The 243,793-nt window shown below is 38.8% G+C and overlaps 4 protein-coding genes across 13 annotated transcripts in view; 2 read left to right on the top strand and 2 right to left on the bottom strand.

Annotated features, from left to right (window-relative positions):
- Positions 1-2,354: 2,354 nt before the first annotated feature.
- Positions 2,355-68,570, top strand: ICA1 (islet cell autoantigen 1). Of its 5 annotated transcripts, XM_058043884.1 has the most exons (18): positions 2,355-2,438; positions 12,197-12,243; positions 12,693-12,790; positions 13,447-13,539; positions 13,941-13,979; positions 16,167-16,338; positions 18,247-18,319; positions 19,995-20,118; positions 22,299-22,497; positions 44,652-44,777; positions 44,973-45,071; positions 51,110-51,204; positions 53,226-53,275; positions 56,763-56,825; positions 56,938-56,979; positions 60,740-61,015; positions 65,831-65,926; positions 67,624-68,570. In XM_058043884.1, exons 5-18 carry the CDS (start codon positions 13,963-13,965, stop codon positions 67,743-67,745), a joined length of 1,554 nt encoding a protein of 517 aa, XP_057899867.1. In that variant the 5' UTR covers positions 2,355-2,438; positions 12,197-12,243; positions 12,693-12,790; positions 13,447-13,539; positions 13,941-13,962; the 3' UTR covers positions 67,746-68,570. The 5 variants fall into 5 exon arrangements, with proteins under 5 accessions (XP_057899867.1, XP_057899703.1, XP_057899946.1 ...); XM_058043720.1 differs by lacking the exon at positions 13,447-13,539; XM_058043802.1 differs by lacking the exons at positions 2,355-2,438; positions 13,447-13,539 and adding an exon at positions 2,863-2,912.
- An 11,590-nt stretch (positions 68,571-80,160) lies between these two features.
- GLCCI1 (glucocorticoid induced 1) lies at positions 80,161-133,264 on the bottom strand. 2 transcript variants are annotated; one of them, XM_058020535.1, is made up of 8 exons: positions 132,805-133,264; positions 113,723-113,874; positions 105,662-105,748; positions 97,651-97,767; positions 95,558-95,710; positions 89,445-89,655; positions 83,721-83,841; positions 80,161-82,659 (listed from the first exon to the last, which is right to left on the bottom strand). In XM_058020535.1, the coding sequence occupies exons 1-8, from the start codon at positions 133,244-133,246 to the stop codon at positions 82,314-82,316; spliced, it is 1,629 nt and encodes a 542-aa protein (XP_057876518.1). In that variant the 5' UTR covers positions 133,247-133,264; the 3' UTR covers positions 80,161-82,313. The 2 variants fall into 2 exon arrangements, with proteins under 2 accessions (XP_057876518.1, XP_057876528.1); XM_058020545.1 differs by having other exon boundaries at positions 97,651-97,764.
- A 30,620-nt stretch (positions 133,265-163,884) lies between these two features.
- UMAD1 (UBAP1-MVB12-associated (UMA) domain containing 1) lies at positions 163,885-241,768 on the bottom strand. 5 transcript variants are annotated; one of them, XM_058024433.1, is made up of 5 exons: positions 241,726-241,751; positions 238,846-238,897; positions 234,506-234,624; positions 182,439-182,524; positions 163,886-165,668 (listed from the first exon to the last, which is right to left on the bottom strand). In XM_058024433.1, the coding sequence occupies exons 3-5, from the start codon at positions 234,585-234,587 to the stop codon at positions 165,411-165,413; spliced, it is 426 nt and encodes a 141-aa protein (XP_057880416.1). In that variant the 5' UTR covers positions 234,588-234,624; positions 238,846-238,897; positions 241,726-241,751; the 3' UTR covers positions 163,886-165,410. The 5 variants fall into 5 exon arrangements, with proteins under 5 accessions (XP_057880443.1, XP_057880452.1, XP_057880416.1 ...); XM_058024441.1 differs by lacking the exon at positions 241,726-241,751 and adding an exon at positions 241,697-241,712; XM_058024449.1 differs by lacking the exon at positions 241,726-241,751 and adding an exon at positions 239,632-239,649.
- A 23-nt stretch (positions 241,769-241,791) lies between these two features.
- RPA3 (replication protein A3) overlaps positions 241,792-243,793 on the top strand; it is a 3,513-nt gene continuing 1,511 nt past the window's right edge. Inside the window, exons 1-2 of the mRNA XM_058024421.1 lie at positions 241,792-241,937; positions 242,151-242,225. Of these exons, the coding sequence (XP_057880404.1) occupies positions 241,839-241,937; positions 242,151-242,225 (174 nt within the window). The 5' untranslated portion in view covers positions 241,792-241,838. The remainder of the gene's footprint in view (positions 241,938-242,150; positions 242,226-243,793) is intronic.

Below are 243,793 nucleotides of genomic sequence, written 5' to 3'. Positions count from 1 at the left end.
TCTCTGTATTTCTGCTACCCTAAAAATATATCCATGGGAGATAAGAGAGGTGCTAGAACAACCAGATGGCACTTGCTTATATTTATAACATTTACATCTGGTGATAAACTACATGAAACATGAGACAAGATTAAGAAATGCCTTCCCTTCAGTGAGGAATAAAGCTTTAAAACTAATTTTTTGAGGTTATATAGTAATCTCAGCTAATGGTTTGAGACATTTAGATGGACAAAGCCAAAAGTTGTCTGTGATTTGCAGGATATAGTCCTAAAGTACATGAGAAATGAGCTAGCCTAAGTCCTGATCTTTGGTATATTCACATACATACATAAATATTGGCATAAAAGTAGTTCCATAATTACAAAAGTACAGCGTTTTGCAGAATCAAGGTTTATTCAGGTTTATTTTCCCTCTTTCTTACAGTGGAGCAACTACGAAAAGTAACACTTGCAAATTTACAAAAAAAAAAAAATCTATTTGTCTTGGTTCTGCTCCTGCAATGGCTAAAGTAATTCCTTACATCCTGTGAAATTTTCTTTTTACACCTTCCTCTAGAAGATTTGCACATGTAAATACTACTATAAGACACAACAGATTCTTCATGTTCACTGAGAAACTAAAAGCTATCAAATCCCAACGTCAGACGTGGCTGAAGAGATCCCAGATCCTCATCCACTGCAGAGAAACCTTGTGTCACTTATTAGCACCACTTCCCTTTGGTAAGAACTCACTCCATGAACATTTTTTCTCCCAAAACCAGTAACATCTCAAATTTATTTGACTAACGGGGTAATATGTCTAATGCAAGTATTTACACTTCAGCCTGTTACTCTTTCAGTCATGGGAACCCCTGTCCAGAGAATGATTAATCTCATTGGAAACTAAAATAAACCAGATAATCACACCCTAAAACGCATCTTTTTATATTTGTTCTAAAGAGAGCTCTAGAATAAAAAGGCAGCTGAACAGTGTTTATTTACAGTATAACATCCAGAAGTAAATGAGATATTTTACACCAGGTTTCCTGTATTCCAAGCTTTCAGCTGTGTCATACCCTTTTCTGCAAGATGAAGGACCCCATTAAGAGATTTGTCTCGCATGAAAATATTTTCTTGCTGTTACTTTGCTTTAACACAAAACCTATCCTGTTAGGGTTTCTGTAGTTCTGGGAAACAAGCCTGTATTTCCTGCCATAAAAACATTCTTGTTTGTCAACACACTCTCTGTGCTACATACACCATGCTTGGGGGTATGACCTGCTCTTAGTGGTCACACTAATGCTAAACAGCAAAACTAAACAAGCTCCCAAATTATACCTGAAATTCCTCACATTATAGTGTTAAATTATCCCAGTGGATTTCTTCAGAGCTCAGGGATAGCATGCCTAGTTCTCTACCCATTTAGGATCCCAAGTCTTCTTCACAGTCACTGTCTCACAGCACAGTCCCTGTTGTTGAAAACATCTTACTTTTACTCTTAGATCTGTGACTTCCAGAGAAATAGATCAGCTCTGCCTCACAGAAACATGGAGACACTGACATGAGTGCTTGGGATCTCTGTAACGTTCTGAAAATGAAGCCTCACAACCACTCTTCTCCTCTCTTCATTTTCCACAGCTTCCTCTTGTCCACTCTTCCTCAACCCTTTTTGGGGCCCTATCAACCCAACCTCCTCTTCTCCGTTCCTGCTTTCACGCCCTGCGTCGTGCTTGCACCTCCGCTCTCTCACGCCGGTAAGGTAACACTGCCCCACTTAAGTGGGATCGTTTTTCACACGGTACCGCTGCTCTGCGTTTCTCCTTTTACTTCATTTTCAAATGCTACCTGTGAACTCTTCTCCCCATTTCAAGCTCTGAAATCAGCTTCAAATCCACCTGCTTTACTCACAAAGCTCTCACACAACCCCAATGACCCAATTCCGACATGAGCTCAAAACCAACGCTCTCCTGACCCCCTCCTCCGTCACTGCCACCTGCCTGCTACGTTAAAAGGCCTTTTCCTCCAAGTTTCCACTCCTCGATGGCAGCTATTTATGACAACCGAAACATTTTAGTATTTCCTTGCTGCTCCTCGCGGGACACCTGCGGTCCCCAGCAGGCTGGGGCGGAGGCACGGGGCTCATGCTTTGTCGAGGCGGCGATCAGGGCCCCAACCCGAGTGACTCTCCCACCGCTTCCCTCACAGCGCGGCAGGAAAAGCAGCAGGAAACGCCTCCCTGCCCTGGCCACGACCGGGCAGCGGCCGGCCCGAGCTCCGCGGACCTGGCGGCCGCGCCCTCTCGGCTCGGGGGCCGGGCTGGGCCGGGCCGGGCGGCGGCTCCGCCCCGCTGCGGGGGCGCCCGCGCCGGCACAGGCGGCTCCGGTGGCCGCGCTGACGCCGGCGGCGCTGGAACACCTGGCGGGGCGGCGGCGCCTGCGGCTCGGCCCTTCCCTCCACAAGGTGAGTGCGGGAAGGGGGGACTCGCCGGTCTCCGCGCTGGGGTCCGGCAGGGAGAGCCGGTGCCGCGGGTACCAGCACGGGGTGGGCGCCGCCTCCCCCGCGGGCGCCCCGCTCGGGGCGAGGGAGGCGGCGCGGCCGCCGGGCCTGCGGAGCTGGTGCCCGTCAGCGCGGTATCCACGGGCGGACCTGTTCAGAGCGACATTTCCGAGGCTCAAGATGGCATCTGTTCCTCCTTTTGCCTTGTGTTCCCCCTCCTGCCGTGCGGTTGTCTCGCCATGATTATTGCATTTATCCGTTTGTGCCTCCCGTACATCCTCGCTGGCGCTGCGCCCGCTGGAAGCGGGGAGGGAAACGGCCGGCTCTCCGCGGCGGTTTCCGGCTCGGCTGCCGGCTCGGCGCAGGTTGCCCGGCTGCGCTCCGAACCCTCCCGGGATCGGCCGGGTGGAGAGGGGCGGCAGGGCATCCTCTGGTCAGGTAATGTCAGACATCGAACCAGCACCGAGGCAGTGACAGCTGGTGAAATGGCAGTTCAAGAATCCCACGTTTACGGCTTAAAGCTTACAGTTTGTGAAAGGTTCATCCTGGTAATCAGGTTTATTTTACGTCCATCCACCTGACTCACGAAAGCTGCTATAGTCTTTTAGAAGAAAATAGAAAAATCGGATATTACTTGAAACATCAGGTCGGTTTTTAGCAGCAGAAAGGGGTGACGGGCAGTGTGTTATTTGTCAATGTCATGATGTATTTGTTCAGTGCCATATGTAAATAAGTCTTCTGTTTCACACTGTTTTGTGTAAAGCTGTTAGCCTCAAGGATCTGTGTGACCCCTCTTAAAGCAGTAATGCAGGCTTGACTTAGAGGTGTAAATGTGAAATTGACTCTGGTAATCTCACAGTTACATCCTTTAACCCCCTACCACCAAGTTACATTGTGGTAGTAATTTGGAAGCTTGGCATTGGAGTTGTTCTTCTGTTTGGTTGTTTGTGATATTTCTCCCTGCCTACAAGCCTTGCTTTAAACCAAGATGACCTATTATTTCCATTAAACACCTGTTTGTTTGCTTTTGTTCTCCCCATGTTTAATTGTGTTATCCTCTTTCTTTCAGTTTCTGGATAGATTTTATTTAATTTCGGTCTCAGGAAGCAGCTGTGGCCCTTGTTTCAGACTTCTTGGAAATAAACTGTTCTTGTGTTCTGCTCTTGTAAGGACAGAACTGTTTGATCACTTTTCTAAACTGTTGGACCGAGAAAACAGTGGGCTAGATTTTGGCATCTGCAGTGCAGGTGGCATTTGGTTATGGTCTTTTATCCGATTTTTTTATAATCCACGCTTGATTCTTTGATAATCCACTCTTTCCACTTTGTCTATGTAGCATTCTCAAATAGGGAGTGAAAGAACCCCTTGACAGTGCTGTCTGGCACAGATGTAGAAGTTGCAGTTCTTACTGGTACTTAGCATGACAACCAGCAACATCTTGTTTAGACTTTATCGGGTTTTTTTAACTGCTGTTTCAACAGCCTGTTGGTTTAAACTTAGTAATTTAATAGTTTAAGATTAATGTTAATATCACTGAAGGAGGAATTTAGTGTCAAGCCACAGAGATCTTTTGAGTAGTGAACTGCCATAACTGGTATAACCAGTCACATTTTGCACATGACACACTACTGGAAGATAGTGTGGTGGTTAAGTACTGCCAAACCTCAGTCTACATGAGTTTTTCAAGTTTCTTCACTGTCAAAATGTCATGCATGAAACATTGTTGTTTCCAGAAAGGTTCCAGCACTTTACTCAAGAATCTAGATGCTGGTCAGTGGTATTTGCTTCAGTTGAGAAAAAAAAATAAATGCATTTTAGATAATGGTGCTTTCTTGTATTGTGCTTGTTGGAGTTGAGATTTAAATATAAACTGCAGATTCAAGAAGACAAGTTATGAGTTTATTTAAGGGGGGAGGGTTTCATTAACATTTTTCTTTTAGAAGTTTATATTAGTGGGGGATGAAGGGGATCACGTAGTGCAAAGTAAAATTCCTGTTGAACCCTACTACAGAGTTAGGGGGTTTTGTCCTGGCTTAGTAGAGTTTCAACCCCAACCATCTTGCCAGTTTTTCTCTGTTATCCATACTTTACACAGTTGTTAAATTGTTCTGATGATTTCTCACATCATCTTTTCTTGAAGAAATTAATAATAACAGCTCTTTTCAGTCTTCAAGTAGTGTTGAAAGCTGTTGGTACAAGTTGGCAGAAAAAATGTGCTAATAGCGCAAATAAACAAGAAGACAAAAAATGCTCTCAAAGACTTTTTAATACTTTTCTTTTCAAAATCACCTCCAAGAGTATTGCTCTGTAGTTTATTCTTCAAGGTTTTTTGCTGCTTCTCAACCATAAAATCACTCTGGAGACAAAATTACGCCACGATGCAGAAACATTACAAATACAAAATCCCAGAGAGTGAAGTTTGTTAGAACCAAACAGTCAAGAACAAGAAATTTGACCTTTTAAGTGTTGTTAGTAATAGCAGTCTCACAGTACTTTTTCCTGTGGCTATTGTTAGCCACAGCAAACTGAGGGGCATTTTGACCGGTTGTGCAATTGTTCGCGTCAACTTTGAGAACTGCCTGTGCCAAGTCACTGAAACAGTACTTGGGTACATCTTGCAAGTGGCTTCATAGGGATCACCACTGCCCTAGGAGCAGTCAGCTGGTGTGCCAGGATATTGCTGAGAGCAGTAATACAAAAGTTGAGTGGACTCTGTGTCTGCTGAGAACATGTAGCCTGCGCTGGTGGTGTTTACTCAAAGGGCGGTGCGAGGAGATCGCCCTGCATTGTTCTTGCTGTGCATGGTGAAGCTGTTTTGTTAATCGAATCTCTTATCCACAGATGTGGAATAATCTCTGAGGGAATCTGGAGAAAATTATTTTCTTGTGTTCCCTCCTCCAGCATTGTTTCCCCTTGGGTATAAATGGCATTGCCTTCTGGCTTCTGAATGGATGAAAAGGCAGGAGGGCGACAGAAATATGAGAAGTGTGCCAGTAAATAGGGTATCTAAATAAGAGAGCCATTAGTTTGAAGTTCTAAAGCCTTATATGTTTGTATGTAATATACTGTACATGCAAGAGTTTCATGGGTTTGGGTTTTTTGGTCCATTCACTACTTTTCTCGTAGTTTCGCAAGAGGAAAGTTTCCCAGTAGTAAGACTCTACGCTGACTACTAGAGCTAGAGTGCATCAGAAGAGCAATTTGTCTCTTATAGTCTATGTACACTGCATGCTCCATATGATATTTTGCTTAATAATATTCAGCTATTAAGTTTACATGTAGCAGTTCTTACATGAAGAGAACAAATGTGTGTTACGAAACAATTTGATAGTCATTTTAAAGAAACAAAGCAAGTCTGCGTTTAGAAAAAGATTAAATACTGCACAGTAAATATCCCCAGTTTTGCTCATTTGCAGTGAGCTTAGACCTGCCATTCAATGACTTATACTCAAGTTATTCTTCCATAAAATGCATGTAGTACTTACAAATCTCACTGTCTCCACAAATGCAATGGAACACTTTACTAGTGAAGTAAAAGATGTTATCTGAGGGGAAACTGATACTATGTATTGTACCTACATTATTCCACAATAAGCAGATGAAAAACCAGTATAATCTGAAAAAGGAATTTAAAATTTAATTTTTGTGTGATTTAATATCTCTGTGCAAATGATAAAGTTCTATGTGCAAATGAACTTATCTAGAAAGTGCTGTTGTTTGCTCATCAATCTTGCAGTCAACCAGCATTTATTTGAAATATTTTGTTCTGAGACTACATGTACTGTACATGTACATCTTGTGACTTCACGTGCCATTGTTATCAGTGTTTTTGAGAATCCACTGGGTTTAGAAATTTTTTGTTCTCAGCTGTTTAAAAAAAACAAACAAGAAAACCCCCAACCCAGTTCCAAGTATAATTTCAGTGCATTTATGCTCTAGAAAGAAGATCACTTTATGCCTGTAAGTTTGACCTGATAGTTTATGGAATTATATGACAGATATATAGTACCAAAATAGACACAAAATTATTTTTTTAGAGAGGAATACTAACTCTTGAGTTGGTCCTCGCACTTTGTGGGGGCAAAAATAAGTTTTAACAAACATGTTGACAGTGCCAAATTCCTGCTTTTTCAGGTTGGCTAAAAATTACTTGTAACCATTCAAGTACTGAAAACCAGAGTGAGTGGTTCAGATGGATTGATACTCTTCAATTCTTGGTATAAGGGAGCAATAAACGAACTGTAAATATGTAGTTTGTCTGCCAAGTGTACACATCAGAGTTGGGAATAGAAAAATAAAGACTAAATGACAGCATAAGAAACATGGCCCCAGATATCATCCTTTCTTTAGACTACACTGGAAACTTAAGTAGAATAATTCATTCACACATTAATTGTGTGTTCTGAAATTAGAAGTGCAACAATTGTGTTTTGGAAGAAAGTGACTCTTGACAGTACTCTCTGCAATAGATGTGACCCATACATGCCCTACACAGAGTATTAAATAGAGCCAGTGTAAAATTGAGTGAAAGACAGGTGTCAGTAGTACTGCTGCTCATTTGGTTGGATGTACTATGTGCAGATAGGTGCCTAGGTAGTGCTTCAAAATGACAGAAAGACGACCCAAAACATTCAGATTTCTTCATGCCTTGTACATGGTTTCTTACGGTGCAAGTGTTTAATCACACAATCTTAGTCATTTAAGACACCTGCTGGTATTACTGTGGATTGTTCTCCACTCAGTTTACTAGCTTGAAAAACAAAGGTGTGTTGTGTTGGGTCAAACTACCTCCTTGGAGAACAAATTCCAGTTTCTCTGACACTTCTGTTGTTTTAAGTATGTGCTTGGGATTTTTCTGCACATCAAATTTGGCAGGGGTAGCAGGCTCAGTAGAGTAGGTTAATTCTTTGGTGGGGGTTTAAATTATTTGAAGGATCAAGACAGATGAATAAATGAAATTTAATAAATGTCTAGTTTTCTGGGATGTCTCATAGGCTTTGGTAGATATGAGAAGGAAATGGCAGTAACTGTGGCAGAAATGTTAGTTCCAGAAGTGTTTGTAGTGAAAGAGAAAATTGATTCCAGGGAACTTAATGGGATGTGGCCATGTCCCAAGGATGGTGTTAATCAGTATGCTGCTGACTTTTTTTTTTTTTTACAGTAATTCAGCAGACCACCATGAAATACTAGCTCTAAAAGAAGGGGAATAGAGCAATGCTCTCACAGCAGGATTTATCTTTGTAGTTCAGCTGCCTAATGCAAAAAGCATAATTTCTGTGTGCACAGAGCACAGTGGTGGGGCTTTGGTTGAGGTGCTCAGTGTAGCTCTTTGGAGGTTGTACTCACTATCTGTGCAGGGACTTAGCTTGTATGGTAATTTAGGCACTAAAGTTAGGTAATTGCAGTCAAACAGGATTTTTTCCCCCCTCAGCACCTCGCAGGTGTATGAATATAGCAGGAGCCTTCACTGTATAACAGATGCCATTTTTATCCTGTGCTTCTTTTAAGGATGTATGAAATTCTTTCTAGGTGTCAATCCCTGAAATAGATTGAAAGAGTAATTCTGTTGATACTGCAATCTTGTATTTCTTCTCCTGAGAACTTGTGGGTAATCTCCAAGATAGACACTTTCAAGGATAAGTAGCACAGCTGTGAATCAGTCTGAGACAAAGGATTAGACAAAAAGTTGTAATGGTTGGAAGGAACTGCTAATGCAGCACTTACAGACCAATTTGCAAACTTTTTGAATAAATAAACTAGTACATCAGCGAGTAGTCTAACAGAACAAAAAGACTCCTGGATTTGAAGCTAGCATGGATGATTCTGCAGGATTAGAGCATCAATATTGAGACTTAAGAGCTTTAGAGGAAAACTTAAATCTTGTCGTTTGTCATAGATATACCTTGAACTCTAGAATCATTTTAGCTGAGTTAGAGTGGTAGCTGTTCTTGTATTTAAGAGTAGGAATGTTTCTATGTCTTGTGTGTAATCTTGATGCTGAAAGACCCAGACTTCAGTTTTCACTCTGTTCCTGCATTGACAGTGTGGATAGTTTGGATCTGCAGGCTGTTATATTCCCTTTTGCTTGGGAAAGGCAAAGCGAAACACCATTTGTAGCTCCTGGTCTCTGTGTTTGTAGACGCACCAGAGAAGATAAAACTGTACCGTCTAGTCTTCATCTTGCAGTGAGACTGCATCTTGTTTTGCAGACCCATTTACTTGGTTCAGCTTGATCACAGCTTCCAGGGAGCAGGGTGGAGGAGATAGGTTGTCAGCCAAGAGCTGTTGGAGGCACAGATGGCGTTGATTCCCTCACCTAGGCACATTTTCTTCCCTTCAAAGTATTTTACATAAATGAAACTATCAGTCTTAATTTTTATATATGGAATTCCTTCTTTTTTGTTGTTGTTACTTAGCACCACTGTGCTATTACTGTATTAAAAGTTTCTTGGAAGATTATTCATTTTAATAAAACTGTTGACGTAAGTCAACAGCAGTGCATGATTCTGCCATATTTCAAAGTTATAAGTTGGAAGGACTTTAGGATATGGAGAATCTGTTAGGATTTGAGGAGCCACAGAACATATTCTCTGCTTTGAAAGAGCAGTAGACTCAGGACAGTTTTGTCAGTGAAAGTGCAGACTCTTCCGTGTGTTTTGATGAACATATTTCCTTCACATAAGGGTTGCTGAATTTTGCTATGTTGTTTGTTCAGTTCCCTTTCCTTGTTTCTGGATGTATCTCAAAAGAATGTGTTGTTCAATCTACTGCCTTCCTACATAGCTGCTAGGTCATCTTCGGTTGTTAGATTTACTCTGTACATCAGGATTTATAATGTTTTTGCAAGGATTTCAGCTCCTCTCTTTGTTCTGAGAAGCTATGATTAGATCAACAGTTTGTTTTACATACAGTCTTCAGACTTGAAAAGATTCCTGTTTGATGCCTCAGCATGCTGATATTTTTCTACGTAATCAGTTGTCTGAGCTAAGAGCACAGTAAGAGCTAGGTAACCAGTGCTCAGGCAAGAAGAGATACTTGAATTAAGGGTGTTTTGTTTGTTGAGCTGGGTTTTAAACTGATTTCCTTATAACCTAGGAAAGTATTAAGATTTGAACTTTACCATGCCGTGTGACACTTCTTACTTTTAGGCTTACTGAAAAAGAGAAGTAATGTGAGTGACACTGATATACACACTTGTTTATTATCAATGTAGCTGTTGGAGAGAAGACACTCATACCATCTTTTTCTTATGCAAGTAGAATCTAAAGATTATTCATAAAGCTGTTTAGCTCTTAGGAAACCAGACAACTTATGCTGCAGCAAAACGTACTAAAGCTAAAAAAGAGAAGCAAGCTTGTACAAATGTGGTACAGAGCATGAGCTGGAGGGTAATCCTAGCATATACTGCAGTTCAAATCACACCGTGAAAGCATTTTCTTATTTGCACAGAAAAAATTACATATGTATTCAAGTGGTCTTGGTGAATATAGAGAATCAGAAGATTCTCCATAGGAATATAAATGCCACTTGCTAATGGCGAGTGTCCTCCATCAACTTTTGTTTCAGTGTGACAGCTAATAAAATTCCTTAGTAGGATGATGAGTATGGCAGAAATAGCATGAAATTCTGTGTGCATTCCAGCTGTTATGGCTTCCTGTGGAAATAATTTGCATGCAAATAGCCTACCACCCGGAGAAACTCTGCCACAGTTGGCTGTTTGCAGGACCATCTTGGTTTTGGCATTTCTTGTTGTCTGTGGCAGAGCACTGCCTGAATTCAGCTATATTCCACCTAAAGCCAGGCAGAGTCTAGAAACAGTTCTGATGTATTTCAGGGTCCAGGCTGTGCCTGTCTTCTCTGGCATCATTGTGCAAAGAGGATGGTTTGTGGAAAGTGATGCTGGGGCTTCTTGGTGCCTCAAAAACACATGCTAAGGATTTTCAAGGTTTTGGCAGGGCTTGTGGGCCCACCAGTTCTGTATGGGAATGAATCTTTCAGCTCTGTGGCTCCTTGTGTTCCAAGCAGACTTGTTATGAGTGGAACCAGCTCAGGTTTAATGCTTAAACTCGGGTAGCATTAGTCTCTCTCAAAACACTGAGAAGCACTTGGAAAATTACTGGAACCATGAATGGACTTCTTCAGGAAGCCTTAGATCCATCACTGTGCAGTATTAAACATGGGTTTGTGTACAGTTGTCTGTAATGTGGCTCTGCTTTCTCTGGTGTGAATAAAGCAGGTGTGCTTGCTTCTGGCACCAACCCTCTCATCTAGAGTATCCCTCCCTTTTGTTTGTCAAGGTAAAGTCTGTTGTGGAGATCACAAGTGTTGTATAACTCTTTATTGTCAAATATAATGGAAACTTCCCAATACAAATGCTTTCCCATAGGGAGGTGATTTATTTTTTAAATTTTGTTAATCATTGTCAGGATAGTTCTATTTATTGAAACTTATATCTTTGTTTGTTTGTTTTAATACACTGAGAAGAAAAACAAGCAAAAAAAGTCCATTACATCAACTCCTTGTGGCAACTAAAGCTTATTTTTATATCTAACACTGTATGATAACATGGGTTAATTTTAAATTTGACTGCAATTTTTGGAGAGAGTATTGGTAGATTCAAGTTAGTGTCATGTGCATCTATTGTAGTCAATTTTGGCAAAGACCAACTGGCTTGTTACTTCTGTTTGGGACATTTGTCTTGTTCTTCAAAGGCATAAGCATTCAAAACTTGAAGTAAGGAGAGGTTATGTGCTCATTCTTGGTCTCTCTCTGCAGCCTCAAAACCAGCCTTTTGTGGCTCTAGGGATTCTTCTTTACATGACTCTTAAATGTTCCTTTTAATTCTTGGATACTTCCCTGGGCTATTTCCAGTCCCCTCTTATTAGTATCTCTCACTTTTTGAGACTAGACTTAGATTTCAATATTTCTTTTTAAAAATCTCACTGCTTTCAGCTATGCTTTTAATAGTGTCCTTTGTTAGAGCTGAACCAGTATCTTAACCCTTTTTGGTTCCAGGACTTGGAACAGACAATAACAACACATGAAGTAAGAGATTATATAAATAAATTATGGCCCTGTTAAATTACTGCAGAGGCAATACACAGCACTTTTTTTTAGCAACTACATTTCTGTTTTTTCGATGCTAGTACTTACTAAGCTGTCTTTGCAAACTGAATTCTCATTTATGACCAAAAGTCAGCTCCATACTGGAAATAAAATGGGCGCAGGGATTGAGTTTGTGTCCTGGGCTGCTGCTTGTTGCTACTGCTTAATTACAGCAATGTCCCTGGCATGCTTTTTATCTATACTATCTAGAACTCTCTGGGACCTTTTTCCCTCCTGGCCTGTTTTGGATGATAATCACATGCCAGGAGCCATTTCCAGCAGGCAGTGTAGGTAAGGCTCCATTTCTGTTTTCTTCCACCCTAATTGGCCATAGGACACCATACCAGCAGGTCTTGTAGCCCCAAATGCCATCCCATCACACAGCAGAACAGAGAATACATGCCCTCATTTTCATACCATGAAAATATTGTCCAGTTTGAATGTAAAAACTCCCACAAAGAATATCCTCAGGGCATAAGGGTGCTATGTAGGACCTGGAAGAGTATACCTAGGAAGATGTCAGAGTGAGAAGGTGAGGTCAGATGTTTAGGAAGAGAGAGCATGAGCTGTATTGCAAATAACAACTGTTTCACCATGACCCTATTTATTTTTTGTAGGGACAGTGGTTTCCAGAAGAAGCAGGTGGATGTGTACAGTGAATAAGGTCAGTGCCTTGCACCTTTTCCCCATATTGGTTGCTTAAACTTTGTTCCAAGTGATGTACGTGTTAGTCCACCTGGACAGGCTGTTCTTTGCTTCCTGTCAAACCAAGTGTGCTGCTGAATAACTGAGTCATGGACAAGCTTGTGTATACAAGCTAAATCCTGTGGTCTTATCTCACACACACACCCCCACAGTTGACTTAAGGAGGACCAGTGTGAAAACAGTGAAGTCAAGAATATAAAGGCATTAGAAAATTAGTTAGTAGTGTCTGTGCCTATGGCTCTAGAAAGAACAGCACAGCAGTCCATTCTGTATCTTGTCTGACTCAATAGTTCTATAACACAACAATCTGAAAAGATTCTTTCTTCCTCCTTTTTTAGCTGTTGCCCCTTACATTTGAACTCTGGTCTGAAGACAGAGTTACTAATTTTCTTGTGGTCTCTCCTGCAGTGCTTAAGAACATTTCACAAAAATTCCAATTCAGGCGAAATTCCTGCTCTGATATAATCTTGCAGTATCTCCTGGATCTTTGCCAGCAAGTTTCACAGGTACTGACAGCAGAGAGGTTAGGCTCAGAAATCTGAGATTTGGCTCCATTCAGCTCCAAATGGAAGTGCATGTGCTTTATGCTTGCAGGAAGCATCCAGGTTGTTTGCATTGCCTTGTTTGGGTTCCTGCAATCTGTTCCAGTCCCTTTGCCTCTCCAGTGCTAACCACACTGTCTGAATGCAGTCTTGTGCTAGTTTCCAACATGACGACTCCCCTTTGTAGCCCCTTTTCTTTCTTACTTTGATTAGAGCCAAAGTTCAGTTTCAGCACTGTTACCTCCCTAACTCCTTTTTCCATTACTGTTTTCTCAGTCAGTCAGCTTCATACCTTAGTGGAGCCTGTTGGTGTGTTCATTCTGTGCCTCTCCTTGCTGGAGTCCATTCCCCAGCAGCACCACCCATCTCACTGGCTTCATTTTGGTCTCATCCAGATCCTGCTGCAGTGCCTCCATTCCCATGTTAGCCATGTGCCAGTCCTCTCTGAAAGCAGCAGAGGAGAAGCCTGGTGCTTGTTGTTTATGATTATCTGGCTTGGCTGTTAAATTTGGCCTGGAAGGAGCATGCTCAGGTACTGGTGGGAAATTATGTGCATGCTGGAGATGGTAACTTAAAAAAATCTAAAGTTCTAATGCCTATAAATCATATTCTATCCTCAGGATCTGCGGTGTCCCTCATAGAAAAACCATCTGGTTGTTAAATTTCACATCTCTGACTCAAGACATGATGTAACTAGTGTTTTAGAAAAATAGGTCAGTGGGATATAGGCAGAAAAAAAAAGTTAAAAAGTAATTGAATTTTGTTGTGGCTAAAACTTGTAGGAAAAAAGCTTGACTGAGGGTGATGCCTAGCATGAACAATTTTGGCATGCCTCATAAAAAGTCACTGAATTTTTACCTGGTAAATATGCTTTTGCTTGAAAAACTTGCTAACATAGAAGGATTGGCAGCACTTAAATCCATTTGTAATGGGTTTTCAGGAGAATTGTGGTACACAAGGAAGGCATTTGGCTCACAGATTGAAGAGTTTTCTTTTGGAATATGGTAAACAAGATGCTGCAGCATATTAATTTTCTGAGGGAAAAGATATAGGATTTCTAGTGTTTGATCTAAGAATTACCGATACTTGTATTAACTGAACATTTCTTATTTAGGTGTCTGAAGAAGACAAGAATCATGGAAGGTCATAAATAGTAAGCATCTTGATAATTTTTTATTCTAAAGAGCTAATAGTGTTTGTATGGTGATTTGTTCAGTTTGTTCATCAGTCTCATAATTCAGGAATCTGTATTAATCCCAGCACTTTTTCTAATTTTTTTGTGACCTTATATTAGTAGCTGGTTAACATCAGATGAGTTATGGTGTTTTCTTCACTTGACTACTGAGATCTCAGTTATTTTCACTGCTGTAGCAGAAACACACAATTAGCCAGGCAGCTAAGGCCTTTATAATACCTTGTGAGAAGTTTGATGGGTATTTTTAATTATTATTAAAGTAATGCTATTTTTATTAAACTCTCATATTATGTTTTCTCATAATACAGGAGGGTTTTTTTATTCATTAAAGGTAGTAACTTTGGTATTTTAAAGGTGCAGCCTGTATCAGATCAATATAATATTCACCCAACTTGATAGGTTGTCTGTTGTCAGTGTGTGTGATGGCTTGTTTATACAGAGTTCCAAACAAAATGTGGTATGTTTTGTACATGTTTTTTATTTTTTGCAGTAGCATCAAAATACCTTTATTTTAATTTTAATTAATAAATCAAACTCTTGGAACTAATATTTGTGTAGAATTAAATGGATAAATATCTTTGCTTTTCAAGTTTGGTGAAGAAGCCATGAAGTGCTCTGTATAAGTGCTTTTAAAATGATATCTCTGCTCACTTCCAGTTTAATTTCTTACCATCTCTTTGGTAATTAAGGTGCTGTCACCTAACTCACTGATTAAAAGTAACTAAAGCAAGTAATGTAAGCCTGTGAAAAAATTTTCCTTTTCAGGTTAAACTGTGTCACTAGTGACTGTGTAGGGTAGATGTGGTTCCCTTTTGGGGAGTGTGTACCAATGGCTTGTTTTTTCAGAATGGCTGTATTGCTTCACAGCAAATGTATGGATATACATCTATCTATCTATCTATCTATCTATCTATCTATCTATCTATCTATCTATCTATCTATCTATCTATCTATCTACCTATCTATCTATCTATCTATCTATCTATACATATGATACATATAATCAGAGGGTCATAGGATGATTGAGTGGCCTGGGTTGGAAGGGACCTCAGAGATGATCTGGTTCTAACCCCCTGCCATGGGCAGGGACACACGTCTCCATACACGACTTGATGTGTATGTTGGGTCTGAAGACCTCTTGGGGTAGCATCTCTGAGCAATCTGTGTGTTGTGAACAGAACTAGGGGTCAATATCTCACTAATGAACTCCAGTTTAACACTCCAGGTGTACGGTGTCTTCTCAAAATAAACTCAACCTATTTAAGTTTTGTGAAGCATCCAATTATAGCAGTGTTTAGCAACCACTTTTTAGTTCTAAAAAGCTGAAAGACTACTCCAGCTTTTTGTATATGCATATGGGGGAAATGTATGTACTTCTGCACAAATTAATAATGGAGTAACACTTCCTGGAAGACACTGAAATTTTGTGGTAAAGCTATATTTTCTATTAAGCTGTCTGGGTATGGCTTAAATATTGTGGAATATGGAATTTATATATTGCACTTTTTATTAGGTCTGCTGCAGGAATGCAGAATTATTTGTCAGTGAGAAATAATCCTTGAAATAAAAAGTTACCTGTTATACACCCACAGTTGTCATGTAGTCCATTGTATAAAGAGAGATGTGAGATATCAGTCTTTCACATAGCATGCTCAAAAGAGATGAGTGTTTTTCTGATTCTTTTTTTATTCAGTTACAAAAAAAGGAGGGCAGGAAGTAGTCTAATCCCATTCATAAAATGAGCTGTGTCAAATCCCAACAGTGCTGAAATGGCATGAAAATTGCTACCTGCTTGAGCAACTCTGCTAGTTCACTTGAAACTCTTCTATTAATTATACAAAATAAAAAGTTAATTCCATGGGCTAGAAATCCTTTCCTAATGCCTTGGGGGAATTCTTTGAGGCTGTTTATTAGGCAGTACTGCATGGTTAAGATATTCAAGTTGAAATCAGTGTATTTTTTTTCAGAGTAGGATGGGAAGTACAGTAATTTAGTTGCTTTGTTATTAATGCATAATGAGGAACTGCATGTTATATGTGTGTTGGCATGCAAACGCAATACTCTTAATGGAAATGTATTAATTGTGTTAGAGTTATCTTTAAAGTATCCAATTGAAGTTTTAAATTTTGTTTGTTAATATTCTAGCAACTATCCAAGAGAATTTTATGATCAATATGCTCAAAGCCAAGAAAAATCTGTGGTCAATAAAATGCAACAGAAATACTGGAAAACAAAACAAACCCTTATAAAAGTTACAGGAAAAAAGGAAGATGAGCATGTTGTTGCTTCAGATGCGGATCTGGATGCAAAACTAGAGGTTTGTAATATTTACATGTCTGTTCTCTACTTGTTAATTTTTAAAGTGTTTTCATTTCCACCAAGCCTTTAACATGTGTGCATGTAGGATATAATTACATACATACATTTTTATAATTTTCATGTATTAGCTCTTCCAGATTCTGACAAAAGTATCTGTGTAAATTCAGAGAATATAGGGGAATTTAGGAACACAAAACCCTATGTCCCTTTAACTTTGTTTGAAACTGAACATATCTCAGATTTATTTTCATATTTTAGGGACAGATTTTCTCCTTTTGTTAGCAGAGGAGTCAGGAGATTATCCTTTGCCTATGTCAGTTTAAGGTGATTTGGTTTGGTTTTTTCCTAAAAGTATTTTATTGAGCATACAAATGACATTTTTTTATACAAGTATGAAATACCACATATACCAGAAAAACATTCAATATGCCCAGGAGCAAGGTGCACAGTGCATTCTACTCTGAAGGTTTCGAGCAGATTAGTGGGTTCTGACATGTCAAAAGAAGCCTCTGAAAGTCTTAAAAATAAAACCAAGAGAAGGAATCCTGCTGTGTGACAAATACAGTCCCACTGTCAGTACCCTCAACTCCACTGAGGGGGAAAAAAATAGGTTAAAGTTCTACAAAATTAAGACCTAGAATGTTTTTGAGACAAAGCAAAAAATAGAGGGTGTAGTATGGAAGTGTAATAAGCCAGTTAATGTCCATGTAAGTTCTGTTTGTGTTGTTTTCTTGCATGATGGTAAATGTTTTGCTTTACTGGCTTTCTTGTAGTTTCTTTAAAAAAATGTTGACTTAGGATTCTCAGTTTATTTAGGTTTTAGTTGAAATACAGGAGGCTGTAGTAGAACAAACTCAAGAGCAATCACTTATCACCCAGTGGTTCTACTTACAGTCTTCACAATGGGTTGTAAATCAGGAGTATTGATGTAAAACAAGCTGGAAGTATGGAACACTATTTTATAAATACATACCTGAGTTTTTACCATGTCTACTGTGTTGCAGATTTATCAGGAAGCATGCTCTGTTAGCTCAGGTGGGGCTGGAAGTAGTGGAATAAGTTCACACAAGTGGAATAAGTATGTTTTGAACAAATTCTCACTTGCAAGTCATACTCCCACTTGAAAAGACAAGACCTGTGTAAATTTGTAGTCAAGCAGCCTTGACAGAAAGCACTAACTGTGCCAGTGATCTATTTTACTTCTAGCTGTGTAATGCCTCATATGGTAGAGTTTAGATTTAAGTTGCAGGCTGGAGGTTTTAGATGGACAGACAGAGAGAGTAGTAATTTTTCTATTTCCTAGAAATAATCTCCAAATATAGTCATGACTGACTTTTTTTTTTACCTCTACTTCCTTTGAAAGCTGCTTTGTTTCCCACATGCCAATAAAACTTTCAGTTTAAATCAACAACCTTCTGTGTTGGCCATACCTATGCAAGCTTGTTCCACTAGACTTGACAGTGTCTATGAAAAATTTAGTATGCATATTCCCACATTTGAGAATGACTGATTGATAAATATTTTGATAACTCTGTTCTACCTTGAGGTTTTTAGAAGCAGATTTGTACATCTTCATATCTATGCAAAGATATCTCCTAAAAAAACCCACACCCAACGCAAGTCCTTTGGTTAACTACCAACTGTTGCAGACCTGTTTCCAAAGTTATTTTTTCTTTATTTTCCTTCTGTAAGGTTATGATTGGTCAGTCTTTAGTTTCAGTAAAAAACTTAATTGAAAAAAGAGCACAATTGATAAGGGAAATACCAGAAATATTTCTCATTGTTCAAGAAGAAAAGAATGCTCCCTAATAATTTCTATGAAAAATTAAGGTCTTTCTTGTATTTTATTCCTCAGTGTTTCTTGCATACGCTTGACAAATTTTTGTGTATTTTGTTTCAATATCAGCTGTTCCATTCTATTCAAAGAACGTGTATGGAGTTGCTGAAAGCAATTGAACTGTATCAAAAAAGGATTTGTTGTAAGTATGATCAAACACAGTAGTTAAAATGATAAGAAGGTCTACATTATGGAATCATTGAACAAGTGAAAAGGTAAAAATGAAAGCAGAGAACTACTAGTTTCATCCTGTTCAAAAGTAATGTTCCTTGCAGACACCTGAATGCAAATTTGGTTATTTGTTTGAAGATTTTCCAGTTCTGACGTTTTATTGATATGATGCCGTGATAGCAATAATGACTGGAGAAAGCTTTCTTTAGTTTTTTTTCCCCCCATTACTTAGTTGACAAATTCAAAAGTGTCATGTCTAGAAATCATAACCCCTTTCTAAACAGTTTTAGTGTTTTGTTTTGCTATTTTTTTTAAATCAGGATTGCTGATGAAGAGTTTTTGTCTTATTACTAGTTTTATAATCAAGTAATCTATGCTATTATGATGAATTTGATCATGCTGACTTGATTGTAAAAACCATACAGTAATTAGTGACAGTCATTAGTGAGAGATGGGGGACCTGATTTGGGAAGTTTCAAACAGCAAGCTGTATTAAATGTCCTCCAGAGGTTCTCTACAGTCCATATTATTTGATTTCTGGCCTGAAGGAGAGAGTTCAGCTATGAAATCAGTAAATCTTCAATTGCATTTTCTCGAGGCTTTCATTTTTCTTTATCCAAAGAAAGTCAGAGATAATGTTTCAGAATCAGGAGGTAAAATTGAAATACAGAATAGTAGTGTATCAAGTTAAAGAATTGGCAGGTGAAATCTGATGGCAAGATTTGCATCAGATGCAGATGTGCATCCTCTACCAAAGAGTGCCGAGTCTGCACTGGAGTTGGCTGTTGGCATTTTGGAAAATGGCAAGAGGACTTCAGGAGATCATCTTCATTGTTTTAGGCCATTCTCCCTCTTGATAGTGATTGACATTGGTAGTATAGGAGATAGCCACTTTAAAAGACAAAGAGATGAGAGCATCATTAAATGTTTTTGAAAGGTTCTCTGTGATCCATTGTCCCAGTTTAGAAGCAGTCAACAATTCAATGTAAAACCGCTTCATCTTCCTGTTTAAAAAAATAAAAAAATTCTTTGAGGTAGATGTGTTTCAGGTAGTTGAAATACAGTGTTTGAATTACAGAATGTTCAAGTTGTGAAGTAATCTTGCCAGGTAATTTGAAAGTAAATGTTCTTTAAAATGAAGTACTAGACTTGTCATGTGAAATTTTATGTAGTCAGGCATGAAGAATGGTAAGAGAAAAGCAAGTAAATGAGTTTTGGTTAGTACAACTTGGAATTAGCTTCAATAAAAGTATGCTATCAGCTGAGGCAATCCAAGTGGTAAAAAAGAACTAAAAACCAACCTACCAAACCAGACAGAACCCAAAAAACCCAACACTGAAAGTTAAGTGCAATCAAGATGTAATAAAACCCTTTTTGTAATATAACCAACCCAGATTTTCCTTTGTAAGAAAGAAATAGCCCATTTTGGTGCTGATGGAATTTTGTGATTTTTGTTAAGTATATCAGCAAGCGTCTCAAATGAACCAGGTCTTCTGTTTACTAGATGCAGGAATCCTGTGAAATTATTTATTTTTGCTTTGCTGCTTGGACCTAAAGTGACTTAAACTGTTTGATGGTAGGCTGGTTTTTAAGCTGTTAGGGACCAACTAAATAACATATTTGACAACTCATTTATTTTTTGTTAGTTCTGTCTCAGGAAGAAAATGAATTGGGGAAATTTCTTCGATCACAGGGTTCTCAGGATAAAACAAGAGCAGGAAAAATGATGCAAGCTACAGGAAAGGCCCTCTGCTTTTCTTCTCAGCAAAGGTATATGGGTCAACATTTCTGTCTGATTTGCATAGTACTTGTGATAATGGTAGTTGATTCACCAATGTCATCATTCATTTGGCCATTTGAAATGTGTGAGGAACCAATCGATAGGAAAATTATTGACAAAATTTGCTGTAATATTGGCAATATTAGTGACTTCTTGAATTTTGCCTGATGGTGCTTTTTGTCCATAGACCTGCTATGTCTGTCTTCAGATCCCCTGCCTGTGCCTGTTCAGCTCAGTGTCTCTAAGGCTGTACTGGAGCTTCTCCAGCAGTAGGGTTGTAAAGGAGATGATGTCAGATCCCTCTCCTGGTTGGTAGCAGTTGTCACTCTGCAGAGAAGTGCTGCAGCAAGCTCACTGTGGAGGTGTCTGGCTCCTGCAAGGGAGGGAATGAGTAAGGGAATACTTTTTTCTGGGCCATCGGGTCTCATACCTCAACTAGTTGGAAGAGAAAGGAGGAGTCTGAATGCCATCTTCTGCTTGAACTTCAGTGTAAAGTTCCCCTGAGACAAGATCCCAGATCCCTACAGAGCTCATGTAGGTTGTGCAGGGGCAAGTAAAAGGCAAGGAATCCAGATGGACTCACAAACACACTAACACCTGCTGTTAACTGGAGTCCTTCATGTGTCCCTGACCTGGTGTTTGCTCTAGGAGTTTAAAAATAGCATTACCTGATGTCATTGTAAGTATTGTGATGCTCTTTTTCACAGCATTAGGACTATGAAAGGATGAAAATCACCATCACTCACAAAGGAAGATTCTATTCCATTATGTTTTACAGGATTTTGGAGGGCTGTCAACTACTATGATACTTTCTGGCTTTATCTTAACAGTGCAGTTGTTTGGCTCAAAATGAAGCACAGCATGCAGAGCACTGAGAATTTAATATGTTTATTATCTTGGGCTAGAGTTTGGTCATTAGCACCTCCAGTAGCAGTCATGATTGGGATCATTAAGGCACTTGTAAAGCACCTTTGAGCAAAAGTGCTGATGGCTTGCTCCTTAATGAAGCATAACTGTTAATAGACAAAATCTCAATGCATATCTTCTTTTGGATATCTGGGTAAGAATTTGTGGAATGAGAAAAAACATCATGGAAAAAAAAAGTCACATTGAATTCACATATTAATATAGCTCTGACCCAGTACTTTTTTAAGGCATCTTTTCAGATAAATTCACATTTAAAACAAAACCATTTGTCTTTCTTCTTTTGAGCTATCCTCAAACTCTTGTTGAAGTTGGGACTGCTTTTATTGATGTTTCATGCTTGTAGCTAGCTCATTAGCTGGAGATCAAGACAACATATCTTGGGGTACTGGAGCCAAAATTAGAAATTCTCTTATGCCAAGGGACTTCCTGCACATTTAACTATCTCTGTGCTGGTGTGGGGCTGATTGAACCCATTCCAGTGAGGTGCTGCTGGAAGCCAAGAGGGAAGCAGAAGCAGCAGGAGGAAGCAAAGCAAAAGGAATAATCCTGTCGGGTGTTGAGATCCCATTAGGAGCTGAAGTGATGGCATAGGGGGGACAACAGTGTCTCCTACTGCCTTTCCAAAGTGTGGTTGTCAGGAGAAACATTTAGATAAATGTCTGAATCTTCCAAAAGAAAAGATAATGTCCTTCAAAGAAATTGTTCCAGTTACTAAAAAAAAAAAAAAAAGAAAACCTCAGATAATTATCTACCTGACAGATGAATTATTTATTTACATTTATATTTGAGGACTTGAAAGACTAATGGAAGTACTTTTTGTGATGTTTAGCATGACATTCCTAATACATCTGTAATACTTTTCCAGTAATAAATTACCTTGGGTATATTTTTATAGTTGCTAAATGAAACTTATGAAGAGGAATGGTAATAACATACAAGTGGTCAAACTAAAATACATAGGCACAGTAGAAGAGGTTTCTTTTCCACTCACATGTGTAATTCAAAAGTTGCTATTTGAACAGAAGAGTTGCAAACAGTATTCATTCAGAATTACTATGTTTCATGTGTACCTCCAACCATGTGGTGGAATCATCTGAACGTACACTGGCACTAAAGTGAACTGTGTTGGCTGTGTATGTTTTTTTTGAGTGCTGGTAAACTGTCAGGAGTTGTATTAATCCTTTGTGGAACAACATGTTTAAGGTGTTCCTCTCTTTCCTCTCTTTGCTCCATGCCTTCCCAGGTTAGCACTCCGTGTCCCTCTCAGTAGGTTGTATCAAGAAGTGGAGACTTTCAGATACAGGGCCATCTCAGACACGTGGCTGACGGTGAACAGGATGGAGCAGTACCGGACTGAGTACAGAGGAGCTCTGCTCTGGATGAAAGATGTGTCTCAGGAGCTGGATCCAGATCTTTATAAGCAGATGGAAAAGTTCAGGAAGGTATGAGGTTTCCTAGAAGGGATTGCCTAATGAGTGACAATGAAGGATGGTTTTGATTCTTCCAAGGAGGGCATAATTAAGAAGCAATAAGGATGCCATTTATCCTAACCACTTCTTTGTGAGCTGTAAGGAAAGGCATTTTTTAGTAGTGTATTAAACTTCAGCATACATCTTTATAATTTAAATAATATATCTTTTTGAAGAAGGTTATCTAATTTTGAATCCTTAGTGGTGATGCCTGAATGACTAATAGAGGAAGACATGTCTGCTGTCAGAGGGGGAAGGGAATATTAATTTTTGCAACTAAAAAACAATAACAAAAGTACTCTACCTAATTGGTCTACTGCTAAATTTTGAGGGCAGTTAAAACCAACATTTTCAAAATTCGCTATTGTTGGATTTTGGGGAGGAGTTGCAAATCTGGAATTTATTTTTAGGTTCCTGATGCAGTTCAGTGTGATTCTTTGGCAACTGTTAAACCCTAAAACTGCTAAGGAGGCATTCTCCATAAATAGCCTTCATTCAGTGTCACTCAAGTTTGCTAAACTCCTCCCCTCTCAAAAGACTTGCAAAATCACAAGTCCTAGGTGGTAGGCTGCAATGTTGCTACCAGGTGAGAGTATAAAATTTATTTAGGCTGATCCTGTCCCAGTTCAGGAATGCACATGAGACATTTTCTAGTGAGGCCCTAGAGCCAAGTTTGTCAAAAGTCTGTAGTGTTCACAGTTGGCTGTTTATAGATGCTGCCTCTCAGGAAGACTTAGGATCTTAGGTATAACCAAGTGGCTTATGCTTTGAGTAAAGGCAGTAAAAAAATTTACAGAAATTGTGAAACTGTATTAAAGTGTACAGAAACTGTATTAAAGTGTACATGTAAATATGTATGTGTCTTAGAGATAGGTAATGTGTAAAAGAGAAAATCCTGTTAATTGATGGCTTAAGCAGTCTGTAACTGAAAGTGCTTGAAGATAAAAGGTATATAACTGTAGATTTTAAAAGCTTGACTAAACCATCCTAAGAGGAAAGGACTGGCATGCATCTAACTATGCTATTTTTTGTAAGCCAAAGTGGTGACAATAGCAATTAAGAAAGGGATGGAACAAATAGTGCCCCAGTTAGTCATCTAATCTTTATTTAATGCTTCAGTACAGGGTATTCCTGTAAGTCTTGTGGCACCAGACATATATTTTATTATGCCCTATGGGAAATGTTTGTAATGGCAAGTTCTTGCAGGTAAAATAATTGGTATGGTCTTGGCCTCAGCTGATTGCTTATGTACATTGTTTGATTTATTAGGAAAACACTTAAAAATGGAATGTTAGAATGAATAAAGCAGTACGGGTCATAGAAAACTGATTTATAGCTTTCTTGCTAAACAAGTGCCGTGGAAAGCATAAATTATATAAATGGCAAAGTAATTAAAATAACATATGGTTTGTGCAGTGAGCACTTGTAGATAAAAACTTAGATGTGGAATTTCAGACATCTTGAGTTGCTGTGCTTCAAGGTCAGCAAAAAAATATATTTTTTTAAAATTCTTACAAAATTTAGTAGCAAAAATGTGGAAATACTAAGTATTTTTAAATATTTCTAGATCTGAAATAAATTACATTCTGAGATAAAAAAATAAAAGTAGATTCTAAAATTCTGTAGCATGACCTCAAATAGTTAAAAAAAAACAAACTTGAAAGTCTTCTGAACATATCTCTTGTCCAACTGGCTGTGGACTGAAAACCTTTCAGTTCACATTGTAATGCAGGGAACAAAAAGCTCTACATTTTGTAGCCAACAAAGCAAAGAAATGCCCCTGGTATCCACTTTCCCACATTTCCCATCTGTGCAACAGGCATATCAAGCTAGTCTTTGAAGATTTAATACTTGCAGAACGTAAACTTTTTGGTTTTTAATCACGGGGAAAAAATACTGAAATAAAATCCACAGGCATAATGTTCCTAGGTAGCGTTGCTGAGCAAGACCTAAGTTTCTTTTTAGTGCTTTACAAAAATTAATGGTGGATTCTGTAGTTCTAAATAATTAAAGGAGTTTTTATTGTCTTTTTTTTCTATTTTTGCTTGCAGATCTTAATTGTGCCATAGTGTGGCAGTGTAATGCTGAGGTTTTAGGGCTTATTTTGGATCTGTAACAATTTAAGAAGTCATGCTAGTTTTTTGTTGAGCAAGATGTTATAATTATTCACGTAAGGTTTTTGGTTCTTAAATATACCATTGCCAGAGAGAAGCATTTTGAGCTGGAGCTGCATATTGAATGATACACCACCAAGTAGTTAGGGAAGCTAATCCTCTCAGAGCACTTGAAAGAAAGTTTTCTTCAGACTTCTGATTGTAAAAATCCAAACTATTACTTAAGTAAATGTTTTTTGGTTTTTTTTTTATTTCTAGTAAACAGTGCTGGTTTAATGATCTTTAATACACCTAGTACATCAGCAGTATTTATATCATTTAGTTAAAGGACTGTTTTTCAAGTATGTAGCCTTTTATAATGTAATCCTTAATGTATCATTATGTATACAGATATGGTACTTGTTTTTGGAGACCAAAGCTAAATCAGTCCAGATGGGGTTTTCATACCTTCCCTCAGAATAGCTCAGGCTAAAAGATCAATAGTTGAGTCAGTATTTTCAGAGCTGATAAAATCTGAGTTAAAACACTGACATTTTTGTAGCTCTCTTTCAAAACAAAGAGGTACTTGAAAGAATTTTCTAATGCTGTTCTTAAGGCGTCAGCCTAAGTGTGCAAGACCCAGCAACACTACCCCTTTCAGAGTGTCTCAGAGCACTGCAGAGCAGCCTTTTTACATTGTTGTTTGAAGATAGCTGTATAATTGTAGCTACTTGAGTCAAACTAAGGAAATAGGTATTTACTTTTTCCTGCAGAGTTCTATAAATGCTATGTAACTTCTTTTTTTTTTTCCTATTAGCAGTTTTTATGAACAGTGCAGTGCTGTTCTGGTTACAGAGGTCTTCCATCCCAAGTTCAGAGTTTGAAGTGTTCCTTGAGAGCATCTAAACAGTGCTGTGATATATAGAAGAATGTTAATGAGCTAATATCCTTTTACCAAATTCTTCACACTGATCAGGTTTTTAATGTTCTTAAATCTGGTCTCTTTTATCTGTGTGGAGAGACTGTACACTATAACATGAACTGTGCTGTGACATTGAAAATTATAGACCAAATGGCCCAAGTGTGTCCTTCTTCCAGCTCTGAAAAAGTTAAGCTTTTCCATGCATTTTCTGAGCAGGAATGCAGCAGTGTGTAGGGATAAACTGAGACCAGGACACAGCCTTCCATATGCGGCCTATATGACACAGGACAGTGTGCTGTTCAATTTTACTTGGCTGTGCTATCCCATGAACAGTTCAATACTGTAGACTTTCTCATCAAACCTGTACATTTCAGTGCCATCCCTAACAAATAAAAAGTGAGAGCTGAAAAAAGTTGTCATGCTGACCTTCAAGCTAGCTATGAGAAAATTACATCTGTGGCATGATAGGTTGTTTATCATGCTACATTGATAAAGCAGATTAATCCCTTCTGTATTTGTTTTTTGCTTCCTTTGTTCTCATACTCCTCTGCTTCCCCTTCATTCTGAGGTTTGAACCAAAGCTGAAGTATTTTTGTAAGTACCCAGTGGCAATGCTGGGCTCCCTGAGACAGGCTGCACTGCACCTTACCTACCCAGCTCTCGGTTTGCGGGTAGATGTTGAGAACTTGCAAGCTAGAAGCTGAATTGTTTGGATACATTTTATCTCCAATTCCTTATAGTCTTTATATACTTGAAACAAAATTAATGCCCTTAAATGTAATTTTAAAGACAAATCTGTGGAGAGAACAGTAAAGTGGGAAGAAGGAAGGTTCAACAAGAAGAGCTCAAAATGACATAACGACAACTTAAACTGCTGTTGTTATAAATGTACCAATATAGGGAGTGGCTGACCTGTGCAAGCTTTCCTTGAATATATTTTACTTCTTGAAAGTTAAAGCTCCAGTGTATAGATGGGAAATAATGAAGATATAAATAATTCTATTGATTAAAAGGTCATAAGGGAATCACTGACTGTATGTATTCATTGTAAAGGTCTCAGCAAGTATGGCTCAGATACATCTGCTGCAGCCTGTCAGGAAGGCTCAGGACCTACAGCTCTCTTCCCCTGCTGTCCCCTTGCCCGGTATCACTGCTGGGCACGAGGACATTCTGGCTTGTGTGATGATAAAGGTGCTGTACCATGTTACAGCATCATCTGCTGCTCCCCTATCCATTAACATTAGCTGCTAACAGCCCAGCAAACCTAAAGGCACTTTGGAAATGTACTGGAGTATTGTTTTAATTTTCTTTTTTGTAATTCTCTGTTACTTTTGAAAACTCTTGGAGAGTTCAGAAAATGCAAAAAGCCTGCTGAAGGAGAAAAACCAAATATGAAGCTGATCTTTGACGTAAGGACAGACTTGGCAGTTGCCATACTTGGGAACTAAATTTCAGTTTCTGGTAAAAATAAAGTGAAAAGGAAATCTGTAGGCATTTAGAAGCTAGCAAACTGAAGAGCAAGTAAAAACAGAGGTTTATAAATAACATTACATGATGATGTTTTTTATATTATTGCATTTTTAGTCAAATTGTTGTTTTAATGGAAAACAAATTGCAAGTCTGTATTCTTGCAGTTCCTTATGAGTGATTACTGGAAAAGTGAGTTTAACTTTACTAGAAAAATAAGAGCTTTCAGGAGCTGAGAGTTGAGAATATTGACCAAAGAACACTAAACAAAGTTTCAGAGGATCGTAGAATTTAAAGATATAAAACAACTTAAAGATCAACTAAACTCTCTTCCTGCCAGAACAAAATCTGTACATCTGTAATATGTTTTCCAAGTATTTTTCTATATCTAATAAAACAATTGATTTGAGGGTGACTCTCTTAGAAGTTTTGTGGTGCTGTTTGTTGGTCATGTTCTAGTTGAATTATTAAAAGCCAACCAAGAGAAAATATGCTAATGCTATTGGCATCTGCAGATGATATTAAGCTGGAAAATCTTTCAGTTTTCCAGCAGCAAAGTACACCAGGATCTTAAAGAAAAATATCTTTGGCCATGGCAGTCACAACGGTGTAAATAAAAGACTCTAAGTTGTCATAGGTACAAGTAGCAGTATGATTGATGGATATTTAGAGCCAGCTGGGTAGTCACTGTTGACCAAGCTTGGGTTTTTAAAATTAACAGAAACAATTCTTAAAAAAACCCGTAGTTATCTCTGTTTGATTTTAGGTGTTACTTTCCCATTAAATTCCAACTCCATCTGAAAAACTTTAAGCACTTTTATCTTGGGGCAACAATAATATAGGCCCCTACATGTGAGAGAGCACATGTTGGTGTTTGTGCTCTGGAGGTGTCAGAGAGGTCTGAGTTGCTTCAGTAGACTGTATGCTGGATATGAGATGTGTGGCACTGCAATGTGAAAAAAGAATGGTGACTTTCTTAACACCTGCTAGGAATCTGGGATAGTAAAGCCTCTCACAGTAATAGATATGATTTTATCAGCCTTGATTCAAAATCTTCCTTTAAAAAACCAAAACAACCCCCCACCTATTCTCTTCAGTGATTTGGATTGCTGCTGCTGCTTACTAGAAGAATAGGTGAACTTCCAGGAGATGCAGTAATACTCTCTGCAAGGTAGAGAGTATGAGTCTCCTCTCAAATTAGTAAGATGGTGTCAAACTGCACTCTGAGATCCACATCTTAGTGCAGCAATGTGATAGCAGAGATAAAGATAACAGCCCACTCTTACGATCCGATGATAAGCAACACCCACACATATCTCTTCTTGTGGCATGCCTGTGCCATCAGGAGTAGGTTTGGCTTCTTTCTGGTGGGGAATAGCAGTCAGAGTAGGGGTTTTGAGATCAGTTTTTTAAATATGAAAGTGTATGGTGTTGGAAAGGCTAAATTTAGTGATTTACCGAGAAATTAGGGTAGGGAAAGACAAAGCATATAAAAAGTGCTCTTCATTCAAAATTCTAGTTGTTGCTTTGTGATTATTGCATCTCCCTGTAAAAGCAGATGGAGTTCCAGTGCTGAGTGTATTATCTTAGAGGATTTTCTGCTGTAATGTTCTTTCCAACTTCTCCAATATAATATTTAGTAACATTAAGCAGAGAAACCAAAACATTACAAGATATCTCACATGCAAAATGCACAAGCATTTTTAGGCAGTTAGGAAAGATATACCTCTTTTGAAAACGTAATCTTTAGGAGAAATGTTCTTCACAGTAAAAGCATTTTATAGTCTTACAACTTTAAATTACCATTTCAAGTACCATTTGTAAGACTCCGAGTACATAATGATACAAAATCAATAATTTTCTGAAGCCATTTCATGTATATTAAATATCACTGATGATTGTTACTGAGTTAAAAGCAAAGTAACAATGTGTGATGGAGATGCCCTTTTAAAAGCATAATAACAGTATGCCACTTAAAAATAGAAACAGACTTCTTGGAACAGATTACATCATCTTTAGAGGTATTGCTTGTAGAATATGGTTGCTTCCAGAGATTAATGCTTACCCTTGATAAATGGTTCATCATCTGTTCAGTTATTTTTACAAAAGAAGAATTTGAGGTGAGACTCTGAAAAATGGCATTAAAGTAAAATATAATTAGTCTGCTGTTAGTCCTCTAGATTACAGATATGATATAGTTTTTTAACTTTGTTTCATGTGACCTTGCTGAAATCAAACAAGGCAGATTTGAGTTATTTGTACGTTTTCAGTACCTGTGTTTATGTTGAGAAAAGGTAAGCGAGACATCCTAAAAATTTCTGTTCACCTAAATAACAGAATAAAAAATGTTTCAACAGACTACAATAAATCTTCTAAAAAAAAATCAGTGATGTAAATCAATAGCCTTAACTTTTATGCAATAATTGGTTTTGGTCCCAGTATTAAAAATACTCTCTCAAACATGATGTGATTAAAATTAAACTCCAGGAATTTTCTCATGCCTAATAATTACAGGGATGTGTAAATATTGAATTTATTATTGGATTTTAAAAAATGCAGGAATGGAAAAAAAATACCTGAAATATTATTCTGAAAATGGGAAAGAAAAGATGATTGCCCAGACAATTTCTATTGCTCACATGAAAACTCAAACCCTGCAAGCTGGTCTATGTGGGCAAAGCTTGTTACCCATGTGGATCATTTTGTGAATTCAGAACCTAAATGAAGTGTAAAAAATATGACCAGAGTAGGCTGTGAAAAGAGAAATGAGATTTGGAAAATTCCCTCAACATTAATAGTCTGAAAAGGCTAGGAGGATAGCTAAAGAAATATTTTTTAAAAATAAATGAAATACAGATGTGACTGAACTGAGAGAATTCTGCAGAAGTGAAGAATAAACAGGAAGGGGAATACAGCTGTTGGGGAAAACATTGTTTACACAAGAGAACCAAGCTTTTCTATAGTCGCCACTGCCCAGGAATTCTTCTTATACTTTCCTAAAATGCCTGGGCACATGCATAATGTAGTCCATCTGCTTTGACTTCATAAGGCCTTAGCTGTTCAGTTGTATGTTGCATAGGCTCTGAAAGATGCTATGTTTGATTTTTCTCCTTCACTTAATGAAACCAAATTAGATAGGATTAAAAAAACCCCAACAAACAAAAAGGTACTGTTCTAACCAAAAAAATGGCAAATATACTACCATCTCTGATTCAGAGTTCTGCCTGAACCCTGCTTATGTTTCAAATGTTGTTTCATCTTTAATAGCACACTGTGAAGAGCACCACAAAAAGATTTGTGTCTTTTTTATAAATTTTATAAATTTGTACTCTTTCAGAGTTTGTGTCTTGACAACAATATAATTAAATTGTTTTGATGGAAGCAAGCCATGCTTATTGATATATTAAATGCCAACCAGGAACAGCAATAACAAAGCATGGGATTGTTTACAACAGACTTTGTGTTACAAATGTATCGTGATTATTTGTGGGTGCCATTTTATATTCTGTGCTGAAAGGTTGAATAGAAAATGAAACACAAAACCTTGACTTACAGGACTTCTGCATTAGCACTGTAAACAGGGTGGCTTTGCACTCAGGACAGTGAGAGCATTTGGGGACTGAATATTAAAGGAACTTGGTAATCCTGTTGATTTTGTTAGAGGTGTCTTTCTTAATGTTGGTGTCACATCTAGCTATGATTTGCAACATGTGTCAGTGCCATTCCCTGGCAGTTTGAACATCTGTTCGTGTCACTGCCCTTTGCAATGGCCAAGGAGATCATACAGGCCAGCTCACTGTTTTACAGTGAGTTTTCAATGGGGATATTGTTACTGCATCTGAATTTGAGCTTTTCAAGTCCCTTTATTTAATTCCAGTGTATTCACTCCTCCCATCTGCTTCCTCAGAGGAGACGCAGATTCAAGTAACAATCTTGCTCAGGCCTTGAAGAATTTAATTCGGATGCAAAGAAATTAAAAATATGAATTATATTTTCCCTATAAGGACACTGTACCTGAAGGAGTCAAGAAGACCTCCAAATTATCTGCATTATCTAAGATAAACTGAATTGTATAATTACTAGATTAATACAGTCATGGGTATAGGAGACATGTTAGTTTGATGCTATATTACAATATTCTTTCATCACCTCTGATCTTCAGTGTTCAAAAGCAGTAATTACCTGTCTCAGTTTCCTGCAGGGGCTGACTGTCTAATTGCTCTCCACTTGCCAGTATTCCCCCCTGTACCATGTGTGGCAACCATCCTTTGCTCTCAGGTTGTCTAATGTGATAAACACAAGTGAGTTATGCAATTCTCAGCAACATTTAACACTCAGTCCAGGTTATGCCTGCTTTAGAGCTATGTGTGATCTTTCAAACCTGAAAGACCATATTATTTCTTCATTTTTGCAATTTATCTTGGTTGGCCTGCTTCTTGCTACAAATCTTTGCAATAATTTTTAGCAACTCATAGACTTGGATCATACCAATAAAATGCAACTCTTTGTTTTCAGACTATTCATAGTTATTTGCATTTATGCAAAGAACTGTTGGCTTTTTATGAACTCCCTTAGAGTCATTTCAGGAGAGGAGAGTTCAGTAGTTTTCAGGACCATATTCTTCCCTGAAGAGGATGTTTGTCCATGCATGAAAATATGCCCCTGTTTGTAAATTGGGAGGGTGCATCCAAGCACACTGTGGTGGTAATGACTCATGTCTGCAGAGTGACAGATGTATCTTCCCTACTGGAACTGCATTTGGGGCTCATAATGTAAAAGTCTATCCCCAAACTCTGAAATAATGCTGTTTAGATGAATGTAATTCTGTATTCAATTTAAGAGTTTGCTGATCATTAATATTTTCTTTGTATGTCCTTACTTCAAGGTCCCTGTCAGTGCCAACAAGTGTTTTTTGGTCTTTTTTTTTCTTTCAGCCTGGTAAACCACACATTCTGGGTTTGACCAGTACTGAAACTCATTACCAACAGAAAGCTGAAGCATGTATTTAAAAGACTTCTTAAAGTAGAAGAAAAGCAGATGTTTTAACGAGGCTAGAAGTTCATATTTATTGCCTTCCTTTCATTTAAATTGTAATTTCATGTTTGTTCCCTTTTAAAAATAATTTGCACATTGATCTAAGCTGTAAGAATGAATAAAATGGCTGTGAGGAAGCCATCCATATTAATAGTTTCAGGAGCATGACGTGTTCTCTGCTCACTGGTAATCTGAGAGCAGCCAGGAGGTGCAAGGTCTGTGAGGTGGAGCTGCTTTCATACACTGTCATGACCCTGTGTGAATGAGCTGGGAGGAGAGGCTGTGTGCACTCCAGCTCTCAGCTGTCACATATCTCGCTCCATTAACCCTCCCTCCTTTGGTACAGTTTGAAGTTAAACATATTGACCATAAGTAGTTTGTCCCTCTACTGGATAAAATAGGAGGAGAGGCCTCATGCAGCCTGCAGAAATGTCAGCTGGGTTGCTGATGCTGGCTGTATCCCTTTATTTCCCATGAACCTTTCTTGGGAATGCAAGCTACAGCTTTCTGGATCAAAACTGCTGAGGCCAGGTTCTGTCCTGCATGAAGTGTGGACACATTCATTTGGAGTTGATCTATTCCTGCACAGGCAGGAGATGGAGAAGTTGCTTGGCAACATGTAAGGAGAATGGGGCTATGTATTTGAAGAGTAGGGGAAGATTTTTCTAAGGGCAAAGGCAGGAGTATGTATGACCTGTTTTCTGGGGAAAATGTATGGCTGTGCAGAGATGCTGCTTTTCTGAAGGGTGATGCCTAGATGAAGCTGACCTGGTGCAGAACTCTGTGTAATCATTCACTGTGTTTTGAACATAGCATCTATCTATTTAGCTTAAAAATGTATTTTTCCAAACTTAAACTCAAGTCAACCACTCCTAATTTAAAATAAGTCTTGTGTAAACACACTTAGCATCTGTTTAATTCAAAATTTTTGTTAAAACAGCTAATGTGCAGAAAAGTTGCATATCTCTATCTCTTGGGGTGTGAGCTCAAAAGCTCTGAATGTTTTAAAATGGGGTGACTCAGGAATGGTTTTTTGCTTTGCCTGAATTTTTATGTTGTGATGCGATCATAATTTGTATAATAACTCTGAGTGTGGTTCTGAAAAACTGAAGACTGTTGTTGCTTTCGTCTTAACTTTAACAGACTTTCCTTCATTTTGCAGTAAATAGTGGTTGGAATTCCAGAAGCAGTCCACATCACGTATTTGAGAGTCAGCTGCATGCTGTATTTGATAGAATTTTTTTTAAGCTGATGTATTTTCTGAGAATATTTCTTTGTATATTTTGTTGTAATTGTTTTATTTTAAGCAGTTGGATTCACAGTCTGGGTCTGCACTGTGTGTTCTGTTTGTGAAAGCTGTTGTGAATCTTTAAGCTAAAGGCTCTGGTTTTTGGCTGAATGAGCTTGCTGGACTGTGGATGTAATTTTGATCAGGGCTGTGTCCAGCTGCTGGATAAGTGGAAGGATTCTGTAGAGGCATTGCTCTCCCCAAATGACACACTGTGTCTGCATCTTGGCCATGCTAGAGGGGCAGAAGTCAGGGAGGAGGAGGAAAATACCACCTTAATTCCTGGTAATTCCTTAGGAAAAAAACTTCAGAGGTTTTCTGTTGCTGTTGAGCTGTACTGTTCAACTTGTGGTGTTTGGCTTTTGTTTTTTTTCCTATGAAGGGACTAAATTACTTTTTAATAATGGAGGAGGAAGTATATGTCTCTTGCTTTAGGGCAGCTGTTCAGAATGATGTTATTTAGTACAGAGCACTGTATTGCTTCCCACAAATTATTTTCATGTCTCAGAGAAATTTAATTTGGATATAACAAAACTTTGCTGCTTCTAAGAGGTGTTCGGATCCATGTCTTTGCCCTGCTATAATAGTGAGAGTAGGGAATAGCAGAACAACTTTTTTCATATAAATTTAGAGAACATGTGGTTGATGGGCCTGGTCTGTTGAAATGCCTAATCCAAAAGCAGGGCTGTTTCAACAATATTTATTTTTAGCAAACTACCCTCTAAAAAATAGAGCAAAAAATTAGTTAGGTATTCATTTCCCACAGGTTTCATGTAGACAATAACACTGTTTAGTATTCCAGCCCCCACCTAAATACCATGAGTAACCATTTCGCTTGGCAGACAGCCATCTGGAAAGAAGAGAGGAGATTTGTGGTGGATGTTGAAAGATAAGCTAGGCCTGTCCAGGTAAATCCTGTAGGTTTTGGCAATTAATTTCCAAAATTCAAACCTCAAGTCTTAATGTATATGTAGATTTTTTTCAAGGGAGTACAAAATTGTTTGAAAGATCTGATCTTCTCTCCATACTGTGGTTGTAATTGTAGAAATGTTGGAGCACCTCGAAATTGCCCCACCCCTTCTTCTGGTGAATCTGTGTGAATGTAAACCTTACATTCTGTCATACAGTTATAGTAACTGAAGCATTTCCATGGGATTTCTGTTACCTAAACATGTTGGGCATAGGCAGTGCCTGAATATGCTCTGGCACCTCTAACAGTTGAAAAATTCTGTAACTCATGATTTTGAATTTCTGTAGAGGAAAATCTGCAGTTACACAGGTGTTATGTTGCAAAAGCTAATTTGAAGTATCTGTGCTACCTTAAATCACAGAACAGAGAGTTCTTCAGCATAAAAGGATGCTGTGCTGGTCTGAATCCAGCAGAGCAAACTCTCAAACTCTCCGTAACCTGCGAATGTGCCTCAGGGTTACTTTATTCTTCAGACAAAACTCCACTGGCTGTGCATCATCTTTCTTCACTGGTGCCCAATGGTAGCAGCTTGGGAGCTGCATAGAGCAAATGCACAGTGGTGTTTTCTTTTAGTATTGTGGCTAGTGGAGACATTACAGGACATAGGGTTTGTTTTCCTGTAGAATTGTCCAGTCGCCTTTTGAACCAAGATAAATTCTGGCCATCCCCAATGCATGGCTGTGCTCAAAGACCTGCCCTGCAGACGAAGATGTTGTGTAAAGATCACCTCACCTCATTTTGTGTTCAGTATAATGCCCTCTGGTTCATGTGTTGGCTGAAGTCTCATCTTAACAAGTTTTGTATCTGTGGTATGATGTCCTTCCATCATACTCCTCCTTATTCTTTTTTTTCCTGGCCTGACAAACTGTCATCTGTTGTTCTTTTTACATAAACTAATTTACATATTTGGTCAAAAATTCATCATTGCTTGCCTTTTTTTCCCCATTGCTAAGCCTGAACTGATCTGTGTTTACAGATCCAACTTGGCTTTCAGTTGAAGAAAAATGCAGAGTGAAAAGTCATGTCCCTGTGTAATATTTATGGAATCACATGCATAAAGTGTGAGGAGGTTCTCATTTTTCCCCATCCTTAAAGAGACACAAGAGACTTGAAAAAGGTACATTATAAAACAGCAGGAATAAGCACAAGGCTGGGAAGGAAGTGAAGCAGTAGGAAAAAAAGAGAGGAGTAAGATAAATGTCTATATGTTTGCATAAAGGAGAGAGGGAGAGCTATTCAGTTTTGGTGATAGCCATCATTGAATATATCAGAAGATGGTACAACCAACCTTTGTTTTTTGGAGGGGAAAAAAGGAAGAATATTCAAGCCAGCCATAACCTTATATCCTCACAGGGTTCAGAGAATTGCTCACATCTGCTTTCAGTGGTTGTGAAGTAAGCAGTTCTGGCCATGGTTTACTCATTACTGCCAGGCTGGAGTTGCATGGTGTGTGAGCCAACAGGCTGAAGGCAGTAAAATTTTTACAGGCCAAATACTGAAAAACTGAAGAGGGAAATGTGACATAAATGTGACACAAAGACCAAATTTCATATACTCCAAAAAAAAAAAAAAATCCACAGAGATCCTGGTGTATATCCATGGTCTGGCACTTCAGTAGAAGTTTTTATATCTTTTAGAAAAAATTCTTTGTTGGAATTTAAAAGTAATAGTAGTTAATTCAGTGTACCTAAGAAGATATTTTCCTACCTTAAGTTTTTCTATTGCTGTTAAGGTAGAAACTGCATCAAAGATCATTAAGCAAATTGCTCCTTAACATGGCATTCTCCTTGACCCTGACTTATAGACATGAATTTCAAACAGGAAGAAAAACACATGCCTTGGACCCAAAATAATGAGGGGAAAATAACAGAGCTAAAAATTAGGGCAAAGTTACATAGGCAGGAGAGAATAAAAGCATGAGGCTCTATGGTCAAAGAAGAGAACAGAGAATGTTAGTTGTACTTCATCTGTGGTATATTTGTATCCTGAATACAACAGCCTCATCTTCAGTGACTGGAGATGCAAACAACTAAACAGTGTATGTTTGAAGTGCTAGATTAAAGAGGTTTTTTGTGTATTTAATCACAATTTCATCTCTTTTGTATATTTAATTCTTTTCTCCCAGCAGCAAACTGCTAATTGCAGCTCTGCAACTACAGTTGAAAGCTTTTTGCAAGAGGTTTTTGTGAAGATCTTATGTAAAGATGGAGCTTAGATGGTGTCTCTTGGTGCAGTTTGAGCAAGCATAGATGGCAGTCCACATCTCTGGGTTGAGAACCTGGAGAGGAGAGTGTCAGAAGTATAAGATGTGGTACAGAGACTAGGGGAAGCTACCTAAGATGAGGTGTTTCTAAGTCAATCTGTCTCATTTAACAAAGAGAAGATGAAAATTGGTTAGACCATGATACATAAGCTGCTGAGGCTCCTCAGTGTTTTCTTCAGGAGTTTTTCAAGAATCATGGCTTGGAAGCTTATACTGGACGAATTAACAGGGTAAATAAGGCACACAATCAAATACTTATGGTTATTATTAGCGACAAAGGAATTAATTTTCTGGATGTTATTTAGTTTAGGATTTATCAAACATAACTTCAGACACGTGCTCTGTAGGTGTCTACACCTAAATGGATCAGTGAGAGCTCCCTTTATGGTCCAGTAGAGAGAAACAGGGTAATATGAAGTGCATTCTAGTGTCAATTGTTTGTGTTTGCTGGATCTCCATCCACTAACACAGGCACAAGGTAGTGAGGTGGATGTCAAGGCCTGAGCTAGGCACACCTAGCATGCTTTTGTGGGTGGAAGGCGTGTCTGAGGGCAGGTGCAAGAGTAATATTTTGTGATGTTCATCTGCTGGTTTGTACTGCCTTTAACCTCTCTGATGAAACACATAGCAACTCTCCAGCAAGGCTTTTCTGGAAGACCTGTGGAGCTTCCCTAAGCTGGCTTAGGTATGAGTGGCCAAGGGGATAGGTGTGTGCACAGGGACAAATTCTGGTAAAAACTGAGCCAAATAGTAATGACAATTTTGATGCGTCATAATGGCTCTCCTCAAGAACTGCCATAGACTGTGTTTTAATAGGACATTTGAAAATTCGCAAAATTGGAGAAAATATGACATTTTTTTGGCTCTTCTTGGCGTTTAAAATTTTGCTATTCACAGATGTGAAATTTTTATAATAAAATGTTTTTAACATACCAAAAGTAGTAAATTAAGTAAATTGTAGCAGCTTTGAATGACAGAGTGTGAAGGCTTCTGGGTTTGAGGAAATAATGTTTTGGTTATAATGTGACTTTTTTACTATTTGTTTTTCTCTAGGCTTCTCCATTGTAGCATAAAGAGAGCAGAATACATGTTTAAGTCATGGAGATTTGATGGTTCTGACTAGAATCAAAAATGTCAGCATTAAATGAAAAAAACTTATAATCAACTTATACTGACTTTATGGTCATTCTGTTTGTAGACAGTTGATGTTTCATATTGAGTTTTCTGGCAGAGAAACATGATCTGGTACCAGTAAATAGAGGGAAATGATGCTACTGTTGTACTAATTTATGTTAAGATGCATTTGTGTATATTCTGTTATGCAGCAATATAGCATTGCTTCTGCCTTTTTTCTTTTTTTGTCTTCATTTTCTTTTGTCTACTTCAGCACTCTTCTTCTATTGCTTACATTGAGTTCCAGGACTGTCATGAACAATTAAATCTAAAAGCTCTGAGTAATTATGGCAGGCAATACTCTAGTAGGTATTTGCAGTTATTTCAGTTGGCATTGATTTCATTGGATTATGTTGGCTATCACTGTGTTTTAGTGCAATATTTTAATTGTTTCTCACAATGAATGTTTCAGCCATTAGAAAAATGGTCTTTGGTGGCTTAAAAGATTTTGCGTTGTATTTTATCTTGCGATAGACTTGCCTTGTTCAAGTCTGTATATAATGGGAGATTTCTATGCCTTCAGGACATCAGAAAGTTGTATCATCTTCCTTTCCAGAATTTTCTCTTGCAGTGCAACTGGCCTAATACATCTTTAATTCAGTTTCACTTACTGGCTGTCTCTCCACATGAATTTGCCAATATATTTAAGGTTCCTCAAAACACAAACATAAGTGCTTTCTCAAAGCTGACATGCCACTTGTTCTTTTGTGGCCGAAGGGCAGACAGTACTTTTTGTAGAATCATAGAGTGATTTGGTTGAGAAGGACCTTAAAGGTCATCTAGAGGAGATCAACTCCTCTGTCATGGGCAGGGTCCCCTTCCATAGAAGGTGTTTTGTTGGTTTCCAGAGTGAGACGGGCACACACGCAGTGATAATTAGGTCCTTTATATGAATTGCAATATTACTGCAAATTTTCTTAATCAAGCCTGATAGAGTGAGATGCATAGGGCTTTTGCACAAGCACAGACAATCATCATTAAGTCCAAGATGGCAAATTTAAGAAATGTATTATCGGAACTTGGTTTGCACTAAAATTATCTTAATTCAAATGTCAAGAATAGTTTTGTTTGTTGAACAAATGTGATATACATCTGCTCAGCTTCAGACTTGAGGGATATCATTTGGATCTGTTTATACTGTCCAAGTAGTTTTCCCTTTTAGCTAGACGTGGCTCACTTTAAAAATTTCATCTCCTCAAATTAATTTCTACCAGTGTTTCTCATCAGACCATAAGTGAAGATTTTAACAACCAGGGTTGAAGGAGATGAACAGAAGTATGCCCAATGTTTTTTAACCAATATTTTTATGTGTTATTCTAAAAAAATGATGGAGCACAGATTAATGAATGCAATGAATACTCTTCCAACCCAAGGGAACAGTTGAATCAAAGTGTAGCCTGCAAAATATAGAATATACCAAAGCACATGGAAATCAGGCTTCATACTGTGCAAGGCATTGGAAGTCTGTACCTTGCCTGCGGAAGAGTTACAGGCATTATTTTGTATAAAACATTGCCTTTTCTGCTCTCTGACTGCACATCATCAATCTTGAATTAAAAAGAAGGGGAAAAATAAACCATCAAGTAGTTAGTTATACTCATGTGAAAGTGTAATGGGTGCTCCTCATCAAAACACCACTCAAACTATGAAATTACTGCAGTTTGTGGGAACTGAGAATCTAGTTCCTTATGTTTTCTGTGCCATATGCAGAAATGCTGTAAGTTGTGCTCTATGGTAAATACTTGGTCCTCAGACTACAGTTTGATTTCATTTTCATGTAGTCTTTACAAGGATCAGGTATGCCAGAAGGTGCTATACTTATTTAATGCAAAGATTTGCACTGATTTTATCTGCTGACAGGGTTTACCCAGAGCCCCAAACAGGAAGTTTTGCTATATTTCAGACATTTTTCCCCCACAATTCACTTATCCCCTCCTTCCAGCCTAAACACACACTGTGCATGCTTTTCAGATCGAGTAAGTGAGAGGTTGGGTGACAAATTAGACTAAAAGCATCTGTTTCTCCTTCTATGCTGGAAATGCTGAGACAAAAATATACATAAAGTGAGTTAGTACATTTATCTAACATAATTTTGGAGATGGTGCTTCACTAGCTGAATTGTCCCTGAAATTAGGCTACTACTGAAAATACATTTTGCATTTTATAGGAGACTGAAAGAAAGTAGTAACACAGATGTACTGTAGACAACATAAAGACTCCTTGAAAGTGCATGGCCAATCTGTATTTTAGTAACTGAACATATTGAATAGAGTTTTTAACTGGGTCTGAGGATTTTTTTTTTTTTTATGTTATCATGCTTGAAGATTAGAATTTTTCTGTTTGAATAAAGGTTTTCAGCATTCTTGCTGGAAAGCAGCTCTGTGGAGAAGCACCTGGAGGTACTGACTGTCCATGAGCCAGCAATACCCTTGAGACCAAGAAGACCAATGGTATCCTGATGTTCACTAGGAAAAGCATTGACAACAGCTTGAGAGAGATGATCCTGCCCCTTTACTCTGCCCTAGTGAGGCCACACCTGGAGTGCTGTGTCCAGTTCTGCGCTCCTCAGTGAAAAAGAGACATGAAGCTCCTGAACTGGGTCCAGTGGAGAGTGACAAAGATGATTTAGGGACTGGAGCATCTCTTATGAGGAAAGGCTAAGGAAGCTGGGCCTGTTCAGATGCTGGAAGAGGTGACTGAGAAAGGACTTAGTCAATGTCTCCAAGTGCCTGAAGGGAGGGTACCAGAAGGATGGACCAGGTTCTTCTCGGTGGTGCCAAGCAACAGGACAAAAGAGACTGAGCAGATGCACAGGAAATTCCACCTGAACATGAGGAAGAAACTCTTCACTGTGCACATGTCCTTGCACTGGAGCAAGTTGCCCAGAGAGGCTGTGGAGTCTCTGCAACTGGAGATACTCAAGAACTGTCTGGATACTGTCCTGTGCTGTGTGCTCTGGGATGGCCTTGCTTGAGCAGAGAGGTTGAACCAGAGGATCTACTGTGGTCCCTTCCAACCTGATCCATTTTGGGATACTGTTTAGGAAACTGTATTAGCAAATAGTTGCCCTTACAGTCAAGCATTCTAGAATCTGACTTGGGAGCCCCCAGGATTTAGGATTGTAGCATTTCAGTCCTTTGAAATTATTTCAGGTTTGTCTGGCATCTTACAGTTTATCAAGCTATAGATGCTACTTTCCAAATTTATGTTTTCTTGTGTGCTCTTTATGAGTGTTGTACTTAGGTGTTTGCATTGGGAAATTAAAGGCAGGTTGTGCCAAGTTGCTGCTTAGAAAAAGAGAAAGAGTAATAATCTTTTTTATGTCAAGAGTACTGTAACATTTTCTTGTATGATATAAATCTAGCACCTATAGTGTCAGATGCTTAGAAACTTGTTTATCATAAAATGTTCAGGTTGTGTTTGAAACAAGGCAGTTCTCCTGGGGTCAGTAAAATCCTGAAAGTTTTCAGACCAGGATTTTCAAGAAATATTGTATGTTCAGCATTAATGAATTTAAATATATGAATAAAAATTTGCAGTACTGAGACCACAATGAGGTTCTGTTTCTCATATCTTAGAGAGTACTTGCAGAGAAAGGAGAAGAAGATTAGTATGTATTATATCAGCTTTCCCCTGAGTAGAGAACCAAAGGTTCATTCTGATAACTTGTGTGGTATTAAGTAGATTATGCTTTGTAAGCACTAAGGTTTAATATCTAATTCCTGAAGCCAGCAAGTAATCTTAAAAGATGTCTAATAATAATAATTTCAATTGAAAATGCATTTATTGGCACAGATAAAAAAGAAAAAGGTCATGCTGATGTAGTGTGTGATGTTCTTTCTTAGTTGTCCTGCACTGCTGCTGAAAAAGGGAGAATACTCTCAATAAACTTTCAATATCTCAAAAAACCTAAAAGAATGTTTAATTTCATAGTTTTCATAATGTCACATCTTTCCTAGTTGGCAAGAGAAATGTGTAGCATTTGGTAAGGCAGCATTAAGTATCTTGAATCATCTGTATGAGTGTGATAAACAAAAGGGTTTGTATTCCACATTGTATAGTGGATCACCTCTTTCTCTTTATGAGTGCTTTAGTTTTCAAAAGAGACACTAATTCCATGTTCAGTTAAGATAAATGCCAAACTTGTTCTTTGCTAAATGCCCCTGAAGAATGGATGCAGGAAGACTGCAACTCAAACTATACAGGTGCTTTTGTTTTATGGATTTTTTTTCTCTTTCTTAAGGAGTTGGAGTAGGAATTCATAATTCCATTTAGTAGTACTTCTTTTTTTAAAAATTGTGGCTCACCATCACTGGCAGAATTCACATTCTTTGCTTACTTGAACTTTCAGTCTACAAAGCCACAGCTGTTCTTACTGTGCTTTTGCCAGTGCTGTGATATACCAAGTAGGAAAGGGATTCTGTTCTCAGCTGCACCACTGTAAAATATATATGTGACACATTTCCATTTACATCAGTTGAATTTCTCTGGATTTTCATGGCTATAACTGAGATTAGTTTTTTCAAAGCCCAACAACATCTCTTACTTAAATCCCTACCCATTGCAGCAATTCTTTGTGGCAAAAGATGCACATAATCCCATATTTGGATTTCAGTTAGAAGTTCCTTTTTGCACAGGCACATGACTTTCTACACAACTCTCCTTTTCACACTGCAGTTGTAACTGTGCTCTCAGGCACTTGCAGCTGAAGCAAATAAAGGATTTGAGGACCTAAGACAGGACAAATGTCTTTATCCAGCACTGGATAAAGCTTCTACATTTCTGCCACTGCTCCTCTCTTCCTCCATTGCTGCTCAGTTTTGGAGGTCCGAGTGTCGTTTGGACTAGACAGATGTGCTGGGATGGCACTCCTGGCATGCCTAGCATGGTGCCTTGCTTGGGCTTGCATCAGGCACAAGCTAGAAGTGTAGCAATCCTTGGGGATCCCAAACTAAGAAGCAGCCTCAGCTCATGCCAGTGTAACTCTGACTGGGTGGGGCTTTTCATGACATTCCATACCTTGTAGTAGATATCCTGGCAGTGGCTGCTCCATAATTTTTATATCAAAGCTTAACATTTGTCATGCTTGCCTGAGAAGTGGAAGCCATTGGAGCCATTTCCTCTTTCCTGAGGAAAATCAAATTTGTCTCTACTTCACTAAAACATCTTCTAACTACCTAAGAAGTTTTCCATCTTCTGGAGACGCCTCTGTTTTTTTGCACTCTCCAACATGCAAAGATAGCCAGCAGGTTATCAGTAAGATGTTTTACTCATGCTTAGAGCACTGGATCCAGTCAGACGTTTCAGTTGTCTTTGTTACTACTAGAACTCAGGATTTGTTCACTGATGGTTTGGTGGAGTTGCTCTGGAAGACTTCCTCTTTTGGATGAACACAGTAACCACAGAGCTATTTTGTAAAGGTAGAGTAGCACTGCTCTTTAAAAAGTCTTTGCTTTTTTTCATTTGGCATCATCTTTTTCTAAATCTCACCTGTAAGATTCTGAATTTATGACAGATTTTGAATTGTGGTAGTTTCTTCCATATGAACAGATGAGGCTGATGAGCAGTATTGCTTAAGCAGAACTGATCTGATAAGTGAAACAAAGTTGCCATATACCCAGAAATCCAGGAATCCCACAATTTGTATGAGTAGGTCGCCTGATGAATTTGTGATACAGGTCTTTGGCTGGTTTTCTACCTGGTTAAAGGTCTTGTATACTCTGAGTTTGGGAAAATAAGAGCAGAAGTTCAGTAAACATAACATTTCAGATGGCATTATGAGATGTCTATATTTGTTCTTGCTGCAAAGTTCCAGGTTCACTTCTGAAGATCAGGAGCATACAAGTTGGACAAATCTTGGACTGAGTTTGGGTATTCTGGACAAAATGGGTTTACTCTCCAAGTTAGGCCAGAAAAGGAAAGAAATGTATGATTTACTTCAGTATTTTGTTTTCATTATGAAACATTTTATCTTTTGGGTAAATACTTTATTTTAACTATGAAAGAGTTATAGGAGATTCATAATACTTTGCGGTTTGATTGTTTCCCATTCTGTTGGAAGAAAATGATAACAAGACTTGTTTACAGAATTTAAACAAATACCTTTCATTAATGTAATATTTTGGTAGTGTGCAAAGCTGTGACAAAAAATGGAAAATCCTGGATACTAAATGTGTACATCTACCTTCTACCCTGATACCAAATCATGTCAGTGTTGCTGTGAAGCACAGGCAGTTTGTGGAACAGGATGTTGTATATGTACTTTACCTACAGGTATATGTACTTAATAGGTGATAGAAAAATAATTTGAAAAAATAAAACCCCTTGAACTGAAATTGTTAGTTCCTAGGAAAAGGGTGATTGATACTTTTCTGTTAGCAGTTAACAGAAAAGGCATTCCCATTTTAGAAGGAGAACTTTATTGAGTGAAATTTTCATAGCGATCCAAAAATATTGATGTGCTGTATCATTGCAGACAGACTTTAAACTTTGTAATTTGTCTCTTGCTCTAGGCACATGGAAATGTCTCTGACTGTGCACCTGTATATTATGTTGAAAACTTTAAACTCCAGATATGTTGGTTGGGCTGTGAATTTGTCCTTCTTGAAAGAGATACCAATATGAGTATCTTTTCCAGTTGTTATCAGTGTATGTTTTATACTAATATCCATCATACAAAACAGGGGTTAGAAAACAAAAATTCTTCCCTGGATATATTACAAAAAGCAATGACAGAGAAGATAGTAAGAGTACCATTTATCAGCCAGTATAGCTTAATTTCAGTGGGATTGATGAAAATAAAACTGTAATTGAGCCTGTTCAGTTTTCTGATTTCCCTAGAGGTGGTATTAGTTTGCTCTTTCCTTAAAAATAGAGAAAAAAATCACTTCATAAACAATTGTCCATTTTGTGTGAAGGTTCAAGCACAAGTGCGACACGCAAAACTCAACTTTGACAAACTGAAGACTGATGTCTGTCAAAAAGTGGATCTTCTGGGAGCCAGCAGATGCAACCTCCTTTCTCATGTGTTAACAACATATCAGGTATCTAAGGAAAATGTTGACCTCTGAAAGAATGTTTTCCTGTTAATGTGGATTTTTAAGAGGTTACCATGGCAATATTCAACCATAAGAATATGTAGCTAGTGTTGGAGGGAAGATGAGAAATTTGCACTGAAACAGATCACTGAAAGCAGATTTGTGTTAACATTGGCACTGAGATTTTACCCTGTCTTACAGACAACACTGCTTCATTTTTGGGAAAAAACTTCACACACAATGGCAGCCATCCATGAAAGTTTCAAAGGTTATCAGCCATATGAATTCACTATGTTAAAGGTAAGGAATATATAGATATATATGTTTGTCCGGTGATAACCAGTAAGAGATCATACAAGGGTGCAGGAAGCATATGTTGATATTTTTTTCCATATATTTTCTGACACTTTTATCCCTGTTTTGTCTTTTCATTTAAATACAGGTTTTTTGTTTAATGTCCTTCTGACCAGCTGTGCTGGTGGGTTCTTCTCTTACCTTCCTGTTTGCTTTGATGCAAAACTATTTCAGTCTAATTTGTGTAGGTAGCCTGTATTGTTGCTGGGTATTTATTTTCCATGCTCTTTTGTATCTAAAAGGTTGATTATTTGAACAACACATAGGATGTTTCAAGATGTATAATAGCATTTAGACACCTTGGAGAGGAACTTGGAGAGAAAATGCACCTGCTTTGGTGTACCCTTGTGATGGAAGAGGAGGGACATTTGGGGATGCTTTGTACCTTTTGAACTTCCTCCTGTGAAAAATTTCACCATGATTTAAATTTGAAATTAGATTGGGAATCTATGATAAAGAAATACCATCTATATTGAGCCCACACATGTGGCAAGCAACCCCTTGAAGCAAAACCTAATTGTAAAAATGGCTGGGAATATTGTAGTGTGTTTAGGATGCAGCCTTTGTTATGAAAATCTTAACCAATTATATTGCTCACCTCCTGCACTGAAAGATGTTATTTCCTGTTTTTGCACTGATATGTATGGTGATAAATGAAGCTAATCAGGGGATAGTTTAAAACTCTAGGATTTTATATAATTCTGTGCTTTCAGAAAACAGCTGCTTGTGAGTGAGACTGTTACTGGCTTTTAGTATCAGGGTTTTTTTTCTTTCGGTCTCTGGAGTGTGGGGTTATTTTCTATACCAAAGTCTTCTCCATGATCTCTTGTCCCCAGCAATTAGTTTCTGATAGTTTGCATTACATAATTGCTAAGGTGATTAGATCAAAATCTGGTGATTGCATCAGGTGAGATTGTGTTGCCTAAGAGAATAGATGTCTGCTGCTACTTCAGTTGCATTCCAGGGTAAGTGACCTCTGCTTGTCACTTCTGGAGGGCGTGGTGAGTCCCATCTCACCTCTGCTACACCTGGGTGTGGAATGACAATAGGTGATTATGGTTAGGGAACTGATCCCTACCTGTCATATCATATGTTCATGCCAGAGGAACTATGTATTAAAAATGAGCTGCAAATTAATTTTACATTGAGATTATGAGGTATTATTTTTTAATTAAGTATGGTAGATAGCTGTGGCTGATCTAAGGTAGTGTAGTTTCTGATGGAGAAATTTTTGGTCTAAAAATGTACCCAGTGGAGATGCCATGTCTGTTGCTGACTTTATGCATTAAAATATAAAATCGGAATATATAGTGGATTAAAATACACATCAAATATTTGTGCCCATCTCTACATTTAATTGGAAGTTACTTCTTTTATACTATGTTCCCCAGCCTGATACCAGGCAGGGGCAAATAGTCTAAAAGAAGTAACTTCCAACCCCTTCTCAAAGGGATCTTCCTTAAATGGAAATTTTGAATTTTATGCTTGCAAATCATTTTTGTCTTTTATGATCCCATGAAAGACAAAATCGTGCTCATACAAATTAAACTGAATGAAACTAAGGATATGTGAATGTAGGATTAGTGTTCTACTTTCAACCAAGAAATTAATGCAAGTTAATATTTAATTTAGACATAGATTGTTTTACTGAAAAATTAAGAGGTGCTATGTACTAGAAAACTGCTCTTTGTATTTTGTAGTATAAATACATATTTATGTACCAGGTTTACCTCAGGAAAGAGACTCTGAAATGCCTCTCGGGATTGTTTCTGGAAAGAAAACATTGTCTTTAGAGATGTTTGCCAAACTCCCTTAATGAAAAGCAGCCATTTGTTTTCTTTGCTTCAGGGTATGTGCAGAGAGCAGTATAATTGTGCTATTGCAGCTGTATTTTGTAACTCTTGAGTTTTGTGCTTGATGAAAGATGATTATTAATGTGCTAACAGCTCTATGTATAGTGATGTAAAAGTATCTGGTACTGTATCCATCACTTTACTATTACAAATGATGGGCTGCTGTTTTGGTAAAGCCCTTAAGGTTTGATTGTCTTGAAATTAACATATATCAAATGAATTAAAGTTTATTTCAGGGGCTGCTTTTCATGAATAATATCTTTTAATATCTTTTTTAAATTTCTGTTACCATTTATTTGCCTTAGTTACTTAAATGATATTTAGTTGCATTCTTTAAATTTAAATGCTAGAATACCAAACTTTCAGAAGAGTTTGTATTAGAAATAATAGCTGCACTGGTAAGAGAGTCATAAGGCAGACATCTCAGTGCATCTATTTATTTCTGTGTGAAGTGGAATACTGCTGCCTGAGCTCCTTACATGGACTATTTCCTTGGAGTGCTCTGTCCAAACAGGTACTACCACACTGTTGCCTTCTGCTGACCTCTGCTGCAGTCTGGTATCCTCTCTTGTTTCTTTACTCATAGACAAGATTGCCTATGATTTTGCATCTCTTAAGGGTTTTGGGGGAGTTGTGAAATTTCTTTTCTTGATAGGAAGAAATTCTGAGACAACCTGCTTTTCCTCTTCCTCTTCAGTTCTCCCCCCAAATGAAATATGTTCAATATTTTGTCTCCTCAGTGCTGTTGCACTTTTTCATAAATGTTGTTATATCTTGGAATGTATGCCTGGCTCCTGAAACTGCCCTTAGCTGTGTTGCTTTGATTCTGTCTCTGTCAAGAAGTGCACTAGTTGTCCAAGGCACTTGGGAGGAGCTGTGGGTGAGCTGAGTGCAGTGTCAACACTGCTGAGTTACCTGCAGAGCGCAGATTTTAGGTGCAATCCAGATGATCTTGGCTTGACTTGAAAGCAGCCCAGATGCAGGTAAAGGAATTTAGTGAGTGAGTAGCAGTCAGAAATGGAGCCTGAGCTGGAACCAGAGTTAACTCTACAGTGGAGGAATCTCTTGTCAGTTGGATACTTAGTCTGAGTCCTGGAGCAGGTGAAATATCCCTGGGTGACTTTTGGTGTTAGAAACAAACACACCGGGCATATTGAATGATTGTGAACTTGCTCTGCTAGTGTGTAAGGTCTTACTCTGACTTCTGTAGTAAAAGAGAGATCTAAGAAGCTAGGAAGATAGGTTTCTAAATATGCAAGGATCCTACTTCAAGCCACAAGTGTGGTGTAGCTCACAACAAAATCCATTGTAGCCCACATGAGCAGCCAGAAGAGTGCTGTGAAGTTACACATCTGTGTGCTCTGAGCAGCCAAGTCAGGGCTATGTCCAGGTGAAATGTGCTCTCTTTGATCTGAACTCAGTCTGTCTTGTCATAACTCTGTTTAATCACTGCACTTTCTAGATGGTGAGTCTTCTTCCCTTCCTTCTAATGTAACCTAAAACAATTAAGAGAATATATAATGGTTTTATTTCTATGCCTGCTGACAGTAGTGATCACATTACTGTGGGTTTCTGTTTAGGAAATGGTTGACTGTGGCCTTTTTAACATTGTTTCATTTCATACTCATTCTCTACCTTTTTTAAATCTTTTTGAAAAGGTGCCTCAGTTTGGAGTGAACCTCAGGATGCAGAGTAGAGGAAAATAATTTCATTATTTGGTATCCAATTTTGAGTCCAAATAAAGTTGTTAGGTGGAATTATTGCATCAAAATACAGCTTCTGATTATCAACAATTTTATAATAATTGCCATTGAAACCAAAGCTGTATTTCAGAGCTATGTTTATTTTTCTGATACAGGAAATAGTAACTGCCATTATTATCATGCTGTTTCCTTCCCAAGGTACTTGTGAACTCCATTTCTATATGCTGTTTCCGTGGTTTGATCACAGTCCTTTAAATACGGATTTCCTGAAATACTGACAAAGGAAGCTTCTTAAAATATAGATCCTTAAAGAAAGATTATTATTTCCCTGGGTTTTTTTGGTTTTGTTTGTTTGGGTTTTTTTTTTTTTTTGTGAATATGCAGGATTTACTTCTAATAATTTTCCTTAACTTGTATAGCTAGGCAGTGGTCAGAGTAATTCTGGTTTTTGTCTAAAACCTTTACAACCCTTTTTGGAGCAACCCTTTTGCCTGCCTCCCTTGGTGGCAGGCACAGCACCACAACTGTTTGACCATCACCTCCTGGTTCAGTGGGCTGTGTGTCCTCTTGTGAAGACGTCCAGGTGGCTCAAGTGCCCAAAGCAGCACAGTCCCCATAGTGCAGAGCTGCTTTCTTTCTCTACTTGCACTGTTGTGAAGTATAGTCAATATTTGTTCTTGAACTCTAGTCCAGGACTTCTTGGAGTCAGTGGAATAATTCCCATCAATTTTAATAGCACAAGAAGTGCAGTCTAATCAATACCCAGTGCATGTGCAGGTGAAGGGTGACATCCATACATAGGTTATCTAGCTGAACTGGCTGGTGTCCTTATTCAGCATGTGAGGAGAGCTACACTTTCATGTGATTCTGGGTAGCAGCAGTGTCAAATAAAAGAGTGGCAACCACAGAATAAGGTTCATTTCTTTAAGGCTTTTTTATTATTGCTGTTTTTGTGACCTTCATCTTTTGATCATGCCTGCAGTGCTGAGGCTGCTTATGACAAATTAATCAGCAGTGCTATGCAGAATTAGTTTATTGAGAGGGAAAAAAAAGCAACTGCAGCTCAAGACAAATCTAGAACTTTAGTTTCTAAAATACTGAAGTGTCAGTTCCTTATACAGACAAATACTGAACCAAGCAGAAACTGGAATGCTCCTTCTGGGAACTCCTCTGTCCTGGTTAGCAGGGCAGTGGAAACAAGACCTGCAGCGTGTCTGGGAATGCTTTTGTTGTGACAGATGGGCTGGACACCCTAACTTTTATTCAGTCAGTTAGGCTGTGGTTTTTCTTTTTACTTTTCTCATGAAACACATTCATGTTTTGTTCAAATTCCAGATGCAAAACCACTACATTTTTGTGGGTTTTAAGTTTGTATAGAAGGTGACTTCTCTGTTTCACCCTCAGCTTTTCTTTCTTTGGGGTGGGGGGACATGAGGATAAGTTGGGGTGAGATGCACTGCTATTACTATCAGGGCAACATTAATAAATTTACTTACAAATGGTCAAAACTATTCACATGTACCATGGTTTAATTTTCAGAAACTGAGTTGGACTTTAGAAAGAGGAAATTTTTTTCACCTTCACAGCAAAACCGTTTGATAGACATGGAAATATTTACATTGCTAACATCTGCTTTAACTAATTACTGTGTTCCTTCATTTAATTTTTTAGACAGAATTTCTAATTTATACGTAAGAGTGACAGCTAGTAGTGTATTTATCACTTCAGATTCAGTCTGTAATGCTTGTGTTGGCTTGTTCTCATCTCCAGATTTTGGTAATAAAAATGCTGAATCGTTATCTTGTAGCACAGCCTTTCAGACTACAGAGGGACAGTGGGGTTTCATAATACCACACCTATCCTTCATCTACTATCATACAAGATTTTAACCCTTGTTTTCAGATTCAGGATACAAGCAGTATCTTCCCACTACCACTGCAGTTGCCAAGTTTGTGTAAACAATTGTGGAAGGGGAAAAGAGAATAAATAAGAAAAGAAACAGTATATGAGGAACAAACAGATGTAAAGAATTTATTTTTCTCATCTTAGAAAAAGGAAAATAAGGAAGAAATAAGCAAATCCCCAAAATAGCAAAGAAACATGCCATCTGGCCTGCTTTGCACATGGTACAGATAGATTTACTTAGAAATAGGGAAAATATTTACCTAGAAGTAATCATTTAGAGATACTGGAAACAGAACACAAGTTTAGAAGTTGCCACATGAAGTGTGTTCACAGACTCAGTTTGAATGAGTATCTTCTAACACTTTTATTCTGCTTGAGTCAGATACTGTTTTGATATAGTATAAAACCATTTTTCCTTGATTTCTCTTGGTCTAGAGTCAGGTTTGGTCTCAAATGACACACTTTAGCTTTCCTGATTCTAATTGGTTTTCTTCTTTATATTTATATTGTGGTTATGATCTAGAGCTTGCAAGATCCTGTGAATAAACTAACAGAAAAAGCAGAAAAGGAGGACCAGCAGATTGAGAGCACCAATTCAGTGGAAGATCAGCAGAGTCAGTAAGTCACATGTCCTGTATAGCAAAATAATAAGTATTTTTGTCTATAATTCGCTTCCTGGTTGCTAAAGTCGCCAAACATAAGTAGAGATGTGGACACAGCTAGTCTAATCCTACTGGTTACCTCAATACAAAAATTCCTGAAATGTTGTAATGTGTATATCAAAATTAATAAACTTTATGGTGGAATTAAGAGATTTTAAAAGGCCCACAAAACCCTTATATGTTTTTCATCTTTTCTGGTCTTCTTTTTATTTTTTTCAGCTTTTTGCTTCATTTTTTCTTTATTAAAAGAAATGGTAAACAGCTATACATGGGAGAAGATATATGAGCATTGTATTTCTCCTTTCAGCAGCATCTCCTTTCACCTGGAAATGGGATATAGATTACTGATTGCTCCGAGTAGCGATTAGTTTTTGTAATGTATACAGCATCAGTTAGCAATCCAATGAAGCAGTAGGTACTTAGTATAAAGTACGTCTAAGTGAGCTGATGCTGTCAAGTTTTGAGTTACCTGTTGCTCTGAGCTGAGAGAGACTTATGAATGGGCTGCTGTGGGGAGAGGAGAAGAGGAGAAAGAGATGCGATCCCTCCCCTGCCTGCTCGTCAGGATTCGGTTGCCAGGGGATGCAATGTTGATACAATCCTGCTGCCACCTGTTGTTTTGACTATCCCTGCTTAAATGAAGCACCCAGCAAAGGATCAGTTGTCAAAAAGCAGAGAACAGCTTGACTGATTAGTGGATTTTGCTTGGCTATTTATAATAATGGATTTTTAAGGAGTTCAGGTTTTCAGTCATTTTTCTGGTTCAGATTCAGAACCACTGGCCAATTCCACTTTATAAATTGGACAGATTTGGTGCTGTTTATATTAGAAGGGACTGACTTGACTTGAGTACCGTTTGGTAGGTGGTTATCTCCACAGCACCTACTTCCCTCTGTGTCATCTCACATGACAGTAATAGAGTTTAATAAATAGCTCTCTCCTCAGTGTTGAATATGAAGTTCTAGAATGAACGTGTGATTTATGCAAGATGTGTGCATTGGCACCTACCAGGAAATGCATCAGATGCCATTTCATGGTTGTATTTGTGTTTATTTATGTATTATCTTTGTCCACTTTGGCATAAAAGTGAGGGACAAAATGTGTCACCCTTTTGCTGGCTAAAACCATAAACAAACATCTAAGATTCAAGAAGAATTACACAAGGCAAAGTTTTTTAAATCCTCACGAATTTTCCATTCACAGTAAACATTCATTATACTAGAATTTGGCCTGAATCTAATTTTCCTCTACCACAGCCCTACCCCCAAGAGCAGGGGAGGTGCCTTTTTCTGTCCTGTCACTAGAGGGTAGGAGGAATGTGCCCACACAGTCCTTTTCACCACCGCATCAGCCCTGTGGCTGCTTCAGTCCCAACTCCCTGAATGGCTTTCCGCAAAGTAATAGCAGTTGGAAAGTGTGTATTCTTCATTGAAGAGATCACCTTTGTTTAAAGGTTGCACATAAACTGCACCTTTCTTTTTCTCCCTGCTGAGAGCTTTTTTCAGCAACGCTGCTGATCTGTTGTTTTAGAGATCTGCTGACATGGGGCAAAACTGTCCTGACTGTTGATTTTTAATTAATAGTTGTTAAAAAGAGAAACACAGAGTGGTTGGTTGCCATTTTTGGGGAGAAGGAGGGGGAGGGGCCTGGGGAACAGTTGTAGCTCCTTCATGATAGCTATGAAAGACCAAATGTGCAAATGCAGAATACACAGTACTTTTCAGTAGAGGTTGAGTCAGACTAAAAATGGAAGCTGATAGGATTTGCTAGTTCAATCTAATTTTCATTTTTAACAGACCTGCTAGTGAACCAATGAAAGGTAACAACAGACCAGTAAATGAAAGAGTCCATCTGTTATTACAGTTTATTTGTTAATGATATGAATCTGTAATGATTTGACCAAAAAGAGGAAAATGTATTGTTATTTTAGAGCCTTGGAATTATTTTCCCTTTTTTTTCTTATTCTTTCAAATTAAGGTTGATTTCATTAGATGACGAGAGCCATACCAAGGAATCAAACTATTCAGGTATTATATTTCATGTTTTCATAACTCCATAAGTGCTGTAACACTTCGGGTTTTTATTTGGTTTGGTTTATTTCCTGTATCAGCTTCACTCAGCAAATCCCTACAAATGCATAAAACCAAAGGGCAGGAGAATCTGTTAATCCCTTGCATGTCACATCCCACTGCATTTCATTCAGTCATCCTCAGACAGGTCAAATAGCTTGTGTTCCAGAGCCTAATTCTTGCATGGGGCGTGTTCCCTTCAAGAAAGGGATCTGCAGGTTAGTAGGTGAGACAAGGGAAGTGTGCCACTTAGCTCACTAGTTTGTTCCAGTCATTAAACTGCAGTCTGTGAGAAACTTGATGAATTCAGTGGAACTTCTGCCCAAAAGCCAGGCAAGATCATACTCAGCTGCTGCCAATGACCTTATGTGTTGTTATTACCCAGGGACACAGCCAGGCTCCAATTGGAACTGCACTGAGAAAGAAAGAAGGGGATAGATATTAGTAACAAAAATGGAAAATTCTGAGTACATACTAAGAAGCAAATGCTTGCAGTGAGGGTGGTGAAGTACTGTAAAAAGTGGTATCTTCATCCATGGAATTCTTCAAGATGATCTTAACTTTTTATATTAAATTAATGGAGAATAATTTTAATATGATATATTTTATCCTTCATTAAGATACTTATAAAGTACAACATGAAAGTCAAGACTACTCTCAAATCTTTATTTCAGTGGGTTAGTTGTATTGATGTCTTGAACCCATCATCTCATCTTTATTTTTGAAGTTTTTGTTTCCACTCCACTTTACAACATCCCTTTTCAAATATGAAATACATAGCTAGACAAGAGATTTCCGATGTTGTTCTCAACTGTCATGTTTCTGGATGGTAAAATCACATTACTGTTTCTATATCCAAGAAGAGCATCCCATTTTGCTGCAACATCAAGTTTGAAGCTCATATCTGAATTCATTATTTACCAAGACTCAGTTCCTTTTAGCCATAGCTTTCCAGGATTCATTTGTCCTTTCTACAGCATGGCTTATATTCCTTAGTCCTGGAGATGTAACTTACAGTTTGGTGGTGTTGAATTCTCCCAGCTCTCACTACAGAAACCAAATGAGTGGGCTGATTGACCACCTCTGATAGTCTGTTTGTTGTTTGCACATTCTTTTTCTAGAATGATTTTGTATTTACTTCCAGATGACTGCTAAAGCCATTGACTAGCAATGGATAAAACAGTAAGCCTTGCAGATCTAAACTAGAAACACTTCTGCTTTGCAATTACTCCTCCTAACAACGTGTTTTTGACATCTGTTAGTTGTCATGTTCCTAATCTATTCAATATGTTCGTTATAGATGTTACACAGTGCTAACTTTTCAGCTGGAAGGCTGTGCAGTGCAAAGTCAAGTTGTTTCTAAACAAATATCTTTGCTGAAAAAAAGCTCATAGTTTTATTGAAGAATTAAATTAGCTTTTTTTTTTTCAACTAGGTCTGCTTTCCATGAAATCAACAGTAAATTATGAGAGGAGCATTTATTATGCTCACATTCTTTTGCTGGATTCCATACTGAATGGCTTTCCATTAATTTTTTGACTGGGAGTAATGGTGATCTACCAGCCCATAGTAACTTACAGTTATTTGAGTCACTCTGTTTAATTATGGTTCTTTGGGTGTATTTTTGTAATAAAGACGCAATATTAGGACTTTCCCAGTGTTTTGAAGTTTCACACATTTTGCAATTAATTAGATTAGATATATCTTTGACAAGATATTTTAATATATATGGGTACAAAATCTGACTTATATTTTCTTAGCAGATGTTTTCTAGAATCTCAGTTGCTTAGGGACTGTAAAATATTTCACCATAATATAATACCTTGTTCTGTCTTTTTCTTCATCACCCCTAAAAGGAACTGAAGTGTTTTGAAATATTTCTAACTGGTCTTCTAAATTTTTCCATCTTCCTAAAACAGCAAGTCTGTGCCATTGCTGAGATTTTTTTTCTTGAATCACCCTCTGTATTCTGAAGTCATACAGATACAATGCTTCTAGTGAGGGAGCTGTGTTGCTTCTTAGTTTTCCTCACCAACTACTTTATAACTTCATTTTTTTATCATTTGCTCTGCATTTTCCCTTACTATGCTACAGATGCCTTCAAGATTGGCTCCATCATGTTTACCACTCAACTAAGGCAGGCTCTGGGCAACAGTTGTACCTTTTTCATTACAGAATTGCGGCCATCCATATCCCACCTGTCATGAACTTCTCTTTCTTAGTTTCTTTTCCCCTCTGTCAGGCAGTTTAGGGTTGGGATTTTCCACTTTAACTTTGTGCATCGTGCTTTTATGAAAATATAATTTATATATTAGTTCATATGTTTTTATCCCTCTGCTGTCTATGTCTGTATAGAGCGTAATCAGATGTGCTCATGGGTTCTTAAATGACCAGCTGATTCTTGTGCTTGGAGCACATTTCTGTCCTAGCAAAGCCCTATGAAGATAATGATACAAACAGCAAGCTGTTCTACTTCCTTTTGTTCTGAACACACATTGAAGTTTCTCTTGGAAGGGATTGGCAATTCTCTTGAAAGAGTTTGAGATTCAGTTTTTATTTCATAGTAGAGAATTCTATTTCACTTTTCCAGCCTCTAGTGTGAGGTTCCAGCGGATGGGCCTTCCAGTTCTAGCAATACTGTGACCAAGCCCTTCCTTTGTCCTTAGAGATAAAGACTTGATTGTCTTGGAGGTAGATTTCCTCAACAGTTAATAAGGGAGAAAAGGGTATATTCAGCAATTAACTCATCCTTCATGTTTTGCTGCATGTCTTAAATGGGGTTAATCACCTGAGGGAGGTACCTTTCTCTTCACTGATAAACAGAATCTGGATAATTGTTTTGATTTCATGTGTCATCCAAGAAACTTGCTGAGAATTTAAGTCGTGTTTTGTCACCTCTAATAGCCTATAAATCTCAGCTCTACATTTTAATCCTTATTGGTCTTAGTCCATTTATTTCCCTGCAGAGGAGATGCTGTTACTTATATCCTGACTTGGGGTACCTTGGGTGAAGATTCCTTCTCCCTGTTCCCAGAGTTTGTATCATGAGGAAGAACACATCGAAAGGAAGGCAGTTTAGAGAGTGATAAGGTCCCAGAACTTTTTTGCACTCCCCTGGCCTACGTACAAGCCACTAAAATAAATTTCTCTGCTTCTGGAGGACTGATTGTTGCAGTTGCCTTAGTTGGGTGCACTCAGCCTGGAGAGGGTAGTGTAACAGGCAAGGACTCAAAGGAAGGTCTCCCTCAGGTTATTATCCAGAAATTGGCCTCACTTTGAAATGCTTGTACCTTGGATCTTTCATTCATTGTGACCAGGCTCATTTTAAACATCATTTAAAACATGAATCCCAACAACCATTGCATGTTGATCCTGTAGTGGTGTTGTTTATAAGCATGGTCTCCTGCCAAGTGCAATTTAACACATTTATGGATCTCAATTACAGCTGATGATGGCAAGGATGTCATCTCCACGTTACAAGGACATTGTAACCACGAGCAGAACTCAGGTGAAGACACTTCAGAAAGCTATCTTTACATGTTTACCTACTGATTGTCAGTGTACTGCAGGTCTTCCTTTGTGGCTTTTAATTTTTCTGTATTTCTCCTTTTTTTTTTTAGGTGCTATAGATGAGTTATTAGATCTGCAACCTGAAGAAAATGGTATGATATGATTGTGCATGTCTGTTTCATCTGTTTCATTTGCTTTTCAGTCATAGTAGCCAAGTATACTTTTAATTTTAGATCTTAATTTATTTCACAGTCTGAAAGGTAGAATGAAATTATTCAGCTGCAGTATTTAGATAGTGTTAAAGTAAACTCAGCAGAGACACTATTCCTGATGTTACTGAAGTAAACCTTACTGGGGATAAAATGTTTATACCAAGATTAGGTAGACTGGGCTATATCCTGTTTGCCAGCTGAAGTAGGTTCCATTGTAAACCTTACCCCTCCTATAACATTTCACAGATTTTTCATTTTGGTTTTTTGTTGTTGTGCTACAACTCTTGGCAATACGCTAGTAACCATAAGATTTTGTGTTGAAAATGTACATATCAGAAACAAATAATGTATTCTTCTTAAAACCATGTAAGAACTGGTGACTTCTTTCAGACAGAGAGTTAATTAAATCCATGGTGCTGTCCTTCTACTTCTGTGAGATCCCTGGCAGCTCAAGGGGATGTGCTGTTTTACCAGATAACACATGAAATATCTGGGTTAAAATTTTATGAGTTTTCCAAGGAAGTTAGAATGTTGTCTGTAATTTTTCAATTGCTTTTCACTCATACATTTCAGAAGAATGAGTTAAAAAAACTTCAACAACCAAAATAATTGTGGCAACTCAAAAAGCAAATGAAGCAAAGAAAAAAAATCCCTTTGTGTGGTTTAGTCAGTCAGACTGAGAGCATTTGGGGTGTTTAAAGCACTGCCCTCATGGTAGGTAAGGACATTTGCAAACACCTTGACTTTGGATTTGCCATGGGCAGTGTCTTGCACTGGGGGGGAAATTATCCATGTGGAGAATCACCCATGAGTGCAGGCACCAGGAAAGTTCCTCAGCTGTCTGCAGAAGCAGCCCTAATCTGTGAATAGATAAGGTAACAATGACTTCTTTTCTGTGGTTAATAAAAAGATCGGTGTGTGTCTGATAGCAGCATTTTTTTTCTTCTGGTTTTCTTCTTATTCAGTTCCATTCCTTGTTGGGCCTTCCTAGTGGAGATACAGATAATACATACAATTATTGCTCATACAAGCTTAAGTCTGTCACTTAGAACACTTTTTTCTTTACTTAAGCAGTGAAATTAATGCAGAAACTTCTGTGGACTGTCTGCATTGGCTAAGGTTGGCTATGGCACTGTTACAATAGCAGCCTTTCACCCTAATTTTACACATTAGCTAGCTTTAGGTTAATGAATATTGTACTGTTTTAAGTGGAGCAGTATAGGTAGAGGTACTCTTTCACATGTGTTTCAGAAGGAAGTCTTTATCATGTGTTGCCAATCATGTACTGTTGTAAATATTTTTAGTTTCTCTTCCCTTTTTTGTTTAACAGCAACAAAACGAGGTAAGTTTACAAAGGAATTGTGAGCATTGCTACAGGCTTGTTCAAACAGAGCAGAAAGAATATAGTCACATTGTTCTTTCAGTGTTTTAATGCAAGGTTTGGATTTTTTGCATGGGCATGTATAAGGGCTGCATGTGCAGACAGAAAAAAGGATTTTGACTGAAAATGGCTAGTGAAAACAGAAACAGGAAAAGTAATAGAAGATTTACGGGTAAAGTGAGAAAGTCCCTATCATTCTAGTAATCTAGCAGAGATACCACATGAGTAATATCTCGGTAAGCAAGGCTGGTTTCTAGATAACCTTTATTGCAAACAAGAGTAAAAGCTGCTGCTGCTGCTGCTTACTCAGAGCAGCCTGAGCCTGAACACACCCTGTCCTGCCCTGCTGCACAGTCCCCACAGGAAGATCAGGAAGATTGCTGAGCCACAAAATGTGTCACTCCTCAGATTTCTGGTGGCTGTACACCCTGCAGCAAGACTTGGCTGCTCTTCACATGTAAAGCTTTATGCTGTACTTGCTGCTAAAGTCAAGATGGGTCTCCTGCAATGGTTCCCCAGATGGAGCAGAGCTTGGCTCTGAGCTGTGCTGCTGCATTTGTTCCACTCAGGGCACTTGTGGTTACCTGTGGGGTTGGTGCTGTGTCGTAGCAGGGCTGCTCCAGATGCTGCTCCCTTTGCATCTCCCCCTGCAAGTTCATGAAGGGGCTTCCTGAGAGCAGCTTTGAGGTGGTGATGGCCCATGGAGCTCAGAGTTCTTAGGGGCCTTTGAAATAGCAGGTGTGTTTCCCCTATGGGAGGATTTACCCCTCTGTCTTACCTGCTGAATAACTTGGGGGAATTGGAGGTACTTGGACAATGTTAATATTCTTTGCTCTTTATCTGAAGACGGGAAAACAGCCTGAAAATTCTTAAGAACAAATTGTTTTCTGTGGTATTTTAGTTATAGTCTAGGGAGAACATCAGGAGAATTGACGTCTTTCTAATGTTTCTGTTTCTAATTTTTAGGCCCTGTCAGGGAGTACAGAAGTATATCAAAATGTGAGTTAGAAAGGAGTTGAATCTCACAGCTGACTTCAGTAATGAATAAAATAATTTTAATTTGTGGTGGTTTATTTGTTTCTTAGTACGTAGGTGTGTGCGCTGACGCATGAGCCTATTTTAAAACACAGTTTTGTGCTTTTTTTCCTTCTCTGACTCAACTTCAACCATTTAATTATAAATTATTACAGCTGTTGCCAGGAAACTTTTCTTAGAAGGCTGTTGAGTTTCAGTAAAATGGCCTGTTGCAGACACTTGCTACTGTCAGTTGTTTATCCCAACCCAAAAGGGTTAAAAGCATTTTGTAAGTTGAATGCAAGTTGGAGAGCTCAGCTGATCTACCAAAACTTTGGAAAACTGAAGTTGCTTCTGTGCCTTACCACAAGTTTGAAACAAACATAATTAAGATGAACTGATCTGGATTTCAGGAATGTAACATTATCAGCCTTGTTAACCACCATTTTTGTCATCTGCAGATTTGCACAGTGGAGCTCCAAATGCTTCCAAATGGAGCTCCAAATGCTTCCAAGTAAAATAACACTTGGGGGTCCTTGATAGTTCTTTAACTCTCAGAATGCTTTGGGAAACAATAATGATCCTGGCTACCAGTTTCATGTATTTTATGTAACTATTTACCATTTCTAAAATAAGAAAAAATTGGTTTTGAGGAGCAGTGGCTCAAGTGATCTAAGAGATTTTCAGCTGCAGTTCTGGTGCTGGAAAAACTAGCATAGGGAATGAGAAGGAAAGTGAGGCCCAATTATTTCTCAGCAGCTTATGAGAAGAAAAAAAATACTACAGCGTTGGTCAGCATAGAAATCTAACTCTGTGTGATAGACTAACCTTTTTGATGGGGAAATACACCAATAATTCAAGCATAGATCAGAAGATCATAAGGGAGATCTTAAGTCCCCAAGTCTTACTTTTTTTTAGTTTATACCAATCTGGATTTTTTTGAGACTTTCATATAATGTTTCAAGAAGCAACATAAAAGTAGTATTTTCCAATTATTTAAATATTAGACTGTGTAATGATTTTGGTGTGTTTAATAGATTTTTAAGCACACTTGTAGTATTATTTTCAATGAGAAGCAAGTGCTAACAGCAGTGACGCTATCTAAGATGATTAAGGAATTATTTGTTGCATAAGGTATAAACCCAGATGTCCAAGAGAATTGAGTCTAAAAAAGAAAATAAATATTCATGCAAAAATACTCCATCTCACTTAACATACCTGGTCTAGATTGGATATGTTTTTAAAAGTTCTTTATTTACTTTGTCTTAAAAAAATATTTATCTTGACTCTCTTGTTCTGAGACAGCTTCAAAGGAAAAGTTTGTGAGATCCTTGGAGCCAGAGCTTGGTGATAAGGATGACATGGTATTACTAAATGAGATCCTCAACGCCTCCTCCCTGGATGAGGGGGAGTTCAGCAAGGAGTGGACAGCTGTTTTTGGGCAGGCTGCTGATCTCACCATGAACTCTTCAGCTAGAGATGGGGAGAGCACCTCATCGTCTGCAGTACCAGCGCCATCGGGATACTTACCCTCACAGCTGCTAGACCAAAACATGAATGACTTGCAGTCATCCTTACATGGTGAGAGCTCATCTTGTTCTGTCAGTGTGTTGGAGTTAGGGCTTGGAGTGTGGATTTCTGGTATGTAGAACTGTGGTAAGAGTTTATATTTTGCCATGGCTGCAGAAATTGTACCTGAAATTAAAGCAGAGTATGGCCTAGAGAAAAAACACGAGTGACTTATTTGGTTTTTTAGCCCTTCTCATTCAGTGTTTGAATGAAGTACCCAAAACCTAAAGTCAAAATTACTGTCATGAATGTTTTAATTTAATTTTTTGAAATGTTCTTTGAGATCTTTAGAACCTTGAGATATTTTTTTATTCCTGAAACAGAAAATATGTTTGAGTGGGTTTTTCTCATTTAATCACAACTGCTGTCTCTGTTAAGGGGCCAAGGAAACAAAAATTATTACTTTATTTTGTCTGGGCATACTCTTTTTAAACCATGTAGTGAAAATCAGTTGCATTCCTTTTTTTTTTTCCCCAAGCATCCTATACATTGGATGTAGGGATATGGGTCAGGTAGAATGAGTTGCCTTATCCTGTTAACCATACAGGTGGATTTCTCTTGCAGGCTGGTTACTGATGCAACACCCTCTCCCTCCTCTTTCTTCTGTGCTGTTAACTCTCTCAGCTTTTCCAAGCTACTGCTGGGGAGAAGAAAAGAGGGGAACTAGGGCAGAGCTTTCCTGCTGCTGCTTTGGCCTTGAGGAAGGAAGAGAGGGAGGAAGGCAGGCTGGTGATAAGCAGCCAGCAGCACCCACCTTTGTGCTCCTCGCAGTCTGGCTGGGTCTTCGGCAGGGCTTTGCAAGCTGGAGGGGACCTTGCCTTTTTGGGCCCTTTCCCAAGGCATTTAAATCTCACTTGGGGAAGAGAAATATTGGAAACAGTAGCAGGCTGATACTATCCTGGCGATTATTTCTTGGAACCCTTGCAACTGGAAGAGTCATACATGAGGTAAAATTTGGCAGGAATTAGAAAGTCAGATTTACTTTATAATTAATACAGTAACTACCAGCACCCCTAAAGCAAGATACCTTGGTTCATTGGCTTCAGCACTTGGATGAAAAATGGGAGAATGACATTTGTAATGATGCACAAGTTTAGATGTAGCTTTATAAGGTACATAGTTTTTAAGCAAATTTCTAAAAATCGCAACAGAAATATTATGAGATTGATTTTTTCCCACAGCTTTACATGTTTTTTAATATATTTTACATTTCAGTGCAATTTCCATTTTTAAATGTAAATGTGTTTTTAAAGAAAAAGTATTTTTTAGGCATAAATAGCAAGCAGAGTTGTGCATCCTTTCTGATGTGGCTGTTAACTTTCATGTGCACTGGCATTGGGTGCAGTGTTGGAGAGTTCAAAATCAGAATTCAGTAATGTTGCATTCCACGAACAGTAGAAATGAAAAATCCATTCCAGTCAACATGATATTCCAGAATATTTTTGAATAAACAAAATAATAAAGCGTAAAATATGTGGATGTTTTCAAATGGGTTTCCAAGGTTTTGGCAGAAGATTGTGGTAATTTATGTACCAGCACTTGAAAAGTCAGGGTTAATCAGCTGAGTGATTGTATGTGAAAATAATCTTTCTAAATGTTTTGTTTCTTGTTTAACTTCCTAAATATTTACAAGATTTTGTTTCCTATTTTTTAAGAGAAGGTGAAATTTGGTTCATATTATATCTTTTAAAAACTCAGGTTCAATCTTAAACTGCATTTCATTTCACTTCACAACTTTTCTTTCAGAATTTGACCTTATCATTAAATATGGGAAGAGAGACTTTTTTTTTTTTTGATACTAACTGGAGTATAAGCATATCCAGACATACAAGTTGGAAATATTAAAATGTAGGAATTATATTTTTACTGGGGACTTGTGATACATCTCCTGCATTTATTTCCCTAACTGGTAGGATTGCTTAATAATTATTCAGTGTGAGGTGCTACACTGGAGCCTCAATGTTGCATACTTCCTGTGTGAATTTGGCCTTAAGACCATAAAGATTCTTAAAACTCACATGCTTAACTTTAAGCACATTAACTTTTCTATTAACTTCAGTGGGATTACTTACTTATTTTACGTTAAGCACGCTCATAAATCTTTGGGGCTTTGTTTTCTCTCTGCCTCAGATCTTAATCTGTAAAACAGGCACAATGCTATGCAGGTTATAAACTGTTAGGGTCAGGAATTCCCAGCTCAGAGTTTTCTCTGGCTGTATTTACAGGCATGATCCAGCACAATGGGACTCTGAATTGCTATAGGGCTACCAGGTGCTGGTTTAAAATACATATAAATGTGTGTGTAAATATAATAGAAACAAAGCATGCTCCCAGTATATCTTTTAGATTCTCCTCCAGATACAGCTCTGTAGTTCAGTTGCCTTTCTCCTTTTTCAGCGGGAGCGTTGGCTTTCTCTTTTCAAGATGTTTATGGCCTCATTTACTTACTCATTCGTACCATTAAGGGCCCCTCTTTATCTTCCCTACATGTGCATGTATTCTAGTTCATAAGAAAATGCACAGCTCACAATTTCCTAATCTAAATTTAATCATTGCAGTGTTGGTGAAGATGCTTGCTGAACAGCAAGCTGTTTGGTTTCCTTGCTGTCTTGGCAATAACCTTTTGTCTGGTCATGTAACAAAGCCATCCTGTGAACAGGCAAACCAAAACAGGCTTAGGGCCAACAACTGCTTTCAAACTGATAGGCTGTGGTTTGCTTTTGAAAGGCAGAGTTGTTCTCTGTAGCTCACTGAAAATTTAATTAATTAAAGTATTTAATACAAATTCTGCGTCAGTCTTTCCCAGTACCTTCATAAATCAGTAATTTCATTATGAAAGCATCACATATTTTCTGGAGTGTATTTGGTTGGATTTTTCGTTGCTGTTGTGAGGTGGTTCTTGCTTTCTGAGTGAGCTACCTGCATTTCAGTAAATGGCAGCCAAGCCACAGCATCTCTCATGGATGTGCTGCCTACCAGGCCTTAGTCCAGGGACTCAAAAGGAGAGAGGGCTCCAGAGGAATTCACTGTCTGAAGTGTTTTGCTCCCTGACCTGCCAGGCACACCAGTGTACAGGAACATCAGTGATGTCGATGGGAACCAGTTCCTGATTTTTCTGAAGTCACTGGGACTGGCACAGACAGTTTCTGGCAGAGCTCCCATTCATTTCTATCAGATTTGACCCTCTATTTAAGCAGCTGAATTTACCTGTTGTCATTCATTGCCATATCAAACACTTTCTCACAATGCATCTCCAAGCACACAAAAGCATTGCAGTCTACTGTAGTTGTGTATAATGTCCTCTGCCATTCTTGTTTGTAGCACAAGCAGAGAAAATGGCTGAAAAGTATGTCAATCTGCAGGGGTCATGCCATGCTTTCCATTATTATAATTCAGATTTGCTTATTTGAAAGATTAAACTCTAAGGCCTCACTTTCAGAGGGCAGAAGCTGGCTCACAAGCCTTTATCACCTTTGTCTAGAGCAAATACATGTGAGTACTCTGCACCCAGATTTTGAAGAAGTTTTTGGTTCGTTTCCTTAGCAATAGATACAGAGGATGTTTGTGGCTTTAAATTTCCTTCCTAATTCATGTGATTTTACAGAAAAACTCTTCGTGCCTCTTTTTATAACCTAGCATGGGCTTTAGGCCTTTTATAGGCACGGTAAGATCAGAGAGTGATGAGAATAATCCACTGCGAGAGAAAGGGCTGATGTGACTGATGTGGTTGTTGCATTACCTGTTGGGATGCTGGGTGCCAGTATCTGACAGGGCTCCCAAAAGAGCAGAAAGTAAGGGGAGGAAGGAGAAAAAGAGTAAAAAAGGATGTGAAAGCAGGCACTTGTAGAAAAAAAGAGACTGAATAAGGAAATGGTAGCTGGGTGCATAGATGAGCATCCTGTTTGTGATACTGCCAAATTAGATGGATAATTGGCCACGCCAACCTTAAAGGATAAATTAATTAAATTAGAAATACTGTCTCCAGTCCTCTAAATGTACTAAAGAACATGAATTTAAATATCTTAAGTAAGGTACAAAAATATTGGTTTTTTCTAATATGTTTCTGCAGTATACTACCCTAGTTCATTTTGCCAGCCTGTTCATCTGGCCTTATTAACTTATTTGTCATTACTCTTTTGTGGATATGGAATATGCATGTAAGAACAAAAAACTATCTCACTTTTTCCTGCATAGTTGCTCTCTTCTTGCTGAGAATCTCCTTTCAAATAAAGATAAAGAATAAATAGTCCATTAAAATTTAAAGTTAACTTGAAGTAATTAATTTTGAATTTAATTCTTAATTTAATTCTTCAGTGTTTTGCAATGAATTATCTTTTTTTTCCAGAATTACTTCAAAATTAACTAAAAAATTTAGGGTCTCTAAATAAGGTTTTTTCTGGAACAATGGAGGAAATAAAAGTATTTGGACTTAGAAAAAATGTTTATTATTTGTGGTGGTATTTCTATCCAAATGTAAGTGATTCTTTTCCCTACAGCTGTGTTGGACCTGATTACTGAACTGGCTTTTCTGTAAATGGGTATTAACTGTGATTCAATAAGAGAAACAAAAATATTTTCTAGCCAGGTGAAAGGTTTGAAAATAGTATAATTGCCTGAAGCTGGAGATGATGAAAGTGATCTAGAGATACTCTCTTGTAAAGGGTGCTGCTCCTGTGCAGGTCTGACTGCTGACTTTGTGTGTGCAAGGACAGACACAAATGGCCATAAATGAACACTCTGCTCCTCTGTCTGATGCTGCCAGACACTAGGGGTTGGAGCTAACAAAGTAACTCCTCATGCTAATGCTGCTCTGTTGCTGAATTGTAGGATGGGCAGCCAGCAGTGTGAGCCCACCATCAATACCACAGCCAGCACAGAAACCACACGGCCTGAATGTGAGTGATGACAAGACGCCTGTGAAAGGTGATACTTGGCTTTTCCTTTTTAGCTCTTGTATCTTGTACAGTGTCTCATGTCTTCCCAGTTACTGTGGTAACAAAACTTATTTTTGTAGTAGCTACAGCTCAGTCTTGTGCTCCCTGATCACTCTGTTTCACCTTTATTAGGTGTATGATATGTGTGTGTGTGTATATTTTTGGTAGGCTTAGTGCTAATCGCATGTCAGAAGAGTAATTTACTAAATAAGAAAGGAAACTGCAGCTACAGTTTCTTCTACCTACTTTAATTTAGACTCACACAGAACAACATCTGCATGCACTTTGAGCTAAACAATGTTTTTAAGTTCTAAGATTTAGCGTTGTGGCTAAAATACAGGCTACTGATAAGGCAGAAGAGCCCTTTCAAATATTTTTGATAAACATACATTATATCAGTATTCATCTGTGTAAAACTTAATTCAGTTGTTGCAGCTGAGCCAAGAGTGCATAGTCCTTCCATCTACTGAGACAATGGCCTGCTGATTTTTGACCAGGATTTCCTGCATAAGTGAACCAGTTGAATTATGTTGAATTCTGTCACCAGTTTGTAGCCAGTTCTGTGCATTCACATGTGATGATACAGAAGAAAGGGGTGATATGTATTCCTTCCCCTGAAATTTTTCAGCTCAGCAGAAAAAACAAAAAAGAGGATTAAGGTGTTTTGGAAACTGTTTTGGAAATCAGTGTGATTGTGCAGCCACAGGACTGGCACCAGCAAAAGGAATGGCCTTCAGCTATTTGGAAATCTGTGGTTCTGAAAGTGGCAGGTACCAAGAGGAGTGTCATGCCAGGCAGAGCCTATTTTGTCTGTAAATTCTTTGTGTTGCAAAGAAAGCTTTCATATGCCATTATCTCTCTGAGAGAAGAGCATATCTTATTTCACTATCAGTATAATACATGTTGGGCATGGGGCCACAAAAAAAAAGCAAGTAGAGATGTACCTTCTTCATAGCAGCCAAAGTTGTTACTGCTTTAAGCTGAATATCTGCCCAGTTGGAATAAAAGCAGTCAGATAACCTCTGTTAAATACATATATCAGTGTGGACACAGAGGTACAATAGTCCAGCTGCTATTGGATGTAGTCCCTATTCACATTTTGTCTATATCCATCAGAATTAAACTAGAAGCTGTACTGGGGACTGCCTATCAAATATAACCCCTCTCTCTCTCTCTCCAGCCAGTGCCTTCCCATTAAAACTTCATTCCAGATGAGTAATGACCTTGTTGGTTGCATGCAGGGGAGACAGAACAGTCACATGAGTTGGATTTAGGCAAAGGAATTTAGTCCTCTAAGAGAGCTTGAAAGTAAAATTTGCCTTCACTTTCCTTTTGCTTGTTTGCAGGCATGCAGAGGCACACTCAAATACCTTTCATGAAACAACGTTAGACAGAGTGAGATTGTTTCTATTTCTAGTTCAAGTGTTCCTGTACTTATCATGGCAGGAGCCTTATAAAATACGTAGCAGACATGTAAAACACTCATTCTTACTAAATTCTGACAAAGATGGTGTTTTAAAATGCAGTCACTTATTCTGATTTTCTTGTCAGAATACCCTTGGTAATAAATTAAACAATAGCATGGCATTTGTTTGACCTCAGTCAAACATTCAGTCAGTTTTGTTTTGAAATAGCTGACAAGTCCATGCATTTCTTTTTTCTTTCTTTTTTTCTTTTTCGTTCCAGAATCTACAAAGAATCCTAAAGACTTGACTGCTTGGTTCAGTCTCTTTGCTGACCTGGACCCATTATCCAATCCTGATGCTGTTGGGAAAACTGATAAAGAACATGAATTGCTTAATGCATGAGTCAGCTGCCTCTGGTAACTCACATTCTTCCCTTCATCAACATTATTTTGGAGTTTAAAAAAACTAAATGAAAATTAGTATGCTGTTGTGAAAATATAAAGTATGTGCCATGATAATAAAACTAAAGGGAATTAATCCCTTTTTCTATAGGTACAATTATTTGCTCTTGTTTTGTATAAAGAGTTCGCATTTATTTTCTATGTGGACTTACAAAATTGAGGTTAAGAATTAGGGCAGATTTCTTGCCAAATTAGATTGTCTGCTGAAACACTGTCTTTGCCTGGGGTGATGTGGAGCTAACACCGAAGTGAAATACAAATCGCAAACCTATTTTTTTATAATGTTTCTTGAGTAAATTAAAAAAACATCATGTAACTGAAGAGGCTGCATGAGTCAAACATCTATCATGTATATAATATATCTATTACTGCTATGTTAAGATGTCAACTAAATTTGTTTTGTTAGTACTCACAGTTGAAAAACCTGTGCTGGAGCTAAATATTGAAGAAGTAAATTTGGGTCTGTGCAGCCATCGAAATTGTGCCCTTTCCAATCTAACTTATTTGACAAACTGCACTACATAAACTCAAAGAGAAGTCATGCCCAGGAGGCTTCTTTTTCTGAGTTTTTTCTCCATTGCACCAACAGAATTCGCACTTGTTTGCAGAAGTTTCTTGGAACGGATGCTTTGCCATGCCTTCAATCCATTTCTGTTTCTGTTCTGAGAATTTTTCATCCAGTTTTATTTCTGAAGCATGTGTTACTTTAAGCTTGTTGTGACATTAACTCTTTAATAAAATGATTTTGACAAAAACCACAACTTTATTCCCACTAGAGTGCTGTTGTGCTGTTGAATTGATACATAACAAACATCTGAAGATAAAAGATGACCAGTTTGTAGACAGTACTGAACCCTTTGTTTCTGAATAGTAATCCAGAAGGAAGGACAGCGAGAAAATATTAACTCAATGTGGTGTCCCTTTGCTTCCCCTCAAAAGAAGGGAAAAAGGCTTATAGAGTCATAAAGGTTGGAAACGGCCTCCAAGACTGCTGAGTGCAACCTTGGAACAAAGAGTTCCCCTGCCAGCTGAACCACAGCACTCAGTGCCATGTCTGGTTGTCTTTTGAACACTTGCAGGCACTCCATCGCCTTCCTGGGCAGCCCATCCTAATGCCTGACCGTCCCCTTCAGAGGAGAAATTCTTCCATATGTCCAACCTGGACATCCCCTGGAGCACCCTGAGGATGTGTCACTAGCCAGTAAAGATCACAAGCTCTATGTACTGTACAGGACCCACTCTGCAATTTATTATATTCAGCCTTTTTTAATTTGCTTGATTTTCCCTTTACGTTGGTGAAGTGTTTTCACAACCTGTACACTCAGTTAATCCCTGTTTCATGGTCTAATAGGTAACTAAGTACCTGAAAATAACTATATAAATGTACAAGTTCACTGAATTGGCCAACTTGTTCTTGAGTGCAGCAGAACATTGTTGGATGTGTGCACTGAGCAGCAGTAATGTGGTTTTGGTGCCTGCTATCTAAAAAGCCACATGCTAGCAGTGGATGTGAGGTTGGACTGACCAGAGTTCATCAGGCTCAACCCTTGGCAAGCTTTAAACATCCCTGTTACAACTATCATGTTCATCATCCCATCCCATCCCGTAACCTATAAGTGTCAAAGTACTTCAGTTGTTCCCAGGAGTTCCTCAGATGCTTACGAGTGGATTTTCATGTCTGATGGGTAAAGATGGTCTGATCTTCTCTTTGCACAGTCCCCAGCCCAGCTGGGGCCCTGAGGCATGTAGGAGCTGGAATCAGAGCTGCACTCCTTCTAAAGGTAAAACGTGGTTCCCTCCATCACATTTGCTGCTCTTTGGTACTGGCAGCTCCTTGCTCAGTGAGCTGCCCTTTCTGTACTCTGTGACTTTCTTGAGCACTGAGAGGGGGCTGAATTCACAACTTTGGGCTGCACTTCTGGCAGTGAATAAGAGATGTACAAAGGGGATTAACTGGGAAATACCTAAGGTTTACACTGGGGTGCTAGTTACACTTACACTTAGGGGTGCTAGTTTGTACTCAAAACAGACACTGCTTGCGTGAAATCCTCTCCATCCCAAACTGTAATTATGTGCAATGCCAAAAATGTTAGTGTCAGGAGCTCGAGGGAGAGCCAGGCTGCTCTTCAGCCCAGCTGGGTTACCACAAAATCATTAAGCAGATTCTTGCAACTTTAAGCAAGTCTGTGGTTGCTAAATTTGCTGTGGATTACATTTGTCTGGATAGTTTCTAAAACACTTGTGGACAATCTACTCCAGCATTTTTAGCAGCTGAAGCAGTTAGGTGCAAAGCAGAGAGGAGGCTGTATTGAGTTCAAAACAGCCAATTAAATGTTCTTAAAGGCTCAAAAAATGTTTGTTCTGTAGGTCACAGATTCTAGACTTACAGGATTAAAAAAAAAAAAACCAAAAATGCCAAAACAATCAAAACAAGGCACAAAACCCCAAACTACTGTCTTGACTGAGACAATTAAGAGCATTACAGAAGTTCAGCTAATGATGCTCTAAATCCTTATCCTGTTTTTAGGTAGGAAAGCATGAGAATCATCTTCCCTTTCACATAAGGCAAACCACAGGTGCAGGGTTTTTTCTTTTCCTTCCTCCTCACACAAACTGCACTACCAAGTAGTTCATATTAAGCATTGATTTCTTGTAATATATAATTTTTGAAATTAAGCTTTGAATCATTTACAATGCAATTTTTTTCACACTTTCAAATGAAAAAAAGAAAAAAACAAAAAACAAGCCGGAGATATTTAAAATATAATTGATTTTGCTTAAAGAAAAGCAATTGAAATCCCTGTGTACAATGCATTAGCATCATAAAGATTTAGTGAAGTTGAAAAACAGAGCAGAAAGCTACAAATCCTGCAAATAGACATTGTTAATGCAAAGTACAGAGCTACAAACAACCCTTCCCTCCTAATAAAGAAGTGTCTGTCACATGCTTGTCAGCAGCCTGGGCTGGGGAGTCACTCCCAGGCCACTGAGAGCACTGTGCTGTGCTTTCAGGCTTGGGACAGCAGGGCAGTTCATCATCCTGGTAAAATTAGATTGATTTTCTACACACATAATGTTCATCTTGATTTAATATGCTTCGTTCCAGTTGCATATTCTGATTCAGTAGTGGATTGTTTTAAAATAAAAACAGCTGCATAACCCCTATGGCAGATGAAAACAGTAGCAATTGATTAACTGTCCTTTTTGTGAAGTTTAATAAATTTGATGTAATTGATTCTGATGATTCAAGGTTTCTACAAATCTCAGAGCAGCTACTTCAGAGGAATTGGACTGTGAGCCTTGGCAATTGGACAGCTCATAGAGAAAACTAACAAGTAACTTTTCTGGCCTTTTGAAATGACCATGATTTATTTCAACAGGGTAGAATAGGACTTACCTTGTTCCTTTCTGCTGTTTCCATATCTAACATTGCATGGGCATGCCACTGATGTACTTTGAAGCAGGATCACTTGGCTACAAGCAGCCACCTGCTTTCCCCAAGCATCCTTTTAAATTCCTTTCAAACATTAGGGGCTGCACGTGCTAAGTGGGAGCACCTGAGCAACAAGGTGACCAGCAAGCAGCTTTGCTCCAAGTGGGAATACAGGAAATATCATGGTCTACAAGCCCTGACAGCATCTGAGCCTGGAAGGGCTCAGCAGAGTAGGAGGCTGGTGTGAGGCCACAGTACCCAGGTGCTGGCATCATGCTGCCTTTTCCTGGGGCTTCTGTAAAGTGCTGTCTGCATCCTTTCAGCCACATCCCACTGTGAGTGCCAGGGGAGACGGGATGAGCAGCACCAAGGAGTGAATGGTGGGTGCACTGTCCAGTTCTGTGCTGAGGGTGTGTGGAGTCAAATAGGCCCAGAACACAGGAAGGGCAGCTGGAAGATCCTGTCTTCTCTCAGTGCAGTTCCCAAAGATGCTCAGATGTCAGGGCAGCAGCAAGAATTAACATGGTACAGGTGCAGCTGCCAGTATTGGTCCCTCCTCACTTCTTCAAGCTTTCTTCCAAGCACTTACTGCAAATTCCCCTCTGGTTAGCCTACTTTTACAACTTCTGCTCCTTTTATCTTATTTTTAAACAAGCCACCATATGGGGGAGGCAGGAAGCAGAGCAACCACCAGGCTTTGCCTCAGCTGAGCAGCAGAAATGCAGAGATGATCTAGCACCTCACTGGCCAACCAAGCACAACGGAGCTGCTGGGGCTGCCATCCTCCCTCTGCTGTGCTCAGTGCACACACATGGGGTGCACAGTCACAGAGCCTCTCCTGGGACAGCACACAAGGGCACTGTGGCCAAACAGGCCCTGCAGGTCCAGCCAGTCTGGCCTTGGGTGCCCAGCCAGCCTCCAGCACCAAGGTGGACTGGCCTTGCAGTCAGTCAGAGCAGTACCTGGCCATTCATTAACAGTGCTCTCCCAGGCATAAAATTGGCTTTTCCCCTCACTTAGTAATTACAAACCCTAAGGGCTAAAGTGTGGCCCTCCCTCCAAGTCAGAGAAGGTGTTTGCCAGCACAGGAGCTCTCCCTGCCGGAGTGGGTCCAGAGGAGGGCCACAAAACCAGGGCTGGAGCAGCTGTCCTGTGAAGAAAGGCTGAGAGAGCTGGGGTTGTTCAGCCTGGGATGCAGAAGTCTCTGGGGGCAGACTTTACTGTGGGGCTTTCTTTTCAATATGTACAGATTGTAAGAAAGACTGAGACTGACACTACTGGGGCCTAAGGACAAGAGGCAGGTTTTTAGCTGAAAGAGTGTAGGGTTTAGATTGCACATAAGAAATGTTTTGTGGTGAGACATTGGTACTGTTTGGCCAGGAAAGTGAGTGACACCCCAGCCCTGGAAATGTTCAAGGTCTGGTTCAATGGGACTATGAAGAACCTCATCTCATAAAAAAAATGTCCATGGCAGAGAGTTTGGACTAGAAGACCTTTAGAGGTCCCTGCCAATCCAAATCATTCTGCAAGCCTGTGACCAAGCAAGGAGGTCACTGTTTGCCAGACAGCAGTGTTCAGCTCCCAGCAGCTGCATCAGCTTCTAACTCTGTTCTACCATAGCAAAAGCTTGATGGGCCCAGCCTTGTAATTAATCCATAGTGGGTTTGAAGTCTCAGCTGCTTGGAAAAATTTACAAAATTTAAATCAGGAAAAGCATGCTGTAGCTTGGAGGTAGAAACTTGGCTGACACTACCTGAGCTATTTACACTGGTTGCTGTTGAAATCCTTTTTCAAGGATTATAGGGAATATAGGGAATTATTATAGGGAATACCCAAAAATATGAGGAAAAAAAGTAGATAAGCAATTTCAGAAGAGATAGCAGACCTACCTAAACTGTTAAAGTTACAGCCAGTCTTCTCTTTTTTCATCTGTCCCAAAAGCTTACTTTGCAGTCTGCTTCTTTTATTTTGGACTTCCACAGCTATAATGGCAGTAGGAAAGGCCCGAGGACAGGTGTTGGAAGCTATATGCTTGTTTCATCAGTAGGCTGTAGCAAGGTAAAAAACAACTTTAAAAGTGCTACACAATTAAATCATCCAACCCTGTCTCCATCTAGGTGGGTGGATAACAGCTGGCTGCAGGAAACAAGCATGCTGAATGGAACAGGAGCAGGATGTGACAAGGAAAAACCCCAAACTCCTGTTATTCCAAGCACAATCCTCAGAATAAACCCTTGACACATAAAATACAGGAATTGAATTCAGGAGCCACTTTGCTCTTACAGCTGCTTATTTTTCTGGACTGTTCTGGCAGTCTGTGTGGTGCTCCCATGACCATCTCTGCCTTGAACTTGAGCACCAGAGCTTCAGAACACCAAAGCCTGACAGCAGAGAGCAGCCCTCACTGAGTTTGATTTTCAGAAGACAACAGAAAACATGAGACAAGCCCCATGGGGGACTTTTCTGATCTGCAGTTCAACTGGGCTGATCAGACTTTTCGCCAGGTTTTCCCTGCATTTGGAGTCAGCAGCCATGGTTGCAAGAGCCCAAGGCACAGGAGCAATTCAAGGCTCTTCCCCCAAGAGCCAGTCTGTGCTCTGGAAGTCACAGAAGCCTGCCCAGGGCTGTGAGCGTCCCAAACCCATCTAAACACGGGCCACCACTGTCCCAGCAGGTTATCTCCAGAGCTGGACAAGAGCCAGAAGTGGCACTGATCTGGTTGAAAACTTACCCCCCTCCCCCCCCCCCCTCTCCCCCCCCCAAAAAAAAAAATTTTGAAAAAAAAATTGAAGCATCAGAGGGCACAGAGGGGTGTGAGGCTGCACAGTGAGGAGATGGCAGCAGCACTGCCCTGTACAGCCCTCAGGCAAGACCTGTGGCCGCCTCTACTTGTCACCAAACCACAGCCAAGCTCACACGCAAGATACTCACAGCTGTTGCTGCTCTTCATGTAGGGGAATGATTACAAGACACCTTCCTTGAACAAAATCTTGCTTTTCTGAATTGTTAACCTTCCCTCCCCCCCTGCAGCACTTTGCAACTTTTGCTTTCATTTTTAAGCGAAGTGACCCAGGTCTCCTTGGAGGCAGGGGACCTCTTGGCTTCAGCAGCCTTTGCAGTGTTCGTAAGTTACTACTGCTGTGCTTCAAAGCCTGGCTAGACCTCAGAGTGTGCAGTCCACCGCACTGCTTGCAGTTCACGCCATGGGAATATTGCTGAAACAAAGTATAAAAGGAAATAAGATTAAAAAGCAAACGGAAGCATTCAGGAAGAAGGGCTGCACTGACACTGCTTTACAGTGTCCCATCTCTCTTGCTCCCATCCATTTGATCAGCCCATCCTGTAGCAAATATTAAATGCAATTGAAAAACACTAAAAATCCATAAAGGCCATTTTCCTGCTTGAGATTTGGAGGAGCAGATTGAACTGTTTGTCCTGGGGTGGTTTTTAATGAACAGTGCAGCTTGTCTATAAGTGGTTTGGGTTCCCTTTCTGTTCCCCATAAACATGTGAAGTATTTAATGCAGGGCTTAACTGAGGTTGAGGTATGTAATGTTGTTTTCTTTAGTGGTTGTTATCCAAGTGAAAAAAGGCAAGTGTGTCAAGGTACAAGAAAATGCTTTTATGGGCCCAAAGTAAGTCCTCTTGTGTAGCAGCACCAATACATATCAAGTCCTTTTCTGCAGGAGCCAACTGCCAAAATGAAGTGTCTTCCTTCAGAGAAGATTAATCCAATATATACACCATCAGCAATCTCAAAATCTCCATCAAGGTGCTTAAGTTTCTGCACCAGGGCCTATCAGAAAAAAAAAACCAAAACAAACAAACCCCTGCGCCACGACAGCATCAAGTAGCTTGGGGCCAGTTTTACCATGACTCAGGCAATGATGTTCCTGTCCCAGTGTCCAACAGCACCACAGTGCTCCCAGAACTCCCAGCAGCTGCAGGAGTCCAGGTTTGCAGGTTTTCCCCCTGGTTTGCAGCAAGGAGACAACATCTCCCAGTCACCAGAGATGGTGGAAATGAGACTCCCATGCAGGAGGGGCCAGCAGAGCCTGCACGTACCACGGTGGGAAACAGAAACTTCCAGGATGGGGAAGGCTGGGAGATGGAACACAGCTCCTGCTCTGGCAGACCTGCACCCACAGGACAGAGCCAGTGCCACAAAACCCCTGTGCCTGACAGAGGTACCAGTTTCTTGTCCAGTCTGGAGGTATATTTTCTCACTTACTGAATACAAAGGCAAGTCATGATACAGAGCAGCATTCACAGCCTTTCAGCCAGGATGCAACCAAAGGGACAGATTGCAATCTACAGATGGCCTGATTTATAGAACAAATGACATTTATCCAGACTAATACTCCTCTGGAGTATTAAGGCATCTGCTGTGTTCCTAACCCAAGGAACATCCTGTATGTATCAATACAGATATACAAGGTTGCCCTCCATATCAGGGACCTAGGCTGTCTTTGCTTTCCCATTGTTTAGAAAGTGCAAGACCTACTGCTCCCATCTTCATCACTCTCCTACCCCCAAAGGTTTAGTATTCCCCTGCAGAAAAAAAAAACCCAGAAAATCCTCCCTAGAAGAGAACAGATTTCTTAGGTGTACAATTCAGGAGGTGTTTAAACAATCTCCTTGGAATTCTCCACTAGAACCAAAACCAAATCCACCATTGTACCCAAACTCATTTCATGAACAAGAGCCCCTGAATGAAGTGACAATCCTTAAAATACACCTACGTGCCCCATCCAAAATATAACCATGCAGTGAAAGTAGGTAGTGTGGTACCATCTCAGTGCTGTCACAGAGATGGAAAGCTACATCTGAACCTTCCTATATTTTCAGCAACTGACATCAAAATAAATGGATCTCAGCATTCTCAAGATGTACAATGAACTAGAATCCAAAGGAATCACAAAAGCAGATTTAAGTGCTTCTCCCCACCACCTCCCATTTCCTAATAACAGTATTTAGTTTCCAAAGGCAACACCCTCTTTAAATCTTTCACAAGAATGAGTTCTTACTTCCCTGTGTAACAAGCCCAAGGATAGCACCAACCTTATAGAAAGGGAAGCTGCTACTCTCTGAGAAACCTCTGCATCACAAAGATAGGGTACATCTAGAAATTCTTATCCAAATAAAACTCAGAACAGGAGTAATTGCATCAGCCAGACTTTTGGCAACAAACTTTAACAGAAAGTCTCTTTCAGCTTTGTCCTCCTTGCAGAAAGAACCTCTGTCCACAAAAATCTCAGAGCACTCAGATCTCACCTGCAGAAAGCAGGTGGACACCTGGTTTTAGTTAACATGACTAACACCTGTCGTGTTAGATGATGCCACTTACTACTTATTTGCAGAAGTAAAAATTAAAAACAAAGGTACAAGAAATAGATTACCATGGGTATTACTACTACCCTGAGCAAACCCTATTTTCAATCAACAGCTGCAAAAAAGCACTGAAAAGTTTAACCACACACACTTCACTATGCACATACACAAAAATAAATCTCACACATACACCCCCTTACTTTTCTACAGGCAGTTATTAGCCTAACTGTGCTTTCTTGTGAAGCTCAGTCTCTAATTAAATGGGGGGAAGAAATTACACAACCTTCTCCCAGACTTCCAGCTCCTCTGCCTCTGAGCCTTCCAGGCTACAGATCAAGGCAGCCTAAAAATTTCCCATCAGAACTTCTTACAACCTCAGATAAAACTTCAATTATTCTTAAAAATGGGGTCAGCTCTCTATCCAGCTTAATCTAATTGCTCTTCTTTCTTGTCATCAACTGAATTTGCAGTTTGACTTATATGTTCACTCACTTCCAATGTGGCCTTTACGGAGGGAACTCGCTACCTCCTCTCAGCCCCACTTGAGTAACACTTTATTTCTGGGACCTGTTGCCCTCCAAAAAGACAACTCCTACTCTCCAGTTTCCTACCACCTCTCCATAATTATGCTGCTATAGAGGAGGTGCCAAAATCAAAAGAACTAATAAAGCTACTCAACTACATCTACTTTACTGGAGACCTCATTCATGTTTGACAGACCAAAAATTCCCAGAAGCCAAAAGTTACCCTCAAAACCCTATTCCAGACAGTTTAAAGGATGTGTTAACACCCTAGCTGAAAGTATTGCAGCATGTGCTTCTTTAGTGAGGCAAGAATTCCTAAATTTCACCTCTTAACCATCAATTAAAATGCAAAATGCCCCAAATAATCACAAGTTAGTAAGGCTTATAAAAACCTTATTTGAACACATCCTTTGTAAAATCATCTCATTTTAAACATATCAATACTTGGGAAAAAAAATCTTTCCTTGCATATTGGCCCAGTAATTAATTACACTTAGTGCTAAAACAAATTCACATTTTTAATATTAAGTCCTCTACCTTCATTTTCTTACTGCTTAAGATTCCATGTCTGCTAAACTTTAAGCTCATTAGTATTTCCTATGTGTAGGTATTTACTAAGTGAAATTAAGTCACTCTTCAACCATCAAGTTAATCATGTTGAGCTCCTACACAGCCACCTTCTAGTTTTTCCAGTACTTTATTGCTATAGCTCTTCCTGAGCCTTTTACAGTCTCTCCCAAACCAGAGTTTTCCAGGACTGTTTACATTAATGCAAACAGAAACAAGATACACATATTTTAACTGCATGTCAGTCTTTCATCAAACAACTTCCTTCAGCCAAGTACCAAGTATGGATGACTGTACGTGTAATGCTTGTACTTTCCCAGCTTTAATTCACTTTTTCCTTGCATTTATGTTCTGGACATACACAGTAGGAACTTTGGCTATTTCCTCCCTGAGCTGAGTTACCTCAAATCTGTGTTTTTTGTGGCTGTGTTTTGCATAGCAAGGCAGGCTCTTTTACAACAGTAATTGATGTAAACTTCTACTAGTTATCGGTCATCTCCAAACTGCTTGGCTTGTACCTCAAGTAATGTCTGAAGGTCCCAATCCAGTACCCTGGAGGTGCTGGTTTTGCTAAGCCTCCATGGTGTTTGCTTACAACTGAATAAATTAAAGAGATGTTGGCTGACATCACCATTTCTTTTGTTTGTGTTACTCCTTACACGTGCATACTATGAAGATTCTGAAGATTCTGAGCCCTTCCCAAGAGCTAATTTGTCAGGAAGCCAAAAATCACTTCCCAGACAGCACCGTTTCCTAAAAGCAGCAGGTCACTCGCTATCTGTAGTCCCCTACCCCAGCACACACAGCCAAGGGCTCTCCTTACACAGACCTCCAGCCTCTGAAGCATTCCCTGCCAGAGCCACAAATTACTAGAAAAATTTATGCTCAAGCTAAGATCTTATATTCACAAAACAGGGACTCAAAGCAAAATTTTTTCATTAGCTCTCTACTCTCAGTGCTTTTCAGACTCCTTATTTTGGCTTTGGGGAAGACAGAGGCAGTGAGTTACACACAGCCCACAAAGTGTGGCTCATATGGAAAAAAATCCAAAATGTGACTAACCAGGCAAGGCCTAGGTTCATGGGATACATACAAACTGCACCACCTCTCTGCAGGGCAAGCTACAGGCTTTTGTCAAAGTATTTCCTGAGAAAACACCCTCCCACCCAAAGACAGCCTGAAACTGCTGCAGCCAAATCCATTTAGGAGACAGGATGGTCACAAAATTACTCCTAGGAGTAATCCTTCAAGCTGATGATGAAAAGGCTGAAATGAAGCCATTTCTGACTGAAGGACACGAAGCATTCCCATAGGTGGGTGGGATCACAGAACCACAGAATATCCTATGTTGGAAGGGACCCACAAGGGTCATTTAAGTCCAGCTTCTGGCCCTGGACTTTTAGTTAAGTTCCAGTTAATGTTTTTAACACAGTCACATAAAAACTTTGTAATCTTTAGGATGCTGAAAACTTAAAATTTCCACTGACTGACGACAATAAGCATTAATCTGTTCTTGATGGTTATTGCCATAGTACTCTTCAGTAAACACTGACTTTGGAGGATTTACATGTATTTAAATATTATCCTTCTTTCTTCCTCCTTACCCACCACCCCCATCTGGAAAGAATTATTCTGCAAGTCGAATGACAATCATTTGAGTCATACAAAACAACATGAAACCAAGACTGTCAGTAGATTTATACCACATCCTTTAGGAGTTTAGTTTAGTTTCACATAGTGAAACATCTAATGGCTTTCATAATTTTCAACAGATAACTTGAAATTAGCCATACCACAAACACAGCAGCAGATACACAGTTTCAAACAACTCTTAACTGATTTTTTTCCTGTGCTATGTTGAAATAGAGTATGCTATTTAAAGTATAGTTAAACATTCAGCTATTTTAAGGGGTTTTTCCCACTCCTGAGTACAGTATTATGTAAAAATCAATAGATAAATATTATCTTGTTCTAGAAGACACAGCACACTTGTCATACATGGTTGGCATTATTCTAGATGTGAATTTGGAACAATATTAAAATTTAATCTCCTTCTATGGTGTTCTATGTACAGTTTCCAAAACAATGAAATGAACCACTGCTTTTGTGTGTTGTCCCCACCACTTTTTTTTACTATAATTTTTATTTAAATAAGACACAGGAACTTCTATACCGAAAAAAATACAAAACAAAAGCCACACATTTCCTTGTGTAAAGCAATATTGTGTGATAATTTGAATACTGTTCAGCACAGTGGCTAGAAATAACAGTACAACTATGTACAAAACTTTAAACAATATTTGACAAATTTCTACAGCTGAATGTAGAATACAATTGAGATAAACAACTGCTGGGAAATTTACATGGCAAAGCATTAGCTTTAACACATTTGGTTCAAAATCTTCAATTCTGCTAAGAACAAATGTGCATTTTAATTAATATTTAGTTTCTCATGGAAAAAAATATAAAGAACATGTAATGGCATTGCAAATATTGTACAGAGTTCAGCACTGATCTAAAAACCACTCATCATATCCCCTGGTAACCTAACACAAATAACTGAGACTACAATTTCGTATCTGGACATAGCCAGAGCATAAAAAGGTCATCATACTGCAATGTTAGTCTAGAAAGAAAAATATTAAAAGGAACCGATACTTACGAGTACTTCCTCCCCTTTATCTTCAGTCTATAAAATATATAGTGTTTTCACCTAGGCCTGAGATTAGTAGGGTTAAAGATGGCTGCTGTGTTTCAATAAGCTTTTTCACATGAAAATGGTTAGAGACAGACCTCTCTCCTATGTTTTCTGCAAGGGGAGTCCAAAAATAGTGGATGTTTTATAGGCTGCGAATTCCACCTTGTAAGACAGCGTTAACAAAAACTCAGTAATAAAAAGGAAGCAATGCTGTATCTCCAAAAAAAGCACATATCTAGTGAGTAGTTACTGGTGGCTCACTCTCATCCCCCTCCAATCTCATCTTCCAAAGCAGAAGAAAACATAAAAGAGCATGTTTAAATGCTCCTAGTAGCTGCAGGCCACTAATCTCTTCAATTCCTGGAAATGGTGAACCTTATTCTCTTAGGAGCAGACAGCATACACGCAGTTCCACCGAGCTGAAAGCAATGGAGCAAGAACATCAAGTTTATTTTGCCTTTGGGGTCCTCTTGGTACCACAGGAAATTATCTCTGAAAGCAATGCTCCTCTTTTTCTAGCATAATAGAAGAGTGTCACAAACCCAATCTTGCCATGTACTATTTTGAGACAGTGTCCAGCCTGCAAAACCAGGATTATTTTACATGGATTTTTCTTTTATTTACACTTAAGGAGGGGGGGAAACACACTTTTACACACACAGCTTAAGTAACTGAAAGTTATGGGAGAAGCTTTAAGTAACATAAACTTAAAACGATTGTTTTCCCCACCCCTCTTAGAACACCCACTTGCTACTTCTGGACTTTCATCCAAACACAATTACTCACTACATAAATAAAACACCGCTCACCTAACACTGCTCAACAAAATCTGAAAACCTATTTCCAACCAGCAAATGAATGAACATTTCCAAAAGAGAAACTAAACATTAATTTGACTTTTAGACGGTAACAGTAGCATTTCACATCCTTAACTGCCAACAAAAACCATGAGAGGAAATCCCCAATCACCCCCCCATGAAACCTAAAAGAATTTCTGTCCTTTAACAAAAACATTCTTGTCTTTCAAAATCCTCTCACACACAATGTGGAATGTTTCTCATGTACAGCCCAGTACTGAACACTTTATTTGCAACAGTTTAACAGTCATTAACTGAGCAACACCTGAAACCTTTAAATGCCACAATTTTACATCTATTGAAATGACAGTAAATGCAACAGTTGTTTTACTTGTAAGCACATGGCAAAGTGATATACATCACAGATTTGCTGGTTCTCCTCATGTTCACCCATGTCCAGGGTCATCATCCACCTGGATCTGAATGCACTTATTCCAAGAAAGTGGAATGTAATGAGGAAATATAATGCATAAAACAAGGAAAGGCAAAAGAGTGATGTTCCCTCTTTAGCTTTGTAGCTGTAAAATATTTTATATTCCAATATGATATACATTCCAAGTTACCTGAGTTTACACTTCAAGAGAAGTACCTGAAGCTAGGCCATAGGGTGGGCACTGTGCAACTGCTGTGGCCATATTTTTTTTTTTTTTGCATTGTGTGTATTACAGAAGTTAGAAACATAAACACCTGGATCAATTGTAAACATAATCCTGAAGTACAGTATTTTCCATAGGACACAACACAGCAAGACATTTTCTATTCAGACAGGCAACATTTTTTTATATATAGAGAGAGCTTATTTATACTGTAGAATTTGAAACAGAACACAGGACACAGTACTAATCTGGTCAAACGTACTATGAAATGCATAGTCTCCACTTGAAACATTTCATGTAATATGGATTCTGCAGGCATTACTGCTTTCTCACAAAAAAAATGCCAAATATGGATTCTGTCCCTGCCAAGAACAGTGTTGAGATATTTTTTGAATGCTGCTAAGTATTCTGTGGTGTTCTGAAAGGTTGCCACCTCATGCAGATGTATCTGAACTAGGATCTCCTCCCTCCTTGCCTGGGGCAGAGGCCTGCTCCACCTTGCTCTAGATCAACACGTAGCTCTGAGGAGAGGAATGCTCTTCAGTCTGAATCTCCTGCAGGAGCGGCTGCTGCTGCTGGCACGGCTGTACCGGGGTCTCTGGGGAGTCCATTGTGCTGGTGTCATCTGACAGAGATGAGAAGGAGACCCGGGACGAAAGCTGCTCAACAGTCAGGGTGCTCAGAGCTGTGCTTTGAGCCGAGTTGGGAGAGTTCTTCAGCGTCAGGTCTGAAGCAGGAAGGAGGGGGCCCAGGAGTTTTACAGGACAGAAAGCTGATCCGGTTGGGATGAAATTAACCTTGTTTTTGTCAGGACATGAAAAGAGAGGGGCTGAGACAGGCTGACGAGACCTACAACGAGAAAAAAGATTATATATCTGGCCAGCTGAGATGCCCTTCACATTGTGAACTTTGTGGTTCTATACGTTGCTAAAATGTGAATGACAAGGAATGGGATTAATTGGACAGAGGGGCAAACATCTTCCATATTGGTAGTCAGCTAACTGATCCACAGCATTAAAAATAGTACCATCACAAAAAATGACTTGGTAATTACTGGACAAACATGCAACTTCCAGCACAAAAAATCTGCAGTACATATGCACATGAAAAAATGCCATGATTAATTTAGAATGGCACAAATTCTTCTTTGATAAGCGATGCAGCAACAACACATTCAGTCATTTTAAATTCCTTTGAGGACCTCCACAAAACAGACCTCTCATTTCCCATATTCCATAATTTGTCTGGAGGCTTTTTCCACAATCCAACATTGCTCCCTTTACCACCCAGAAGGCAACGAATGCTGCTAGAGCAAGAAACATCCCCTCCTTAATTCTTTCATCCACAGGAGCTTAGCATGCAACCTCAACAGCATGTGCTGTGCTCAAATACTGCTGGGTCTAGGGAAAAAAGACATGATGTCCAAGAGTTTCATTTCCGATTTCTTGCTCAGCAAAAATATTAAGCAAAGTCTATGCCATAAGCATACTACCATCTACAAACACTTTCAGTATGTTTCATTCCATTTTCTATGTTTTTTACACATCAAAATGCAACCTATGCTTGAAATGGATAATTATGACAAGGGGAGTTTTTGCTTAAGCCATGAAAACTTAAAATGTTAAAATACACGGAAAGAGGTTTATATAAATGCTTAGGAAATTAATGTACCTTATCTTTCCTGCTTGGATTTTTGTTGCCTTTTGTAAACGCACAAAAAGAGGTAAAAGACTCCATTTTCTCTTCACACCAATGTAAACACTTGAACTTCTCTGTTGCACAAACTATAAGAATAGTTTGCTCCTGCAAAACCCATCAGCTGGAATAGTTTATTCATCTGCAGTTGAATAGGCTCAGTAAACAGGTTTACTGCTTTGCAGATACCAGCTGATATAAAAGGCATTACTTACGACATTTCCTCAAAGACCTTCACTCGCTCACATCCCTCTGGGGGCTCTCGTTTGAACATGTAGCTGTTGTTTGGTTTGGGAGATGAGGCATACTTGGGCAACGGTGAGCTACTCCCACTGTCTGAAAATTTAAAGCAGTTATATTACTAGAGATTGAGAGTGCTTTTTAATTAAATTCGATTTCCAAACAAGATGCCTTTTTTCACAATTTAGCCACTACGCTGGTTTGCTTCTACCACAACGCTTCCTTTATTGCAGGCTACTTCTAACACCCTTGTATAGCACATTTCTTCTGAGTAACAGCTTCGGTGCAGCAGCAATCTATTGTATAACAACACGTAACAGGAGGATATTTTTATCCAGAACACTGCAACTGGAACAAAGCAGAGCTGTGATCCTGGAAACAAATACATTCTTTATTACATAGCTCAAAAACCGCAAATGAACAAGGTAATATGCGTAATACATGCAGAAGAATTAAGAGTGGTAATGATAAAACACCTTCTCACTGTATAAACGGTGTATACAGCTTGTATCTTATTTTAAAACATAATTCTTCACTGGAATATTGCCTTATTAGCCTCATGAGCAGCTCAGAAGTCAGAACTAAACAAAACACATTTGTAACACAGGTACTGCTACCTTATCATTACAATGTCTTATCTTACTTGCTTCACAGTTGTGAAGTTGCTTTAGAATCTAGAATAAAACTTCTACAGTTTAATTCTCTCATCACTACTGGCTATATAATACAGGTATTCTTCATAACTCCAGCTGCCTGTGTGTATTTTAGCCAGACACACTTAGAATTAAAGGTGAGAGGATCTAGGACAAAAGGCAATGGGCAGATTTATTTGTACTTCTCAGAAAGTATAAGAGAAGGCTCAAGCCTGGTAATGATAGAAGCACAGAAGGTTAAAATCTTTGGATTATGGAAGGGTTCACTTTAAACAGTCATGCTGACAACATGATAGTAAATGCATTAAGGAAATAAAGTAGGTACAGAAATAGCTATCCACAGAAAATTAGCTTTATCCAGCTGCTTCTACCTTTTCAAAGCGCAACACCTCTCCCAAGGTAGGATTATTGGTTCCCTATTCCCTGCTTAGGATTTCAATTAAAAAACGAAATAGCAAAATTAATGAGAACCCACCAACTTACAAATATACCTTAACTGGAGAGAAATAGCTGCTCTTGCTTTAGCCCTTTTCAAGTCTTTCCACTCATGTGGGGTACATTATTTTTAACTCAAGTTTATAGCCTTTGTTTACTTCTCTGCTGTGCATGTGTGTTGCTTTTTCAGCTATCCAAAGCACTACAATCTAGCTTCACCAAAGTGGAGAGATTTGTCTTTAACAGCTTGCAAAGAGTAACTACAAAAACTATTATATTACCATGACTCAAATACTAAGGCTAATCATTAGATGTTTTGAAACATTTCTGCTTCCTCTCACAAGAAGAAACAAATCGACTCAAATGTCACACTTCCTTTTGAAGATTTATTATGCAAGATATGAGATAAAAAATAATGTTGAAGTGAATCTCAGTAGCATATTGATTATTCAGCTCTTTCCTGCTGTAGAGTGAATACAGAACTTCTATTTACAGAATTTTTGGTGTTAACTACGAAGGCAGAAAATGCTTAGAGACGATACAGATATTTGCCAAGTTGGGAGCATGATGGTCCTGTTGGCATTTTTCCACTGTTGGCCCACACCACTCATTCCAAACACAGAAATCATTAACAGAACCCAGACAGTTTGTTTCCTCCTGCTAATATTTAAAATTGAACATCCAAGTTTCTATTTAAAAAATTAGAGACATAAAATGTACTACTGTTTGTTCCACTGCATAGTGGAAAACCATGGCAGTACATCCAAGGGAAGAATCAAACAGAATTCAAAGTTAAGTCAGGTCTTGGAAGATTTAAGAGTCTTGTCTACTAGCCAGTTCAGCTTTCAATCAAGTTTTTGGTTTAGTTAGCCCTGCCTGGCTGAAACTTTATACGTGAGACAGCTGCTAAACAAGTATTTCTCTTTACCCTCCCTGCTTTTAAAGCTTGTGAAGTTGTTGGATTTTCATTTTGCCCGAACACAGGGCACGCGCTGTTGGAGAACTGTGAGGAGACTCGCACATGCAAGCTGGGCCTTGGGCGAGAGCAGAAGGGACCGGGAGCACAGGCCACCAGTTAAGTGCAAGAGGTGGCATCCACAGCTTAAGCCAGATCCACTTGTGCATCCTGTGGGCTCTGCAGTGCTGAACTGTCCCATCATTAACCCCTGCCCACACGGCACATCCATGTGCGCTGTCCCGGGGTTTGATGGGCGCGCTCGCTGCTCCCCCAGGCCGCAAGGCCGAGCCCTCCGCTCCCTCCAGCAGGGGGCGCCCTGCCGGTGTGACCCAGCCCACCCATCCCATCCCATCCCATCCCACTCCATCTCACTCCATTGCATTCCATCCCATCCCATCCCGCTCCATCCCATCCCATCCTATCTGGCACTGATCCTGGAATCTTTAAAGGGAGTTTCCCTCCCACAAACACAACAGCAGACAATATGGAGGCTTATCACGCCGAACTTCTGGACACAAATTTAAAACACATATATTCTGTTATCTAGAAAATATTTTAAGAGTGTAATTCAAACACTAATGACACTATTTTAACCTTAATCAGGAAATCATATCTTGCACATATTAGAACAACAAAAGAGGGTAACTAAAAATCTGTAGAGCAGTTTTTTGAATGACTGTACTTTAAAAAGCAACGGCCAGTGAGCCTTGGGATTACTTTTGATAGGTTCAAAAATTACTAATAAGACTATCCAAAGACTCCACTAACAACTTTCCTTTCAAGAGCTATGAATCAGATGCCCAGAATTTAACAAGGATCTTCACAAGCATCTTCACAAGCATGTTACCTGGAAGAGCCTGCTAGCAACAGTGGGACTACTAAATGCCACCTAAATCAAAATCCCTGAAAAACAGGGTATACAATTTATATTTGTACAAAGAAACCCCTCCAGATTTCATCTGGTTATACCTTCAGATGCCTTTGAATTTCACCTCTGTCACAGTTGCTGAGGATGTTATGTGGGGCTCTGAATTACAGTTCCTTGGACCAGAGTATCACAAAACAGATCTAGTGAAACCGGTAGTTTTAATACAAAATCCAGCGCCATGAAAATGCATTCTTTCCCAACCCTTCCTTGTCTGCTCTAATCAACACTGTGTAGTATCACTGCTCTGTCCAGAGTAATACTGTGAGCCTCTTCTGAAAATTAGCTTTCACTCGCTTTTGAAAAATTCAATTATTTAACAGCCTCTTGCAGAAAGGTAAACCCACCAGTTGATAGAATCCAAAGGGCAGCTGGGAGGGCCTCAGGCCGAAGCACAGCTTTGCACAAAAACTAAAAGATGCTTTAGGAATGTAAAGCAGTGCTGTGTCTGTACAGAACATTGGCTCCTCTCACTGCCTAGTCTCTCAGTCAAACTAACCTTCCCTTCCTATTCAGCAACACACCCCACGACCATTAGTAACACCAGTAACTCCACTTTTTAATGGTAAATACAAGTTATTTTCATCAAGAGAAAAACTAAGCCTTTACAAAAGTAACAAGAAAAGGTCACCAAAACATCTACATTTGGTTACACAATGCATATTTTCAAACTTAGCAGGCCTCACAAAAAATAGGTGATGGTTTCATTCTAGCTCACAAAAGCTTTTAAAATGAAGGTGTGAAAACCTTCCCAAGTTTTTATAGTAAAGAGCAGTTAACAGCCACAACAAATGTAATAAACCATCCCTCAAACTCGCTATTCTGTTGTAATTTACAGTCATATCCCTCATTTATCCATTATTTAATAATTTTGAAGCAATATTCTAATTCAGAACAACTGGCCTGTAGTATTTAGATGATATGAAAGCAAAAAGCACCTTTTTGACTATACTACTGCAAGCTCTGAAGAAATTACTTTCTCTTGGAAAACTGCTACATGTTTTCCTAGTTTTTACCTTGCCCTTAAAAACTTAAGTTCTGATCAGAAGTTCAAGGTTTTATCTTTCATACAGACAGTATTATGTACCTTACTTCAACCAAGTTGAAAGTGTCATTATGATGACTTAAAAAACTGGCATCAACTACACACTTCTCCTGGAGAAGACTTTTGATGCAAGCCTAGCATTAAAGGCAGTCTTAAAATCAAAATCCACAAATAAGGATCTATTTATAAATTTCACTCAATTCAGCTGTTCAAAAAAACCAAGGCAAGAGATAAAAAGCCTTGAAAAGCATTAAAAAGGCCAGATGCACTATTTCAAACTGTCTTCACTCACTTCTGCCAATAATGTACCAGTGAAAATTCCCATTACTGTGATAACAGAGTACTGACTGAGAAGGAATTATTCACTTCCTTGCTTTTTAACTTATATTTGTTATCAGGACATATATGAACCAATTTACCTGTCAAGATGCTTTTCCTGTGCTAATATTTTAGTAGATGTTTCTATAGTGATTCAGTCCCAACAACATATTAACATTCACATGCATTGTATAAGAAAGGAGTATGGTGGGGGCAAGCTAATAACACTTATTTTTGGAGCATAGCCAACTCTCATTTTGAGGTAAGACTTCTACTTTAATGTGGTTAACTTGCACACACCCACCCCCAGTTCAGGATTTGGGCAGATGGATTGTTTTCCACTATTTCCTTTTAAATCCAAGATGTAGGAAAAAATACTTTTCAGAAATCAAGAAAAGTGTTTCTCCTGTTGACTTCCCCAAGCCTAGTCCCAAATTACTTTAACTCTTAATAAACAGACAGTATTTACAGAAAAAGCACTTAATCTTACTTACAACCTCAAAACTCTGCTATCTTTAGCCCAGTGGTAAATAAATATATGTTAAATCTCAGAAGTTTTCATTTCCTCTGTGAAACTTACTCCTCTTAGCTTGCATGATTTACCCAAATCCTACATCCTCCATACGGAGTCCATGTTTCATCTAGCTGACCAGAAGCACAAGGGTAATTTTATTAGTAAACAGTTGTCAAAAAAACCACAGTCCTTTTTACACTGGCGCCCATATACTCATACTCCATAGTCTGTCAGCAATTCTTAATTCCTGAAACTCCAGTTGTACTCCCACTATAAAACCAAACAACATTTTACAGACTTCGAAAAAAACGCAGGATATTGATAAACGCATAAATTACTCAGAATTTTTGAGCTGTTATGCAGCATACACAGAGAAGTAATTACCCTCCATCAGGCTGTTCAAACAGGTATCTGAGCTCCTCATCAAACAACTCCTAGTAGAATGTAAGAGTTCAGAAGTAGAGTTCTTTTAAAAGCAGTCCAAAACTTCATCACCATTTTCAACAGCAAGCAATTCACCTACAATAAATATACAGTCTACCACAAACCTTACTGAAACCTTTCTTAAAGTTAAACATGTTAGAGTCTGAATTCTTCACATCAGAATCTTCAGAAATAGGTAACTGTTTGCTGTGCTCCTCTGACGTATTTATGGAAGATGTTTGTGAAGTTTCACAAACAAGAGGGAAAAAGATATGTAAACAAACAAAACCAATTTTCAGATAAATCCTCAATCCCTCCACAACCATCAAACAAAAACAAAAACTGATGTAATGAGTAAAATGAAGGTAGTTGTAAAAGCATGACATCGCATGCCTCCCATAGGTAAAGGCAGGCCATTCTACTCTCACCTTTATCACGGTCATAGAGCAAATCTTCTGTTGAACAGGGGCTGCCATCCTGAGACTCAGGAGGGCAGAAGGGAGAGACACAGGGTGAGTGGCTGCTGCAGCTGCTGCTGCGCTCCTGCACAGAGGGCGTCTGCGTGTCGATGCTCCGCGTGCTGCTGCTGCGGTAGTGAGCGGGCAGCGGCGCCCGCCGCCCGTCGGGGATGTCCAAAGGCTGCGAGAGAAACAAGCAGTTACCCAGAAAAGATCAAACTCACCAGCAATGCCAGACTGCAGCACCCGCCAGCAAAGGCCTTAAGAACAACAAACATGGCATTTTAGAGAGAACAGGGAGATCTCACAAAAGAAAGTAATGCAGTGTACTATGGATATAACATACATTAATTACATGGAGTACTGGGGCAATGTGCACATGTTCCAATGCAAAGTTAACATCCACAATTCGACACATGCCAGTGTTGTGCTTTTATGGTAGTTAAAAAAGCAAACCTTCCTCACTAATTATATGTAGTACTACAATTTTTAATAAAGGTCACTGCTATTATAATACAAAAACAAGTACCCCAACAGAATCACATTTGGATAAAAGGGAAAGTAGAAAATGTCAAACACAATGGCATACTATTGCCATAACAACCAACCGAATTACAATTATAAAAGGAAACCATCCAAGTTTTGCTAGTAAGTTGCAATTCTCCAGCACAGCCCTACATTCCATCCTTTTACAGATGATGCACACATGAAGCAGGCTTGTAACAAGGCTCACAAGTTTTGTCTTGAGCCAAAGCCAGTAAGCTCTACCTGCCTGTGTCAGCCTAGCTGGCACTGGCCAGTGATGCTGCATCCCACTCTGCAACACACTGCATAGAAACGTTCACAGCAGTAGATTGGCATGCTCTACTTATTTGTCCTTCTCAATGGAAAATTAGTTTTTTAATAAAGACAGTGCTGCTTTAAATGTAAGAAACCAAGCGGGAATTAGAGTCTTGCTTAGAAGAAAAGGGGAAAAAATGTCTGCAAGATTTAAAAAAATTTTATTCTCACTTCAGTGAGAACTGTGTCCAAACCATAAAGAACAGCTTAAATGTTCTAGCTACAAAAAATTAATGTCTTTTTCCTTCTCACTTCAAGTGAACGTTTTTTTTTTATTTTATTGCCCCTCTTCCGCATATATTCCAAAACTGTAACAGCTTGTTCCAGAGCCTAAAATTCAACCCAACACTTTTGCTAGCAACGAGGACATGACACCTATTGGCTGAGTATCACATTCTCCCTTTTTCAGCAACAGTCTACCCAGAAAACCACCACATATTACACAAAGAGGCAGACAGAGCAGAGCTGGAAGATAATTTTCTTCTTATGAGTCTTCCAGTTAATACCATTTCGTATTTCAAGTAACAGCAAAGAAACACACTTAAGGGAACATTACAGCTGCTCCATCAAATGCTGTAAGGTTTGGGCACAGCTGTGTGGTCTGTTCCAACAGCTCAGCTCCCATTGCATATGCATTACAACATGACTTGGTGTTCCATTCCCATCACCCCAACAGGCCCTGACTCATTCAATGCACAGAGCTGCAGCTCTGCAGCATTTGTTACACAGACAGAAGAGAGAAAGCAAAACTGAAGCTGCAGAAAGAACGTAGTCTCATCATTATAACCAAACCAACAAAGAAAAAAAAGACCACACCAAAAAGAAAAAAAAAAACACCACCAAAAAAAACCCAAAAAAACCCACCAAAAAAACTGCCAAACAAAACAGCATTTTTATTTCTCTCTCTGCCACAAAAATCCTGTGAGATGTCAGAGAATCAACTAAACCAACCTCTGTCTTCTATAGTATCTCTTCTGGATGCCCAGTTTATACAGGTCTGATTTGCAAGTCCTCTGCATTAACAGATGCAGAAGGAAACTACAGGAGACCTAGGATTTTGAACTCCTAAAATGGAATGTATCATCCTGAGTTACCTGAACAACCACACAATAGAACCCTGATGGATTTGTGTTTCCCCATCCATAAAGTGTAAATAATACCATCTTTCTTCTCACATAACTGTGATGTAAAGTGAACAAAATTTCAGATATGCTGCTATTATAAACAAGCAAAATCTCAGACAAAAGTTCACATTTCTGACTTCAAAGCAAGGTGCAACAGTAAGCATGAGGACACAAATCTAAGCAGGAGAAGGAAAAACACCAAACAGCTGCTCATTAAGGGCATACACTATGGTCTATGCAACAGGTGAAACAAGGATTCCAGGGAGGGGAAAAAAACAGCAAGTGATTACATAATTAAAGACTTCAGGATAACACAGATGTTCTTCCACACCTGGAGGAACAATGTAGTCTCAGGCAGTCAGGAAGTATATCCCACATCACATGTTTCAATCTCCCCTGAACTAAAGCCTGAGGTACAAAAATAATCTGTATTTTTAAACACATATCTAAATATACACACAAGCAGAAAAAGCTAAATATTTATCATTCTTTACAAGTGCAGTAACATTTATTAGGCATAAAAAATGCCTGTTAATATCTCAGATTGCTGTGTTCTTATATTTACCTTTCCCTTATTGCTGACAAGTAGAAAAATCACCATGAAAATATCAACTAGAACTATTTAGCTTGTTAAAAACTTTATATATCTAACCTGATCAATGGAAAAAAACACTTTTGAAGTTACTTTCTATGAGTCATGCCTGAACTATTCTAAAACTGAAGTTCTCACAACCTTATAAGATAAGAAAGAGGGTAACTAATTTGGTACAGCTGCTATTACTTCCCATAATGCCCAATGCATGGAAAACAACTAGAAATTACTGCATTCTATGTGCTATTTCTTGAGGGTTTTTTTCCAAGTATGTCACGTATTAACCTTATGTCAAATGCATTCTGACAGGACGTTCGTCCATCCCTACTGGATGTGTGTTCTTGGACACAGTCACATACTGCTCTCATCTCCCAGCAAAGGTGGCAAAAAGCTGCATTTGACAACCCGTATGCATTTCTCAATACATTGTTACCATTCACCAACTTGTTTTCAGCATCAATCTTTTTGCTGGAAGAAAACCTCAACAACACTCCACTTGGAAGAATCAGGAATGCCATCAGTCTGTAAGAGCATTACCAATGGGAGTTCTGCTCACAAGCTGTACATCTATTTAGGAGGCAACTTCTTCAGAGCAAAGCATTCAACGCTATTGATTGAAAAACTTTCCTCCAGACTGGAACACAAAGGCCCACACAGGAAAGTGCTTCTTCCTGCTGGCATCAGTGAAGCCATCAATGTACTTTATAAGGTGCAAGTGCAAAAACAATAATGTACCCTAGGAAGGAACGCTTAGGGAAAAAACTATTTTCAGATGAAGGCTATGAGAAGTTAAGTAAGGATCCTCTGCATCTGTGCAAAATAAAAGAAGTCATTTTATTAAAGGATTAAGTTTCCAGATAGGTACATAAAACCACCTTGCCTTCTCCTTCCAGAAGCATTGGAAATCAAACAAGGAACAAAGTAATCAGTTTACTTGCACTGTCTTGATAATCCATCAAAATTTACTTATTTCTAATTACTTCTGTATACTTGTTCCAGTAGAATGTTTTTCCTAACAGGAGGCCTATGAATGTGTCTGTGTTCTGCTACAGGGCACTTTTCATAATTTCCACTATTGTATTCCAGAAGAGGGAACACCTCTTATCCCCTAATCCCTACAAAAAGCCCATCATCTTTTTGCACCTGAGTCTCCAATGACGGTGTTGTGGAATTACAATGGGACAAAGAACAAAAGGTGCAACAACTTCACAAAAACTGATCACATCTTACAAGTTATGGTGAGAACAGAGACACACCATCACACCTTGTCAGAGTTAATCCGCAAGTTATAAAAAGAAGGAAGGAAAATATATCCAAGAATTTTGAATAAATGCATTAGAACATTAATTAGAAGTTTATTAATAATTTGAGGAGAAAGAGGTGATTAAGAAGTGGCTCAAAAAGGACAAATTCATTTTATGAAAGCAAAAAGGGAATACCTTCAGCTAACTAAGCAAGATGAATTATGTGAAAAAATACAGCTAAGGCTAAACTGCAAAGAATGAAATTTTTTGAATATTTTGACCACTATGCAATCTCTCTAAACTTACCTTTTAAAAATCCTATTGACTGTAATGACACAAAGACATTACTAATCCTCAACTATCTTTATGAAATACAAAAATAACTGAACAACACAAGAGTGGTTTGGTTATTTTTGCTTTTATAACTACAATTTTAACCATCATTAAGATGCTAAAACAATTTTTTTTAAACATTTCAGAGAAGTAACAGAACTAAATCAGTGTGAGTTAAGACAGAAGACATATTCCAAAGCAACAAACTATCTTTGACTGTGCTTTTAAAAGAGTTTCTAAAAATACAAAATGTTACAGTGAGAAAGAATGGCAGAAAACTGAAAGAAAAACGAACAGGATCACTAGAGTTTGGTTTCCTATGGTTTATCTTTTGTTCAGTGGTTCCTAACCTTTGACCCAGCTGCCCCTAGTCCCCCAGGCTAAACTGCTGTATTAGGAAAAAGTTCACCAGCAGTAAGATTTAAGTAAATTATGATCTTGTTATGATCTTCCATGAGCAAACTGAGAGCTTGTAATCTCACAGACAGTGCTAGGAGTCCCACTCTAGGTCCCACAAGGCCAGAGTTCACAGAAATTAACAGTTACATAGCAGGAAACACCCTCTGCCCACAAAGATGGACTTGACTTCAAGGGCAATGTGTGATTTATGACTTTCTTTTGTGTCTGAAGCTCTTGCCAGCTGAATGTTTGGAGGAAGGGTTCACGATTGCCTTGGTTGCGTAAACTGCGAGCACCTCTGGCCCAAATCCAACAATGCACTTAAGTATGTGCTTAGCTGGGTTGCTGGATCAGAGTCAGTACATTCAGTAACACAGGAGAGCTCTGCATCCCAAGCAATAAGCTGTTAAAACACAAGGACAACATTTACAAGGATGATTTGTCTGATAGATAAATGAAACATCCTCCAACTACAGGAGATTACAACCCCAGCCACAGCAACATCAATGGTGGCACTGCAATACACACTTTTTTGTACTCTTTGGAGATGCTGCAACAAGGCTTGTTGAGCTGGGCATTCAGGCTGCATGTGTGTGTTTTTTCCTTATTCCCCTGGCACAATACACACCTCTTCTAAAGGGATAAGACAGACTTAGGAAAGAAAACTTAGCATAAAACTACTACTACATTCTTAAGACTGCTTTGTCCACACAACTAGGGGTCTGGAGAAGGCAAGACTACTCCAAAAAAAATTTAAGTTTACTACTGATATGAAGAACTGCAAACATAAGGTTTCAGAATCTTAAACCTCTGATGGAAGTTTTATAGCTTGATTTGTATACTGAATTGCTGTTATATGACCATTCATGAGAAAAGCACCTACAACTTGGAGATTAGGAAAAAAAAACATGGAGTACTTTATTCCACAGCAGAAAATTTTCACTGGCTGTTCAGGAAACAGCAGCTGTAAACCAAGTATTCCACATTTTCAGTGTCATCAAATTCCTCAATGAAAAGTCCAATGCTCCAAAGCAAAGCTGCCCCATTTGTCAGTATTTTCCATACAGACATCTCCCATGACAGATCACAGAGGTTTCATGGCAGTAAAATGGTCCACATTCAGTCCATGGAAAAAAAGCATTAAAACCAAAAAGGAGAGCATAGTACTGGAAACTTACATCCTGCTCAAGAAAAAGAGTGCAAAATGAAGCAAATATAACAATCTCCTGATCTCTAATTACTTATTACTGCAGCCTGAAGTGTCTGAATGTTCTAACACTTCTATATCTCACAAAAACTTGCAAGTTCTCTACAGAAAGGGCATTCTTAACAATGTACATTTGGTCAGAAGCCCTTTAAAAATAAAAAAGAAAACTCAAAAACAAAAACCCACCATGCTAAAACACCAAAACAAAGTTTTCAAACAAACAGTTCTTTGAAGAAAATTATTTGTAATTTCAGCCACAACGAAGGTTCCTCAAGAGGAAGGTTTTCCCTGTGTTTACAGATTACAAAGAGATAACAACCATAAACATGTTACTATATGCTTACCTTGGATACCTCTTCTTTTCCACTGTTCTCCTTAATGAATACTTTTTCCAGTTCAGGGCTTATTCCCTCTACATTACACGGCACACGTGAAGCAGTTGATTTTGGCACTGAAATGCTTGACAGTGGCATAGGGACAGATCTGGAAATACAAGCCTAGAAGGCAGACAGCAACATAATGTAAAGATGGAAAACAGAATAAAGGCAGAAATCTGAGACCAAAACTAAAAGCTTAAGTAAGAAGGTGTGTATTAATTTTGCCATTTAGAAGATCATCTTTACTTGGTGAATTTAAATAAAAACAAATGCCTGTATAAATCAAAAGCCAATAAAATCATCTCTCCTTAAGTCAAAGAAGAGTTGTATAACCAAAACACTCCATGACTTCACTTGGTAGTTAATAGACAGGTGTATGTACTTTCCAGAGGAACAGACTAAGGTTTACACTGCAGGGGGATGGGGAGTGCATGGGGCCCTGATGCTAACTGGGATCCAAAAGGCCTTTCATAACATTCCTAAAGCTTAATGACTCAACCAAAATATTCACCTAATGCACTTTTACTCTCTTTTGGTTGGTTTTAGTGAATGCAAAATAAAACATTCATTCAGAACCTTTAATTTTATTAGCTAATACCTTTTCAGAACTTTATGTTAAAGGTCTTAAAAGAAATCATCTTGAGTTTAAGAAAAAAGCATCTAAGTGAGCACAAGTATGATTTTCAGAAAAGGCTGTTGAGTGGAGCTCTGTTACCAACAGGAAACATTCCTGAGATTGCACTGAGTCTCGCACACTCAACCTTAAAAGCTTCACCTTGGCAGCAGCTACACACACAGCCATGAACAGTCCCATGTGTCAATCAACTTGTTCTCCTCCGCCTCACAGAATCACAGGATGCTTAAGACAAAATGTAAGCATTTTTTGAGTTCTTATCAAGTGCATCTTGCACAATGTGCAGCTCCCAAGGTGCAAGTCATTTGCCTGCAAGCATTCTCTGACTGCCAGAACACACAGCCTGCAGAATGGCTTTATCAGAGAACTTCTTCCTGAGAAACCAAAATGTCACATGAGCAATGACAAGGCGAGCTCCAAGTACTAAACAATGTTTCTCCACAGCATATGTCCTAGGTGGGTTTCAATCTGTGTCAAAGACTGTCTGCTATGTGACTATAATGGCACAGGTACTTGCAACAGCTTACTTTGAGATGTAAAGCAAAACCCTTTTCTATGTCAAATGCAGTAGGATCCTTTGTTATGAAGGCTAACAGGTTCAGGAAGAGCATCAAATTCCTATTGTCTTCCTGCATTAGGACCACAAGATTTTTATCCCCATAGAAGGAATGTAAGGAATCAGCCATCACAGCTCAACCAGCTGCTGTAACTAGCTGATATAGAACACCAGGTAGTTAAAAAGGTACTCAGGAAATACCACGATAGAACCAACATTTCAGATGTTCAGAGTGGCCTGTTAGTAACAGGGAGTCCAAGTTAAGGATCAGGTGAAATTTAATCAGGACTCAAATATCTGCACTCTCAAATAAGCCATGGTTAAATGCTTTCTACAAGTGCCTTAAGATTTATAAAGATATTGGCTGAACCTCACCTGAGCTTTAAAACTGTAATTGGGTTTCAATTTTGCTGACAGGTTGTAGTGACTAGATCAGGACTGCTTTGGGTATCCTCCACTGCATCCTGCTTTCTTTTTCTTTTTTTTTTTTTTTTTAGTGGCTCAGATGGAATTAGGTTGCAAAATTGATAAGCAAATACCTTCCAGAGGAGCTTTGAAAGTTTACCACAAAAAAAAATTAGTCTTGGATGCACGTATGCATCCCTGGCATCCCTGGAAGCACAGCCTTATCTGGCCATGCCCATAACTTTTACAGCATCATAATATATTTCTGTTGCTATCAAGGTGCAACCCTTCCTTTATTATATGACGACCATCAGATAAAGTCCAGTGAAGGCACAGCAGTATCAGCCTGTAAGCATTTGATGTGCCACACCAGAGAGCAAACACAGGGCAGATGGGAAGGCTCAGCAGGCTGTTCAGCCAAGGCTGCTGAGGTGGGAGGCTGCTGATGTGAGGAGCTCCCCTTACCTGAGTCTGACTGAGTGCTATGTGGTTGCCATGGAGCGGTGACTGACGTTCCTTCTCTTTGCTGTGCCGGCTGCTCGCCTTGCTGCGCTGCAGCTGCTGCCTCAGCTTGGCAATCTGCTGGAGAGGAGTTCACTGGTGTGAGAATGAGGTATGAAATGGGTACCTGCTCAAATCTTCACGTATGAAGTGCATCATGGACAAAATCCTCTTTGGAGGATTTTACAGGCATATAGGATTGCCTTTCCTTGAAGTATGAGCATTAAAGCTTCTTTCTGCTTATCAGATACTTACTCCAAAGCATCTGCCCCATTCACCAATCTGAATATGACAACAGGCTTAGTTTATTTATTGAATTTCCTCATTTATATCTGATGCAAATAAAAGCAGTCAGAATGACAATTTGTAGCATCTTCTAATCTGTAACTGTTTAAACTGGGGACTTTAAAGCCTATAGTTTAATTTGTTTGATCTTAAACCAAAACAAAGTTTTTTCGTGACAATTCATCATAAAAGAACCTTCACAAACAACTGGCACTCAAAATGCACTGTTCATCTTGGAGTACTTATCTAATACATTTAATAGCACTTCCCTGCAGGCAATATTACCACAGATTCCTTCAGGCAGACGGAATTATCTTTCCTGCTGTCTGATGCAAAGATATCTAATCAAAAGTTACATTTTAAATGTCAAATGCAACTAAAGCCATTATCCGTTTGACCTGCTCCTTAACAAGAAACCAAAGAATTTCATTTTGGGATTCCTCTACTTATTTATTCCTCCTGGGAAACTTCTACATGAAAGAGTACTTACCTCTATAAACATTGTCTCAGAAGTTTAGACTGTGTGCAAATTCACACAACAGGTACAGACACTTCCTTAAAACTGGATAATTTGTTCCCTTAGGCTCAAATCCCACTATTCCTCATGCTCAGCACACTGGAATACAAGGCCATGCATGGCCCCATTTCATTTTTAACTCAGCTAGAGACATAATTTTTAAAAACCCAAAGGGCAAGTAAGGAGAACGAAAGCACATGGAATTCATCCATCAGCTGGAAACTAACCTCTCCTTCTGAGTGACAACTCACAAGTACATGCACTCTGTGGTTATTTCCAGGTAGTTAAATATATCACTGGTACTCTTGCAAAGCAACTCCATGTCAGAGAATCACTTCACATCACTCCTCACAGTGTCAGAGATGACAGTGCTTGGTGAAGAGGTTTGGATGGAGCTCTGCTGCAGGCTGTGAACTCTTCTTTGTGCTGTTTCTGGTAGCACTCACAGAAGAACAATCTATCTTTAAGGCTTCACATCAAGTTTTGCCACAGGTCATTACCCATATTTAGAGAACTGCTACCCAGAAATGGCTGAATACTTTGATCTTTAAACAAGACAAACAGTTCAAGAGTTCCAAAAGGGTCTGTGTGTCGAATATACCCAGAACAACAGAGCCCTAATACAACTGCATTACTTACACAGATGAGCTACATTTAGAGAACTGGGACACTAAACTCTTCACCAAAGGTAGAACTCAAGCAAAATATTGCAAGAAACTTTGCAGTCTAAAGAGGTATTTCATGTCTAAAAACAATAAATCCATTTGTCTAGAAATTTCCCCTTCTCCTTGTAGAAGTTAGGAAATCTAACATATAGATGAAAAAACATGCAGGTAACTACTCTGGTAAATATACACACATTACAAATATTTATGTCTTACATTGGAATATTGAAGAATGGGGAGAACTGGGAAATAATCTTCATCTTCCCCTTTAAAAACAGAGGAGAAAAATGATGCCTGGATCAGAAGACAGCTGTGGACAGAGATGGCTGGCTATAAGAATAATCAGAAAGCAAGGAGAGTGCTGCATATAAATCTTTCATTTCTCTGTGCACTTCTTCCTAAGTCAAAAAGTTAAATACACTATTTTGTTTAATTTAGATGAAATACAGTTTCTGAGCTTTCCTCAAGAGAACACTCTGAAAAGAAAATATCTACATAATACCACCTGAGAGATCTGACTGACTGATTTCTGTCACAAATAAGCTTGCAAATCTTTGGCAACATAGCCTCTCACTGCAAAATTTGCACAGTGAAAACTCTAAATGGGAGAGTGTTGATAGGCTGGTATGTCTCTAGGCCAGCCAAAAACCTTGAAGCTCTGATACTGTGAAAGGAATCAATGAATCCCTGGAATTTAGGGGTCTCTCAGCCACCTCAAGAGTATGTGTATTGTGGCAGTCAGTAGGTTCTTGACACTAACAAAGGAAAGAGTGCTTGGGTCACTGAGGAGAAACAGAAGATGGAAAATTGTTGATTTGACTGTGTATCTGGAGCTGATACAATCTCTTAAGCCAAACAAGCAATGCAGCGAAGAAACAGATGTGCCTTCTTAGATTATATATCCTTAGCCCTGAACTTGCAGGACCCTAGCTGTCCATGATGTTGCAGTTACTTTTGGACAAGAAAATGAGAAAGTAACACGGGTTTATAAAAAGGAATCTGCCATTTCCTATTTATCCTGCAGACCTGGGAGACAGAGGCTTGCTGGCACAGACAACCAGCAAGCTGGCAGTGTCAATGAGTACACCAAACCCACTGAACTGAATGATGCTCCATCTCTTCACCAAGGGGAGTCCACAGGCATTCTACCACTTGCTAATCTTGAAATTGCAATAGCTTTTTTCCTTCTACAAGATTATCTTTTAATTACCAATTATTTTCTATCTCAAGCTGAAATAAAGCCACTCCTACCAAGAGCAAATAGCTGTGCTAGCTTCCTCCAAGTTTATCTACAACTTCTTCTCAGGCAGCAGAAAAGTGCCAGAGCACCAAACATAAGCAAAATGATCTACAGTATGAGCTACACTAATTTTCACAAAATAAATAAAATTCATGGAGTAAGAGAAGAGTCTGAGACATATGCCTTGATGGCACCTGTTTTACCAATTATCTCAAAGAAACAGTAGATTCTATCTCCTGGGCACTCAACTGGTGCAGCGAATATGACCTAGGGAGTCTCTGTGCAAAGAAAATGGTGCCAAGTGAGGGGTACCAGGAAAACAGGCATTTAAAGATCCAGCATTAGACCAGATCTGTGCAAAGAAAATGGTGACAAGGAAGTGGCAGGAAAGGAACCATGTGCTGCACTGGGGAAACCAAAGGGCAGTAACAAAACCCTCAATTTTTACCAAGCAGCTGAGAACAGACAGGGTTTGGGACACCACTTCCCCCCCACGCCCAACTGCACGCAGTCTAACATAACTGAGCATCAGTGTGACTGGGGTGTACACATTCATATTAAGGAACATATGCAAATCATCACAAAAACATCTAATCTGTATCCTAGAGCACCCACTTGTTGGAGATATTTAAGCCTTAGCCTTGCACATATGTGCCCTTAGATCCATTACACGTGAATAATTTTTGTTTACCAATTCAAATGCTCTCCCTGCCTACCTAACTTGAAGATGGTCAGAAGATTCTCCATAGAAAATACAGTTATTTTCTTAGAGGATACAGCTGAAAGTAAAACACAGCCAAAACAAATAAAAATCAAGGAATTCATCAAGGAGTAAACCTAACTTGAATGCTATTTCCAATGTTCGAAAGCTATTTGTTATCTAAAACTTTTTTGCTATATTTCAATGTATAAACATATATGGTAGTAAATTTCAAAAAAAAAAAATATTTTAATTCACATTTGGCAAGTACTTTGATGTGACTGCATGGAGAGAGAAAACACAGCACAGATCTATGCACATTTCAAAAAAATTAAGAAAATTTTAGACTTTGCTCTTCCAAATGACTGTAGTCTGCAATGCTGCTGATGCAGTGGAAAGACTCTTCTCTTCACCTATTTTAAAGTAATTTATAAAAAAACCCCACCAACAAAAAACACTGAGAAAACACAAAGAGCAGTGCATCAGAAACCTACACAAAGTCATTCAGGGCACAAAGTCCTTCATGGTTTACTGTCAGCCAAAGGTAAGATGACCATCCAGGATTACTGAACAAACAAGTCAGGAAAATCTCCTATAAATATATTTTTTGTTTGCTAAGTGTTTTCTATAGCTCAAAGCTGTACAACGAATAATATGAATTTTCTCTATACCACTTGTGACATGCATGCAGTCTAATATAACTAATGGCACAAAATTGAGAAATAACCCAATTAGGTCAGTTCTTTACAACACTGGGATAATCTAAATATTCTGGTAATTTTTCCCTTTTGAAGGGACCTAGATGCAGACTAAGATGAAGGAACCTGACACACCCTACCATACCTCTCAAATGCTCACTAATATTTACCAGTCACTAGGCTGCATTTCTACAGCTCAGCCTACACAACATGGTAGCTTCCTACTGCTGATCAAGCCACAAACTCCTTGTTAATGAGTGAGCTCCATCTCATTCATTAAATGTTTGTTAATAAACAAGTTAGCCAATAGGTCAAAGAGCAAAAGAAGCATTAGAAATTCTCCCTAAACCTTTCAATACAATCTTTCAATTGCTATATGAAAGCACATTAGGCATGCAAGCTCTCATATTCAATTCTCTTTTATTCCGAAGTCCTTTTCAAGTACTCTGTTAGAGCAAAAGGGACCTTCCAATGGGGGGCTGCTGCTGTCTGTGTAACAGACACAGCACAGAGAGCTGCTTAGGGGAAGTGAAATGTCAGCTGTCTGAAATATGTCTTTAAAAACCTATACAAAGGAAAAACTAATAGTTTTAAATAAAGGGTTTTTCCCAGTTCTGGGTAAATTCCAGTTCAGGGTAAGCTATAACTAAAATTGTCCCTGAACAACAACAAGAGCATTTCAAACTAATTATTCAGGTTGAAAAGGGAAAAAAATGAGTGTCCAGGATAAAGACTGACCACAATCTTTATGTCCCAGTCAAGACATATATCTACTGAAACAATGTTAAAGCAGTGTGGCATCATCTTAGACAAGTCACACTTAAGACTTCTTAAAATCAAGTAGTAGAGCCCTTCAGAATAAACAAATTCTTTAAAAAGTAGATTTTGTTATGAAATTATTAAAGGAAAGTTTATATTGAGAGCTAAGGACTTCTAAATTTCTAATAGACTCACAACAAGAAAGCAAATATAGATCTATTTTAGTGCTAGACAGCCTTAATCCTGACACACAGCTATTTCAATTAAGGGCAAAGTTTCACTACCCAAACTGAAATCCTTTTTGTAAGTGGCCATTCTGAATTCATTTGCTTGCTTGGATGTTTTCGTTTTAAAATCTTTAAAAAACAGTGAGCAGTATTAAAGAAATTTATTTAATTTTAATAGTACTCAAATTAACCAAGGAAAAAACTAATTTTTGAACTTAAATGCACAATGTTATTTTATCAAAACCTGTAACTATCACACAAGCGTTTAGCTAGTTTACACTACCAATATATTAAAAAAATGCTAGAAATGATTACCATAAATTTTTGCACTAAGAAAACATGAATACAAATTGCTAAAACAAGTCATGTAAACTGTCAACAGCTATCTACTTGTTTACTGTCAAATATTGTAACAAACAATTCAAAATTCTGAGTAGAATGTTACCTACACTACACATAAGAAATGCAGTTGCCCAGGAGAAGGTGATATTTTCATTTTCATTACTTATGCTCTTGCTTTCAGCTGCCAATAGCTTTGTCAGATGTCTACCATGCAACATTCTACTCTATCTCCTTCCCATCAGAGACTTCAGTAGAGGTGCTAGGGCTGTTTAAGAATGTGATTTAAAATGAAAGGGAGGGTGGAAGAGATTTTACCATTTTATGTGCCAAAGCACATTACTTTAAGCTTTTTACCTGCATGGTTCTGTTCTCCACTGTTTTGGATGAAAAAACCAAACATTTGCCTGAGGGTCCTTTATGCTGCAAATGTGCTCCTCTAGTCCTCTGGAAGAATCTTTACATTTGGGGAAGCTTTGGCAAAAAATTCAGTTTGCACATGTTCAAGAAAGATATCTGGAACTGGCAGCTACACTTGTTAACAATTCTGTCTCTCATGGGCTTTACAGTTTGTGTAACCACACTAGGGAATTTCTCCTTCCAGGAATTGGAGGTTAATGCGGCACAAAGAAACCGAGTGCACAGACACTGCTAGTATTGAACAAACACTTAACACCCACCACACAGGCTGACACTGAGGGAAAGGAACACGAAAGAGATAAAATAGAAGCCAAACAATTGGATAACCAGAACTAACAAGGACCTGGAAGTTAAGAAAGTAAGAGCTCAAATAGGGCAGATGAATAGTGGCTGGATGATGCATGAAGTATGACATGGGTTATGAACCCAAGGAACTAGAAAGGTAAGAAAATTGGCCTGAGTAGCTGGAGAAAGGAAAACAGAGGAAGGGGAAGAACTGTATGCTGAAGAAGAAAAGGGGAGGTTTTGGGGGGAACAACCATCGCAAAGTTTGGATAGAAACAACTCTCTTCCACAGAACCCATTTTGTCTACTAACGCATTCTAGCAAAAAAAGGAACTGTGAAGCATATTGACCACACATTTCTTATCTTTCTCTTGTGGTCAGTACACCAAGAGGGTGGGAACCCAGCACAATGGATCACTGTTATCAAATGGCAGAGACTTGCTTACATGCTGAAGGGTTCACTATCACTGACAGCCACAGGCCCGTGGTAAAGAGCTGCTTGTTGCACAAACTGATAGGAAACTGCCAGAGTATGAAGGATAGTCTCTCAGCAAAGGCAAGGAAACATTATCCTAGAGAAACAGATGCTACTCCTGTCTGTATGATCATTTCTTTGTGCTGGTAGGTAAAGTTTAAGCCAAAACTTCTCAGACACAAAACTCCTTCCGCACTTATTTCTGGTCACTTAATCTGTGATTGTGAATGCTTCCTCACAGCTGCAGGTGAAGTCATCCAAGCAACTCAAGGCCCATGTACCAATACATCAAGGCTTCATAAGATGTATTCTGTGAGATGGGAACAGAAAACCCTCTTTTGATCAACCTATCTTTGGCCCAGGACTTCACCTTTACAAATGAGGCTATTGCCACCTGTGGATTGCAAGATTATTCCGTATTTGTCAAATGTGATTTTAAAATTTGAGGAATTAAACTTGCATCACTCCTTCTGACAATTATTCTATCAATGGGTGTCCACAAGAAGAATATATACTGCCTTTTAACTTCTTCTCCTTAGATAACCTATGCATTCCTTCTCATTTTTGAAGGCCCTATTCAACAGAGAGTCAGGAAAGAGCATGCAAAAAGCCCAGAGTATGAGGGAAAAGTTCCATCATGGAAACATGCTGCAAGATTCATTTTTCTAAAAGAAAAGTGGAGTTCTTGAAGAGAGGACACACTCTTCCTGACACAGGCATGAGGCTGAATGTAGCCCCTTATAAGGTTCTGGACAGATTTAGTTACTCAAACTCTGGACAACATGGAGATTACTGGGACAAAAACTGAGATACTGTCATTTCAGCTAAGCTGGAGACCATTTTACTGTATCAACTTTCTCATAATGCAAATCCACTTTTTGTAGATTCTTTCTAGTTGCAATTGTAGTCTACAGCAAAATATTTATGATTAAAGACCATTTCAAGTACTCATACCATTACTGTATCAACACTTTTTTTGTAGAAGTGGTGTCCCCTCCATCTCCAACCTAAAATTTGAACAAAATTTCTGAGCAAGGATATGTGAACATACCATCTGATACTTGCTTCTTCCAGGAGAGCAGTGTTAAAGGTCAGAAAGCTAACTAACACTGAAAAAGAAGCTGGTTCCTCAAGGCTCACTCTGGCCACTCTTTCACAATCAACACTTCATAGTATTAAGGGAGGAAGTCCAACAAGCATAAAATAACAATCACTCTTCAAACAACTCTTAGACTGGGGGTAAAACCTGTTTCAAAAGCAAGAGAGGAGAGGGAAAGGGTGCAGTTTCCTGGACTCCAGATAGAGTTTAAAAAATGTCTTGGGCTTATCAAAACTTGAAAGGCTCCACTGTGCAAAACTTCTCACCTCTTTCAGCTGATCAGCACTTCCCCACGATGCCGAGCGCTGATGGGATCTCTTTTCTGCTCCCTCCTCGGCCCAACAGCTGGGTGTCTACAAAGGAAAAAAAAAAGAAAATATGGTGTACTGAGTTCTCCAGGTGAGAAAAACTCCTGGCACAAATTACTGCCTTACTCTGTAGGCAGTGTCAGAGTTATGTGAACAAATTTCAGAACCCAATATGCAGCACTAATAATCTCAATAAATAAAAAGCAATATAGAAAACAAAGCTTTGTAAACCTGCACTTACAAAGGATGACAACAATGCACATTACTGAAGAAGGAATCAGAGGCTGACAAAAAAACATTACCTGGCTGCTCCCACCGTGCTTTGGCATCCATGTCTACATTTCACTTAGTGGACAGATTTTAGAAATCCACAGCATTAAAAAAACTGTAGAACAAACTCAAGCCAGGATTCACTTCTCTCACCTGTCTTCCTCAACCACTGGACCACAGAACCAATCCCTTCTTGCTAACTCTGACTAGATAAGAGTTTTATACACCATTTATTACTTCTGGCTCCAACTTCCATGAGCAGCACAGTAACAAGCAAGCCTTTTCCAGCCATATCTCAAAGTCTGCAAGTATGGTGACTGTCCTTAAATGTAGGAACTAAAAATAAACCCCAAAGACTGAGAAGCATCAGAAAGCCCAAACTCTCAACCACTATGCTTATTTGCCACAAGGCTATAATGAAAATTGAGGTTATCCACCAGAATTCCTGAACAAGAGAGTCACAGGAACACTGGAAACATCTAAAATTCAGGAAGAGTTTGGGATATGAACTGTATGAAATTCAGTGCTATAGGCACATAAACATAAATCTGTTTATGGTGGGATTTTTTTCCCCAACAACTCCTACTAGTATTAGCTGACTCTTTCACAGTAAGTACACAAGAAATAAAACTGTACCACTGAAAATAACAATTTGTCCATGGAGTTTTTAAGGGAGGGGACCACTGCTAACACTTCTAGGGAGACAAAACCCCAGCCCACAAGACAAATAGGATATAGGATCCACATGCCTGTGGGCCTTGTTCTCATGCATGCAAACCCTGCTCCTCCACAGCTTCCCTTACTCTTGCTTCCCATCTAGGATGTGGAAGCTTCTGTAGTACCCACATGGATGCCAGAGACTGTTTGTTTGGCTGAGGGAGGAGGCTGGGCACCACTCTGGAGAACACCATCAAACCAAGCCCTTCAGCTGGTCCCTGCCCTGCAAGGGGAGCTGGGAGCAGCCCCAGGGCCAGGCCAGCCATGGCACAATCGAGCTCAGAACTGTAACTTCAGAGCATGGGCTGCACCTCCACCACCACCACACTGCCACGGTGCTATAGAGCCTACAGCCCAGCACCTAACCCATCAGTGCTAACATTTCATCTGCTCTGCCTCTGTGTGCTCAGGCCTACAGAACCCTCCTGTGTTTTCTGCCACCCCTGCACTTTCCATGGTTTTGGTGGGGCTTTTTCTCTGTTATTTTTACACCACCAGTAATATTTCAACCAAAGACCCAGCAAGCTGTGTGGGTGACTAGAAAACCAAATGGAAAAAGTCAGTCTTGCAGTTTTTTTCATGACTGAAAAAGTAAATCCCTATATGAAAAGTTAAGAGTTCTGTGTACTTATTACATGGCTCTGTTATAAAATACCCACTTCTGTTAGGGTCTGGAGAAGAAACCAGAAGATAATGTCGTTATGAAAAAAAATAATAAAATCAAATGTGAAAAGTTAAAACAGCAACTTAAACTATGTGAAAGATAAGGCAGACCCTCACAGCCAGGCAGCACTTAACACTCCTGACCCAAAGCAGAGCCTCTGCCATATGCATGTGCTACCTGTGTGTGTGCATCTGCTTGCTCTGCATTTTAACAGAGCCACACTCTAAATAATTACTTGGTTTTGCAGATTCATCTCCCTGAAATCTGTGTGGAAGACATTCTGTTGGGTTCAAATGTTTTTTTAAACATTGAAGGAGCTTGCAGATTCCTACTAAACTAGTAAAAATGGGGAAAATGTTTTCCTTTTTTAAAATCAGAGGCTTTCACAATCTGTTACAATTTACTTTGCAATTTAAATTGCTCTTACAATATTTTACTATATCCCGAGTACAGCTGGAACCATATCCTCACATGACACCAGCAATAAAAAGGCAATTCCAAGAAAATTTATCTTCTAAAGAATGTCTTCTGAATACAGCACTGCTCCACCATTTGGGGAACACCAGGATGAAGCAGAACCAGGCAGTTTGGAGGCCTAAATACTTACCTGTAGTGCAGAAGGGTGTACCAGGGATCACTATAAGCTCATATCCTTTCACCTACAGCTTAATAAACTGAAAAGATATCAAGAATCTAAAAAGCCAAACTGACTTTCTCAATACAGAGAAGTAAACTGTTAAAAACCAAAACAAATATGTAGAACACACAAGCCTGACTGTATTTTTAATAAACAGATATTGATCCAGATAGCAAGAACAAAACACAAAATAACATCAACCCCTAAAGACCTTCATCAACACCACCGCTGACTGCTAGGAGAGAGAGGTGGGAATCCTTATAGTACAGAGGATCTATTCAGAAATCAAAAATAAAAATCAGAAAATATCTATTCACTTAATACTAAATTTTGTACTTGTTCAAGAATGCTTTGACATTCTCTTCCAATGAAATAGCATCCCCCTCGAGACAAGCACTACATGGATGCTTTCAGCCCCTGGTAAACTGAGTCAAGACAGAACCTGCAAAGGATACATACACAGTATACAGGGGACAGACTACCTGTGAACCCCATTTTACCTGCAGTATTAGATTACAAACATTGTATGGTGCTCCTAGGACAGTACTGAAATCAGACAGTGTTACATTTATGGACTATTTAGAGGCAAATTTAAAAAAGAAAAAGCTTTACAAAAATAATACAACATAAGTGGTTACTAGAATATTATTACAAGGTAGTCTTCTTTAAACCCTGGAAATTGCTGCTTGCACTATGCTGTAATGCACATTAAATGAAGAATAATTCTGAAGAAGAATAATTAAATGAAGAATAAATTTGTAACAACAAATCTTTGTATTCAAGCAAAAGCTTTTAAAAAACAAACAGAAGCATCCCAGACTTGTTGTATTCAAACAGAAATTCTGCTTTTCTAAGGTTAGCTTATGTATGAACACCTCATATCTCACTTAAATGTTGTCATTTAGATCACAAATAAGATGGGGGTGTGTAGCACCCACAATCTGTCACATTTCACGGAAATTGTTTTCTCATCTTATTTACAACTTCCACAAAACAAGCCTATCAATGGTAGCCTTCATTTGAAGCTGCAAGTGTACTCTTGAAGTGTTAAACATATGAAAAAAAATAACTTTGAAGCTGGACTGTAATTCAGAATTGTATTAGAAGAAAAATTTCTGAATCACAAACAAAACCACAGTTACTGCACTTCAAGTCGGACAGAGGGTGAGAGTACCTCCCACAGTAAGAGATGTCAGGCACTATCTCTGAAACTGGTAACATTTCAGAGCATCACAGAAGTGATGCACTGAATTTCATGACAAAGGATTAGTCCTGCAAGGCCACACTAAGAAGCTAAGATTTTAGGGGGAGATCCTTGAAAACACTGGATAATGTATGCTGCAGCTACAAGACACGGATCCCTTGTTTTCAAGATGTTAAGGTTTGTGGTCCATTTCAGCTGACACATGGAATAGGACATGCTCAGAATGCCACATCTCCTTGTTCTCTTCAGCCTTCATGTAAATCACAATTACCATAGTTCTAATTCACCCAGCCTGGTAGAGATCAGCTCTTCTTCCAACACATTTGGTAACCCTGCCTTGCTTTTCCATCCATGCCAGGGACATACACCTACATTCTTTCCACTTAGATTAGAATGACTGCATAGCATACCAAGCTACCTAAACCTAAAATAATACTGTGTTACCTTAAGTATCTCAGATCTATTGCCAGCCTTTCACTCCAATTACTACATCCAGCCTGCACTCTGGAATATCTACGTATGTCTATGCTTTACAGGGGAAGCAACATGTTTTTGAAAAACTTCCACATTCAAAAGAAACCCAATGGCAGCACTAGAAGATAAAAACTGATGTGTTTTCAGGTATTTCTAAAGCATTCAAAGGCCATTAGAAACTTTACAAAGAGAAATTGCCTAGTTAGAAGTCAATTTGACTGCAGATGATCACTTAAACATCAGACAGGTTAAGTCAGAATGACAAATTCACAGCTCTATGACATATCTTATTCCCTGTCCTTTCTGCCAATATACATCATTAAAATATCCCACAAAAATCAATTATAACTAATACACCAGTAAAAAAGCTTCATGGAATTGAGCCTCTTTGTTTATGTCTCTTAATATTACAGAAAAAAAAATCTATCCAGAAGAAAAAAAAGTGCCTAAGGACAGCTAGCTACATTAAAGCCTTGATCTACCCATAAGAAAAACATGTTTTAGCCTAAAAACTCTGCATTATTCTCTAGGTTAGAGAGAAATAAAAATTCTGAAAGGCATTTTGCAAACTTTCTTCAGTTTCATTTGTTCCATACCTAATTGCCATATACAATGAGAAAAACTGGATTCCAATATCGCTGGATGTGCCTAAGTCATCAACTGGAAATCACTGGATAATCAAATGCCAATAGGCCATTTGTTTGTTTCTTTCTATTATTTAGATTGAGAAAGACTCCATGACAAACTTTAACTGACAATACTTATGTTATGACATCAACATCATGTTTCTTTTTAATCTCTTTTTTTAATTTTATAAATATGTTTTAAATTACATAGCTACTGCCAAAAAATTATATTTATTAATTCTGACAATTATCCAAATGTTTCTGAAGATTCCAAGGTTAGACAGCCATTTCAACATTGAGTTGTTCTTTACACTATGAAGGGGGAAATACTTCAATGATGAAGCATAAAGAAGTGGTGTACAAAATTGTTCCATCAGTGCTCCCAAAAGAGACAGAAAAATGGGGAAAGAAATTTTACTGAGTTTTAAATGGCCTTAATGAAAAGTTCAGATTTTACACAAGGAAAGGAAAGTAGGACAATGGAGGAACTCAGAAGGGGATCAAAAAGTATACCAACACAAGTAACTTCTTATAATAAGAAGTTTACCTGCATTTCTGAAATACTTAAAACACTACTAAATAAAATTGCATACCTCTGGTTATCCAAAATGTGGTGTTCCTTAAAGATCAGCCAGTTGCATGTATATGCACATATACACACACAAACATACACACAAAATTGTGAGAAATACTGAATTGTACAAATACCACATTGCAGTGTTACAGTGCATTTTTCCAAAAGCAAACAACCACTTCTCTTCTGTACTTTCAGTCAAAACACTCGGGGCAAGTGAGAGACACAGAAATATGAACTGTGGTTCCTTTTCTCCAAGATATGACAAACTAAACAAAGCAGAATTCTGTCTCCCTCCCTTCTATTATGAAGAAGAGGCATTTTATTCATGAGTACTATACAAGCTGAAAGAATTTAAGTGGAAACAAGGATTTGGAATAAAGCTTATTAAAGGCTCATCTGATCACCAAAAAGACCAGAAACTCTCTCTTCTTTAAAAAACAAGAATTCTAAGAAAGTTGGAACAGTCATAATCACCACCTTAATAAAACCGAACAAAATTTGGATTTTAGGTTAACATTTAATTAGGAACAAAATATACCCTTGAAAGAGAAATAATTATTCCACCTACAATGTAGTTATACTGACAACATTGTTCTTGAATTTAGAAGCAAAACAAGAGAGAATTTATTCTCCAATGAAACGTGCTCACACAGAAAAATGGTTTATTGATTTTCATCAACTTCTTTTTATTTAACTTAATTTGCTATGCATGCATCCTATCAACAACTTGGAACTCATCCTCAGGTCTTGAAATTAGATATACTTCAAACAACACAGAGCTCAAACAACAAAAACCCAGACACACACCAAAACGTAAGACAATGTTACAATGTTTTATGATCATCTGCAGCCTCCCTAGTGAGCATTTTATTTGGGGAAAAAAACCAACACAAAGAAAAAACCAAAAAAACACCTGCCCAAAAAAAACCCCCAAAAACAAAAACAAAACCCCACCAAACAAAAAAAGCCCTCCAGCTGGAAATCACTGTGCATATCAATATGCTTGTTCCATTTTACATATTCATAGTCCCAAGTAGTGACTCAACTTAAGCACTGATAAATGGTTGAGTCTGGCACAATTTGAATAAAAAGACAGCTAACAGAATTCCATGCTGGAAAATATCCACAAATGTAAACCTTGAGATCTACCTGCTCCTACTCCTTTGAAATAATGCTTCATTTTGTAATGACAACAGTATGCTTTTCCTCTCTTTTATACTTGATTATGCTGAAAAAGTAAAATTTCAGTTTTAGTTTCTGAATGAGGCAAAGGGAGGCAGTCAAACATTCACATAACCTGAACGCTTACTTGAGCTCACTAGGAAAGCAATTTTACTGCCAAATACTTGGAGCTGAAATATTTATAGAACAGTTTGTTTATCTTTTCTGTAACTAGTGAAAATGCTTGTTTCTGAATGTTTAAATATTCTAAATTTTCTATTCATAAGGGTATTTGTAAAGATTGATATGGATATGCATTTAAGAGAGGGGTTGAGAAATACAGTAACTACAAAGGTTTCAAAACAGAAAGACTTTAAAGGCATAGTATTTTGAAAAGAAGGCATCTTGAAAATAAATCCAGGATTAAGGGCTTTTTAAGTAGATCTTTTGTGACAGTAAATATGACTGCTGTTTTTTGGCTAAAACTTACTGTCTCATTTCAAAATAAGCAGGACATGAAGACAGCCTTTTCCAAAAGTTCCACATTACAGTTTCTAAAAATTTTCTTGGAACATCTTAATCATCAGTTTCTCAAATTCATTAAGTAAGATTTCTGAAACATACAGACCCATTTTTTTTCTTTTCTAAGCATTCTGTACTTATCTTTACCCCATTAAAGGGTTTCCTGTGCCACACAACACCATATTTTAGAGATGAGGAAACTTCTATATACATTCCAACTTGTCCTGAGAAACTCAGAATTACACAAAAGACTAGATTCATAGAATCTATTTCAAGACCCATGATAACTATGGATCAGAATCGTGGCACAAGAGATAAATAACTGATTCAACAACCAAACCTACGTGGCCTGTTAGATTGAAACTAGAACTAAAGAGAGCTAGTTTCTTCTAGTTTCCAATTCAGTTTGCAAGACAAACTCAGATGGCTTATTCCAAATCTCAAAAGTACTGCTGGAAAAAAGAATGCAGCTCCTTTGATAATAACTGGGGAGAGGTGGTTAGAATTATGTATTTTTAATCTGTCTGATAGTGATCATCTTTGCAGGCAACAAGCTCCAGCACAGGGAGGAAGCAGGCAAGAAAGAACATTCACCTTTTTAGCCAAAGAGCACTGGAGCAGCAGAATGCCCCACCAACCTACCTGCCAGAGGGTCCTGCTAAGGACAGAGCCCTGAAGAGAATCCAAGGCTATCACAAGAGTATCCGGCCATGAATAACCTCAGTGGCCTTCCCTCAGTCCCACACACACAGACAAACACACAGTTTTTGAGACTGACAGATTTATTACCATGATTTAGTAAAATCTTTTAGTTTATCAGCCACGGTTACATGGATGCTTTTTCTTAAATAAAACTCAGCAGAATTTTGCATATAGCAGCTTTAAAATAAACCAGATACAAGGCTGAGATTGGTATCTGCTTATTTAGCCTCAATAGATCTGCCCACATTGAGAAAATTATTTCTAACAACTGTTTTCTAAAACCATAAAAATATTATCCTCACATACGATGTTACTGCATTGGCAAAGATTAAAAAAAACTACTGTAACTTATTTTAGGGTTTCATATTTCTAATAAAATTAGGTGAATCCACATTTCTTCAGAATTAAATTGAGTAGACATCAATTATATGAAACATCTCTGTTGTCTTGTTTTACTGCTTTTACCTGAGTAGATTTATCTTTCATACATGAAGGGTAGTGTACATGGGGATCACGTGGCCACTGTCCTGTGAGGTAAGGTCCTGTTATTGTGTCCAAAGAAGAAGTTCGCCTTATGGTACCAGAAGTTCTGATTTGCTGGGATTTTGGCCTGTCCACTGTAGAAAACCAGAACAAAATCAACAAAAAAGTCAGGCTAAATTTGATGTGAAATGTTAAAAGCTAGCTATGACACACAATGGCAAGAACACATCAGAAACCTTTGTCTAAATGCCAAGCTGAAAAGAATGCCATCACATCAAAGCAAATACATCAGACAAAAAAGAAAAACAGAAAAGGGAAAATGTAACAGTTACAAAAACCCCAATGCTTAAGGTGCTCATATCTGCAAAGAACTGGGCTACTTATGATAGCTATGTATTTTCATCAGCAAAAACACCAAGCAAATTTAAATACAGTGATGATGCAACTCAGGGAAGCCAGACATGCAGAAATAGAAAATACAGCATAGCACTTTTTAAGTCAGCTTGCTTAGCTTTGTAAATATTAAAATACAAATCATGAGAAAAATCGTGGTTGTTAAGAGGATGCATGTCTGATTTATCCTCTTTTCCATATTATTTCATAATTTAAATCAATTCCATATTATTTGCAAGATCCCACTGCAGGCCTTAGCAAGCTGAGAGTGCGATTCCATCTTTCCCTCTGACAGAGTGCTGGTCAGAGCAGCTGCCTTGTTTGTTTTCACTCATCATTGTGCCTGCAGTCCTCGACTCCTCCCTGTACTTTTCTTGCCATACACCCAGATCATGGAACACTTTTCCTTGCATTTCACTTGGAGAGCAAAGTGCAGGGTGATTCACAAGATTGATGTGGGAAAGAACAGAATTTTATGGCATGCTCTCTGGATTATCTTTGTCTGCTTTGTCCTTTAGGCAAAATTACTTCATTTTCTAGACTTCACATTAGCCAACCTAAGCCCTACATGGCAGCTACTGGCTGTTCTGCTCACTTCTACTAAAAGACATTCACAAGTGAGATAACTTCCAAGCTAATCACATGCAAAGCACTAATCTGACCCACCAAAAACTTACTGAGTGCTCAGAACCTGAGAGCAGACCTGGTGGCACAATTCTGAGTCCAAACATGGCCACTGGCCTTCACAAGTATTTTCTATTTGTGTATCACCTAGGACTGATGGATCTCAAAAGGCAGAGTCCATCATCAATGTGATATACAGCATTCAGCACAATTAGGGCATAGCTTGCACCAATACAGTATGCTATAGTATGATATATGAAGACACTATTAAACCAGACCATTTTAGACAAATATATAGACTTGCTGAAACACTGCATTAGCTACTCATTTTAGGTGAAGGATTCAAAATAATGCTGTGAATTGGACATGATGTAATGTGTCATGCTGACTTTTACACTATAATTATTCTGACTGCCTTATCTATAAATCAAATCTCTACCATATCTAACAGATCTATCCATAGGATTCCAATTGTGACAAACCTACATTTTCAGAAAGATCCTTGAACTATTAAAAGTAAATAAGTCTGAAATTCAAAACAGAGATGACAAACTTCAAAAATTAAAGTAGTGTTTACATTTGTGCTGAAACACAAGTGTATTTAATGGGTAAAAAGCTACAAAGAATTCTTCCAACCTTCCCTGTCATGCTATGGCACTATGCTACACTCTCAGCCCAAGTTTTGAAAGTTTCTCAAAAAAACACCTTTTAAAACAAGTCAAAACAATACACAAGATAATATTTGAAGATGAGGAACTAAGGACTAAACTCAAGAAAACACAAGCTCAAAAGACATAAAAAAATATATACAACCAGACAATTAGCTAAGGTTTGTAACTTGTTCTACACCCAGAGGAAAGGCAACAGAAATCCCAACATTAACAACTAATATAATGCCATTAAAACTGAAGAGAAATCTACACCACCAAAAATTACTTGTTTTGTTTTTCTATGGGCATTTTGGAAGTGGACTGCAAGACATTGTCAAGCCTTAAAGCTGAGAGAAGAAAAAGTTCCATATGTGTTTTCCAAAGTCCCTACTATTCATCAATGTTTCTCCAAATTAAGCAAATAAACCACTTCTCAACTGCATAAACCAATTCAAGTTAATGCTAATTTAATGCCATCCCTATTCCACCATCATCTGCACTCCCTCCATCTCCTTTGAGATGGCATGCACAGACAGATGTGTGAATTCATCTGGCAAAATAATTCACTGAGTTAAACATAATGAAAACTAAAGCGCACCCCCTAAAGTCATAAACACAGGGTTTTCCCCACTACAGCAGAGTTGGCACAACATAATGGGCAGAAACCACCAGGAGAGCTAGAAGGGCAGCAGCCCTCTGGTCTGTTCAATAACAGTTTTGGTTCCTCACCTCTTATGATGTATCCTTAGAACATAAAAAATAAAGGAGAAGGGATCTATAAGCATGACATTTGAAGGAACTTTTGCAAATTAGCATATGACAAAGTGTCTTGGATAGTAATGTACTCAGACATCATGGGATGCCCTGGAGAGCATCAATGCACTGGACCCCAACAGTGGCAGATCAGGTCAGCTTCAGTAGTTTTCTAAACATTAGAACTGCTCTCAGGGTTTATTTCTTAGTCTTGCTTTTCTCACCTCAGCATATGTCTGGCTTCCCACTACTCTAGGAAGGTACTACATTACAATTCTTCCCAAATTTTCATTACCAATGGAATGTTGATGCTAGTATAATGAATACCCTTCTCCAGCCCAAATCACTTTCTCTGGTTGGAAACTTCATGCTTCAGTTTTCTCAGCGAATCAAAACATCTGAAGTGCTTCAACAGTTCCTGAAGATAGCCAACAGACTTCAGCATTCAGAAAGGCTTCAACAACATGAAGAAATCTCTAAAATTACAGACTGATTTTTTCAAAATTTCAGACTAAAACTCACCTGACAAGGGTATGAATGGATTTTACTGCAGCAGTAAGTCAAAGGATTCTGTTGTTTTAGTGACAAGTGAGATATCTCATATGAAACTCAGCCCTACCTCCAGAATAAGCAAATAAGATCACAGCACCTAAGCAGTGTAATGTTACCTGAGGAAGTCATCTAGAAGTAAGAAAAGCAAGACATATACTTGCAGCAAGGCAAAATACCTCATGACCACTGAGATTAGCTTGGTTGATTAGAGCATGATGATAATAATGCCCAGGTTGTAGGTTTGATCCCTGTGTGGCTGTTCTCTTAAGAGTGGCACTCTATGATGCTTGTGAGTCCCAACTCAGAATATTCTGTGATTCTGTGTTACTTAAAATATGCCACAAGTTTTAATGGCATGTATTTAGGACAAATTGCTACACCATTCTAGTTATGAATGTTCCACAAAGTGACACAATGGTCCACCTGAATGCTACAGCTGGCAAAATTCAGTGTGATTCTACCTCCCAGCAGGAATCAACTAAAATAACCTGCATGAAATCATGATTCTGCATGCTGGATTGAGAGCAAAGAGAATTCTAGTTTTACCACCTAGACTGACTGCAAAAAGGTTTCCATTTCTCTGATAGCAAAATGTAATTCAGTAAGAGCCTAACGTGACAGCTCTTTTGAAAAGGACAGGGGGCTCAAATAAAACCATCTGCTGCAGCTCTAAAATGAAGAGCTTGCATTCCCATCTAGGATAGAGGCAGCTAACCTGCACATAATCTGAAAGCCATGTTCACAGTCCATTTTTAGCTTAAATAGCTTTGTGCCACATGTGCAAGGAGGAAAATCACCTGCAACAGAACAGCAAGACTGACAGCTAGCATTGGTAGCAGTAAAAAAACTGGTTCAGCTCAACCCACCAGAGCTCATCTGTCAACATCTTTTCTTCCCATGTTTCTTTCAACAGTTAGCAAATCCAGTTCAAATTTGGCCAGAACTTTTCCACTCACGTACTTGCATAGATATAACTGATTTTAAAGGACTAAAATTATCCTGAGAATCTCAGATAACACAGACTCCTCTCAAACTGAGAGAAAAATATGAAATAAAAATAAAATTAATTCTTCTCTAAAACTAGGAGTATTGTCATCTCACTTTTGATGTGACTGCGACACTGTCCGGCCAAAAGGTTAAACAATATTCTTGCAGTAATTTCTTAATTTCTTTTCTTCAAAGTTCTTTAACTTAAACTACTAACCTGAGACCATGAAATATCAGTATTAAATTCCCCAATAATTTTCATGAGATGTCATTTCTCTTCAGTTTAGTTGCTAGCACCCTGCACAACCTTCTGGTCACAAGCTACTCACGAAATGAGTCCCAAGCTTAGGACTCATCCATTCCTGAAGAATTTCAGATTTTATCTAGGAAATAAATACTAACGTCAAAAGAATTTTCTCCAAAAATACTCTTGGGAAGACTCACTATGATGGATATCCCAATCTGCTTAAGACTCTTTTCAAGAGCCACAAAGTCAGAGTTCAAATAGTCTGGCCCAAAGGATATTCAGAGACTGTGTATACCACCATAAAATAGTATCAGATATTTCTAGGACATTCCTATCAGATCTGACATGAAATTTACAACAATCTACTAACCCAAGGAGATGCTGAAGTTCCTGTGTGAGTGCTTCTTAAATAATGAATTATGTGGGAATGCAGTCTAGGAAATGAAAAACTAGAAATGGAAAGCTGAATATTGAGGGATGGTGACCCAGAGTGAATGATGCCTGGCATCATTTAAGTCACTTCCCACAGCAGCTACTGATGACTGTCCTACACCTAATTAAAAGTCCCCTCTCCTGTTACACCTTGTAAAAGCATGAAAAAGGGGCACCTTTGCTCTTGCTTACTTTGGACAGTGATTCCCTGAGTACCATAAAAGCAGACTTCTGGATTCAAGAGAACTCTGTCTCTGAAGAGTCTGGTCAGGAGAGGTTTGTTTGGGGTTATTTTGCTTGCTTTTTAAGCACGTATACAGTGACAGGGTACTGATACCTGAATGTGTATCTGATTGGTCTCTCCTGCTCTGATTATGTAGGTAGATGGTCAAACTGGTGCGTGTTTAATTTGCAGAACTTGTCTCTATGACTTTGCCAGGAAAAAGACTGAAAAATGGGGATTTAGAGGCCACTCTAAAAAAATATTTCAATCTTCATTCTCAAGAAGGCTTTTCTCTTGTAATTGGAGCCAAAATCTCTCATGAAAAAGATTAACAAGGGATTTGGGGTCCCCTGAAGTTTTACTCCAGAGAAGTAAAGAGATCTATTGGCTCAAAAGACATTTCCCAGTTGCCAGTGACTGACGGACTTGTTTCTGACCCAATCTGCTAAATGGCTGCATGACTGCATTAACTGTTCAGAAAGGTGCAGAGCAACAAAGAGCATGTTGTTTGCCATGTACTGCTCATACAAAATAACAAAAAATGGGATTTTAAATAGGATCTTAAAAAAACCCACAGCACCCTTTTATGTAATTGAAAAAACATGAAATTACTGCACTCTTCCTTCATAATTTCAAATTAAATAGCCTAATCTCTTTAATAGCTTAAAACAAAACAAAATACTAACATTTTCAAACATTTAAAAGGTAGTACCATGCTTGCTACCAAAACTATAATTCTAAGACAATATAAGAAGAGACAGTCTTTTCAAGTTACCTTCCAATACATCTGTAAAGTACTTTACATTTCAGCTCCTTAAAACTTGTTTTCATTATGGGCACCACACTGGTTTTGGTTCAGTAGTATCAACTTCAGAAATTATGCCCCAGTTTCTATCTTTAAAAATCACAAGAGAGAATGACTAAAAATGAAGAGGGCTGACGTTCTGAAGTTACTCCCCTAAAGAGACAGACAAAATCCATCTAACTTCCTCTCATCATGCTAACTGTAGGGAAGAATAAAGGCAGTACAGAGCAGCACCACAATCTAACCAAGGCTCCAACAACCAAAGCCAAACAAGCAGAAAGCAGGCTACTTCTTAAGAGTGAAGATCCTTTCAGAGATCCATGAATCAAAAGCTTTCTACATACAGAATTCTTTAGGGAGGGAAAAAAAAAAAAAAAAAAAAACCACCAAAACAAGAGGGGTGCCAGTCTTCCACACAGATCGTTTTACAGTCTGGTAGCCAGGGCCGATTTGGTTTTGTACCTGACAAGGCTTATGAGAATTCAGACTGAACTGCAAGAAACAGAAGTCTATCAAGACAGGACATCACCTATACTGGGAAAACGACATAAGACAAAACCAGCTTGTTTCTTCAAAGGAAAATTGCACACACACACTGACCCATAGTATGGGATTTAGGAATCAACTACATTGAGTTATTTTTCATAGGTATCACTAAGTCATCTGAAAAGGGAAGAGATCTTCTGGTTAGCCACTGAATCCAACCTACAGGCTAAGGCATTTCCTTCCATAATGGAGGTTTCATGCAGGACTCTCAAGGACACCTGGCCATACAGGATGGCACAGGGCTAGTATGGACACCAGGGGAAGCAGAACACATGGATGAATTTGTAAGGCATATTTCACTGGACCTGCAGTTGACTGAAAGCCCTGGTTGCCTATGCATGTATGTTGAAGCAAGGTCTCTGCCTCATGTCCCTTATTCCCCCCAACCAGAGGTACAGGTAAAACATGACTTTGAATATATTTCAGAAGTCAGATTTTGTCCACAGCAAAACTCCCCTGTTTAAAATTAACATTATCCTTAGAGATCAAACACAGAAAAAACGCTCTAATCTCTGTAAGAAAAGTAAACAAACCATATGGCAGAACGTTTCAGCCCGCTAAAGCTAAACTATTCTTCTAACAAGGATTACTGCTGGCATGCATAGGACCTGTAGGATTTCATGGCACAAAAGCCTGCTTTGTTCAACAGATGTAGCCTACACACTTGCACTCTTCTAGCAGGATGACATGTAAGTAAAAAGCACTAATTCCAAACCTTCACATTTTTGTGTATGTCACGTTTTTAGAATATATTTTTCTTTGTACGATAATTATTTCAAATTTAAATACTACACAAATACCCAAACTTAGTATCATTCAATAAAGTGTTTTTATTATAAAGTTAAGACAAATTTGATTGGACCTCAGCAGCTAAGTACTTGGGAAAAAGCACACTGAAACAACCATCAATTAACTGCTGGACACTTCAGCAGATACAGAGGATTTCCTTTCTTTTAGTTCATTAATTTAGATCTGCTGAATCATCTACGCTATGTATCCAATATTGAGAACCAAACTGGGAACCAAGAACAGCATTAAAGCTTGGGGTTCCTGGGGTCAATATAAACACATGCAGTTGATTCAGTAACTGAAGAACAGTTTTTTTCAAATAAATTTGATGACTCTGAAGGGATTTTTTGTTGTTGCTGTTATAAAGACAATACTTAAAATTTAACAAGATGTAGAAAGTGAGGGTTTTGTAAACCTTTAATCTAATTCTTCTTTCCATCAAAATGCAGCTGGACATAATAATGAATAAAACAAATCAGAAGGCACAACTCCCCATTTCCACAATCAAAATTCACAAACAACTATAATCAATGCACAGAGGCTATACAATGCCATCATAATGATCACCAATTATTAGATAGAAAGCATGCTCCTTGCTAGAGCAAATGACACTAAACAACAATAATATATTTTTCTGGGAAAAAAAATTGAAAATAGAAATGTAAAACCAGATTAAAATTGATTGCCTAAATTAGCGTGCTCAACTTTGATGATTGAATAAATTATCTTTTCATTATCAGTTAAGACATAGAAACAAAGACTAGAAACAACTTCCTAAATCTGGAGCCCACTTCGCAGCTACCACAGACAAAACACAATCACTTCAAAACAGAGTACAGTCAGTATTACAGCAGCTATTTGTCATCACAACTCCTGCTGGGAAAAAAATCCAGGAACTTTTTTTTTTCCTGATGGTTTCAGGCCTTCTTACAGTTTAATATATAAATATTTACACTGTCAATCCAATCCACCCACTCATACCCTTCCTTGCTCACCTGGATTCTGACAAAGCAACCATATTTTTATTCTGATTTTTTTTAGAATCACACAGTTAAACTCCTAACCTGTGAGTCCTTCTCTGAGTCAGCTCCAGTTTGACTTTACCTTTCTTGAACTGTGGAGCATGAAAAGAGTGTGCAATACACCATTCAATGCCTCAGCAGCCCCTGTGTGGACAAGGGCTCTTCATGTAAGACCAGACCTGGGCCCAGATGTTTTTCAGTTACCTCATGTTGGCAGTACAGAGATCTCACCATCACCCAACTCCACCCTCCAGAATTTCCAAATGAGTTGCTCCTCCTGTGAGGAAAAGATACTCTGATCGAGTACAACCCCACATACATTAACTTCCACTTTTTACTTTTAAATCTAATTTTTTAAAATTATTACTTCAATTCCCATGGCTCTTAAACTCTTCTTGCATAATCTTCCTGTGCACTAATTAAACCTCTCAATATTCATCAATGGTTTCATCACCCTAATTTCGAAATTTGCCTAAACAGATAAGATCTACTTCCCATCTAGGAGATCAGTTTTCTTATCAAAATGACCAGGTTAGCATGACACCACTTGGAAAGCTCATTTTGCACTTTAACATTTCTCCCTGGCTTCTACCATCCCTTCCAATCTGAAGTGCCACCAATAGTTCTCCATACTTTAGAACTGGACACAACATTTTTAAAACATCAGCATTGCTGATATAGCTGCTATACTCTCTAATGATGTCACTCTTACTAACAAGACTGCCTCAGAAATTTGAAGGTAAATGTCAATTTCTAAGTAGGCTCTTCCAGAATCCTGCAATAGAGATCTCTGAATTAACTTTACTGAAATATTTGACCTGTATTCATCACAGTTCTGGTAATTCCTAATTCCAAATTATCCTTGTCCCTTACAATTTGGGGGATTTTTATTTTTCTGGGTTAAAAATCACCATCCTTATGGAAAGTGATTTCTTAGACTTTTTTTTCTGATGAGTGCAAAGCATTGAATAAACATCTGTGCTATTTCCTCTGAGACTGTAGCTACTACTCCTTGGAGCTGACTTTGAAACCATACATTCTAGCAGATCAGTCTCAGATCATTCTCAGATCTTTTTTCCTTCATACCAAATGGTTCCAAGTTTTTCCTCATTTTTCAATATGCATGTTTCTACTATCTCTTTTAAAGCACACAAAGTCCAAGCCTGTTCATGTTTTAACAATTCTCAGCTAAGGTTCACCTTTTGATTGGTAACATGACATTCTTTTCTCAGTTCTTCCTGCTGATTCTTGCAGGTGCTCTGCTTACTCCTAGCAGCCTTTTCAAGGTAAGTGTCCATGCAATCAGATCACATCCTTGAACTTTTCTGATGTCTGAAAGACTCCAACAGTATTAACATTTTTCATTAAAACAGATTCTCTGTTATTCAAGGCAGAGCAACCCTGTTTAGACAAATTTTCAAACTACTTTCTTCTGAAATCCAAAACTTTACTCCAGATGCATGAGTTTTTTTAAAACTTCTACATAGGATTTTCTTCTTTTGCTGTATATACATGCAAAATTGCATGACTGAACAAAGGCTAGATCTAACATTTCTTTCCATGTACAGTGTCAGCACACCCATTTCTTCTGCTTCTGCAAATTTTGAGTTGTTCCAATTGGTAATTCCTATTTTCAGTGTGGCAAGTCTAAGTTTCTACTATAAATCTTGCAGTCAAAAGATCTCCCTGTATCCTTTGGCTTCATATTTAAAAGGCTATACACACCACTAAAGACAAATCATGCACCTCCAATCATCTGAATAGCCTAGTTCCTTCTTTGGAGGAAATTAAGGTAGATCTACACAACACATTTACAAAATACTTTAAATAATATATGGACTGCATACTTTGCTAAACAACTTCTTTTGAAAGAATGAGCCTCTCTTTCTAGAGCAACACCAGAGTTTATTTGGATCTTCCATACAGACAATATTCTACACTGAGTATGTGTCTGCAGTCAGTTCCTTGTATGGACATTTTTCAAATACACAATACACATTACTTTTAAATATACGTGAGTTAATCACATTTTTGCCCATGAGAAATTTTTTCCCTTCCAGATTAGGCCTTTTCCTTGCTCCCTTTGAAAAGAACAGAAAGTATTTCAAATGTATTTTATGGTTTCTTTGTGGGTGAAGAAAACATTGCAAAGATAATTATTCCAGGCAGGTTATCAGGTATAACAAAGGAGCCACTGAAGGTGAAATAGCAGAGGAATCAGAGTATGGGAGAAAGGAAGTGTGGTATTCCACTATCAATTGCCACAATTAAGCAAACACAGCTATCAGTTAAGAATGAAGATTTTAAGACCTTGAACAGAAATTTACTTCTGTGAAGACAGCTTCTCCTTTAACCTGGCAGCTTCCCAGCTACTGTGTAAACCTAAGTCTCATTCTGCATTCTTCAGCAGTTAGCTGGTATTTTTAGAGTCACACTGGTCAAAGTCTGTTCCGGGACACAGCGTAAATCTGGGTTTAACTTTCAGCGAGCCGCTCAACTCTTCATTGCTTTGGAAAGCAGAAAGTTAAGATATCACATACAACAAAGATTTAGAATAATATATGCTGAATATGGAGGTGTAACGCCTAGCTCACAGAGTCAAAGCTGCAAAGCCACTTGGTTTTCATAATGTACTGTCCAGGGCTCCAGATTCCAGAAAGAGTGACTAGCTGGCACTCAGCACTGAGCTGGACTCCATGTGTGAGCACTGGACTCACCCAACCTTTCCAGGGCACAGATAGCACCACTGAGTACCTACTACAGCCACCACCATCTTCTTGTCCTACTGGGCTAGGAGCTCTACCATGGCATGCAGAAGGAGTGGTACTGGGATCATGTTAAACACCTACACAAATTCACAGCTCTTGTAGAGCTGGCTCCTCTAGGCTGTCTCTCTGTAGCCTGAGCTATGGGAACACAGCACAAAATTTTCAAGGTTTATCCAGCAACATTTCTGATCCAGCATGGATACAGCACTTCATCTAAGAAAAGCAACTGCACTGTTGTCCCCAAGAGCTGCATGTTCACAAACCTGGGAATGTGTATTTGCACTTAGGTAATCTGCTCCCTGATAGCCAACTTCTGACTTCATGGCATTTCATGGCAATTTGAAGTGGGGTTTGTATTTACAGACTACAACTAATTGAATTAGCTAGTAATTGAACACTGAATAACAAAAACTTGTTTCCTGGTAAGAACATGTTATTTCCAAATGATAGCTTGGTCTCCAAATGCTGACAAATGTCAAACAATTATTAGAGTTTAGTGGGGTTTTTTTTATTATTTTTGTACTGCAGCCTAAGCACCCATATTAAAATGTTTGGGGTTCTTTTCTAACTATGAAGACTTTTAAAAATGTAACAGACACCCAGGTAATCCAGCTAGCCAACCTTTACTAATTATTTCTTTTGAGAACTCCAGAAGAGGCATTGTACATCAAAACAACTGAGATTAAAAGGCACATAATATAACAATACCCACATTGCCATACATTTAATCAGTTCACAACTGAGTAACTACTGTTACACAAAACATTTCTAGAAGACAGATTTACACTTACTATATAACATTAAAACTGATTTAGCTACAGAAATTAGTTTCAAATTCAAGTTTGAATGTCAGTCATCTTACAACAACGTGACAATCAGAAATAAGTATTAATTCCTGAAGTTCAGAAGTGTGTTTACAGCACACAGGAAAGGAGGCTGAGGCCTTCTCCAAACAGGTGACTAGCATTGTTCAAGGAATGAGACACTTAAATTACTGTTCTTGTTTAGGCTATCTCTCAGCAGATTGAGAAGAAAATATTCTAGAGAGGATATTAGATTATTCAAAAACCATGACAAAACTACTACCTATTGCTCTTGTGAGCAAAATAAAAGATACTTTCTTACGAGACACTTTCTTCCTAAAGAGGAAACGATGCCTAGTTTGGGTAAAGCTAGTTTCAAGCTGTGCAAAATAAACAGCATGTAAGAACCAATGCTGTTATTCACTCGTGTGAGAACAACATCCATTGCAAACAGCTACTCCTCAATTTAACACCAGCAGCAGTGAAAGTCCTATAAACACCAACATCAGTGGCATCATTTATCACTGGGGCATATGCAACACTAAATAAGGAACCCTAACCATACAGTACTTTGCATTGAGGTTTCCAAACTCAAGCTCGTAACATTTCATGACCTCCTGGGAAGTATATACAATCTGCAAAGCAACAATATTTAATTAAGAGATCGACTACTACAAAAAATGAAAACTTCCCATCACAACCTTCTTCACTGACCTAAAACAAACTGCTTAGGTTAATCCCCCATTTACAGGTTTTTTGTGCAGAAAACTGTTACAGCTTGAGTGCAGACACTCACACATTCTGAGTGCTTCTTCTCCCTGTCAGAGAAAGCTAATCTAACAGGGTGAATAGTTTGGCAGGAATCAGCAGCAGCAGCTAGAAGTGCATGTAGCAAAGGAGGAGAGGTGAAATGAACACACCCAGGGCAGAGATGGTGTCGCATGGCCTGAGACAGCAGGCTGAGTGAGGGCACTCCTCAACACAGCCACACCTGGCCGGCCTGTGCTTCCTTCCAAGACTCACTTCCAGGAGCTACACGCCTCCCTCTGTCCTACTGCCAGGAGACATTGTGGGAGCAGAGTCATCACCAGACAGTCCAAGGGGCCACATACAGAACAGCTCTGGTCCTAAGGCCAGACTCACACAGCTGGGAGGGCAGGGAAGAGTTCCTGAAAGCACACGTTTTTCAGTTTCAGCCGTGGATGAAGGCTTCCATGGACACCATCTCAGCTTCAGGAAGGTAAAAACCAGAGAGCCCAACTCGCCATTCCAAAGGATCACTATTACACCCTGGGTCATGGTACTCTGTGTGCTATTCATACTGCACAAGCCTCTGATCACTTTCTGCACCTCAGCATTTCAGGCCAACTCAAAACTACTTGTATGGTAGGGATGAGCTTCAGAGTCACATCAGATGGGAAAAAATTAAAGCATAACTGAAAGACTATCTCATTTTAGGGATGCGAATATACATTCAAAATTGTTATTCAGAATTTCATTATTAAGTACAAACGCCCATTTTCCTTCACCCTGATCTCCAATGCTCTTCATTTTGCAATGACCCAAACCTTAAAAATGGTGACACAAAGGAAAAGGTCATAATCTCAGGCTGACAAGTTGCTGTGATGTATTCTAATGATGAGATGTAAATAATATTTTACTTGCCTGGAAATGCCTTAAGCCATTGTTTAAGCACTACAAAAGCAGGCAGCACTGAAAGACTAACATAAACATCCATTTAAATACTAACACTAAAGCAAGATGATGTTCATTGACAGTTAAATACTTGAGCACAATTTTCTAGTTATGTATGTTTAATATAGGGTCATTTTTTTCATCAATAAAAGATACTTATTAAAACATGCTAGTTGATGTTTAAACTCTACTATTTTAACAACTTCTCAAGAACATATGTGAAATCCATGAAGAACTACCTATTTTGTCAAGTGCTGGCAGCACTGTTCTCTACTGAAGTAACTGTCAACTGATTTAAACACAAACTTCCATTTTTAAATGCAGGTTAAAAAATATTATCTTCTTCAGATGGAGATAATTAATCAACAGGTAAAGTCACATTTAAAATGTATTTTAGATATTCATTTATACTGAAACACTGAGAACCACATACTCTATTTCCAATACATTTTGCATAGTTTCAACTACTGCTTTCAAGTCTAGACTTAACTGAAACTTCAGAATTACTGCATCAGTTTTATTATTTTTTTCATAATGATATAGAGTAATAGCACAAAAGCCATTTTGAAAATAACTGGCTTTCCACTGTGAATTTTTGCAATATAGCAGTTTACACTTGGTGAACACTGCCTTTTTTGTAAGATTCTAAGATACATTCCACTGATCTACCCTCCCTGCATTTTAAAATACATTTTAAGAACCGCCATTCACCCCACTGCCATGGGAAAAAAAACAACAAAACACAGAAACCATGAATTTCAGAAACCAAATTTCAGTATTTGCCACTGTTTTACTATGCACAGATGTTGGCAAGTAACTTCAGTTTGGCCATATGTAACACAAGAATTGCTTATGTGCAAAGAATAAGAATTAAAGGTCAAGTAATGATTTAAAACAGGTAGAATCATATACTTCTAAAGTTAGGGGGTTTTTTCCATTAAACAGGGGGGTTCTGTCTTCAAAGCTAATGCCTTGCTACAGCACTATTCAAGTTCAACAAAGAAAATACCTTCCTATTTTTTCTTCCTGCAGTTTAACACCTGAAAGAAGCTAAATAATTTGTTTTATAAAGCATTATTTATTAAAGACATTTAATACACCATTCTCATTTACAGTCATGTTAAAACATGTAGCTAAAAAGGCTCTGAGTTCAGGACAACTGGATCAAATTCAGCCAGGGTCTTTTATGTCATCATATTATATTCCAATGAAAGCTATTTTGGGAAGTGAGAGGGACAAAGCTGGAGCAAAACTGTTTTGGCCATACAGTTATGGGAATACCACATTATTCAGGGATCAGGAAATAGGAAGCGTCACAAAAATTACTTCCTTACCTACATTTGCTAGAAATAAAGGCAAGATCTTCTTGATCTCTGGTATAAATGCTTATGATGACAAAATATTGGACAGCTTGAATCCAGGATATTAAAATAGTTCTACCTTTTGAAGTACAAATTTTGGATGTTTTTTTTTAATATTGATATCCCTTACAAGTCTAGAGATCAACAATATTGTTTGTTTTACTCCACTCCTAATTCCACTAGCCTAAAACCAGATATATATACTTCTTACACTGAACTGGGTTATGCAGTTGTTTTGCATCCTTTGTAATTCCTTTCACTCATGCTGGCAAATCTTCAGGAGTTATTTTGGGAAGTAAAAGACACTGGGAACCTTTAACAGCCAAACTGATCACGGTATTTTTCATATGTTCTTAAAACTAACGTTTGTCTTTAACATTTGGAAATGGAATGGCAAAAAGTTTGTTCTATAAAATATGTAAGTGAAAGTTAGAAAAATATGAGGCATATTTCAGTACCATATGAGTTAAAACTAAAATCAAAGCATTTGGTGAGAGCAGTGTTGATTTTGAATCATAGAAGTAATTCACACCCTCCTTGTATACAAAATATTAATGTATCATGAAAAAAAGAAACTAAACAGGAAACCCACTCTGATATTTATACAAGCTACTTTACATAACAGCAGACACTGCTGATTTTATCCAGGTAAGGCAAGGAGGAAAACAAGTTGCTTTTTTCTTTAAAAGATGTGTCCACAGGCAAATAGGAAGTTTTATTTGACATGTCCAAGGGTTTGGCTTTTTTTGATTACTACCAGAATATCCTTTGTCATAAACCACACAGATTCAGATTCTGTTGACATTACTTTTATGCACTCAGAGATCTAACAGATATATTCCCTCTAAGAAAACCACGTGTTGTTACATTCAACCAGACACTTTTTCCACTGCCAGCTCTCCAAAACATGAACACACACTATAAAACATATCTACTAGTAAGGAATAAACACATTTCAAGAAAGAGGAAAGGTGTAGACTTGCACATTGCAGATTTATCCAATGATACCACGTTTTCCCCTCTTTTTCTCTCTTTTTTGAGCACCTTAAAAATATATATCTAACATTCACGATTTCTCACCCATTCAGCAACAGTACTAACCAAATACTGCTACTGGCATTGATGGCTTGCTAACAACTACAAGTCCTCAAATTTGCTTAAAAGAAAATATCATATTATTGAAAGTTTCAGTCCTAAAAACACAGGGTGTTGCTGCACAACAAAAACCTTTTCAGTATACTAGAAAGAAGGGGCAGAAAACATGATGATGGGAGAAAAAACAGACCCTGCTGCTTTCATTCATGTAGTAGTGATGTCAGCGCCTGCAGTGGTAGCTGCTCTGACCTGTGGAGGCTCAAAGCTGGAGTGTTTGCACAGAAATCTCCTTCATAAAGGAACCTCTAGCAAATCACTAAAATATCCACACAAAATGGCTTAGCAGGATAGCCAGTTCAAGGCAAAGATACTGAAAAAGGCTTAAAAGGAGGTGGGGAAGGGACAGGTGTCTTAGGAGAATAACATCTATCCACCAGAATCATAAGCAGTTTCCAGAACAAGCATCCAAGTCAGACTGCAGAGCCAAAGACAAACACATCTCCTGCACTGGTGAGAAAAACAACAGGATTAAACCTCGAGCCTAAGCTCACATTTTACAGCAGTGGGAAATGGCTTTGAAAAACTGACAAAAAAACTTAATCAAGCCACTTCCCCAAGACTTGCATACTGATAACAACTATAAATAGCTGGAGTAGCATTGTTTAACAAGCCACAGCAAAATGGTCCATGTCTGAAAATGGAACATTTAATTTTTTCTTCAAGTCCTCCATTATTACTGCAGTAGTCCTCCAGCTCAGTAATCAAATTTCTATACACTATTATCACCATACAGACTACAAACATGCTTTTAGTGTCCACACATCATTTACTAAAATGCTGAGAACAAGCAGAGAAACAAAGACAAAATACTGCCCCATGGCATGGAACTATATTCCAAATTGTGTAAAAACACCTCTAGCTTTGGGGGGGGGGGGGGGGTGGAGGGGTAGACGAAGGGGAGGTTTGGTAACCTTTTTTCATTTGCAAGACTGAAGAAATAGAGTATCTTATTACTCTTGCCCGCTAGAAAATGGTGCCTGTATTTCAGTAAAATAAAGCTGTTGACGTGTGCAATTGTGGTCATTATTAGGGCGATCACGTTGTTTTCATTCATTCATTCAGGATTTGCTAAAGGATGTCAGCTTCTGCAGCAGCAGCTGGCTTGACCTGGAGGAGGGGGAACGAATTCTTTGCAGTGCATACAGATTACAGGGAGCATTTCTCGACGGACCGTTTATGATTTTATACACTGCACTCATTAAACCAAATCAAGCTCTGTGACGCAGTTCACCAGGAGGCAAGCTCAAACAAGTCTAATGACAGAAAAGTCATTCAGTATTAATTTATAGTCTGATTTATTAAGGCTAAAATAGCCCACAGATGAAGAAGACTGAAACCACTTCCTAAAATTAAAATTTCCCCTCCAACAAAACAATCACACACATTAATGAAGTACTTCCCAGCTTTGCAGTATTTTTGTGGCTTGCAGGTAACTGCCCATATTGCTCCCTCTCCAATACACCCTAAGCGTAGGCTTTATACACTGCACCACTACAATGTTTTCCTCCGAGTTCCCATAATTAAACAAATTTACTGCTCATCATCAGCACTATCACTACTCATGCACACAGATATTTTAGTTTTTTCTAGTTTCCCATTAGCATTTTCCAAAGGGTTGAGGCAAAAAGGGAAATTGACATTTAGTGCTCCATACAGTCAGAAAAATATGATCTTTAAAATTTTAAATAGAGCTTGAATGAATCAAAACCACAGAAGCTCAGTTCCATTTTCAAGCACGCAAAACCCTCTGCAGAAATAGACTCTTTTTGGAAAATACATTACAAAGTATCTCTGGTCAGATTATAACACAATCAATTAGGTCATCTGCATAAGCAGATGCATAGGGCAAATTAACTCCATTTGTAACTGGCAGTGACATTTTGCTCATTTGTAAAATGCTGCCCCAACCTAGGACAATTCTGATGACAGATCTGCCCAAGTTGCAAGTACTACAAACAGCAAAATGTATGTACTACTACACATAAAAACTGAAGAGGAAAGAAGGTAAGATTCCACTGCTACAACACACGCTGGCATCCAACACAGACCACAATTTGCCACAGAAATCACACACAGTTAAGACTTATGGAAGGGACAGAAAAAAAGCAAGTGGTATTGAACCACGGAAAGCATTCCCAGAAAGAGATGATGTGCGATACCTGATAGCTACAGCAGGACAACATAAAAAGTGCATTTAGTCCAATTCATTCAACTGCTCAAGTGATGGGGGAAGGCAGAAGGGAGTGGGGGAGGTAAGATGGCCACTGCACTTTAACACATTCAGTAATTTAACAGACAACCTGACACAGGTTAAGTTGGACTTGCTGGGGATCAATTTTACATTTTAAACTTTACAGGCCTGTTTTGGCTACACGGGGGTTGGTTTGTAGTGGGTTTTGTATGGTTGAGTTTTTTACAGTCCCAAGGATTCAGTACTAAGTATCACAAGGGACAGACTTGTTTTTAAGCACCTCAACATGGGAATTTCCTTGTTTTGGAGTCTGCGCTGGGAAACATCACATCTTTTAACCTGTGATCTTACAAAAATGCAAGTCTTTTAGGAAACCGAGCTCTGCAGAAAGCAAGAGCATTTGAGGCTTGGTTTTAACACACACTTCAGAACTGGGTTGTGACACCCCAGATATAAATCTAACTCATTATCACCCCTACTAGATAGTTACAGCTGGAGACAGGGAAGCGGGTTAGTTTTAGGCTCGCTTCCCTGTTGCACACCTCCGCTAACAGAGCCCGAGGGCAGAAGCGGCAGGAGCAGCTCCATCGGAGCCCCCGCTGCTCCTCCGCCCGGGGCGGGGAGCGGAGCCGCCGCCGGCCCCGGGCTCGCCCCCGCCGCTCGTCCCAAGGCCGGCGCGGGGGTGTTTTCCTAGGCAGAGTCCTCACCTTGCCCGAGACGAGGATGACACTTCAGGCGTCGCCTCCCCCCATCGCGGGGCAGGGCGGCGGGACGAAGCGCTTTTCCCCCCGCTTCCCGGCCAAGCAAACCCGGGCACGACACCTGCCCCGGGGGCGGGGGATTTAAGGCTCGCCCTCGGCCCCCGACCCGCTCCCTGAGGCTCCGGCGGGGCTCCTCCCGTCGGGCCGGGAGTCCCCCGGTGTCCCACCCCCGCTGGCCCGGGGGAAGGCAGGGCGCAGCCCAGCAGCGGAAAGCAGAGCCCGGGGCGCCCGGAGCCTGGGCGGCCCCAGCCCGGCCAGCACCCCCGCGGGGCAGGGAAGCGAGACCGGCTTTCTCCCGGTGCTTTACCTCTGTACACCGGGGAACTGGGGCTCCGTCTCTCAGGTGAGCTGCTCCTCCTGCTGCCGCCGCTCTCCGGCGACCGCCGCTGCCTGCCCTTCACCCTGCCCGACTCCCCTCCGCCGCCCGCCGCCAGCGGCGGCGTCGCGCTGGGCGGCGGTGGGGGGCTGCCTCCGCCGCGACCCCCGCCGCCCCCCGGGCCCGTGTTGCTGCCCACCGAGGCGGATGGGGAGCGGGTCGGGCTGTGCTGGTTGCCCCGCAGGAGCTGGTACGGGACGGTCGCTCGGATAGGCTGGAGCAGCCGGCTGGTCCCCGCCGAGCCTCCCCCGGCGCCGTTACCGGGGCCCCCGGCCGTGGCGGCGGTGGGGGACCCGGCGGCGCCGCGCCTCATCCTTTGCGGCGGGGGCTGGTGGTGGGACGGGGGGGTTTGCGAGGAGCTGGACGAGGACATAGCGGGGATGCGCAAGACCCCCGCGGGTCACTCGCTCCGGTGGCAGCGGGGGACCCGAGCTCGGCCCCCAGCGCCCCGCATGCACCGGCCGCGGGGAGAGGAGGAGGAGGGGAGGGAAGGAGGGAGGGGGCGGGGCGGGACAAGCGCTGCACGGCCCTGGGGAGTCTCCGCGCCGCCTGCCCAGCTGCCCCCGGCGCTTCCTATCGGCGACGGCGGCTGCTGCTTCCACGCCAGGCTCTGGCCATCGCTGCCCGCCCCAGCGTCGAGAGCACCGGGGGCGCTGCCGAGCCCAACGGCCGCTCACATCGTACAGCGCTGCCGGCTCAGGGCGGTCGGCGGCACAGCACGACGAGGGGACACGCAGCCGGAGCGGGAAGGATGGGGAGGGGGGGAGGCGCTCGCAGCCAGCTCTTGCTCCTGCCCCCGCCGGCGCCCGGGAGCCGCTACCAGCACCATCCGCTCCCCACGCCGCCCGCCCTCCGAATGGCACCGCGCAGCCCCAGCGCCCGGCCGCGACGGGCAGGGGCGGTGGGCGCGCGAGCCCATTGGGCGCCAGCGCGGCACCAGCGCGGCTCCCATTGGCCAGGGGCCCTGTCGCTCGTCGCTCTCAGCCAATGGGAGCGGGCAGCGCGGCGGGGGTGTGGCGGTTGGCGGAGAGGCGGGCCGGGGGAAGTGGGATGTGGCGGCGGCGGCAGGGGCGGGCTCGGCTCGGGCTCGTTCTCGCCGGGATGCGGAGCCCGTCGGGGGAGCGGCGGGAGAGCAGCCCCGGTGGGCGCCGGGTGAGGTGCCGGGATGAGCTTCTCAGTTCAAAGCGGACTTTACGGGATGCCGACTTAACACTGACTGAGGAGAGGCAGTGCTCCGTACCAAGTCTGGCGCTGTCCCTGTTCCCAGGGGACTGTCGGCCTCCTCACGCTTACTCCGCTCCCATGCGGGGAAGGCTCAGAAACAGAGAAACAGCCAGAATTTCTCGCAACGAAGCCTGTTCATGTCCATCAAACCTTGACAGTATTTCTACTTTCGTTAAAAAATCAGGATGTTCTTCAAAGTTTAAATAAGTGTGGTTTCATCATTTCCTATAAGTGTATATAGAATATGACTCTATTTTTCCTAATATGCGTCCAAAAACACTTCTCGGAGAACACCAAGAGGAAAAGAAAAAGTTTTACAGTGATATTTTTAAAAAGTGCTTTTGTTCTAGCAAAAAGAGCTGCCATTAGATGAATTCATAACCTGAAACGATGAGAAACAAAATGAGGGTTAGGATGAGTAGCTTAATAGCTAAGAAAATAAATGGCTGTGAGATCAGAAAGATAAGTTGAGCTGAGTCCATCAAGAAAACAGTGCTTATTTTGGACCTGATGCAAATAGGATGCTAATGGAGGAGAAGGGAAAATGCAGGGAGTCTTGCTATGTGGAGGAAGTCAGCTCAATGATGGCCTCTCAGATTCAAACATTAGGAGAATAAAAAGGACATGGAATATACATAGAAGTAGAATGTTTAACAAGATGATACCCTCTCTTATTTTAGATACTGCCTACCAATCAGGAATCATTAAGTGTCACAGAATTAACTATACCCCTTGTACCATTTTTTTGATTATATAACAAACACTAATTTTTATTTTGCATGCTTCAGATGATTGCACTTCTATACCTCCAAAGCTGTCCATAGCTATCCTTGTCCCTTGGTAGCACAGGAATCAGTCGATAGTCCCAATGAGAAACCGTATTCTCGGAAAATGCTCCTATTCATGGGCTGTTAGCAAGACTTTGTTTGCACTGGCACCATGTGACGCAGTGACCGTGGTTATGTTACAGAAAGGGTTGGAACAATACACCGCACATCCACGTGAACATGCTCAGCCAACAAAGCCACTCCTATAAATTCATTTTAACAAAAATCAGCAACCATGTATTTTTCCACTAGTCCGGTCTTTTTGTTTTCTGCTGGCATGAGCCAAATGTCTTTCTAAAACTGGGCTGTAGAGACTTTTTCCCCCAAGGATTTCGCACTTAATCACAGCTATGAAGTCCATCCAGTTTATTTTTTTTCTGCTTCACTGCACTGGGCTTAAAATGACTGGAAAGCATTCACCTGTAGTAGCCATCTGCCAAACAGTAATATCAGCAGCATTTTAAGCACTAAGCACGTTTTCCTACATCTGTACCTCTGTCAGATGACATTGCTGATACAGTTATATCTTACAGACCAAAAATCATCTGGTGTCAGCTGAGAAAGAAAGTGCACCTTTGACTAACAATAGCTGACAAATTCCAGCTATTGCCAAGGCTGAGGGTTATGTCAGACTAAAATAAGGACGAACTAATGTAACTCATGAATTTATCTGTTTAAATACTATTTTACAATGGCTAAATTTTACAATTTCCACGTTCTTGCACATGGAACAAGCAAGGTACTTGGATAGGGAGAATAGATGTGTAAAGACAAGGTAAATGTCTGACAAAGAAAGTCCCACCAGCCCCAAAACAAGAGCACCCACACACACCCCACAGGGCATGTTAGAGTAAAATATCATAGCATGTCTTCCTTCCCAAACAAGCTGGGGATCATGCCACAGCCTCACAGTCCAAACTGAATCACCACTTCACTTGCCTTCACAGCAGCCAGAGAAGAAAAGATCCACTGGGACTGCTTCCAGCCAAACTGTTACCAGGCACATCAACAGCTCTACTGGGAGACTTTGCTCCCCAAAAGTTATCTCCATCCTAATTCCTTCTAAACTAGACTTAGCATACATGTTACAGCACCATGCCATGTGCCTAGGGAAAAGTGATTTCAGAAAAGATGAAGAGAGTATTCTTCTAGAAGAAAGTATTTTAAAGCAGGATACCAACTGTTGAATTTTTCACTGTTTTTCATCTAGGTTCCAGAGTAGTTCCCTCAGGGAATACCACTGCTGTATAATACCAAGAAGATATTACAGGGAAAGTGAAGTAAAAACTGAGCTCCTATCAGAATTTTCATATCTTTAAAAAACCCATGATTGCCTTAAATACCCTTTTCAACTTTTCAAAAGCCACGTTAAAGGCATTTTTTGCTTCTCTTTACCACTTTAAGGAGCTACCTTGCCAGCTGGCATGTGCTTAAGGGAGTTTATACTGGAGGTAACAGGTATTTCTGAATCTTAAATCCTCCTGGGAGACAAGGAGATCCTTAACACAGCTTCTGGGAGAGGCATCCTGAGAGCAGTGGAAATTATACATCACAGCAAGAGCACAACAGCAAGGGAGTGAACTCTAGGAGCAGGGCAGTGACAGACAAGAGTGAAACAAAATGACATCTCTCCATCTCTCCTACTATTATTGATTGGTAATGGGTTCATGTCTTGAGGTCAGAAACAGATTTACATGGGTGCCATGAGCCATGGAAACTGAGAAGTTTTAAGCAGTCATTAGACACTATGCAATCCTAATCCCTATTTTGTTCTTACTTGAAGGTTTTAGAGAGGGCAAACTCTTCAAATCTGGACATAACTTTTGTTTCTATGCCCTTACCAGGGCATAAGACCATCAGTACTCTGCTCCCAGTGCGTCTACCTGCTTGTTTCATCATTTTTATGTCTCTCTTATCTCCCTCTATGTTTTCTTTGCTGCTCTTTCCCCATTCCACTTGTAATCAAGTCCTTTGTGAGTGTCTTTGGGATATTCACACAACACCTAAAACAGCAATGAGAAAGGGTGCATTTGTCTTCATGTATGTTCAGGTCCATTCCCTGTGTTTCTCTTATTTGCAATGAATATACAGTTGGGAATATTACATTTGGGAAGAGAGAAATAATAAGAAGAATTACTTATATCCCAGTAATATTCTGAAAGAGATGATGACCAGAAAGCATTATCTGTGGCCAAAAACTAGAACAACGCCTAATGGCCCAAACTGCAGCTCTCAAATGACAAAGCTGAGGCTAAAACAGGCTTGCCTCTGTGGCCTTGGAGCATCTCTAGGCAGGAATGGGAGCATCACCTGTAGTAAGGGCCCCCATGTGAAATTAACTCCTATCTGGAGCTGAGTAACTCTGCTGAAGCAGCAGTGGCCCATTTTCCCAGAAAATATCTGTCTCAAGCTGTGGAGATGTTGGTTTCATTTTTGGCCTGTTTTGCCTTCAAACAAAGTTCTAGCTAGAATGAGACAGTAACGGGGAAAAATATATATGGAATTGTTTTTACTACAAGGATTTTTGACAGACAGACACTGCCTTCATCAACCACACTCCATCTTCTCACTGCTCCCAAATGTTCAGTGGCACAGATATGATCTCCTCAGATCAGCCAAGCACTCTCTATCCCCGAGTCTCTTAGGAATTACCTTGCATTTGAGCCCTTGAATTCTCCAGGGCTGCTGATACAACATCATTATCCCCACTGCTGGCTTTGTTGGTATGAGCTGGGGATGAGACTTACAAATCATGATCGCTCCCAAGTCTCTACATGCTCAAGTTATCTTCCAACAACCAAAGGAAACCCACTACTGAGGACTTACCTTAACACTTTTGATCATCCAATTTATGGTCAAGCATGTGGTCAAGTGTTGGGTTTCCTTTTCTCATGCCTTTTTTTCCTGGATATGGGAAATATGCATTAAGTAAAATGCTGTTAGACCTATGGTCCAACAGTATTTATACTAGGTCAAATTTGGTATTTATGAATACTCACAAACTTCAGAAAATTTCAGAATTAAGTTTACAGTCAAATTTCAGCCAGAAGGTATTATAGTACTTTCTTTTTAGTCAAATGCTATTGTTCACATTATTTCATTCAGTGCAAAGGATTGTCATTAGCAGTGAGGACTGCATAATGAACAAGCCAGGAAACTACAGGATAAGAGCCAGCTGTAAGATTTTCCCTTAAGAAAATTGAATACCATTTTGGATAATTGTCTTTTTTTTTTTTTTCCTATCTGTCAGAAGTCTTTTTGTGATACTGAATAACTCACTTAAACCAGAACCTGCCCATTAACATTAAGTTTGTTATAACAAAGTCTTATCTCATCTGGAATCAGACCTACTACTACATTCTCTTCTCTTCAGGAAAATAGGCCAACCACTTTGGACTTTTGAATTATGTATTCCTTAGGCATCTGCTTTAACATAAAGGCAAACATTTAACACACAGCTAATATCACCAAACCTTCCTTCCAGCTCTGCATTTAGTCTGAAGTTTTTCTTTCTGTTCATTGGTACAGCTAACTCTGTTCAAGGCTTTCCTTTACTGGCAAGTTAACCATGTCAGACCATGTCCCATGGGAAGCTGAGTTTCCTGCAGACAGCAATCCTGCCCTACATTTCTATTCTGAGTTTTGTTGCTTGACTCAACCACCATCTTCATCTCCCTTCCCCTGCTCATAATTTGTGAAAAAAGTCTGATTTGCACAGCTGGGGCTAAGCCCAGGTTCTTCAAATGAGGAGCTGAGGGATCTTGCAGGTTTATTTTCCCTCTTTTCCATTTTTAGGCATTTGGTATGAGGACACTTTTGGACAAGTATGGGTGGTTGCTATTCTCCAAAGTGAAACTGATTGAAACACAGCTAAAATGGCTGGTATTCTGATAACCTGTCATGTTAAATGTAATGGACACTTCTAGCAGTTCTTTACTATAATTTCTCTTACCACTCCCCTATCTAAAAGATATCAATAATAATAGCAAAATAATGCAACACTTCATGTTGACATAACAAAAGTGATTATTCCTTAAAATAGCTTCATGCCACATCATATAACCATCTGTGAGGGGAAAAAATGTTTTCAGAGTACTTAGGTAGTGTCTATTATGCACAGCAGTAGTATTTTTAATGGAAGAGGTAGAAAGAGTAAGCAAATGCCAGTAGCAATTTCAATATAATGATATTGTTATATCTGTTATCATTCACACCAATATAATAAAAGAAAGGAGAAGCACCATTTCATGTGAGCAGTTATCTTGCTAAGGATATTAGGAAAGCACAAATGTACTTATAGTACTTTGATTTATATTATATCAAACTTTTTAAATGAGCAGCATCCCCTAACGAGGTAGATTTGAAGCCATTGTGAGCCGTTAAAACAGTAATAAGTGTCTGACAGTAGAGTCCCTGATATCTTTCTATTAAGATTTCTTGATTTGGTCTGTATCTGGTTTTGTGTTGTTTATTTTGAACTGCATTAATCATGAATGCCCCTCCCACACCAGTGTCCTAGGTGTCAGATTAGTGCTGGTGTTAATAAAGGTGCATTTTGACAACACTGGTTTAAAAGGCAAATCTGAGAGTTAGGGAACTTCAACCTTCATTTCAGAGAGTCCTTTTCTGGGTTGCTTATACCCCTCTAGTTATCCTACTTCACTGTTCCTGACAAATAAAGCCTTGTTCACCACAACCTTTCTTTCTAGGCACAACAAACAGGACTCAATTTTATTTGGAACTTATCATCACTGTTCCTTTACCAGCCAAATGGGATGCTGTTGAGTGACATGGTGGACTCCACTGGTAGGTAAACACGCTATGAATTTTCAAAGCAGGAATATTCTCTTTTAAAATAGATTTTGCTGTGCCTGATAAAAATAATAACAATAAAATGCATTAGAGAGACACATTTGAAGAATTTTAGGGCATGCTACTCCTATAAGCAAAGCATTCTTTGTAAGAATGTTCCGTTCTGTGCATACAACAGGCTGTGGGACTGGAGCAGAGGCACAGCCCTGAGTCAAAATACTGGAAATTATTATCATTTCCAAGTAGGTAATATACTCACCTGTAGAAACAAATATTTATTTGTAAATGTGGTTTGTGGTGTGACAGCTATAAAACAGGCTTTAGGAGTTTGCCTAATGCTAATTTATAATACATTATGCTAAATACAATAAAAGTGCATTTACATGACAGTAAGCAACAAACCTGTAAAAGCAAGGAAGTGTGCAGTTAGCTTAAAAGTGTTCAGTTGAGGTGGCAGAGAATTTAAGTGAAATATATGATGGATTTCTGTTTTAATTGCATGTTTCCTTGGATTTCTGAGTCCATGTCAACAGCTTTAATTGCATTTTAAAGCAAGTTTGGGGATGTGAATCTTTTACATCCCAAAGTAAAATATAATGCAAAACTTCAACATCATTAAAAGAGAAAAGAAAGAAAGGGAGCTGCTAGTAGGCCCTCAGCAGCTGGAATAATCTCCCACGGGGAGAGGTGGAAACCTTATTCCATGAGTCATTTAATACCAAATAAACAAAGCACTGGAGAATAAATTGTAAGGCATGATTTTTTTTATTGTTCATTGACAGAGCGAGGGCTATTAGACTTCATGGAGCTTTTCCTTTTAAAAAATCCTTTAGTAATAGAAAGTGTGGACAATGTTAGAGATACAGTTTATTTCTCATTGTCGCTTTGGCCCTCACTGTCCCTGTAATAAAGGCACGAGTAACTTTAGCCCCTGCACACTATGAAGTATGCAAGATCAGGTCCTCAAGGGCTGCTGAAATTCAGGATCCTCTTAGGCAGTGGCCCTCACTTGAACTAGTTCCATAGTGGCTTAATTACAGTTCCATAAAAGGTTTTGCACACCCAACTATCCCAGCTCCTGCCATTAAATGCTTTGCTTTAGTGACAACGCTCTGAGGAAGGCAGCTGAGTAAGCTGTGCATGTGGCATGGCGTGATCTCGGTCCCCAGTGGAATCCAGGACAGATAGAAGGCAACAAATAACCCCCTTGCATTGCACAGAGCCTGCCTGTAATCAAACATAATTATGGAATCACTACCAGTCAGAGCTGTTACAGTCTTGCCTGTAATCAAGAACAACATTATTGCAACATTTATTACTCTCAAAAGTACTCTGAGATTTATGGGTCCTTGGAAAGAAAAGCATTGTTTGGCAAATCTACCCATAAGCATTATTTGGCCATAAAGAGAGTTCTTTCTCTGAGAGATCAGAGCAGTTCCAATGAAGCACATCTACTGGATAATTTCTTCAGATTCTTTTTAGCCCTAAATGAAACAAAGCACACACGTTACTTGAAGAAATTCGAACTTCTACATGCCAGCCAAGTAGATGTAGCCAGGCATTATTTCCATGATGCTTGAGATACAATGTAACCACTGCTGGTGGAGAGAGAGCCTTCCAATAAACAGTGGGAATCAGTGCCATCATGCAGAAACCAAACTCTTTGATGTTATTGCTCAGTTATTATACACCCCTGATGAAAGGTCTCAAGGGGAAGACCTTCCCCTATTGTACTGAGTTATGGCTTAGGCTCTACCAATAAACAGGAATGTTAAACAGAAAATGTTTTTGGAAAAATGGTGATATGTGACATAACTCATAAGGAGTCTAGAAAAAGGGAGTAATAAGTACAGTTGATCATGCAAGGGTAGAAGAAGCAGTATCTTTTAATTTTGGAAAGAAAAGCAAAAAAGAATAATTTTTTGGTGACTTCTTAGCCCACAAGGAGACAGAAGAAAGCTGTATGTTCAGAAGTGGATGTTGGTGGGAAAGCAATGGTGAAGAAAAAACTTGTTACCTTGAAAATGTGACCTCAGAAGGCTTTGAAACCATTAATAAAACCACCTCAAAGCTCCCCAAGGAAACCGTGTGTTCTTCTCCAAGTTGCAAAGGTGATCTGTAGAGTTGATCTGGAGGGCACAGGAGCTGATGCAGACACCTCCCCATACCAAGCCTCTGAGGTTAGGAGTCAGCTCCTCTGTTTGTGTGTGTGGTGACAGTTCTGCCAAATACTTTTCAGATACAGCAGCTTTATCAGTGAGAAGGATCTGGGCTGCCCTGCAAAGATAATCCTCCCAGTGGTGTGTCAGCCTCAAAGAAGGGTGTGATTATCATTCCAAAGGAGTGTAATGTGAACCTGTGCCTCCCATTCAGCCAAGTGAAGGCTAGATCAAGGAGGCTTCTGCTCTTTGCTCACTCTTTTCTTTCTTCTCTTTATTTCCTTTTTTTTTTCTTCCAGCAAACAATTTATCTTCATATTAACTTCTTTTATCATGTACATTTAAGATGTCCTAAGAGTGAGCCGATGTCCTAAGGCACAGTGGTGCTTAGAAATGGATCTCCTGCTAGACCATCAGCAGAGTACTAGGTGGATGAGTTTCTCATCTTGGGATGCCTGGAAATTTGCTGGCTCTGATTAGCATTTTACAAAGATGGGAGATAGGATTTCTCTGCAAACAGTCTGGTGGAGTCTTTCAGGGTACTTTCAGCTCTCCTAGGCCTGCTGTTTCAACATTTTGCTACCAGCTCTGGCCTGGAACACACAGAGCTCCTGATCTAAGGGTGACTCACCCCTTTGAGTGAACTGTTTTTAGAGATGGATGCTGTCTTCTGTCACTTCAAGAAAAAGGTCTTCATACAGTGAATCAGGTGTCTGATCTCCCAGGTCTCCTGAACTCATGCATGTTTGTTGTTGGTTTGTTTGTTTGTTTTCCACAGGAAGGACAAGAAAATCAAACAGCAGATGGGAGAATGGCCATCCTCTAACCATATTGAGTGGTGCTTATTCATGGGTCATAACACCCAAAACCAAATTGTTTGTGTTTGTCTGCATTCTTGTTCTGTTCTTGCAGCAATGATTGAGTTCAGCCTGAAATTTAATGCACAAAACAATACAGAAAAGTAAGGCTGACAAAACTCAAGATTAAACAAATGCATGACAACAGCAAGTGAGTTTGATCTTTAAAACCAGAAAATTTTCTGTACCAAACTGCCTTTCCTCAGTGCAGTCTGCATAAAGGAAGGAGCAGAAGCAGCTGCAACCACCCCAGCTTCAGAGATGGAGCTCCCAGTAGTCAGTCTGTAAGAAAACACCTGGCAGGCCTTAACGAACATTATTTTCTAGAATGTTCCCAGAGCTCTGTTGGCAGGGAAATATTCATGACTTGTAAGGGAGAACATAAAGAGGCAGTTCTCCATGGTTTGACTTATAAAAGCTTTCCTTACGGGCAGAATTAATTATATATCATAAAGATCTGTTATATATTCTGTTTATACAATTATAAAGCATTATGGTTAATTAGTTGTGGTACAGACTCCTGAAGCAGAATCTGGTTAGAGAATAAACAAAAAGCTCAGTCAGCTGTGACCGTGGTTAGCAACTCACACTTTCATATCAGCTTTCACACTTAACTCTCTTGAAGTGATTTATAAGTTATGCAATCCAGTGGGCTTGACCTTTGTCTATTTGGTAATTTTTTGGTTTATATAAAATTAGAATATGCTGATCAGAAATGGTCTGAGATTCAGACGTTTAAGAAATTAAATTCAAAATATTTGCCAACCAACTTTATTTCAACTATTTTCTTACCTGTTAGTTACTTGTGATGCTATTATGTCTAGCATTGTATATACACAGAAAATAAATATTTCTTCATCCCCTTATTCTGCCCTGGTATGGACAATTCTGACTGGCAGCAATGGGAATCCCTATCTACATCACTATCCCAAAAATAGGGGTTAAATCTTGATTGTGAAAAGATATTGATAGAAGTGTTTTTTTGAAAACACACAAAGACTTGCTTTCAAGCTACATTTTTACAGTATTTCAATGCTATGATATGAGTTGACAATATTAATGTATCAAAACCAAACCATCTGACATTTTCAAACTTAATTACTTTTTTGTCATCACATAATTTAGCGCTGGGTCTTATTGTTGTGCATGTGCTACTACAGGTGTCTGGGCCAAGTGCTTTCTGGAATCTTATCAGTGTCATGTGAGTAGAGCTAAAAAATTAAGTTAGTATTATTTGTCATGTCATGGGATATTGTACTTGTTACTGAGCATGCCCAAAAAGCACTTTTTAAAACAAAAAACCCCTTGCAATATTTATAAGAGAAATTGAAGAAAAAAACCCTTAAGATGGGAGCAACAGAAGAACAGTATGTATTTAGTATAGTCTAGATATTTAGGCTGTTAAATGTAGCACACAGTATTTTTTTAAATCTACAAATAAATGAAAACAAGCACTCCCCACTGAAAATGCCACAGCCTGGTATCAATTCTGTTTCCTGAATGCATCATGAAAGTAGTGGGATTTGAGATAACTTTGAAGGAAGGCTTCACAGTCTTTTTTAAACTCTATTTTTTCTAGTTTTCTAGAAGAAAGCGTGAAATACATATATGAAAGAACTTGTGAGAGACAAAAGATGTAAGGGCAACTGAAAATGGCATTGTCAGCCTGGAACAACAAACTGCGCAGTAAGATAAGAGATAAGATTACAGGTGAGTGCCCAATGGATACTCCTAACTTCTATTCAAGAAGGCACTGAAGGGAAATGAGTGCCAGGAAAGGATACAGAGAGAGGCTGATAAAATCAGAGAGAAAATTCAGGGAGGTTATCTTTACTTCACTGTTTTAGGCTCAAGGGGAAATCAGGCATGGGTAATGAAAAGTGGAGAAGTTGCATTCTAGATATGACAGTTGCACTGACAAACTGGAAGAAATCACCTAGAAAAACCCACAAGTAGAATACTAAGAGGTAAAAAGAGAGCCTTGTGAGGCATCTGTTGAAATTCAGGATGGACATCTCCCACAGCTGAAAGAAACATTAAGGAATTGGCAATAATTTGAAAAATAAGACAGGAAAAGAAAAAGAATAACCCTTTCCATCTCTTCAATGGTAAGTCAAGAGAGAACAATATTTCTGAGTGCCAGTATGAGCAATAACATCACAGGCTGTGGAGGTGGAAGGAGTCCTGAGATTTGATCACATCACTGATTGTGACCTCAAAAGAGCTGAGTGGGGCATAAGCAGCTGAAATTAAAGACAACCTGGGAAAAGGTGAAGTTGTCAGAAAGCCATCTGGGGCCATAGTTGCAGGTATTGTTAGTTGCATTATTTTACTTTAAAACTTATAGACAGGAGGAAAATTCAGTAGAAATATGAGAGGAAAATTAGTTCAAATGTAGGATTCAGTAAAATATGGAGACAGTATGTATACTGGGATATTTCTGAAGAGTTACAACAAACAAGGGAAGAAATCCTACAAATAGAAATTACAGGATTACTGGTAAAGAAGGAGGGGTAAAATGAAAATCTGATAAGAATTGCCAGGAAAAGGGGTTGGGAATGAGAGAAGAAAGTGGGAGAGTGAATGAAAGGAGAAAGAGCATGGTTTTGCTAATTAGATCTTCTCTTGGAAAAAGAAAGAACTGATAACATGCATGAGAGGAGGTAGAGGTGTGTGAAGCTGATTTCAGGATAACATTTTTTAAATTAGATGTTTGTATTTATAAATTAAACATACTTTCAGGTTTTAAACATGGAGAAGTTATTACATCATTTGAATCAATATGACAGATATGTACAAATTTCTTGTGTAATTTGAATCAATGCGACAGATATGCAAAAATTTTAAAACTGTTTCCATGTCCAAAGTGTAAATAAGACTCAGATCCTTGTACAGTGACAAAAAATTCAAATATAATCTTGAATTTGTGTAGGAACTGATTACTTTTCAAACAACTTTCAGAGAGCTAGTTTTTGTATTCTGCCACTCAGGAAATACATGTCTCTGTAGATTAAAACAAGATGACATTTTCAAAATTCTTGCTCCCTGTCTGTAGTAATAATTGAATTTACACAAAGAGATTTTGAAAATAAAATCAGAAATCCTATTCCTGTGCTTTATGCAAGTGGAAGCCCACTTCTGCTGTTACTGTTTTGCCAACTCCCAGGCATTTATTTCCCCATTCCCTCAATAGTCCTGTGGATAAACAGCCCATAACTGCTATGTAAATGTCATTATCTCCTTATAATTCTTACATTACTATAATTTAAGCTTCATGCTGCCTAATTTTAGCAGTGACATGATCAAACACATGGAGTTTGGAAGATTTAGAAGCTTGCCTCATCTATCCAATAGTCTGAAAATCTGGAACATATCATCCTGTGGAAGTTTAAGTTCCCAGATAAATCAGCTTTCCTTCTCTCAAGCAGCAAGCTTTCCAAGGAAGAATTCTTGCTCACAAATTCCCCTCAAACAGTTCATTACATTTCCATTTCTTTATTTAGTTGCTATTTGCCATATATACAAGCTAGCCATGCTAAACAACACTAAAAATATCCCACTTTATTATATGCAAATAAGGAATGTTAATTGGCATCAGTGTCATAGAAACACTCAAGAACATAAATAGCTGTACAGGAGGGACTTTGCCACCATGTAAAAGTAACCATAAAGTTTATGAGAGCAAAGATCCCAAGGGCTGAGCTTTTGCAATAGTAATGTGTTTAGAAAGGGTAATACATACATGGGTGGGGTCACTTTGGTCCCTTGATGCAGGCATTGGATTCCATGCATGGAATGGACATTGCTGTGACATCTGAGCACCACATTAATACAAACCTCTCACTTTTAAGTGTTTACTTTAGGCAGGTAGGCTTTTACCATTTGTGCATTGGCTTTGAGCGTGCCCACAGTGCAGCACCATCTCTCTGAGGATGGCTTAGTGCTTGGAAAATCCCTGCTTTGCCCAGAGCCAGCAGAGCCCTTGGCAGCCCAGCTCTATCCCCCAGCCTGCGTGGGCTCCGGAGCCTCTGGCACGCAGCTTGGCAGCCACAGAAGCAAAAATAACTGTGCTTCCCTCCCACCGCCTTTCCACCCCAGTGCAGGGGGAAGGAAAGGATATTTAGTGCTGAAACTGCAGAGAGTTCAGGTAATAATAGCATTTTAGGAATAAATTATGAAGATATGCATATTTCAGGCAGTTCCAACCTGCCCCTAAATTACAGCCTGTAGTGCATCACTCCCCTACACACTTGGTAGAAAAGTACTGGGCTGAGCCTACATAAAACTAAAATTTAACATGTTCAAAAGCAGCATAAATTAAAAGTACAGAAAAAGCTGTTATAAGACATTTAGGTTTATCTTGAAACCACCATTTTCTTTCAAGATGTGTAGCATACTCACAAGCATGCAGCAGCAGCTCCAAAAAAACATCATCCTCCAACATTCCAGTGTTTATGGGTGTGCCTTAATTAAAAGTATTCTGCCAAAGAAGGAAACCTGACCCTTTAGGAGAAAAATATTGATTATATAAGGACACTATTACAAATTCATACAGATTCAGAAGAGAAAAGAACTTGCTTATTGTATCTACAAGACAGGCTTTTAAGAAAAAAAAAAGTAGATGTGCCAAATTTTGTTATGTATCAGCATATATGTCTTTGGAAAGAGAAATCTTGATTTCAATCTACTGCTGTCCTATAAATAAAAATAATGTTACTTCAAATGTCTGGTGTAGTCCATTTGAGAAACAAACATCTACAAGAAATTAATTGGATAATGAGAGTCAGAATTATGGGTTAATTTTTGTACCCACGTATCTTATTTTCTTCATGAGTTACTGTGTGACATACATAGAGAAAATGTGTGGCTATTCACACCAATGAAACATGCCAATGGACTTTCTATGAGATGCTTTTTCATGTTTTCCCAAATCAATCCTAAATGGTTCAAACTATATATGATTTCTTAGAAGATGTGTATTTATAGTGGTACTGGTATGTTTACTCTGGAAAGACAAGGAAGTCCCAAGGAAGTCCTACAAGGGCAATTCTGCCCTTTTGAAGGTTTATTTTTGAGTATACTTATTGCTGATAGTATATACTCTATAGTTGTCCCACTGCCTTTTTTTCTTTTTTTTTTTCTGAACAGGTATTTCCTGTCTCTCAAACAGTATATTGAGATTATTTTGCACATTTTGTGCAAGACAAATACTGCTCAACACACAGTGGGCTGGCATGGATTATTCCCATTAATGGGAACACAGTGTTTGCTGTATCTTAAAGTCATCTCTGTCTTCATTGGTCTTTTTACAATCACACCGACAGGATCAGAGAGAGCTTTATCATGGTCCCTTCCTTGCCTTGGAAAAAATCCTTCAAAGGTCCACCCACCTGGCCTCACTCCTATATTACCTGTCCTGGAACAATATTTCAGTCTCGAAATAAAACACTTTGCATGCAATTATTTGCTTAAAACGTTCATGACATATGCGGGTTGGCACACGTGGATCCACAGCTGCAAGACAAGGTTAGACCTCACTGCACAGAAACCATCAAGGCTGATTTCAGAGGAGTGTTGCAAGAGGCAAAAGTTTGCTTTTCCAATGTAGGAAAATCAGAACAAAATTCATCTTTGCCATGGAGCATACTCCATAAATACTTGTTAATATTGAGATGGCCTTTTTCTAATTATTTTCTTGATGAAGCTTTGTCTCCTTTTCACAATTAACTCTCAAATAAGTTGGATACATCATAAATACAGAATCTACACGTTGTAAGTGAAAAGATTATTTATGATACTACCTGAATAACACTTCAGTGGAACTGCAGGATCAACCTGCTCCATGGATTTTGGGAAATACATTGCTGACATGGAATTCAAGCACAGCAGAGCCCTTTGCACACCTTAAGTGCTGTGGTCCAGGTCACAGCTCCACCACTGCCCAGCGTTCCTGGAGGACAAGCACAGGGAGCAATGCCTGGGCTGCTCTCAAGGACAGGGTTCCCCCTCACCAGCTAAAGAATGGTCTGGGCTGAAATGTAGGGAGACACCACAATAGAAAGGGCCGTGTCTGGAAAGAGTAGGGAATCAGAAAGTATTCTTCCAAGCAGCACAGCTCACCCAGCTGATTCCTTTTGCAATGGAAATGAATCTAAAAATTCTTTCTTACCTCTCTGGCAGCAGCCTTTACCCTGATAAGAGCAGCTGCATGTCATCTTTTATCAAGAGAGTGGTTGCTAGCCAGAAGACCTGTGTTGCTTCTTTCTGGTTTTAACTTTTAATTTTCACCTGCAGTGGAGAGATAAAACGAATTCCAGTTTAGCTTGACAATCCTGCCTGCACAGGTGTGCTGTAAGAATACCACTGTGGTGTTCAGCTGGGTAAATGTTTTAGATGACTACAGTAATTATCAAAAGTACTGGGTTTAGTTTTCCCCCACTTTAATCTGCATCAGATTTGCCAAATAGTTTCAGCTGGCTTTTTTACCTAGATAAATAAAGCTGGAGGAGGAAACAAAAGGATTTTTGCTTCCTTTGATGCAATACTTGGCACTTGAATAATGCAGAACCTGGGAGATGTATGGCCAAGACCTTCGTCTTCATGAGATTATTTGAATTGAACTTTTTAATTTCCTAAATTAGTCCTTTAATTACCATGTTATATTCCTTCCTGAGATGAGGTCCCCAATCCCTGTTCCTGATACTGGTGTGTTTTGTGCATGTGAGTGAACACCAGGGTGGAGCAGCACCTCTAAGGGCAGGGCACAGGACAGGGGAGGAGCAGCTCAAGGTCACCACCCTGGAGGTGTCCAGCTGCACACTCCTCTGCCCTCCTCACACTGGGAAGGGAGGCAAGAGCCAGTGACTCTTCTTCTGTGCCATCATTCTTTCCATCCATTTGGCAGTGGGTAAAAAAAAAAATATGAGGACCAGAAGTAAGGAGTTTGTGTCTTAGGGATGGGCTCTGACTGACCTAATATTTATTATGCATTTTATATAGAGGGAGGATTAGTTATGTTAGAGGAAGAGTTATAGCAGGAGAGACTGAGTGAGATTCAGCTCCAAAGATCCTGGTCCTCGAGGCTGAAGGATCCCTCCAAATTTAACCCAGTTTCTCACATCTTAGTGAGTGAAGCAGCATAACCATGCAGGTGTTCAGCGGGGGGTACCCCCACCTCCAAATTTCTGTGATCTGAGTGCTTTGATTCCTCTTGTTCTAGTTACTTCTGAACAAAAGAAGCTATTTCCTGTCAAAAGTAACAACTTATCTGAATTGGGACTTCTGCAGTTTTTCTGTTCCTCATAAAAAAAAGAAAAAATATTTGGGGTCAGTCTAAACAAAATGCCCTCTAATTAAGAGTCATTAATTTGCACTCTGGGGTTAGTACAGAAGAAACCCTAGGATACAAAAGTATACCTAGATGATTTCTCTCTGTGTTAGTACCAGCTGTGTCAGTCAAGTTAGGCCATCTGAAACATCCTTGTAACCTACAATTTCTAAATTCCCATCCAGCTACACCTATGCCACTCCTTTGTTTCCAGTAGCATTAAATGGGATTAAGTGAAGGAGGAATTAAGCTTCCAAAGTTAATTAAAAAATTGTTGATGATGACCAGGAAGGCATACTTTGCAGCTGTAGGTGGAGAGATGTAAGTGCTCAACCTGGGGCACTTGTGCCCTGGCTTTAAAGCTCTTGATCTATGAAAGAAAAATGCCTCTGGTTTCTCGTGGCAGTGTGAGCTAACACAGAGTGAAGTGGAGCTGCTTCAGCCTCTCCCACAGGCTCCCATCCTCTCTTCCCTCTGGAGGCTCCATCTCCTCAGTCTGGTGCTGTTACATCTTTAATAAGATCAATAATCTTTCTCGACTTCAGCAGCTTCATGAATTCTGATTAAGCTCCAGGACAGCGGCCGTGTATTAAGAAAAGTAGGCGAGAAGACTTTAGTGTCTCAGTCCATGAAGCATGATAGTTTCTTCTTTAGGCAAACTGATATTGATTTGATTTGGGGTTTTCTCTGTAAATAAAGTGCTAGCACACAGTGCACTCAGTGTTTGACTCCTCTTCCCTGCAGACCAATTCTTTCTGTGGAAGACTTACGTTAATTGTTCCATGACTACTAATGTGTTTAATTAAGGCTCACGTGTTCAAGTCTTTGGTGAGAAAATTAGGCATGCTTACAAGAATTAATATAGTAAGAAATCACAGAGGTGCAATCAGGAACAAAAAATGGGAATGGTCTCTAGCACTGCCTTTCAACAAAGCACCGGTGTGTGAGATTCTGCACATCATTAAAATTCAATTAAGTATTTGGGGGGAAAAAAAGCCTGGCACTGACAGGATACATCATCTGACCACAGGAAGCTGTGCTGACAAAAATTCATAAAGTGGAAATTGGAAACCCATACTCTGAAGCTTTCCTGGATTAACAGTTTAATGTCCAACTATGTAATATATAATTTATGAGAAGTCTCTAATGTGATCTAGCCTTGCATATTTTGCAATTTATTATTCTTATTTAGGAAGGAGTGGAAACAAAATGAGTATTTCTGATTTCTGGAGCCATTTTTAATAATTTTTCATATATACATCTTGTGGTAATTTTCCAAAGACTGACTTTGCAAACCCCAGTTTTCAGTTCTCACTTGTGGGTTCATTTCCGCTTGACTCGTGGCCACTGTTTTCCTTTTGAAGATGGAATTTTTCAGGGAATTAGACGTCTGGGGCAGGGAATGATGCAATTACGAGAAACACAGATAGAAGTATATTGTTGCTTCACTGTTTTTGATGGAAGTGTCATTCTGGAATGACTCCTATTGTCAACTTTTGAGACTTTCTGTAGCCAGAAACAGCCACAAATCCTCTTTCCATATGCTGAATTACTTGTTTTCTATAGTCTTTTATACACTTTGTGTTCCAAAAGTGGATCTTTTTATTGCTTATGGTCCTTCTGTGGCTACAGTAGTGCCTAAGCATCTTGGTTTAACAACTTTATGGCTCTTGTGTATTTAAGTGCTTTCATTTCTGCTACTTTTTCTGAAATACATTCTGTGAAAGAACACTCTTTGTAAATCCCATTTTTGTTTTTTAATATCTACTCCTAGTTGTAAGTATCCACTCCACTAGGAGCCTTGAGAGATACGACACATGCCAAAAATACCATATTTGGGAGTAAACTTACAGTGGAAAAAGAATAAAAAAATCATTAACGTGCTTTATTTGGGAAGGAATCTTAAAAGTGCCTTTTAATTGAAAAGACAGAGAGGAGAGTGGCCAGAGAGTATTAAAATATTGACTAGGCTAGCAGGCAGTATCTTACTGCTTAAAAAAATATGCAGGAATGCAAGGAGAAGGAGCAGTTGGTGAGCCCATGGAAAAGGTGACCGTGTCCTTCAGAGCTGTTGCCTCTGCAGCTAGATTGGAAAGCAGATATCCACAGCCTTGGGGAATAGCTTGTGGCAGGATAAATATTCCACAAAGATGAGGCTAGGGGAAATTGAACTCAGAAACAGGGAAACTAAAAGTAAATGGAAAAGAACCCGATAAGGAAAAGTCAAAGAATAATCAGTGTGTGGAGACTAATAGAGGTTTTTTCTTCCAAGTTATTTCAATCAAGAGGCAAAACTTCCTCCACTAATTTCTATTTACATTTTAAAGTAGTTACTCAAGGTATCTAGAAGAGCTGCTTCTGGTTGGTTCAAAGGTGACATAGAAGGGTATTAAAAACAAGTTTGTTAAAAAAGTAAACTTCACCAAAGTTTGCTTTAAAGTTTTCCACACTGTTGCTCCAAGAACTGTCTGAGATTACTGGAACTGAAAAACAGAGGTAGTGGTGTGGGAAAGCTCAGTTTTAGGGCACTTATGTGTAGGATATTTTCATGCTTTATATTTTTAATAATAATAATAACAACAATAACACTCCAGTTGGTTGTCTGGGTCTTTCATACAGCAAGAAGAAAAAAAATGTTTAAAAACTTGACTGTACAAGGCTGAGCGCTTACCCTCATTTAATGTGACATTATAAGAGAGTGACTCTTGAGCTGGTGGTGTTCTCACAGATCCCACTACGACAAGTGGAAAGTTCCAGAAAAGTCTGTAACAACACCATGGACAAAGATCAGGATCTGGGTCTGACCAGCACACCATTAACTTCAGTGCACTCTCACTTGCAAGAACCTGGCTTATGGTGTTTGAGTACAACATTGCTTTTTTCTCACCAACTCCTCATGCTAAGATAAAACAGCTTTGCCACTTATGCCAATGTGTAAAATAAAGGAAATTACCCTCTTTGTCCTTTAGAATGATTCCCACATTTCCAGCCCTCTCTGGCTCATGCTGCTTTACACATGCAACTGAGGATCCCAGTAACCATGGAGATTAGGGATCAATAATATAATACTATTTGTTTATAAATTATCCATAGCCCAAATATCTTTTGTAAAAGGGAAATAGGCAAGTGAGATCCAGGCAGCATGCTCAGCTTATTGCTATTTTCTAAAATCAAATGTGATTATACTTTCTGTGGGTGCCCACCTTCCCGTTAATAATGTTCTTTTCAAATTGTTCCATACAGTATGGATTAGGGGAGGTGACTGTTTACAGCAGAAATACAAAGCCCCTCAATATAGAAGGCATATAAATACAGGAGTCATATAAAGCTGCATATATCAATATAGAAGTCCAAAAAGTTACATCTGAAGGCTGTATAGAGAAAATTGCTTCTTCTTTGGACCAAAACCCTTAGTAGGTACTACCAGGCTGTGTTACATCTCATGGTGTTTTTTGGGAAAAAGTTATAAAAAGCATATGTGTCATACACAAAGCACAATTCACATTCCTAATTATTTTTTCAGTTTAAAAATGCCCATCATAAAGCTCCCAAATGGTGTCAGTCATAATTAGGTTATCTCAGATAGTATCTCAGTGAAGAACCTGGAGGAGGTTTTAAAACTTTATAGTTGCTTTGCCTATTGGATAGCTAAGATATTTTCCAACTAAATATTGTTTCTTCCTCCTTGCTTTTAAAGAAGCAACTAATCAGTTTACTGAGAATATTTTCCACTGGAAAGTCAATAATCATCAAAATCTAAACTCTTCACATGCTTTACTATTCTGGTAACTTTTAACTTGTAGGGGAAAGAGTAACTTGTCATTAAAAATAACTTTAAATGTTTTGTTGTTTTGAAAATTACTTTGCAAAAAAAAATATTAAAAGTGGAAAAAACATGTCACATTATTTTACAGTTTTAAGTAATGTAAACCCAGCAGTGGCATATTTTATGTTTCACTCCATGTTGAGTCTGTTTCCTTTCTATTCGGAATAATAATTTTAAAAAATTGTCAAAAAATGCAACATTTGTCTCCACAACATTTACATTTGAATAAAAGGCAAAGTATGGAGAAAAAAGAGCAATAATTTGTTTTAGTGTTTCATTATATCCAGGGAATGAAATAAGGTAGGAAACTAGAGAATATTCTTGAATAAAATTATTGTTATCTGATCTGCATCGAGAAGCTAAGAGGATAACTGATTTTATGACAAATCCCACTTTTGTAGCAAATACATAATTATTATGTAATTGCCATGATAAATCCCTGGTTTGTGATTTCACAAGAACAACTTCAGCATCTCCTGAGCTCGAGTCTGAGCTTGCTGAGCTCTCACAGTGAAGTCCTAAGGTTTAGACAGAAGGGATGAGTACATGTCAGCATTTCAGCTTGGGACTTTGGCTCCAGGAAATTCCAACTTACCATGTTTCCATTTCAATCCCAAAGTCATCTCAGGGCAGGAAAGCTGGTTTCCCTTTGGGTGAAACTAAACCAGGATATGTGATGGGGAATCCAGAGGACATTCAGCACGTGGGGCAAGAGCAACAGCAGTCTAAACTAGAAATATGTGTGAGAGTGGGTGTTAAGCCTTCAGCCTTGGGATTTTTACTCTATAGATCCATTCCCCTTGGGCAGCATTACTTGCTGTAATATTGACATGGCTAGTGAGAAACATTACTACTCTAAATAATAACAAAGTGTCATCTTAAACTGACCTCTATTTAAGAGGATGGATAGAGCTCCAAATTTTCTGAAAACCTCCCATCCTCCAAAGGTGCAGCCCTCCTGCATGAATTTCAAAGCCAGCAATTCCATTACTCGCTGCTCCCACTGCATCCTTGCTCTGCAGGTTAAGGAGCTGCCATTACACCCTGTCCACCCAGAGACGCCCCCAGTGAGCAGCAGGTGGATGTGAAGCTTGCTCTGCTGCTGTCCAGGTGCCCAAAGGCATTGGTCCCGGTGGGATGGGACAATTGCCAAGCACCTCCAGCCCAGGAGTGGCACCTCCACCTCACCTGGAGATTGCTCTGGGCTGCCTGAGGCACGGAGGGAGCTGCAGGGCTGCTGTGGTGAACCCAAGCGTGCAGAACTTGTTTGCCCATGCCATCAGGCTTACTTCATCCTTCACTCCGAGCAACACCTGGAAACATTTGTTCTCTAATGGTATTTGGCTATAAACAGACTGTACTCAAATGATCTTACTTGGGTTGTTTTTCTCAAAACCTTCATTTTTTTATAACCAGTTATATAAAGGTGGAATACATATCCTTCTGTTTAAATAGAGGAGGAAGGTGAGGATTTAACCCCGAGGATGAGGAGCTCCTCATGAAAGCCATGAGACTGCCACTGAGTTACTGTCAGCTTTGGGAAGGGATGCTCTGGGATGTAGGAAGCTGTGTGCCAAGGCCTGGACCTCTGATGGTTCAGGTGGGGATCTGACAAAATGCAGAACTCCTCCTCTAGCTGCACACACTCCTTCCAAATGAAGGCAAAGTAGGGAAAAAAACCAGCAGATGCCACAGCCTCGTCTTGATGTGCACCCAGGATACAATTTGGGTGTGTGTCTCAGGAAAGAAGTCTTTCAGACCCCTGAATTAGATGCATAATTACTAGTAATTGTGAGTTAGGAATCTGTGTCCATGAGAAGCAGAGTTCAGATCCAGCAGGAGTTTGGAAATGGGACACAGTAATGGGAGCAAAATTTTGCCTTAGTAGTCAAAAAAACTTCCTGTTTCCCAATTGATCTCCTTGCTTCCACTGAGATCAATGACTCCTCAGTCTGCAGGATCAGCAGGTGAGCCCAGTGAGGGGCTGCAGGCTCCAATCTGTGCAGTGAAGCTGGCAATTAGCAGGATGTGCTGGCCTACAAAGCACAGCTCCTGCACTGGCTGCCTTTTAGGAACCCCAGGAACAGCCACGCTGCTGAGCTTCTGGAAATACTCCACAAGGAGGATATTCCCCCACAAAGCAGCAGAACTCCCATGCTATGCTTAGCATTGCAATATTCATGCTCTTTTAGATTAGAATGAAATGGCTTAAATGGTCTAGATTTTGAAAAGAAAGTCAACCTCAGGACAGCCTGAATGCAGTTCTTGCCCCCGAATCCATCCCAGTGGCTCCCAGTGCCACCCCACCTGGGCTACCAACAGCCCTGGGGTTCAGGGGCTGCTCAGTGGCCCCAGCAGCCTGAGAGCTGAAAGCACCATGAAAAAGGCACAGATGACTGTACTGATGAAATTCTCAGATATTTCCTAAGAGCACAGGAAAGGTGAGATGGAGTTGCCCGAAAATGGAGATGAGATGCAATTGAAGGGCGTGCACTGTTGACTGGAACACACAAGATGCAGACAGACTCCTTGGCAGGCATTGCACACACAAACAGCACATTTTTAAAAACCATGGAAGGCAGCCACATTTTAATAGACTTTCTCCCTGTCCTTTTTTTAATCTTACTTCAAAGAAGAGGTCAGCACAATTCCTTTTCTCTGAGCCTTGTACTTGGAAATATCTAAGTCATTTAGACTAAAAAAAAAACTAAAAACAAAATGTAGACTACAGAAAAAGAGTTGGACTTGATCCTCTACCAAGAGGGATCACTGTTCTTGACCAGATTCTGCCAGCAATTTCCTTATGAGGATTTTTTCCACATATGACATAAGTCAGCCATGGGGAAAGGGATAGAGAAGATGAGTAAAGAATCAAAATAATACATTATTTGATGCCTGCTAGAGAATGAGCCTGTCTTTAAATGACAAGAAAAAGATAGTAATGTGTTTTCACATTAAGTCAGTATTGACGTTTTAAAAAAGTTTTAAAACATACAACCAGATTTTGTAGTTAGGATGGGAAAATATTTTAAATTGGAAATGTGAATTTAATCCCCTCAATTAAATAAAAAATATTTAAATACTTAACCTGATTGCTGCCAACTGCAATTTCCTATAATAAGGAATTATGAGGATAGAGAGCAGTTTTTAAAGGCACATGGTTCATTCACATGGAATGAGCAAAGATTCAGGTCTGGAAACTGCAGCTTTGTCTGTGTAAATAGTCTCTTTGCCCCTTCACACAAATTACAACTGGGAAAATTTCAAGTACTATTTTGTATGTGGCATTTAAAAAAAAAGAGTCTGGTATTTTTTTCATGTGGACTGTTTGGTACCTGTTATTGACAGAAGATATGGCAAAACAACAAAAGGTTTTCAGCCAGTAGAGCCATATGAGGCCTCTAACTGAATTAAAGTACATACAAAAATTTTTCTGAAGATACTTAGGACCAGTCTCACTCCATGTGGAATTCACTCTTTGTGAATAATCACCTTGTATGTCTATCCATACCTACATATACAGACACACATGTAACATATATCCACATTCTCTGTACATATATGTACCCTTTACATTAATTACATAATTACTAATACATAATTTTGCTATGATCTTTAGGACAAACCCTGTTCTTAGTTATGATGGTGTAAGATATAACTTTGCTGAAATACAAGTTCATATAAAAATCTATTTTCCCTTCTAGAACTGCTTTTTTTGTCTGTGCATAAAATATCACTGTGCTGAGGGCAAGATGTAGGCACCAACTGGCAACTGAGCAGTGATGTGAACCCACAAGGCTGTTTTTTCACACATTTGGAGGAAGCAGCAGATTGAAAAATTCTGATTGCTGGCCTACAACTAAGCAGTATGTTCTGAAATCCACCTCAATCCATTTTAGGATGTGTGTGGTCATTATAAATTAACTTCCTCTGCATCTCCCTTCTCTGAACTGCAGTTCAATTCATGAGTAAAACTGTATCTACAAAATTAAGTTTTATTTTTATCTGACTTTTTCCTTAAATGCTACATATTCTAATTTCCTTCTCCTCCCTCCTCCATGGCTGGCAACAGACCAGCTCTTTCATTATATTTGGAGCAGAGAAACAGCCCACTGAATCTTCCCCAGACCACATCACCGGGTCTTAAACACTGTGAACAAATCAAAATACTTATTTAAAAGTAAATTAATTCCCATTTATAATACAGCCTAGTGACAGTTCTGATCTTTGCAGATATAATCCATAGGGAGACAAGAAGGACAAAAAGCTGAAATAGATAACTTTGTCCTGTTGCAGGCATGCTGCTGGAGCTGTCTCTGGCAGCAGCTGGCTCCCTGCATAGACAGCCAAAGGGAGAGAGGACAAGCCAGAGGGTTATTCTCATCTTAATTGTGCACAAAGAGCTCCTCTTTCCCGTCCCTCCTCCCAGCAGATGGAAACTAGGATGACTGGGATTGTAATTAGGCACATCAGCATGGAAGAAGCAGAGAAGAGAGAAGATTTGTGTCTGAGAAATTCCCTGCTCAGACTCTGTGGCCCGGCCTGAGCCAGCACACCACCAGGCACTTTGGAAAGGCACCTGTAAGGTCAGGCTGGACGGATCTGGGACAAAAGGGTCGGGGAGGAAATCCTCAGGTAGGAATCATTCCCCCTATTTACCTCAAATTTCATCATCTTAATAATGTAATAAACATTACTTAATAATAATAAACACTGTGGAAAGGGATTTCTCTAGGCCAGAGGAGTTTTATGATCAATAGATACATACAAGGGGAAAAGGTAAATAGAGCAACCCAAGTGTTGCTTTGTAATTGTGCTGTTAAAAGCATTTCTGTCAGCTATTAGACCCTCAATACTTTTAAATATAAGAGCAGACAGCCAAATTGTAACCTTTTTTTTTTTCCTCCCTGATCAAAAGCTTAGGATATTCTAATTTCCAATGCCACCAGTGCTCTACACTAAATCTCACTGTGGGGATGCCTTCTCTCCTCTGTATTGCTCAGGCAAAGCCTACACTGATCCAGTTTGCTGAGACTGCTCTGCACACATCACCTGTTTTAATACCAATTTCAGTGGAAAGCCTCTAAAAGAGACAAATTATTGGTCATAATCTCCAGACAACAGTGATATTATCAGAAGTGATCTCCAGGCTGCAGTGATATATCAGAAATGGATGATGTTTCAAAGGAGAACTTTTTCAGCGTTATCTTCATCGTTTCTTTGGGAGAGCAGAATATGAGTTTGTGCACAAGCCAGAAAAACTCTTTGAAGCAAGATGAGGCAGAAGGTGCCAGAAAGGCCTTGTTCAGTTAATTTATCTAAAACCAGAATAACCTATTTGCAAATTTCCAAGTAAGATTTTATCCTTCAGTTGAATTACTTCATCTGTTTAATAAGGGTGTAGTAGGTGATTTTTATTCTTCCTAACTATATAGGAGAAAATAATCTTTGTGCAGCTAAATTGCTGTTGCCAAGGTCACACTGGGAACATTTTTCTTGCTCTGTGCCATTAAGATTATAAAACCCAATCTAATACCAACAAGTAATGTTTTGAGACAGTGTGCATGAAGTCTTATAAACAGCCAGAGACTTCCATTGCTACAGGAGATCCTTGCAGAGCAAATCTTATCTGACTTTTTTTTGATATCTGTGGTGAACAGACCAGTCTTGGAGTGACTCCCTGTTCTAGCACACAGCCTTTAGCATCACATCTGAAATCTCCCCTCCTGGTTTAGGCAGGTTGAAGTGGCACAGGCAAACTGCTAAGGCTGGCAGATCACAGAAGATGAATTTGCTCGGTTTAAAAAAAGGCAAATTGTTCTCCAAGAAGGCAGAGTTTGACTTCAGCAGCGCCTCTCATGCTTGGAGGAGCTGTGTCAGGCATCTGTGATCACGTGGCTGGTCATGTAGGAGACAGCAGTGGAAGTTGGCCAGGTCTGCACTGCTTTCACCCACAGGGTATCCATGTACAACATCCTTTGCTTTAAGCACTACCACCCTGGAGATGTGTGTCTACCAGGATATGCCCCATGCTGGAAATCATCTGTCAGTCCCAGCTGGGTGGAGCAGAGGATCTCCCAGATACTGATGTTTCTAAAATAGGGTACAGCTTTCTTCAGAAGAACAGACAGCCATCAGAGGTGGTGGTGAAGTCTCTGAGTCTGAGAAGACTCAGAAGTCTTAATTATGAAGGTGAACAGTTTGGGACAAAGCCTGGAAAATGGCTTTATTCCTACAGTTTCTCTCAGATTTGTACAAATCAATAGCTATAACAACAGTGTTACACAACATTTCTGATGTGAATAACTGTAACATGAAATAATTTAGCTAGCTAGCCTCTAAGTAAACCAAAATATGTCAGCCATCTTTGTTCACTCACTCTATTTTTTACAGCTGTCCTAGGATTAAACAATTTGTCTTCAATGTATGATGTTAAGATTCAAGATGAATTTTAATACTGACTTGTACTGTAAAGCATTTGAGAGATCTTCAGGAAAACACTACATTTCCATTCCAATCAATGCTTCTTTATTGATGCCATTTCTTAACAGGATGGCAACTTCAAATTTTGAAGCAGTTATTTTAACTTGATCATTGGGTAGGTGCATATACTGCAATCTACATCTGGTAAAAAGGAAGTTTTAAATTCCTCTATTAAACCAGTATCAATTGCCATTACAACACTTTCCTACTTTGCCCCCAAAACAGAAGTTGAATTACAACATGAATTGAACTACATTAAAAGATAGTGAACATTAACCCCATGTGTCCACTTTTAGCCATAATTATACTATGATTCATATGTAATACCTGCAAGTACTGTACTATTACTTGAAATAAAATTTGGCAGTCCTTTCTGGGATAAATTTAATGCATATCTTCTATTCCACCCTGACAAACAGAGGGAGAAGTGTAGATGTTTTTTATTTGAGAGACAACTGAAGGAGAACTAGGCAAACTGCAGAAGATATAATAACAAAACCAATAAGAACAAAAAGATCCTCTGAATAAATTGATAATACAGATATTAAATATTATACATAAGCCCTATCTAAACATATCAGAGACAAACTCAAAGGAATCTAAAGGAACAAAATGCAAAGGAATCTAAAAGTGTCTTCAAGAGCAGAATAAGCCAAGCAGATGCACCAGTAGTTTTAAAAAACAGCTGGAAAAGGAAATTACACTACAGCTCACAATATGTCACATGTTGCTTCATTTTCTAAAGGAAAACAGACAAATAGCAGAACTCTTCATAAAAAGGCTGGCACAATGTCAGACTAAAGTTCTACTAGTATCAGTTGCTTTAAATAAGTAATTCCCACCTCTGTGATGGGCTATTCCACCTGGGGCTTTGTTTTCTGAGCCCATCTGCTTCTTTTCCAGTGAGATTTAGATGGATGCTCAAAGCTGACCTCCCAGAACACTTACATGAACATTTGGATGTGAGAGGCTACTCTAACCATGATGCTGATAGCCACAAAGGGTTGGATGAAGGATGTTTATAATCAAGGCTCATCCTTTTTTTGTTTGCTTGTGAGCAGTTTCTTTCATGTTTTGTTATTGAAGTACATGTGTCAACTGACTTGAGAGGACAGCCTTGTAAATTAGATCTTTGATCTCAAGGGTTTATTTTATCTTTGCAGCAAGGAAAAGTGAATTGAATTGGCTAGCAGAACTAAGCCCTCTCTTGTCTCTGGTCTACAGCTGCTGCATCCTTCTGGGGTCACCATAACTTCCACTTCCATCACTAGATACTCTCTTTTGCTACAGAATTAAAAAAAGGCTTCTCCAACATCTCATCATAGCCTGTTGAAATCTTTACAACTTCTGGTTTATTTTATGAACCATACAGCCAGACTTTTGCTTCTGTAGAAGGGAGAAAACACTGAGCTGTGATGCAACAAAGCTCTGAGCTACTCTGATACAGTATCAGAAAGTAAACTTTAATTGAATATTCAATGACTGTTTTTGGAGTAAAACACAGTTTAGAAAGAATTCTGCATGGAAGGCTGCAGACTAAAAAGAAGGATCTGTTCCAAAATGTTCAAACAGTGTGTGATCCACTGATAATCTCCCATTACTTATGGTAATGGGCAGGCACTATTGTGCTGTCTACTACATGTGCACAAAAAGGACTATGGGACATGATACTGGTTTGTGTCCTGATTCAGATCACCAGTATGATAGTGTCAGCATATTCTTACCATCTGCACTTCATTCCGTTTCCATGGCTGTGATTCAGGGCAGGACAGCTAAGAAAGGGTCTGTGGGAACTCGTCTCTCAGAAGGACATTGAAAAGAAGAGGTAGTAGTTCTCCAGGAGACTCAAAGTACAAAAATATCTACTGGTAAAGAACACAGTTTCAATGGAGGATACAAAAAGTTAAAATTTTTTTCTTCATTTAAGGAATTTGACATATTGATGGAAAGAAGTCTGGCCTAACACACATGCTTCCTAATTTTGTGAGCTTGTTACAGAAGGTCAGGCTTAATGTTGATGAAAAGTTGCAGCACAGCAGGGTAGGCTGAATGAACTCAGCTTGGCTTACTAAACCTTTGTCTTGCTACAGCACCAAACAGGAGTCTACCTTTGGAATTTAAGGAGGATATTCCGCTTCTTTGTTGTTGTACAGTCTCTGGCTTCAGAAAGAAATCTGGTTAATCAGGAATGGCCCTGTCATCAGTAGAGGAGTTGCAGTTACTCAGGAAGGGAAGGAGTTACCCCCAGGAGTTGCACTTCTGGTTCCTCTCCCTAGTCACTAGGCTGAGCAGAGAAAACCCAAAGCAAGATGAATGATTATGTCATAACAGAAGGGTGGCTGTGGGCAGGAGGGCAGTTTCTCAAGCTCCAGTTTTATGCTATTGTTCAGAACAACCCTCTCATCTTGCCCAGGAGGCTGCTTTAGTGCTTTAGTGAACGTAACAGATTCTCCAGCTAAAAATGCAATAAACTGTGTGTTATTTTGAGATACTGTAATTGCTGTGGTGAACCTGCTCTTTGCATTTCTCCTTTAGGTGCTCCAGGGTGAAGCCCTCTCCTCTGTGACCACACAAGTGTGTATTTGCTGACTGTCATATCAGGGTTTGGATCACACTGTACAGACACAGCAGAAACCAGATCTGTAAGCACCACCTTGACTGACCTGCTGGACACAAGATGGTCTGGTTCCATCTCTGACTCTGTCAGCAGGGAGTTGTCTGTAGGGACCACCCCCCAGTCAGCCTTCTGACAGGCTGCTTTGGATGCAGTTGTTCTTTGAACACGTGCCATAAGGCATCAATCCAATTTTAGGGACATCCTCAGGCAAGGGAGAGGTTTGAGCCCCTGCCTCTGCTAAAGGGAGAGCAGTCAGGAGACACATTCCCAGTACCCTTGCTCATTAGTGGTGCTTTGCTGGGTGTAAATTTTACCCTTTACAGGGGACAAGGACGAAGACCAAATGTCTATACCTACTGTCCCCATTTCTCATCATGGTGAATACAATCTCCTCCCTACTCTCCTTTGCTGCTCCTTTCCTTTTGAAAGGACACCTGTGAGTGCAACAGAGCTCAAATCTGACAAGGTGTAATTATTTTAGATAAACTGTCTAACTTTAGGCAAAAAATTATTGCAAAAAATTACATACCAAGTCAGCTAGCAAATAAAGAACCAGTATTGTGAGTTTGTTTGGTCTTCAACAGTGCTTTACAGCTCTGCTTCTAGACCACCTCAGCTGAAGAAACATTTCAGATTCAAAATGGACAGCTTGAATGGAAACATGTTATTTGTAGAATGATCCATTTTTTAACTGCTGGATATAAAACAATAATAAAAATTATTTTAGTGCTTTGAGTATGTGTTAACTAAAAAACTCAGAAAACAAACCAGTTCTGAACAACTTCATAAAATTAATTCTTCCTTCAATGTGGCCTGAGTATCTGAGTACTTCCCAGCTCCCAGCCACAGTATTCTCCAAGCAGTGTCATGGATGCCACCTAAACCATTCCAAGGCACCAACACACCACACAGAATCCATCAGATGAGAGTATGATATATTTTATTAGAAGGACACTAATTTTAAAATGACACTGAAAAGATTTTCAAACTGAATTTCCAAGTTCAAGTTCCCATGAAAGCTGAATGGTCAGAGCTGTAGTAAACAATATAGGTGAAACCATATCATAACTCTCACATATAAAAAATAACTCATTATTACTTGGCTTTTTTATTTGAGTGCAGCACAGATATTCCCCTTGAAACAATACCTTCAAAACATTTAAGAACACAGCTGTCAAAAATATAAAATATGCACATTTAAAAAATTCTAAACCATTAATATTTAACAACCTAAGACATATTCACAATGTAATTTCATCATCGTTTTGCAGTATTTATCTCAAGTACTGTAAGAGGACCCAAGTCTTAAAATATATGTACTTTACGCTACCACAAGAGTGTAAGAGCATAAAAAATACAGGAAAATATCCACCAACATTTAGCACAATCTATATATTGTACCCCAAGAGAAAAAACAAGTGTGTGCCACAGGTCACACATCCATCACAAACTGTGATGTGACATCAGAGAGCTGTTGCTGGTGGAACAGCAGCTCTGGTCTTAGCTGGTAAAATGCTCAAAGCTTGTGAGTGGGGACACAGTGGTCTGTGAGAATGTGTGTTTAGGCATTTAGCAGTTTAATTGAGTTGGATAAGAAACAATGTAATGTTTTCCTGTTGTTAAACATTGCCATCTGTACCTCTGGCACACAAATTAAAAAAAGAAGGGTGTGACCATTAAAAGTACGTGTCCTGAGATTTCCTTCTTCAGGGGGCAAAGAGGTTAAAATGGAAAAGCTGATCTGTATATAAATCAGGAACACATGTGGTAATGAGAACAAACAGCAGCCAACAAGCAGGCGGGGACAACTTCTCCAGGCAGACACAAAATGAGACAGACAAAATACCATCTACTGGAAAAGGGAAGGAAGCAACTGATTCTCACTTTAAAATTGGTAAGTTTAACCAATTCTATTAAGTCTTAATGATTACTTAAGGGCTTGTAATTAACTCTGAGTTTTAAAACTTGGTTTCACTGAAAAGCTCTCTGTCCAGTAGTGCAGAGCAGCATTGCTTTAGCATTAATATTGGTTTCTATCTGTACAAAATCAAGAGGTGATCTTAATATGTGTAACAGGATCTATGTGTTTTGTAACTAATTGAAATAACAAAACAGTTGAGACATAGACTTCCTCTTAAAGTCAAATGTTTGTGTCTGCAGCCTACCTACTGGAAGTAGATACCAGCAGCCAGTCTCCTACTGAGGCTTGATTTCTTTGGAAATAAATGCAGTATTTAATGTACTAAGTTATAGTTCCCTTAAAGCTAAGAAATATATCACAGTTGTGAATAACAACCCCTTTGATATACCAGCGGCAAGCCCCCAAATATTAGTCAATTAAAGTAAGTCTTTATCTTCAATTTAAGACTCGTTCCTTGACAGAGGCAGAAAAGATAAAGAGAACATTACGGATCACAAAGCACTGAATTTTCAAGTGTGAAGTCATACCAAAACCTTGATAAATTATCATTGATGTCGTAGGTGAGCAGCCGGTCAGGAACGTCCCCGTGGGTGCCCTGCACTGCTAACACATGTGGCGCCAGGGCAAAGGGGACATCGCTCAGGAGATCTGACATGAAAGGGCTGCTCTCCAAAGCCTGGCTCCTTTGATTCCCCATCTCTGTGCTTGATACAGGCAACTGTGACCGCTGCCCCGCATTTATCTAAAGAGAACAGAGGAACAGAAATTTACACACTGCAAATCAGGCAGCTATGGCTTTTGACTTAGAACCACAAGGACCTACTAACAAGGGAAACAAAAGAAACCCCAAACAAATAAATAAAAGCAGTTTCAGAGTTCAGTTAGGTAGATCTAAAATAGCAATTCTTAATACATGTTGATATAATTATTTGGTTCAGGTCCACCAGAATTAAGGCTGAAACAAAAATAAGACTATTTGTAATGATTACTGAGATCACAGAAACACAGAATATGCTGAGTTGGAAGGGAAATTGGGATCATTGAGTCCAACTCCTGACCCTGCACAGAGCACCCCAAGAGTCACACCATGTGCCTGAGAATGTTGTCCAAACACTTCTTGAACTCAGACTGGCTACCCAGCATTACTCTGTATTTATGAAACCCATAAGGCTCATGGGACTTTTTGTCATTATGTTCAGTCTTGTTTAGGGGAAATTATTTCATACAATTCCTTTCATAAACTGATGAAGCTCCATCTTTTGTTCCCCTTGTGCCTTTTCAGAAGTTGTCCAAGAAAAGCATGACTTTAAGTGATTAAGAACTGTCCTATCCCAGTTATTTCAAAGGATTAATGATGTTGCTTGCCAGTGTGAAACAGAATTGCATGACAGGCTGGTAAGTTCTTTTGTATAGGGAAATATATGCAGTGCCAAATAAGTTCTTTATAGAAAAAACACAGTTCAAACTTAAACAACAACAACAACAACAACCCAAGATGCAAAACCAATAAGGAATATAAAAACTTGCAGAACAACAGAAGTAGTCAACACAATTTAAGAGAATAATATTGGACACAATAGACTTGCAAGCTTTGATCCTGACCTACCAATATGATCTTACCAAGTGTTTATCCTGGCACTTTTGCCATTTAACAAACAAAGAAAATATTATTTACTCTGCCTCTAGAAATCAAATGTAATTTTTTTACTGTTTATAGCAATAAAATTCTATACAAAATGATACCTCTCATTAGGCACCCATAATGATGTTCCTGATAACAGGCTCTGAGCAACCTGGTCTAGTGGAAGGTGTCCGTGGCAATGGCAGGGGAGCTGGGAGTTGGAGATGATCTTTGAGGTTCCTTCCAACCCAAACCACTCAGTGATTCTGTGATCTCCAGGAGCGAGATGTTTGTTGTAAGGATTTCTACTTTGTATCAGCACACATACAGAGATATTCAGTAACATGTTCGAAAGTGCTTAACAAGTCATGTCAGAGCCATGAACTCAGACAGGAATTTCTGACTTTGATGAAGCCCAGACTTCTTCCTTTCAACCTCCCATATTCAACATGCAGTCAGAAAACTCCAAAGCTTACACAGCTATTAGGGAAGGAAGAGCACTGAAAGCTTGAAACACTAATTTGGTATTCGCTTGATCCTAAGAGTGAAATGGGTCCAATCATATGGAGGTTGCCTGCACCCATGATTTTTAGGGGTGTAGTGCTGCTCAATATCTGACCTATGCTAAAGTTGAATATCCCAGATGATGGCTGTTCCAGAGACCCTGAGGGCATTGCTGTCTGACAGAAGAACAGCTTGGGTGGTGGGGTGGTGGTGGGTGCTTTGTTTTCTTGCCCAGAGCATTTAGCCCAGGGAAAAGATACTTCAACTTCTTCCCAAAGAAAGGACTGGCTTTGCCTTGAACACAGCCTGAGCACTAGTCATTCCTTACACAACCCAACATTCCCTCTGGTAGGACAGATAAACCAGCACTGTCCTGGGAGGCACGTGCCCCTCCACAGCCTGCTGGGCACAAGGGTTAGTGAGTGGTGCTGCCCTCAAAGGGGCCCTCACTTGGAAGCTTTTGTTCATACAATGATTTGAAACCAAAGGCTTAAGATAAACTTCCCAAGATCTGTTACTATCATGTCACAGGCTAATAATGGAAAATTTCTGAAGGTTAAGAAGTTTATTAAAAGGAGTGATTGCTACATACAGGTACTAATCTTACTGGTTATGATCCAATACACAACAACATTCTCCATGCTACTGTAATACTGGTATGGCTGTTACTACAGAATTCCTATAGCTACAGTTTAAAGATATGTCTTTATTTTCCCTGTCTTTCCTTTTCTCAGTTCTCCATTTTTAGATGTAGTTAACAGCTCTTCAGAAAGCTACATGCAACAGCAAAGGCAACAGCTCATAGAAAAGATTTATTTAGGCTTTCCTTACTGATTCTGGTACCTTTAGAGGACAGGGACAATAGGAAAGCTAGCAGAGAAGTCAGGAAGATAGTCTGCATAATTCTCCTATTCCAGCTTTCCAAGCTGTGAGCAAAAAACAATGGGCAATAGTACTGGAATTCTGTAAGTTCAGGAAAAACACTAAAACCTCTTGTACTTTTCTTTTCTCATCAGCACAGTTATCTCCAATCAGCTCTCCCTTTAAGAGGTATTAGCTTCTATGGCTGCTCATTGCTAACATTTTGAGAGAAGTCTTCCTTCTTGCCAGGGCCCAAGGTATGCATTAGAACAGAAGTCATAAACATCTTCTGGTACACACGTATTCTCTTGCTAGGAACACTGCCAAACAGACAGAACATTTATTTATGTTAATTTTCATCTGAAAGAATGCCCCACAACACTTCAGGTGAGTCCTTAAATTTGTTGCTGCTGTAAACTTAAAAACTTCACTTAATTTCTACTCGGCCAGAATTTATTACATTCCCTCTTGAAAGAAAGAAAGAACTTCATTTATTGAGGTGCTGGTATTTGCGTGTCTTTCATCATTGCCATATTCTGAAGGGAAGCCAGAAAACCCCAGCTGAAAAACTGGGTTACATCTAAGAATCAATTAAACCAGATCTTCAAAGACCTTTCTGCCTCTCTTTCCCCCCACATTTCAGGGGAAAATGATCCCTCACTCACTGTCCTATTCCCATCATTCAGATGATAATCAGAAATCCCTAGAATCTAATGTTTATTTTGATTGGCAAATTATACTTTTATGAGCACCTGTTTATATCTCAATTGTCCCCCAAGCTGGGTGAAGACAATTTACAATTCAAATTAGACCATCGCGTGGCGAAACTAACTTCAAAGAGGGGAAAAAAGTCAGAGCAAGAACAAAGCATCTTGGATATTTTTTCCTCCATAAATCTTACATTTGTTAGAATGGTGCTAAATGGGCAGACCCAGAAATTGAAGACCTTTCTGTACACAGCAGATACAATATACTGACAGTGATGGAGCAAGTACCAGCTTTGCTAACTCCCAAGTCCCATTCCATGGTTGAAAGCAAGATTGCAGTAAGGAAGGATGAATTATGTTAGAATTATTTTACTGTGAAAGCATCGTTTTACCAAAATCCATCTCTGCATACTGTCAGTGAGGTTCTTAATAGTCTTAATAGGTTATGATTCTATTTGAATAGTCAAAATATTATCAGAAAGAAAATGGTTGACATAAACACAGTACTGGTAAGAAACAGAGGAAAGTGTCAGGTCAGTTTAACAAATGCCATGATCTTTTCTTAATTCCAGTGGTCTTTGGGTCTTAGTTTACTCAACCCCTCATGAGAAGATCTTGGGCCTAATATGACAAGATCCATTCACAACACAAATGAAAAAGGAGTCTAGATTTTCTACTTCAGTTTCACATTTAATCCACTACTGTCTCTCCCATGAGAACAGTTATTTTTAATGATCTTAAAAAGTTTGCCTTCACTTTTTTGTTTATAAGAAATCACATTTTATATTACTTCTCTATATGAAGAAAAAGTTCCTGTCCTGGAGAATTCAGGTAACAAGAAGTAATTTTTCAGTTCTGCCTAGAGCAGTCACCCCAGGCATTGCCCTTTGCAATGCAGAACTGTTTCTGAGCATTCCTGTAGTGATATTTAGTTGCTGGCCTCCTGCGCAAGACCCTATCAAACCAGACATGTTTCTGTGCTTCCAAAGTGTGAAGATAACCTTTAAATGGGCTAAGATGTATCTTGTCCATGTGCTGCAGCACTCACATGAGTGAAAAGGCCTTGCTGAAGCCAGGTTCCCCATCAGGCTTTCAGGTAATGTGATGAAGAACTGGACCCTCTGGTGGAGAACATCAGGCACCCATGGGTGCCAACACCAGCACAGAATGGTCAAGGTTACACACACAGGTCAAGGTTATGAAATGGCTTATGCTTTATGCATGCATTCTTCAAGCACATATAGAAGTGCAAGTCCTAGAGAATTTGATATTGCACATTAGTCACACTGGTTTCTACTGAAATGCCTAACTTACTTAGCCAGAGTACAGTGCATTCAGAGCATATTATCTGGACATTAGCTAAATTGAGCACTGCCAAATGCTATGACACACAATCCTGTTGTGAGAAATACTAATTGAATGGACCAAGAAGATGACTGATTTATATTTCACCATACACCAAGGAGTTGAAAAATTAGTAAAAATTACATAAGGCATGGCAATAAAATTTAATTCAAATAAGCACAGTGTCTTCTGTATTCTTGGTTTGCAATCCAAAAGAACAGGAGAAAAGAAACACTATGTAAATATATATAGTAGCAGGCCACCAGATACTAATTGTGCTCTGAAAACAATGTTATTTTGAAACAAGCAAAGTATAAAACTTTACCCTCTAAAGTAAATTATTCCTTTTTTTCTCTTTGTTAAAAGATGTTTCTCAGCTGTTTTTAAAAACATCTAATTTGCTGCATGTCTTTGTATTAACGATAAAGTTTGCCAAGAGTCTCATAAGGAAGAAAAACCACACATTTTACAATGTACTGAACCGGATTTACAGTGCTCTGAAGGAGAATCAAAGATTAGTGCCAGCACTATTATTATCCAAACCCTCAAACAAGGTTTTCTACCAAAAATGATTAATTTAAAAAAATTACATGTTCTGTAAAAAACATGTGTTTTTTTTCCAGAAACAGACCTATTTTTCTTTTAAAACCAGCCTCAAGAAAGAAACAGTACCTTCAGTCTTCCAGAATATTTAGTAAATATCCAGCAATATGATACTTATGACAAACACTTGCTATGTGACTGGTGGTAAAGAATTATCTTTATTTCAGGCAATTTCATGGTATTACTGGAAATGATGAATCATAAGGTATCTAGAATACTATGCAGTAGTTACTGATGTACCTAGAAATGGAAATTGTCATATGGGATTGTTCCTCCAATGTGTTTTGGTTGATGCTTTAGGGTACTCACTGGATGTCCTTAGAAAATTTGTGGGAATTCCAGAATGAGTATCTCCATTGATGACAACAATTCACTTTTCAAATAAAAATGGTAATGGCAAAGATGAACAGAGGAGGAAAAGAAAAATTACTCACAAGGTTTGCATTCAAAAATTTAACCTAGAGGAACAGAATAATAGAATCAATAAGATTGGAAAAGACCTCTGGGATCACTGAGTCCAACCTATCACCAGACACCACCTTGTCAACCAGACCATGGCACTGAGAGCCACGTCCAGGATTTCCTTAAACACCTCCAGGGATTATGACTCCATGACCTCTCTGGCCAGTCCATTCCAATTTTAACAACCCCTTCTGTGAATAAATTCTTTCTGACATCCAAAATTCCCTCTGATGTCCATGCAGGATCAGTAAAACCTTGCTGGTGGTGGGGAAAGTGCACAACATGATAATTTTCAAGTACCACAAAACCCCCAACCCAAAACATTAACACAAAACCAGCCCAACACACCAGTAAGTATGTGACCTGCTTCCTTACAGGACTGTAAGGAAGGAACAAACCCACCTGGACAAGCACAATACAGATGCCCTGTGGTTTCAGAAAACCACATGTGAATAATGAGAGATGCTATTCTTTCAAGGTTCACTCAAAATTGTAATCAGCCCTCTCCTCCAGAGACTCGAGAGAAAAGCTACTCTGAGCTGGGAGAGCAAAATTAGATGTCTCACATCTAATGTAAGGCATTAGTGCTGGAGACCTTGCAGTAGCTTCTTGCTATATCCAAATTTCTTCTCGTTGCTTGCTTGCTTTCTTAGCAGAATTGCAGTGTCTGGGATTGCAGCAGAGGCCAAGGACTGGTGCTCTCAGGGGCTGCAGGAGGGCAGACCTGCAGGCTGAAGGGTTTGGGTTAACACTGAGTCCTTGAGGAGACTTTTAAAAGCAAGAATGGTTCTCAGTGGAAATCAGCTTTCCCCTTGGCTTTGGGCTCTAGTTTCCAAGCTTCTTATCAAACTTATTTTGCAATACAGCAGCGATTTGTCTTTCTTAAAGAGCTGCTGCTACCTGTACAAGTTTATCAATACTGCTATTGAGAGTAAAATAGAACCAATTTTTAAAATAAAGAGTTTAAGAATATTTTAACTAATTTTTGATATACATTTTAGGTATTTTTCTTTCTCCTCTAGGGTATGCTTTTCAGCTGTTTCTTAACTAGAATGAATCAAGGTCAGGTAAATGTCACTGAAATCTTAAAGAAAAAAATTCTAAAGAAACAATGAAAAGAGGCTCTGACATTCTACAGTTTTTCTTTATTACAGTAAAGCTCCTCATGCAGTATCTTGGCTTGCAAAGAACAGCACAGAAAGTTTAGCTAAACCACACTTTCAGTATCAATATTTCTGAATACATTTCTGAGTACATTTCTGAATCCTTATTGGCATTAAAGCAATTGGAAAAGTGCAATTACTAGAAGAACTCTATAGTGTAAATGCAGAATAAACTTGCTGTAATTAGATGTGATTATTACCCTCTCAAACAGCCATAAAACTGTTAATTTCTGTAGAGGGGGAGAGCTGCAAGGTCACCATTTGGACTCTAGATACTCTGAATGTTCCATGGTTAAAGTGTGTTAATGTAAAAAAATGTACATTTTCTGTAAAAAATATGTTTTTTTCCAGAAGCAGACCTATTTTTCTCAATAATCCTAGTAAATACTAGAGATGCCTGTGAGTTATTTATGAGAACTTAGAGAATGTAATTCTACCCTGAAAAGTATTCTAAAGTACTACAAAAGACTTCAAATCTAGTGTCTAAACCAACTACCTTATTTTGTCATCCTAGTAAAAAAAATTACTTTCTTTGTTACCAATTTTGCAAACTCAAACCAGTACAAGATGAAGATTCTGGTTTTACTCAATCCCCTATAACAATACATCAAAGGAAATATTTTGAGGGGGGTTAGTGATAAATTTAGATATATTTATAAATATATATATATTTATAAAGATATTGGATTTAATATAACCAAAATTGTATAATGATATTTTTATTTCAAATTCGTACTTTTATTCCTTTATTCCTAACTCCTATTATTTATTTCATTCAGTAATTTTTTGAAGACAGAGAACCAAAACATCACAAATGTGGGCATGTATAATAGGAAACTATGAAAAAAAAAGTTCTAAAGCTTTATTAAAATTATAAGGCTTAATTTCCTACCATTAAGTAAAGTAATTATGCTCTTATGTTTCCTTCTATCCAAACCAATTTCCCCACTGTTGGGTCTGATAATTGAAGACCTGTATCAACCCTTGTGCCCCCTCAATATCAGGGCTCCTTTCCTTGCTGCCTCCCTGCTCATCTCTGGAGGCCCCTGAGTTTTAGGGCACCATCTTTACAGTGCAGTCCCCTCTGCAAAACAATTATAATTATACAATAATTATACAAGATAATTATTGTAACAAAAATTATCTTAGAAGAAAGACAGGGGTGTGGGTTCAAGAAGGAACAGTTTATCTAGATTCTTTGTTCCTTCATAGTACTATGCAAGCTATTCATAGCAAAGATCTCAACATAATAAGCAACATGAACAATATTTAGTATATTGTGCTTCTGCTAATGCCAGGAAATTGTACTAACAAGGCCAGATATTTTTCTTTCCTTTTTTTCTAAAGCATGTGTGCTGGAAGATTAAAAAGTTAATGAAAATTACTATAGCAAGTGAAATGCAAGCCAGAAGAATTTGAGTAATTGAAAATGCACACAGCTCTAGACATCCACTGCATTCCACAACCACAAATCAGAAGTGAAGGACAAGTCAATATATTGCAAAATGAACAGGCAAGTCTGATAAATGCTGATAATGGATTTGTTTTGTAACTTCAGTATCATCCAGAAGCACAAAGCATTTACATTTATTTTGCTGCTACCTTCATTCATGATGTAATGCAAAATTCAGGTACCTGAGTTTAAACATATCCAGAGAATATACTAAGACATTATTTTAATATCAAACTTTAACAGCATAATTAAACAAAAAAAATTAAATTAAAAAACAGTATTTAAATAATTTGTTTTAATTTAGCAGCTACATTTCGTCGATGTACTTAGTGACAACAAGATGTGGTATTTTCTCTACTGCCTAAAGCAAAAAAAAAAAATATCCTAAAGACTTTTGGGAGGTTTATCTCCTGAACAGGAGAAACTCAGACTAACTGGGTCTCTGCATTCTTGTCTCTCTATCTCTTGTTCCTACCCCCTATTACTGTAGAAGCTCCAACGGGGTAACCTGCTATGGTAGGAAAAAGATGACAGCTTCTCTGAGATGGCAGATGCCCATGGAGCAGAACCACTGAAATGAGGGCTAACACTGCAGTCTCTCATTACTATACTGTGTGAAAATCCAAGGATTTGAATGCAAAAGAGAGCTGTCTACAAGAAAAAAAAAAAAAAAAAAAAAAGAAAAAAAAAAAAAAAAGAAAGAATTTTGACAATTAAACAAAAACAGTAAGAAAATATTTAGCAAACCTAGTTGCACACAAAAATAAAGCCAATACATTTTCCAGCAAACTAGAGCAACTGGGAAAAGTATAGATCAGAAGGTTGTTTTGTTGTTGGTTTTGGGGTTTTTTAAAGGAAAGGAAATCTTTCCTTGAGTAACTGAGGGAGTCAGTAACATCAATGAAATATCTCCCTAGATTGTCAATATCAATGAGAGGAAAAAGAGGGGAAACAATTTCTATCAGAGGACAGAAAAAGAAAATTATCTTGGATTTGACCTTCAGAAAAGAAGTAGAGGGAACAGAAAAGAATTGCTAGTCTGAACTCAGTTCAGTCTTCCTCCAGCAATACCTGGGAACAACATCCTCAGCTGTGCTTTCAAGAGTTTTGTTAAGTAACTAAACCCTTGGATCTTAAAAGGATTCTTACACAGATATATCAATAAAAATTGCTGTACCAAATGCTATGTTCTGAGGATTTTATCATGCTGCTTAAATTCCAAGCACGGGGCAAGACTAGCAATATGTCCTGTTTACAAACTTAAAATATTTTAATGCCAAAGTAAAAAAGAATTAAACAAGTGTCTTCTCATACAACTTTCCACCTGCTTTCTCCATAGAGATTTGGGTCAGTAAGAGAAAGGAAGGATGGGTATTTGACTTTAATTTCCTCCATAAACAGTCTGTTACTGGAACACTTGTCAACACCACCTTCAGCAAACAGGTTACCAGGAGCCAGAGTTTGTAAAAGCTCCAGACTACAAACAGCAACAAGACTGAGTTGTCCTCAGCACCGACTGAGCAGGTTTTCCAGATTCAGGAATAAAAGTGTCATGACTCTAAAAGCAGCAAAAAACAAATTAATTAATTAATTAATTAATTTAAAAGGAACTAATACTGGTCCACCTCTTTTAAATAAGGTAGCCTCTTTGACTCCTTGTTCTCTATGGATGGAAAATAATTGGATCACAATGAAAAACAAGAAAGGTACTTTTTTTTTAAAGATAGATCTGATTTTATCTAGCAGTGCTGTTAATCACATTAAAACAGTAGAAACACATTCTTAAAATTTGTAGTACTGTGGAAGCAAAGAAAATAAAACTGTAAACAAATATTTTATTTTGTATTTTTAAAAAGTGCTTTAGAACAAAATTTGAATATGTTCTTCCCAATGCACAGTCTCTCACAAGAAGGACAGGAGCTGTGAAGTTCCAGTTTGGTTTTTTTCAAAGCAAAAATTACAGCAGAACTACATTGCAGCAAAAGGATCAAACAACACTGATGGGAAGTACAGAAAAACATATTCCTGTCTACCAATATTAGAATTCTGGGCTGAAATGGGACAATTTCTGTGTCATATTTTCTTTCATTAAAATGGACTGCCCACTGCTATTTGTGGTGAGTTTAATGTTTGGTTATTCTTTTCCCTCTGAAAGTGGCAGTGCAACTAAGCTAAGGACATTGTTGTTTCCCTTATTTGCTGTTTAGAGTAATTGTGAACGAGCTCCCCTGCCCAACAATCTTTCACCCACCATTTTATGCTAATGCACCACCTTGTAAATATCACTGTGCCATATTCACACACAGTCTCATCAAGTAATGTATGATCTACACTGCATTTTAGATCAATTTAATATTGGGAAAGCCCAGAAGGTTTGCTCTGAGAGGCAGGATGACTAACTGATCAATTTGTTGACAGCAGCAAAGGGAACCAGCATTACAGGCTTTTAGTCTAACCACGTGTATTTGGGCAAGAGATACAGGATAATCAGTAGTTTTATCTGGGATTAGCTAGTCAGAAGATCCCAAAATTAGAGAAAGGCTAAAAAATGTGATGGGAACATATGGGCACCTAGTTTGAGCATCTCTTGCTACAAATAACCAATCAATGTAACTGAATAAGCAAGCAATTAAACCAAATATTAAGTGAGTCTCTGCCCAAACTAAATAGGGAATTATGCATAGTGTGCTTCTGCATACATGAACCTTGATCACCATTTGGTGTATATGTCTGAAAATCAGGCCAACTACACTATTTTATGAACTTTTTACATGTGGGAATATACTTTGCTATCTACAGGCACTGAATTATGAAAATATACCACACCTGTGTGTTGTTCTTTCCCTACAGGGTGTCATTTTGTCTTCTGTTGCTCAAACCTCACAAACTGTGCAATCTGACTGCAGCACTGACTCTGGACTCCACAGGCAGGGCTGTGGGAGAGGGGGCTGCTCCAATCCATTTGCTGTGTTCACATGTCTTTGCTGGCCACACAGAACATTCATGCCCCACCTGGGAAGACTGTAAGGCTTCCTCAGTTCTTGTACTGAAATCTCAGCTGAAGTTACACAAAGGGTTTAACAGCATTTCACACTTGCAAAGTGCTATAGAAAAGTGTAAGACATCACTGCATTACATTATTTTAAATGAACTGTTTCCTAAGTTCAGAGAGGAAGTTGGTGACAGCCACGTCAATTCACATCTCTCAATTCCCACCCAAGTTCCCTATATCTAAAAATATAATGCTTTCCTTTAAAAAAAAAGACAATGGACATAGTATTTATGATGCTGCTGTGATTACTAAGTATCTGAATTAACACAGCTGGGTATCATGTTACAGAAACCAGTCCAGCTATTCACCTTAGAATTGAGAAAAAAGGTGATAGTCTTGCAAGACCCCGGGTCTTACTGGTTGACCTGGGTCAGTAGCTTGCACAAATCACAGTTTATAAAAAGCTGTTTGTGAGGCCACTGAAACGAATCCTTTGTGACATGAGGTGCAGACTTTCTCATATACATACATATACCTAATATATTTATACATGACGTGTATATAATCCCTCCCCTTCCCCCTGAGTTGTCCAATTGTTGTCCAGTAAGGTCAGACAAAAGCCCACTTGTCTACATGTTTTGGAGATTTTCCTAGAATGAAAAGACCTCCTAAACATTTTGGTAAATTATCTAACAGATAGTAATATGAACATTGTAATTTAATGCAGCTTTACAAAGTAAATATGTTATTGCACACTAATACTTGTAACATGTAACAGTTGTAAAATGTAATAGCTGTCATATGCAATATATTTTTTTAACTGAATAGGCTATTTACCTTTGTTCTCAGTAAGATCACAAGCATATACTGTGCCTTTCTTATCATATGCCAGCTCTACTTCATATGCACTTTCCATCTGTGGCTGCACATGGATTCCCCAATGAAGTCCCAGCTATTTACCACACACACAAATGATGAAGGAAGCTAAGAAAGGTGATGTCCATTGCCAAGGCTGCCCACAAGTCATTCTTATTTAAAGATACTGTTAAAACTTCACTTCTTACAGCCTGTGATCATGCATGATAGCTGAGTAAAACATAACATCTTTCTTCTGATGGTACCAGCTTCTCTTTTCAGAGAAAAGTATATGCTTGATGACTCGCTGCAGACAGTCTTATTCCAGTCCCTTCTAAGAATGGATAATTTCATTAAGTGATTATTGCTTACATATGCAATTAAGAAGAGAAAAAATATGGACCAACATGCTTTACGGGTTTTGTATATGAAAAAGAAGATCTTAGAGTTAATATGACATATGACAAGCAATTAGTCTGACCAGGCCATGACTAGAATTCTACCTTATAAGAGCTTCTAAAAACAAAAAGCCAAGCTAAGCAACAACATTTTTAATAGATTCTGGATTTTGTCAAAAGAGAGCACACTAATCACAAATAATGTGATCACAATAAATTTGAAATATAAACTGCTTTCTCTAAAGTAAATGTAGGGAATTTAAACTGATGCAACAAATCTAGTCCAGAACACCCTTCTTGTGATTTTAAATATGGGACCCCCTGAACCATAAACCAAGAGTCAGTAAGTGAACAGAGACATGATCAGTAATTACTCCTTTTCCAGTAACTTGTGAAAATAATCCGGACAAACAAACTGAAGGAAAAAAGAACCAAATAATAGGTCTGATAGAAGCAAATTTTTGAATTGGAAAAAAAAAAAAAAAAGAAAACAAGATAACAGTAATATTATTCATGCCCTGGAATTACATCACCTAATCTTCTCTAAAGGATAACCTAAAAGTCTATCAGCTTCAGCAATACCTGCTAATTTCACTAGAAGGGTAAAAAAAATCTAAATTATTTTTCTACTACTCTGTGGATTCTCAATTCTCATTATCACTTCTACTATATATCTCTTATACTATATATATCTAAATACTATGATATATTTTATATATCATATAAAATGACTCATACATCCCCATACCAGATGTCTAGGAAACTGTTATTTACATACATGCAGAATCCTTTACACAGCAGCTGTATAAAGGATGATTTTAATGAGTCAATGCCAATTAAAACATTTTTAAAATTTCCTAATTTATTTAGATACTTGCCTAAAATGGTGCATACCTATTTCTATATGCATAAAATCACAGATAATTTAAAATTTACTTCAGGAACTTTGATCTGCTGTGTTCTCAGCTTTTAACAGCAAATTATGAAAAGAAAGGGCACAAGAATCATAGCAGAACTATTACAATTCATAAAGAAAATTAAGTCCTAAGATGATAAGAATCACAGCAAGGTATATAATTAGAGTGGCTATAACAACAACATATAAATTAGATAATTATGGATTAAGTAATCCCTTGGGAGATTCTCTCTTGCCCTAGAAAACATATAACAAGCTCCTTAGATAGAAGGCAATAACTATTAAGTGTTTGAGGGAGAAGTAGGATTATAAGGAAAAACAAAACAAAAAAAAGACACAGCAAGATAAAAATCCTAATTTAAAATCTAAAGATGGCTTTCAATTTTAGTAGTTTATTTTAATACACTTACTGGTCCAGCTTTCCCCCATTAAATCTGCTGACATCTGTTGGCTAAAGGGCCCATGTCAGATTACCCAGAAGTGCAAGATCAAATAAACATGAACTGCTTTTTAAGGTGACAGTAGGGAGATACAAAACACTGCAGTGATTACCAGAAATAGAATTTTTGTTGTTGTTGTTTCTTACATCAATGTAATAATCCCAGGTGTCCTGGACACCAGACATACAATAATCTTCATAAATCCTAATTCAAAGCCATACCATCTGTCAAAAATATTTTTTATGTCTCCTAATAGATATGCTACATAATTGCTCTCACAGTAGGGCAAAATACATGGTTGTACTAATTTGCTTTACCAATTGAATAGCTCATTACCAAAACTAACCCCATCACATTACTGGGCTCTCTAGCACTCTTCATATATCAAAACTAACCCTTCCATTCTGCTATTTTCTATAATCTCAATTTCCCAATGAAAGTAGATGAAGATTGAATTATCTGGAAATTGTATGGTAATAATGGAAAAATCACAAGCATAAATAAAAAAAACAACCATAGTGTCTCTTTCTATTATGATTGTGTTGCAGTTAAAATTAGCTTTGTATTTCATGGTCACTAATTTACCAATTTAGTCACTAATAAGACTGATCTAAGTTCTCAGCCCTGCAGAGCACTAACCCTTTTGGACTCAATCCAGAGAAGCACTTAAATGGGTGTGTGACTTTTAGCTCACGAGCCTGAAGCAACTTCAGAGGGATCAGCCACGCTTGATTAGGGCCAGAGCACTCATTACCCTGCTGGACAACAACACATCCCCCTAGCACTGACCAGCACCAGGAGATGACCCTCCCAACCCCCTGCCCACACTTGAGGAGGTGGAGAGGACATTCCATATGGGAGCTTGTTCAAAGCAGGACACAAAATGTTTGGGCTTAAGTTGGCCTTTGACAACTCCTTCCTCCAAGGAGTTTCCAATGACCTGCAGTTCCCCTAACATGCATGCAATATCCAAAGAGCTGAAAACAACCCCAACTGGGGTATGGCAGGGCTTGCAAGAGGTTCTGCTACACGTTCCTAGTGACAGCAAGACCGTCTTGATGTAAACTTTGATTTGTGCCATGGTTTAAATAATTTAAACAAAATGATACGAATATACGAACTTGACAATTCAGTGATTGTACAGCAAACAAAGCCAATAGTACCTAAGGAAATGAGAAATTCTAAAAGTGATAGCCATTACCAAATAACAGCCCAGAAAATAATTTCTTCAAAAAATTAAAATCAACCTCATTTCCCTTTTGAAAATCCATGAACAAAGTATTACGTCATTCTTTAAATCTCATTTCCAAAAGCATTTTTCATGTTCCACAAAGTTTATATCTAATAAGTAGTGAAAAAATTTATATTTAAAAATAAAAGCAAGTTTCCAGCAACTGAAATGATGAAGCAGTTGATGAACTAAATGTTCTTTTGTTCAGTTCTGCATGATAAATATCAGATGCCACTTTGCAGTAACAACTATATTTTAGCATACTGTTCTACGTTTATCAAGAATTTCTGGTTTTATACTAACAAGGTTATTACTTCAATTGATGTGCTATGTCTCTATGACATATTGAATATGTAATACAATGCTTTTCCAGTTTCTCTAAATTGGTAAATTCTCCCACTAATCTACAAAAATATACTCACCACTGTAAGGAAGAACATTACTTTCCTAATGGTCAGAATTATCCATTTAATTTCCATGATTCACAATTATTCTACTTAATTTGAGAACTTGAGAATTCCTTTGAGTAAATGTAAAGTCCAAATAGTGAAATCTAGACTGGAAAGAATTGCCTAAATAGTGCTGGATCTTAATTTAACTGATTCTGTCCCAAGCCAGTTCATATTTTTGTATTTTTGTGTATTGTATATTTGTGACATGTAAGTAGTTTAATAGAAAGGTGAAAATATATCTTTGTTTCATTTTTCCTATAATATCTGCTATTTTGTTTTGAAAACTTTGCTTCTTCTCTCTAACTCATAAAACTTAAAATCAATACAAGTTCCTCTTTTCCTGAAATTCCACAGAACTGAACAAACCACTGAGTCTGCAGTAACTGGCAGTTCACCATCCCCAGCAAGGACATCACATTAAAGGAAACTAGGTTTGTCCTAGTTTGTCCTGCCCAGATCTGCAGGACTTCAGTTGCAAAACACCCTGGCTCAGATGTGGATGTAAAAGTCAGACTAAAACTTTGCAATTGGTTGGAACTAATTCATACTTTAACATTATCAGAAGGCAAAGTACTCATTACTTATAATGAATTAAAGATTTCTGTACAGAATAGAGTTTTAAATTTTTTATTAGAAAAGAAGACTACAGGCCACACATACACAAAGACCATCCTTAAGAGGTGGAAAATTGTCACACACACCTCTACTATACCTAGGGACTCAGCAATAACAAATAGTGAAACAGCATTGAAAAGAGACAGACAGACAGACACTGTTAGCACCAAGGTGAGATATGGGAAAAAGAGACAGGATAGATTAAGTAAAATAAATGAACCATCACAAAAGCACAAAAAGTCCAAGCCAAACATCTTCAGTCACCTTGCAAATGTCTAAAACTACATGGCAATGGAAAACAGGCCCATGCTTGGTACAAAAACATTTTCAGAGTACGTGGAGAAGACGTACAGCATATGCAGAAATATTCTGAAAAGCCCTTGCCTGTGAATATGTATCAAATATACCAAAGAAAAAGAAGTTCAGATTTACAGCCACACAGTAGAGAAACAGAAAGGAAACACAAAAAAGACAATCTATTATACTCACATGTTTACAGGTTACTCATAATGGCAGTTGTGGAAATAGACAGTTTATGTAAATGTGTGACTTTTGCCATCACTACTCACCACAGAAATGCTTCTATGCAATTCATTAACATTATAGCTACAGTTTCATGCTTGCACAACTCAAGTATAAAAATAAGACATCCAGCAATACCATACAGCCCAGATTTCTACTATTTCCTTTTCAAATCCACAGCAGTGGGCTTCATATTATTGCCATCTAATTAACAGCAGTGCTGCTTTTATGACAGATGACGAGGAAGGCTGGGAGTGACTCAGCCAATGGAAGATGTGAATGTGGTGAAATCATCTTCTGCAGGACATTCATGCTTCTTAAATGAGCTGCTATGGAAGTTTCATCATGTGTGCATAAGGAAAAAGTCTCCTACCTGTGAAGGTTGACTGTACCTCGGTCTGGTCTCCGGAAATGAAGTTTTATCCTTTGAGTCTCTACTTTGATCATCAGCTGCGTCACCTACCAAAGTTAAAAAAACCCTTTTAAATCACTGAAATTTTACATAAAGTAAGAAAACCTCTTCAGTCTTCCTAAAATCAAATTATACCCTGAGAAAGGGGACTCTGTTGCCACATTTTATTTACAATTTTGAACATGAAAGAAAATGAGAGAACTGAGAAATTTTGAACATAAAGACAAAAGCATTGCGAAGTGATCTGCAAAACCCAGGAACAAACCTATATAAATTATTTAAAGGAAAAAATTCTTGAGGAAAAAGGGGAGAAAAGAAAAAAGCAAGGCCCCTATTTTTGCATACTTTAGGACCATTAGGTTCTACTATTTAGCAAATGGTACATAGCAGTGTGACTATGTAGTGGAAAGGAGATACCAGGTGCACATCCATCCCATCCCAATCCAATGGCAGGCTAGAAGCACTGTTACTCCATCCTCATTTGGAGCCTCATTTCCACACGGTTGATATCTGTGCATGAGTGCAGAGAGAGAGACAAAGCATTCTGAGAAATGGCCTGGTTTTGACTGTATGGGGACAGAGACTGCTTGGCAGGCTGGGCACTAATCTCCTCCCATTGCATACATGGGGCTACCTCCGCCCAGGATTTTACCAAGAAGACACAACTCAGTTTATCCCAAGATCTGTAGCCGGTACTGATCTAAAGATGGGCAGATCACAGCAATAAACCAGGACAATTATTTCCACATTTATTTTTAAGACAGAAGGTACATTATCAATTTTATTTTTAAAAGGTAGAAATAGTAAAAAAAAAAACAAACAAAACCAGAATTTGTTTCTCAAATGTTGCAAAACAAACATCTACCTATCCTATCTTGCCCAACTTTCTTTGTCAATGGAAGAGTGTACCAGAATCTGTAAAGATGTTGCAGATTATGTCCTTCTGCTGTTAGTACTAGTCAGTAAACAGTTTGTAAGAGCAGAGAACTGAGAAAGACTAAGGATTTAGTTACATAATTTTGGTTTTATTTTTATTTGAATTCATACCGCTTTCTGTAATGGCATATATTTGGAAGTCTGTATCTTTAAAGAGTCTTGCAGCAGCAATTCAAAATAAAAGGGTTCAAGTTACTGTAGTTTAACTTTGCTAAACCAGTGGTTCTGGCTCCCCTATTCCATTTTTTTCAGAGGTTTACTTAGAGCCAATGCACCAGGCAGAAGCCTTTGGAAACAGAGCCAGCTTCTGCCTGTGCCCAGCTAGGCTGAAAAGTCAATGGCACTCAGGTCCATGCATGTTTGCTCCATACAGGTCTGACTGGTCAGATCCCTCAAGTACAATGCAATATTTGGTAGTTTTTTTATGAAAACAAGCACTAATATCTAATTTTTGTGTCTGCTTTTAATAGTCAAGTATTATTCCTAGCAGTGTATGCAGAGAATCATCATCATCGTCTTTGTCACGGGTCTTTGATGAAGTAGAGGCCTGCAAACAAAAATTATTATAAGCTTTGTAAATGCACCCTGCCTCAGGGACGTGTAAAAGTGATTAACAGATGCAGGAAGAGGGCAGTAAGGTGTATTTTTGGTACACTTGCTGTGGATGAGACTGCAAACAGATTTAAATTGTACCAAATTCAGGCTAGATCACTTTCTCCAGGAGTAAGGCTACTTAAGCACTTTGAACAACCTAACAAAATGGTTTCTCAATGCATACATGTTAATGCTATCCAGAATATACTTTTTCCACATGATTAGTTTTCCTTAAGATGAAAAGAGTCTTGGTTTGTAATCAGGACCAAAAGGTCATAAATGATAAGAAAGGAAGAATAAAAACAACTCATTTAGAGAGAAATTAAATTTTTTATTTAGAACTTTGTCATCCAGCTCCCAAAATTCACAAGCTCAGTATAGGAATACCTGTATTGTTTCACAATTCAAAGTGCCTTTGTGAAACTGCACTTCAATCAGAATTTTTCTTTGTTAAAAAAAAAATAAAATGGGGAAACCCCAACATCTTGCCAAATTTTCAGGCATATGGTCCTGCAAGGATAAGCCTTGACTCTTTGTACAGACTTTTATTATTTGAGTTAATGGAGTTGAAGCAATGATAGGCAGCTGCCAAAGACGTCAAACTGTCTAAGACATCCAGCAGGATGGAATATTTTTCCAGATAAATTGGTATTTTCAGTGTACTTATTTCACTGGTTCCTATCTCAAATATTCGACCAATTAGTCATCCTTATTTCTACTGGCCCAAATAATTAATTAACTGTGACATATCTCCCCAGCTCTATCAATTTCCAACCCTATCTAGCTTGCCATAGCTGACTCATCATGTTTAGCCACCCACAATTTTTTTGTGGTGTTTTTTTGTTTGTTTTTTTTTTCTTCTTTTTGTTTTGGTTTTTTTGTTTAGCTTGCCTTGGTTTCCCAGTAATTTACAGTCTAATTTCTTTCCTTAAGTGGAAGTCATAGTTTGTCTTTCCTCTTCAGGCTCAGCTTTTAAAATGCTTCCCTCTGCTCTGGGTTTTCCTCTTCTCCTCTGCAACCCTGTGATCTCCTCTTCCTGCCCATCTATGTGAGGAAGGGGGAAGATGCCAAACACCAAACAGACAGACATCCATGAGAGCACAGACCTTTGGGTGCAGGACCTGTGTGGGTCCTTTTGAGCACTTCAAACATTTTACTTGATAGATTTTGACTGGGGAAAAACCCCAAACAACCAAGCCACCCTCCCCTCCAAACCTGGGAGAAACCCCCCCAAAACAAACTCAAACAAGTTCTCTTATACAATCTTGATGTAAATAGGTATGTCACCATATTTTTGCCAAACTAAGCAACTGAAATCTGGCTCTGGAAAAAGATCACAAATACACGGCCTTAGTGGAAAGCACCCCCATAAAGTCTTTCATCAAAACTGAAATTCATCAGAACTGCAAATATGTTCACAGATAAGGGCAAAAGGACCATGGTAATCACCTAGTCTAAACTCCTGTAGAAATATAGGCCATACGATTGCTTGAATAATTTGTTTGAACTAGAGCAACTTTAAAGCTGTATTTTAATCAGGGGATAAAAGACAAAATTGCTTATTTGAAAAACCATTTAGATTCTGGCTCATATATTCCTTGGTTTAAGCATTGTGTAAATTTCAGTCATAAAACTCCTCTAGAAAATAAATCTAAGTCATATATCAAAAAATGATGTATACTGTCTAAAGTCTATAAGAATTAGAAATAGAGGGTACTTCACAAAATGTAATATGGTTTAAATATCAGCAGCATAATCTGTAATATGCAGTATTTTACTGGGAAAATTTATCAGGAAAAAAACCAATCATGCTCATTGCTGTAAAATATTCCCTTCCTTAGCAATGGGAAAATATTTAAAGTTTGAAAAGAAAGTAGTAGGCGTATTTATCCTACTGCCCAGATAAGGTTGTGTTTCAAATCCTCAGTCTTGGGAGGCTGTTTTTCAGTTATATTAAGCCTTTTCCAGGCCCAAATAATCAGTGTTCCACTGAAAGATCACAAATACATTTCTCCTTTCACTAAGCTGATGCTGGATTTTCACCAACATTCTCCAAGTTCCACTGGTATCTTTTTCTAAGAACTGCAGCCAGGTGTTCCACAGGAAAGAAATACCTAGTCTAGTCCTCAGTATATCCTCCCTCAGAACTCAGAGGTTTTGGTGTCTTCAGAAATCTGCATTCAGCTGCCTATCTGGACCTCAGCAAACTCTCATATAGAAAGGTTCATCCACAAGTTTGGCTTCTGCTCAACAAGGAAGTGGTGTTTCTATTTATACTCTTTCCTCTTCCAGCATTTTGTTAATCTCAAGCTGTGTAGTCTCTTGATCAACAGACAACATTTAAAAACCTAGCCCACCCTCAGTTTAATAAATTAAAACCAATTGTAAATGTACTTTATAATGCAGACTGCCATTTGTCCGGGTCTGTGTAAAACTCCTGTGAGACACTGAAGCACGTACAACACAGCAAGCAGTAACTAGCTACCAAATACATGGATTTTCAAATGTCACCTTCAGCTTCAAAAGGAAGACAGCTATTTTCCATTATACTTTAGTTAGTTGCTTAACTCTTTGTTGCCTGTCATTATCTTCTATGTCCTGCATAGAGATGGCAAGAACAAAGAATATTCTGGCTTCTGCTTGGCAGCAAAAAGACAACAAGTTTTAAGAGAGGATTAGTAAGATCTGAAAACAGGAGAGACTGACTCTGTGGAAGCATCAAAGTTTTGCTGCAGTTTCTTTTCCTTCTTTCTTACTCATAAATCTTCCCCTCTCTCCCTGAGATAAGGAAGAAAGGTCAGACACAGCAATTTTAAGTTACCCTGCTCCAGGATAAACTAGCAGAACTTCAGGCTTCAATCCATCAGTCCTGACAGTGCTTTCAATCTCAGGAGGTATTTAAGAAGTATTGTAATTCCCTCTGAACATCTGAGTCCCAGGAGTCCCTGCAATGGCACTTCCATGCAAAGGGGGCTGATAGCACCACTTTTTCAAGTCCTGCTCTCCTCTCTGCCTCCAGGTCTTTCAGCAGGGATGAAATGTGTTTCTGCTCAGTCTCTTCCAGCCCTGCTTGGTTCTCCAGCACTCACTTCCAGGGTCTCACATACTCTACTTACCAGCCAGTTTCTACCCAGTGAGTGAGCTGGGGACTGCACTGGGGTGGTGCCAGGGAACCTCGATGGCAGTACCCCAAACACAGAATTGTGCTGATTTTATGGGATCAAGACAACTAACAGAAGACAGGGAAGACAGAGGGAAGACCCTTAGAAAACTTTGCTAATGAGCATAGAAGCACTGAATGGTTTGGGTTGGAAAGGAACTTTAAAGATCATCTATTCCACCTGTCCTGAATAGATTGTACACAATAAACTGTAAGTAATTTAACAGTTTGCATTGGTGGTCAACAGATCATTCAGTGTTCCATCTGAATCAAATAAGGCACTGGCCAGTGCTGTCCTCTTCAATGGCACATTGATGAATAGTTGGTTCCTCCATTTGCTTAAAAGTGGGACTATCACTCTGTCTATATTAGTGCTATAAAACTACATATTAATCTTCATTATCATCCACATGAGCATGGCCAAGACATTATAGCCTTATAAGAATATGTATCTAGTTGGCAAAACAATGAAGTCATCCTAGTTTCAGGTCACCTCATCCTGGTTTCATATTAAAGCTTTTCATATCAACAGCAGTTTCATTTCAACAAGCTAATAATATCCCCTAAAAAACCCCAACATATCAGCAGAAAGATTCTCCACAGCTGCAACTTCCAGAAAAACAAGAGTTTAAGAGTTTATGCTGCATAAGGGTGAGTGAGAAGGAAGTCTGGCTAAGTCCATGCTGAGGCAGAGGTCTGGCAAGTGTTTGGCAGCCTTACATTGAGTTTCAATAGTGTATTAAGAGGTCCTACAAATAAATTTTTGATAGGGGTTAGAATTTACCCAGTATCTTCTCTAATTCTCTGATGAACCACGAGAAAAATCTATATAAAACCCACAATGAGAATCCTGAAACTGATTTCCTCAAACTTGTAAAAGGTAGGGGTAAAAGTGTAACAAGGTAAACATTATCCTGAATGGTTTTGCATTTGCAGACATGAGGCAACAAGGTTCAGTCCTTTCCCAATTAAGAAGAATAGCAAATCCAGCTACAGCACATGCCATTGGAGATTATGGGAGTGGCACTCCACATTGTCACCCAGTCTGATTTTGGTATCCCATCCTTCTGCAGGCATTCTTAATGTAGAGTCTCCATTTTCCTAAACAATTCCGTCAGGGTGCCCTCAACCTGCTCCCATTTTCAAGATCACACTGAAACCATAGATTAAAAACTTGCTGTGAAAAATATTTTGTTTCCCCAAACAAAAATTTTTCAGAAGATAGCAATAGAGAAACAATATAAGAGGATTAGCGGCTCCTGTAGTTTCCATATCCCTGATGTACATATTTTTAAGTTTGCAAAAAGTGTTTTATTTCTATATTTCCAACTTAAAAGTTTCACTTCTTTCAAAGCTTTCCTGAATCCTGAAACAAATGACCCTTAGAGTTTAGCTCTAACTCCATGTCCAACTACTTCACTGAGGCTAAATCATTCCAACTCCTCCAAGCCCCATTGCAAAGGTTCTCTTTTAAGAGGTGCCCAACTCTTCCAGAAAGCTGACGAATCCAAAGCCAAAGCTTTGTAGCAAAATTTTGGTTGGAAGGAATCCTGGAGATCACACCAGTCCAATCTCCAGTTCAGTGCAGGGCTAACTTCAAAGTGAAAGAAACCATGTACCTCAGGTAGTTTGGCTGAATTTTGAGGCTCCAAAGAAGGAGCTTCCTCAGCGTCTCTCATCTCTCAGTTTTATCTATCCCTCTACTGTTTGTTATGTGCAGGTTCACAGTCAAAGCAAGTTGTAGAATTAATTGGACCATGAGCCACAATCTCTGTGATGAAATGTTTTGTTTCTTTGGTTTTAGGTTATGAGACTTTCATGTCAAGCATAAAGAAATGTCAGGAATTAATCTCACTCTGCTTCTCTGGTGTGATGCATCCATGTAAGTACCTTTCATCCCTTACATGTGCATGCCAGTGTTCCTCAGTAGTCCACCAAAACACTGAGCTCCCTCACCACAGCATATCTTTCCAGAGATCTGTTTTTCCATTCTGCTATTTGGAAATGCTATTCTAGACTTCATTACCTTAGATATTACCACACCTTTCTTATCAGGTTGTGCTATCAGAATGAGCAAGTGATGGGATTTATCAGCTACTCAATACAACCTTAGGACTGAAGCCATCAACAGCATAGATCCAAGTAAGGGCTTATGACATGTTCAGTCATTTTTTAAGGAAAAAGTTGAAAGAAAAAGCTAAACAAGATAAATGTACATCTTCTAAGTCTTCTGACCCAAGATTTGCACTTATCAGTGTGTGTGTGCCACTGCCTTAGGGAAACCTCAGAACTATTCACTGTTCTTCCGATGTTCAGCTGATACTTTGTGGACAAGCCCCCAGCATATGTATTGGATGTTGGTATTTATCATGAATATTGGCCCTAAAAAAAAAAAAATCAGCAAATCTGCCTAGAAGGTATAGATCAGATGCCATAGGCCAGTCTCTTCATGCACTAAGTCACAGTTCTTCACATTCCTAGAGAAACTCTAAATCTTCCCAACACTCACTTAATCTGTCAGTTAAGCCATTCCATTTCAAAACAAATGTAACCTTCCAAGGCCAAGTGAACCACACTTTTCTGGGGAAGCAGACCATTTAATGTACTTTTTTGAAAAGTTTTATAAACTGATTTGTTCTCTTTTTATTTTAGACTCAGTGATACCTGATTGTCACGGTCAGCTAGACCAGCTGAATCATCCCACAGAACAAGTACATTGTTCTTAAGACTAGGAATAAATCAAAAAGTCCTTTACATTTTTAGATATTTAGAACAGTTTAGCATTAATTCACATAATCTCTTTCCACTTCACTCTCAAATTTGCTTCCTGGAAGATGTCTACACTTCACATAATCCCACTCTGCTGCATCAATTGGCTGGTATGCAACAAGTGCAAAAGAAGCCTCAGTTTGCAAGCTTAATTTTCTTCCAGGATTACAGTCTCCCACTAGATCCTTTTTGCTTTTCCAAGGGACGGAGATAAAGACAACATTGTTTCCCTTTATTTGTTCTATTTCTCTTGCCTAACTTTCTCTTGTTTACCTTTGAGAGAATATGACAGTCACAATCTTCACAATCCTTCCTGCGTTTTCTTATTATGCTTGTGAGGATGATGATAAATTTAATCTCAAAACAATAGAAGTCTTTACCTCTTCAGTTCCTGATGAATGGTAAAAGGCTTTGGGAAAACATCAGTAATAACAACAAACTCAGAGGAAGACAATAGTACAGCTCACACAGAGCAGTGCTGGCAAGGAACCTCCCCTTTAACATGTTTTAGCAGCATCATTTCCTTGTCACTATTTAATCCACCTATAAAACCTATCCCAGATAACAGGCTCAGTTGTTTCTCAAAGGTGTATATATACTGTAACATTCCACTTTCCACTATGAAATCAACATTATTTCAGTATCCTCACTTAACTGTGACATTAGGATTCCTTTCCTTCTGTTTTATTCATGATGTGGTTCTAAAGGCAATCCTGTCTAGAAAGCAAACAGCACATGCTGAAGCCACTGATGAGGACAGAGATTTTCCTAGCACTTAAAAACCTGCTGCATGGTCTGCCTGTTCAGTGTCTTGGTTACCCTGTGCAACTTGCATTTCAGTAGGTCCAACATGCATTAAATTTATTTGCCTGTCAAAAACTGAGGTGCTGATAGCCTGATATTTGCATATGAAGCTTGTTACATAAATGTAAATTATATTAGAAAACAAACAATGCAAATTTAAGCTGGTTTCCTATGGAATTAGATTTACATGACCAGTCTTCTGTCCTTGATAACATAGGAAAACATTGTCAAATGTGGTTGAAACTGGCACAGAAGATTTGGAGATATTTAGAATTTACAGAATATAACCATCTACACCTGGGTAGTAAAAAGAGACTAGGAGTAATGCCCCAGCTGAAGGAAAAACCCATTGCTCTGTTATTCTTGGCCTGCTTGGTCAAGTGGCAAATCCTGCTGTGGCTGGTGACTGTGAATGAAGGGAAGACAAGGGAGGCCTCTGTAATAATGCAGGGAAATGCTCAGGGCTGTTCTAGCAGGGTAGAAGGACCAGGAAATCCTCAAGGAGATCCTTGATAAACTATTCCAGGGAATGCTGTGTTTTATTCTCTTGATAGCATTTCAGCTATTTGAAACAAGAAATACTCTTCTTATAAAGAGGAAAAATCCCACCTAAAAATTTGTGAATTTTTACAAATCAGTCAACTCATCTTAGGGCCACTTATACCTTTGTCCCAAGATGCACTGAGATGAACTCATGATCACAGACAGCCTCATGCCAATAACCAGCCTTCAAATGAGCAGCTGCCTACAATATTCACATTACTTGTTATAAACCTTTTGTCATGTTGTCTAGAAACCCTGAAAGTACCAGAAGGCTGAGTTAATACTTTGTGGGAGAAAACTGATGATAGGACAGAACACTCATTTAAGTTAACTTTTATGTAGCATAGTTATAAGAAATCTCCAAAGCAATAATCATTTCATACCCAAATGCTACTATCCTCTCAGAGGCATGGAAACCCCACTAATTTTGAAACAAAGTTAAGCAGAATTAATTTAAAACATAAAGACCACACACAAAGTTATAGAGATACCCTGAAACACACTTAAATGTCTGCGTGCCATACAGGCACAATACAACTGATGCAGAAAGTTAAATCATAATACCTAAGATTCTACTAGTAGCCTTACAAATACTGTGGTTCAAAAAATATTCCCTCTCCACTTTTTTTTTTTTTTAAGTTATTTTCTAGACATCAGCCTGGAAATCTTATGTCACTGTGACTATATAATGTCAGTTCTGAGCAGAAAACCTTATGGTACATCCTCTGCTGCTTTTGCATTTCTGAAACATGCTTGCAGACTATTTCTGAACAGCATGGGGTTTTTTCTCTAAAAAGCATAAATTCTCTGCATTTTTTGTAGTGACAAGCACAACTTTATAAACATACCTAAAATTGGTACAGAGAGGCTTTGAGTATTTTTTAAAAGGAAAACCTACATCCAAAAGCAATCTCAACAGATTATTCAATAACAAAGTATCTCTACTTCCATAACTCCTTGAAAAACTACTTTTGGGTTACACTGTTAATTCTGTTGTATTAGTAACATCTTCTGATCTCAGACTTACAAAGGGATCTAAAACTAATCAACCAAGTCTCCTCACAAACTAAAACATAAATCCATTTAACATGTCCTCAGAAAGGACAAAACCCTGCATAGTAGCTGAATTTTGGATCATACCTCTGTCATGAATAACCAGCTCCACACTGATGATTAAAGGACTACCTAATTTTATTTATTTATTTAGAGCACATAGGTCAATAATGTGGATTAACTAGGATTAAAGTGTTATTTTCTGATTATTTTTGTGCTTTAAGCTGGTTTAGTATTTCTAGGAACTTTATTCTAAATCCAGCTTTGTAGAAGAAACTATACCGAACTTCTGGATTATTCTTGACTAGTGTGTAAACAAAATGAAAATGTTCATTTCGACATATTACTGCTAGATTCCTTTGTTTTAATGGCAACAACATAAATAGTATTAAATATTCACAGATTTTTAGTATGTCTGGCTTCATTACTTTAAAACCTTTCTAACTATTCAATTGCATTTTTGCATTATACAAACATAGTAGTGCAGATCTGTTAAAAAAAAAGGAAAGAATTATCAGCAGAATAATTCTTTAAAAGTATCCAAAGAGCAGGGCAGAAGTTATTTTGAGGAGGAGAAAAAGAGATGAATAAAAATTCCTGAACAAAGGAATTTGCTTTACAAAGTCTAAAAAAGCCTCACCACATTAAAATATCCATTTACAAAGATACAAGAGCAACAGATGTAAAAGTCCAGCTGATATGTTTTTAGCTGTATTATTCAGTGAAATGCCCAAATGTTTGCATGTACACCAAAAAGTGACATTAACACTGCCCACAAAGCAAAGAGAAAAAAACATAATTGTGCAGTACTTGAATAATTCATTTTAAAGAAAAATCTGCCAGGACTTTGTACCATATTCTTTTTATATGTGGAGAAAATGAAGAAAGATCAGAGCAGCTGTTTTATTATCAGCTGTCCATGGTGTGAAACTGAGGGCTACAAATGCTTGTGTTAAGTTATGCCTACACTGTAAATCAGTGCCTTCCCTAAACTCTGCATTGAAATGGAATTTTCCAGCTGAATATTAAACATTTCAATTTGTAAGAAAAACAAAACCAAAACACCCACATAGGATTCATGCCAGCTTCAAGAGCAGAAAGGCAGATGGTCAGCTTTCAGAAAAAGAGCATTTCTTTTTTTCCTGAGATGGCAACCACCCACCACTTCTGCAGAGGCCCTGGGGAGCTGAAGGGGTGAGCCACGGTGGGTTTCAAGCTCTGCAGCCAAGGTTTCCATGGAACTCCAGGCTTAGGGGCACTTAAGATCCATGGTGATAACTGGCAAACTGCATTAACAGGGGCTACCAGATCTTCTGATAAAAACTTCACAATGTTCAAAGATGAAGGACCACACTCTGCCTCAAGCTTTCAGGCTGGCAACACTCAGCAGAATAGAAGTACAAGGGTTTCTGAGTCCCTCCAAATGCAACAGGCAAATTGTCCCAGAAACCAAAGTACAAAGTTTTCCAGGTTCTGTGGCTCCTTATCCACTTGCTCAACAGCAAGTTCCCAGACAGGTCCGCCCTGCACATGTAATTTTTCTGCAGAACTTTTTCATGCAATAACACGATTAGAATAGAATAAGTATCTGTTTCAAAACACAGCACACTGAAAACAGACAAGGCCACCCTACAAAAACAAACTGGGTACAGCTGGTAACTCCCTTCTGGCTACTATTTGAAGAACTGTCAGTCAACCTGCAGTGTGAACATTATTACCTAAGGGTGAGCTTTCACAACATGGCTGAGTCAGGCTAACAGCTCAGTGCTGCCAACAGGAGCAGTCCTGCCTCTCCTCTCAGCATGGGTGCTCCAGCTTTTACTTTGTGGTGGCCCCCAAATTCTCCCAGGTGCTTGTGAGCCACCTGAGCTCACTGAACTGGCTTACAAAAAGAAAAACACATACTCCCTATTTTGCTGGGTTAGTTTTCTGCTGGTTTTGTGAGCTAAATCAGAGATGTCAAATGAACTGGCAGAGCTGGCACATGGGTGAGGGAAAGTAATCCTGCTGCCAGGAGCAAGAAGCAGTTACCCTCTCTTCAGACAGTCAAACTGCCTTGCAGAAGCAGACCCTACAGTAGAATCACTCTTGCCTTCTACCATGAAAAAGCAGGATATTTCAGATCTAAATGTACTCTTCACTCCAGACATAAGAAAAATCAACATGGAAAGTTTCAAAGGTGTGCTAGACCTCATATAACAAAAACATGAAGAAGTTCTTAAACATAGGAAAAAAATTGCAAATCCCTATTATATTAGGGAATGCTAATTTTTATTATTATCAGTAGGCTGTAGGAAACTAAAGATTAATACATATTCTGATTTTTCCTCCTTTTCTTCAAGGGTTCAACAGTGCAACTTTCTCTCTTTAGCTTTCTTCTCATGAGGAAGTTGCATTCATTTTCACTCCATCAGCCCCAGCGAATCAGACAAGTGAGCACTTTACACAATGCTGCACTGCTGTGTTGAAGGAGCCCTCTGTGGATGCAAACAGTATTAGTCTGGATGACAGCTCTTTAGCTACTTCCATAGACTAGCTTGAAAAAATGCAATGGATAAAGCAATTTTATGAAAAATCTAAAATCTGGCTTGGTCAATGCGAAGAATCCATCCAAGCATTTTAATTTCTTTCAGGTATTAACAAAGTAGGTGAGGTCATACAATTTTTGTAAATTCTGTTTATGATGCACTGATCTGAACCCTGAACACGAGGAATTCTGTGGAGATGAGGGCTGAAACAGTCATATTGATAATCTTTCCCATTCCTAGCCATGCTACTTATCACTTCCTACTTGAACTCAGTACTCAGAGAAAAGCACAGACCAACAATGTCACCCTGATGTCTCCCTACAAAACCAATGAACCAGCCATTCCTCTGCACAAAGGGCTGTGTTACCACAGACTGATTCAACTGGCTGCAAGCTGGCAGATGAAATTCTAGGTCACAAAGACCTGCACTCCTGTATCTGATAGGCAGCTGCTGTGGTACATTAACGATTTTTCACAAAACAAGAGAGAATTAAGTTTCCATGATGCAGTTACTGCTTTATGTGTGCTCTACTCAGGAACATGTCCTATATTCAGATGACACTGCAATTTGCTCACAATCATGCAGCCTGATGGGTAGAAAAAACTAGAAGGAAAAAAAATCCAGAGCCATAAACAACATGGCACCATTTTTTCCCCCAAAGACACAGCTTCTGTCTGGAAGACAACTGATTTCATATCTTCCTTTGTATCTCCTTCATACCTCCTTTAAGGTGAGGACAACAGATTTCATGCCTGGAATTTTACACACATAAACACTGCAACAGAGCAGAAAATGTATGTGGCTGCCAAATGCTGCCAGAATTTGTGACCTGTCTTTCCTCTCTACTCTGAGCTGTTTGCTCCTGCCATTCACCTCATCCATTCTGAGGGCAGTCTGGCTCCTTAGGCTGTCCCCTCCTCTTTCCAAATCAAAGAACTGTTGCTGCTGGCTGAATTTGCTCACATCTTAGCCCTGGTTCCAGACCTGGATCCTTGTCAGATACGTGAGCAATGAAACACTCAGAGCCAACTGAGCAGCACCAACAACCAAGGATGCATTTCCATCCATACCTCCCACTTCTGTCTTCCCTCTTGCCATACCTGCTCTATCACTCAAACCCTTTGAACCCATTCACCTTCTTAGAACAGCATAATACTACCCCAGAAGAAAGTTCACAAAATTGCAGAAAAATTAAATAGCAGAAGAGTAGAGTCTGTAGCAGGACAAGGGGGCTGGCCTCCTTCAGGGTGACAAAAGATCAGCCCAGCTACATAAGAGCTAGCCTAAGACAGGGTGATTTTCTCAACAGAGCAACTATTTTTGCATGCAATATGATCAGTCATGTTTAATTGTGGCCTGAATAAAGGTGATGTTGTGTGAGACCACAAGAGCCCATCTAATCACTCACCACCATTAAGAAAGGGAATTTCTGTTCCCCTCACTCAAAGGCCTTTCCCTTGCACTGACTCTGACAAAAAACGAACTTTCTGCTTATGAACCCATTTTCTTCTGGGAATTGAGCCAATTGACTAAGTCCAGCAAACACCAGAGTTGCAGCAAAGCAAGATTCACTGAAGTGGAGGAAAGTAGCACCTTTGCTTTTGGGTAGTGGTGAGCTGATAAAATCTAGATTATCCTCACTTGCAAAACCACTACTGGCCAAAAAACTATTAAATGAGCAAGATCAGAAATAGGAGAAAACAACATATAGGATTATGCCTTTGAGACACTCCACACTACTTTAAAACTTTGTGGTTAGAAAAAACTCCTTTGTGTTACTGTTCTGCCCCAAAGGGATTAAATAGGAACAAAGGCCTGAAAAACATCCAGTCTCAAACTTTCTAAGCAACTTGGAAGTTAAAAGACTGTGCCTGTTGTTTGTCAAAATGCAGATGTAGTGTACAAATGTGGAGAATGTTTTGGGGCTAACTTACTGGGAAAGGGGTATAGCTGTAACACAGATCTCTAATTTAGAGATCAGGCTCCCCACACAGGTACTGCTACCAGACTTTCCCTAAAGGTGCCCAGGAGGAACCTGTGTTAAACACCTGCTCAGTATGCAGAGAAGCATCTTTCCATCCAGTGAGTAAATTGGAAGAATTGCTCTCACATGAAGACATTTGAAGTCAAACACTCCTACAAACAATCTAATCCATGATTTCTACACCATCCTCCAACACAAAGGGTACACTAAACCTAGGCAGCTGTTCTGAAAGGTTGCCATCAGAAGAAAAGGTCTGCTACAATATGAAGTTTCAGATATGGCATGTGAGCATGCCTCTAGGATCACCCCAGCAACTGCAGAGATCTGGGAAAGAAGAAAAGGGAAGAGAAGTATTCTGAGTGTGTCTTGCTGGAATTTGTTTCTAAATTAATAAAAAACATTGTAAAAAGTAACTGGACTACAAGTGTATCCTGAAGGATAATTTCCTTTTCCGTACCTGCTTCTACAATCAATTTACAGTTGCAGTTGTAATCAAAAGTAATGAAAATACAATATATCTTTGAATTAGTGTATCTTTATTACTGTCCCAGAATCCCAAATTAAAAGTTCAGGACAGACCAAAGAAACATTACCACTGTATAAATAGTCAATCAAACATTTTCGAAACTTTGTCACAGGAGTTCTGGCATTTAAGAAAGGGGCTCAGTTGCACAGACGTGCCTGTAATTATTTTCTTTCACCATCTCAGTTCTAATGCCTGGGTGTCAGGTGAGTATATCCAAAGCTCAAATCCCCAGCAGCGCAGCAGAGAAAGGAGTTCAGAAAACAACCTGACCACCTTTTGATCTATCACGTGTGAGCTTAAAACATCCCTACCACTGCTCCCAGTGTTCTCAGGGGTCCAGTAGGAAAACAGGATTATTTCTGATCTCAGCCCACATGGCATGGATTTATCTACCTGTATTAACCTGAGACCAGGCTGCTCTCCTCCGAGGTCTGCATTACCTACAATCCTCATAGCTTGCTTCCCACAGAACTAAGTGTCATTTGTGCTAATCGCTGCTAAGTGAACCAGAAAGGAGAGAATGGCAGGGATCCAGCTGACTCATTAATACCAGTGTAACAGATTAACCCTTTTACATTGTCTTCCCACCCCCCCCAATTAGTCAGCATCAAAGAGGTTTGAGACTGCACACACTGGAAACATAAAATGGGACAAAGTGTTTGAAAACAAAGGAGGACATCTAGGAGCAACATCATATTCTGCCACAAGGCCCCTTATTTTCATATTGCTTGTGAATAGGGTTTGTTTAAAAGTTAAGCTAAGCTTTATTTTAAAATCAGTGAGGAAATGAAATAGTCTGCCTGAAGAAAGTGAAACATTCTGATAGGTATAATAAATCCATAACAAACTTGTGATGTAAATGAAAAGTGTATAGTTCAGTGAGAAACATACAACTACCCACTCCAAGTTCAAAATAGTTATTAACTGTGACTATAAAATTACTACAAAATGTTAAAACTTTTTTTTAACATATGGGCAGCACTTTTTGATTTCTTGTTTGAAACAAGATATTTTTTACTTAGTCAAACTGCTATTTAGAAAAATCCCTTCTAAAACAAACTGTCAGTCTGAGGTTTTACACTATACAAGATGGAGCACTTATTTGCACAATACTTACCTGCTTGAACAAGTTTTTCTAAATGTGTAACTGCCACCAAAGATTAATGAGTCCTCTCTGTGCCTCCAGTGGCCTCCTATTCCATTTGATAAAATGCAAGCATCTTTATTTCTTATAATAAGCATCTGTATGAATGTGTGACATGCATATCTGCATTTTAACAAACATGTCCCAGACAAATTTAAGAAAGAGACCTCAACTGCATTTGCAATGATGTTTTTGGAAAATTGTGGCATTTCTCGTTATGCAGTTATAGACACACTTCACCAAAACTTGGATTACTGTACTCTATAACTTGAATGTTAATGCTGAAGATTTAAATCCTGGTTTATGCAATATATGCAAGAACATCACTATACATAAAATGTTTCATCATGTAGTAAATTCTTGCCTGTATAAAAGCTTCTCATCCTTTAAAAAATTCAGTTACAGTTTAGTGAATATGCTGCTTTTAAGACATCCATCCAGCATTTATATTTGCTTCACATAGTCTGTCTCAATTATACTACAGCTGTCTCTCAGGGCAGAGCTGGCCATCTCCATCATGAACAACCATCACAGAATCTGAAGTTCTTGATTAAAAAGCAAATGGTTTTGTGAGCCAAGCTAAAACTACCGCAGCTGCTCCATTTCACAAACCAGGCGCCATTCAGCTGGGAAGAATGGCACCGACTCTGAATTGTTCTTCCTGAGAGTTTCCACAATAAAAACAAACCACACTACTTCCAAATTTTAAAAGACTGGGGGGGAAAAAAAAGAAAAAAAAGTCTTCACTATTCTGGAAACAAGTGTTTTCTTTTTACTTAGAGCTTTTGATTTCTACATCAATGTTCCTCTATGAATAAAAAAACAAAACTAAAGCCAACCCCTCCCCCAGGCATGCACACACCACACGGCTTCCTGGAGATGCTGTTAATGACCATCTACAGCAAGTCTGCAGATGTATTGAAGAGAAATTGCAATGCTTAACTTTAAAAAAAAACCAACAACCCAAGTTACTGCTCATTGATTGATCAATACTGATGCTGTTAAATATCATATTCAATGACAGGATAAGGAATGGAAATAAAAGTAACAACGATAACAACAAAAATATTATTTTCGATATACATTAGCACAATTATAAAAAATTGCAATTTATTTCGTAAGGACAAAGTATCAACCAATTCCTGATCACATCCTCTCCAAGAATATACACTTCTCTACAAAATATGAAATAAAATAATCGTATTCCAGTGAAGTTGCAACAAATGAAGTTGCAATATATATTTTGAATAAAAACTGGGTTTAGTACAACTTACGATGCACAATTTCTGTATGTGTCAACTCATTTTTTAGGTAATGACAAGAAAATGTACGTGTTGATAACAAAAAACCCAATAAGACACCAAAAATATACTTACAGAAAAGCTGAAATACAAATTTTTTCTTTGTACTGAAACCACTCTAATGAAAATATCAAAATCAAAACCATTACATAGGTTTCCTACAATATCCTAATAACACTTTCTTGGTGGTCAGGCCAGGAAACACTTTGCACCTCAGTTAAATTTTATACTTCAGCAATTGTGAATGTTTAATCAGATTTTTGGGGTTTAGTTTTTTTTCTACAATAAAGTTATTTGATGTCCTGGCCAGAAATAAATTGGATGTAACTAAAAAGAGTTCCTATTTTACTGAAATGAAAATATTTGGTAGTTTTTTCCTCAAGCTAATGGTGACTGACTGATGCAAAAAGGAGAACCAACTCCTCCAAGTTGTTTAAATTCAATAGTTTCCCAGGAATGGAAAAAAAACCTTGAGTTGCCTTAAGGATTTTTCTTTAAAATATTGTCTGTTGCTTTCCTATGACTATTTCATTTATTTTGCCTTTATTCATATTGTATTTGACCCAGATTAGAAACACCAGGCTAAGGATAGACCACACATTACACAAGGCTTCACTAAATTATAATTTTTAGCTTGTAAAAAGAGTAAAACCCCAAAACTTAGTCTACCAATTCATTCTACTTTTAGAAGCTGGAAATTATTTGATCTTGTGTTGCAAACGAGTGACAGCTTTAAGGTTAGTGAGTGTTTAAGGCTACAATATTACTGCAACATTTTTAGAATGATTACAAGCAAATTTTACACATTTGTTGGATTTTTTAAATGAAGTAATAACTCAGAGTAACGATCTAGTAAGACTGAACAACTTTTGAGTATATCTTTAAAAATATCTCAGTATTTTAAGAACTTGATAGATTTGATTTTACAAGTCAAGACACTCTATAAGAAATGGTTAACAGATTTGTAAATTATTTTACAGGATTTTTTAAAGTTGGTTCTGTAAACAAAAAAAAAGGCACCCATAAAGATGAGACCAAGTAAATGTTTATCTGCAAATTTTACTTACTGATTTCAATGGGAACACTACTTTCACTTTCAAAACTCTATATTTCACAGTACAGAACTGATTTGCTTGGGGCTTTTTTAATTGTGGTTTTGTTTTGTTTATTTGGTTTTGTTTTGTTTTTCTTTAGACAAGTCCTGGTTCCTGTCACAAAATTATTGTGTTGCTTCCAAGCTGTTTGGCTTTTGGGTTTGTTTTGTTTTGTTTTGTTTTTTAAATCTTCGAGGCAGTTGAATTCAGCACAACTCTCCAGCTTCCTGAAGAAAAACTATTTGTTTCATTTTGTAGGTTACTCCTTAGTACCTGACCAGCTTATGTTCACTTTGGTAAGACTGCATATAAGATAGCATAAGAATTGAAAATTCATTCTTCTAGGAGCAAAATTTAACAGCTTGAATCTACATTTGATTTTTGCTGTGCTTCCAGCTTTCAATTTTGCTGCTTGAGAACAGAGAAGTCACAGGCTGCCTGGAAGACCCACAAAATAGCAAGAAAAAGTCTGCAATTTGTTAGTGCACCCATCAAATCCAGGTCAATGGATCTGATGCACCAATGTTCCACAGCCCCTCCTCTGACACGAAAATGTTTCTGGAATTCAGGTGTTTGCAGAGCTATATGCACTTCTTTGAACACTAGCCCAGTTAAGAGATAACTTCCCCCAGCTTCCTGCAATCTTCAGGCCAGACCAAGAAGGAGAAAAGTGAACCAAACCAGGTTCAACACACAACAGTCTCTCTTTCAGGCTGTTCTTCTAAGAAGAGCAACCAACATATTTCTACCAAATGACACAAGGACAGAAGTCTCAAATGTTATTACATCTTCACAGACATCATGAACAAGGCAATGAGGCGGACAAGAATTAATGTTCTGACTAAAGAAAAACTTTCAGCCAGATTTTACAATAAATCATAAGAAAAATCTCTAGAAGTCAGGACTACAATAATTCCAGCCCTCTCAGAAACAGCCATGTAGCTCCTGCTCTCAGTAACTCTTTTTTTTTCTTAATTTTTTAGAATAACTAACATACAAGGAGCAGGGAGAGAGGAAGGAGGGAATATATTGAGCCTACATTCACCTTTTTTTTTTTAAGTTTCTTAATAATTCCTTATTGCACTAGATCTCTTAATAATTCTCTACTTGGAAAAGTTACAGGATTATTGCCTGCTCCAAGCCCTCCAGTAATTTTACAGAGGCAAAGTTACTTATTTGCCGGCAGTTTCCCTATTTTGAATCCTTTTTTTAGTCATGGAAAGGACTAGACCTTGTATGGGCATGAAAAAGGCTCACATGAATTAATCAGGGAAGAGGGTGTGGGGGAGAAAATAAATTTTTAATGAAGAAGTCTTCAGATGAGAGACCTGCTACTGCAGCAATGGGAGTAAGATAAATCAGGTGACATTCTTTAAGAGCTCAAAAGTAAGCTAGTAAGTACTTAGTGAATTAAAGTCAAAAATCTAAGTGAAATCTCAAAACTCTTTTGAAGCAACATTTTCAAATATATATTCTTCATAATAGTGCTCTCAAGGAAGCAAACAAAGACATTTAGATGTGAAAAATAAAAACTAATCCCAGTCAATATTCTTTCAGAAATATCAAAATGCACTTGGCATATACAGCAGTCTTTGTTAGGCTTTTAGCAGGGTCTGAAAGGTTGTACTGGGCATCACAAGGACATAAAATACCTGCTCTGAAATCTCAACTATTTAAGATTGACAGAGATTTTGTGACAAAGTGCAAGGCACAGCCTACAAAGTCTAAATCAAAAATAAGATCAGAATCAGAAATAAGCAATCCTAGCAGCATTTCAAGAGGCAACAGAAGTGTTTGGATCCAATTCCCATTTTGATGAAATACCCTGGTATTAATGGAATCAACTGGACACTCTCATAACCTTTGTTAAGAGGTAAATCTAGATAAACATTTTTTAAAAGTTAGATACATTATCATTTCCTATGAAAAGCAGTAAAATTCCAAGAATTTTCCTCCCACTTGGTATTACTATATTTTAAGGTCAAGTTCTGACTGAATAATCCAGGATTAAAACCAGTGAAATCACATGAGCCCTTTGTTCTCAGTCATCTACTTCCATTAATTTGAAAGTGGCAGTGCTGATACTGATATTTGAAAGAATATAATACCACCAGATTCAAAGGCTACAACATGGTTTTCCATTACAAACCTCTTACAAAAAAGTCCTTTTCAGTGTGGACAACTGAAAGAAAGAGGTAATTTCAAGAGGCCATAGATAAGCTTCAGTAGTACAACACTAATATTATCAATAAGTGGATATACATAACAAAGGATCACCAGTTTCTTCTCAGTGCAATGGAATATTTTCCACATTGTTTAATGGTAAGGTGATAGAGTTGGGTGGGTTTTTTCCACACAGTATTTACACACACTTGTTCTGAATAGGTGAGTAAGTCTAAAAGTATGCTCTGCAAGTGGCAAGCTAAAGAGCTGGAAGACAACATCAAGAGGCTGAACCCACTGACATACCAGGGAAGCAGAGAAAAGCAAAAGCACAGTGCCTTTGGAAGACAGCTTGCATGTGAAGACTTTGTCTGTGTTATGTGAGTCACCATCCTGGACAGCGTTCCACTTCCAAATTTCACAGACATTCATCACCTCACACTGTTTGCACAGTGGCCTCCCTCCTCCAGCATTAGATTAGTGGCAAGTGGCTTCTGCACACTTTCATATATATTTCTCCCTAAATCTGCAGCATTTCACAGAACTGGCAAGGGCTGGTCTTATCCCACATACGTTTTAGAGATCAGAGAAGTGAAGTAACTAGTACGTAGAGTCAGCAAAGTAGTGCCTAGAAGCTCCCATTGAACTGATAAAACATTTGTTCAGTAATCAAATTATGTTTTAAGTCTCCTCAGTTTAATGAGGCAATGCAAATATGAGGCTGCCGTATTTGAAAGGGTTAAATGCTTTTTAAAAATACTTCTATATTTATGGTACAGCAGCAGAATGTACAACATTTCTGTCTGGTCCCATGCAAAAGTTAAGGCCAATGGGAACCATCATTTGGGAATGCTATTCCTTTGGGCTATGAGACACAGCTTAAATAGGCTACTCTTGATGGTAATATTTGTCTTTGATGGCTACTGTAAGAATGACCAAAAAAGCCACCCTTTCATTCAATGCCTTCTGTCTTGTTTTGCTCTTAATTGATCTCTTCCATGCATTGTTATCTTCCAGTTACACCACTTCCTTTTTACGCTCTCCTTAGTACTTGCCATCTTTGCTGAAATATTTGTTCAACATTAGAAAATCTTTGTGTTTTTACTGCAACTCAAGACACATGACTTCTGAATGGTATCTCCAGCTGGTTTTACAGAGTATTTACCTGAAGTAACAGAATTCAGTTTCTTATAAATTATGTACCACGCAGTCATTCGTAGCCTGTAGCTTTGGGACAGCTACGCCACGGTGACATTTCTCTAAGGGGGCTGGTCCTTCAGACTGTGTCTGCTGCTCATCTGATACTTCAGTGAGACAGTTCAGATTATTAAGCAGGCAGGAAACCCCAAAATGTGTGTGGGTGTGGGTGGGTGAGTTGTTTTTCACCAGCTTAGTGAAATGAATCAAATCACCAAGAAATCAGACAAATGGCTAGACTGAGTCAGGTGCAGGAGAGAAGCAGCCAGCCCCTTGCAGTGGCAGTGATATGTTAAATGAACTTGTCAGTCCTATCTGCACCTGAAGTGGAAGTCTCTTGGGCAAAGCCCCATGAGATTATTCTCCCATTAAACATAAATTATCTGTCCTGTTTTTTTAAAGAAGGATGTTATAAGAATGGCCCTTGAAGCTAGTCCTAGACTGTGCCTCAGAGGGGTGTGTGTGAACACTGATGAACATTTATTGCAAATCAGCTAAAAATCAGCAATTCACTGAGCTCTAGAATTTCATCACTTATGGCACAGAATGCAGTACTGTTTATTGTATTAGGTTTTAATATGAAAACATACCAATCAAGAAGCACCATGTCTTTGGCAGTTGAAATCAGCTATTTTATATTAAATATTTGTGACGGGTACCTCCAGGGGCATATAATGAAGGTTTGTTTTAAACTTTTTCCTCTGGTTCTGAAATTATCCACAGGTAGAATGTTTCTTTAAAATTCTCAGCAGTAGAATCTTTTGGCATTTAAAGCTGCCATGGCAGAGTAAAAAGAAAAAAACCCCAACTATTAGAGCTCTGCTCAAAGTAGAGCAGGGGAATTTAAAAAAAATCCAAACACTTTATTCATGTCCAATAGAATCCAAATTACTTTTTCAAATTGCAGTCTGGGATTTAGCACAAAATGTCACATACCCTAAATTTCATTTGCCTTTGACTCTATAGTGTCTCAAGATACCAGTACTTTTTCAGCCTTTTATTACCAAGCGTTTTGGAGTATTCAGTTTCCAAGATGCTGCCACTGCTTCTCTTTATTACATTTAAAGTACTTCTACAGTGGACAAATGTCTTAAAACACTGCAGAAGAAAAAACACACTTGGAAACATGCAAACCCAAGGCAATACAGTGAAGTTAAACATCATTAACTGCTGGACAACATCTGCATGCACGTCCTGGGCTGCAGCAGCACCCCATTAGGCACATTTCACTCTGTGTATGACTGTTGGACCTCATTGCTGTGTCTAATGAACACAGTGCTGTTGCATTGGCCCAGAAGCAAATATTAAAAAAAAAAAAGAAAAAAACACCTACTCAGACAGATCTATCTTACTTTTTTTGTGCTCTGAGTAGGGTCACTTTATTTATTTTCCAACAAGTCCATATTCCGGTTGGCAACATTCCTCTGTGGGTAAAAGAGGCAAAGCAGAGTCAAGTTGTGTTCCCCCTCTCCCTGTTCCCTCCTCATCCACTGTTTCTGGAATCGATTTACATTAGCCTTCTTCTTTCTGTTTTAAATAAGGCTAAATATTTTCCTTCCTTCTCTCCACCCCCAGCCCCTTTTCTTTTTTTAAACTTTTTGGGTGGGGAGAGAGAAGAGGGAAGGAATTGAGAGTATATTTTTCCAAATAACCAAGGGAGTAACACCAGGTTACATATGCTTTGTAATCAGGCATTCAAAATACTAAGTAAACAAAAGTAAAAGCAGCAGAATCAAAACCCATGGCATCACTAGCCAACTTAGCACAGCTATTAAAAATCCACTGGATATCTAGATGGCATCAGTCTTTCTCAAAATAACCCCATTTCAAAAAATTACTAAGCAGATCCCTGCATGCTCTGGGGAACTAAATGGAAAATTGTACCTTTCTGAACTGCCCTGACATGTGATGTTTGGAAAAGCTTCAGAGAAGTAAGCCAGAAATTCCAGATAACAGAACATTTCCAGATAATGTTATTTCTTCCCTTAATTGTGTTACCCTTGAAATATCCTTGTATCCTCTCATGGGGCTTGATTCTGGTCCTAAGAAAAGCAATTACCTTTCATATGCAAGATCATACTATAGCAGGAGAAAGCCTCTACTGTTTATATACCGAAAATCAGCTTATTACAGACATCCACACGATGAGAAATTCAATGAAAGTACCTGAATTGGAGCCTGGTGCATTTACATGGTCACCAAAGCTTTCTGGGGGCTATTAAAGGTACTTAAGTAGAAATGCTAAATTTTTCAGTATAAGTTTCAAATTTATTACAAGAGTTTGAGCTCTTGATTTGCTTATAACTTCTTTCTCTTTGCATCTAACACAATGCTGCTGTGCCCCTCTGTTTATCCATCTTAGATCACTTCCATTATTCTGGTACTGAGGAAAAGGAAGGGAAGAAACATTAATCATATCCTTACTAGCTAACTTTGAACTGATAATCTGAGTTTTTTGCAGTTAGTTTGAGTAATGATGGCTATGCCTTGGTTGTCAAGCCTACAATTACATCCTACATATTATTTACCACAACATACATCCCCAGCCATGCTTTGTATATGTGCTTGTTTTATATAAAATAACATTGTTCAATTACTATAATAAAAAATTAAGTCTATTAATTATTGCAATATACAGAGATAGATTTCTTTGCAAAGAAATATTAAGTCAGTCCCCTTTGGTTTTTTAACTCATGACTTCTGATCTATTAATTGCCTCAGTTTTGTGATTGTTTGTATAGACTTTATGCTGTAGAGAGAGATGATGTTTCTTTGTTAAATGCTTTGCTGTTTCCTGTTGTGAGAACTTAATTGACTGTTACTATTCAAGTCCTAACAAAACAGCAATTCTACTGTCCTTTGCTAATTATGCCTTGCCTGATTTTCTCCTAACATTTCACACTACATTTGTTTTCCTCCTTTATGTTTTAGGGCAGCTTATTTGCAAGAATGTGCATTTATGTCCATATTATCTTGACCTAACAGACCAGATCTGATTGCTTTTTAAACGTATGCGAATAATTGGCTCGGAAGCAACACAGAAATACAAGTGCTGCATTTAGTGGGAGTGCAAGAAAAGTTAAATTGGGCTGGCACTTTAAATAAGCTCAACTTGCCAGTGCAAGGGCATGTTTTGTTTTGGGGCCAGTAATACAATGGATCCATCTTTGGGATAATAACAATTATGTCTATTTATCTCACAAAAATAAGGAGCCTAACCTGCTGGAGAACCCAAATAGTAGATTGTGCTAAATGTAAAATGGTGGTTAAGAAAGAGTAAAGGGGGAAATATCCAAGGTGCCTTCTTGACATTCCCACATATGGTGTGGAACCAGAATAGTCTAGTTTGTCTAATGATACTCATGTTTAGTAGGAGATATTACATCTGCCTATAAAAGTTGTTCTGCCTAAAGGCATTTTCCAAACAAGCATACAAAGTACGTAAAGCAAAACATATATGAATAAAAAACCAAAAAGACAAACTCTATACCAGTTACTGAGATCAAGTTACCTGAGAGTAACAACTGTTCAACATTTCCTTTGAGAAGCAGAGAAGGAATACAGAAGCTTTCAATATAACATGTATGTCCTCATATACTGTTTAGCAAGAGAAATCTGAACCAAAAATTCAAAGACTAATCTACTTTTGAAACACAAGGCAAATTCAATTAAATTTCTGCAATTTGAAGTTCAAAGACATTAGAGCAAAGAATCCATAGCATAAAGCAAAGATAATTTTTAAGCACAGAAAACAACGTACAGTCACATCTCAGACATTCCTATTTTAGAAAAGGCTGTTGTCATTAATTACAGCTGTTAATACGATGTGTACGGATAAACAGTTAACACAGTGTAATCAAGCCTTAACTTCTGTATTTCCTGAGGTTGCTTCTTGGTTCCATAACTGACACCATCTGGTCAAAACCTCAACTAGAGTCTTGCATACTATTGCAGTAAGGGTATGTGACACCAGCAGCCCCCTTCCTGACTGCTGGTGGCCACCAACCCTAATGAAGAGCCAGCAGAAGAGACCCTACTGATGTTCTTCATCTCATTTCAAAGCAAAATGTTAGGCCTATTTGCACTAGAAAATACTGAGACTATGACTTGCAGGAAAATTAGTAATAATAAGTTAGGGAAAATTACAAAAAAAAAACCATAAGAGTTTTCAAGACAATTCCCATGATTCTGCTCTCTGGAACATGTACACCAGGTTGCCACTTAGCAACAATCACACAAATTTTATTTTTCGAAAAGAAAAAAAACCCCTCCAAAATATTTCATATTTTTCTTGATTTGTGCAATTCTTAACCTGTCAGATGACAAATTTTGGCACAGGGACGCTTTCCATAATAACTGTGTCGTAAAGTTGGCAACCTGACAAAACAAAGTTATTATCAAACAGGAATTACTACTATGCAATGATATTGTTTAAATCAGAGGTGAAATTTTATTACAAAGACTAAAAGGATGGGATGAAAAAGAAGAATAAGTAACTGCAGCTGCAATTTTCTGAAGGCCACGCACAACTTCTTTTATTTCATTCCTAAAGTGAAAAATGTCTTGCTTTGGCCTTAAACATGCTCATGTCTAAAGGAAGAATTAAGTCAGTTTATTACCTTGTATTTCCCTGTAATGGAATGTTTCTTTTCAAGCTTTAGCCTCTGCACAAACCCTCATCCCCCTCCCAACCGAAAAAAAAAAGCATTTTGCTTCAGCAGGGACTTCAGAACTAGATGCACAGAAAATAATCCAATGTCCCTTCCTCTGATGACTAGCCAGGAGTGTTCAGAAACAGTATAATCACTCCTCCACTATACCCAACAATATTGCATTAAACTGTAATTTACTTGATCCACTTGTGGGAGTCATTTATTACATTCCAAGTCCTGTGGATAGTGATAGGGCCATAAATGGAGCTATAAAAAACAAACTCTTATCAGCTGGACATCTATTTCTACTACATGAAACTTTGGTAAATACAAAGATTTATTACTTGAGCAATGCTCTATGAGAACATTGTTTATTCAGTAAAGTGGAGGTGATTTTTCTTTCATTCTGCAGTTTCCTTTATTTGCTACTTGCACACTGCTTGAAAGTGGAACCGGTTACAGACTTGTAATATACACGTATTTCTTCAAGTGAGATTTCATTCTTTACAAACTGATACAGTTTTTTAAGGCATGTCTGCACAAGATTAAAACTACAGTGTCCATATCTGCATGGCTTCTTTAGGTTGGTGAGCAGTGACAAGTAAGAAATGCTATCTGCCATGCACCTAGTCCCCTGCTCTCTGATCAGAGCTTTGTGAATGCTGACATTTCATATGTAAGGCTAGATTAAAGCCCAAATCTTTACATTGTTCAATTAAAACCCTATTCTAACCCCCACATTCTATATGTGTCAAATAGCTAGAAAAAAAATCTGCTTTTTCAGTTTTAAGGAGTCAATTATTTTTGTTGTGTTTAAAAGAACTTTTTGGTAAAAACAGATTTGGAAAAAATCTGTCATTTAGCAGGAAGCTGCAATCAACTAACTAGACAAGTGAGACAGTATTTTTCAGTTTAAAAGAATCCCAAAATATTTATTTTACATTCTTCAAAACATCCCTACTGTCATTGTAAACAAAAGTATACTATAATGCATTAAAAAAGTGTATTTATACATACATCTTCATTGACACTTAAGGATCTGCTTAATTTTTGTAATACTAAACAAAGCTGCAAAGTACAAATATATGATTAAGATCTGACTTGAAGTAATGTGCCCAAAACTGACTTAATGCAGTAAATTTTCTATGCAGAAAATTTAAAAAGCAATTCAATCACTCCACTAGTACCACAGACTTACTATGAAGCAGTATTGTCCCAGTTTTAAACTGTTTATTGTAACTGCTTGAAATCTTTACAGTTAATCAACATAGGAAGAAAAACAGTTCTGAAGGATAAGAATGTACCCAGTTTGGTGACACTTGACTGGAACACTAAAAGAAGAACTAATAAACACAACAAAAAACCTAAACAAACAAAAAAACAAAACCAAAACAACCAAAATCCCCCAAAAAACCAAACCAAAAGAAAAAAACCAAGAACAACAAAAACAAAACACCAAAACAAACAAAAACCAACACAAAAGCCCCCACAAAACTAACAAGAAAAGATACCGCAGGAAAACCACCATTACTTAAGCATCCATAAATTGACAAAGTGAATCATAAATTAATGACTCTGGACATTTCAGTTGCCATGATTTTTTTGCAGAATAAAAACTTCTGGTTTCCTACCAAGAATTTTGCAGCTGCTTAAAATATGTTCCTTACTAAGAAACCAGGGTTCACATTTGCCTTAACCCATGCCAGGACAGAATTCTGCACCTACTGAAAATTCTGAGATCCCTACTTCCTCACTGGTTTAACCTGACACATACAGCTGGGTAATAGCAAAACAAAGCAATTCAGTACAAGCAGCAAGCCACATAACAGAGCTAAGTACTGAATAACTATGTCAGTGGAATCAAAACAGCCATGATACACTAACTTAAACTGATTTTTCATTTATTTTAAGTATGTTGTCCACTTAATTCTACAATATGTCACTAGTTACTTTTTAAACTTTTTTTTTAAATGATCAGTTTACAGAAAAAGGACTAGTACTGAAAACAACTCTCCCTCGCATTTTTGCCCACACATATTTTCTGATTCACACTGGTGAAAAAGAGCAATTTGTACTGTGAAAATTCACAAAACTCCAATAATTATTTATAAGAAGCACTGGATTTTCTTCACTGCATGTTTGTTTACAAAAATGTAGTCAGGACACACATGGTCTACAGGGTTTACCTTGAGGGCTGGTTTCACAATCAATTTAACCAGCATTAAGCGCAAGCTGCAGCTGAAATCCCCTCTGCATCTCATCCCAGCCAGGCTGCATCATCACCTTCAGGCCAGACAGTGTGTACCTGATTAATTGATCAGTTCCCAGATCCAACTTGCATGCAGCCACACCGCAATGTTGGCACACGAAATGCATGTGGCTGCCACTTTCCAGAGGATGCACATATAGAGAGATAACCACAGAACTATGGACTGAAAAAAACTATCTGCCAGCTTATCCCAAAATAGCATGCAAGACAGCAAATGTCATAGAAAATATCAAATGCTATATATAAATTTATCTAAATTGTCACACATGCTATTTGGAAAATACTGATTTTCTTTATTTAACCTCTTTATCAGCCCTACAGGCCTTTTACAGAAAGTTTGACATTGCGTGGACAAAAATCTTACTAAAAAAACCCACATGTCTTATGACAGGTGTCTCATTTGCTCCATTTGAAATTAAGTAGCTGAAGTCTACATTCTAGATGTCTTATTCTCATAAAGTACCTGAAGTGTCCCTTATTGTCACACAAATTCCTGTTCAGTCTATTACAGAGTCTGCACTGGGTCACTTAAGCAATCTGTTTTATTGCTAATATAAGTGTTGAACTTCTACTGCAATAAAAACGCACTATAGCTGACTACTGGTATATTCAGACAACAGACAGATACTGAGATTTGGACATCCTTAAACTGCTATGACAGAAATCAGAATTTTCAACATTCAACTACTTGTTTTCAACAGTATGCCACATGGATGTATGATTAAAAGCCAAAATATATCTTAATCATATAGCAACACACTACAATGACTCATTGAATATAAATGTCAACAAACTACCTCAGTAAAGTTAGTTTATTTTTAGTATGTTATTCAGGAGCAGCTGAACACAAAAGTGAAAGAGAAAGATCAAGGATGGGGATCTTTGCTAGCTAAACGTACTTATCACAGGATATAAAAACTAACGTGGTTTACTATATAAAGTTATAATAAAAGAAACCCACAAACATAAAACTCATTAATTGGGATGTAAGTCTAAGAGAGAAACAAATGGTGGTGAGAGCCTGGATTCCCCTACACCTTCCAAACTAATAAATGTGGTCCTTGATATCAAATAAATAGTAAAGAATCAAGATATTTAGCAAACCCAAATTTCACAATTACAGATAAACTAGAGCAGATCCATGCTATTTGTTAAAGAGCATATCTCTTGGGCAAACTGAGAAAAAAAAAATTCAAACCCCAAATAAATATTTCAAAATATTCCACATCTGCAATTTTAGTGGTTTTCTTAAAGTCAGCAGCTGACCAGAAATGCCATGGCAGAAATCAAATGTAAACACACCTGACAACTATTTTCAACATGTTGTATACAACTTTAATATTTTATTTTTAAAGTTGATATTTACAAGACTTTTCCATTAATGGAAAACTTCTCATAAGTCTTCTTCATCAAGCCCTGCCAACCTGGCTAATTTTGCTGTGCTATGGTAAACACAATCACGTTAAACATGATTTTTTTTCCTGTTAGTTATTAATACAAAACACCTTTAGACCTAGATAAAATGGAAATTACTTAGCCTTAATGTTAACAGTGTTAAAATAAATTTTAAAGAACATTACAGCATCTATGGCAAAATATTCCTATTTTGAACACCATGGTCACATCTGTCTTAACTGAGCATTGCTGTACCCCAATATCAAAATCATACAGCAGGAAAAGCCCAGTCTTTTCCAGTTCTCTTAATCAAGGCAGTTTCCATATCCAATATCCAGTATATTCAGCTATTAAACCTGTGATTTTTTTTTTTAAGGAAATGCTGAATGTATCCTTAAAGGAAAATCAACAATTTATTTTATTGGCAAGCCTGTACATAATCAGATGTTAATTTCTGTTCTGTTCTGGACAATCTATAGATCTGAAGATTGGGCCAGAACTGTTGACATTGTTACTATAAAAACAGAAGATTCCAGGTAAACAAATAAGAACAGGGGAAGGCACACGGATACTCTACTGTTCCAGACACTGAGGTGTGCCTGGATAATGTGCAGGATCTATGATTAAAGCAGAGATCTATAATGAGCTGGAGTCTACATCTAAGTAGTTTTTTCTCATTTCTTCTGTTTACTAATGCATAGGAACAAATGGTTAAATATGATTACTAAAAGTCAAATTCTGTGTTCTAATAATTTGATTAATTATAAGATGCAATAAAATAATTTTAAAAACACTCAAAAACCACAATTCTGCTTTCAGATTCTAAAGATGGAATACATATCTGAAGAAAGTTTGTCATGACATGTGCCACTTAAGAAAGATGAACTCTTAAAATTGTTTGAATTAAATCCTAAGCTTTAAGGAAAACTCCCAATTTCAATTAAAAGGACTGACTAAAAATCTTAGTTTCTGAGAAAATTATACCAGTTGACAAGAGATTTAAGGAAACTTACTAAGCTAACAGGTTTGGAACAAGACTGATGCCCAAAAAAGGCATTTAACAGGACTTCCTTTTCATTAAAATCCTCAAAAGACTTAAGATATACATCTTAGTTGAAATACAGCCTCTCTGTGTTACATTTTACTGCACTGACTCTAAGTTACAGTACAATATCTGTAGCAGACACTAGTCAAAAATAAATTTTTTTCACTTCTATTTGGCTCTTGAACCTAAAGAACCACCTCATCTCAAGAGTCTTTTAAATCAATCAGTTTCCAGACGGGAATGAGTAACACACTTGCCCCTGAGACCGAGGATGTGCCGCTATAGCTCCGTGCTGACAAACAAGCTCCTCTGCCAAGCCCTGCGCTCTGGCGGGAGCCAGCCCAGACAATGGAGCTCCATTTACCGCGGCACTCCAACCAAACCTCGCCTCCCAGCCCGCTCAGCAGCTCAGGCACAGCCCAACGCTGCTGCATGTCAAAAAGTGCAGAAGTGCCATGTCCAGACAGCCTACCAAGTTCAGCAAAATGGCCTGGGAGTCTGTCTGGACTCATACATACGGACCAGGCACACTGAGGATATGCCTAAAGTTCAATCAATCGCAAAATCCAAAGGCCAGCCGGGCAGAAAGGTTTAGGAAAACCCATAGGAATATCACTACCATTCTCTTTTCTACAAGGTTTAACCAAGGCAATGGTATAGCAGCAAAAAGTTCAAAATACAGTGATGGCCTTGATCTCCACGCAGGAGTACAAGAAGCCACCCACCACTCCAGTCTTGATTTTGACACACAAAGGTGTTGACATGGTATTGTACTCTCAGGTGCAAAAGGCAGGCCTGGGCAAACCTCTGCCGGCACAAATCACTCCTCTCTCTTCCTGCCAGCTCTGGTGTTCATCTCCCTCTGGTGGACTGTGCACACAGAGAGGAAACTGCTCCACCCAGAACAGTTACACCTAGAAGTTCACCCTCTAGAGTACCAACACAACTCCATTTGTTTTCCAGTTATTAGGAAATCTTCACCTGAGATGCACCAGCAGGCACAACCAGCATGACCACTCAGAGTGGGTTCTGAGACACCAGTGCGGCCAGCATATGGCCAAGTAGGCAAGTGCAGCTCTCTTGCTCTGCAACTCACTCAACACTTAAAAACACCACTTATTTTGATTTGATAGATGTCTCCTACTTACCTGCTGTGCAATAGAAAGCAGAACGAGAGTTCATTGTGTACTCAGACAGGATGAAATGGAACAAGGTATGAAAGACTATCTGTAATTATTAGAAACGTATCATGTGCAATCTGGATCAGTAACACATGAGAGTGTAGAGACTCAGAATGCCTAAGAGACTGCCTCACATTCCAGAAAGACTCCAAACACCATACTCTCACCATTGTCCAAATGTTAGTATCAACTGAAGTGCAAAACCAAAGGGAAAGGCAAGTCCATCAACCTTTTCTCGACTGTCACTAAAATTAAGCTTCAGTCAGCAGAGCCAACAGAAGCTCTCAATGCCAGACCTACACTCAGCCTTCTAGACCCACTCAACACAATCCATCTCATGAATTATTGCAGCTCTCTCATTTTTATACTGAGCATTTCCTTGAATTGCTTTGCCTCCAAATTCTGTACAAAGATTTCAGGAAATGGGCAATTGTTTGGGATCTGCTCTGCCCTTACTCAGCTATTCTATTATTTTCTAGGTCCCCCAAATTTAGCACAGTTTACACAGTGAAAGGAATACAGCAATATAGACAAAGTACATGGATGAACTGTTTTGTTATCAAACCAGTTCTACCAACTGCACTGTTTCCTTCTCACAAGTCACTGGTATGAACAGAAACTGAAAGGAAGGTCTTCTCCCCAGTCAGCTGGTACAAGCTAAAACTCGCCGCTGTAAACATTCAGGGTGATATCTGCTCTGTTCACCGCTTGGGAATTCTTAAATACTTACATTTTACTAAAAATAAATTTGAAGGTACTGTCTATAGGAAATATTAACCAACTTATCTCAATGTGTCAAGTATATGAAATTGTTACACATTCTAAAAACCACTTAATCATGTCGAGACTTTGCAATTCTTAGTGAGAGCTATCTTGTTCAACAGGAAGGAAGGAGAAAAAAGATTACTCCGGACATGGAGTAGAAACACACATGATGACTGCTCTTTTTGGAGACTAACAGGGTTTTTTTGCAGACTTGCAGTGCTCTAACTTCACCTGAGTCTGCTGATAATCAGACATTTTCATGCTAGCATTGGAGTACATTTTCCAACCTCCTCCAACCTGAATTTACTGTGGGACACAGTACTAAATTAATTGTGGAAAAATGCATCTGTATACCTAAAAGCATAATGACATAAAAGCATTATGTCAGTATTTTCTCCAACAATGCCCTTGGACTAAGGGATCTACTTTCTTTAGATTTCACTTGGCTTTAAAATTAGATGGCTCTGAAGCTATGAAGCAATACCTCTGCAGACTTGACTTCTTTCTTCTATGCATCACACGTCATCCATCTATTCTCAATCACCTTCACTGTATTCCTAAGTGGGAACTTCTGTTCTCAGGAACAATGCACTGGCATCCTGCTCATAGCTAATAGGATTTTTAAAAAACATGCTTTTTGGTTTGGTTTCAGGGCTTTTTAAAAGATTTTTCTTGTATACTTGTCTTCCCTCCTATAAAGGACTCCATTTGAGCTATCACACCATTCAGGTACTTAGCTAGTGTAAATATTTATAAAAGCAAACAACTGGAGTTTTTTTCCTGGGTTTTGGTTTTAGGTTTTTTGGGTTTTTTTTTTCGTTTTTTTATTTTTGGTGGTTTTTTTGGTTTTTTTTTTTGGTTTTTTTTTTTTTTGGTTGGTTAGGTTTTTTTGTTTCGGTTTTGGTTCTTGGGGTTTTTTGTTTTGGTTTGTTTTTTTTCTTTTTTTTTTTTTTTTTGAAAGATACGTCCATGAAACATCATTGGTTCATCATGCTCTTAGGTCAGCTTCTGGCATATGGTTGCTCTCAGATAGATTTGCTATAATTGTTTCTACTCATATAAGTAAGCTCACTAGTGGCAGGTTTTGAACTCACTTAATAATATGCTTTTAGGGACAGCAAAGTTCCAGCTATATTTAATCAGAAAGTCAACCTGATAAATCTACATTCCAGCATATTTATTTCAGTGCCTGCTCTCTCATTCCATTGTTCTCAATGTCTTGCATGCATTCTCATCTACTTTGAATTTCAGGATTGCAGCAAGTTTCATAACAGGAAGGCACACCCCTTAACATCCAGCTTTTATATGCCTAAATGGCTTGTCATCTTCCCCTGGCACAGGCACAAATGATGGAAAACCTACTTGCCATGTAGAACACTGAGAATCAAGTCCCTGGGAACAATCAGTGCTAATGTTTTCCACAAAATTGGTGCTAAAGTTTTCCACGTAAGTAACCTTTTTGCAGCTCTCCTGAAAGTTACATTCTTAGTAACACAGAGGCAATTATAGACTTGACTACTCCTTATAAAACCAAGCAGTACACAACTAAAACTTTTTTTTTAAGGCTTTTTTAGTTGGATGGCCAATGTGCTTCCATTTGTTATTCATTAATAACTTTTGTGATCACTGGCCTGTGTCAATTAAGCTTCAAGCAAGTCCCTAAACCAGAGCTGCTAAGCCAGATCAGCTCAACCAAGGGTTAGAGGGCTGTGAGCAGGCTGTGGAGTCAGCTGCTACCCATCAGAGCCAGAGGGAAGGGCTGCATTAGGTTTACCTGGGGTGGCACCGTGTGCTGGGCCAGCAGGCCAGCTAGTCCTGGAATGCCATTCCTGGCCAGCCATGAAAGGAGAGATTTGTGGGAGAAGGGATGGGACTGAAGGAGAGCAGGGAGCAGGGCTAACTAAGGCTAGTGAGCAGTAAATGGGAGAGCAGGCTCTGTGGGGTTTGCTCATAATGGAATGAGTGCTTTTGGAGGTGCTTTTCCTTTCAGACACATAATGCACAGTGTGTTATTGCAGCCTGCACTTACCAGACTAAAAAAATGAATAATTTTGATACCTAGTTAGAAGCCAGCAAATCACACTAGTTTAGCAGATGATGGTACATAGAAAGCATAACCACCCTCCTTGAAGTTTCCACTTTTCAACTAAGAAAGAATATTAAGTTAGAACTACTGTAAAATAATTTTTATCTAATTAGCTTCAACTAGAAGGACAAAACCGAGGACTGAAATCTTTAATTTTTCCTATTAATGCAGAAATGTACCACTTAGTTCCCAAAATAACTTTTTATGGTTTTAGCACAAAAATTTATTGCATTCTTGCTTTCATCACTATTATCTGCAATTATTAAATTCCTTACCTGCCTAAAAAAAAGAGCAAAACAGGTCCAAAATGCTTTTATAAGATGGGTTCTATTTTACAGTTCTGTTTCTCAAATACAGACAGCACTCTGTGTTTTAACATTGCATTTTTTAAATAAAAATATAACACTCCACTTTTGGTTACATTATGTCTTACAGTCAGTAAAGCATATGACAAAAATAAATGTGGAGAGGAAATGAAGGTATTTTCTAGCAGTATTTATAGTAATCCAGTCATGCTGAACTGATTGTATTTCCTCCTATATTGAAAATGCACAGACAGCTGCACATAAAATACATGTCATCAACTTTCAGCTTTCATTCAATGAAAAAAGTGACAGGTAAACATACTCCTGAGTAGACTATCATTGCTTTCAGTTTACACAGAGGAAGAAAACTTTACTGTGGTCAAATCTTGAAATGAAGAATTTGAACAGATAATCATATATCTCTGTGAAAAGCATTCACATAAAAGAACTCCTGAAGATTAAGCTCACTTTCTTAAGAACCAAATTTTCACATTGGTACAGTATTTATTTTCATGAAAACACTTAGGCACAAGTAAATTGTGGTAAACATGAAGTTGTTTCTATTTTTTTTTTAATTAAAAGAAGCTGTAAAGCACAATTATAACCTAAAGTTTCTCTCATGTGTCTGGAAACTGGCCAAAAGCTATTGGTTTCCATGAGATGTAACTCTTATGAACAACAGAAGTTGAATTTTGAACAGGGATAGCTAATACTTTCTACCATGTCTTGGTAAGATATGCTTTTTCTGTGTGTCTGCCTTTCCATTTTAAAATTTGTTACCTTTGGGGCCAAAAGGGCATTCTAATTTACATGGACAGACATACTAGACTGGCCACCTGAAATCAGTTAGCTCAAAGGTAAATCAAAGACATATTTGGTGCCCCTCCCATTTCCTCTCATGCTCTAAGCCATTAACAGCAGATTTAGTTGCAATGGTTCCATCATACACAATGTTTAACATCCTGAATTTCCCCTTTGTCAAGAGGGCATCATCATGGAAGACAGTGACACACCTGACTCTGTCCTGGTATTTTCTCATTGAAGAAGAATAGCAGGACACAAGACTTAAATGGTGCTTTGAGACCAAACCAGTTATTCAGTCTTTTCCTCACCATTTTCCTGTTATTTGACTGCTTGAGAATCCTCCCTTAGAAGATATCACAGGGTATAGTCAAGAACTGTGGAGCTCCACTTCATTTATTAACTCCACATTTATCTTTGAATATTTTATCCTTTAATATTACACCAAATTTATTTCTGCTGCACACACTTATTTTAATTGAAGCTATTCTTTCAGTTCACTGTTCAGAAAGCAATTAAGTGTTAATAGAAAAGAACATACATATGGATTGCTAGAAATATTTTGTTGAGAAGCAGGTGGTGTACATGCAGTAAAGTTTTAGTAGTGTTCTGTGAGAGTCAATACCACTGTCTAGTGTGTATGCTCTATTGTGTAAGCAGGGGGGGAAAGCCAACATGACCCTCCCATGCTAAAATACAGATGGAACTTATAGGGGGAAAATGGTAACCAGACATTCAGTTCACAATAAGGTAAAATATAACAAAGCCTCCCCATCTGCAATGCTCTTCCTTCAAACTGTATTTATTTGATCTATCTACAAAACTTACATCCAAAACATCCAAACACTTCCACCCTGACTGTAGCATGAATTATGCTCACCAGCAAGCGAAGGTTGCCGACAAAAATAACTTGAAAAAGTAGGAAAACCACAGACACAGCCCCAAGTAAACTCATCCTAAAGGCTTAATGGGAACCTACAAACTGTTCCTGGGGCCACAGACACAGCCCCAAGTAAACTCACCCTAAAGGTTTAATGGGAACCTACAAAGTGCTCCTGAGCTGCTCCACTGCATCTCTTAGATGGTTATCCTCAGGGTGTGCAGTAATGTGTACAAATAAGATCTTTTTATTTAAGAACTAAAATAATTTTTACTAGATTTTGGGGAGTCTAAGAATATAGAAAGCTCTTGGATACCTCTTTGTCCATCAAGTGTACAAGCTGAAAATCTTCTGTCTTTTGATAATAAATATGTCAGAAGTAAGGAGCATCTAAAGGTAGACAGGATTTTAACAAATGGCCAAAGTAAATACACTTCAGGGGATTTCTGCTTCTGCTTGACTAGCATTTCAGCATGTTTCTAAAGCAAGTGAGGTCACATTACTTATCCTGTTTACCTGCACGTTGTACTTCATAACTAGGTTTCATACACATCATTCAATTTATAATTCAGAATATCAGTTCTAGTTGGAAGCTGTTGTTTTGAAAGGAAGAAAGAAGGACAAGGACATTTTATAACATTTTGTTCTGACCTTCAGATGATTTCTGCAGACAGTTTATATAGCATTTATCTATTTAATTATCTTAAATAATGCACTTAAAATCCTGAACTCAGAAACCATCAGCTTTTTTCAACACCGGTTCTGTTCTTTTGGGTGGTTTCACTGTAATAAAAAGCCCACCAGACATAAAGCAAAAGCAAAAGTCAAATAATATCCTCACAGTACATCAGCCATCACCATCTGCTTGCAGCATGTCAGTGTAGTACATGGTTCAGCCCTCTCAAAAGGGCAGAACAGACTGGACTCCTGAAGCACTACATCAATCAGCTGGTCCTTAACTTGCCTACCTGCAAGTATCACATCAGAGCACTTACACCACCTAAAGTCACACAGACAGATAACAAGATTAAGGGTTGGTCACTCTCCAGTTGCAAAGGTAACAGGGGGTCTACATGAGGAAAGTCATCAGCAGTAGAATGGAAATAGCAGGAGTAGAATGGAAATAGAAGGTTTAAAACAAGAGCCTCTTAGAGTTTGTTCATTTGTACCCTGTGTTAAGCCGGATCTCCAGAGTCAAGATCAAAAGTGCCTAGACATGTTCTCACCAGAAATGTCTTAACTTCATAATTCATTCCCTGCACAAGAAGTTCATTGACTTTAGCTACAGAATGTAAGCAAACAGATGGCTTATGCTGCCAGGAATGTGCTGAAGACTTAAAGAAATATAAACCCAGAGGATTCAGAAGTTTCACTGGACCCAAGGGAAAGGGCAGGAAAAAAAAGAGAAAGGAAGTAGTAGACAAGACCACTTACAGATATGACACCTTCTGAAATAAGAAAACAAAAGTGTAACATAGACATCCTTCGATTTAAATCTGATTCATCAAATAGAAAAGAAAACATTTCTTGCTCAAGAGTATCTGTTACAAAGGTCAGTATGCAAGATGTGCAGCTGAAAGTTACCTGCTGACATTAAGCAGGTATGAGCCTGTACTGCTCAACCAGTAAAAGATATAATGAGAAATTGAGGGGGAGGGGAGTCTTTAAAGAAAAGTATAAAAGAAAGTATTGCCTTTCTGTATTAAAATAGAAGACTGCAAAAAGACCCAAACATTGCAAGACAAATTAGTGCAGGAGTATAAGGATAAAGACAAGACAAACACCATTGGACTATGGCCCTGAACAAATTTAGACCAACTTCCACAGCAGTACTGAGTGCTACAGGTTTAAAAACCTCATCACAGCAATATGCAAGTAAGTAAAATTTTAAGAACATTTAATCTGAAGTTTTTAATGACTTCTTATAATCAAACTTGAAATCAGAATGTGCTGGACAGCTTTCACTGCACTATAGTTTTACTTTTTTTTACTACAAAGTTTTACTTTACCTAGTTGATCAGGGAAGGGAAGCCAGTTGATGTAACTTTTTGGATTTCAGAAAAGCTTTCAATACTGTCTCCACAGGATCCTTCTGGAGAAAATGTCCAGCATTAAGCTGGATTAACACATCATGCAATGTGTGAACAGCTGGCTCGGGGGTTGGGTACAAAGAGTTACAGTGAACGGGGTGACATCAGACTGGTGACCTGTCACTAGTGGGGTTCTGCAGGCTCCATCCTTGGCCCTGTGCTCTTCAACGTCTTTATTGAAGACCTGGACACAAGACTTGAAAGGATTCTAAGCAAGTTTGCAGATGATACAAAACTGGGAGGAGCTGTTGACCCCTCAAAGGCAGGGAGGCCCTGCAGAGAGACAGGAAAATCACCAACTGTATGAAATTTAACAAGGGGAAGTGTCAAATTTTGCATCTGGGATGGAGCATCTGGATGTACAGACAGACTGGGGAATGAGAGGCTGGAGAGCAGTGCCACAGAAAGAGACCTGGGAGTTCTGGTTGACAGAAAGTTAAATATGAGTCAGCAGTGCCCTGGTGGCCAGCAGGGCCACCCTTGTCCTGGGGGGCATCAGGCACAGCACAGCCAGGCAAGGGAGGGGATTGTCCTGCTCTGCTCTGGGCTGGGGCAGCCTCACCTTGAATAATGTGTGCGGCTTTGGGTGCCACAATATAAAAAAGACATTAAGCTGATAGAGAGTACCCAAAGGAGGGCAGCAAAGATGGTGAAGGGGCATGAGGGGAAGCCATATCAGGAGTGGCTGAGGTCACTTGGTCTCTTCAGTCTGGAGAAGAGGAGACTGAGGGGAAATCTCATTGCAGTTACAACTTCCTCATGAGGGGAAAAGAAGGAACAGATTCTGATCTCTTCTCTGTGTGACCAGGGACAGAACCAGAGGGAATGGCCTGAACTTGTGTCAGTGGTGCTTTAGGTTCAATATTAGACAAAGGGTGGCTGGGCTCTGGAACAGGCTCCCCAGGGAAGTGGTCACAGCCCCATGGCTTATAGAGTTCAAGAAGTGTTTGGACAACGCTCTCAGGCACACGGTGCAACTCTGTGCAGGACAAGGAGTTGGACTTGATCTTTGTGGCTCTCTTCCAACTCAGCATATCCTGTGATACTATTATTTTACACAGAACAAGATCCCATTTCTTTTACCAGCCAGCACTGTCAGCCCCCCAGGAGGGCTGGGAGCCCCTGCCCACCGGATCACAAAGCTGGCAGAAGGAATACGCACAAACAAAATGCACCCTCTTCCGCCAAACAGCTGTGCCTGCACGCACTGTCCAGCAACAAAGTAGGGCTTTTGAAAATCAAATTTTGACAGCTAATGAATGCATTCATGGCTGTCACAAGTTGAATATCACCCACAAGTATGATGCTCAATTATTTTGCTCCCTTCTTTGTTTTAAAAGTTTCTTAATACTCCTAAAAAGGTAGTGCAATAGCAAGGAGTTGCATGCATAGAATTTGACTGCTATTAATGCTACTTTAAATGAAAAGCATATTATAACAAAGCACAACTCATTATCTTCACACAGTATGCATATTTTGCTATCAACAAGATTAGAAGTGGTAGGAAGCCTACAAAGGAATACTTGAAACAATAATCTAAGAAAGCAGCTGTCCTAAAAGCCACAAAATGCATTAGGAACCTAAATTCAGTAGCTGTCACTTCTGCACCAGTGTCCTGGATCTGATTGGGAAGCAGCTTAACTCATGTCTCCTCTCACATTTCCCACTGCCTGTTTCAGACATGATGGGCACATTCCCCTTGTTTTAATTTCCAGGGAAAAGGAGAGCAGATACTGCTTTTACCCTCACCCTCTAAACCAGCCTACTCAAGAAACAATGGATCTGAAATCTGTTCCCTGTAGTCTGATGATATTCAAACTCCTGGCTGCCACAGGGAACTCTCTCTGTCAGCTACACTTTAATTGCCTTGGGAACCTTTCTCCCCTTTCTTTGGAAGCTGGACCTGGCTCAGCCAAAAAGGAAAGGTTGCCTGGGACAGAAGTAAAACAAATCAGAACAAGTCTGAGCCTAATGCCTAGAAGCTGGCAACACATTCTGTCTCTTCATGCTGAAAATTTTTTTCAAAAGCTTTAGTCATTTCATTTTAAGAAATAAAAAAAGCACCACACACATGGGCCAGGGAGCAGAGATCAATATTCCCATTTTTGTACTCACAGGCCACTGAAGTTCAATGACTCATGCAGTATCAGAGAAGCTGCTGTGTCTTGCATTATTGAAGTAAAACCACTCTGCAAACAGTATAAACACTGGGAGTCCTCTCACTCGACTTTTAGACCTTGATGCTGGATGATGTGCATCTGACAGCACTCAGCCTATGCAGAGCTTGAGCTGAGGTCTCCTGCTTCTCAGATGAATGCTTGAATAAGCACAAATACACACCAAACATATTTCAAGAAGAACATGCTGTAACTTCAGCTTTTGGTCTTGAGTCAAGTGGACAGATGTGCTTGAGGTATGGTGCCTTGATTCAGACACTTCAACTCTGGAGCACACCGAGCATTCAAGCTTATTGCTGGTCTCTGCTTTTTGCCAGTAGGTCATTTCAGGCAAATATGCTCTAAACCGATTTTGTAAACTAAATTTCAGAGATGCTTAATTCTACTTCTTGGTTCACTCTTTCCAATTTTTTAAAAACACAGTACACAGTACAATGAACTGAAAACTGCTACTTGTTCTTTACTGAGTCTCACCTTTGGGTTGCTCAATGGTAAAGCAGAAGTAAATTTTCATGAGAGCTGGTATATCCAACTGAAGTTTATATTCAACTGGAGTCAGTATTTAGACCTAAAGAAAGCTCTTTGTGCATCTTTTTATAAGAGTGTTGACATAACTTGTGCGTTAGTAAAAGAAAACAATTCCAACCAAAAAAATCCTCTCCACAAGTTTGCCTCCTAATGAAGGGTGCATTGGTATGTGTATTTAATAAGAATCTTTTAAAGATAATATTGAATGCTTTCTGCTCCACTAGCTTTTCTAATGTTTTTGTAAAGCAAATCTTCTGTAGTCCTGCCCTTCTGCAAGACCTATGGGTGAAATAATTCAGAAAGAATCAGGTAGGCAAGTTCCCATTGAAAAACAAAATGGCAAAGAAATAGCCAGTTCCATTCCATCCCTCTCAAAAACCCCTGAAGTTTCAAACTAACTGAAATAAGGACAAAAATTAATATTATGGGTTTTGAATTGTTGCTCCCCCAGAAACACACTGTACCAACATTCTGAATTAAATCAACTTAAGCTTTTGAAGTATTTTCTGTCCATTATAATTTTTGCCCTATACACAGTTTTTATAGCAAATAACCATGTGTAAATTGAGGAAACCATATACAGAATTAAGGCTGGGATTGTATCCTGTAGTGTAGATGGGTAACTACTAACAGCAGGGGGTGTGCTAACAGATAAACAAACTGCACTAATGAATCAGCCCACTAGTTCTAGGAGGTAGTTGTGTTCTTCCTTATTTTTTATTGTCATGTAGGATATCCCCATGACAATGGAAATAGCATTAATTTACTAAAATTAGTGGAGATTTCCTAAAAGATATAAAAAGCACAAAGTTAAATGATCATGTCAGAATATAATGAATAATTTCCCCAGCAAGCCATGGTCAATGTTGTGTGCAAATGCTTCTTTTTGACTGAAGGAAGAGAGTAAATGTCATTGTTGTCCACACAACCCTCATTTGTGGAGGAAAGCACTATGTAGAAGCTGAAGATCATTCAGCTCTGTGAGCAGACATCAGAAAGCACATTATATTTTTGGTAACCTCCAAAGACATGTTAGGGCAAAAACAGATGAAATAGCACTGAAATGCAAAATAACTGAATGGGTAAGTTCCCTATGTCCTTTAATTTATTTTCCCAGAAATATACTGAAAATGTACTCAACTATTATACCAAGAAGGAGCAGCTAAAAAACCCACATCTTTCTGGCCAAGATGACAAGCCACCTTTCATTTTTAAGGAAAAGCCTTACACTTATGTTACTATTTAACCTTGAGGCCTATGATATGACTGATTTGAAGCACTTGTAAAACACAGAACAAAATCTTCTTGAGTTTCTTTATAATATCTAATTAAAAATAATAAAGACAGTATATCTTTGGAAAACTAATTTTTCTTCTTCCAGTGGGAAAAAAAAAGTACAAAAACATTTATTTGCCAGAGATAGTGAGGGTAGTGTGTAAAATAAGTTCAACATAACATTTCCTTCTGAGAAAATGAACACTGATTAACATCCGTAGAAGTATGAATGACTCCAACCAGACAGGCAGTGATTGCATGAGCTAATGACTAGGGCCCTCTTTGCAAGGAATGATCATGTCAGTATGCTGTAAATTGCTGAAAGAGGGACTTCAACCTGAATTTATCACTTGCCAGAACATCAACTTGCGCTTCTGCAACACGTTTTTACCTCCTGTTTTTCAGTTAGCTGTAGCTGTGAGTCCACTGTATATAGGCAAATCAGACTTGGCCTAAAAATATGTTCTCATACCCTGAATTATTTTCTGTGCATCATAAAGCAAAGAAATTTTAAATTCTAAAAGAGATATAATGACCAGCATGTTCTGGGAAACAAAGTTTACAACCAGCATTTGAAAATCCATACTTTTACACTATATTTTACTGGTTTTACTCTGTTTTACAATAGGCAATTTTCCTTTTGTATATTTCAACTTGAAATTGCTTAAAGAATGCTATATAGGCCAATAGACTATGGCACTGCTACTGGAGAGTGAACTTCTATATATGGGAGTAAAACCGTCAGAAGCCAGGTGTCAAAAGTGACCACCCTACTATAAGAAAGGTTAAAGAATACAGTCTCAGCTATGTAAACACATCATTGTAGACCAGTCATGTCAAAAAAAATTTTCTAAGAAAAAATTTCTAGCAAAAAAAGGATTTTCTTCTTCAGCATAGTCTGCTTCCATCAGTATTTGCAAAAATTAAAATCAGTAGGACGAAACCTCTGAGGAGCACTTTGGAGACCTGGATTGTAGAAAGTGACTATTATACATCAAGTCTGAAGGCAGTTAATATGAAAAACAGGAATGCAACCCCAACCAATATTTTCTTAGAGGACTGGCAGCAAACTGCCAGATGCATGTGTGACCTCAAAACAACCTTTTGCCAGATGCCTCTTTAACCTCTTACAATTACATCAACTTCTAAAAAGACAGCTACATTTTACCATTTTCTTCCTTTGGTTATGCAAATTAAGAAGATGTGCTTAATAGACAGAATGCAAGTGTTTGGTTCCATGCATTTTGTCTCCTTAAGTCCCAAAATAAAGCTGCTTGATACAGCAGCACATAATTCTTTATTGCCAGCATTAAAACAAGTTAAACAAGAAGTCTTCATCTTCTTTCTTTTCTCCTCCCTTGAGTCCATGGTCAAAACCAGGTAACTTTTTAAGATAGTTGTGAGTTAAGGGGCCAAGACAATATTCAGCCAAAGTAAACAGTAAATCACTTTTGATACTATTTACCATTTTTACATAAATAACCTTTTCTTTCATAAAAAGTATGCCACACATTTTATGTTACAATCAACAGAAGCCAACACAACCATTCACAATATTCAGATTCAAAACTGGTCTGTATGTTAATATTTTGAGAAGGGCATTTGCTGCAAATTTAAAAATAATAAATTCATAGGATGAAAGCATCATAAGTATGTTCCAGGGGCTCAAGCCCTAGAAAGCAAAAGGAAGAGAAATTATGTGGAATGAAAAGTAACTAGGTCATGTATATTAAAGTGCTAAATATACTAACATCTGATCTGTGGCTGAGAGAACTGTTTTTAAAATCTAGAGGTGTACAAATAAATGAAGAAATGCAGTCATTTGTGAACAAAAACATTCTTTGATGATGCATTAAAGAGAAAGACTCCTTCTGCTGTATAGAATCCAAGAGGAAAAAAAAAGCATTTCCTTTAAGAAATATACCTCCTTATACAGCAAAACAATGAATTTCAGTTGTTCTGTAACCCAGATCCTTTAATCTGCATAAGAGATGCTGACTGAGTTCACTCAACCAAATCACTACTGGCTTTCAGAATACAATCAACACATGCTTTTCAACAGTATTAATATAGCATGAAGCTTGTGCTCCTAATTATTCATGTTTTTGCATTCTGTTTTTTCCCCCTGCTGTAAAATATGCAAATTTACTTCTTTGTGTTATTTAGGTCCCACATGGGCCTCAACAGATCTGTTTGGAACGAATTACAAGCCAACATCTAGATACATGCTGTCAACATTTCAAGCTTCATTGTTTTTATTAGGTTGGAATGTCATTATAGATTTGATATTAGGCTTTAAAAAGCTTTTTATAAATCTCTTGAAAACCTAGAGTCTAATCAAATGGTGCACTGATAATTACTACTAGTGCACTTTTGTGTGTGAAAGGGGGAGAGCAGAGCCCGGGGAGCCCTGAATCCGAGGGAAATCCCCATCTAGTGGCACCTCTGAAAAGCGCAGGTTGTTTTTGTGCAAAATTAGTCCCAAAGAGGATTAGTTTGACTTCATCACTGAATGAAGTGGAGACATTACCTCCATATGCAACTAAGGATCGGTAACAGGAGAGGACTGTTTCTTCTGAATTCCTCCTCCTCCTCCTCCCTTTTCAATCAACTCTGGCTGCAAAATTCAATGCCCAGATGAACTACTGTGGTTTTTAAGTATAAAAACCATAAAGCAGCACTTCAGGAAACAGGTCACTTCAAATACTGTAACTTCTTACTGTGCATCAAAAGGATTCACTTACAGTGGCACAGGCTGACATGTATAAAGTATTCTTTAGATAAAAGTATTAACAGATATCCCCAAATCTCAGATTACTATAAAATTAGTATTAAATATTTTAACCTCAAAACCCATAAAAAACCAGTAGCTTGGTTATTCAAAAACGATAAGGTTGGAAGTAACTACACAAGTGCCTCCTGTTACATAAAAAAATAGGTAATGTAAGCCCATTGATGCAGAAAATGAAAGGACATTGAGACACTGCTTTTTTCCAACTGGCACAAGGCCTTGTACATTTCTTTAATGTAACAGTATATTTTAAAACACTGCAGCCCAACCTTCCCTACTAGCACCACTCAAAAGCTCCTTAAATATTAATGAAAAAGCAAAGTAGATATTTACAGGGACTTACTACACATTACTACTAACTCCTGGAAAACAAACAGCAGCAGTAACACTAGGATTTTACAAATCTCTTGATACATTTAATCTTTGAGGTGTGTATGCAGAGGGAAGAAAGCAGAAAAAGTATTTGATTTGCAGTAATGAACTAGTAAGGGGGTACTCCTTTGTTTCAGGAGTATCAATATATTAAATTTCCATTTCATAACAGATTCTCTCCAGAAAATTTATACATATATACATTTCTCTCAGAGGCAAACATTGAAGGGGTTCTTAAAAAATTATATGTAGAGATCTTTACTACTAAGATCAATATGGAAACTGTAAGGATTCTATTGTAAGGCCTTTTTTCATGTTGGGTAACACTGGGGGTGTCACTTAATTCAAATACGCACTTTATCCAAAGTACTCCAAAAAACTACCTGCATACAGAGTATATTCATGGCAAAACAGAAACTGCAATTTGGAGAGGAACAAATATTCATAAAATTGTTCTTTGGAAAAACAATCTAGATTTCCAAAACTAAAAGCTGACTTGGGCTTTTTATTTTACTTTTTGGTATCTTCAGTACAGAAGATTTCCCATTTATTAAAGATTTCTTCTGCAATATTAGTGCAGTTGACAAAGGGAAGCTTTCATCTGGATGTAAATCATACTTTTCACAGTTTCACAGAGGAGTGAGGATACTCCTGCCTACAGATGAGGATGATCCCCTAAGAAGGAATTATAATACTGATTTAACTCAACAATATAGACACTGAATAGATCAGAGGAAGGTGCAAGTACCTCACTTGAAATAAGACAAAGTTCAAATGCCTTGCTGAGATTAATTTACAAGAGTAAGTCATACCTGACCACCAAAATTTTAAGATAAGAATAGCTGTTATCATTCACCATAATTTATCAAACTCCCTGTGTATTCTTTTTGCAGCCCATTATGTTCCTGACTTTGTCATAGCAGGTTGTAATCATGAAATCAACAACATCCCACTTCTCACAAAATGTTCTCAAATTTTTTACCTGTCAACTGGTATTAGTACCAGCTCTTTTCTGTATTTTTAATAAAGAAGAAATAATTGCCTTATACTGTATTTCATCTCACAGGATGAGAAACAGTAGTTCCCACCTCCTTTTCTATGACATTTTAGATGCTGGTGTGAGCCTGAACACATTTGCTCTGTAGAGTTTCTTCTCTTCAAACATTATCATTGAAACTGAAGGGACACTGATTAATTGAACAAATCCAAGACTCATTTAAATATCACAGAGCATTCTATTTATTTGGAAAAGATTTCAAAACCCTTAATTTCTTATGTCTGTGACTATTTTCTATTGACAGGAAACCTGACAGGCAAAAATCGTGCTTACTCCAATTGGGATAAATATTAACAAATAAGCATTAAACCAAAAATTGCTCATAAATTCTAGATGGCTGTCCTAGATAGCTCTAGGAAAGCCCAGTAGAAAGTATGGAGGTTCACAGTGCAGAAGTGTATATTTAGTACAAAATTCCTCCAAACTGTCTTATCATGGCCACAGCCTCCCTGTGTCTGTGACAATAACTACTGTGATGAGAATCCTGTGCTTGTTTACTTTTCCTTAGGTACTTCCTCATTGAAAAAGCTTCATTACAAAATTTCCCAATCTCAGAAAATGACCTTTAGGTGACACTTAAGTGCTCCCTGTAAGTACCAATACTCCCTACCACTTGTTAAGAGGTTTGCACCTGAAGCTGAGAGCAGAACTCTGAAATGACAGCCCATGTTAACTTACATATTAAAGAATGAAAGTGAAATCTGTCCTAGGTTCAGGGAAGAAAACAGAAGTTAAATATGTTTAAAAATCAGGTTTGTCAGCACACAATTCAAAAGTAAACATAGCCTTGAACTCAGGCATGGTCAAAGAACCAGATCAAGAGTTCTTCAGAGAACTGTGCTGCCTGCAGACGCAGTGAGAGAAACACAACCCTCTGGCTGTCCAGCCCTGAGCACAGCACGGGGCTCAGCAGCCCCTGCCCAGTGCCAGGGCTCTGTGTCTCTGTGCCCATGGCCAGCACAGACCCAACGCAGCCTGAGCACATCCAGCAGGGCCAGGGGGGCTCAGCAGCCCCTGCCCAGTGCCAGGGCTCTGTGTCTCTGTGCCCATGGCCAGCACAGACCCAACGCAGCCTGAGCACATCCAGCAGGGCCAGGCAGAGAGCTCTGGGAGAAGCCTCATTCCTTGGTCCTTGCCAAAGCAGCCTGCAGGGATGCCTGGGAACCTGGGTGACCACAATGCTCTGACCCAACTTCCTGGCCTGGCCTCAGATGTGTCTGATCCCTGCAGAAGTGCCTGGCACTGAGGTCTCAGCTGACCCCGGCCCCTGTCCCCAGAGCTGTGTCCTTGTCCAGGGAGTGTGGCACTGCCCTGCTCCTCAGGGAGGTCTGTGCCCAAGCCCCTGCACCCTTGGCACCCTCGCTGGGATGCAGGCTCACCTGCCTGCTGGAGCCACCAGCATTGGCTGCTCCCTCCCTCTGGCTCACTGCAATTCTCTCGGGAAAAGTAAACAAGACCCTGCACATTGGGCTCTTAAACCAAACCTGAAGCCAAAACTAACTTCTCACAGTCCTTTTGAAAGAGGACCTACAGAACAATATTCTAATTGATTTTAGTTATTTATATGATATTTTAATTATGGAGGTGATAAGACACTGGAATAGGTTGCCCAAAAAGTCATATTCAAAGTCAGGTTGCACAGAGCTTTGAATGACAAGGTTTATTAAAAGATGTTCATGCCCATGGAGGCAGGTTGGACTAAATGATCTTTAAAAGTGCCTTCCAACCCATTCTATGATTCTATGACCTTCAGTTGCTTCAAGCAAAAACCACCCACCCCAGTTGCACCATCAGCACCATGGGGATTTTGCAGAGTTTCCAACTGTCTTGCCAAACACACATGGGAAGCAGCATTGCTGTCTCAGTTTTTCAGTTCCTGATCTTAGACTGAGATTAGGACTACAGGACATTTGGATCTTTGAGACTGCTGGGAGATTTTTAGTTGTGTGCCAAACCAAAATGCATTAAAACTGCATTTTTCTCTAAGGCTAGCAATGAATGGCAGGTTGGAATTTATTTTCTATTACAAAACGTGAGGAATTCCTAAAGAACCACTACTCTCCAAGATTCCCAAGCTAACTGAAAATTACTTGTTTCCTTAATTCTGGCTTTCAGAATGTTAACATTAAAAACAATTTGTGATGATCAGGAAAGCCTCTGAAACGTTTTTCCATATTTCTGCATTTGATTCACTCATCAAAACCAACTGTGTGTGTTATGCCCATTTCAGATGCCTCTTTTCCCTTTACAGAGTAATAGTTCTGCTTGTTACAGAACAGGCACCATTTTTACAGCTTCATGAAGAGATGAGATGACCACTACCCAGAAAATAAGTGAACTGGTAGTTAGACATAAAAATGTTTTAGTCTCTGGTAGGAAATTATATTTTATATTTATTTTGTAGAGAGACAATTACAAATTATTTTTGCTTGACTCCCACACATGCAATATTTACCCCAAAATCCAAAACAGAGAATTTCTTTCAGCTGCTAGGCTGTAAAGTTGGTTTTGTTGATTCTGCTGTTTTCATGAGTCACCTTTCTAGTCAGACACTGAATTCCCAAAGGCATTGATACTTTAAAAGGAAAAAGTAGATTTCAAATATAGCAATTTATAACAAGACTTGGAGAAGTTATGAAAAGAAAAGAAAAAAATCATTCTCGGGATTTGACACGGCAATAGCTGTGATGGAGCTTTCTCAGTAAAGCACTGAATTTTCTTCTCACTTTTTCAAATATCAACCAATACAGAAAGATTCCTCCTATGTCCACAGTAGATTGGTGAACTAGGCTTTTTGTTCTTATATGGCCTGAATGAAAGACTAGGTTTAAGAACCAACTTAAAATGTCAGAAATTAAATTCTCACTCCCTCCAAGAGTGTTCACTGCCTACAGCAGTATTCACACTAATGGACCCAGAAATCTGCTACTGAGATGTGTTAAAGGTATTTACTATTGGATTTCCAGAATATTTTACACCAGTTTAGAAAAGCTTCAGAATATTCCATCTGAGTAACAAAATAGTAACTAACAGAATGGCTAAGTGGTGTGGTTTGGATTTTTTTTTCTCCACTGACACTGTTCCTAGACAAGAACACCCCTTCCAGATAAATATCTACTCAAGTCCTGACCCATAATTCTGCAACTACATTTGTCTTGCAAGACAGTGATATGCTTCACTGATAAGGCTGATGGCAGCTCTTCAGCCAGGGCAGTCCATTTCATTGCAGACAGCAAAATTAACTTCTGTCTGAGCAAAAAATAAAAAATAATAAAAAAGAGAAGACTCAAATGAAATTGATTGTTCTTAAACTTATATTTAACAGATAAATTTTATGCAAATTTATGTAAACAAAGTTTAAATAGACATTGACAGTATTTCAGGAAAAAGGAATGAAGCTAAATTGAATGCACAATCAGGACATAGCAACATTTGGGTGCAGAATTCTGCCTATTATAGAAACTGAAATGCTAAATGGTGTCCAGACTTTTTGGGGATGATGATGTGTCTCCTTTGACCCTTCCACAATGCAAATGCTGGAGTGACTTGATGTAGCCATCAGAACTGCTGCAGGTGAACAAAATCTAGTGGAAAGCAGCCATTAAGCATGACAACACAGTCACAGATGTGAAACAGATTTGTTTTAATGGAGAACTTTTGCCAGAAATCTAAGTTCTCAGAAAGGGTTCCAATAGTCTCTCATACTGTAGACTTCAATAATGTAAGGGCTTCTCTAACTTGAAAATGCTCAAGAAGAAATAACAATTAAACAGAGAAACACTGTGAGATTCCTGATAAGAATGAGTCAGTAAATCAGAGCAGAAGAAGCTGAATATTGATGATGACAGATTCACCAGGAGGAAAACAAATTGTCAAAAGAGAAAAAAGAAAAGGATCAGTTTTGGCATAACAGCAATTTTTTTTTCTCTCCTGCACACTTAAGCTGACCTGCAAAATTGTAAAAGCTTGATCAAAGCTCTAAATTTAGCCAATTCACAGGTGTGTATGTTTCAGATTAGTTTTTGAATCAAAAGAAGACTTTGAAAACCCCAAACTGCTTAATTCTTATCAAACTAAAGAGTCAGGTTCTGAGACAGAGCATCTACATTCACCATGACCAGAAACTCATAAACACCTCTTGGTTTCTAATACAAAAAGTCTGGGGGTAAAATGAAAATGAAGGAACCTGAGTAAAAGCCAGTCCTTTAAAAACTGCAGTAAGACATTCCCTTCCCACAATTCTAATAATAAAACTAGAAGTCTAAACTTTGACCATCACTGTTTTGTAAGGATGTAACTTCTCCCCACTCAGTATGAAAGGAAAACAAGAAATTACATTTTCAGTGGTCCTGAATATGAGTTCAGATTTATGTAAATAAAACTTTAGCTATTTAGTCCAAATGAGCAGACTAGGAAAATTAACTTGTCAGGAAAAGTTAGAATACTGAACAATTTTTATCATGCCTTCTCTTAACATTTCATTTAGTCTAAGCATCTCAAAGAAACTTCAAGATCAAAATTTGAAAGATGAAAGAATCGCTTTATACAGAAGCACCACTTACCCACAATAACAAATCCATCTGCTTCTCTCTCTGGCACTGTGACCTTCTTTGAATCTTGACTTTTTCGGAAGAAGCTGAACATAGTCTCTTTGGGTTCTTTTTGTCTTCTGAGGTGTTATCTAAAATGAAGACAAAATATGTTAAATAAACATATGATAACAGAACTTACAGTAAGTTCATATAACAGAACCACCAACAGATATCACAAACAAGACTTTTTTTTGTCCTGCTGGGGACCTGTGGCAACTCAGTACTGACTATTCATATAAACTGCCTAAAATTCTGCTGTTAAAAGTGATCAGGCACTCCAGATCATACACTATGTATGTAGTAAGGCCACATACCTAATCTTTATTACCCAATTTGAAATATCAGGCATTTTTGTGTCAGATAAATTACCTTGTTGATGCAGCAAGTTACTTCAAGAGGCAAGAGTAGAGTGGAGCACAGAAGGCTTTTATACAAAGTTATGAATGGAGAGGAATTATCAAAAAAATCAAAGAACAAACTAACAAAACTTAAACTTTTTCTCAATGAAAATGAAAGATGGAAGCTCCTTTCAGCATTTATATTTTATATCAAAAATACGAAATATGTATTCATATTTTTCTGCTACTTTGTATTGTGATTAGACAAGCTTTCTCTTCAAAGAGGGCAGTAACTGTTTTCAGTTTCCCAGTTCACAATCTTAAAGACAGCCTAACAGTTGAGTATGTTTGATTAACAGTTACCAATGATTTCCTTAAAAGAAAAAGCAGCAAAATCATTTGTAGCAATTTTTTGCAACAATAATTGATTAAAAGAATCTTCCAAGGCAGCTCCACTGCTAGAACAAAACAAGGAAACAATTGGGATAAAACCATGGACTGCAGAAAAAAATGCTCGGTATCCCCTCTCTCAGGACTGGAAGATTACATAGAAGCAATTATGAGTAGCTTAAATAGGACAAAAATACTAAAAACCCATGAAGGGACCCATGAGGGTCCCTCAAAGGCTGAACTTGGACCCCTGGACAACACCAATCCATGGAGCAGCCTGTGGTCTGGCTGAAACACATTATGTGCTGAACACAAAGAGGAAGGCTTAAATAAAGGCATGCAAAGACCTTCTCTACTAAAATACCCACATAAAATTGGGAAAGGTAGAATAATGTAATTTCAACTTTGAAGCAGAGTTTGAGGAGCAGAATTCTGGTGTATTTTGCAGACATCAACATGTTACAGAGAAGGGACTGACAAATCAATAGCAACATCAAATATACATCTCCAACAGAGGAAGGGACTCCAGGGTAAAGAATTAAAGAGGAATACAGAGTCAAGTTTCAGTAACATTATTTCACACTGAATTTAACAAAGAAGAATCTTTAGAATGTGGGAAAAAGTGAAGAGTGCTACTGTGAAATGTGCAGATTAAAAAAAAAAAAAAGAAAAAAGAAAGATAAGAATCCTGGATTAACTACTTGCTGGAGTTCTTCATTCCCCACCCAAATATTCATGATCCCATAAACAAGACTTTTTTTGCCCTGGCCAGGGACCCTTGGCAACAAAGTACTGACTATTCATATAAACTACCTAAAATCTTGCTGTTACAAGTGATTGTACACTCCAGAAAGTCCTGTGTGAAGTGCAAGCACTGGCCTGGAACAGTGTATAAATAGATCATGGCAAAAGCAGCAACTATTCAAACTGTGGCCTGATACCTGAGACTTGGAAGACTGAATAGCCCACAGCCTGGCCTGCTTGCTTATGCTGACACAGTGCAACTTCTGGCCACCAAATAAACTACATTAATGTGCACAAAAACAGAACAAACTTTTCTGTGATCCAATCCCAGGAATGCAGTTATTTTTAAAAAATGTTATTTTACAGCACTTTATTCCTTTTCACTTGTTTTCCTACCTTAGCAAGAGAAATAGTAATATTTCCAGTTCCATGGAGATTACACAGTAGAAACTCCTAATTATCTCATTTATTCCTTACCTCCCCCCACACCCAGGCTCAACACATGGCGCCAGCAGCATATTCCTTTTTCAGCCCTGAGGGAATAAGTCTTCTCCTGCTACCAATTAGGGTTGTCAGTCCCATAGCTCAAGTGGTAAAAACCTGTGCTGTAATGCTTGAGAGTCAGGTTTCTGCTCCAATGATGTATGAAGGAGAGGCATTTGTGGAACAGTTTAAAATGCAATTTTACCTTCATCCTAAGTGTGCCACAACAAGAAGCAAAATCAACTTGATGTGCAAAATCTTACAGATAGCTTTGGTAAAGGCTCAGATTCCAATCAGTCACTTGAGGTGCCAGAGCTGCAGTTGCTCCAATCACATTTTTTTCTCTTTTGAGATCTGCATTATTGTACAGTTTTCAGCTCTATCACTTAATGTCCCCCTTCCCTTCTTTCTAGCACAAAGAAAAGCATCTTAATCAGTATATACATGGCACAAAAGGCTTGTGTAGGGAACCATGCACTTTTAGTCTTTTAAATCCTCCATACTTAACAGACCTAAACGTCACTGCTTAAAAGATAATAGCCATTTAAATTCAGAGTAAATTAGCAATCAGGACAATTTGATCTAGCCAAATTAAGGTTACAAGCACTTTCACATACTAGATTTTTTACTGTCGTTTACACTATCCTTTTTTTTTTTTTTTAAACCCAAAGGATTCATCTTATCTACATACATAAGTGCTGATCTTCATTTTGGAATTTTCTGTTTCTGAAGTAGCTTAATTCCACTGCCAGCAGTATTTCTCTAACAGAAAACAAAAAACCCAAACTAAACAAAATTACAATCAAAACCCACATATTGGTTTGTCTGAGGCAGAAAACCAAGCAAAATGAACGAAAGTACATCCAAAGCTCAGGCCTCAATCCTTACGCTGTTAAAATCACCAGTCCAGCACTAGGAAAACAGAACCTGCTGTATTTTGTGCCTGTGAATGTGGGGAGGCAGTATAAAAACCACATATTAAAAAGACTAACATGTTTCTTTCTCTAGGAGCCTCTTAGAAACAAAAGTTGTGCTTGTAGATTTTCTTGTTGAAGGAAGAGCTCACCAACTATTACTTTCAGCTTTTCGGTAGCTTTGTTGAACACACCATTAAGTATAAACAAAAAAAACAAAGAATTAATAAAAAAAAAAGAGGGGTGGCACAAAAACAAAAAATAGAGCTGGCACAGAAACAAAAACCAGAGCTATAGACAGTACAGCATGGGTAAGGGAAAGACTGTAGACAGGCAATGCATTTGTGATGCTCTTTTAAGAATCTTATCAACTGTGCTACTTCAAAAGTAAACATAAATCTCCCCAGCAACGGGAAATGCAACCACTAAATTTCTTGAATCACATGTTAAAAACAGAACAAAGCCCCTATCCAACAAAGAAACACAGAGCTGAATGGAAACACTCGTGCTCTTGAAGATAAGGACACAGTTTAAGCTCTTGCAGAATCAGGCTGCAGTTTTACTACTTTTAGATAAGATGAGGTTTCAAGTAATGAAAGCTCAGAACAACCAGTTTCATACAAGTTTCATTTCAGAGTAAAAATTAAACTGGAAGTTTGGAGACCTGGATGCACAGTCACACAGACCTAAGAAAAAAAACACTTAGTTGTGGGGTTTTTTTAAAAAAGCTGTCAGCACAAAATCACAGAAAATACACCCACCATTCAGAGATAGTACCACATTCCCGCAGTCATTTCTGCTATATAGCACAGCACTTTTCCCTTCCAGATGGGATTAATTTTATTTCTATAGGAGACCTGAAATTGAATTCACTGCCTAAAGATAAAAATCTCCCTTGGTAGGAATATGCAATTCCCTTTCTCCTCATGTTTCTCTCTTACAAAAAAAGTGAACACAATCGCTGATAGTTAAGAATAATGCTTTTGGCACAGCTTCAGTCATTAGCAAATAATAAGCTCTGAGCTACAGCAATTCTGTGAGGCTGCAAAAAATATTTTGTGTTTCTATGAGGCCCTGAGAACATACAAGGCACTGGACAAAGATGAGTTACAGAGCTGCACAAAGGGGTTAATTTATTCCTCCTGCATTTTGTTAGTCCCCTTTAACAAGAACTATAGGCGACCTCTGAGCCTAACCAATATGTTAAATCCAATAAAGTTTTTCTATACAACAAAGATCTTAGTATATATACTATTGATTTTCAGCCTTTTCTGAATGATCACAAAACCAGAGAAGAATCATAATTTAATGTTAAAAACACCAAAGATACAGACTAAGATGAAGAGACAATGTCCAGTAATACAGCAAAGCAGAATTGCAGTGACACTGCCAGTAATTACATAAATGATGAAATGAGGACAGAAGAAAACACAAAACTGACCTTAAAGAAAGAACTGGAATAATTTCACATCTAGCAGCTTAAGATAGACAATCTATGGAAAAAGAAAGCAGAGCATCAGAGCAATTCTCACTTCCATACTACCATCTGCTGTGATTCACCAATAAAGCAGCAATCAGAAAAAGAGCAAGATGTTTACAGCCCTGTGCAATCCTTCTTATCATGAAAACAACCAATTTAAGAGTCAAGAATATGTGTGTTGAAAATATTCTCTGTGACACCAAAAGAACAGTTTAAAAGCTTTTGGCCTAGTCTAAGTTACTACATGAAGAAGGAAAAAAAAAACATATAATTTTTTGCTCTGGCATTAACATTAGTCATGGTTCTTTAGTTCATATTTCTTGAAAGCAGAAGAACCGAAAGTACCACAAGAAACCCATTCTTTTTTAAAAAGGGATTTATGTATAATGAAACATTAACAAAGATTTTTTTTCTGTATTACATAAAGTGTTTGTATTTCTTTTTAATGTTTTTATAAAATTTAAGGAAAGCAGAAATACAAGAGCTATATAACCCAAATTACCGTAATATAAAAACACTTGAAGAGGCTGAATCATAAAAAATCAGCCACAACCAAGTCAGAAAATAAAAGCACAGGTGACAAAAACAAAGCCAGGAGTGAAATAACAGCACTTAAACTGATGTAAACATTCAAAACCCTGAAGACAGGAAATGCAAAAAGAGAAAGCTAGGTGTTAGTGAAACACAATACTCGACAGGCTGAAGCCCACTGTTTTCCCTTCAAACAATTTTCTTTTGAATGCAAACCTTCAACAGCTGCTAAGTGTGATACAGACACACATTTGTAAGAACTTGTACATGTTTTTTCTCGATGCTGACCCTTCAAACTCTTCAGCCCTAGAAGGGCCACTGTGCAGCAGCCTGCTGCACCTCGCTCCAACAGCTCCAGTGATGAGATCTCTCCTTTCAAAAATCTGAAGATATGCTAGGGAGGTGAGGATATTTTCTTGCAAATGAAATACTGAACAGTGAATGTCACAGTGACACTGAGGGGACAGCAAGCAGCTAAATCTCATATAAGATTTAAGTCCAGAGCACTCCCAGATCACATGCTGGCTCTGCACAGCTTGTTTCCTTGGCAAGCTGACACAAGCCAGTGCCATATAACAACACTACCCCAGCCACCTAACCAAACCACTTGGTACTGGTTAGCAAGCTGAACGGGCCGTGCCTGGTCACAAGAGACAGTCAGCACACAGGCAGTTTCGTGATTGCCCTTTTAAGCCAGAGCAGAGTTAGATTTTCCCAAGTACTTCCTGAAACACCAGTCTTGGAAAAGAAAAGGACATCACAGCCACAGAATGAGTGCACTTGGAAGGGACCTTCAGAGGCCACCTTGTCCAACCCCCTACTTAAGGAGAACCATCTTAGACCTGGCTGTTCAGGACCATATCCAGGTGGCTTTTGAGTACCTCCAAGGATGGGGACCCCACAACCTCTCTGGGCAACCTGTATCAGAGCTTGGTCACTCTCATGGTGACAAAAGCACTGCCTGATGTTTCTGTTTCAGTTTGTACCTTTTGCCCCTGTTCCTTTCACTGGGCACAACTGAATAAAGCCTGACTGTCCTCTGTGCACCCTTTCTTGAGGTATTTATATTAATGAATAAGAGCCTTCTGAGCCTTCTCCTCTCTAGGGTAAACAGTTGCAGCTCTCTCAGTCTTTTGTCATATTTAAGATGGTCCAGTCTCAATCATTGCTGTGACCCTTCTCTGGCCTCTCATCACCAGTGTGTCCACATGAGCCCTTGCACCCAGCACTCTGGTGCCTCACTGGTGCACAGCAGAGGGGAAGCAGCAGCTCCCTCCACCTGCTGGCAACACCACGTCAAATGCAGATTGGGATATGTGAGTCACCTTTGCCACAAAAGCAATTGGGAGGAACCTATCCATGCCAGAGATCAATTGGGTAAATACATGGAAAAAGATAAGATGCATGCAAGTGTCATGTCCAGATGCTATATCTGTCCTACATCCATCTGTCATTCTAAACTTGGGGATTAAGCATCAGCTCAATTTCAGTGATGAAATAAAATGAAATTAATAGAATAGCTCAGTTGGAAAGAATCTACAGTGATCATGTGGTCCAACTGCCTGGCCACTTCAGGGAGGATGAAGAAAAAAAAAAAACACATTGTTAAGAGCATTTTCCAAATGCCTCTTAAACACTGACAGGCTTGGGGCATGGACCACCTCTCTAGAAAGCCAGTTTCAGTTTGACTAACCTCTCAGAAGATAAATGCTTCCTAATGTTCAACGTAAACTTCTTCTGGTGCAGCTTTGAATCACTGCCACATACCCTGGGATATCCACTGGATACCAGGGAGAAGAGATCAGCATCTCGTGTTTTTGCTTCCCCTCCTCAGGAAGCCGCAGAATGATGAGAATAATTTTCAGCCTCCTTTTCTCCAAACCAGGCAAACCCGAAGTCCTTAGCTGATTCTCACTGCCACTGCCTTCACCAGCTTGATTCGCTCCTCTGCAGAGCACAGAACTACACAATATTCCAGGTGAGGCCACGCCAGCGCTGACTACAGCGGGACAGGCTCCTCTGTCTGCACCGTGTTTGATGCACCCCAGGCCGCCTCCTGCCCTCTCGGCTGCCAGGGCACGCTGCCAATCTACACCTGAGCGGAACCGGTACCTGAAGGGAGAGGGAAAACGCCGGGGAGGGGAAGTACGGGGCGATTTCCAAGGATTCAATGACAGGACAGGGCTGGAAGCTGCCGGCCGGCTCTCCCGGCCTCCCCGGGGCGCGGCCCCGCCGCCCTCCCCGCCGCGGCAGCACCGCCAGCCGCCCCTCCATCACCCACCCTCCCGCTGCCGCCGCCGCCGCTCTCACCGGCCTCCGCCTCCGCTTCCGGGTCGCCTCGGGCGGAAGGGAAGTCCCGCCCCGGCCGCCCGTTCCCGGGGCCGCGTCCCTCCCTCTGCAGAAGGCGGGAAGCGGCGCCGGCGATGGGCGACATCCACGAGGTGCCGCGGCCGCGCATCGCCACGGGGCAGCTGGCGCAGCACATCGGGCAGCCCGTCTGCTTCGTGGGGCGCGTCGAGAAGGTGCGCGGGGCGCCGGGAGCGGGGACGGGGCTCTGCGGGGAGGGGCTGGCGCCGTCCCGGGGGCAGCCCGGCGGCCACAGGCGGCCTGGGAGCGGGCGGGAGGCGGACGCGGCTCCGCGGGAGAGAAGCGGCTGAGGCGGCCAAGGCTGTGGCGCTCCCGGCCGCCTCTGGAGCGCACAGGCCTTTTTTCTGGAATCAAGTGTTCTTTTGTAGATTCATTCTAGCGGGAAGCTCGTCGTGCTTACGGATGGACTCGGAAAGCACACGACTGTGGAGCTGAGCGAGCCTGTAAGTTAAGGAGTGCTTTGGAAATACTTGATGCCGCCTCTCGTGGATTCCGGAGGTTTTGTCTCTTCTGAAACCCGTACATGCCTTCCATGTTTTGAGTTTTTCCACCTGTATTTCATTGCCTCTCTTTCTTGCATCTTTCAGCTAACTTGTAGTCAGCCTTCTTACCCATGAGCTGCCTTAGTCTTGATCAATTTTCAGCTGGTGCTAAGAGAGAACTCATTCTTTGTCAGACACATCCCTGTCTGGCTATTTCGTCTTACTCTATTAGTTGTTCACCGTGTAATACATTCCACTACGTTTATTAGCTTTATTTTAATTTCAGTCTTTCCTCTCATTTTCTTATAGCTTCTATAATCAAAAAGAACATGGTGTTTTTATTAAAGAGTTTTTCTGACTTAACATTGTTTCATCCTCTTAGAACTCTTTGGTCATAGCGTTTCAGTAAATTCCATAGTTAGCTTGAATCATTCTTTCTTAAACAAAACCCCAAGCTATGAATGCAATGGGTATCAGATATAATTAGAACTACTGAACAAAATTACTGCCTCTTTTGTTATCACCTACCACTGAAATAATAATAATAATTCGACATTCTCTTCTAAGTATGTTTTTTCCACCAAGAAATCTTGTAGTTAAAAAATTATTTTAATTGTGATGGCAAATGCTCTAGCTTGACTCAGTGCATGTGTATATTTACATCTTTTTCTCTGAATGAGTTGTTAAATGCTGAGAAACCTTGCCATTTCCACGGGAAACAATTGTATATTGTACTCTCTCAGTCTTTCAAGACAAGAGTCTGTCACTGTTGATGAAAAATGCAGTTTAATCTGGCGGAGTTTTGTCTTATAAATGTGAAAATTGCTGACATCAAACTGCAACAAAATGTCTCTTAGCTTTTTCTTGAGTTTGTGAAAACATTTCCTGCCTTGGGTTGTTAAAAATTCAGATGTTAGCATCTGACCAATTCTGTAATATTTTCTCTAACGGTGTAAGTGGTTGAACTCTGTAAATGCAAAGCTGTAGTGCTGGGCACTTCTGTCTGCGTCCCACTGCCTTGGGAGAAACTGGTGTGTGCAAAAAAACAAGGTTTCATCTCTCCAGTTCACCTAGTGTCAGTGGGGAAACTTAATAGATTTGCTAATCAAAATGCTTGCTAACTTTTTTCCCTTTCAATATATTTCACTCTTTGTGCATGTCTAGTTCCCTCTTTCAACAGAGGACCCCAAAATTGTGGGGAGGGAATTATTCCAGAAGACTTACTAGAAAGTAAAAAACAAGACTTAGATATTGGAAGAGCATTACCAAAATGGTACTGCACTGTTAAAATTTGTATCTTAAAAAATAAAGAAAACATGCAAGCTGTATTATTTTGGTGTAAGATATAATTTTTAGCCTTTTTTTCCTTTGTTCCACCAAAGGCTTATTAGTGACAGTATCTTTGTATTCTGAACACTTACTGACAGATTACTTAAGAAATTATTACCAGATGTGCCTTCTGAATGTGGAACACTGGAACTGCTCACTGGAATGTGTGACACCTCCTTAGCTCTGTAAGAGTTCTGTAA

Source organism: Melospiza georgiana, chromosome 1 (assembly GCF_028018845.1).
Source record: "Melospiza georgiana isolate bMelGeo1 chromosome 1, bMelGeo1.pri, whole genome shotgun sequence".
In the NCBI taxonomy this organism is placed as follows: Eukaryota; Metazoa; Chordata; class Aves; order Passeriformes; family Passerellidae; genus Melospiza; species Melospiza georgiana.
This window is presented reverse-complemented; position numbering and strand designations above follow the sequence as displayed.

Bases quoted from the DNA above. Each gene is read 5' to 3' on its own strand.
- ICA1 (XM_058043963.1), top strand. The intron at 56,826-56,937 runs GTGAAGACACTT...TTTTTTTTTTAG, and splicing joins TAACCACGAGCAGAACTCAG to GTGCTATAGATGAGTTATTA. The intron at 61,016-65,830 runs GTGAGAGCTCAT...GCTGAATTGTAG, and splicing joins CTTGCAGTCATCCTTACATG to GATGGGCAGCCAGCAGTGTG.
- GLCCI1 (XM_058020535.1), bottom strand. From the start codon at position 133,246: ATGTCCTCGTCCAGCTCCTCGCAAACCCCCCCGTCCCACCACCAGCCC. The intron at 105,749-113,722 runs GTAAAAGCAGTA...TTTCCTTTGTAG, and splicing joins TGAAAGATAAATCTACTCAG to ACACCCAGCTGTTGGGCCGA. The intron at 82,660-83,720 runs GTAAGTAATGCC...TTCTCGTTGTAG, and splicing joins AAGGTCTTTGAGGAAATGTC to GTCTCGTCAGCCTGTCTCAG.
- UMAD1 (XM_058024460.1), bottom strand. From the start codon at position 234,587: ATGTTCAGCTTCTTCCGAAAAAGTCAAGATTCAAAGAAGGTCACAGTG. The intron at 182,525-234,505 runs GTAAGTGGTGCT...TAACTTTGGTAG, and splicing joins AGATGGATTTGTTATTGTGG to GTGACGCAGCTGATGATCAA. The intron at 165,669-182,438 runs GTAGGAGACTTT...TGTTCTCTTTAG, and splicing joins GGTACAGTCAACCTTCACAG to ATAAATGCGGGGCAGCGGTC.